General features: G+C 33.9%; 11 protein-coding genes, 1 long non-coding RNA gene and 1 pseudogene across 55 annotated transcripts; 7 read left to right on the top strand and 6 right to left on the bottom strand.

The window, feature by feature from the left end:
• Positions 1-15,229: 15,229 nt before the first annotated feature.
• LOC102623607 (probable glutamyl endopeptidase, chloroplastic) lies at positions 15,230-24,812 on the top strand (annotated as a pseudogene).
• Positions 24,813-44,315: 19,503 nt separating this feature from the next.
• Positions 44,316-44,879, bottom strand: LOC127902041 (secreted RxLR effector protein 161-like). The gene has a single exon (XM_052440422.1). The coding sequence runs from the start codon at positions 44,877-44,879 to the stop codon at positions 44,316-44,318; it is 564 nt and encodes a 187-aa protein (XP_052296382.1).
• Positions 44,880-57,461: 12,582 nt separating this feature from the next.
• On the top strand, positions 57,462-62,388 carry LOC102624954 (uncharacterized). 3 transcript variants are annotated; one of them, XM_006470925.4, is made up of 15 exons: positions 57,462-57,928; positions 58,864-58,983; positions 59,138-59,197; positions 59,288-59,392; positions 59,636-59,719; positions 59,803-59,921; positions 60,025-60,126; positions 60,317-60,433; positions 60,766-60,831; positions 60,934-61,000; positions 61,120-61,173; positions 61,248-61,337; positions 61,526-61,585; positions 61,668-61,706; positions 61,858-62,388. In XM_006470925.4, exons 1-15 carry the CDS (start codon positions 57,908-57,910, stop codon positions 61,975-61,977), a joined length of 1,224 nt encoding a protein of 407 aa, XP_006470988.2. In that variant the 5' UTR covers positions 57,462-57,907; the 3' UTR covers positions 61,978-62,388. The 3 variants fall into 3 exon arrangements, with proteins under 3 accessions (XP_006470988.2, XP_024952579.1, XP_024952580.1); XM_025096811.2 differs by lacking the exon at positions 57,462-57,928 and having other exon boundaries at positions 58,900-59,018; XM_025096812.2 differs by lacking the exons at positions 57,462-57,928; positions 58,864-58,983 and having other exon boundaries at positions 59,625-59,719.
• A 599-nt stretch (positions 62,389-62,987) lies between these two features.
• On the top strand, positions 62,988-65,938 carry LOC102625240 (pentatricopeptide repeat-containing protein At1g10270). Its single transcript, XM_006470926.4, has one exon. The coding sequence runs from the start codon at positions 63,105-63,107 to the stop codon at positions 65,625-65,627; it is 2,523 nt and encodes an 840-aa protein (XP_006470989.2). The 5' UTR covers positions 62,988-63,104; the 3' UTR covers positions 65,628-65,938.
• A 13-nt stretch (positions 65,939-65,951) lies between these two features.
• Positions 65,952-70,616, bottom strand: LOC102625510 (glycosyltransferase BC10). Of its 4 annotated transcripts, XM_025096160.2 has the most exons (4): positions 69,612-70,616; positions 67,326-67,955; positions 66,912-66,991; positions 65,952-66,709 (listed from the first exon to the last, which is right to left on the bottom strand). In XM_025096160.2, the coding sequence occupies exons 1-3, from the start codon at positions 70,146-70,148 to the stop codon at positions 66,944-66,946; spliced, it is 1,215 nt and encodes a 404-aa protein (XP_024951928.2). In that variant the 5' UTR covers positions 70,149-70,616; the 3' UTR covers positions 65,952-66,709; positions 66,912-66,943. The 4 variants fall into 4 exon arrangements, with proteins under 4 accessions (XP_024951928.2, XP_006470991.2, XP_006470990.2 ...); XM_006470928.4 differs by lacking the exon at positions 66,912-66,991 and having other exon boundaries at positions 65,953-66,709; XM_006470927.4 differs by lacking the exon at positions 65,952-66,709 and having other exon boundaries at positions 66,723-66,991.
• Positions 70,617-79,157: 8,541 nt separating this feature from the next.
• On the top strand, positions 79,158-83,745 carry LOC102626077 (chloride channel protein CLC-c). Of its 2 annotated transcripts, XM_006470929.4 has the most exons (7): positions 79,158-79,757; positions 80,446-80,646; positions 80,840-81,017; positions 81,133-81,395; positions 81,499-81,768; positions 82,098-83,229; positions 83,399-83,745. In XM_006470929.4, the coding sequence occupies exons 1-7, from the start codon at positions 79,525-79,527 to the stop codon at positions 83,489-83,491; spliced, it is 2,370 nt and encodes a 789-aa protein (XP_006470992.2). In that variant the 5' UTR covers positions 79,158-79,524; the 3' UTR covers positions 83,492-83,745. The 2 variants fall into 2 exon arrangements, with proteins under 2 accessions (XP_006470992.2, XP_006470993.2); XM_006470930.4 differs by lacking the exon at positions 79,158-79,757 and having other exon boundaries at positions 80,498-80,646; positions 80,835-81,017.
• Positions 83,746-84,631: 886 nt separating this feature from the next.
• On the top strand, positions 84,632-97,240 carry LOC102626565 (dynamin-2A-like). 4 transcript variants are annotated; one of them, XM_006470931.4, is made up of 23 exons: positions 84,632-84,789; positions 84,859-85,026; positions 86,018-86,068; positions 86,149-86,269; positions 86,477-86,560; positions 88,310-88,371; positions 88,582-88,699; positions 88,819-89,161; positions 89,525-89,672; positions 90,173-90,274; positions 90,351-90,470; positions 90,989-91,072; positions 91,166-91,293; positions 92,285-92,369; positions 92,491-92,629; positions 93,570-93,646; positions 94,325-94,381; positions 94,696-94,828; positions 94,936-95,084; positions 95,405-95,518; positions 95,614-95,681; positions 96,008-96,183; positions 96,682-97,240. In XM_006470931.4, exons 2-23 carry the CDS (start codon positions 84,883-84,885, stop codon positions 96,909-96,911), a joined length of 2,733 nt encoding a protein of 910 aa, XP_006470994.2. In that variant the 5' UTR covers positions 84,632-84,789; positions 84,859-84,882; the 3' UTR covers positions 96,912-97,240. The 4 variants fall into 4 exon arrangements, with proteins under 4 accessions (XP_006470994.2, XP_024952765.2, XP_006470995.2 ...); XM_025096997.2 differs by having other exon boundaries at positions 84,637-85,026; XM_006470932.4 differs by lacking the exons at positions 84,632-84,789; positions 84,859-85,026; positions 86,018-86,068 and adding an exon at positions 87,915-88,010 and having other exon boundaries at positions 86,219-86,269.
• A 718-nt stretch (positions 97,241-97,958) lies between these two features.
• Positions 97,959-102,859, bottom strand: LOC102627043 (uncharacterized). The gene is made up of 12 exons (XM_006470933.4): positions 102,696-102,859; positions 101,894-102,040; positions 101,597-101,779; positions 101,003-101,085; positions 100,691-100,889; positions 100,255-100,376; positions 99,995-100,061; positions 99,599-99,649; positions 99,449-99,501; positions 99,111-99,321; positions 98,710-98,880; positions 97,959-98,216 (listed from the first exon to the last, which is right to left on the bottom strand). The coding sequence occupies exons 1-12, from the start codon at positions 102,768-102,770 to the stop codon at positions 98,157-98,159; spliced, it is 1,422 nt and encodes a 473-aa protein (XP_006470996.2). The 5' UTR covers positions 102,771-102,859; the 3' UTR covers positions 97,959-98,156.
• Positions 102,860-127,929: 25,070 nt separating this feature from the next.
• LOC102627333 (DNA (cytosine-5)-methyltransferase 1B-like) lies at positions 127,930-136,769 on the top strand. 7 transcript variants are annotated; one of them, XM_052442520.1, is made up of 15 exons: positions 127,930-128,131; positions 128,204-128,300; positions 128,698-128,741; positions 128,982-129,890; positions 130,580-132,065; positions 132,191-133,682; positions 133,919-134,083; positions 134,202-134,403; positions 134,475-134,586; positions 134,700-134,847; positions 134,962-135,159; positions 135,319-135,597; positions 135,693-135,854; positions 135,946-136,164; positions 136,357-136,769. In XM_052442520.1, the coding sequence occupies exons 4-15, from the start codon at positions 128,984-128,986 to the stop codon at positions 136,516-136,518; spliced, it is 5,532 nt and encodes a 1,843-aa protein (XP_052298480.1). In that variant the 5' UTR covers positions 127,930-128,131; positions 128,204-128,300; positions 128,698-128,741; positions 128,982-128,983; the 3' UTR covers positions 136,519-136,769. The 7 variants fall into 7 exon arrangements, with proteins under 7 accessions (XP_052298480.1, XP_052298478.1, XP_052298481.1 ...); XM_052442518.1 differs by lacking the exon at positions 128,698-128,741; XM_052442521.1 differs by lacking the exon at positions 128,698-128,741 and having other exon boundaries at positions 127,930-128,300; positions 132,191-133,403; positions 133,554-133,682.
• Positions 136,770-145,966: 9,197 nt separating this feature from the next.
• LOC127902564 (putative disease resistance RPP13-like protein 1) lies at positions 145,967-267,119 on the top strand. 8 transcript variants are annotated; one of them, XM_052442022.1, is made up of 3 exons: positions 145,985-146,841; positions 170,187-172,002; positions 265,030-267,119. In XM_052442022.1, exons 1-3 carry the CDS (start codon positions 146,178-146,180, stop codon positions 267,005-267,007), a joined length of 4,458 nt encoding a protein of 1,485 aa, XP_052297982.1. In that variant the 5' UTR covers positions 145,985-146,177; the 3' UTR covers positions 267,008-267,119. The 8 variants fall into 8 exon arrangements, with proteins under 8 accessions (XP_052297986.1, XP_052297982.1, XP_052297987.1 ...); XM_052442027.1 differs by lacking the exon at positions 145,985-146,841 and adding an exon at positions 199,446-200,544 and having other exon boundaries at positions 169,367-172,360; positions 266,532-267,119; XM_052442024.1 differs by lacking the exon at positions 145,985-146,841 and adding an exon at positions 199,446-199,862 and having other exon boundaries at positions 169,370-172,360; positions 265,805-267,119.
• On the bottom strand, positions 153,697-159,108 carry LOC102623306 (methionine S-methyltransferase-like). Of its 8 annotated transcripts, none has more exons than XR_008054962.1 (6): positions 158,789-159,108; positions 157,136-157,231; positions 155,803-155,970; positions 155,397-155,633; positions 154,367-154,488; positions 153,697-154,088 (listed from the first exon to the last, which is right to left on the bottom strand). XR_008054962.1 is itself a non-coding variant. In XM_052442036.1 (4 exons), exons 1-4 carry the CDS (start codon positions 158,818-158,820, stop codon positions 154,450-154,452), a joined length of 366 nt encoding a protein of 121 aa, XP_052297996.1. In that variant the 5' UTR covers positions 158,821-159,108; the 3' UTR covers positions 153,697-154,449. The 8 variants fall into 8 exon arrangements, 1 of the variants encoding a protein (XP_052297996.1); XR_008054961.1 differs by having other exon boundaries at positions 155,803-156,795; positions 157,174-157,231; XR_008054963.1 differs by having other exon boundaries at positions 157,174-157,231.
• LOC127902575 (uncharacterized) lies at positions 172,486-173,419 on the bottom strand. Its single transcript, XR_008054991.1, has 2 exons — positions 173,271-173,419; positions 172,486-173,185 (listed from the first exon to the last, which is right to left on the bottom strand). It is a non-coding gene; the product is annotated as an uncharacterized LOC127902575 (long non-coding RNA).
• Positions 174,351-275,104, bottom strand: LOC127902569 (uncharacterized). Of its 15 annotated transcripts, none has more exons than XR_008054969.1 (6): positions 274,989-275,085; positions 207,555-207,647; positions 179,126-179,167; positions 175,978-177,809; positions 174,999-175,120; positions 174,351-174,699 (listed from the first exon to the last, which is right to left on the bottom strand). XR_008054969.1 is itself a non-coding variant. In XM_052442039.1 (5 exons), exons 2-5 carry the CDS (start codon positions 179,145-179,147, stop codon positions 174,622-174,624), a joined length of 339 nt encoding a protein of 112 aa, XP_052297999.1. In that variant the 5' UTR covers positions 179,148-179,260; positions 274,989-275,104; the 3' UTR covers positions 174,351-174,621. The 15 variants fall into 15 exon arrangements, 5 of the variants coding, with proteins under 5 accessions (XP_052297999.1, XP_052297998.1, XP_052298002.1 ...); XR_008054970.1 differs by lacking the exon at positions 274,989-275,085 and adding an exon at positions 207,743-207,758; XR_008054965.1 differs by lacking the exons at positions 207,555-207,647; positions 274,989-275,085 and adding an exon at positions 179,360-179,647 and having other exon boundaries at positions 175,978-176,839; positions 176,932-177,809; positions 179,126-179,260.
• Between the last annotated feature and the right edge of the window lie 13,254 nt (positions 275,105-288,358).

Genomic DNA, 288,358 nt, shown 5'->3' with positions numbered 1-288,358 from the left:
TTAAAGATATTTAGCTTAATCAAATTCATGTATGTTTGGTAATGTGTTAAAGTATTAAAATTGAGAAGATGCACAAATTAAAATTAGGTATTTTTCTCACTTATTAACTCAAAATGGTAAAGAGAAAATAAAATTCTCTCTATTATTGATTCAATATGGTTTATATTGTGCGGTGGAAGCGTCATTTATAGCCTGACACCACTTGTGCGCAAATACAGATCAATACGCACCAAATATGCACAGAAAAAATAGAGGACATAAGAATTTCATATGGTTCAGCAATAAAGCCTACGTCCATAGAGGTAAGAGAGAATAATTATTCTGCTAACAATTAACAGAGTACAAATTTGACTAATAAAACCTCACTTCCCGAATACCTAAATATACCTAATACTCTCACACACTCTTGAAGGAAACAATTTCTTTAAAACACACATTCTCTCATATCTCTACAAATAGTGCATAACCCAACTGAATACCCAAAGAATTGCTCTCCCAACTTTCTAAGAGCTCATTCGCAGATGCTCCCTTTCGATCTTTGGAAACTCTCACAGAGATCTCTCTCTGCACTGTCTCAGAGGACTCTTCATATAAGCTCTCTATATTTCGTGGGATACTCACACCAAGGGAAATGATTGGTATTAATAGGAGAGTTTCATCATGCATGGATTTTATTATTGCACTCAAAAGTCTTAGAAATCATCTACCAATTTTTGCATTTGTGAAAAATTCATGATACGGCTCCAACTCCTCCAAATTGTCAATTTTTTATGGCCACCGAATTGAAAAGCAAGCCATGTGTTTTCATTGGACTTTTCAACAATCTCCACCTTGGCGAAGATTTGTCCAAATTTAAGTTGACTACCAATGAACCATCATCCCTAAAGTGATCTTCCCTTATGTATCCAAAACGGTTGTATTGATTCGACTACCTACGTTCCACCTACTACGATCAAGTCAACCGTAGTTCATAATTTTTTAAGAGAATGCCTTCACAAATTATACTATATTTATGTAGAGAATCCTTATCATTGCAGGCTAGTGAATTGTACCTGGATCTACTAAATATGCTCATTGCTTGAGATATATTGTGCATTCTATTCACCATCACATCCATAAGACTACCCATAACATAAGCTTACGAAACATGAGCCATGTACTCGTGCTTTACTTAAGGAGAATGACATGAACAAGAGCTTAGGAGACATAGGAAAACCTTTCTTGCAACTTCTTCAAAATATGAGTCAACTACATGCTCATATTCTTTCTGTCTTTATGAAATCTCCAACGTAAGTACTCTCTGTCCATCACTCAAAACTTTCATCTTGAACTCAGAAACCATTAGTTTCTTTAGTTTCATCTCTATTCTTCGAAGTTACAAGTCTTTCATTGACATAGAGTATCAAATGGATGAAAGCTCCATCTTGTAGTTTTCTAAAGTAAAAATAGTGATCGTGTTCAATTCTAGTGATTTTTCCCTTATAAGAATCGATCAAATCCCCTGTACATTTGTTTCTCGATTATTTGAGTCTGTACAAAGATCAAACCATCCTACACATGATTCTCCTTTCAGCAACTTTGAAACTAGAAGACTGAGTCATTTAGATCTCATCTTCCAAGTCCCCATGTAAGGACATCATCTTAGCATTCGATTGAGTTAACTCTAACTTATACTCCAGAACTAAGGCAAGTCAGATACAAAAGGAAGTATTTTTCGTAACTGGAGAAAAAAAAACCTTCCTTATAAGCAAATCTTTTTGTCATGAGCCTTGCTTTATATCAAAGGGTTGCTTGTTTTAGAGATCTTTATTTCTTAGTGCAACCACTTTTACTGCCACTAGCCCTCAATGCCCTAGGTAACTTTACAAGTTTCCAAGTTTGATTTTGATTAATAGACTTCACTTCTTCCTTTATGGCTAACTTATACTGATCACTTTCATTGTTGTGTACTATTTCACTGAAAATGCTAAGGATGTCATTATTAGCACCTGAAAGTGCAAAGGTTACTACCATATAAGCCATCCAGGTTTCTGTTCTTAGTCTCCTTGTTGTTATCATCTTTATCTACATCATTAATTGTTTCTTCTTCTTGTGAGACATCAATAGAATAATTTCTTCTTCAACTCTTAGAGTAAGACCCGAAGTTAAACTCTTCTCTAATATGGAACCATCTGGTCATATAGAGTTGCATTAAACTCCACCAACTACAATATCTCGTTAGTCTTGTTATCCACCTATTGAGAACTAGAAGTTTTCTACATTAAAGCTTCATCAAAACTGACATCACTGCGATACACAAACTTTTTATCTTCGAGATCTCAAAACTCTACCTTTGAATCCCGCAAAGATAACATACAAAGAGAATCATAGTCTTTTGCATCTTTTCAGACCACTTCTCCAAAAATGTCTTACCTCTAATTACAGTAGATTACAAATCTTTTTTTCTAAGTGACTTGTGTAGCTTACAAAATCTATCTAAAACCTATTATTTAAACCAGCATTAGATAAGATACATCGTACATTCTCCAATAAAGTATGGTCTATACGCCCAGGTACATCTTATTACGAAACGTCATTTTAGACTCTCATTTTGGCATATTTGCAAAAATGGTTCACAAGTCTATCATTTCGTATTAGTACGTAATACTTTGATCTTTCTGTTAGGTTGAGCCTCTACCAGTTTCTTCTATTTCACAAACATCTCTAGAATCTCATCCTATGGTTATATGGTATGCACGTATATACATCTAGAGAAATAAATAAAACTCAATATTTGTTACCACCAATTGTGGTAGTCTTGGTTGGTTCTCATACATCGCTGTGAACATTCAAAGATCTCATAAGTATCGTGATTAGCCATGCCAAGCTTGACCATTGTTTTCTTACATACCAAATAATGCTCACAGGCCTTCATTTTTACAAATTTAGACACTTTTCAAAAGTCTATGCCTCATCTTAATTTGCAAAGACTTTTTTCATGCATGTCCCTAATCATACATGTTATAGCTTGATGGTGTCATTGTGCACCAACAAAAAAATATTCACATTATCACTTGTACTTCGCTTCCAATAATATAAGATGGGGCACTGGCCTTTTTTTGTAGAATCTCTGTAGCCCTGTGTGTGAAATTTATTGTGTCATTTTCGGTGGTAACCTTGTAGCCTTAAAGCACCTATAGAAATTACCTACTTTTTTATAGCAGGAACATGCTAAACATCTTATAAAATTTTTCTGATCACTTCATTGAACACCTTGACCCAAATTATTCCCACCTTCATTTTGTGAGAAGCTTGATCACCCTTAATCATAACCATTCTAGATTCACAAAAATCCATGAACAATTCCTTGAATGAACAGAAATGATAGGTTGCTCTGGTGTCAAAAATCCATTTGTTTGAACTTACCACATGTACCATAAGCATAATACTCATTTAATAGCTAGCATCAAATCCCATGTTTGTTACTATTAGTTATAAGAGAAAACAACACTCATCTTGGGCTACTTTACTTCTAGATATAGTTCAAGAATTCTATCCACAATGCTTCATCCATTTTTATTTTCATCATCCATCATCTGCTCATCATAGCTTCAGACGATGCTTATTCTGAATCTCTAAATCAGTTAATGTTATGCTAACATCTTCGAAGACAATCATGCTCTTTTTATACAACAATATAGTATTAAAATGGCTGTCTTCTTCTAAAAGTGAGTGCAGAAGAATCTTAGCCTTGACTTCAACCCCGATCTCTTCGTCAAGATTCTTCAAACAATTTTAATACATGCATGTGCATTAACACCTCATGCTTTATTTGGAAGCCATACACTTTGTTCATTGCATGAATGTTATTTTTTGACATCTCAGAAGTACTTTTCCTCCAAAGTACGCTACAAAACAATCACGCACTCATCATCTTGAACCATGCATTTTACTTCTCTGAACAAGGAAGACTTAATCTGATAAAAAAATCCTTCTCATTCACACGATCCGAAAATGTGTTCATCATATTTATGTTTTTTATCATTCACATCAACATCAAGATACATTTGGATTAGGGAATCCATAACTCCATGCTTTTCATGCCGAAGTGTTCCTATCAATATTTTTTCATAATTGATCTCTTGGATTCCTACAACCATTGCTACATGACAAGGTGACAAGTCTCGCCTCTGGGAGTACTCCTTCAATTTCAAACTTGTACAAACAACTTTGGGAATAATTAAAGTTAGATCTCTCATTGATATTCTCTACCATTTCAACAACAATTCACACTTGAGAGAAATAGTCTATTTTATGTTTGTCGCGTGAAAAATGCATTAGGAAAGTTCTAATGAAAGACTAGAGGGGTCACATCGATCGCACTCAAAATTCAGACTTTATAGGCACTAAGCCCTTTTGCTAGAACTTTCCTTTGCATGCACAAATTTGCACTACTAAAAAACCATTGTTTCTCTCAAATATGAGCCATTTGCTCCACCATATTCATGAATATTACGTATACGTGAACAATGATGTGTAACCTAAGTACGAACAATCGGCTCTAATACCACTTGCTGCAAAGCATCATCTCTTGTGGTCTAATACCACTTTGCGCAAATATGAAATTAATACGCACTAAATATGCACAGAAAAAAATAAAGGATACAAGAATTTCATGTGATTTGGCAATAAAGCCTATGTCCACAGAGGCAAGAAGAATAATTGTTTCACTAACAATTAATAGAGTATAAATTTGAATAACAAAACCTTTCCAACTACCTAAACACACCCAGTAATCTCATACACTCTTGAAGGGAATAATATCTTCAAGACACATTCTCTCACATATCTATAAATAGTGCAGAACCCAACTAAGTACCCAAAGAAATACTCTCCTAAACTTTTTAATAGCTCACTCGCAAGAAATGACTTGCTATTTATAGCAGAGCTTCACCATGCATGCATTTAATTATCACACTTAAAAGTCTTAGAAATCCGCAATCAATTTTTTTCATTTTTGACAAATGCATACATGCGGCTGCAACTCCTCTAAGTTGTCAATTTTTTGTGGCCATCGAATTGAAAAGCAAGCCATGTGTTTCCATTTGACGTTTCAATTGTTTAAAAGTCAAATTTATACAAATCAATCACACAATTGAACACAATGGCAAGAATCTTCTTACTAGACGATCTTCATTTTGGACAGTATGGTCTTAATTGTTTTAATAGAGAATGATCAAGATCATCATAGAAAGGATCTCTAAAATCATCTTGAGATTTTTATCATTCTCTTTCAAATACTGGGGAATTCCCTCACCAAGTTGATGACTTTTTATTAAGCAAATTAATTACATTGTTTCACCAATCAATTAATGATGATAAAATAATTTAAAATAAAATTTTAGGATAGAATTATAAGAAACCACGTAACAGCCCAAAACATAGATCATATTTATTACTATACCAACAATCATACAATATCTATAACAAAAAATTTACATTTTACTAATTTACTTACAATTTCCTCCAGATCCTCTAAAAAGAAAATTATAACCAGAAGATGGTCCAGAAACTGTTGCAATTTGTAACCGAAACAATTAATGGCATATGTACAGTATCCTACATTATTGTTACTTGCAGCTTCATTAGGCCCAAAATTGATATCATAATAAATAAGATTGCTAAAATAGGCAGCATGACTATATTGGCTATCTGGTTTATATCGACTACCCATTGAAGTGCTAATTCCATCAAATGAACTCTGGCCATCGACTCCCAATGCTACATGTATAACTATACCTTTGGAATACCCCACTACAATATTTTCTCCAAGTAAATTCCAGGTTCTTCCATCCTATAAAAATAAAAATGTCCTCAGCTAGTTACAAATTTCACCTGGAGATGCAAATATAGACAACGAAAGAGCAGCATATTTTTTACTTTAGAAGTATTATAGCATTGTCGAAGAATCTGGCTAGTACTCTTTTTCTATTTCTATTTTTATTTTCACTTAATCTCTATCAGAAGGTTTTGGGATTGGGTAATTTGTTGCACTCAAGAGTGATAGATTTTTTTTTTTAAAAAAAAATTATTAAGACGATTACCATCTTCGTAGGTGTATTTTACGAACGTGCTTTACTTTTAAAGGACCAAAATACTGTAATTTTTAATGGCAACTCAATCCCTTTCCCTCCAAGGTAAGCAAAATTCGAATACAGAAGTGTTAAATTTTTAATACTTGTCAACAGAAAGAATATTAAAGTTATCCAAGTATGTTTCCCCTTCTTCACAAGCTGGTAATGTTACGATGATGGAGGTTTTTGACTTCACATTCAGAGATTAAATTTTTGTAATTTCACATTATTTAACAAATTGATAGTGATTACAGTTCAAAATCATGCTGATAACCTTCTAAACAACATGACTATTTTAAAGGATGGAATTATAAATTTATATTGTATATTCAATAAATTATGATGAGGAATCGCTTTCTAGCTGCAAGAATTAGCTAATGTTGGGAAATTGATGGGTGAAGCAGACACGTAACCAAAGTGAAATTGAGAAATATTGAGACACATAATTACACAGGGACACCAGAAATTACGTGGTTCGGCTTTTAGCCTACATCCACGGGTGAAGACAGAAGGAAAATATTTACTAATAAAAAAAAGAGTTACAAGTATTGTAGTATTTTATCTCACTACCCAAAACTCCAATACACGCAAACTCTCAAATCACTACTCTCTAAATAAAGAAGAAAAATTGAAGAGAATTCAATGATAACAAATGAGGGGAGCCACCCCTTTTATAGCCAAATTTTGGCTACTGTGCACTATTATTTTATTATTTATTAATTTTTGTTCTTTTCCTTCTTTGGTGTGGCACCCCTTTTTCTTCCTTCTCTTTCTTTTTTTTTTTCTTCTTCCTTTTTTGTCTTCTTTCTTTTGCCTTTGCGGTAGGGCACTAATAGTCCCCATTGCTTTACTTTTTGACATTCTCCCACTTGGAGATTAGATTGGGAACCAATCAATCTTCACACCATCCTTTCTATTTCGTCATTGTCATGTTGCTTACGTCTTTACTAGGCCACAAGAGAATATACCCCAGATAAACTTGTCGGCATTTATTAGCTTGGTCAAAACATCTTCCACTACTTCTCGAACGAAATGATATTGTACCCCTATGTGCTTTGTCCTGTAATGAAACAAAATTACCAATAATTATCAATCTAAAAGAAATAATATTTTTTCAAAACTCTTGCAACAATCTTTCTAATAATTATTTATAAATTAATTAATACCAGCTAACTTAAAGCTACATTTGAAACCTTGTTGTCTTGCTAATAATTATCTATTAAAAATGTAAGTTACAATTAATCTTAAAAATAAAATAATAATTAAGACCTTTATTTAAATCTTTATTTTACTTTAGGTTGAAATGATAATAAAAATTTACTTTAATTTTTATTTAATTTTAGTGTAATATGGCAAATTGACCTATTTTCTTACCATTAATATCACTAAGACGATTGTTGCAAGGGTATTATTGTAAAAGTATTAAAAAAATAGGTCAAGAATGACACATATTTAATAGTAAAAGTATCTTGAGATATTTTTCAAAATATAAGAATTAAGTGAATACTTAACTCAAAATATAACAATTAAACAAGAATTTGAAAATACTGAGGCACATCTGAAAATGCTAGCTGAATTTATCATTTGATGCCTGGCTGAAGTTTTTCTACTAACACTGATATATCGATTCTATCCATACTTTCTGGATGCATGATATGTTCTCATTTTTATATGTTTCAATTATTGAACCATTAAAAAAAAAAAAGCTGGTTATTGGAGGTGGTCCTCAACCTGCCAAATGATAATGAAGCAAAGATACAAAACTTTTACAAATACAGCTATCGTTCGCGACTGGTGGTAATTAAGATTAAAATAATTTGTCTTACAAATATTGCCAACAAATTATTGACTGTCGACGCCAGTAGCATTGGATACCGATCAAATGTGGCCAGAATGCCAAAATGATGATTAATTAATTAACCTTTGATGACAACGTCTTATAAATGATGATATGATGATAAAATATTATCTCTTTTAAAGGAAACTAATACTTTCTGTTTGAAGAGAATTTTGGGTGCTAACGTGAGCCAATAAACTCTCAAAGGTTAAAAGATAAGCTTTTAAGGAAAATGAAAGTTTTGATCAATATGCCCAATATCAAGGGATATTATCAAAACACAAATTTTGATGGTTAGAGCCAGTACGTGAATAGTGCACACTACCAGACCAATGCACCAGCTTCTGCCACATGGCAAGGAGTAAGGATCACATGAGAAATAAAGGAATTACTAGCTCATCAAGCTTATTTGGTCACTATCAAGTGAACAAAAGAAAATGAAGAAAATGGCCCCACTTGAAGAAGGCAACACAGATAGAAAATCTCCATGCGGTAGAAAAAGCGAAAATGTCCCTAGGTCATCTATCCTATAAATTTAGCTCAAGACAATAGAAAAAGGGGATTATTTCCAGATCTGATTTCTTGCTTGAGAGGCTACTTCATCTTCTTTTTCTTCCTCTATTTTTTAGACCTCCATGGAAAATTTTTGCCATTTCATCTTTCAAAGAAGCTTTTCCCTTATTTTTCTCCTAAAAAACTTTTTAATCTCCATAAAACCCATGTCTTCTTCATGTTATTGTTCAGCATAAATAATTTTTAATTAGGTTTTGTTGATATTGTAAAGTAAATCATGTAATACTTCACATACATAATAAATTGGAGATGATTACTCATGTAGACATAGGCCAAAAGGCCAAACAACGTAAAAGTTTGTGTGTTCTTTATTGTTTATACTTATTTTGTCCTTATTACTAATGTCCAAATCATATTTCATATATGAGTTCACGTGAGTTATCCAATGAGCTCTATTGAGCTCCATAGATAAGCTTTCTAGAGTTATCTTTAAGCTCAACAAAACTATCCCATGAGCTCTTTTAAGCTCCTCCTAATCATGTCAACTCTCAAAATTAACTCTTGTGAGCACCACTGAGCTCTCCAATCAATTCACCTGCTGAATCACCTTAATTCATCTCTCAAACCACCTCATAGAACATTAAATTTCTTCTAGAATTTCTTTTGCAAAATGTCGCCAGAACTACCAATAGCATGGTGGTCTTCTGAAATTTTATTTCCCTCTCTCTAGTAAGTGGCAATATAGACACTCCGATTCAACCCTAGAACAATTTGGGCAAGATTAATGCTTTTCCAACACTTTTAATATCCTTGTATCACCCCATTTTTGTAATAGTAGTTCTATTGTTACTAAGAGTTACTAAAACGACAAATATGAATGTGATTATGCTGAAATATCTTTACAAATCATGAATCTTAACTATTTGTTAATCCTATTATATGATATAATTAATTTTGTTGATAAAATCAAAATAATGGAGAAATAAATTATTTATTAACAACAATTTTATTACGAAAATATGTCTACAAAATTTATTCTAAATGATAGGGAAATCCAATTAAAATTTAAGATAATTTTATGTCCTTTTTTGTAATTTCATAAATGAAAGAGATTAGAAAAAATGAAAAGTGGGGTTTCTTAAGAGTTTAAAAGGGGTTTTAGAAACTCTACTCCTTAGGCAACTGCTAGGACATTTGCTAAAATGTCTCATCTTACTAGAGTAATGATAGACATCCTCAAAATTTTTTTTATCCCAAATTCCATCCTAAATGATATGTCATTCATTGACAAGATCCAATTATACTCACCAACCAATTTATGAATGTCACATGATTTGAGATAATTTTTGGAATAAAAAAAGGTTAATTACCCCTAGGTGACACATTTTTTGACAAATTTCAAAAAGGTTACACATTTTTTAAAAATACTCAAGTAGGTGAAAATCCGTTAACTTCACCATTAAAGTTAACGGGAACAGTAAATTAATTACAAAATAACATTTTTGCCCTTAAAATTAATTATAAAATGATATTTCTACCCCCTATAATAGTTATAAAATGACGTTTCTATCCCTAAAATTAGTTACAAAATATATTTTTGCCCCTACTCAATTATTTTTAATTTTTTAAATAGAAAAAAATATAAAAAATTAAATCTAAGTTACAAAATTTTTTTGAAAAAAAATTCTTGTTGAATCAAACTTTGCCGTTAAAATTTTGTTTGATTCAACAAGAATCAAACTTTGCCGTTAAAATTTTGTTTGATTCAACAAGAGTAACACTACTGTATTTAATCAGTGTGGTAAGGATTCCTCGCGTACTCAAGGACAGCAAGAAAATCAACATCATGAGTTGCTATCTCATAATCAACAATGCTGGCAAGGGCTACTCCCTCCGACCAATCGTTATTGGCTAAAAAATCATATTAACGAACTTAATTAATTATTCAAAAAGGCACATGTTAAATAAGAATTATAAATTATATTTAACTGAACATGCATGGCCTAAAAATTAACCTGCCTAGCAAGGAGTTTCCATATTATTCAAAATTAATCAGAAAAGATCTCTGCTAACTTCGTAATCAAAAGTAGATGTATAGTTTGAGCTTGAGTGAATACTTTTTTCTACTGGTTTGATCTGACACCGGTGTGTACATAGATTTTTTTTTTAATTATATGAGACTATTGTTCAAGAATACAACTTATACTATAAGATATTGCAACTAATGTTTATAAATCAGACTGTTACTGGAACTAGTTTACATTAATTTTTATGAAGAATCGCCTAAATTTTTATCATCTCTAATATTTGAGGGACGTCTACTTCATTCACATTTCAAAAAGAAAGAAAACTGTTTTCATTCAAATTGAGGAAGGAAATTAAATTTTCACAATGCATTGTGGGGTTCGAACCTATAACCTCACAATTGTAAGATTTGAATTTTAACCACTAGACTAAAGCCTAATGGCTGTGTATATAGATTTAAGTAGCCGATGGTGCCAACGTGGGTGATTCTGACGTAGCAAAACAAATCAGTAAGTAAAATTAGATTACGTGGGTGGTTCTAAACCGTAGATCAAATAAGCAACGTGCATGGCTGATTGCGACGCAGCAAAACAAACAAATGCATGTTCGGCATGAACGGCCAGATCAACGGCTCAAGACTCAAGTTAAGATTGAGTGAATCACAAGTGGTAGCACCCAATTATTGTAGATGATGATTCAATAATGTCAGTGACTCGATAATAGGACAAACAATGCTTTTTGACTCGATGGTCTAATCAGTTCATTACTAGACAAATTAGTGGCAACTGACACGTGCCCTAATAATCTTCCGAAATATATTTTTTTTTTTCAAAAGGTATCGAAAGCAAAACAATGCATGGTAGATATACCTAACTGATCAGCGGTTGATGTTTTATGTGGGAGAATCGTGGCTCACTAATTAACTATATAATTCGAAATAACTTGTCAGCAAAGCTGAATTATGCAAATTATAATCAATAATATCAATAGGGAACACATTGTTTGTTAATTAAGATAATAAAATTGCTTTTCTACTAAAATTTCATCATTATTTAAGTTTCTTTCTTTAAAATTAATTAGGAAATTTTTTATTAAATTTTTTAATAAAAAATTAAATTGGGAATTATAATTTTTTTCATTTCAAGACTACCTAAAATAATGGATTTTTTTCCCATCATTATAGTAGGTTTTGGTAGATTCGTTTTTTTTTTTTTACTTTTTGATGAAAATTTATGAAAATAAGACAAAAAAAATACAACGAAAAATTACGAATAGTTTTTTAGTAACTTCACGAAAAAAACATATCATAAGCTCGGTGACGAAACCAATTTTAGTTTGGAGATCCTCAAAATATATCATAAGTTGGAGATTTCCTTGAAAACTTTTTAGTTTACCTTGCATTTCATGAATTTTCAAAAAGTTAGGGGTTGGGCACCTTCCAACTTTGTATTTGATTTCATCTCTTATCTAGCTTTTACAGTTCAATATTAATGTTAAGACTCGAACCTGCGAACTCTAATTAACTGCTGAATCACGAGCCCCAATGGCTAAGATGAAAATTATGAAAAGCAGCCCTCCACACGCACCCACGTACCTACATAAGTTCTTGTTAAGTTACATTATATATGTAACTTACAGTAAACTAAAAAATTGTTACTCATAACCCGTCATTTGAATCACATACTACCATTTATTAATATTAAGTGGCTAATTTTAAGTTACTATAAGTTATATTATATGTAACTTAGCAGTTGTCAACGGCTATAGATACATATATACATACATACATACATGCATACATACATACATATAGGGGTGGGCATGGGTTGGTTTGGGTTGAGTTGGGTTTTAAGTCAATGCAAACAAAACCATAAAATTTTGGGTTCAACCCAAACCAACCCAAATATTTTTATCCAACCCAAACCTACCTATTTGGGTTTGGTTTGAATTTTATAATTAAAATATTTTTTATTTTAATAAATTTAACTATATCAAATTATAATAACTATTAATTAATATTAATTATTAAATTAATATTAAAATACGAAAAAATGTAGTGGATAAAAATTATGAATAATGGATTTTACAATAACTTTGTTCTTAAATATTAACCATATTACAACATAAATTCTAACAATGTCAATACAAATTAAAGTAAGATAAGATATCTCAACTCAAGTATCAAAGCAATCCATCAAAATTAAATTATTTAATTTTATAAATTTAAATCTTCCGAGAAATAAATCTAAAATTTATTGTAATTAGAAAAAATGCCAAAATTTTAAATGCAATAAGAAAAATTAGACATGAAATCTAATTAGGTTTAAATTTAATTAAAAAATAACAATAGAATCATATATTATTTGATAAAATCTTATAATCAATTACATTTTTAATTTTAGTAAGTTAAAATAGGATTATAAAATTATATTAGAGGATTTCATAAAAATATTGTTTGAGTAATTTATTAAAATGTTAATTTAGTCTTTTAACTCAAGTTGAGACCGTAAAAAATTGTTATATAATAGTGTATTGTACAACCAATTGCATATGTATTTGCCCTATGCAGCACTTCTATTATTATTATATAATAATAAGGGAAAATATCCACCGACCACCTGATTTTTCGCACTTTATCAAAAATACACAAATCTTTTTTTTTTTTTTTGCAACAATCTACTTAAAATTTACAAAGTTATCATTGTTCCACTTCCATCGTAACTTTGTTAGAATATTGCTGACATCAAAGGGTTAAAATTGTCATTTGAAGTAAACACACTAAAACGATGATGGATTCCTCTTGCAAAAACGGCCACCAACTGCTGGTGCGTTGCTGGCACCCCAAATGCACAGATCGAAAAAAAAAATAGAGATAAAAACACAAAACATACTCAAATCAAAATTTCAAGAACCCAAATCATGTCATGGATAATATTTGAAGGATTACTGTCGTTGGGCATCATAGCAGCAATGCTAACAATTGCCGACAATGCGCAGTATCACATCCACAAAGCCGCTCACGGATGCTCGAAGCACGTCGGTAATGATGTGTGGTACGTCACGATGGAGAGAAGGGACAAGAAGATTATGGAATAGCTCTTCAATGCTTCCTCCAATTAGATGTTGTCTTGCCTTTCCAGAAGCTTTGCTTATGAAGATTCAAGCAGATGCAATATGTTCATTTTCTTATCTTTTGTACGTGAATCTATTTAAGCCTTTAAATTGTTTTTTGGAAAAACAAAAACTTTGTCCAATCATGAATTTAGGAAATTGATTAAGGCTAATAAGTTTAGTGAAGAGGCCGCAACAGCGGCTGCAAACAATCTAGGCGGGGAAGAAGGAGGTGTTCTTCTTAACATTTGTTATCTAATTTATTTATTTATTATTTATTTTAAGATTTTTTATAATTATTTATTTTTAAGATTTTTTATAATTATTTATTTTTAAGATTTTTTATAATTATTTATTTTGAAGATTTTTTTATAATTATTTATTTTTATATGCAACTTCTATTATCAAATTTATTTATTATTATTTTTAAGATTTTTATTTGATAGTTATTTATTATTTTTAAGATTTTTTTATAATTACCCCTTTGCAACTAAAAGTTTTTTATGGGTAAAATAGTCATTTGATGAGTATTCCATTAAATACCCTAACGGTGTTATAACGTGAGTGGAGTGGTGATACACCTTGTAAACTTCGGGTGGATTGTTGCAAAAAAAAAAAAAATTGTGTATTTTTGATAAAGTGCGAAAAATCAGGTGGTCGGTGGATATTGTCCCTAATAATAATTAGTAGTAGTATAATTACTATATAATAATAATTATTAGTAGTATAATTATTATATAATAATTTTAATAAAAAATTATTATTAAAATATTGATTTATCCTTTTATTTTGTTTAATTTATTTTTCATTAATATGTTATCTTGAATTTGTTCATGACCCATGGGTAAACCATACCCAAACCATTGTAAAATGGTTTCTTTCATAAAAACTCAAATTTAACCCATTTCATGATTTATCCAACCCAAACCATTTTATTTGGTTTGGGTTTAGGGAAACCCATGGGTTGTGGGTTTATGCTCACCCCTACATACAGATATCCGTAGTCGTGGAAGGAGTGAAGATTAAAAATTTAAACTAACATATCTTACTAAATATTGTCAATAAAATCATTGAGTGCCAAAGTCATCGTTGCATGCCTAACAAATGAATTATTGGTTTATCCAAGTGTTTGTGGAAATTTTACTTCTCTGTGATGTTACCACGTCTAAAATTTGAAGATTTAAATTTGAGATTCTTAGGAGTTAATATTTAATAAATTTGTGAATTAATTCAAGAAAGTGAGAGATAGCAGATGAGAAATAGAGGAGAATTTCATCGGTTATTGAGAGAGGGAAAGGAATATAAATAATTATCTTGTCGTTTTATTGCTTTTAATGCTTTTTATATGGAACCATTAATATAAATCATGTCATTGTTATAGTAGCTGATAGGTATCATATCAAACCAGAAGCAAGCACGCGCTCCACTACAAGACTTGTGTTCTGGTAGTTGAAGAAAAATGGAAAACGCTGGAGCTGGTATTCGTGTCATTTATGAATAAGCTTTTTCCACATGCATGCAGTTTCAAGTATTTGTATCAAATGGATCCTCACAAAATGGGGTAAAAAACACACCTGTAACGGTGTCATTATTTTGGGTGAGTTCTTGTCACTCTTTTGTTGGAGTTTAGTTCGATCACTTGCTATTTTCCTCTTACTGCATATCAACAAAATCTCAATTTACTATATTTTCATTAGCACGGCAAAAGTATCAATTTTTCCTAAAATAGTCAAATGCTTCACTAATTATTTTCCTTCTTGAAGTAGTGCCACGGTCTCATATCCTCCTTGGCACTATTGGCTACCGAATACTATATCAAATCAGAAGCAGGAAGTCGCTCAACTAGAAGACTTCTGTTTTGAGGAATTGAAGACAATGGAAACCGCTAGTGCAGGTACAGGTATTTTTTACAATCCTAAGGATTTACAAAATTTGAATGATTTTGTGTACTGGTAACGTTAAGCTTTCGTATTTTGGATAGAAATTGACTGTACATAGTACCCCCAATTGCCATTTTATATCACTCGGCATGCATGCTAATTTTGTGTTATTGGCGAATTGAGTGAGTGAATTTTCATTTGATGTAGAGAATGCACAGGGTGGAGGTAGATATCAGCTTCCTCCAGCAGAGCTTAGAGAAATAGTGGATGCTCCATCACTTCCGGTACTGTCCTTTTCGCCGCGAAGGGATAAAATATTGTTTCTGAAGCGGAGTGCTTTGCCTCCGTTGGCGGAGCTAGCAAGGCCAGAAGATAAGTTGGCTGGTATTCGAATCGATCGGAGTTGCAATACCAAGAGTAGAATACCATTCTACACCGGTCTTGGGATACATCTGATATTGCCTGATGATAGCCTTGGCCCAGAAAAGGCGGTACACGGACTTCCTGATGGTGCAAAGATCAATTTTGTCACCTCGTCACCAGATGGAAAGCATTTAGCCTTAAGCGTCCGACTTGATCATGATGATGATGGTGAGGATGGAAAGCTTAGAGTTTGGGTTGCGGATGTCGAAACTGAGAAAGCTAAACCATTGTTTGAGTCACCTGATATGTGTCTAAATGCAGTTTTTGGGAGTTTTGTTTGGGTAAATAGCTCTGTTTTATTAGTTTACACAATCCCTTTATCACGTGGAGACCCACCAAAGAAATCTTTGGTTCCCTTAGGCCCCAAGATACAATCTAATGAGCAACAAAATGTTATTCAAAATAGATATACTGAGGGTCTGCTTAAGGATGAGTATGATGAGTATTTGTTTGAACACTATACCACCACAAAACTTGTTTTGGCTACTTTGGATGGCACGGTGAAAGAATTTGGACCTCCAGCCATATACACAGCAGTGGAACCATCCCCAGATCAGAAGTACGTTTTGATCGCTTCAATTCACAGGCCATATTATTTTACGGTTTCTTATACAAAGTTTCCACAAAAGGTTCAAGTGTGGACAGCTGATGGGAAATTTGTAAGACAGCTTTGTGATTTTCCCCTTGTCGAAAATATTCCCATTGCTTACAATAGTGTTCGAGAAGGAATGCGATTGATCAGTTGGAGAGCAGACAAGCCATCTACATTGTACTGGTATGTTGTAATTTTGAATTCAAACATTGTGTCTGTGCATATATATTGATCTTAGTAGACTGTAAAATCCCAACCATCAGATCCAATTGGCTGATCTTAGGGTAGAGACACAGGATGGTGGTGATGCAAAAGTAGAAGTTTGTCCACGAGATATAATTTACACACAGCCAGCAGAGACTGTAGAAGGTGAAGAACCAGAAATATTACACAAACTTGATCTTCGCTTCAGGTATGAATCATGATTGTTCTGCTTTTTTAATGAAGAGATTCTCTGACTCTGCATAAATATCTCTGGAAATATTTTACTTGTTAGAATGAGGCTCTAGTTAATTATATATAACAAAGTTAGAGCTTACTTGCTTCGCAAACATACTTATTGTTGTTGTATGTTGTGAAGATAGCTCATTATGGAGAAAGAAGCAATGGAAAGCAGAAGAAGGAAAAGCTTAAGTTGAAGCAGGATACAGAGTATAGTAGCAGCTCAGTTGCCAGCTCAGCATAGTTAGTTTCAGTTCGTTAGAAGTGCAAAATGTATTGCGATGAGTATTAGCTAATAACTTCTTTAATTAGTTACATTGATTGTGATCAAGTAGAGGTTAGTATAAATACTCACGAATTGTATTACTCTGAGGTTAAGGAAAATAACAAACTCTGCTCAAGAGTATTTCAGAATCCTTCGTTCAATATTTTCTCTAGAAACAAACAACTCTCTTTTATAATTCTTTCATGGCATCAGAGCCACTCATGGCTAGTTCAAGCAATACAATCTTCAATCCAAATCATATTACTTCAAATCAATCAACTCAGATCTCATTTTCCTTTAGTTCTCCAGTCAAGCTAGATAGATCGAATTTTATGCTATGGCGCAAGCAAGTTCTTACTTTGATTAGAGGAAATCGACTTGAGCATCTAATTTCTGATAATCAAGTGACACCAGATCGTTACATTACTCACACGGAAGTTGATGGATCTATACAGAAAGTAGAAAATCCAGCTTTTGTCCATTAGAGAGCACAGGATCAAACTCTTCTTGGCTGGATATTATCCTCAATTAGCGAAGGTATTCTCAGCTCAATTCTTAACTGTGATAGTGCATTTGAAGCTTGGAAAAGCATTGAAAAACAATTTGGAGTTCAATCTGAAGCTAAGCTTATGCAACTTCGTTATGAACTAAATATTCTTAGGAAAGAAAATATGACTGTTGAGGAATACTACTTGAAGGTTAAAGCACTTGCTGATAAACTCGCATGTGCTGGAAGTCCTATTTCTGAAAAAGATCTACTGATACAAATCTTGAATGGATTAGGTCCATGATACTTAGATCTTGCATCAATAATTACTGCTAATAAAATGTCATATGATGATACATATGCACTGCTATTAACACATGAAGCTAGAATGGAACAAAGTCAAAATGCTAAGAGTGTGTTTAATGCCAATTATGGAATGATGAATGGGAATTATCCTCAAACTAAGGGCTATAATAGAAGAGGAGGTTATAATGGATATCAGGGACACTTCAATGCTGGAAATAGAAATTTTGGTATAGGAAGGGGAATGATGTTTACAAATTCAAGAGGATTTGTCAATGGTGGTCATGGTCCTGGTGCTTATAATTCTGGTAGGGGACAACTAATGCACATGCAGGCCTATAGACCAACCTCTTATAATAGAAACATCTCTAATGCTAACCTTGGTGCTGAAAATGGATCTGGAGATAATGTATCAATATGTCAAATTTGTCATAAGTCTGGGCACACTGCAGATGCTTGTTGGTATAGGTTTGAGAATTATGTGCCTCCACCCAGAAACTTTGGTAGAGGGAGAGGTCAAAGGTCAGCATATATGGCAAATTTTGAATCATGTCCAAGTACTGTTGGATATCCAAGTGCTGCTGGACCTTTTGAAACACAATATTATCCAGACTACTCTAGTCATCAGATGTCTGATTTGAACTCAATGAATCACTCACTGGACTCTTTCCCTGCTTCTGGAGCTGCCTATGTTACTAACTATGAAGGACCAGCTGATGAGGGTTGGTATTTAGACAGTGGAGCCACACATCATTTGACAAACAACATGGCAAATATGCACATCAGGGAGCAATTCAGTGGATCCGATCAACTCATTATTGGCAATGGACAAAGTCTGAATATAACTCATATTGGTGATGCTTTTCTCAATTTCAAAAGTTCAAATGACAAACACAAACACACACCCATAGCACTAAAAGACATATTGCTTGTTCCCTCAATTACTAAGAACCTTTTGAGCATTTCTAAACTTACTGCTGATAATAACCTGTCTGTTGAATTTCTTGGAAATATCTGTGTTGTGAAGGATACTCTGAAGGGGCAAATACTGATGCAGGGCCTTGCTGAGAGAGGATTATACAGGCTGTTAATAAATTCCTCTTCTTCAAATACTCAGTCATCTTCTTCTTTTCATTCCCATATGTCTTCTAATAAACCACTTTCAATGTTGTCCTTTTATCATTCTGATTCTGCTGGTCACACTGATGTTGTTAGTGGAACTGCAAATTTGAAAACTTGTTATCAGACTGCTGTATCACATTCTACTAAATCAATCAATAAAGCTTTACTTTTTCATAAAAGATTTGGCCATCCTAGTGTTCAAGTGCTATTACATATGCTCAAAATTAACAAGTCCATTTCCATTCCTACATATCAAATTCATCAAATGCATCAAACAACATGTGAAGCATGTCAAAAGGGCAAAGTTCATAGGCTTCATTTTCCCTGCACAGACACTAAAACTACCCAAGTTCTTGAGCTCATACACACAGACTTATGGGGACCCTCACCCACTCTATCTAGGGATGGATATCGATATTATATAAGCTTTGTTGATGACTTCAGCAGATATACCTGGATATACCCTTTAAAAGTTAAGTCAGATGCATTAGAAGTTTTCAAACTCTTCAAGTTGCAAGTGGAAAATCAGTTTACCACCACCATTAAAACTCTGCAATCTGACTGGGGAGGGGAATATAGACCTTTTACAGAATTTCTAAACCAATCTGGTATTATCTTTAGACATTCATGTCCTTATACACATCATCAAAATGGATTGGTTGAGAGGAAACATAGGCATATTGTAGAATCAGGATTAACTCTGCTGGCTCAAGCTCATTTACCTTTTCAATTCTGGTGGGATGCCGTCCATACAGCAGTTTACCTTATCAACAGATTGCCATCACCTGTTCTGAAATTTTCAAACCCATATGAAAAGATTTTCAAGCATAAGCCTGATTATGATATGCTCAGATGCTTTGGCTGCACATGTTACCCTTATTTAAGAGATTACAACAAACATAGATTTGCTTATCACTCTAGCAAATGTGTATTCATTGGGTATAGTCCATCACGTAAGGGTTATAAGTGCTTACATGCTTCAGGAAAAATTTATATTGCCAGACATGTTGTCTTTGATGAGTTCACATTTCCATATACCACAGACTCTTCTTTTCTTCAACATTCAGCCTCTGATTCTCAGTCTTCATATTCTATTACTCCTCAACAAGTTCATCATCTTTCTACTTTACCTATCCTACCAATATTTCTCAATGACAGCATTAATAATCCAATCTCAGTGAGTTCAGAAAGCATTGGTACAAGCACTTCAGTTCATCCTGCACAGCAAGAAGTTAATCCAGAGTCACAGCAAGGTACAATCAGTAACTCTTCACTTGTTCTTATGTGTCCATCCTCAGTTTATGAACCTGTACCTAATTCATCACTTCCCCATACTCACAATTCCCTTCAACAACAGTCCAATAATCCCATTACCCATTCTCATACACCTCAGAATACACACCAAATGATAACTAGGGGAAAAGCTGGTATCTTCAAACCCAAAGTGTATATTGCTAATCTTGTTCACAAAGAACCAGACACTATACATGAAGCATTAAATGACTTAAAATGGCTACAAGCCATGAAGGAGGAGTTTGATGCTTTAATCAAAAATGATACATGGACATTGGTTCCAAGAGCAGCTAATCAGCAAGTTGTTGAGAATAAATGGATTTACAGAATTAAGTACAATACTGATGGAAGTGTGGCTAAATACAAGGCACGGCTAGTTGCTAAAGGATTCCAACAAATAGCAGGTGTAAACTATTTTGAAACCTTCAGTCCTGTTATTAAACCAGCAACTGTCAGAGTGGTGTTGAGCTTAGCAGTGATGAATCAGTGGCAAGTCAGGCAAGTTGATGTCAATAATGCCTTTCTCAATGGGGAACTAACAGAAGAAGTGTTTATGTGTCAACCTGAAGGATTTGTTGATAATCAGAAACCCAATCATGTGTGCAGATTACATAAGAGCTTGTATGGACTCAAACAAGCTCCAAGAGCTTAGTATGACAAGCTGAAAAATTGTCTTCTATAGTGGGGTTTTGTTAACACCAGCTCAGACTCTTCTTTGTTTATCGGAAGAAGTTCAACCTCATTGATCTTAATACTCATATATGTGGATGATATCTTGATTACAGGACCAAACACTGCTGAATTAGAAAGTTTTATAGTTCAGTTTAATACAACTTTTGCTTTGAAAGACCTTGGAATTTTATCATATTTTCTTGGAGTTGAGGTGTTATATGATGCAGGCTGCATTTATTTGTCACAAAAGAAATATGTGAGAGATCTGTTATCCAAGGTTGAAATGTTAAATTGCAAAGGGATTGATACTCCTATGAGTACTGGAACAAAGTTGCAGAAAGTTGTGCAAGGAGAGCTAGGTTCTTATCTGGAGGATCCTTCACACTACAGAAGCATAGTTGGGGGAATGCAATATCTGATATTAACAAGACCAGAAATTGCATTTGTTGTCAACAAACTCAGTTAATATGTTTCGGCACCTACTCTACAACATCTAATGGCCTATAAACGAGTATTGAGGTATCTGCAATCTACTCAAGATTATGGTTTGAAGTTTATAAGAAAAGGAAGCATGCAGCTCACTTGTTTTACAGATGCTGACTGGGCATGTGATTTAGATGACAGGAAATTGATTGGATCATATTTTATTTACTTGGGAAATAACTTGATATCATGGTCTTCAAAGAAACAGTCTGTAGTAACAAGGTCTAGTGCTGAAAGTGAGTATAGAGCATTGGCAGCAGCTAGTGCTGAGCTTACTTGGCTGCAGTCTTTGTTTACAGAATTGGGAATTAATTGCACAGATAAACCAGCAATCTGGTGTGACAATATCAGTGCTATTGAACTTGCAAGAAATCCAGTATACCATTCAAGGACCAAGCATATTGAAATAGATATGCACTTCATTCGAAATAAGGTGGTTGCAGGGGAGCTGAAAATTCAATATGTTCCAAGTGAAGAACAGGTTGCTGATATAATGACTAAGCCCTTATCATTTGTAAAGTTCAACTACTTAATATCCAAACTCAACGTCCACCTATGTCCTCTGAGTTTGAGGAGGGCTGTGAAGATAGCTCATTATGGAGAAAGAAGCAATGGAAAGCAGAAGAAGGAAAAGCTTAAGTTGAAGCAGGATACAGAGTATAGTAGCAGCTCAGTTGCCAGCTCAGCATAGTTAGTTTCAGTTCGTTAGAAGTGCAAAATGTATTGTGATGAGTATTAGCTAATAACTTCTTTAATTAGTTACATTGATTGTGATCAAGTAGAGGTTAGTATAAATACTCACGAATTGTATTACTCTGAGGTTAAGGAAAATAACAAACTCTGCTCAAGAGTATTTCAGAATCCTTCGCTCAATATTTTCTCTAGAAACAAACAACTCTCTTTTATAATTCTTTCATATGTGATATTGGCATATCATCACAGAGGCGTTTCTTGGTGTGATGACTCACTGGCCCTGGTTCAAGAAACTTGGTTTAAAACAACGCAAACAAGAACCTGGCTAATATCTCCTGGATCTAAAGATACAGCTCCACTCATATTGTTTGATCGGTCATCGGAAGATGTGTATTCGGATCCGGGTTTACCCATGATGAGAAAATCATCCACCGGGACTCGTGTGATTGCAAAGATAAAGAAAGAAAATGATCAAGGGACTTACATTTTACTTAATGGAAGAGGTGCTACACCAGAAGGGGATGTGCCCTTTCTTGATTTGTTTAACATGTAAGTAAGCTCTTTAAAATCTTCTTTTTGAATTTGATGCATGGTTTGCTCAACATACTAACTTAAACCAAAATGTACCAGAAATACAGGCAGCAAAGAACGAATATGGGAGAGCGACAAGGAAAAGTATTATGAGACTGCAGTTTCTTTAATTTTAGACCAGAGTGTAGGAGATGTAAATCTTAATCAGTTGAAGATACTGACTTCCAAAGGGTCAAAAACCGAAATTACCCAGTAGTGGATCCAGAGCTGGCCACATAAGAAATGTCGTCAGATTACAGATTTTCCTCACCCATATCCTCTGTTAGCAACATTGCAGAAAGAGCTGATCAAATACCAGAGAAAGGATGGGGTTCAACTTACAGCAAAATTATACTTGCCAACGGGGTATGATCCATCAAAAGATGGCCATCTTCTATGTCTATTCTGGGCTTACCCTGGAGAATTTAGAAGCAAAGATGCTGCTGGACAAGTTCGTGGCTCTCCCAATGAATTTTCATGAATGACTCCAACATCATCCCTTATATTTCTGGCTAGGAGGTATCATTAATTACACTTTCTTTTGGTTTGCTGTTCCTATTTCACAACCTTTTTCATGCTTTTTACATGAAGAAGCTAGATCGAGTAGTTATAGTAAAGTCCTTATCCTGCAGGTTTGCTGTTTTAGCTGGACCTTCAGTTCCTATTATTGGCGAAGGTGATGAGGAGCCAAATGATCGGTATTTGGTACTCGCACCACATATTTAAATGGGGTTCAATAGTTGTGATCATGTTTTCTATTATAAGGGTTAAAGCTGCACCATTTAACCGATTTCGTGATTAGGTTTGTGGAGCAATTGGTTTCAAGTGCAGAGGCTGCCGTTGAAGAAGTTGTTCGACGTGGAGTAGGCCTTTTGAATTTTGATCCTCTCTATCAATATTACTGCTTAAATAAGTCCTGACTATAGAGTAGCGATTCGATGCGGATGTCCAGATGAATTTAGATTGCAGATAAGACTTAAAAGACAAAGAAAAACACTGATTCGAATTCTTTTTTATTTTTTTATTTTTGTCCTTTAACTCCGTCATGATCAATTTTTCGTAAGGCATCTGCATTTAAGTATGACACCCTGATTATATATGGGTTTATAGGTAATGAAACTTACTTTTTCTGGTGCTGCGCTTGTTGTTCAGGTGGCTCATCCAAGCAAAATTGCTGTTGGAGGTCTTTCCTATGGCGGATTCATGACGGCTAACCTATTAGCACACGCCCCCCCATCTCTTTTGTTGTGGAATTGCTCGTTCTGGAAGTTACAAGATGACACTTAAACCTTTTGGTTTCCAGGTAGCTATCCTAGCAATTAAGTAGCAGCATAACCATAGACGTTTACCAAAATACTGTTCTGTTTCTCACTTAATTTGATGCATTTATGACTCTCGTGTAGAATGAGTTCAGAACTCTTTGGAAGGCTACTAACACTTATTAGAGATGAGCCCTTTCATGTCTGCAAATAAAATTGAGAAGCCAATCTTGCTTATCAATGGAGAATGGGACGATAAACTTGGACTATTTCCCTTGCAGGTCATTTGCAAGCTTCATCTTAAATCTTCCTCTCCTCTTCTTTTTCTGCATATTAACCAATTAATAATCCAATATCTTCAGTCGCTCAATTAATTTTTTATTTTCACTTGCACACGATGCAGTCTGAAAGATTGTTTGATGCTCTGAAAGGACATGGTGTTTCTTGTCCCTGGTCATTCTTCCCTTTGAGAATCATGTCTATGCTGCACGCGAGAGTATCATGCATGTTATTTGGGAGACTGATAGATGGCTTCAGAAATATTGTGTCTCAAACACTTAATTGATGTGTGTAAATATTGACGTTGAAACCTGATAAGATCAAAAAAAATAATGATGAATGGTTGAATCCGAGATATTTGTATTTCAAAATTGTGTAAATAGTGGAGGGACAGATGTAGCCAAGTTGATTGAGGCAGCGGATTTTGAATCGAACATGTGCGGGTTCAATTCGCATCATTCGTCCATAGCCATAGACTTCCTTTGTTGAAACCCACATTGTGAATAAGCTGTTCCAGATTGTGAATACCTTTTGTTTCCTCGTAAGAACGTCCACAGCTGTTGATTCAAAATCTAAGGGCTGGAAATTCTGGTAAATCAGTATTATTGATGCAGAGTTAGCTGGGAGCCAAATTAAAAGCCTAGATTGTGCTTTTGGTGCAATCTTGATTAGGTTGGTTTATTTAATCTTGATTCATTACTTGTTAAGTGGAACAAGATTCATCAAAGATAGTTTTAGATCAAGCTTGATTAGGTACCTAACAAACAGCATAATATAAATAGACTGTCCAATCAAAAATTATTAAATTATCCCAGACCAAAGTCTATTATAACACAACTTAAATTGTTACCTTTACTAATTTTTCTAACCTCATAGTACAACACAATTTTTTTTTTTAATAACTTAGATGCTTTGATAGAAAACAAGATTGCATATCCTTTTGAGGGACAACAAAAGCATTAAGATTCTCATTTGCAATATTTATCATCATGCCATATGGTGGATATATAAATGATATTCTCATAAAAAAATTATAATAAAAAATTCATTCATAAATGTATATACTAAAATAAGAATTTAAAATGATATTCAACAGAAGCTGGCCTAAAACCTGCGCCAAGGAGTTTTCATACTCTTCGAATTAGAAAGCTAGCTAGCTTCTGGCGACCCAGAATCAAAACTCAGAAGTCGCTAATTAAGTTGCTTTTGCGAGTTCTTGCTTATGGTTTGATATCGTATACATGTAATAACATATATGGAAACTGAAATTTTGGCTTTTCACATCAAGACTTTCAATTAAACCCCAAACTGTTTCACTTTATATCTCGACCATAAAAAGATCTCCATTCTAATATAACAAAGAACTGATAAAATATGTAAGATTGATGTTTCTGTCATGACGTTACACGCCATTTAGGAAACATAGACATTCTTTTGACAGTCCAATTTCACTTGCTAGCTGCGCAATAATTTGCTAACCAACATGCAGAGTTCATTAATCTAGGAAAAAATTCAAGAAAAGTCAGCATAGTTAGGCAAATATATATGGACAGGCTAACTTAATCAACACACTAACAGACACAACAATTTTATTTATTAATTAATTTATTAATAGACACAACAATAGTGTCATAAGCTCGTAAAAAGGCTTAGCAACAACGTTTTTCATTACATCCCCACAAACTGTCTAATTTTAGTTCTGTTTCGCCAAGTTTCACATAATTTCAGAGCCACAAGGACATAGTTAATCCAGAGGGCATACGGTATTTCTGCTGAGATAGAGTTCCACAAAAGGAAGACTACTGTCCAAAGGCCAAATTATTTCAGAGGACACTAAGGAACATGATATCTCTTAATCCAATACTTAAAAAGAGCTTTTTCAGTCACCATAAGAAAAAAATATATAAAACAACAAAAAACGACATTCTAGTTTAAGGAGTGAAAATATAAGGCAGGAATTTACCAAGTTTTTCATTGATAAACAACTGCACTGAATATTGTTCCTTGCCATATCCATTTCTAAGGCATTTATCCTTTTTGCAGAGTAAACCATTAAGAGCATATTGCCCTCTTCATATGGGGCATTCACATTACCGAATAATGAAAACTGCAGCTCGTAAGTCCTGCTATCTGGCCTCAGTTTTAATTTTCTCATTTTAGCAAATATCTTAAAAGCACGTTCAGGTTATCCTGCAAAGTTTAGTACAAAAGCTGTCACCGACAAAAACAAGAAGAATTGCAAAGTGCCAAGTGCCAACAAGTTCAGTAAAGTAACACAACAAAGAACGAATGTATTTTTTGTTGAAACAAAAATTTTTTTTTGGTGAAAACCATCACCTAAAACTTAGGATGAATTATATTGTATCACCAAGAACTAAATAAAAAATTATGTGGAAGCGTGTCTGAATCCATAACTATAACACTTGTTCCATGTATGTTTGAATTTAATTATGCTTATCCATTCATTTGTTTATCTTTTGTTTGAGTGATTTTATTTTAATTAGCATTATTTAAGAAAATGCATAACTATTTTTATTTATCTATTTTTATTAATTTATTTTTCTAAAATAAATTAAAAAATATTATCATCTTTATCGTATAATGTATTTTTTATAAAAACAAGTATTTTTATAAAACTTAAACTCTTCTTATCTCCCTACGACTAAAACTTTTTAACCTAATAAGCATGTAAAAGCAAAGAATTCTAAAGTTTTTAGTTTTCTTTTATGCACATTTGAAGTTAAGTCTTGATTTAATTATCTTTCTCTAGTACATGTTCTCTAATCTTAAGTTTTGATAATGAATGCACGCATTGTTCTTTTTATCATGAATGACTAGCCAGGCATTATGAGGCATGAGTGTTGTGATTTTATTATTGTTTTCTCTTAGTTTTTCATTCAATTTCTGCACGAATGTTAAAATTAACCTAGACATCCTAAAGTTTTTAATGAGATATTTTGTGCAAAGAGATTCTAAGTAATCAATTTATTGTGAATTTTTTAATTTGGAACAGTGGCACTTGAAAATTCTAATTTTCAGCAGCACATCTGATTTTGCCGATTTGTCTGACTCTCCAAATGATCTTTGAAAATTATGTTTTATTTTAATCGTCATTATGTCTAATTACTGCATGTTTAATTTCGTACTTTTTGGTTGTGTATAAAAATTATTAACAATCATTATGTTGGGCTGCTACAGTTTTGGAAACTGTTTTCTAGAATTGCGATTGTTGATGGCAAAAATTACTTTAGTCTGCTAAAAGGCTTAAGAATGACCTATAAAATTTATATTCCTATAATATTATGAATTCTCTATGATCTAAAGTTTATTTGACTAATTTTCACTGAGTGAACATTAACTTATGAATTTTTGAGATGTAAAACGCAATCCTGAAAGTTTCTGGGCAGGTTTGCCGGTCTCTTAATATAAATTCGTTTAAAATAGTTTTATATTTTCAAAAATTCTAGAAATTTGATATATTGTTTCTTGATGTTTCTACTATTGTAAAATCAAGTGATCTAATTTTTATGAGTTTTATTAAATATTTTACGAATTTTCTAATTCAGCTACCTTTGTTTTTATCACTGCTGGACAGTGTGGATATTTGCATGTAAAATTCTTTTTGCAATATGTTTCTGACCTTCATTCATTTTTTTTGAATTTTTATATGAAATGCTACACATTTTTATCATTTCTTTTAGCACTTATGATTAGTAGGGCTGGGCATTATCTGGTTTGGTTCGGTTTAGGCCAAGACCCGAACCAAATTGAAACTGATCGGTTCTTCAAAATTGGAACCGAATGTGAACCGACTTTCAAAACTGAACCGAAAATTCGGTTCGGTTCAGTTCCATTTGATTTGGTTCTAGTTAGCTTAGATCTGGATCATAAAGCCCTTTTGTTGGTCACTACTGCTCATTGATTTTAGATCGAAGGTTGTATTGAATTCTAGTAATTAGACATCGAAGTGACTAAAACCAAAAGAAAATAAGCAAATCTTGACTCATTCAACCATTTATTTATAAAATACCCAACAAATTAGACTCAAATCTATAAAGTCCAACTCACAAGATTAAGGAAAAGAGGTGTGAAATGGATTATTGAGCATACCTAAAATCGATTCAATTGAAAACAACAGCCCCTCCATGAACTTCATGAAATCTATTGGGATGTTTCAGATAATGTGTAATTGTAAAACTGAAATTTCCATTTGCTTCCAAATCTTTCCATCAAAATCAATTTAATTTAAGAAATAATTAATGAACAAATAAATAAGTCAACACAAGTTACACAACTCCACCGGCTCGATAGCATCGACAGGCTACCGATGATAGAAGCGTGACAAACAGGAGGCAAGGCTATCATAAGGGCGACGGGACGAACTGCGACAGGTTAGCTACGGTGACGACGACAAGCTGACACGACCGCGATGGTGATAACGACAAGCTGACATGAGTGTGGCAATGACGAAGACAGGCTGACTAATAAGTGACGATGGTGGATAGGGTGTGTGTCGACAAAAGTGAGAGAGATGCTGAGGGGGTGTGTGTGTGTGTGAAAGATGAAGTGAGAGTGCAGAGGTGTGTGTGTGTCGGCTGGTGTGAGAAAGATGGTGTGTGTGTGTTGTATTCGGGTGCATGTGTGACAGATTTTAGGGTTTAGATTTATATTTGACTTATTTATGTTTTTTATTTTAAATTTTATTTAGTATTAAGTGACAGAACCGATTGGTTTGTCGGTTTGGTTCGATTTTGAGCCGAACCAAGTACAAACCAATCGGTTCATAAATTTCCAAACCATTTCGTTTTTGCGTTTAAAACCAAATTCGGTTCGGTTCGGTTCAGAAAAAACCGAACCGTTTGCCCACCCCTAATGATTAGGCTTCAATATACTGGTTTTATAGCAAGGCCACAATGAGTAACAATATTGATATGAATGTGTTTTGATGTTTAAGGATGAGAGTGAGCTCGTGGTTGAGGTTGCCATTCTTTTCATTATTGAGGATCGAGATAAGTAGATTAATGCATAGTACGTGTATTTTACTATTAAATTACTTTTGATTCCAGGTATGTATTATGTTGAAAGAAAAGTATATGAAACTGATTTGTTTAGTCTATTACAATATTTTGTTAAGTAAAAATCATTCTTTAAAATTATTTATAACAAAACTATATTTATTAAAAACTTGTATTATAAATTGTCTCAAAAATGAAAGCTTTCATTAAATTGTTTTAAGTCAAATACTTTGAAATAATTATCAATTATTTAAATGTAATTTACGGAAGTCTACAAATGATTAAAAGTTCAAGGATGGTTTTAAATGATTTGGCTCATTGTCTCTAGTAATTTTGTGTTATGGAAGGCTAGCTAGATTTTGAGCACATATGACGTTAATATTAATGATTGCCGCGGGGTACAATACCCTAAATGATATTATATGGCTAGGTCACCAGGTTTACAGGTGATACTATGTGGCATGAGATAATTACATTTTATGTGTTTCAAATGTTATTGTTATGCTTAAAAGATTTAAATGACTTTATGATGATGTGACTTATTTTTGCTAAATGATGATTTACAAAGGTAATTTCCCTTATTATTATGCATATCTAAGAAATTTTATTAAATTATATTTTAATAGTTTTTGATATTGTGCATGAATTTACTTACCGAGTTGACGGCTCACCCGTCGTTATCACATTTTTGCAAATAGAGTTAGATGATGTGAGCTCATGGTCTTAGGAGGAAGAATAAGAGCTTAGTTTCTTTTGGGAATTAATGTTATATTGATAATCTAAGAAAAATCTAACTTCCTTTGGGATGATATTTATTTGAGGATATATTATTTCAAAATTTATTTATATTCTTTTAGAGGTTTAGAATATTTATTGTTGGTTATTACTTTGAAAGTATTGAATATGAGAATGATGAAATTCAATTTCACTTCAATTCTGCCATAGGACTTTGTTAGTGGAATTGGAGTGTCAGAATAATATTGAATTGCCCCCTAGAGTTGTGTGGTTGGTCTTCTGTATCAACACATTCCCTTAGAGAATCTTTTAAGTTTCTATGTGCTCTCTTCTTGATGATGGGATGTCAAAAAAACTAGAAAGATATGTGTAATTTGGGGATCATAACCACTTATGTGGACAACTTTTTCCTATTATCATTAGGTATTTCTAATTCTGCCCATCATAAAATTAAAATATCATTAGGTCTCTACACATTAAAGTCCACGTCTTATTAAATACATTAAAGCTCATAATACCAAAAACCTTAATAGATTACTTTTAATTTGTGTTTAACCTTATATGACAGTCTGCAATACATAATTATTTACATATCAGCCCAATATTGGATTAAGAATCCAACAATGCCATATTAAAAAAAAATTCCTCCTGATGAAATTAGTTATATAAAACCAATAAAACTACTGATGATTCCTATATTTCTCTGCCCTATGCTAATACAGAAACATCTGACATCAAAACCAAAACAATGAGAACTCTATACAAGCAAGACCAAAAGGTCCACCACTTATGCTAGCTTGCTGAGTCATCGACCACAAGCCTAAAGCAACTTTCAATGTATCACAATTAAAGCAACCTAACCAAATATGTTTACCAAAATACTGTTCCGTTTCTTGCTTTGATGCATTTATGACTTTCCTGTAGAATGAGTTCATAACTCTTTGGGAGGCTACCAGTACTTATATAGAGATGAGTCTTTTCATCTCTATATAACTCATCCATGGAGAATATGACGATAAACTTGGAGTATTTCCCTTGCAGGTCATTTGAAAGCTTCATCTTAAATCTTTCTCTCCTCTTTTTTTTTTTTTTTGGCATATTAACCAATTAATAATCCAATTAATTAATTAATCTTGTTTCACCGAGTTTCTTAATTAATTGGTTCATTTAATCTTGATTAATTTCTTATTAAGTGGATCAAGATTCATCAAAGATAGCTTTAGATCAAGCTTGATTAGGTACTTAATTAGCAACAGCGTAAAATGAATGAAGTGTTTGGAAGTAGCTATTTAACACTGATACGTATAAACAATTACAAATTTATTAACCATCCTAAATCAAATCTATTATATAACAATTCATATTTCTAATTTCACTAATTTTTCTAACCACATATTACACCACAAATATTTTTTTTAACTAGCATTCTTTTGCTAGAAAATAAAATTGCTTATCCTTTTGAAGCACAAAAAAATTAGGATTTTCATTTGCAATATTTATCATCATTAACAATACTGCCAAAAGGTGGATAAACAATATTCTCACGAAAATTTTATAATAGAAAATTTATTCATAAGTGTATAATGCTAAAATAAGTATCTAAAATGATATTCAACAGAAGAAGCTGGCCTAAAATTAAACCTGCGAAAGGAGCTTTCATATTCTTCAAATTAGAAAACATATCTGCTAGTTAGCTTTTGGTGAATCGGAATCAAAACTCAAAAGGTATAGCTAAGTAAGTTGCTTTTGCGAGTTTTTGTTTTGGCTTGATACAATATCATGGAACAGTATATGTAGAGAATGAAATTTTGGTTTCTCACATCAAGCTTTTAATTAAACCCCAAATATATCTTTAGCACAAAGAGATCTCGATTCTCATATAACAAAGAACTGATAGAACATTTAAGATCGATGCTTAGCATATAATGATGTTACACGCCATTTAGGAAATATAGACATTCTTTAGACGATCTAAGTCACCTGCTAACCAACATGTGGTGTTCGTTAATTTAAGGGAAAAAAAAAAAAAGAAAGAAAAGAGAACATAATTAAGCAGATATATATATGGACAGGCTAATTTAATCAACACTTTATAACAGACGCAACAATTTTATTCACTAATTTCCTTTTCCAGGAAGACACCACACAAGATAGTAAAATAAAGAAAAACTCTTATACATATCAAGATATCTTATTCAGTAAAACTGAATAAGCAAACACTCACACATTGATAGGTAATAACAGTACCCATCTTTTTATTTAAATAAGCATAACACAAAAGAGTAATATTGCTTGCATTTAACCGGTTTGATCAATATTTCTCCCATATTGAGGGACAGTAAGAAGATCGAGATTGACATCATTCGCAATGTTATCATCAACAATACTGGCAGCAATCAACCATGGCGCACCCTCCAACCAATCATCATTACCTGTAAATTTTATATTAAAAATATATTAACAAATGCATGTTTTAAAATAAGAATTATGAATGATATTCAAATGAAAGTAAAGCTGGCCTAAAAACCTGCGCAGGTTGTTTCCATATTCTTCATATCTGGAAAGATCTCTGCTTCCGGAATCAAAACTTAAAGAGTAATTCAGTTGCTTTTGCGAGTTCTTGCTTCTGGTTTGATATAGCATACATGCATGTATTTATAGATAAAGCAGTAGCCGACTGTGCCAAGGCGGGCGCATTGTGGGGGCGTAGTGAAAGTAATAAGCAATATCAATAATAGTCTTTTCTTTAAAAAAAAAAATAATAATAATTTGGAAAATGTGGCCAGAACCGCCAAAGCGCGGTGGTTTTTCATTTTTCTGAAATATTTTTTAATGGCTCACGTGGCATAATTTTTTGAAAATTAATTAAGAGCTAGCTATAGTACAATTTGCGAGAATAACGTGGGAGCTTGCTGGGCCCCATGGCTCAACATCGTATACAGCTAAAGTCCATACCAATCATTCAAGATCAGCGTTACTTAATTAATAAATTCCACATCATTCTCGCATTAGGTGTCGGAATCCAAAGCAATGTATAAGAGACAATACTGCGAATGAAATTAATAATTTCATGTCTTCCCAATCTTAACCCTCCATTAACTCATCTTTATTAAGACTTTAATCTAATAGTTAGAAAATTATATTTAAATTTGTGTTTAAAATTGTATGTCTTCAACCATTATTCTTTTTGTTTTTAAAATAAGAAAATTCATGATTGTCAGCTCACTTTAAACCTTTAGGTTGATTACAATTTAATGGTTAAGATTTTGTGTCAAAACTTCTATTGAAAATGTGGGCTTCCGATCCTCTCTCTAAAATTATGTCTCTTGAACCATTATTTTTTTTTTTGGTTTTAAAATTCATTTACAATGTTTTAAAAGTCGTTTCAATATTTTAATTAAGTGTAGGAACTTTCATTAGAAAATATATATATATATATACTAATGGAGATATCTTCATTTTAATAATGTGAGAATGTCTTAATAAATAAATAAAATATATATAGAGTTCAATGCAGTAACCAAAAAACAAAGCAACCGCTAATATATTAAAATTTATATTTTTTAAATATTTTAATGGTAATCCTCACTTTAACAAAGTAAAAATATTCTCACTAAAAAAGTATTATATATATAAACACATATATAGACACACACTTACTGTATTATCGAAATTCGCATTTGGATATGATGTCGTTGTTGCTAAAGATTAATGATAAGAGTACTTAACCCCACTACTCCAACAAAAAGTGGGAAATGGACGGGCTAGGTCAAGTCTTGCCTAGCGATGTATACGCTTGTCCAATTTTGGGCCGGCTTTGGGCTGGGCCTCTGAATTCATTTTGAATTTTTTAATGTTTCAACATTTATTTTAAAAGAAAAACGACTTAAAACTCCCAGTAAAGTAATTTACAACTTATATATGTAATTTCAAGTGTGCAACATAAAAAATTACCAAAATAACACAATTACCGTCACATTTCGATAAACAATAGTGAATAATAACATCATAACCTCATAATAAATCATAATTCACTTAACATCGATACGCAGATACCATGATATTTTATTTTTATATTTTTTAATATTTTAAATTTAAAAAATGGGTAACAAGTAGGTTGAGCCAGCTCAGGCTTCAGGGCTTCAATGCCTTAACACGGCACGTTATTGGCTTGCAAAATTTAGGCCCATGTACAGGCCCTCACATAATGGGTTAGACCTACACTCGCAAGCTTGGGTCGAATCTTAAATGGGTTGGGACAATCCGAGTCATTTTACCATCCTTATAAGAGTAATTAAAAATTGAACTAATAACAAAATTATCCTAAATTTTGAATTAATAACAAACTTGCCCCAAGAATTTGCCTTTGTGGGATTAAGATGGAATTTATTGGTGCAACGCATAGAATTTTTCACTGTGAAAACGTATGATTCCCACAAAATAAAACCACGTATAATTGCACTTTTTTTCATTTTTTTTAATGACATAAATTTGGTGATAAGCTGAGTTTTTGTTAAACACTAAATCAGCAAATGATCAACATAGTGAAATGAAAAAGTATAAAATCAAAATAAGTTCAGGCCATTGATTTAGTACCCAACAAAAACTCAGTTCAGCATTGAATTCTAATCCCTTTTTTTAAATTCGTGTTAACTATTAAAATATGTATGGATGGATGGATGGATGGATCTATAACTCTACACTTCTCTTATAGTACTTTAATTTTGTGCATCTCAAAGGAGGACACTCATTCATTTGGTATTGGTATATAGTATATCCAATAAATAAATACCACTTGACATACTACTGACAAAGTGTTCTTCAATTTGTCAAAAACAAGCAACTCACTAGCATCCTTCAACCTACTAAATACAATAATATTCTAATAATTAGGTCTCAATTTTGTAACTAATCAAGCTAACTAAGTTCTTATTTCGAATTGCTTTTGGGAGGCTCAAAAATAATTTTAAAAAGCTAAAAGCTAATTTTGGTGTTTGATAAATTTTTTTAGAAACCACTTTATTAAAATCACTTTATCTTACAGTAGATTTTGAAAAGTATGGAAGGAATAACTTTTCAAATTTTGATTTTTTGAATCATTTTTATACTTAATAAAATTTCATATTTATCCTTATATATATTGTAAAAATTCAAAATTATCCTTATCAATTAGGAAATACAATCCTTAACTTTAGATTATTATTATCAATTATATTGATAACAAAATAAAAAAATAAAATGAATAATATAAAATATTTATTTTGATTATCAATTATTATATGTACACAATAACAAATATTTTATGTACATATTTATGAATGTTCAAATAAATTGTATTTAACATTATATCCAATATAGTAATTTATATTCTTACAATAGTTTAACGGTAAGATGTACTAAACACATACAACTACTTTTAAAATTCATACTATTCAAAATTAATTTTACCAAATATTTAACTGATTTCTTTTACAACTGATTATTTTTATAGTACGGCTAACTGTAATTATTTTAAAAACTACAATATTATGAAACTAGCACTACATACAACCATTTAAGTATTCGGAAATTCATCATCAGTCCATTGAAGTGCACCACATAGATGTTATGCATAAAGAGTTTAAGCATGACATACAAAAGGTTGCAAAATTGTTTTTTGCATTTAGAGTGTGTCTGCATTGGATTAAAAGTTTGGATGAGTAATGTTAGGGGTTCATAACTGTAACACAGGCATTTGAATCTCAAGATAATGGTTATCAATATTTATCGAAAAACAAGGACACTTACACGCCTAAAATTTGAAAAAAATGTCATTTAGACCCTCATATTCTCAATAAGGGACATGAAGACCCCCTTTCAACTAAAATACCCTTTGACTCAAAAAAATTGACTCAAATGTTTTATAACAGATAGAAATATAATATCAAAATAAATGTAATAATATATACATTTTAAACAATTTAAATATTCAAAATATTTTATTACTTTACAATCTTATACTATATTACACTAAATTTTATAATAAATAGAATCGTAATATTAAAATAAAGATATAAAAATATAAATTATATTAGATATTGTATAAAATAATTTTAATATTATTAATACATAAGATGTATTTTATTAATTATAAAATTTGTTTAACCCAAATATTTAATTAATTTTTTATAATTAATACAAATATATTATTAAAATAAATATAATAATTTAAATTTTAAAAATCATTTTATATATTAAGAAATTTTCTAATATTATTTGTCTACTAGACAAATTAAACTATTTAAATTATATATATTTATTAAAATTTAAAATCAAATTTTTTATTCATTATCCATTAAGGGTATTATAGTCAAAGGGAATTTTTGTGTCCCTTATTCGGAAGTCTATATGACTATTTTTTCCAAACTTTAGGGTGTAATTTTCCTTTTCCTATATTTATCATAAAGGGTGATTTAATAATAATAATAATAATAATAATGAAATATTATTGACAAATATGATATGGCAATAATAGAAATTTCGTCACATTAGTTGAAACTCAAATTCTGAAATAATAGTTGAGATCTCTAATATTATCAAAAAAATACCTTTTAAAATTTTTCTTTCTATATAACAATGTATAGTCCTCCTAAACGAGTGGTATTTAATGATCGTATAAGAGTAATTTTTTGAGTGTGACCCAATCTTAGCATTTGCAATTAACCTCAACTATTGCTGCTAAGACCTCACGAAACAGATTATGTGCTTCAACAACCTTTTTATAGTATCACAAGCTTTCTTTATAGATGGAAGTAACTGTGATGACAAATTGGCACAAATGTAAAAGTTTTATTTACAAGAAAGATTGTATCAAGAAATTGTTACGACTTTAACCAATTAGTACCACCTACAAACTTGGTGGAAATAAAAAAAAAAATCATTTCATGGATTTTCATTACATTTACCAACTTGCATCTCGTAACACCAAATCAGAAAAGTGCAATGACAAATTTTAAGAAAGTATAACAAAAAATTTGTGACCAATAATAAAAAAAACTTTGATTTATAAGATTGACCGACCTAGTAGTTAAGAAAGCATAACAAATAAATGGTACGGAAACAATTACCCAGGGTAAGATTGCTGCGAATTTCTGTTTGAAGCCTATACTACTACTGTACGAAGCCTAAAACTTCTCATAATAAAAATGCCCTAGAAAACAAAATTGTTTACCGGGGTTGGGTGTGTTTATTGGTGAAAGAAATCATACCTACCATCCCTAATCGATCAAGCAGACTCATTTTTATCTAGTATCAGAGTTAGTTGAGAGTCTTCTTGCCCAAAGGCTTTGATCAGGTGACCAAGAAGTTGGGACCCAAGTGTAGCACACCATCTTTACAGCTAACAAGCAACTGTAAATGTAAGATTCTGATCGGAATCTTTGAAGAATTGGAGTCTTCGTAACACAGTTTCCGAATCTTCAGCAAGGATGAAATCCTCAAATTCTGATCCCTTTTAGTCTAAAGTGCCAAATTCTTCTTAGCACCTGCAATGCTTCGATTGCAGTGTTGTGGAAACCACGGTAACGTCTAGTTGAATCCCTTCTGCGGTAACATGATCCAACAGATTTATTAAGGCTTGATCAAAATCTCCATATTCCAGCAGAATCTGAGATAAAACATGCTCAACGACTAGTAATGAGACGAGTCATTGTAACTTTTTTTTATCTCAATTCAACTTCTTGACCGGGATAAGATAACGCAGTATAAGACCTAATGCTAATGCATCAGTTGTAATGGTAAAAGGATACCTTTACAAGAGCAGTGTATGTCATTGTCTTGTGGATAAAACCCCTCGCGCACCATCATGGAAACAAGCGCAGAAGCAGATTTGAAGCATCTTATAATGCTACAGCAATCAATCATTATGTTGTGAGTTGCAGCATTTGGTGGGATACCACAAGATTTCATATATTTAAATATGAACCTCCAACTCATCGAGCCGCAATTGCACACTATAGATAATTCATTGGGAACATTTACTTCCTGAGCTTCAACAAGGGAATGCAACACTGTATTATAGATTGGCGTTGCCAAGAAAGTCTTGCTATCACGGAAAAGGTTCTTGTGACATGTAAATTCTTTATTTTTTTGAACTAATTAATACATGAATAGAAAGTCTAAAGAGCTTCGTCAATAAATTCCTAAGCCAAATGCGCTTCCAGAAGATCTTAACAATAGCGTTTTTCATTACATCCCCACTAACTGTCTAATTTTAGTTCTGTTTCCCCAAATTTCACATAATTTCAGAGCCACAAGGACATAGTGAATACAAAGGGCACATAGTACTTTTTTCTGAGATAGAATTCCAGCAAAGGAAGACTATTATACAAAGTCCAAATTATTTCAGAGGACATTAACGAATGCATTTTGTTTTTTTCCCTTGATGCAATTAGTTATATAGAACCAGTAGAAGTTATGATGATTCCTGTATTTCTCTGCCCTGTGCTAATACAGAACCTAGATTGATTCCAAGTTCACATTTATCTAACATTGGAACCAAAACAATGGGAACTCTATCCAAGCAAGACCCAAAGGTCCACCACCTATGCTAGCTTGCTAAAGTATTAACCATAAGCCTAAAGCAACTTTCAATATAGCACAAATAAAGTATGTAATCCGCCACCACCAACCAACCTATACTTCTTATTTTCTAGGGATAGGAGATGGATGTTGAGTACCATTTCTACTACCAAAAATTCTATGCGTAATCTTAGCATTCAATGTGTATTTTTCAATACTCTTATTTTTCAATTATTATTCGACCATTTCCTTTTACCAAGATCAATGTTAGCCATATTAGACAACCTGCTGCAGGAAAAGCGTTGAAAGGCTTTGCATTAGCATACTAAAAAATTTGGTCCGGTAGAGCCTCAGCTAAGTCCACTTCTAAAGCTTTGCTGCAGTCAGTTGAAAGGGTTGCAATAGTTGAATCATATGGCTTCAAGTTGTTTTGAAGTGTTAACTTATAGTTATAGAAAGATGAACAAACAAGTTAAAAGCAACACTTATGAAAAATAAGCACAATAAAGACCAACTCAGACAAAATTATTAGTACAAGGCGGTAAAAAACACGGATCACGTAACTCAGCACTTCCATTCGCTCGTCGAAACCTCTATCGGAAGCAATAGCTCTACTGAAGCCATCATATCTGTGGCTTGATGGTAGCAACCCGAGATTTGGCATCTAGATAGAAAATATTCCCTCGATTTAGTACACAATCTTTTAATGCGCTGAATATAAAAAACGAAATAAATAAAATAAGTCCAATTTAGGTGAAAAATTAGTATCATGTACGACGCATAGACAATATAAAAGTTTAAAGAAATTGCCATCCAAGTTACTGAAGCTCAGTTGGACAATTTGTTATCTTGCTAGTTTTCTCTCTTCAAGTGTTTTCTCTCTGTTTTGAGAAAACACCGAATGGGAGTTAAAAATCGGATTTGTTTGATCCGGTGAGATGCTCGCTAGTCGAGCATCATTATAGCTTTGTTTTTTCTTCAATCTTTATCAATCTTTTATAGGCATAACTCTTAGAGTGAAGAGAGGAAGAGAAGTGAGGGGTTGGTGAGCTCTTTGCTACGGCATTCAAGGTAAGCAGTACCTTTTTAGCGATGGAAACAGACGAACTAATAAGAAAATGTAGTGCTATAATGCTGGAAGAGGAAAAAGAGGACAGAGTCATGTACGGGGGAAACATGAAGGCAAAAGGAATCAAGATAGCAGTGGGCTGCTTGGTGGGGAAAATACTCACAACAAGAGGTATAAGCCATGAGGGGGGTAAAAGGAGCATTACAACAAGCATGGCGCCCAGTGGGGTCAGTAAAGGTAGAAAATCTGCGGCAAAAAATCTTCGTGTTTAAGTTCTCAATAGAAGAGGACAAAAGAAAGGTACTAACAGGAGGGCCATGGCACTTCGATCGTGCCCTCATCGTGCTGGAGGAACTAAAGGAACTAAGGGGGATAGGAAATGTAGCTGAACAAGCATTCTCACACGTCTCTTTTTGGGTTCAATTACATAATGTACCTTTGATGTGCATGGATACAAACACTATATGGGAAATTGCTTCAAAAATTGAAAGAGTAGAAGATGTAGCCAGAGATGCAACCGTGGATTGCTTTGGAGAATATATACGGGTCTGAATCTCGATAGACATCACGAAGCGGCTGAAGAAGGTTGTTAGGATCTAACAAGAAAATGGGAAGGAAATAGTGGAGGGTGTAGTCTATGAGAAGCTACCAGATTTTTGCTTTTGTTGCGGTTTCATCGGGCATCAATACCGGGAGTGTGCACAATACAATGGCCAACCCAAAGAAAATCTAGCATATATGGCATGGTTGAAGGCCATCCCGTTAGCAGACCGAACAAAGTTTCAAAGGGGTAAGGATAAGGATAGGAGTGAACAACAACGAAAGGAAAACTCGGGGGATACAGAGCACATTCATCATCAACAATCAAATTTGATAAAAGAAAATAGGTCCGAGTCAGCGCAGTGTCATGAAAATAAAAGAAGTCCATCACCGAAGTCAAAGCTAGTGGGAGAGATCATTGACAAACCATCAATGATATAGGGGATGGAGTTGAAAAAAGATCAAATGGTGCGCAAAAAATAGCCAGACATAACGGAACTTGAGAAAAGACCTGGAAGATTGTGTCAAAGGGAGGAAATACAAACGAAAGCAAAATTATGGAGGGAAAAATGGAGAGCCAAATCTCGCTTATGGGCCTAGAACTACAGCAACCCAACTCAATGCAAATGAATCTGGAAGAAGAAGTAGTGGATAGTGCCCCATTTTCAAAACAGCCCAAGTTCAAATGGAGGAAATGGAAGAGCTAGGCCCAAAGCACAACAAAGTAGACAAATAAAAAAGGGCTAAATATGAATTCCAAGAGGGCCAACTACGCCCAAACTATCACTAGCCCAAAAAGCAAGAAATTGAAACTTACAAGTCCAAACAAGAGTTCATCAAAACAGGTGACTTGTATTTCCCCCTTAGCAAAACTAAAACTAAGCCGGGACATAACGGCTATGGAGGTGGCAGAGGTAGAAGTTGTAGCTGGAAAAGAAGTATTGGCTGCGGTTGGTCTCTAGCCCCGTCGACAACAATAAGGATCATAAGTTGCAACGTTCAAGGTTTGGGGAATACTCGGATGTTCCTGGCTTTAAAAGATATTCTCCAAGAGCACAAGCCTCATATTTTATTTATATGTGAAACGAAATTGAAACCTGTGCAAATGACTAATATGAGTAAAGAGATGAGATTTAACAACTATTTTAATGTAAGCAGGAATGGAATGGGGGGGTGGCTTTAATGTGGAGCAATGAAGTGGATGTGAATCTTGCTTCGTATAGAAACCACCACATTGACGTTGTCATGAATAGAGCAAATGGGATGAAATGGAGATGTACATGGATTTATGGCCATCCAGAAGGTTCTCGGAAGAAACACACCTGGATGTTACTAAGAAGATTGGCAGGTTTGTTTGCTTTTCCATGGCTGTGTTTCAGGGATTTTAATGAGATCCTCAATTTAAATGAAAAAACTTAGGAGAAGGGAAAGAAACATGAGTATGGTGGTTGATTTCAAACAGGCTATAAACGATTGCAACTTAGAAGATTTAGGGTATATGGGATATCTTTTCACTTGGTCGAATAGAAGGTTCATGCCACATTTTATGGAGAAAATGCTTGATAGGTTTTTGGGAAGTAAGGACTGAAAGAGCAGCTTGTATGATCTAATTGTTACAAATTTGAATGCCTGGGGATCGGACCACACCCCTATTATGCTGGAGATACAAGAACGGAAAAAATTTATGGGTTGAAACAGAAAGGTTAACCAAATAATGCATTATGAGGACATGTAGAGTCATTATGAAGAATGAAACGAATTGTTTCTGAGGAGTGGATGTATCAGAATAGCTAGAGGGAGGGGAATTCAATAGACTCTTTTCAAAGGGCTTCTAAGAACACAATGGCCTACTTGTTGCCATGGAGCAAAAAGAAATTCGAGGGCAAAAAGCAAAAGTTAAAAAATCTAAAGAAAAATCTAGCTGACATGAAGACAAATTTTCAGCATTATGAAAAGGCAGATGAGGTAAAAAAGACAGAAAATTAGATAGTGAATTTGCTGCTATATGAAGAGGTGTATTGGAAGCAAAGATCCTGAGCTGACTGGTTAAGAGAATGAGACAAGAATACAAGGTTCTTTCACCTTAAAGCTTTTGCAAGGAGAAAAAAGAATCGGATAAAAGGTATCTTGTATTAAGAGAATGTCTAGATTGAAGACATAGAGAAGATTGAGAGAGAATTCCATGAATACTTCACAAGTCTATTTGCAACTTCCAGCCCATCAAAGATGCAAATTGAGGCGGCCTTAACAAATTTGGAAGTAAAAGTAAATGCTAAGATGAACGAGCAGCTCGACATGAGCCTCACAGAGGAAGAGGTATCAACGGCACTTTCTCAGATGTGCCCAACCAAAGCCCCGGGCCCAGACGGATTACCAGCAATTTTCTTCCAAAAGCAATGGAAATCTGTAAAATCAGGTGTGGTCCATACTTGCCTTCACATCCTAAATGGTAACGGTTCGGTTGCATCATTAAACCACACTCATATAGTCTTGATTCCAAAAATTCTTAAACCTCATAGGGTGACTGATTTCAGACCTATAAGCTTATACAATGTCATATATAGGATTATAGCGAAAGCAATTGTGAATAGGCTGAAAAATGTGCTTAATCATGTAATCTCCCCTTGCCAAAGTGATTTCACCCTAGATAGGTTGATTATCGATAATATCATTGTGGGTTATGAATGTTTGCATAAGATTAGGCATGGAAAAGAAAAAAAGCATGGGTGGATATCTCTTAAGTTAGATATTAGTAAGGCTTATGATAGAGTGGAGTTAGAGTTTTTGAATAGCACAATGCTAAAGCTAAGCTTCTCCTGTAAATTAGTGGATTTAATTATGAATTGCATTACCACAGCATCATTTTCTATCGTAATCAATGGAATGGTCTCAAGGCTGATTCAACCTCTACGAGGCCTTCGGCAGGAATGCCCCCTCCCCTTACTCTTAATATTATGTGCAGAGGTGTTCTCAAATCTCCTTGTGCAAGCAGAGGAACAAAAGCGTATCCGGGGACTTCGCTTTAGGAAAGATACGATGATCTCTCATCTTTTATTCGCTGATGATAGCTTAATTTTTGTTAGAGCAGCAATGGAGGACTGTCACTATCTTAAGGAGCTGTTCGAGTGCTAAGGCAGAGCTACGGGGCAGATTTTCAAATACCAAAAATCCTCCATGTTTTTCAGCAATAATACAAGAGATGATCGAGCCACGGTAATAAAGGAAATTTTCTAACTTGAGGTGGTGTCTTGCCATGAAAAGTATCTAAGGCTTCCATCTATGATAGGAAGGAAGGCCAAAAGTTTCTTCACAGATGTAAAGCACAGAGTGTTGAACAAGATCCAAAGTTGGCAACACAAGTTCTTTTCAAGTGGGGGCAAAGAGGTACTTATCAAAGCAGTTGCACAAGCTGTCCCAACTTACACTATGAGTGTCTTCAAGATTCCTTTATAATTGTGCGAGGACATTCAAAAAGCGGTGGCTACATTTTGGTGGGGGATGTTTGAAATGTTGTTAATGTGTTTGGCAGATAAGAAAATGATAGAAATTGAAAGAAAATAACAGAGAAAATACTAGAATAAATGACTTTATATTCAATCAACGTTACTCAAAATGATTACAATAGTTGGTTTATATAGTAGCTTAAAGGAATCTATCTAACTGATTAATAAAGCTACTGGAATCTGTTTTACAATTGAAACGAGTTTGTTACAAAGGAAGCCAGCATGTATAACTAACGTGACACGTCAACACTTGAGCTAGAATCACTTGCTCTGTTGTTTATACAGCTAACGATGCTCTCATCATTTCTACTCACATATGCTAACATCCCCCCTCAAGCTGAACTGTGTAGGAAATATGTTTAGCTTGCTTCTAAGATAATTGAATTGTCCATAGGCCAAAGCTTTTGTGAATATGTCTGCTGCCTGGTCTTCACTAGGCACATAGTTAACTTTAATTTGATTAGCTTGTACCTTTTCTCGAATAAAGTGTATATCTAGCTCAATGTGTTTTGTCTTGGCATGATATATTGGATTCATAGCCAAAGATATTGCTCCTTGATTGTCACACCACATAATGGGTGTATGATCAATTTGATCTTCAACTCAGCAAGTAACCCTTTTATCCACATAACTTCAGTTGTTGCCAGAGCTAAGGCTCTATATTCTGACTCTGTACTTGACTTGGAAACAACGTGTTGCTTTTTCGAAGACCATAAAACAAGGTTAGGTCCAAGGAACATAGAATACCTAGCTATTGACTTTCGATCATCTTTGTCACAAGCCCAATCAGAGTCGCTGAAACAGTTTATTTGCATATGCCGACTTCCAGTTGAGTAAATTTGTAAACCATAGTGAATTGTTCCCTTCAAATATCTAAGTATCCTCTTACATGCTTGCCAATGTTCTTCTGTTGGAACTGAGAGGAATTGACTCAATTTATTAACTGAAAAAGCTAATTCTGGCTTAATTAAAGTCACATACTGCAAAGCCCCTACAACACTCATGTACTGAGAAGCATTTGAAATAATAGCTCCTGAGTTTTTAACAAGTGAATGAGATGTGATCATGGGAGTTGGTACTGGACTATAAGTGATCATTTTATACTTGTTCAGCAAATCAACTATTTATTTGCTCTGAGATAATTGAAGGCCTGTCTTATTTCTAGTGACCTCTATGCCAAGAAAATAGCTAAGCTCTCCTAAATCTTTAAGAGCAAAAATAGCTTGCATATTTGAGATCACTTTCAACACACTATTAGGATTAGAACCTGTAATGATAATGTCATCAACATAGACTAAGACCAGTAGAATATCACCTGCATCCCATCTGTAAAATAGTGAGGAATTTGACTTTGAATGATCAAAATGCCACTAAGATATCATAGCACATTTGAACCTGTCAAATCATGCCCTTGGAGCTTGCTTTAGACTATACAGAGCCTTTTTCAATTTGCATATATGATGAGGCTTTACTGGATCCACAAAACCTTCTGGTTGGGCCATATATACATCTTCAACAAGAATGCCATTGAGAAAGGCATTATAAACATCAACTTGCCTTATCATCCAGTTGTTCATCACTGCTAAACTCAATACCACTTTCACTGTTGAAGCCTTAACTACTGGGCTGAAAGTTTCACTGTAATATATCCCATATGTTTGATGAAACCCCTTTCCAAAAAATCTTGCCTTATACTTTGAGATTGACCCATATGAATTGTATTTAATTCTGAAAATCCATTTGTTTCCTACTACTTTGACAGGAGCTGTAGGAATAACTAGATCCCAAGTCTGATTGGCCTGAAGAGCCTTAATCTCTTTTTGCATAGCATTAAACCATTTTAGATCTTGTAGTGCTTGAGTTATTGAGTTAAGTTCATATGGTTGGGCTAAAAGTGTAGTGATGTATGCTTTTGGTTTAAAAATTCCAGCTTTGGACCTGGTAATCATGTGATGACCAGGTGGCTAAAAATTAGGTAACTGATGGGCAGGAGCAAAAGGCACTGGAATGTTTGAGTGAGATGAATTTTGTGACTGTTGATAGGAAATATTTGGTGAACTGTGATCTGATGAAGAGGAAGGTAAAGAATATTGAGATAAGGGTGAAGTGGAATTGTCAGAAATTTGTTGTGATAAAAGTAGAGATAAAGCAGGAACTTCTGTTGTTAAAGGAGGTGCTGAGAGAACTTGTATAGAAGGAGTGGACTCTGTATTGTTTGTACTTGAACAAGACATTGAAATAGAAGAAAAATCAACACCTGGCTGGTATGGGCAAGAGTTTTCATTGAATACTACATGATTGGATATATATACTCTTCCTGAAGAGTGTAAACATTGATAGCTCTTATGGTTTAGACTGTATCCCATGAAGATACATCTATCAGTCCTAAATTCAAGCTTCTTTTTTATAGGGTCTAAGATAAAGCTAACAAGCACAGCCAAAAACTCTAAGAAATGAGTAATCTTGAGTTTGATGAAAGAGTTTGAAATAGGATGAGACATTATTCAAAACTGGAGTTGGTAATCTGTTTATGAGAAATACAGCCGTGTGAAAGGCATTCCACCAAAAAGTGAGTGGCAAATTTGATTGAGCTAATAAGGTGAGACCAATGTCAACAATGTGTCTATGTTTTCTATCTATTTTACCATTTTGATGGTGAATGTGAGGACAAGGGTGTCTGACACGTATACTAGAGGCTGTTAATAATGAAGAAAATTATCTGAATTCCCCTCCCCAATCTGTTTGGATAGTCTTAATTCTTTTCTCCAGATGTTTCTCAATGAAGGTTTTGAAATCAGTGAAAACTTATAATGAATCAGACTTGGCTTTTAAAGGAAAAATCCAAGTGAACCTACTGTAATCATCTAATATTGACAAGTAATAGTTGTAACCTTAAGTAGAAATGATGTGTGAAAGACCCCAAAGATCAACATATAACAACTATAGAGGTGCTGTTGTTTTGGTTATGACAGAATCAAAATGTTTAAGATGATTCTTGGCAAACTGACAGGCATCACAGAAGGTAATTTTTGGAGTTTTATTAATTCCAGCAAACAAATTACAAGTCTTAATAACAGTTTGAAGTGTATGTGAGGCTGGATGTCCAAGTCTCTTGTGAAGTAAACCAACATCAACTGATGATACAGACATTGTTAAAGCTGCCGGATTACATGATGTAAAAGGAAGGGGACTAGAATTGACTGAACTAGAGAGAGTAGCAAACATTGATACAGGTTTATTTATTTGACTATGACACCAAGAAACTTGAGAATCTTCACTTGACAAATTTTGTATCTGATACAAGCCTCCAGTAGCTACTCCCTTAAGTAACAGAGTTCCTGTTTTCCTGGCCTTAATGAAACAAAAGGTTCCAACAAATTCAACAATAACATTGTTATCAGCTAGAAGTTGAGAAATATTTAATAAATTCTTGGTGATATTTGGAACATGCAAGATATTATTCAGAAGTAAAGGTTCAGTTGTCAGTGTATCAAGCACTGCAGATCTAATATGTTTAATTTCTAATGCATTTCCATTTCCAACAAGAAGTGATTCTGTGCCACAATAAGGGTGCATATTAAAGAGTTTACTTGAGTCAACTGTGATGTGAGTAGAGGCTCCAATATCTATGTACCAGGACAGATCTTCCACAGTCTCTGGGGAAGGAGCAGTATGAAGTTTGTTGATGACTAGAACTGAGAAGCATTAGTTGTTCCATTGAAGCAATTAAAAGCTACTGGATGATCAGAACCAGAGTTGTGAGAGTTATAGGAAGAGGATGATTGATAGTTTGCACCAGCAACATCAGAATTTTGATAAGTAACGTGACCTTGAAATCCACTTTGAAAACCATAACCCCTTGGTGATCCAGCATATTGACCATTATTATTTCTTCCAAAGCCATTAAAAGGTCTTGGAGCAAAATTATTTGGAATGAAGCCTTTGCCATAATTTCCAAATCCAGGTCTGAAATTACCTCTATCGAAATTCCTCTGAGGTACAAATGCAGGATTGAATATGTTTCTGCATTTTGTAGCACTATGACCTGGAATGAAACAAATTTGGCACACTATATTTGACTCATGATTGACATTATTTCCTCCTTGATTAAAATTACCAAACCCTTCATTTCCTCTCGAAAAACCAGAATTGCCAGATCCACTTCTTGGAGGATTTTGATTATTTTGAGCAATGTTAGCAGAGAGATTATGAATCACATCAGCACTGATCTTCCCTTTCTTTTGCTCAATCCTAATTTCATGACTTAATAGCAGTGAGTACAATTCATCTAGACTCATTTTATCACTTCTAGCAAGCAAAATAGTAACAAGTGACTCATAATCATGAGAGTCTAAGCCAGTTAGAATATATGTAATCAGATCATTGTGTTCAACAGGCTTTCCAACAATAGCTAAACTATCAGCAAGACGTTTCATCTTGGAGAAATAAGCATTCATTGACATAGATCCTTTCTTAGAGGTTTGTAATTGCATTTTTAGTGGCATAATCCTTGCCTGAGTTTGAGCGATCAACATGCGTGTGAGAGTTTCCCAAAGTTCTTGAGAGGAAACACATTGAATTACTAAGGTAAGTAGATTTTCTTGAATAGATGAGAACATCCAGCTTAAAAGTAGCTGATCAGTTCTAATCCATACACCAAAAGTAGGGTTTTCAGTTCTAGATTTAGACTCACCTTATGTTGAGCTTAAAGCTTCACTGAATTGATCAAGATACTGGTCCGGACACGGATTAGTTCCATTGATGAAACCTTCCAGACCGTTTCCTTTTATTGAAGCCAGAACTTGATTCCTCCATACTATAAAGTTGTTGTGATCCAATTTGATTGGAGTAACAAAATTATAGGAATGTGAACTTTGATTTGAGTTAGCCATAGGCTCTGATACCATGTTTGAAATGTTGTTAATGTGTTTGGCAAATAAGAAAATGATAGAAAGAGAAAGAAAATAACAGAGAAAATATTAGAATCAATGACTTTATATTCAATCAACATTACTCAAAATGATTACAAGAGTTGGTTTATATAGTAGCTTAAAGGAATCTATCTAACTGATTAATGAAGCTACTAGAATATGTTTTACAACTGAAATGAGTTTGTTACAAAGGAAGTCAACATGTATAACTAACGTGACACGTCAGCACTTGAGCTGGAATCACCTGCTCTGTTGTTTATACAGTTAACGGTGCTCTCATAATTTCTACTCATATATGCTAACAGGGGACAAATAAAGAGAAGAAGAGAATTCATTGGGTATGGTAGGAGAAATTAAGTCAAGCAAAAGTCAGGGGAGGTTTAGGTTTCAAAGACTTCTCAAGTTTTAATCATGCTTTAATTGCTAAGCAAGGATGGAGAATCATTCAGAGCCCAAACTCATTGATGGCCAAAGTCATGAAAGCCAGATATTTCAAGCATTTTGATTTTATGACAGCAGGCCTAGGATCGAAGCCATCTTTCATTTGGAGGAGTATATTATGGGGAAGGCATGTGATTCAAAAAGGTGCTACATAGAGAATAGGGAGTGGGCAGAAGGTGCAGGTATACTCAAGCAACTGGATTCCTAAGCCCTCAACATTTTGACCTGTTTCAGCCCCAAAATTGAGGATAGACACTGCAGTTACAGACTTAATTGATGAAGAACAACACTGAAAGGAAATTGTGATAAAAGAATCTTTTAGGCCTGAAGATGTAGAAGCAATCCTGCAAATTCCCCTTCCGATCAGACCAAGAGATGACCGACTTATTTGGCACTATGACAGAAGAGACCAATACTCAGTGAAGAGTGGTTATCAAATAGCAGTGGGAATGAAGTTTCCAGATTTACCTAGTTGCTCTTCCCAAAATCCGGATCATTGGAATACAATTTGGAAACTGGATATTCCTGAGAAGCTAAAAATTTTCTTATGGAGAGCCTCAAACGACCTGCTTCCCACGGCTGAAAATCTTTAGAAGAAAAAAGTCTTGCAAGAGCCATTGTGTCAAATTTGCTACAATTCAGTGGAAACAATAGCTCATGCTCTGTTAGGTTGTAAGTTGGTAAAGAAAGCCTAGAATTTTTACAAAGCAGAAGGGAGCCCCTCATAAGGTCAATTCCATGATATAATTAGATTGATGGAAAAAATGACAAAGCAGCAAAAAAAATGTGGAGAATGAGTCAATTGCAGCTCTGCTCTTGGTGATATGGAATGCTAGAAATAAGCATCTTTTTGAAGGGAAACAATAGGCTCCAGCCAGATTAATAGCAAGAGCTGAATCAGTAGTGGACTCTTTTAAGAATGCCAGACAGTATGATGGGTTAAGGCCAAATCAGAGAAAGGATGGTAAGGAAAATCAAGGGCATCCTCTTCCAAATGGGTGGCTAAAGGTTAATGTAAATGCTGCAGTGAATGCTGAGAAACATGTAGCTAGGCTGGGGGTGGTAATCAGGGATTGGAACAAAAATTGTGTAGCTGCTGCCATTAACACTTCTAGATATTTTGGCAATGTGGCAATGGCTGAAGTTGCAGCTATGGAATGGGGATTGCAGGTTGCGTTGAGAGTGGGGGGAACCTCTGTATTGCTTGAATCAGATTGTCATGAAGTAGTAGAGCTTATAAATAACAAAGTCAACAGCATGGCTAAAATCATATGGGTGATCTCTTAAATTCTGGAAATTAAGAAGAGTTTTCAGAATTTCAAGGCTCAACACACAAATAGATCTTGCAATGGTATAGCTCACTCTCTAGCTAAGTTGGCTCTTCAAAAAATGGTTGATGTTGTTTGGTTGGATGAATTTCCAGCCGAAGTGTTGTCTATGATTTCGAGTTAATATATATATATATATATATATATATATATATAGAGAGAGAGAGAGAGAGAGAAAGGCTTACTTTCTCATAAAAAAAAAAGTTACTGAAGCTCATAAAAATGCATTTATATGAAATAAAACAGTACCTAGTTTTTTTTTAATTTTCACTTCAGCGAAGGCTTTTCCCGTCATGGAGAATACCGGACAGAATAAAAATCTTCATTTCAGAAACATGTTTTTACTCTCCCAACTTCGCTCATTCCCAGCTTTACTCAGCATTTCTTTTTTGACGCTCCCAGGTTTGCTTATTCCCACGTTAAAAATAATGTGTTTCTCACTGTTTCTGACACAAATGTCCATTTTAAAGTTGCAGCATGATCACTCTCCCCCATCTCAACTTTCAATGAGCTTAATTGACCATTTAAAGGTATAAGGATGTCCAATCTTGAAGAACACAACTATTTGATGCAAAATGATTGCATAGGATGAGCATGGCATATTCCGGAGGTTATAACCTGAACTACAAAATGTCCAATTTTAGAATATAATGTATTATTTCGAAGCTAGCGACCAAAACTATGTTTCTCTTAACTATCAATCTTCTTAAGTTTCTCATCGTCACTTTCCTCCAGAAGTTCTATTGACATAAAGCTTACCCATTGGGGCTAAAGCTACCATATGTTGCAATGTTTTGTTGTAGATTTTAAACCTCTCAACCTTGTAAAGGACCACAAACACTTTTGTAGAGAGAATATGCTCAGACCGCATGCTTATGTTGTGTTTACCTTTTAGAGTGGAAGTGAAAAGTGTAGATTCCTTCCACTCCAGTGTTTATCAACAGTTTTGAGAGTGGATTGGGAATCCCACTCCGTGGGTCCCACTTATTTTTGGAGTGGGGAGTGGAAGTGGGACTCCCACGAGGAGAAGTTGGAGTAGTGGGAATCCACTCCCACCTCTTCCTTTTCTACTCTCCTTTTATTAAATTTAATACTTTATATTTAATAAAATAAAATAAATATTATTATTATTATATTTAACTAAATAATAATTTGCATTGATTCTAAGTTAAAATTATTTTAAAATAATATCATTATATTAATAGAGAATTAATAATATTATTATATACTATCTTTGGTTGAAAATATAATATTATTATATTTATTTAAAAATAATAGTATTATATTTATTTAATATTAATAATAATAATAATTAATAATAAGAAATAATTTATTCTAAGAAAATATTAATTTCGTACTACGTTAATAGTAAAAATGTTTCATTCATAATGCCCTTATCATTCATTATATTTGATGTACATAATTAAGAATATTAATAATTATTATAAATTTACAAATACAATAAATAAATATTTATTCATCAAATATATTTTTATTAACTTTGTAATTAAAAACTATAATTCTTTAAATAATGGTAAAATTGTAATTTAAAACTGTTTAATCCTAATCCAAGACAAAGTAAATACATAAATTGAATTTTGATCTCAATTCCAGTGTAAGTAAACAACATACTCTCACTCTCACTTCACACTCCCAATCTTAGGATCCACACTTTTCAATATTCTCACTCCAATCCAAAATATAAATGCTATTTTAATGTAGTCCTTGCAGATTTCATGGACTGCAGGCTGATTTTTCTGCCAAACTGCTAGCTGAGATCAAGAAGAATTAGAATAATGTAAGATGAAATGGACTTGGAAAAAGTATGCATGATAGGGGAAATTAGGGGGGGGAAATCTATGGGGAGTACTGAACAAAAGAACCTTTCCAAGATGAAAATAAATTAAAAAAGTAGAAGGAAAATAAAGAAAGTCTTCCGCCTAATATAGTACTAAATCTCTCTCTTCATGAGCATAATTGAGATAAATACCCATTACGTACCTTGAGAACCTCTGTACATGTAGCATTTGCTGCAATATTTTGAGTTCTTAGCCAATTCATTTTCCACGCAAATGTTAAGGGCTAATATTTATAACTAACAATATTAGAAGTTCAAAAATTAACCAACGATATTAAAAAAATTCAAAAATTAAAAGCATTTGATAATTTTAAAATTTTGCTTGAAGCAGCAGCAATTTATTATAGAAAAGAACTTCATGATGATTGTGTTAATTGCACATGGTCAAGTCAATTGCAATGAATCTTTCTAGTTCTCCACAAATGATGGAAACGATGTCGTTATTGGTAGATTTTAATTAATGTCTCTAAAAATTTTTCGCCGGAAAACTAGACGCTCGCCATCCAAATTAAGGGCCTTAAAAGTTGCGAGGTGAGCCCAACAATTGTCAAATGATGCATTCAAATTATTTTGTTAATAGACTTTTAAGTATCTTGTTAATAGAAAATAGTAGTATTTTGTTAATAGAAATATAAGTATCTTATTAATAGACTTATGAGAAGACAATTCTTATTATTTTCACAAGAATCATATGCATTACGCATATATTCAGTCACTAGAAGCCAGTAGAGGTTTGAATAGGGTCAACTTGGTAATGTTGTAACTCTTAAAATAATTGCTAATATAAACAATTAGTTGTGGAGAGAATCGATTGAGCATTTGATAAAATTTATTTTTAAAAGTGTTTTGAGTTTTAAAATCAATAATATGTGTTTAGTAAATTTTATTGTTGAACTACTGCACAAATTTAAATGTCTAGATAAGGCATAATGTTGAATAAAATTTATTTAAACATGTATAAAAAAATATTTTCTATTGTGTACATAAAATAATTGATAACTACAATAAATATTTTATATTATTAATTTTATTTCTATTTAGTTATCTTAATGTAATTAATAATAATATTCACTTTGAAATTAATGATTTTATTTCCTAATTAATAAGGATAATTTTAGATTTTTATGATTTATTTGAAATTGTATTACCCATAAAAGTGATTCTCAAAATTAAAATTTGATAAGCTATTCATTCTCTACTTTTCAAAATCTGTTGTTGTATGAGGTGATTTTATTAAAAATAATTTTTTAAAAAAAATTTACTCGAACACTAAAATTACCTTTTAATTTTTTAAAATTACTTTTAAATCTCTCAAAAAAATATTTTAAGCGGCCCTTACTAAAGTAATGAGCTACTATTTCACGATAGGTCAAAGAAAATAAAGGGCACTTTTGACAAAATAAGGAAATATAATATAAAATTAGACAATTGATTACACATTATAAATAACACTTTTTAACAAAATATTGTGATTACGCTCTCATTGTAAAATCAAGGAATCATTTTACAGAAGGCTACACAGTAGAGAGAAAGTTAAACTCGCAACAAAACTTCGTCGGAAAAACCCAAATTACCACTGAAAATTATTCCCATTTGCAGGAAGAAATTGAGTTCCTTGGGACGCGAATTGACAATTAATGAGTTGCAGGAGCCGAAGTCATAATGAAGGATTGACATAGAAGCCCAGTGGCAACTCGCATAAATGGAAATGGAGCCTCGCAATGCCAACAAAAATAATAAAATAATGAATTGTTTAGGGTTTAGTCTCCAACAATTATTTTTTTTTTCACGTAACGTAAAATCCTAACGTTGCTTGCATGACTTGCTTACTTTACCTTCATCCGTCACTATTGCTTGCGTCTAAATTTAATTGTGCATTGGGAAGATTTGCTTGAGATTAATTACTATTCAAAACCAAGGTCCGTTTTTCCAGTCTCTCACATCTGTTAATGTGTTTGATAAATTAGTTGGCTTACTTTTCAGTATTAACCAGCACCACGAAGTCAAAATTGCTTTAAAAATAAAATCATCATAAATTGTTCCGAAAGAAAAATATGACACACATCAAATTGATATTCAAATGATTTAATTTCTTGGGAATTTGGATGTAACGAATAAGGAAGTTACCTACCTCTCTCTGTCAACTAAAACGGATTCAGTCCCTTCACGCTATATATATTTATTTCTAAATATAGAATTTTATTTCGCTTTTTTTTTTTTACACTCGACATTAATAATTTTATATTTCATATGGTTCATATTATTCTATCTTATTTTGTTTTTATATGTTATCTACTCGTTGTGATTATTCTTATTGAATTTGTAAAACAAAAATTTTAATAGATAAATTATGAAACAGTGATGACAGGCATGAGATCAGTAATCGTCACTTACCCTTGAGCTTAGTCAAAAATAGTTGGTACGTACTACGTAGCTTCATAAATTGGCAATTTACTTCGCAATTGCATGACTCAGTCATTTTGCTTTGATTATTTCTCCCCAAAAAAAGAAAAAAAAAAGAAGCTTCCAAGAACTCAACATTGAGTTACAAATTTGGTTAACCAAAAGTTTGCCTCTTTAATTATTTGTAATAATTGTATGAAGGATTAAATAATGTCATGATCGATGAATTAACAATAATTGTCATAAAAGTTTGAAACAGAAACGTATGAACATGAACTGTTTTTTCTTTTTTAATATTTTTTTTTGAAAGGAAGGCGAGTGTTTAAAAACAAAGAAACGTATGAATAGGATTACCAATTTAAGGTAAGATACTTATATTTTGACGTAAAGTGGAAATAAAATTATTAGAGACTTGTTGTTTTGCTAATAATTGTGGGAAATGATTATCTCCTTTCTTTTTATTCTTATCCATTAGTAGTACAGCCAACTAAAACAAGATAAACATTTAATACTGTGTTTATATTGAACAAAAAGAATTAATTTTTAGAATATATTAATTAGATGTCAAATTTATTATTTTAAAAATCCAACCAAATCCGAATATAAACGTCATCAACTTTATTGACTTTTAGATTTTTAAAGATAGATTAAAGTGGTTTTAAAGTATTCATAAATCTCTCCCTGCTATAAACTTTATTCAATTTCATTGAAATCATCCTTTAAATTTATAAAATCTTGTTGGAGATCTATTATTTAAAATAAAAAAAATTAGAACAGCAAAAATATGCATTAGACATGTACTTATCACAATAGAGAAAAAGATAACAATACTCTCTCAAATTAAATTTGTGAAGGAAAATAGATATTTTTGTCAAATATGATGTGTTGATAGTGCGTTAAAATCTAATATAAATTTAATCGAATTTTGTATAGTATACCAAGTTCGTGATGGTTAAGATTCAAATGCAAAATAATTTTATAAGTTAATAGGAATTACGGATTTTTTAGAGTAAAAAGGACATTTTAAAGGATGTGGCAGTCTTTGTCAATGGCAATTCGCAGCTACTTTTTATTATTTGGGAACTTAAATGATGAGTACTGAAACTGCTTAGATTTAATGTATTTATGATTAGGAATTGGGGATCTCTGTATAATTATACCCAACGTTGAATGTGTCATCAAAATAAAGCGAGTATCAAATAAATTTTACACCCGCGAAGGCAAATTTGATACATTTTCCCACGTTTTCACACTCCCCGTGTTACGCTGTGTCCATTAAACAACAAGAATTTTATCATTGACCCCCAAGTATTTTGATTTTAACAAATAAAAACGTAATTTCTCGTTGTTCATCAAATAGATCCCAGATCCCTTGAGTAAATGCTACTCACACACTCTCAACGCAACTTTAACATAGCGAAAGCACAATGAAAAAAAAAAAAGTTTAAAACATGAACTTAAATAAAATATTTGAGAAGTTACTATATGAGTTACAATCCAAATTAATAATTTCTATTTTGTGAATGAGATTGAAGGTGTGTTAAGAATGTGTGATTCACTAACATTATCTTAATTCTATAAAACTAATTATATTTATTATTTAAGCATAGTGTAACTATTAATTAAATTGTTCTCTCCTCTTATTTGAACATAATTTCAACTCTAAATATCTTATTTCAACTTAAAATATTTTATTAACTAAACTAGCTAGCCTAACAGATAAAGTAACTTCTTCATAGTTACATAATATAATCTTAGATGAATTTTTTGGTTTATCTCACTATTTACACAATAACATCATATGATGGAAAATCTTCTGAAGATTTATCTCACTATTTATATAATAAGATCATATGATCGTAGTCCCTATAGCCTAATGGGATTACAGTCTAATGTACCAGATTTAGACGGTCGTATGTAGTTTAATTTACATTAACGAGATGAAGCAAGCAATCAAGTAACTATGAAGTGTTAGGAAATTGGTGGGTGAAGTAGGACCCCAGCTAAAGTAAAATTGGAAGAAAATAAAGAACAAGCACAAAAGAGGACACAAGAAAATTACATGGTTCGGCTTTTAGCCTACGTCCACGGGCGAAAACAGAAGGAAATATTTTACTAGTGAAAAGGAGTTACAAATATTGTAGTATTTTAGCTCACTACCCAAAACCTCAATACACCCAAACTCTCAGAACACTAATAACAAGAGCTTATAATTTCAAGCTCTCTAAACTCTTTCAAAATGCTAAATTGGTCTCTCTTAATGGAATGCATAAGCTCTTCATCTGCACTTCTATTTATAGCAAACTAGTGGCCAAGAAAATCAACGATTTTAGCCCACCAATTATGGCTTCAATTTCGTCAATCCGCATGGCTTCCATTTGTCAATCTAACTTTATGAATTTTGTGGGTTATGTCCTCCATTTTCTTTGATTTGCTGCAAAATTCCTCTTCTTTGAACATGGACCATCTAGATGGATGGCTGCTTTTGACATGAAGAAGTTAGGGAGTTATTTAACATAAACAGATAAAGTATCCTCTTATTCACTGAAACATTAAATTTCAGGGAGTTCATAATAATTTCCCATCCCATTGAAACAACCAACTCAGGCATCTTCCAGTTTATAGTGTTCGCAAAACCCAAAACGACAAAACAGAATTCAATTTCGACATGAAGAGACGCACACGGCACAAGTCAGCAACCGCAGTCAAAATGACAATAAACAACACAACAACTCGACTCTTCCCTCTTCCCTCTTCCCTCTTCCCTTCCTCTGTCTTAAATATCCTGTCGTTTTCCGTACAAATTAAATTAGCTTTTGCTTTTGAATTATGATTTGTGATTACGACGCCGTTTTGGGGACGTAATGATGCCTTTCCATTTTCTTTCTGTGGATTCCATTCCTTTTCTTTCTACTTGCTAAAACAACTTTCTCTCATTCTTTTCTTTACCTGTACACTTTTTCTTCCTAATCCTCTATATGAAAAGAAAGGAAAGTTAATAAAATTATTTTTAAAATGGAATTATAAAAAAATATACTAAAAAAAGCACTTTTTTCCTTAAGTACTTATTATTAGCACCTGCTTCTGTTGTTATAAGCATAATTGTTTGGTTGGTTGGGTCTAGCTGGCTATAAGCTTCTTGCCTTGGGAGTTCTTCTGTCACTATGATGAAGACGACCAATTCTGTAAGACCATTCTCTCTTTATTTTTGGTTTTGCTTTTATTGATTCTACTTGAGTGTGTGCGCATGTTAATAAGGACTCTTGAGAGATATGATTATTGATGATTGATTGATTATTTATTTGTTTGATTTGTTTCGTTTATACTATGAATATAGCGGAAAGCAAAGAGCTTGTCTAAAAGCCAACAAAAAAAAAATGAAAAAAAAAAGAAGTGTTTTTTTTCTTCAGTTTGGTTTCTGGCAAGTGCTTTTCTTCTTGTTTGGTTTCTGGGAAATGCTTTCTGCTTCTGTCTGGTTTCTGGGAAGTGCCTTTTTCCTTCTATTTGGTTGCTGGAATGTGTGGTATATCATCCTCTGTTTTGTTGCTGAGAAGTGCTTTCTGCTTCCATTTATGGGAAGTGCTTTTTAATTCTGTTTGATTGCTGAGATATGCTTATCTTTCTGTTTTATTGCTAGTAACCAATTGGACTTTTTTTTTTTTTTCAATTATCTGAATTTACTCTATTTTGTTAGAGGGAAAAAGCCTTAGGGCCTGGCCGTGTAGATTTCAAGTGGAAAATTCGAATAATGAATATTGTAATTTTCCTTTTTTTCCTTAAAATTTTTTGTTCACTGGTAATGGCACCTAGTGTTTGGGAAAAAGAAAAAAAAATCTAAATAGGTTTTCTTTTTGTTTTTTACTTTTTTTATTTTACAGTGTCTTTTTTTGAAACACTGTTTGGTTGGAAGGAAAATATTAGGAAAATTAAGAAATCAAATGAGCACATGTACTGTCTAACTCTTGTTGAAAAAAATGGGTTATAAGTCATTCACAGCGGTATGGGATGGTTATGGAGATTACAGAAAGAGGATTGTCAAGCTGAAGCCATTTTTTCGAAGTGAAAAATGAAAAATAAAGTAAAATTATTCAATTTAATTGATGGATCTTCTCCCTTTCAGATTTCTGTTCTATCAGATCCACCGAGTAGGTCATGCCTCTGCAGTCTGTTCATCGCCGCTGCTTTGATTTGTAGTGTTTACTTCATTGGCAGTTCATTTGTTGCAAAGGAAAACAAGGAAGTGAGTTTCTATTCAATTAAAATTCTCGCTGACTGGTATGTTGCAGATTGTAATGGCAAAGGGCTAGTTGTTGTGTTGCTGATGTTCAGTGGATCAATTTGGATATGCCGAGATATGTCTGAATTAAGTAGAATTGCCCTAATTTTTTTTGCAGAGATTAATGAGATGGGGACTTGTTCATAGCATGTACAGTGCAAAACCTGAAACTTGCAAGGTTAACCATTAGTCCGTTTTTCTAGTGGCACATGAAGTTATCTAAATTCCTTTCTGATTTCATTTTTCTTTTCACATCTATTCTATTTAGAATCAACAATGCAGGCTTCCAGGAACTGAGGCATTACCAGAAGGAATAGTGTCCAAAACATCAAATCTGGAAATGCGGCCTTTATGGAGCTCCCCATCAAAACTTGTATGTGAGATTGTGAATGACCATCATTAGAATCTAATAGCTCATAACCTATAGTCAAAATCTACTTAATTTATCTGTGATTGCTTTTTAAGTAAATGGCAAATAAGATTCTGTTCACTCATACACAGTTCCATTTTCCTGTGAGTCATGAGCTGTTTGTTGCTGAGGTCTATGAATTTGAATTTTCATAATTTTTTTCTTTTCTTTTCTTCCTAATGCTTATATTACATAGTTTTGTGTCAGAACAATCAAAGGCCTCCAATGAACCTGTTAGCCATTGCAGCTGGAATTAAGCAAAAGAAGATAGTTGACCAAATTGTTAGAAAGGTCTTGGCCCCTATTCTGCTGCGTCTTTTGTTTTCATAATTATCTTATAAGTTCTGTGCTTGATTTCCATCTTCTTGCTGCAGTTTCCTTCGAAAGATTTTGTTGTGATGCTTTTTCATTATGATGGTGTTGTGGATGAATGGAAAGATTTAGTGTGGGCTGATCGCGCCATACATGTATCTGCAGCTAATCAAACAAAATGGTATTTAAGTTTTATCAGAAAAACTGTTCTCCTAGACACGAGGAGGCCATGTGTATGTTCATGGGTGATTTTTTAAATTTTACTATGCCTTCTGGTGTAATAGGTGGTTTGCAAAACGTTTCTTGCATCCAGACATTGTTGCTGAGTATAATTATATATTCCTCTGGGATGAAGACATTGGTGTTGAGAATTTTAATCCAAGACGGTAAGTAGACATGGCTTCATTTTAGCTTTTATATTTTTAAAGTGATCATCAGCAAAAATCTGTACCTAAAATTCATGCATAAAATTTTGAAAATCTTAATTATCTTGCAAAACAAAACTGTATGTATTTGTGTATTTTGTGTTTGCTGGAGCTAGCTAACCTCATATTTAGAGTACTGAACCTTTTGTAGATATCTGTCAATTGTTAAAGATGAGGGGCTTGAGATATCTCAGCCAGCACTTGATCCTGTTAAGTCAGAGGTACATCATCCGATTACCGCACGTCGAAGAAATTCAAAAGCACACAGGTTTGTGTCAAATTAGTTTATCATCAACTTGGTCTTAATACTGTCAAGTTAATATTCCCTTTTACGTAAGCTTTAACCTTCTCTTTGCTGAAAGCTTGGTGACCGTATTGGTTATTATATCAAAACTCACTGGTCCTACTTATAGCCTTGTCTCTCTTGTGATCTCTTGCATTCGGAACTGTGCTTTCCTGCTTATATTCCAGATATTGCTGTTAAATTCTGTCTACAGCAGATTTGTAACCGTCACAGTACTGGCATTTTCCTCAATTGATAATAATTTTACTATTCAAGAATTTGATTAGTTCATCTTTTTCAAACTAACTTTCAAACAGGAGGATGTACAAGTATAAAGGTAGTGGAAGGTGTGATGATTACAGCACTGCTCCTCCATGCATTGGGTAAACGGTCACTTTCTCTATGTTTCCTTTTTTTTTTTTTGGCCCTTTTTAACTTATCTATTCCATCCTAATGATTGTCAATTATTTTATTCCGTTATGCAGATGGGTAGAAATGATGGCGCCTGTGTTTTCGAGGGCTGCTTGGAGATGTGCTTGGTATATGATTCAGGTATAAAAACTTCTTGCAACTGTTTTCTTTTGGAAGGTAGAAGATCAAGATTCTGTTTGCAATCTTCATACTGCTCAGACTTTGTAGTTATTGTTCTCTAATTACTTTGTCTCCATCAGAATGACTTGATCCACGCATGGGGCCTGGATATACAACTTGGCTATTGTGCACAAGTAATTTTCTATAAGCCTATCACTTCAATTTCTCATTCTCTCTGCTGTATTAATGGCATTTAACTATGTTTCAGGGTGATCGAACAAAAAATGTTGGCGTAGTTGATTCTGAGTACATTGTTCATCTTGGTCTTCCTACACTTGGTGTCACTACAGAACCTGAGGCAAGTACTTGAATTCACTTCAGTAACAGAATTGTGAGACTGAAGTGGTTCAGGAGTTGTTGATTCTCATATTATATTGTTAAAACATTTAATTCTTAATCGTAAATTGACGATCTGTCTAAGCTAGAATAATAAGAATGCTCTGACCCATGTCCGTTATCTCACTTTTTACCATCTGCTTCATGCAGTTAAACACCGTTGGACAGGCTTCTGATGATCTAGAGCAAATTGCAAACCCTGTTGCATTGGTATGTATTTTGAACCTTAAGTTGCCTTTCAGCACATTCTTTATCCGTACATAATGGATATTCGTTCTCTATGGAATTGCAGGCACCATCACAATCCCGTAGATATGATAATCGGCCTGAGGTAAGATCCCTTCATTGCTATTGTATTTGTAAAGTGCTTTTTTCTGCTCAATACAAAGTAGATTCTACAAATTTTGCTCTTTCCATGCACGTGCATGAATTTTCATACGTACAAATTCTCGGTATGTTTTTGCTCAAAACTCTCTTTATAGGTCCGAAGACAGTCCTACATCGAAATGCAGATCTTCAGAAATAGGTGGAAACATGCGGTAGAGGACGACAAATGTTGGGTCGATCCATATGGACAATCAACAAACCAAACCAGTCATTAATTCTATAAACATATTATAGGGCATTCTTCGAAGCATCAAACAAGATTTTGCTTCAAACATGTACACAGGCACAGATACTTCATGCATGCACAGATTACCTTGCATACAATTCTTTCTGTAATGACACCAGACATCTCAGAACTGCTTATTTTAAAGCTTTTAGGATGACATATGAGACTTTGACTGCTGTTTCATAGCAAATGCTGGTCATTTCTTTTGCCAAAAATGGGGCAACTCATTCAGATTTCTCCTTTTAGTTGCTTCATTCATTTTTTTTTTTTTTACTTTGGTTTTGTGCTTCAGTGATTATTTGTGGTCGAATTCTAATGCAATATAAATATATTTTGTGGGTCGAGAATTATTGTAAATATAATTTTTCTTTTTGAATGCAATGCTTTATCCCTTCATGTATTTCCAATTCTCTTTACAATAATTTCTTTTCTTTGATGCATGGATAATTCTAATGCAGTGTGCTTAATTTAACTGGAATTATATCAATGGAAAAATAAATAAATATATTACACGCAGAAATGTTTTTAATGAGATGATAAGGTGTACACTATTATTATGTACATCAATCTACATAGGCCACCTGCTTACTTGATGATCATGATTTTGCAGCACAACGTGAATTATGTGAAACTATAGATTTACCAAAATAGTGCTCCCTGCTAAATTAGATCATCATAATGTGTAGTAATGTTGTTTAATTAATTTAAAATTTCAACACTATTCACGAGAAATCACAAAATTATCTATCACATATCTGAATGCTTATTATATAGTGAGCATTGGTGCTCACTACATCATCTTCCATAAAATATATAATTTCAGTTCAATTAATTAGCTTCAAAAAGAAAATATATTTAAAATCCCCTAATCTAATTAATGAGTCAATATTCTAAGTGGATCTAAGGCCCATTATGTCTAGCCACTCTTTGAAGCCCATACACTTAAAAATAAAATAAAAATTTTATAAAAAAAACCCACAAAATTCATACAGTTATTTTCTCTAATCTCTTGACTGGTAGCACATTTCTAGAAACAATCTTTATGGTCAAGGGTTTAAGCCATTTCTCTTCTACTCCAAATCAAAATCTCTAGGGTTTAAGGCGCATTTTACCAAAATGCCCCTCCTCCGCCTCCTCCTCCGCAGTAGCAATCGTCACCACCACCGACTCTCCTTCTCTCTCCTCCACCAGTTCCACAACCTTGCCCTTAACCCCAATTCCCCAAACCCTAACCTTAATCCCATTGCCGCACGCGGCTACGCCTTCTCCTCCGCCGAAGAAGCCGCAGCCGAACGCCGTCGCCGCAAACGCCGGCTTCGCATCGAGCCGCCTCTCCACGCCATACGCCCCAACCCAACTCAGCCTCCACCGCGTGACCCTAACGCGCCTCGCCTTCCCGACACCACCTCGGCCCTCGTTGGCCCCCGTCTCAACCTCCACAATCGCGTTCAGTCCCTCATCCGTGCGGGAGACCTCGATGCCGCCTCCTACTTGGCCCGCCAGGCTGTTTTCTCCAGGATTCGTCCTACTGTGTTCACTTGTAATGCGATCATAGCGGCTATGTACCGGGCGAAACGGTATGATGATGCTGTTGCTCTCTTTAAGTATTTTTTCGATCAAGCTGATATTGTGCCTAATATTGTGTCTTATAATAATTTGATTAATACTTATTGTGATGAGGGGAAAGTGGATGAGGGGATGAATGTTTTTAGAAGGATTATTGAAACGGCGCCTGTTGGTCCTAGTTCTAATACTTATAGGCATTTGACAAAAGGGTTTGTTGATGCTGGGAGAATAGGGGAGGCTGTGGATTTGTTGAGGGACATGTTGAGTAGACAGTTAGGAGCGGATTCATTGGTTTATAATAATTTGATATCTGGGTTTCTGAATTTGGGGAATTTGGAGAAGGCGAACGAGTTGTTTGATGAGTTGAAACAAAGGTGTTTGGTTTATGATGGGGTTGTGAATGCAACGTTTATGGAGTGGTGGTTTAATCAGGGGAAAGATAAGGAGGCGATGCAGTCGTACAAATCTTTGATGGAGAGGAATTTTAGGATGACTCCAGCCACTTGTAATACCCTTTTGGAGGTTTTGTTGAAGCATGAGAAGAAAGAAGAGGCGCAAGCTTTGTTTGAACAGATGTTGGATAATCATCAGCCACCCAATATTCAGGCGGTGAATTCAGATACATTTAACATCATGGTCAATGAGTGCTTTAAGCATGGGAAGTTTTCAGAAGCTGTTGAGACATTTAAGAAAGCAGGAACACACCCAAAATCCAAGCCTTTTGCAATGGATGTTGCGGGATATAATAATATTATTGCTAGGTACTGTGAGAATGAGATGTTGGAGGAGGCAGAGAAGCTGTTAAGAGAAATATCCACAAAGTCTTTGTCGCCTGACGTAACGACTTTTAGGACGTTGATTGACGCTTATTTGAAGGTGGAGAGAATTGATGATGCTTTGGAATTGTTTAACAGGATGGTAGAGTCCGGTTTGCGCGTGGTTGTGAGTTTTGGGACTAAGGTGTTTAATGAGTTAATAACCAAGGGTAAGGTTGCAGAATGTGCGCCAATTTTAACAAAAATGGGAGAGAAAGATCCTAAACCCGACTTCTTGATATATGATGTTGTGGTCCGGGGGTTGTGCAATGAAGGTTTATTTGACATGAGCAAGGATATAGTTGATCAAATGATAAAGTACGGTGTTGGTATTACCCCTGCTCTGCAAGATTTTGTACGCGAGACTTTTGGGAAAGCTGGTCGAGGTGAGGAGATCGAGAGAGTTTTGAATGCAGATAGGTGGGGATATGCTGCACCTGTTCCACCCCCTCGAACAAGTGGACCGCCTCAAATGACTGGACAGCAGTATTCAGGATACAATAGAATGGCCAGAGAGCAGCAGTTTGGATCAAATCAAATGGCTGGACAGCAGTCTTTAGGACCTAATCAAATGGAAGGACCGCAGCACTTTGGATCGTATCAAAGGATGGGGCAGCAATCTTTTGGCCCTAATCAGATGGCTGGACAGCAACACTTTACATCGAACCAAATGATGGGACAGCAGTCTTTCAGGCCTACTCAAATGTCAGGATATCAGCAATTTGGATCAAACCAAATGATGGGGCAGCAGTCTTTTGGACCTAATAAAATGGCAGGAGAGCAGCCATTTTCACCGTTTCAAAGGATGGGACAGCAGTCTTCAGGACCCAGTCAGATGTCGGGACAGCAGTCTTCAGGACCCTCACAGATGTTGGGACAGCAGTCTCTAGGCCCCAATCAAATGGAAAGACAGCAACCTCAAGGATCTTATCAAAAGTGGGGACAGCAGGCTTTTGGATCCAATCAAATGGGAGGACAGCAGCCTTCTGGATACAATAGAATGGGTGAGCAGCAGCACTTTGGATGGCAGCAAATGTCAGGGCATCAGCCAAATAAAATTGCTCAGTGGACAGGACAACCACCATCAGCACCCTCACAAACGGCTGGTCAGCAACAATCATGGCAACCTCAAACATCAGCACAGCAGCAGTCATGGTCTCAAGCAGCTGAGCAGCCACCAGTTGGATCTCCTCAAGAAGATCAGAATCCTTCAGGACCCCCTGAATGGCAGGAAAACCACCAACGGGCAGCAGCTTGATTCTTATGTACATGAAGTTACAGATGGAATGGCCTGGTTTCTAAAGGGTATGCTGTGTTGGTCAAGCAAATTGCTGCGTCATTGTTGTATGTTGAGTATTATTTTCAGCTGCAGTTCTAAAATGGCAAAATTTGCTCAAGTGTAATAATGACGTAGTTTTTGCTAAGAAATTCTCTCTTCATGTAGATGTTATGCAACTATGTGAAGTGACAGATTAATTATTCTTCTGTCTTGGATCTCACATATTTATTACAGATGTCTTAATTGATTAAGAATTTCTTATGCAATGGTATGTTGTTACTTCAAACTTATGTGCTCAGCTTGTAAGTGTAGCTTTTTTTTTTTAAATTTATTTATAGGCATCGATTAACTTATTCCTCCCATTTTATTGTGGTGTAGGGTTGCTATATATCTGGAATTTAAGATATGATAAAACTTGTTCTTTTTGTTTTATCAGAATTTATGAAATACAGGGATGCTGTCAAAGTTGAGTGCCGTCTAATTTCCCATGCATTTGGCTGTAATTATTTTTGTCTGTATACCTTGTGGAAACACTCGATGCATATGGGTAATCCCACGGAAACTGTCTGGTAGTATACGTTATGTTTAGGGCAGTCTATATATTTTATGTTTCTTAAGAGCTTTTATCTTGATATATTTCATGTTTATTGAGAAAATGATTTTATCTTGATGAGCTTTCAACAACCCAGTCACTTTATTTTCCGGTTCTGACAATTGATATAGAGAGTGATTCTTTCTTGTTTTTGGACCTTTTACAAGTTTTTTTTCTTCCCTACGTTGATGTTCTTAACCTGAAATTTTCATCATTCAGCTAATTGCATAAAATTCTGTGTGAATCTGATCATGTTCAAATATCTTTGCCTAGGCTTACTGAAAAATATGGCCTTGACAGGCTGAAATTTTCCCTCTTCTGTAAAAATTTGTCATAGCTAGCTTTTTATGAAAAGTTTTGATATAAATGGACATCTAGGTCAAGAATTCGAGTATCTCCATGACTCCATGTGCGTTGATCTGGGTGGTTCAGGCCACAGTATGACTTTCTGATACTTCTATCGGTAAACCTGTATTGAAGCCACAAAATATTAGACAAACAACCTTATACAAACTGATATGACAAGTAACATATGATTGGTTGATTTGACATTTATATGCCAATTAATTGCCATTTTCTACTTTGAGGTACAATGTCAACGTTGGGGGAAGACGCCATTCATCTAAGAAAAAATGTTGCTGCATTCCATCAATAAAGTGGAAAAATGTTACCGATCAAGAAAGAAATCAATTCCCAGCATATTTCAGTAGTTTATGCTTGTTATGAAGATCCTGATAATCATATTCTTGCACTGCAGAAACAATAGCAATTTATGAAATCAAATCCTTTGACGAAGCTTAAAATCCCAAGTACACCAAATGGGTTGTATCAAAGATTGTACAATGAAATCTGAAAAATGATATAAAATTTTCTATATTAATGCTTTCTTCCTCCAAAAAAGTTTCTTTCAAAATTTGCCAATAAAAGTATTACCTGTACACTTTGTTATGGCATAAACAATCAGATCAACCCAACCCTACAAAAAATTTGAGCTGCGGCAAAGCTCCATAAAAATTTAAAAGCTTAAATAGTATTAAAAAAGTTAAAAAAAAATATTGCCTAGTCAATTGTCAAAATTCCATCACCTTTGAACTGATTTTAAGCAAGGGCTCCAGCGTATTAGGAGCAAACTTTCTAGCAAAGAGATAACACCTTGATGTTCTCTGCTCATTGTACAAACATAACGAGCCATTACTGTTCCTAAGAGATTGTATAAATTCTTCTGTAATATTCTCTTTCTTGTACATCGCTGGGTGTGGGCCCAACATTGACCAGTCAACCCAAGTCACACTCCGGTTAGCCATCAGTGATCCGTGGAATATGTTCAGGTAAGTTGGAATGTAATGCTCATCAGGGTAGCAAGAAGGCTTACAGTATTTCCTGAAAAGTGAAAGGTACTTGGTGTCTGAGATGATATAAATGGCCACCTTACGTTGCATCTCAAACCATTGGGACCCTTTTCTCCATTGATAGATCTTGATATCAGGACGCATCCAACGGCTGTAGCGTCCACGACCATAACGCGAGGGATCATCATATGACTCAACAAAGCTGTATGGAGAACCTGTAAGATACTTGTAGACAGTTGGGAAATTATAGATTGGGATACAGCTCTCAGACAGAAGAACAAATCGCTCATTTGAGAAGTCTAGCAGAGCGTTGGCTAGAAGTCGTTTCTCGGCATCAGCCATTTCCACAGTTCCCCATCCAACATTCTGAAGATAAATAAAAAGAAGAGTTCATTAGGAGAAAACAGAAAATTAAAACAGATATACAAAAATAAACCAGAGAGCTAGAGAAAGAGAGATGCCAGAGCTAGGCTTAGATGGAAGAAAGGGAAAACAATCACTGATTTTAAGATTATGACAAGTTGGAAGAGGCAATTAAATCATACCAGATAAAGCAGAAAAATGCATGGTAAACTCAAGAGTATAAACTTTTGTTATGTATGTATTAAAAATCAAAATAACAATTCCACTGCCATCAAGTTTGGGTACAACCTATGTGCTCTTTATTAGCCCAATAATCCGACTACTCTTAAAATCATAGGTTCTATTTCACATGTTAGGTGATATTCACCATCAATATTCCGGAATTATTAGACTCATAATTCATTTACCACAAAGAATCTGCAAAAGAAAAACTTCAAATTATTGGTCCAGATACACAAACAAGTATATCAAATATGCTAGGCTTGTTTTACAAGGAAACTTCAGATAACATATCAAAACGACGTGTTGATGCTATCACTTTTCTGAATTACCTAGGCCAGAATCTATAAAAATCCATAACATCTGGACTTAAAACACATCTAGTCAAAAACCTAATATGTGAAAAGTGAAAAATAATGGAACTCCAGTAGGAACCATTCCAGCTTCTTTTCCTTCTTCCTTTGGCTAGAGCTCATTCTTGTTTAGCATGATAATGCAATGGATAGACTAAAAGAGGACATAAACCCGAAACTAAGTATCCCCAACAGATTCATCCTGTGATGAATATGGGCATGTTAACTGCTTTCTTACTGATCTCCCCTCTCTGTTACAACATTTGATTTAAATTTCCAAGAAGCTCAGATATCTGAGTAGCGAATTCATCCAACTACAAGCTCTGTAAGGCTATTTTCAAGTCTAGACAATCCTAAAACTGGAGCAGTTTATAAGCGTGGGCTGGGGAATTATCTAAGTTTTTGGACAGTGTTGTTCACACAGTTGTTTCACCTGAACTGAAAATTACCTATATTTCGAGGTAGGATAGCTACTCAAAAGTTCTAAGCATCCCCATAGAACCACAGCTCTAGAAAAGGGTCTAACAAAATAGTCCATCGGACTACATCCAAGCCTTTAAATGGGCTTCCAGGGAAGAGATATTGATTTTATTTTCAAATTTTAGAAACAAATATTGGTACATAGATTGCAATGCCTAACAACTAATTGAATTCGCAAGCTCATATTAATATAAACAGAGAAGAATATATTTCAAATCTTTTAGCTTCCAAAATCAACTCGAGTTGATGTTGCAAAATAATATAGTGTACTTCCTATAAAAGACATTCAAACCATGAACACTCTTCAAAGACCACCCCAATATATATCATAAATTCAAATTCTCAGTGAGAAAGCAAAAACGTTGAAATAGTTCATTACTAACATTCTCTTCATTGAGTATATATCACGGTTGTAAGTCCTCGCAACTATGCACATTGACCTTTAATCGACAACCATTCTTCTCAAATCTTAAAGAGATCTCTACAACTATGAAGTTTGAACTTCACTTAGCTCACTCAAATAGTAACTCATAAAGGAACTTATCATAAATCAATAAAATCTTCAACAAATACAACAAAATCTCAAAAGAGAAACATAATAAATTACCCGACTAGGGATTTGCCTCCCATAAAAGGGAGAATCACTAGAGACATTGAGCTTGTACCCCGGCAACGCGTGAACATAAATAGAGAAATACTTCTCATGCCCTTTGAAAAACCTCTCCCACAGAGGCAACAAGGGCAACGGCCCTCTCGTCAAAAACATAAAGGCTACTCTAGGAGTTCTCTCAAATGGGTACTCTTCCTTGTAAGGCACCATCGAAGCCCTCCAAAAGAGCTGTTCATCAGTCATTCTATGACTCAAATTCGCAGGACGAACAAACTTGTCGATGTTTAAGTAGTCAATATCATCACATGTTTGAACAACCGCGTAATTCCCTCGGAGAGTTGACGAAGGAGCTGAATAACGACTATCCGAAAATAAAAACGACTCTCTCGTGAAATACCGATTCATATGTGAACTCGTCGCTAATCCTATGATTATTCCCGCCGCGAAAACAACTAAAAACGACAGTATTTGCACCAGTTTAAGTAACCCCATGTACTTCTCCGGCTCCTCTTTCTCCCCTCTACTCCTCGCCATTTCTTCCTTTCACCGACCGCCACTTTCCCCGAAACCTCCGAAGAAGCAACGAGATAAATTTTTGTTGACTCTCAGATCTTTCTTTCACAATCAGAAAGAAAATAAATTAATAAAAATAAATTTTTATATTAGTTTCGCAACTTGTTCAGATCGCCAAGGATGGGTACTGAAGCAACCGGAGTGGTAAAGACTGGATCAAGATTGACTATTCCATATGGGAAAAAAATAATGAAGTAAAATAAAAAATAAAGAAAACAAAAATTGTATGTGATTTGTGTGTGGGATAAAAGGGAGGGATTCAAGAGAAAGTGGTGTGGTTGATGATTTTGATTGAAAACGAAATCGGTTTGAGTGATTTTGGAATTTAAAGAGAAGAAGTTTTTTTGAGTGAGAGATTTGGAGAGAGAGAGAAAGAGGACCGAAGGGGGAAACAATGATTACTTCGAAGTCACTTCACTTGAAGGGAATCACAATGTAAGAAACAAACAGGAATAAATATATATTATTTGAAAATTTATTAATTCAATGATTTAGAAAATAAAAATATATTAATGATGAGATTAATATTATCATCATTGCTGTTTTGTCATTTTTTTTTTTAATTTGAATGACTTAATTTAGAGTGTAAATTATTCTTTGAGGATCATTATTTGATTGCCGTTTTGTCAATTTTTTTTTTTAAAGCATGCGAGATTATATTGACGAAAATAGAAAACTAATGATGTTGACATCAAGTTCCAATTTAGTGGCCAAAATAGTAATATAACAAACAGAGAGTTTTCAATAAAAACAGGAAGGAAAGTTAATGATGTTAAAGTTGTTAATAATGCGTCATTACTAAATGAAGGATTTTTTTTTGTTTTAATGAACTTTTGGGTTCGGCTACGGTACAAAGGTGGTACCGTGACATCATTACATCCGGCCGTTAGATTTACTTAGATAGATGGATCTATTAGAATTCAACGGCTGCATGCAATAGTGACACAATACTACTGTTGCGTCGTAATTTTCTCTTCAACTTTTTATCTCATAATAGCAATTAGTCAAAGATAATAAGATTAATATCGTAGAAAATCTTCTACCGATAAACAAAAATTATAATAGTTAAATATAAATTTATCTAATGCATTCACCACATAATCCCAATCCTTCGAAATATCATATGCCCAACACTCTAAATATATTTAGTTATATAATTTTCATTATTTATATTTAGGCATTACGAATATAAATTATTTTTTTTCACCGAATTATAAATTTTAAGAAATTTTACCAGTTGACTTCCGATTTATTTCTCATTGTCAATATTGAACTACTAATGTGAATGAATGAAGCGTTAGTTGATATTATTATTTAAAACATGAGGGAAAATAACAGTTATGTGTTACGTATTCGGCTTAAATATCTTTATATCTCGAACATTTTCAAATGTTACGTACCTTCGATTAAATAAAGTCAAATACAACTTAGAATGTTTAAAAAATCATCAAACGAAGGCAATGTGAATGGAATTAAATACACGTGTCCAAATATTTTTCTAGGACATAACCATCTAGAGAAATTTTAGAGAGAATTTTTCACATATTTTACATTTTAATAGTATTTAAGTCAAATTGAGGGACCTTAGCAGGATTTTCCCCAATAAATTATATAGTTTTTTGCCCTTTTTTATATTTAAAGAAGTATTTAACTTGGAAGCTGCTTCTTTGTTTGGTAAAGTGCTTTGATAAGAACGGCTTATTAGGAAACTGCTTAATGCCTATTGCTGTTGCTGTTGCTGTTGCTGTTGCTGTTGCTGTTGCTATTGGAGCCCATTACGATGCTGAAGTGGATAGAGTGGGGCGGCGGAAGATGAAGCAGTTTAAGCGGTGGGGCTTTGTAGATGATTTATTTAGTCAAACATTTGAAGAAGGCTAAAATGCGCCGTGTGCTCATATTACTCGCACTTTCGAGTCAATGCATTTTATTTACTTTTGTATGTTTATGGACTATGCAAACCGTCTAAGCCCAAAGAAAAAATTCATAATTAAAGCCCATCGAAAAGCCCATAATAAAAGCTCAAATTTAGAAAATAAAACCTATCAAAAAGCCCACAATTAAAGCTCAAATCATAGTTAAATAAACTTATTTTGTATTCTAAATGATGAGTTATAAATAAAAATTTATTATTTGAATTAAAAATGATAATGCTTAGTAATTATCTGTCACTTGAACTAATTAAATAGTGACACATCGTTTGCCACATCAGTTGAGATACAAAATTTGTATAGCATTATTGTTTAGAAATTACAAATACGAGTCCCTCCATAATCAGCACGGGGAGACTCAAAATCTCAAACTCGAAACCTCTAATTTAAAAAATAACTAGAGGAGGTACCTGATCAATCTAATTAAGAATTTGTTGACAATTGAGAATGCACTTGGATTGGGTTTTTGTGGAGGTGTAAAATTGGGACGTGCTAGCTTGTGATATCGAGCTCAGCTTTTCAAACAACAGCAATAAGTTTATCGAATTGAGATAGTGACACATCGTTTGCCACATCAGTTAAGATACAAAATTTATATAGCATTATTGTTTAGAAATTACAAATACGAGTCCCTCCATAATCGGCATGGGGAGACTCAAAATCTCAAACTCGAAACCTCCAATTTAAAAAATAACTAGAGGAGATCCCTGATCAATCTAATTAAGAATTTGTTGACAATTGAGATATGTTTAATGTGCTTGGATTGGGTTATTGTGGAGGTGTAAAATTGGGACGTGCTAGCTTGTGATATTGATCAATTTTTCAAACAACAGCAATAAATTTATCGAATTGAGATATGAAGTTTGTATCCCAACTTAAGTAATAAATGACAGGTCATTTTTATAATGAAATTGTACGCGATATTTCATACATAACATACTCAACAGCAAAAATTATATGACGTGCATGTGTGCGATGAAACAATAAACGACAAGCGCTGCACAGTTTAAAACATGGACGGCAAGTCGTTTATTGATGAATCTATGAACATCACATTATGCTATTCATACTATCACTTTTGCCACAAAGATGTATGCACTGTGCAGCCGAATAAAAATGATATCTCTTGCATTTTCTTTTAGACCGGAATAAAAATGGCATGACATACATCTACTTGACAAAATAATAAACAACATGTCATTTGTTTGATTGATCTTTAAACATCGTGTCATATAGTTTTAACGCTTGAGTGAAATTTTTTACAGCACGCATTTTGACGAAACTATAACCGACATATCATACAAAATTTTATTTTTGGATATGGTCATGAAATTATGATAACACTCGACTCTGAGTATGCCACGCCTGGCCCTCGGCAGCCGCTAGTGGAAGAACCCAATCATGAAACAAGCAAACAGTCGCTTTTCATCCTTATCTCTTGGTATAGCGTTTTCAGTTGTTATTTTATCTTTTTAAAAGAGTTTTTTTTTTTTTTTTTACAATAACCACTTTTTAATTTCAATTATAACATAATTATAATGAACTTTAGATATCTAAAAAAAAAATGTTATTTTATATATGTACTGCATGCTTTTAAAATATGGGTGGGAGGGCACGGGGTGTATTTCAATTAGGGTTTTCTTTCGAGTTGAGCCCACAGAATATTTAAATATTTAGTATCACATTTTCTTTAATAATTACGTGTATGATTAAGATTTTCTTTTTTCTTCTTTGAGAAGAATGGTTGTTGATTTTAAAGGTCAATGTGCTTAGTTGTGACCGCCGAACTATTTCCATGCAAAAAGATATGTACTTCACGTAACACCAAAAACAAGTCAACTATGACTAAACTTCCTAAACCAACCTTGACCCCAACTTCTTTGGACCCTAAGGGCATGTTTGGCAGCATGTATTAAGCGGGTATGTATTGCACTTATTTTTTTAACCCACATTTGGTAAAATTATTCAACTGGTATGTACTGTATAAAAAAGTAAAATTAATACATATTTGGGTGTGCAATAAAGACATGCACCAACCCCCGGGTCTTTATTAGCTTGGTCAATAAAAATAAAAAGGAAAAGTAAAAGAACCCAAAAGTCCACAACTCATATCATCTTCTTCTTCACTTCTGAAAACAATAAGGACAACTTTTTACCAAATACTTTTGATGCGGGTAATTTCAGCACTTAACTTTAACAAATCTTTATTAACCATTCAAATATTAACTAGATCCATATTAATTTCAAAGGAAATTTGGTCTTACTCCCAAGTTCCTATAAAATAAAATAAAAAAGCCATACGGCTTATGTTTGGGCTTTTTTTTTTATTATGTTTCTGAAGGAGTGAAGGGGTAGAAAGAGAGAGAGAAGAGGAGGAGTAGGAGGAGTAGCCTGTGAAAAAAGTGAGTAAAAAAGTGTTAAAAAAAAGTTTGCTTAAAGAGACAGGAGTGACGACTTGTTGTAATGCTATTGCTGCATGTCTAGGCTTATATTGCGTGTTGACTATGATAAGTATAGATATATTAATTGCTACATCACTAGGGAATAATTAAGATAAAGATTTCTAGCACTTTAATATTCAACATTAAAGATGATTAAGGCAAAAGAGGTTTATGTGGTACTCTGTGATTTGTTTATTTGTCAATTTAAATATGAAATGTTTTGTTAATATTTTTAGTTAAGAATTATGGTAATGATTTAATATGCAGCTCACAATTTTACAATTTAAATTATATATCAAAAAATATAATCAAATTTAACATATAGGAATGGAGGAGGATGGAGGTGCAAGCCACACTATTGGAAACAAGGCAGGTACAAGGCGAGCATGGATATATGTCGAAGAAGCACTGTTGGATGCACTAGATGCATTGGTTGTAAGCGGTGGTCGTGCTGATAATGGATTCAAATCTGGTACATTTATACATCTTGAAAAGGTAATAAATCAAAAGTTACCAAATTGTGGTTTGAAGGCTTCTCCTCATATTGACTCCAAGATTAGGAAATGGAAGAAACAATATGGATTGATGTTTGATTTGTTGAACACGAGCGGTTTTGGATGTAATGATGTAAAAAAATGTGTAGAGGTTGATAGTGATGAAGTTTGGAATTCATATGTGCAGGTTAGAGAAATTTTTAAAAGTTTTGAATTTATTTACTCTCATTTGCGAGTTTTTGAAATTTTCTTTTTGGAGATTGATAGTCATTTAGCAATTGTTATGTATAAGTTTATTAAATTTTTTACTATTTATTATATTGAACTTTATTATTTTTTTATTATGTATTGTATCTAACTACATTTTGATTAAATATTTGTAGTCTCATAATGCTGTAAGAAATTGGAGAGGCAAGCCATTTCCACTTTATGAAAGATTGGCAAACATATTTGGAAAAGACCGTGCTACTGGACATGGAGCTTAAACTCCCACTAACATGGAAGATGAAGCAAATCAAGAAGAAATTCACGATGATGATAATGAAATGGATTATGGATGTTCTCTAATATCGGCTACACCACCTTCAAGTTCCCAACACACTGCTCCAGCTCACTCACAACCACCAAGTAGGAAGAGATCTAGATCAGAGGGTGACTTGCAGGCTGGCATTGATAAGATTGCTAATCTTATCAGCCAATCATTTGAAAACATGAATACAGTAGCTCAATGCATGTTCGATAACAAAGAAGATCGTTTTGACATTTCTGATGAACTTGCAACTATGAGACTTTCTGTTGAAGAAGAACTTCTAGCCCTAGAGCTAATTCTAAAAGAACCCCGTAATATTTCAGTTTTCAAGTCCTCGAGAGGTGAGCGTAAGGTAACATTTGTTCATATGCTCTTGCATAGAGCATAAGGTTGATATGTTGCTTAAAATGTCTGTGATGTTTTAAAGCCAATAATTTTTTGGTATAGAAAATATGTCCGTACTAAACACAACCCCATATTTTGGTATAGTTATAGCATGTGGGTGCATGTGTGTACTTCACACAACCTGATATTTTGGTATAGTAATGTTGTAATATTGTATTATTAATTTGAACAAATTTTTGTAAACTTTTGAATGATTATATTAAGGTTGAAAATTCCCCTACGAAGGAAAATCATATGCTTTATTTGTGTAATTTGATTAGAATTATTATTTTTGATTAATTTTCACAGGAAATGTGTAGAAAAATTATGTGTCGAAAATTTTTTGAAACTTATAGTTACATAAATCTAGAAAGAAATATAAAAATATTAAATTTGTATATGAGTATTTTCTTTATATATATATATATATCCATATCCTTTTTAGCATTAAAAAATTATTCCATATTCCAAGGATTATGATACTTAATATAACAAGGTTAGTTATTTACTTAAATTATTTACTTTTAACCAACATTAAAACAATCCAGTACATGTTATATGCCAAGCACAGGATAATTAATAATAATACAATACAACTCAGCACCAAACACTGTATAATTTATACAACATGTCAATTTAATACATACCATTATAATATAATACAGTCCAATACAATATAATACAGTCCAATACAATATAATACAGTCCAATGCGGTACACCAAACACACCCTAAGTATCATTCTGCAGTGTCCTTTAATAACAACTCCGAGAATGGGACCATCCAAGCTCCGCTTTTGGTTCCCTCTAAACCCAAACCCGATGAGGAGCCTCGCAATCCTTAACGACAAATTTTCAAGATGCTTGTTCAGAATTATAGACTCATGCTGGTGGCTCTTTGCAAGCCCTGAATCAACTGGAATTAAAGTTGATGACTTTGGTCTTATTTGGAATTGAGATGTTGTACCTTTTAACTTACAGTTATTGTAGAAAAAAAATGTAAATATAAAATTTAAATAGTAATTTTAACAAAATTATTAAAGATATAATAAATTTTTTATTATACAAATAAAAAATTATATTAACATAACTTTCAAGTTACAGCAGCTAATGTTTAATAAAATACTTTAATGTTGTACCTTAAAAAGTACGGCTACCCAACTTCAATTCTAAACGCACCCTTTATTTGTTTCAGTGGCCATGATCGATCCCACCAAGTTGAGACGGCTGGTTTCTTCGGTGGAATTTGGTTATTATGGAAAGCAGGGTCAGATTTATTTTGCTTCGGCTTAGCCTTGTAGGCTTCCCCTATAGAAGTTAGTGTTTACCAAATACTTAATGTTGTACCTTAAAAAGTACGGCTACCCAACTTCAATTCTAAACGCATCATTTATTCGTTTCAGTGGCCATGATTGATCCTACCGAGTTAAGACGGCTGGTTTCTCAGGTGGAATTTGGTTATTATGGAAAGTCGGGTTAGATGTATGTTGCTTCGGCTTAGCCTTGTAGGCTTCCCCTTTGTATTAGGGGAAAAACAAAAAAAAAAATCTAAAGAATACACAAACTTATTTATTAATGAACAAGTTTCACAAAATTTTTAAAAGATTGAAAATTTACGAAAGCTCTTATTGGAAGTGGATTTAATTAAAATTTATAAAATTATTAGTGAACACGTGACACGAAATCTAATAAGTTTTAGCAGAAACACGGACATATTAATTCTTTTCACATTCTTAGGTGATTCATTTCCTTATTCTAATGCTCATCCTAAAATCATCATAAAACGAATAGACAATAGATCTAGAGTCTCTTTTTCATTCCTTTCATGAGATTGGTTTCCATCTTTAACTTGTTTTGTTTTTATTTATTTATTTATTTTTGTTTTGGAAGGAATAATAATTCAATTCCAAAATTCTGATCAGTCAAATAATTTGAATTGATATTTTTGTCCTAATAACAATAAAAAAAAAATTCATCTTTTTGTACCCGTTGCATGGACAAGAAATTATAAAAAATCAGTAGACCCCAATAATTCTGTTTGTGTAAATTTGATACGTTGGTAAGATTACTAGATATTAAATTAAAGACAATGATTTTGGATAAAGATAAAATTATCCTTGTCCAAAGATTAATTATTTTGCTTTCTTAAATGCATCCCACATTGTTTATTTGAAATGATATGATACATCATTCATTGTAAATTTATTATCACATTTATATGTCATTGTCCATCAATAAATAAGACATCATTTATAATAGAAATTTTTTCTACAACACACACACACATGTATATATTATTGGCATTAATAAACTTGTTATGGCTTCTATTCCAATATAGCCAAATTTGAATTGCAAAAAACAAAACAAAACAAAATCAAATTGGAGATTATTTTAAAAAGTTATCAATTAATTAAGTACATAATTTTTTTGATAAAAAAACTGTTATTAAAAACTAAATTTCTATGTGAAGAAGTTCTATTCGAAAATTTTGAAGCCATCTTTGGATTTCTAAAATTTATTTTCAAAAAATTTAAAAAAAATCAACAAATGCCATACGAGGACAGATCAAATAAAATGGTCAATCAATATTAGTTCTATTGCATGTGTCGTGAAGTTGTCGCTCATTATAATTCAGTATTTATTATTTATTATTTTATATGTGTAGTTAAGATTTGTGCTCCACCGTAACTGAACTCTAACATAATCAAACCTTTATAAAAAAACTAATAAAAGTTCTAAGTCACATCGACTCTGCGAGCATTTCTAATTTTTTAAAAATATAATGCGCATGCAAGCAATTCCCAAGTCACACGTCTTAAAAAAAAAAAAAAAGACTATTGAATAAGTCCGAGGTTGTACTTCAAAACGTGGGCCAATCCAAACAGAGCCTATAAACACAAGCAAACGGAAGAGCTTTTGTTCTTGTATTGTTTGGTAATAACGAAAAATTTTTTTTTGTCTTTTTTGCCCACAAATTATTTTCATTATTTTTTTTCATTTATTACGAATAACACCACCTCACCTGTAGTATCTCTCTGTAGACACTTGACAACTAAATTTGGGGAATGCTGACGTGTCATCGTCCGCTGACCGAATTATGCGAAAATAAACTTTCCATTTACTTACCATAAATTTTTTTTCGAAAAAAAATTTAACTTGCGTGGCCATTATTGAATTTGATGGTCTCCCCGCGAAAGGCAGAAAGCAAATAAAGGATTCGCATTCTTTTTGTTGAAGTGCGTTAATGAAATTGAAACTTCTTCATATTATTATTTTTGTTGTGGAAAATCTATCATTTTCATACGTTTCAACGCTACACGGGAAAAAAAAAAAGCTTTTTTTATTGTTCAAAAGTTTTAATTTGAAACAGGAATCATACGTGTCCATAGGAGTTTTACATTAATAAATAGATAAGTCTAGAAGTGATAAAAAAGGTGATTTTGTGGATAAAAAAACTGATTTTTTTTTTTTTGTTAGTCATTGATAAAAAAAAAGAGATTTTCTTTTTTATTCTTTTGGGTGTGGAATCAAAAAAGATTTGTGGGTTTGAAGATTGAAGGAAAATGGATCATGGAAGTAGAGGAGATAGGGAGGAGAATGATATAGAGGTTGAAGGAGGAGGGCATAATGGTAGTTTTGAAAGTGAAAGGAGGAAGTTTGTTGAGAGAATGGGATCAGGAACGTCAGAGGATCATAATTTGAGAGAGCCATTGTTGTTGAAGTGTAGGACCAATACAACTTCTCAGATTGCCATTGTTGGTGCCAATATCTGCCCGATTGAGTCTCTTGATTATGAGTATGCATACACGCTTCATGTTTTGCTTTGTCATTTCTTTTTTTCCAAATTCTGATTTTCTGTTTTGCTATCTGGGAATATGAAGGGAAAATGATAGAAAGTATGGGAATTTTATTGACATATGCTTTGTTATGAATGTATGGTTGGCAATATGGACTTTTGGATCCTATGAATTGGATTTGTTTTGCTATTCTTTTTTTTGTGTTTCTTTATGTATGCTATCGAGGATCCTACATATTTAGTAGCTAAGGAAGTTAAGAAAAAGAAGGAAATATAATATTACGATTGGGATGTTTCATTGTGTTTGTATTTTGTTTTTAAGATGCTAGGACAAGAGTTTGGTTGGCTAAAAACGGTTTGAAATGAAGTGAAAGAAAGTTTTGGATCTCAAGTTGGATCTTGTTTTGGATTTGCTTTTCTTATTGCTTCGTTACGTGTGTGCGTGTGTGTGTGTCATTGTCAAGTATTTGAAGTTACCCCCCCCCCCCCTTTTTTTGGGTGGCTCATTTGGGACTAGATTGTTGTCTATTGGGATATTTCAAGCATAGGCTACGAGTATAGATCTTCGGTGCTTCTTGTTTTGTCTTCTATTTGGTTGTGTTGGTCATTGGAGAAAAGGAAAGGAAACTGAATATTTTGTGAATTATTATGATTGTTCCGTCTCAAACTGATAATTTATTTTTCACAGGATTGTCGAGAATGAGCTTTTTAAGCAGGACTGGAGAGCAAGACGGAAGGTTGAGATATTTCAGTACGTTGTCTTCAAGTGGACACTTGCACTCCTTATTGGGGTGCTTACAGGGCTTGCAGCCGTTTTCTGTAACTTTTTTGTTGAGAATATAGCTGGTTTTAAACTTCTGCTTATCAACAATCTCATGCTTAATGATAGGTAAGCTTAACACAACTCCTAAACATTATCTCAGCTTTTAAAAATTAATCAAACCCTCACCTACTTCATGAAAAGTTTGTTTTGTACTTGTTTAAGGACTTTTCATTCGCTTACAACATTTTTGCTTGGGAAACTGCAAACTATTAGGCTTGTAATACTTTGATTAACTAGTAAAAGATCCACTTCAGTGCAGGCACTTTATGGGATTTGTAGCAAATACGAGTATCAACCTGGGTTTGGCCATTTTAGCTGCAATCCTTTGTGCTTATATTGCCCCTGCAGCTGCCGGCTCTGGTATACCCGAGGTGAAAGCATATCTCAATGGTATAGATGCCCATTCTATATTGGCTCCAAGTACCCTCTTTGTTAAGGTTAGTCAGAAACTAAAAGACTCTCCCTCGCTCATTCTCTGTCTGTCCATTCATCAATTAATACCATTTTGATTTTACAATGAACTTGCTATAAATTCATATTTAAATTTGGCAGATTTTTGGTTCCATTTTTGGAGTTGCTGCTGGATTTGTTGTCGGTAAGGAAGGACCTATGGTACATACTGGTGCTTGCATAGCCAATTTACTTGGACAAGGCGGATCGAAGAAGTACCATTTGACCTGGAGATGGCTCAGATACTTCAAAAATGATCGTGACCGGAGGGATTTGATTACATGTGGTGCAGCTGCTGGTGTAGCGGGTGCTTTCCGTGCGCCTGTAGGTGGGGTCCTCTTCGCCCTTGAAGAAGCTGCTTCATGGTATATTCTGCCTCTTCCCGATTTCCATGTAGGTATTGTTGAAGCACATAAAAAAATAAATCTCATTCCTTTTTATGTTGCTTTTGCATTTAAAATTGTTCAGGTGGCGGAGTGCTCTTCTTTGGAGGACATTTTTTACAACAGCTGTAGTGGCAGTGGTGTTGAGAGGTTTCATAGAATTTTGTAGGAGTGGTAGATGTGGACTGTTTGGACAAGGTGGGCTAATCATGTTCGATGTCAATTCTGCAAAGAACTCTTATAGCTCCGCAGATTTACTTGCAGTTATTATCCTTGGAGTTATTGGGGGCATTTTTGGAAGCTTCTACAATTACCTTGTGGACAAGGTCCTCCGTACATATAGCATTATCAACGAGTATGCCCTACCTAACTTTTTCCATTATATTGATCTGTACCCAGGTGCATACAGACAATGCTGATAGCGAAACTGTTAAGTATTTTCTTTCAACTTTTATAACTGTCACTGATTTTCTTTCAACTTTTATAAGGAGTATAATAGTTTTCCTTATGTTCCCAGTTTGTCTAAAGCAAACATATATTAAGATTGCCGTGTATAATCATACATATTCACGCTGACTGATATTACGGAGGTCATGAATTACGTTTACATACTTATGCTGCTACAAGTACAAATTTTTGTGCACAAACTTTGCTGTAGCGTTGCTTATTGAGAATGTATTGCAGGAGAGGGCCTATCTTCAAGGTCCTGCTCGTCGCCGCTGTTTCGCTTTTGACGTCTTGTTGTTCTTACGGCCTGCCTTGGCTTTCACATTGCATTCCTTGTCCTTCTTACCTGGAGGCTGATAGATGCCCCACTGTAGGTCGTTCTGGAAACTACAAGAATTTTCAGTGTCCAGCTGGCCACTACAATGACCTTGCTTCTCTCTTTCTCAACACAAATGATGATGCAATCCGCAACCTGTTCAGCTCGGGCACTTCAAAAGAATTTCACCTCTCTACTCTTCTAGTTTTCTTTGTTGCTATATACTGCCTCGGCATTATCACCTATGGCATTGCTGTTCCCTCTGGGCTCTTCATTCCAGTCATACTTGCTGGAGCGTCTTATGGACGCCTTGTTGGGAACCTCCTAGGGGCTCTATCTGATCTCGACACAGGTCTCTTTGCACTCCTTGGAGCTGCTTCCTTCCTCGGTGGCACCATGAGAATGACAGTTTCACTCTGTGTTATACTTCTTGAACTTACTAATAATTTATTGATGCTCCCATTGGTGATGCTTGTTCTTCTTATTTCAAAAACTGTGGCTGATAGTTTCAACCAGGGTGTCTACGACCAGATTGTCAAGTTGAAGGGGTTGCCTTATTTGGAAGCCCACGCGGAACCATACATGAAGAATTTGGTTGCAAGTGATGTTGTTTCTGGTCCATTGATTACTTTTTCTGGGGTTGAAAAAGTCGGAAATATTATGCATGCTCTGCGTTTAACTCGGCACAATGGTTTCCCAGTGATAGATGAGCCGCCTCTGACACCAGCTCCAGAGTTGTGTGGACTTGTTCTCAGGTCTCATCTTCTTGTGTTGCTCAAAGGAAAGAAATTTACGAAACAGAAAACCATGACTGGATCAGATATTATGCGGAGGTTCAAGGCACATGATTTTGCCAAAGCAGGATCTGGGAAGGGGGTCAAGCTAGAAGATTTGGACATTAAGGAGGAGGAGATGGAGATGTTTGTTGATCTCCATCCCATTACTAATACATCTCCATACACAGTTGTAGAAACAATGTCGCTAGCTAAAGCAGCTGTTCTCTTTCGGCAGCTGGCCCTCAGGCACTTGTGCGTCGTGCCAAAAACACCCGGGGTAAGACTCTTCTGTCTTGCACATGCTCACTTGCGCACACACTCATAACCTAATATAGGCTAGAACTCTCGTGTATATTAAAAAATAAATAAATAAATGAATAATAAAGTTTCCAGAAATCACTTGAAAATTTTAAATAACCATGCATTTGAATGTTTTATATTCGCAGAGGCCTCCTATTGTTGGAATCTTAACCCGACATGACTTCATGCCGGAGCATGTGTTAGGACTTTACCCACATATTGTTAATCGCCACAAGTAGAGCAGGCAAGCTACAATGTAGTTTTCGACCTTTATCAGATTCTGTGATATTAGTATGAGGTCACTTTTAGGTTGAGGAGTTCCATCTTCCCATTGAGTGAGAAAGAGAATTATTAGTTGAAAAAGGAAATTATGATACGTGAGTGTGTTAATTTATGAACTCAATGTATTCAATATTTTAAAGTGAGATATTCTACTCTGTATGCAAAACCAAATTTGGTTACAAGCTTCAATTTCCAGTATGCTTTTCTTTTCTTTCCTCTTTTTTTTTTTTTTTTGGTTTGAGTGAAAATAAAGAAAGCAGATAAAATGTCGCATTTCATTCATCTTCTTTGATGTTTAAGTACATATTATAGAGAGATCCAAATTGGGGGTGCCTATTTGGACAGGTAATGAGATAAAATTCTTTTAGGTCAATAATTAATTAATAAATCCTATAATAATCATAAAATAATATTTTTCTTGTGCTCAATGATTGGCATTGATGCTGAAGTTAAAAGGCGGGGAGACAAAGTTTTAAAGCAATTCTTCTTAATTGTATATTAAAGAGTATTTTCAGGGGGAAAAGAAAAAAGAAAATGACATTTAGGATTTTTGTGGAAATTATACACAAATATACTAAATTTGTAGAATATTTATTATTTCATTTAATTTGCAATTTTTTTTTACTCATTCATTTTTGAATCACATTATTCCTCAACCAAATCCCGAAATTTGTTGCAAGTGAAGTTTTGAACCCCAAGCTTTTTCATCAAATTATATGAGATGTTAAAATAAATTAAGCCCAACTTTTATTTCCAAATTTTAAATAGAATTTCTAAGACTATATTAAAAAATTTATCCTACTAACATACAGCATACACAATAATTTTTTAATGTGGGTACCGGTAATATGGACATAGTTAATACGATGTATTTTTTAAAACTATCATTAATTTCATGAATTTTTTTATACTTATTAATTTCTCTTCTAATGAAAAAAAATTACTTTTTATAAACCTTATTTAAATAAAGAATGAATTAAAATTAAAAACTGGAAATATAAAATAAAAAGGATAATTTTTTTTTTTTAAATTCAAAACTGACACATGCATGCTTAAGAAAAAAAGGCAAAATTCCAGGACTCCCCTGAAAACATTCATCATTTTCATTTTTCACAAAACGCAAAAAGTGTAAACTTAAAAGCGAGATAGCGAGAGACGGTTACATTTTATTATTATTATATTAGATCCAACAGAAAACAAACTTTTTTCTCCGCTTTCAATTTCACTCACATTTTTCATTTTATTTGAAAAGAAGGTGAAAGTTTTGATAATTTGAATCTCTAATTTGATCTCATTTTTGAAATTCTAATAAGAATCTCTACAGAAATAAAAAAAAAGTTTTGTAATAATGGAGGCGATTGAAGAACTCGCCGAGCTGTCGGAGTCGATGAAACAGGCGGCCGCCGTGCTTGCCGACGAGGACGTCGACGACAAGTCGTCTTCTTCCAAACGCTCCTCTACTTTCCTTAATGTCCTCGCTCTTGGCAATGTCGTAAGTTTTAATTTATTTTTCTCTGTGTTTTTGTGATACGCTGTCGTATTAGCGTAATGCATGTGCGTTTCTGAGTTTCGTTGAGTGGATCTTTGGATCCATAATATTATAATGCATTTTGAAAGTTATTTAACTTAGTAAAAATTTGAAACAACTATTATAAAAATTGACATTCAAAATTGATTCTCAATTTACAATAAAATATTTAATCTTAAGAATTCTATAGGAATTGAAATAATTAAAAGAAGTTAGAAAATCATTAAAAAAAAGTTAAAATATCTAAAAATTTATGTTTTCTAACGTGAAAGAGAGAAATGTCATATGTAAAATTTAAAAATCTTGTTTTTCTGAAAAAAAAAAATACTTAAATTATAACTCTTGAGGCATTCTCTCCAGTATTTACGGTTAGTTATGTTTCGACGTAGAAATTGTAAATTTGACTAATTGACATAATTTTTTGTTTATTCAAAGCAACAGTATTGGATCCGATTTAATTGAATTCTAGTTTGTTAAAATCTAGTGAAGGTCTAGTATGATTTAATACCAGCCAATTTCTGGGGTTAGTACTGAATTTGGATTACAGAGAATGGGATGACATCCCAATTCTCTGGACTTACTAAGCATATAACAATCACTTCACTTTGCACCATGTGACTTTTTGCATATCAGTCAGAATGCTTCAGGTCTAAATGTCTGTTTGGGACTGTTCTTACTTAAATTTGGTAGCACACATCCTACGGTAGTTGTTGATTGAAAGCCATGGTACCTCTGTCCAGCATACCACCCCAGTGTTTTTTATCTGAGTGATTTGGTGGAGCTGAGGTTAATACTGCCCCAGTGTTTTTCATCTGAGTGATTTGGTGGAGCTGAGGTTAATACTGCCTGATTAGTGATTAGAGAATGTTACTAATTTTGAAGGAAGTCTGCCTTTCTTTTCTACCTATATTTTCCTAAAGAAAATTTCTAATGGCTATTGTGCTGTCTATATCAGGGTGCCGGTAAATCTGCCATCTTGAATAGTCTGATTGGACATCCTATTTTGGTGAGTCTTAATTTTGAGTCTTTGCAGTTTAGTAGCATGTTATTTTAATGGTTTTCTTTCCTGTATTGTGTTGTGAAAAGCCAACTGGTGGAAATGGTGCTACTCGGGCTCCTATACGTATTGATTTAAACAAGGATGGTTCTTTAAGCAGCCAATCAATCGTCTTATTAATTGACAATAAATCACAAGATGTTTCACCAAGTAAGAATTTTTTTTTTTCAATTTACAAATATGATATTGCTATGAAACTTTATTGTTCGATTTTGGTGGCCTAGTGGAGACTGACTCACAGCTAAAGAATCACTATCACTGTTACATGTATTTTATTTCGTACGGACTCCTTTTTTTTTTTTTTTGGGATTTCTGATTGTCCTTGGTCTTTTTGAATTGGCACATCATAATTCATAGGTGCTCTTCGGCATTCACTTCAAACCAGGCTAAGCCAAGGCGTGAGTCGTGATGAAATATATCTGAAACTTCGTACCAGTTCAGGTAATCCTTGATCCTAATCTTCATTTTTTGTTGATCATAAATGGACTGTGTGTCATGAAGTTAGATCGAATGGCATCTTACATGTGCATTTTGTGGAAGTTAATTTTTTTACACGTATTGTTTGATTGGTTTTGGAAGCTGAATCTTTGCTTTCTCATATTTGGATCCTTTCCACTAATTATTAGTTGCATAGACTCCCAGAAAGTCAATTGTAAACCATAAAGATATTCTCTTTGCCTAGAAATCTGGTTAATGTTGGCAATATATAAAATGTTTTACTGTCCCTGGGATAATACATGCAAAGAATTGAGGCTATTCTAAGATTGAAAACTATTAGTGAGAAACAATGTGCTTCCTCATCTCCATTTAGCTGGAGTTTCTACCTTTAGTGCCGCTCCTTTGGGTGGGTAATACAAAAATTTAACTTCAAAATTTTGAAAAATTGGTGTTTTAAGAAGACAGATTTAGAGAGCAGTTTTATAGGTTCAATTTTCAAGATTCTGGTCCAATATAAGAATCTTGGAAGTATTGTATGTAAAACACCATTAAAACTGAGCACAATAGCTCATAGTGGAGTGTTTGACATATTTGAGCAAACTTGATAGATTCCCTTTGATGTAGGATGGGCTGTCCTATGAAGATACATGGATAGGAAAGGTAAAGAAAAATAGTTTTAGATATCTTTGAGTAAACTTGATATATCCCTTTGAGTTATTGATGTAGGATTCGTTGCCCCATGAAGATAAAACAAATGGAAAGGGGAACAAAAATAGAAGAAACAGAAGAGACAATAGAGGTGAAAACAATTTTTTATTCCAATAATCATCAAATTCTTTCAAACAAGATAAGAAAGGCCCTATTTACAGTAGCCGAACTCTAAATATCATGAAATCAAAGGAAATCTACTTCCTAAGATGAAAAATAAAATCTACTCAAGGAAACTAAATATAACTCAAATGCTTGATTTAAATAAATAATAATTATAACCCTAGAATCTCGAAAAGATCTTAACTTGCATCAATTAGATTCTCTTTTGCCACTTTACCTGGGATGAAAAGATTTTTCCTAGTTGATCCCGAAAGTTGTTTTCTTTCATGTTGCCATGGAAATGACTACACTGCTGCTTTATGACAAGGGAAATATTTATATGTAGCTTAATTGCATTTCAGATGTTGATCATCACTTCCCCCAGGGGCTTTTGATCCTTTTAATAACTTATGATACTTGACTGCTGATGAACTTAAGACATAGTGTTTAGACAAAGAAATGAGAATTTTGAGAATGTGCAATTAGGGTAGAAATGGTGAAAAAGGAAATTGAGATTTGAAAAGCTTAATCTAGACATGTATTTTAGGAGGCCTCTATCCAGCACAAAGACAACAAGGACATGTTTCAACTCATCAGATCTCCTTTCTCTTATAAATCTACAAGTGCCTTTGGACAGGGGGAGGTAATAGCCATCTGGATCTCTATGGACATCATAATACATAATAGATTTTATACATAACCCTGAATCTGATGATAGCGTAAAGATATTCAGTTAAAACCTTAAGTATTTCTTAAATCTCTTTTCATTCAATATATTGTATATCTAAAAGTTAAATGTATGAAACTTTTAGAAATAAGTATTAAAAAATCTGCAGGGAAACATAAAAATTTAATTGTAGTGACACTGGTTTTCACTTTTCCTTTTGAAATGATTATAACATCTCATTCTAGTTTATGAGGGAGACTTTCTTTTTTCTCCAGCTCCACCATTAAAATTGATCGACTTACCTGGATCAGATCAAAGAATTATGGATGATGCAATGGTGAGTGGTTGAATGCGATCTTCTCTTTATTTAAATTTTAGTAGCAAGGATTTTATGACTATTGCTATTTTATTTATTATTATTTTTTGTCATCCTAAAGTCACATACTATGCTGCTTGTTACAAAATTTTTTAGATTCAATTATTAAATTTCAAGATACCCATCCTGTAAATTCATTTGATGATTTAATTTTTGTGGCTGTTTCTTCAGATTAGCAAATATGTTGAGCGCAGCGATGCTGTTTTGCTAGTTATTATACCTGCTACTCAGACACCAGATGTTTCATCATATCGAGCTCTCAGAATTGCGAAGGAACATGATGCAGATAGTGGGTCATTGTTGACTCGATCTGCTTTTTGTAGATTCAAAGAGTTATAGATTCAATGTCTCTTTACAACTTGTTTTTGGAGTGTGAGTTCTATTAATTTTTTTTTTAATTGATCATAGGTACTAGAACAGTTGGTATTATTAGTAAAATGGATCAAGCAGAGGGAGACTCGAAAGCACTTGCAGCTGTTCGGGCACTCCTATTGAATCAGGGCCCACCAAAAACATCTGATATTCCTTGGGTTGCTGTAATTGGTCAGTCTGTTGCTATAAGTTCTGTAACATCTAGTGGGGCTGCGGCAGATAGCTCTTTAGAAGCTGCTTGGCGAGCTGAGGTCGAAACTCTGAAAAGGCTACTAAGTGGAGCTCCTCAAAACAAGCTCGGTAGAGTTGCTTTGGTGGATACCATTGCTGGCCAGATTCGTAATCGTATGAGTCTTAGGGTTCCAAAACTTCTTTCTGGGTACATGCTTATATCTCAGTTGATTTGGTATAATGTGGGCATTATCTTATGCTTTTTATCATTATTAGTAATAAAGATGTTTTGACATTACTTGAAAACTCAGATAGGTTGTTCAGAATTTTGTTTGGTCAGACTCAAATACAAGTGTTCCTTGGCAAAAAAAAATCTGTCTTTCCTTGAATTTTTATTTATACATTCTTTTTGGGGAGTGTTCAGTTGTTTATAAGATTGATTTCAACACTTTACAATGCTGAGACTGATTCGGACAAATACATTGTTGAGCTTAAGCTCATGCATTGGTGCGCAGATGAGACTTTCATACATTGTTTATTTCCAATCTGAGTTCCCGTATCTTCACTACAGGCTTCAAGGGAAGTCTCAAATAGTTCAGGATGAATTATTGAAGCTTGGTGATCAAATACTTGAGAACACTGAAGGTACAAAGGCTTTAGCTTTGCAGCTGTGCCGTGAATTTGAGGACAAATTTCTCCAACATATAACAGGCGGTGAAGTGAGTTGTTTCTTTAGCAGTGGCACATGCATAATTTTTTAATTTCTATATGAAATGAAAAGCAGAGATGTTATGCCTTTGAATATTCTCTGTTCATTTAAGAGAAGGACTGGAATTTTTCTGGCCTCTAGATAACATTCACTTATACCTTACTTCATTAATGTGCTGTCCTGCTGCCTCAACAGTAGGTTTTTTGGATTGCGCCCACAGTCGCCCATTCTTTGTTCTTATTTTTATAGTCTTTGTCTTATCTGGTATGCTCCTTGAAGTTGGTGTATTTGAAGAGGTTGATACATTTAAAGTACAAGTAAGAAAGTGGTACATATTTATAGCTTTTCTGGAATTCCTCCAAGTAGTTGGACAATGGGTGAAATCAAGAAGTACATAGTGTAGGATTTAGTCCTGTAAAGAAAAAATTGACTTCTGTTGATTGATAGGACTTGGTCAAATCTGTTTCACTACCAACGTATTTCTTGTCTGACAATTTTGTTTTGTTTCAGGGTAATGGTTGGAAAGTTGTTGCAAGTTTTGAGGGCAATTTTCCTAATAGGATGAAACAGCTGCCCTTAGACAGACATTTTGACATGAAAAATGTGAAGAGGGTAGGTCTTACTTCCTATTTCATTTCATTTGTGTTTGGATGATTTGCTTTGCCTTGAATGGTTTAAATTGTATCAGGTTGTCTTAGAAGCAGATGGTTATCAACCTTATCTCATATCTCCTGAAAAAGGGTTAAGGTCCTTAATAAAAAGTGTCCTCGAGATGGCTAAGGAACCATCACGTCTATGTGTTGATGAGGTATATGTGCCTTATGCTTATACATCTTAGTGGATTTTCGTACATCAGATTTAAAAATATTTCTCTTGAGTTCTGCAATATTGGGCTTTCGCTTTGGTTGGTTTATCTTCCATGCAACTTATCTTTCGTTCGAATCATGTTCTTTTCATAGCAGTAATCTACATAGATAAATATTAGTCATCAAAATCACAATTCGCTTGAAACAAAAATCATGTAGCATCTGCAAATTTGATTGGAGTTATTTTATTTCACTCTGTTGTATTTTTCTGTGTTGCAACGGTAGCACCTACACCTTGTAGCTTGATTTACTGTGTCATGTTTGTGCACCATCCTATTATTGGAATGGGTGGCTTCTTATGGGGAATAGTGAATTCTAGTAGCACTTAATTCCTTCTGCTATTGATTGTGCTCCATTTTTGCTACAGTTTTCACTTGACCATGAAGCACATGGATCTTCTTGTAGTTGTATTTTTCTTGCTTTTCTCGTTAAACCAATTTTTTTGTTGGTTACAAATCAGGTGCATCGTGTTTTGGTGGACATTGTTTCTGCAGCGGCAAATGCCACTCCTGGTCTTGGAAGATACCCTCCTTTTAAGAGAGAGGTAATAATGTTTACCAATTCATATATACCTTTTACTAGTCTTGCTAGTTCCATTTTTTATTATCCATCTTATATTTATAAATCTTTTAACTAGGTTGTGGAAATTGCAAGTGCTGCCCTTGATAGATTTAAGAGTGATGCAAAAAAAATGGTAGTTGCATTGGTTGATATGGAGCGTGTGTTTGTTCCACCTCAGCACTTCATCCGATTAGTGCAAAGGAGGTATGTTAAAAAAGAAACATATACCTGAATTGGATTTTCTTTTCACCAAATTGTTTTCTTTGTGAAACAATGCCCTTCCTGTTATGACGGTTTTATGTGTTCCTTTTATTTTATCCAATCCATTTGATTTGATAATTTTTCATTTTTCATATTGTCTAGTTGTTGAGGATTTCTTTGGCTAATATGCATTCTTTTGCCAATTGTTTTGTGAAATATATGAATGGTGGTTTAAATTCTGTAATTGGGCATTAGGTTCGATTTCTAATGAAATTGGTTGATGATGTGAGGGGTCTTAGCACGGAAAGAGTAAACATGATTTGCTATGAAGAGACTGAGCAAAGGCTAATAAAATTATAATTTGTGTTCTCTCTTTCTGGTTTGTATGAAATCATAAATAGAAGATATTATATAATATTGATTATTGCTCCTAAAAGCATTAATATCCAAGTACCTGTTTTATTTTATTTATTTATTTTTTATTTATAAGAACTTGTGGGACTGAAACACATGGAAATTGTTGTAGTTTTGGGTAACAATGTGAGTAGTGTACACCAAATTTACGTGAGTATATTCTCCCTTTCCCTCAAATACATGCAGCTTAAACACTTTCTGAGTAAAGTGAAAAAGGAAAGTGGAGAGTGTTCATGCCTAAATTTTCACATCTTGTTTGTCATTTGTTTGTTTGAAGATATGTGAATATACATTTTCAAGAAGTCTTTCATAATCATGTCCATGTTTGTGTGCCACTTTACTAGTGGTTACTGTAGACAAATAATTCGTTCTTGTAGTTCATCAAAGAGTTCCACTGCCCAATATTTCGGAGGTTGTTCTGTTTGTGGTGGCCATCTAAAAACTCCATGTTGAAATGTTCATTTTTTGGTATAATTGTGCGGTTGCTTATTCTTTCCTTTTAAAAATTTTCCTTGTTTGATATTCAACTGTTTCCTTAGTTTGTTTTGTTTATCTGATCTTTAGCATTGTTTTTTACTAGAGTGGATAGGCAGCGTCGCGAGGAAGAACAGAAGTATCGATCTTCTAAGAAGGCGGCTGATGCAGAGCAGTCCATACTAAATAGGGTGTGGTTCATTTTACCCTTTTTTTTTTAAAACCTATGTTGGATTTCATGTGAAATTCCTTTAAGTAGGTTTCTTGATTTTGTATCTGTTGCATATACCATCTTCTCTCTTTTATTTTCAGGCAACCAGTCCTCAAACAGGTGGACCAGAATCTGGTGGAAGCTTGAAATCAATGAAAGACAAATCCAGTCCACAAGATAAGGATGTACAAGAGGGATCAACCTTAAAGACTGCTGGGCCTGGTGGTGAGATAACAGCAGGTTTGTGCTTAAAATGTCAGATAAATTTATAGTTATTTCCACAAATTTTTTCAATGATGCAATACAAGTTGGAACACTAGATGTGTTCTAGTTATGCTTTTCCTCTTTTTGGCATGAAAGTGGAGATGACTATATCCAGGATGGAAAGATGATCTTTCCACGTGGTAGGTTCTCCCCAGATAACTGAATCACCTAACTGGATATTTTAAAATTCTACCTATAATGTGAGGAACATTTCTTTACACATAAGATACATAACTTGATTTTTCTTATTTATGAAAACAAATAAATGTTTGCCTGAAGTTAGGTAAGGGGAACAAGTCAGAATTTAAGGTTTTTTTTTTTTTTTTCTTAGGCCTATATTTTAAAGGACTTTAAAGATTCACCCTTTTCCTTTATTTAGCTCAATTGCTAAGGAGTTGCAAGATAGCCTGGTCAGGATTGCTGAGATCAGTGGGATTTCTTACTTTGGGATTTCTAGTTGCAGGGTTTTGGGGCTTTCTGTTTACAGTTTATTGCAAGTTTGGATGACCATGTCGCATTGTATAGCTTTTGTTCCCATTTATGATTTATTTTTTCCTCTCCAGGTGACATCAAATTCATTTTTGTAATGTATATTGGTACAATTTTTCTTGTTTCTTATTAAGAAAAAGGTAAGAAAAAGAAAAGAAATGATTTTGAGTAGGCCTGTCTAATGTTGTAAGCTTTTAAATGCCTTCTTAATTGCTCTTCACTGTGTATTGGAAGTTTTATCCCTCCTTGTGCCCCATCTAAACCAAGAGTTTATTGCAAAATTTGGCAAATTGTCAACCCTATTGGAAAAGCTCCTGTTATTAAATTTAAGTTTACATGTTTAGTTTGATAACAGTTGTGTTTCTCACTCTGTGGTTGGACTACATTATTTCTTTTTGGCTTGTCTTGTTTTACTCTGTTGCTGCAGGATTTTTGTTGAAGAAAAGTTCAAAAACAAATGGGTGGAGCAAGAGATGGTTTGTTTTGAATGAGAAAACTGGCAAGGTTAGTTTGTGTACTTCAGCCTATGTGTTGAGGATTAATGATACTTGAAACCCTCACAGTCCTTCTGCAGATTATTTTGTCTCATTGATGGATCTTTCATGTATTTAAAATAGTCTATCTTCTTTGGCAATATGGTTGATTTTGAAAATCTTGCGAGATCCTTTTTTGTGCACTACTATATGTCTGTGCTTCCTCCACCCAAAGTTTTACCCCACCATGAAAATGCTTCTTTGTAAACAATCAAAACAAATCACTTTGGTTGATCAAATTAATTATTTTGTAGTTCTCCTTTGATGTGGATAGTGTTCTTTTTATTTTGATTTGGTAATATTATTTTAGCAAGAGTGTGCTAGTAATTGTTCTTTTAATAAGAGTATATAGGGAGTTAATTAGCAAGTTTTTGTTGGCTTTTGACAATGCTCAAGTGTCATGGGAGAATTAAAAAAATGGCAGTTTGCCTAACGTGTTTGGGAAATAGGAAGATCTGTGCATATTAATCACACAGATGAATGACAGAAAATTGCAATTAAATAGTTGGTGCCAAACTCTTTTGTCTTTTCTATTGATCCGTCCTTTGTAAAATGAATGAACAGAAATCTATCATTTTTTAGAAAAAAAATGTAATTCCCTCTTTATTAATATGTTTTACTTTTTCCTAATTTTGACTTTGTATTGCAGCTTGGTTATACCAAAAAACAAGAAGAAAGACATTTCCGCGGTGTTGTCACTTTGGAGGTATGACGTACCTGCTATGCCAATTATCTTTTTGTTCTAGACTCTGCAAATTGCACTTCTTTTATACGCCTAAATTTTTGGTGTTTGATTGGTTTTTCTCTTTCAATTTCATGTGCTCATCTTGTGATCCACATATTTTTTACTTTTTATATTTACTGCCTCTTGATTTAGTTTTGGCTTTTGGGTTAGCTGTATATTTATGATCTGTTTGGCTGTTGGTTGCCTTTGTTTAAATTGACTTTGATAATAAAATTATTTAAGTTTTTCTGTATTCTAACTGCATTTGCTGCCCAATATTTCAATCAACCGATTAGGAATGCTATATTGAAGAAGTTGTTGAAGATGAAGATGCAAAGAGTTCGAAGGATAAAAAGAAACAAGCAGAAAAAGGACCCAGTCTTATATTCAAGATCACGAGCAAGGTCCCTTATAAGACTGTTTTGAAAGGTAGTGATGTGCATATGTAGAGTGCCTGCATATTATTTTGGTGGTTGATTATTTACATTTTCCTTTGGACTTCCATGCCAATCTATGATGTATTTTTTAATTTGCAGCTCACAGTGCACTTTTGTTAAAGGCTGAGAATATGGCAGAAAAGTTTGAGTGGCTAAACAAGTTGAGAGTTGTAATCCAAGCTAGAGGAGGTGATGTGAGAAGTGACTCCATTCATCCCATGCGGCAAAGCCATTCTGATGGTTCACTTGTAAGTCAACCAAAGATGCCTATTGTTGCTTCTTATCTAATTTCATGGATAATTGGATGTAATGAAATCGTAGTTTCTGTTGATGTACTTTCGATTTTCCCTGCCCTTTCTTGAAATAATTGGGATCCTATATGTATATTTTCTCTCCATCATTCTGGTCTTCTGATGGTTTTGGTGGTTGGGGTTGTTTAGTTCACTGCACATTTATTAAACAAATTTGTAGTTTTTTACTAGCAGTCTATGCCTGTGCTTGTTGGATTGCTTCTAAAACTTTGGTGGCTGTGTATCTAATCACAGTGCAAACTCATACGCTTTTGTAGGATACAATGGCTAGAAAACCTGCAGATCCTGAAGAAGAGCTTAGATGGATGGCCCAGGAAGTACGCGGTTATGTTGAAGCTGTTCTTAACAGCCTTAATGCCAATGTCCCAAAAGTCAGTTCTTTTCTTAAATGCAAACAATTATTCTATCTCTATCTTTATTTTGATATGGTTCTTTTCATAATTGTCATTATTGTTCTGGTGAGCAGGCAGTTGTTCTTTGCCAAGTAGAAAAAGCCAAGGAAGACATGCTTAACCAGTTATACAGTTCGATTAGGTTAGTATCTCCTCTTATACGTAAATGGTGTATTATGTGCTCTTGTCGAGCTTTGATTGTTCTGATAAAGCAGTTATATGAACTCGGATATACATTTCTAAAATATCATGATATACTTTTAGATCTGTGCATGTGTGTGAGAATGCTGGTGTGAGATACTAACCTAATGTGCTCTTGTCAAGCTTTGATTGTTCTGATAAAGCAGTTATATGAACTTGGATTTACATTTCTAAAATAACATGATATCCTTTTAAATCTGTGCATGTGTGAGAATGTTGGTGTGTTTCAATAAAAGGACTAACTTTTGCTTATGTTTTGCTGGGTAGTGCCCAAAGTACAGAAAGGATTGGGGAGCTGCTTCAGGAGGACAAGAATGCAAAAAGCAGGAGGGAGCTTTGCCAGAAACAGTCTACCCTTCTTTCAAAACTTATCAGGCAACTCGGTGTCCATGACAATCGAGCAGCTGCTGCAACTACCTGGTCTAACGATGCGGTTGAACCAGGTAACGATGGCTGCAGAGCAGTTCACATCTTTTCTTTTCTCTGTTTGTGCTACACTTTTGCATGTTGATTTTGAGGTATGTGTAAGGGTGGTAGGAGCTCTATATCCGTTTTAATGCTAAAAGCTGTAGAACATTATTCTCTTGTGCATAATGATTAGCTTAATCTATAAGCAATGTTATGAATGGTATGGTACATTCTGTTAATGAAACTGGTTGAAAAGTGAAGTAGAACTCCTGTGATCTGGTACTTTTTCAAGAACACTATTTGTTTCTTAGAGATTTCAAATTCCAATTTTCCTTTATCATGACCCCAGAAGAATCATGAAAAAGAAAAGATGAAAGACCAGCTGTTTTTGTAATCTCACTATACCCAAGATTTTCAGGTATTGGCCACAAGGGTGAATTGTTGGTCACGGCAAGTTACATTGTTTTGTGTGTATCTTCTCTTTTAATTTTCTCCTAACTGCTGTATTATTTTTCAAATATGTTTATATTCAGAGAGCAGCCCGAGAAACAGTGGATCCGCAGGAGGCGATGAATGGAGGAATGCATTCGATGCTGCCGCCAATGGACCCACTGACTCATTCAGATCTGGATCCAATGGTCACAGTCGGCGTTACAGCGATCCAGCTCAGAATGGTGATGAGAGGTCTGGCTTGAGCAGCCGTCGTACACCTTCCCGATTGCCGCCACCTCCACCACAATCAGGTTCATCGTACAGATTTTAGATATAATTAGACCAGCTAATAATATCCATTTAATTTTGCCAGCTGGGTGTTTGGTCCTGGTCCATTTTTGAGCATTTCTCGATCTCAGATCAGGTTGCCATAGTGTCAAAGATATAGAACAGGTATCATTGTAGATATATGCAGTTAGAACCATCTAATTTTTTTGATGTAATTTCTATTTTTCATTAATTCTTCTTCCTCTTTTTTCCGCTGGGGAAAAAGCTGCTATTTCTTTATTTGTAGCCATATATTACAAATGTATTGGTTTGTATCGAATCTGACGAGCAAAGTAAAATTTTGCCCTTTTAATTTTTACCACAATTTTGTCATCTTCTCTTGGGGATTCCGGTTCTTGCGTGAAAGATTTGAGTTTTCATAAAAAAGGCAAGTCTAATATTACTGTTATTGTTATGAGTTCTGAAGTTTGGAGACTGAAGTTTATACTAGAACATTGTAAATTGATTTCTTTAAAGGTATTTACAAGATGTTTTATAGGAAAATGTCGAGTGTACTTTATCTTTTCAAACAGGTTGACTTTTACAAAACGCTAAACCGTCAGGCAAAAGCACTTGTACAGACTTTGTCTCTCCCAACTTCGTGTGCCTATTAGCACAACAAATAATTATGTTATCTTCTATCAGTAATATCTCAAAATAATACATTGTTTTGGAAAAAGAAGTATAGCCATAAAATAGAAGTTAAATTTTGACAAGAATAATAAAAGATATTTAAAAAATTTTCATTTTACAAGATCTTTGCTGATTTCTATCAACAAGGAACACCTCTCAGTAGAGGGGCGTGAAAATGCCACGGAAACTTTCACCGAAGGAATAGGGGTGCTATAATTTTGCAGCTGTTCAATCATAATACCGAACAGGGCGTAAGAAAATTTGGCAAATTTGGTTGTGCTCCCTAGTAGCATCTCCCATCCAAGATGTGATACAAAATATATGATTTCCCTAGTAGTTTTGCTACAACAAAGTTCCAGGCAGAAAAGAAGAGGCAATATTTCTGAAAGAAAAATTCAAAGATTTATTTTGCTCACAATTTTCTAATTGAAGAAGAGCAAATGTATGTTATTACCAGCTTCATTTTATATTTGCAATGTTTTTCCATATTATGTACAAAAGCTTGAAATAAGATCTTGATAATTATAGTTACAAGAAGTTCAAGATTGCATTTACAATGTTATGAGAATACAGGAAATACTGCTTTCCTTTTCAACAAGGCAACTACCTTGTATTTTTATCTTATACCATCCTTAAATGGACCAGATTCATGTAAGAGCTTCATCACAAGGTTAACCTGCAAAAAAAGAAAAAAAATGAAAAAAGAAAGAAAGGAAAGAAGAAAGGAAGACGTATAAACAAGAAAGCTAAATTTCATAAGGGCAAGTCTCTCTCTCTCTCTCTCTCTCTCTCTCTCTCTCTCTCTCTCTCTCTCTCTCTCTTTTTCTATGAGTGATCTTATTCAGCAGAAATTGTATAAATGATTGCGAAAGCAAAAAAAAAAAAAAAAGAGATGTTGATATTATAAAACACAAACTCTTATGGGTTTCTAGGACTAATCTTAACATGGATATTGCATATTTACAATAAAGTTATCATGATATCCAGTTCCATAAAGGAGGTTACATGAGAACATCAAAAATAGAGAATAGCAAGATTCAAGAAGCAAATAAACAGAGTGAATAAAATCGTTAAGCAAGCAGCACTTTGTTCAAAAATTGCTGTTCTGATTTTGACAAGATGTCCTAAAAATATCTGTATATGAATTAGAATGGGATGTTTTGTGGTACCTGAGTTGATTCACGCACTAGAAAGTTCTCTATAGGTTTCCTGAAATTTTCATGCAGAAGGTAATGGCAGCTGTAAGTTGTCACCGGTAGATAACCCCGCTGAATCTTATGCTCTCCCTGTGCTCCGGCTTCAACAGCGCTCAGACTTAGTTCTATAGCTGCTTCTATTGCCTGAAGTGCCACAAGATACCAAAAATAAATAACTCTGTTTGAATTCATAATCTAGTTTGCTTTTTAGTATATCATCAGAACTTGAGCAACGTATACCCCAAGAAATATCCCTTTGTCAATTAGCTTAACCTTATTCATACTCCAGCTCTCAGATTTGCCATTGGTTTTTACACCCACCATTTTCCAGATTATTCTTCTACCTAGAAATGTTTAAGAGATAAGAAATATACCTGGTAATAGCATGCTTCAAAATGCAAACTGGGATAATAGGCTCGAGGGTGACAACCCCACAGACGACCAAAAAGCGAGTCTCCGCCGATAAGATTTAATGCTCCAGCGACAAGTTCATCTCCATCTTCAGCGACAACAAGTAGCACCTGATCTTTCATCTTTGATCCCATGTCATGGAAGAAATCCCTTGTTAGATAAGGACTGCCCCACCTAAGGAAAAATCCACAATATATATAAGACCTAACAATTTCGGGTCTGGAAAATTTAAGGCAAGCAGATGTGAGAAATTCATATATGTACTTAACAATCACAAAGGATTTGAGGATAAGGAACAAACTTGTTATCAGTGGTGTTCTTGTAGAACCGGTAGAAGGAATCCCAATGCTTAGCCTAACAGGACAATCATTAAGTGAAATTAAGAGCTCAAGAATTTACTGATTGATCCCTACATTCTCCCGTTAAAAATGCTAGAACTATCACTAAATACCTTGATCTCATGACCTCGGAGCCGTTTCATGGTCAAATTCTGTGCAGAAATCTGCGTCAAGAAATTTCGCTCAAGATCATTAGCCAGTTGCATGAACCAAACAAAGAAGCCAACTGATTTCCAAACTATTCAGAAGTCGAGAACATATATAAAATATTGTTGCAGGAAGATATTATGTTCAAAAATGTTACAATTCACAAGGATTCACATATTTGACATTGAAAGAAAACATCAGCACATTCAAAGTACCTAATAAAGGTTATATTTACCAAATTGACACCAATAAAAGTAACAATGTTAACCTGGTTCTTTAACTGATGCTATAACTCAATAGTGTTAAGGACTCAAATCATCACATTTCTCTTGTAAAAGAACAAAAGTTTGGAAAAGAACAACCTTTTTACGCTCTTGACGAATATTTTTCCTTTTATTTTGCTTCATATCCATTAAGAACTCATCAAAGCTGCACCCATAGATGGAAACTTTTTATCATTTCCATCTTTGTACATGATAAAACAGATGATGAATTGGCCAGGAGCGAACCCTTGGCATTGAATATAATGGAACAAAATAAAGTGAGACAGCCTTGTAAACCAATTTCTCAATATTACAAAATGACATTTTACCAATAAAGAAACAGGATAGACACTACTAACTTTTTGTAGTTACGATTTCTCCAGTGGTACTGCATTCCAATCCTCTGAAGGAAACCTTTCTCCCCCAGTTTATGCCACTCATTTTCTGATGGGAAGGTAATGTGCAGTGATGAAACCCGAGACTGTCAGAAATATGAAGTCACATAAAGAGGTCAAGACACAGCAGATGATCCTGGTAGCCAACCACAGTATGGTAGCGATCTTTTGAAACAAAGAATCATTTCTCTCGCATTATCAAATATAAAGAATGGACTAAGAAATGAATATTTATTCTTTTTTTTTTTTTTTGGGGTTGGGGGGGGAGAAGAAAAGAAAAAACAAGTCCAGGATATGAAAATCTGCAAACAAATTTTTATGTGAATATGGCTTCAAATGAAATGAAAAGAGAACAACAACTTCGCGCATAGCCGTAGCTTTTATTTGATTCATACAATACCTTGGCAGTAAGATCCTTCATAGCAGAAATTATAACATCAATAACTTGATCTTTGATCGAAGTGTTACGTAATAAAATTCTAGGACCAGTTACTGGAGTAAAAGGTACACAACATTGGAACTTCGGATAATATCGTTCTCCATATCCATAGTAGGCATCTGCCCAAGAATGATCAAAAACAAATTCACCATAGGAATGACTGCATATCCAAAATAAAAGTGATGAGAAATAGTCAATAAAGCGGTTGAAGTGAAGCTTGTGAAAGAATTATATAGGAAGCTACATGAGATCTTGCTGCAGTAGATGCTAAACCTTTTAAGATAGAGCGGAACAACACCTAAAACATTTTCACACTCATCCTTGACAACAATATGGCACGGCGTCCATCCTGTCTCCTGAAAACAGTTTACAGACAAAACTAAAATAAATGTGGAATCTTCAGGATGTTTAGATTGATCATATTGCAAAGAAGAATAGCACTGTAGACAAAACAACAAAAATAATCAGAACAAATTAATTTAGGCAAAGGCGTCTAATAATTGTTTATATTTTTTTCTGAATGTTAACATTTTTGGGTCACTCAAGGAAAGATCCAAAAATGAATGCCAAAAAGAAAAAAAAAAGATCGAGAAATGCTATACTTTAGAACTCGAAGTTAAAAAGTAAAAAACAAAACTTATATGATAGCTCTTTCTGTAATGTTGAGAAAACAAATGAAAAAAGCCTACCTTTCTAAGGCAGGAGAAATTTGGGAACCAGAATTAACGAGGTACATGCTCAATGAAGAAGCCTCTATAAAGGGTTAATTAACAGTAAATTTGAATTCCGTACTTGCTAGATGTCCAAATTGATTAGCAACTATTAATAAAACTAAAAAAGATGCAGCACGCTGAAGTAATTATTTACCTTCACGGCACAACCTGTCTCTTCTAAGCTCGAAAGAAACCCATGGGTAAGAAATGGATTAAATTTCTCAGGGCCTGTAGCATCCAGAGCACATGTGTCCCAGTCATTTGCTGAAACCTCTGAGATTGAAGAAATAACTGAAAGGCATATCTTCTTAGGCCCTCCATCATTTTCAGCAACTCCCTGAATTTAGCATCAATAATATGCATTAGCTGAAGGACAAAGCCGCTAAACACAACCACGTATAGATAGCATCCATATAATCATAGTTGTTATAGGACCATCAAAAGAGAACACCTCTGATCCTGACCCTGTTAAAGTGAAATCTCCCAGCGAAGAGTCCAATACTTGTTGCTGCACAGACTTCTTAGTTCCCCAAAACAATGCACAAATTCGAGACGACTGCACCTGTCTCCCAAAACTGTGTCTACATGGTGATCTCCCCTACAATTTCAAAAATCAAACGCCTATAATCAAATGAACATTATCAGCATCAAAATCTGGCAATAAACAAAACAGTAATGATTTAACCAGCACCAGCAACCATTTTTTATTAGCACATGCAACACAACTGCAAGCCTTCATCAGGGAACTTTGGACAGCATTCTGTTAAAAAGATTCCAGAATCTTTCATCTTAATCCTTTTCAACACAACATTAAATAAAGCCTGCACTTCTCTTAACCTTTTGAGTCAGATTCACTCATCAAACCCAATTTTGGACTGGTGCCCCAATAACATTGAATGAATCATAACAGGCTTACAAATATTAGCATCAACATTTTTCTTGATTTTGTCGGGGATTCATTTATCTTATAGCCTAATCAATTCATTTCATTTTCAATTTCCTATCAATTTAAAGAAAGAAGTAATGATGCATCAGGAAGCGCTTCTGAGGAAACACGTACGAAAAACACTTTCTTTTTAATCAAAATCAGCTTTTGACCAAATACACTTTAACTTCATAATAAAAACTACATTAAATTACTGAAATTGGAGAAACAAACAAACCACAACAACAACAAAAATAAAGAAGCTAAAATTAAAACAAAACATGATAAAAATTATACTACTAATTTGCAAGAGAGAAAAGAAAGTTACGAGCTTGGGAGAAAATCGACGGAGAAATGGCGAAGGCTTGCAGTAGCTGCTTACTACTACCGCTACTGCTGCCATACTATTTTTTCGTAACTGGGTTCCGGTCTCTGAACTCGAAAGAGAAGAAACATTGAACCCATCAAAATTGGAAAATAAAAGATTATATATCTTCCACGTGGCAACCTACAAGGCATATATATTAGCATTGTTGTTTTAGTTTTACAATCTTTTTTTTTTTCTTTCTTCAACATTTACTTATTATAAATGATATTATTTAACTTTAATTTTTGGCACCAAATAATTTTCGATCAGTTTTATTTAACTGACTATCGAGGTTAGAATATAGTTTTATTGTTATAATTTCATATTTTTACTTTGAGTTAGTTTTAGTTTCGAAATTAAAATCTGAAAGGAATTTGCAATGTTGTAACTGTCTTTTTCACTATTTTACAATATTATAAATTCATTTACAACATTATCAACTTGTCTCGAACTTTAATCCTGATTGAAAAATTTTTGCTTTTACTTTACCTAGTAAAACCATTGTTTTCTTTACTCTCAAATAGCGTCTTAATAATTTACAAAGATCAATTGTCAAAACACTTTTATGAGTGAATCAAGACTTAATATGTTTTCTCATGTGTATTATAGACGTTGATTTTCTTTTATATTTTAGAAGTAGCTTTGACATATTTTGAACAAAGATTTGCATTTTATGTAGAGGGATGGGCCCAAATCAAAATTTTAAACCATTATCTTCCCTAAAATTAGAATTTAAGTGAATTGTGAATAGTCAAATAAAACTGCCTAAAAATCACATGGTCAAAGAAGAGGTAAATTTTTTTTTATCTATATAGTTTAAATTAATTAATCTATTAATCCCTATATTTTAAAAAATTACCTAAAAACTCTTGTATTTTCGAGGTTTAAGTGGAATTGGCTACAAAGACTTCTCGTACACCTTGAAGAGAGTACCCCCCCCCCCCCAAAACCAACTTCTTTTTAATATTCCTCCGAGGGATCTAAAGCTACAAAGCTTGAATATAATATAGGCAAAATGTACGGTTTGTATACTATTTGAGCTACACATATTTTATTTTTACAGTGTTTCCATTAGAATTTCCTCTTTTTATTCTCACTCGAAGCTTTGACACCATTTTCTTTGAGTCTTTATATTGTCTCCACAACAATGAAGCTGCTTTTGTGATCTGAGAACTCTTCGATCTTCTCAGCAAAGTGAAACTGCCTTACAAAATCTTCCCAGGTAAATTGCTTTGGTTTCTTTAATTTTTCCAGCCTTGCTTGCCAATTTGCCATTTCTTAAAGTCCGGGTTTCTGCATCATCAGAAGCATTAATTATTGTCTGTATGTATATATTAATACATGTATGTGTGTGTGTATACACACACATATACAATCAAATATACAGAATGAGGTTCTGTTTGTTATTGAGATGTTATAACTAAAAAATAAAAATTAATAATATATGGTAAATATGATTTTTAAATAATAAATTTGATAAAAACAATAAATATATTGTAGATTTGCCTGCTCAGTCATAATACTAAACAGGACCCAAAAGATATAAAGAGACTTCCAAAATCAATTAGCTAGAGGCTCTGCGGTAATAAGAAGCAATTTTGAGAAGCTAAACTTTTTTCTGAAACTAATTTTGCAAGTTAATTATAAAGCCATGACTAATAATTAAGTACATGTGTAGGTGTTATGAAGCCTTTGCCCTCTACTTTTACTTTACGTACATGCAATTAGAAAAGGCTTACCATCTAAGATTGGGTCAAAGATTCTTCCTTGGTCATATGGTGCACTTCCTCCAAATTCTTCTGACGGTCACTTTGCTATATATATATATATATATATTAAGGCTATTGATATGTGGAGCAGATTTATCATAGAGTACGAATCTCAATCACACACGCAAAATGATAAATAATAAAAAATTTATTATAATTTTAATCGTGTGGTTATGAAGGGGTACTCTACCTTAGATCAACTCAAAATAGCCAAACTCATATATTAATTAAGAAATAAAAAGCCAATTAACCAAATTATTAACAAAATATTTGAAATGTACGATTTCTTTTTCCTCTGATATTAAAACGTACAGGAAAGTTTATTGGAGACCCGGAGTTTAAGAGACGCTAAGTCATGTGCCCTGGCAACCCTGTCGTCATCAGCAAATCCACCTACCAAACACAAACCAAAATTAATGAATTTAGAGTGTTATCTAATAAATATAGAAAATGTTAATTAGGCCACTATTTTGAAAATACACTTTTCATGAATTAATAACTTGACAGTCTTACATAGTAATTAAAAGTTGCAAAGAAAATAACTAAACATGTCGACAGAAGAAAAAAAAATGGTTAGTAACTAATCAATAAGATGATTAAAATAAATGAAATAGAAGATTAAACATTTTGCAGAACGAAACCTGGACGATCCTCAGTAAGTTGTCTCATGACCTCCAGTGGGGTTAACATCTTTCTTCTTTCAGTGGCTGAGCCTTGGGAGGTGGAGTTGCTGCAGACAGAAGCAATGTTTGTTTAATGATCACCATTTATGGAGTATATGTATAAAATGCATCTTATATTTTTTTTTTTGAGTGGAAAATACCTTCATTTCAACTTAAAGAAGAAAATAAGTACAACAAGTAGGGAGGGTATGAACCCATCCAAACAATAGTTTCGAGCATCTCTAGAGCTAGCTTAGCTAAAGAGTGGGCTATCGCATTACAAGATCTATTAGCATATTGGACACAAACTGAGCTAAAGCTCTTCAACATGTTCTGTACGTCTGAAATGGTCCAAAAAATCTCGGATCTGCAGCCCCGATTGTTGTTAACTAACTTAACAATCTCTTGAGCATCTGATTCCACAATAAAATGCATCTTATATTAAGTAACTTGATAAAGTGCTTCTTATAGCAATTTCCTTCCTAGACTAACCTTCCATTGACTACGCCTTTTGGGTGTGTTTGATAAATTCAATTCAAAATTGATTATAATTAAATAATTTGATATTTAAATAATCAGAATTGATAGATTTTTAAAAGTAGCTTTCTAGAAATATGATTATTGATATTGTAAGATAAAACACCAAAAATACCGTTACTAAAATATATATTTTGAAAACCGCCTTTACACTAAAACCATTAGTTAATATTTACTAGCATAAATTAAAATTAAAAAAAAATCATTGGCTATTGTTTTCACCAAATTTTGGTTAGGATATAATTGGAACCAATTGAGTGGTTCTCACTGGGTCTAACTCAAATCTAATTCAAACAAATAAATTTATATTTTAGGGAAACTTGTGCTTAGTTTGGATTTAGGTGTGTTTTTCTAATATTTGGGGTAAGTGGTTTAGTTGAAATACATTGGGTGGTAAGATAAAGTAATGTGCATAGTAAGCTGAGGTGATTATATGAGGAATAATAAGGAGAGCTCAGTGGAGCCTTATCAGAGTTAATTTAAGAAGTTGAGATGGAGGAAAAATGTGTGCTTAAGAGTAGCTCAGGTGGTCTAACAAAATATTCACCATAACTAGAGTAACTTAGGTAAGCTCATACATGAAACACAATTTGGACCTCAAATTGAAAATGTGTGAAATAAATATAAATATGAAGAATACGCAATGTTTACGTGGTTCAGCCTTTGACTTACGTCAACGAAAGTAGGCCATCATTAATCCACAATATAACTGAGAGGTTACATAAGATTTTATATTATTCAAGATAAATAAATAGGCTAAATAGTTATATAGAAATGTTTGGTGTTGATAAGGATGAAGATAATGAATAATGGTGTGGAGAATGGTAATATGATGAAGACGATAATGAAGGTAGAGAATAAAAATGACCTTCTGAAAATAAAAAAGTGGGTGGTGATCTAAAGGATAGAAAGAAAGAAGGGAGAGAAAGAGGAGGCCCCCTCATATGGGTTTAATAAGGCATTTATATAATAGAAGTTAATGATAAAGAGAGTGCATAAAAGTCAAGATAAGTGTCACTCTTAGGTTAAAAATGAGAATATTTTAAAGTTATGTGTCATTGAGTAAAAAATGAGAAGAATATTCTTTTGTATTAGATTTATTTTTTCTCATAAATATCTTAAAAGTGTCTAACCTTGACCGATGATTTCCAAACCCATCAAATGTAATAAATTCTTCCAAATGACATATTTATACTGTCTAAGTATTTTGTGTATTTTACCCTTATAATTATTTATGTGTCATTTATTTATTAGTCAACAAATATCATTTTAAAATTTACCCCCAAATAGCTATGTCAGTGTGCCATCAACTGTAACAATGCCACCGTCGGCAACCAAAGATCAATCCAGTGAAATCAAAATGGGCATACTTTATTAGACTCAAACTTTTCTGATCTATGTAATGGTATAGTTGCATCATTTGCAAAGGAGTTCTTTTGGTGGGCGACAACTGTACCATTTACAAAGGGAGTTCCTTTTGGTGGGTGACAACCAATTTACGGTGAAAAAAGTGTTGATGCCGAAATCCGGATGAGTTGGTTAGATCTCAGATCCTTGCATCATCATTAAATTTGTTTGGTGGGAAGCTGATGATTAGTTAGCACCATGAGCAGATTTTCTATGAGCAGATGTTCTGTGAGCAGAAAACCCATGAGCAGATAATCCATGAGCAGACGATCCATGAGCAGATAACTCATTAGCAGGCAATCCATGAGCAGATAACCTGTGAGCAGACGATCCATGATGCGAGATTCTGGTTGTCCTCGTTCTACGACCAGGGTCTCTGCTCGATCAACTTCACCACGACCAGGATCTCTCCTCGTAAAGATTCTTCTCCAGAGGTTCCTGCGCACACAGACAGGTCAGAGTACGCCGGTTGTTTTCCCGGCGCAAACCCTCCGACGCTCAAGTTAGATATGAAGGTTCGGGGAACGCTTGCCACAAATCTTATGGTTGTTAGGTTGTTTTCTCTCTTTTAGAATTGCTTTTATATCTCTTCTAATCTCAAAATTGCTAACCCTTTTACCTTCGTTGGCTACCTTTTTATAGGCTTCCTCTGAATCCCAGTTTTCCACAGTCTACGCCCGTTATCCTCCCACCTCTCGAACGTGGATTCCCCATTTCCGTAGTCGTGGGTGGTTGCGTGGCCTTCGTGCCTAGATTCTCGGGCTAGAGAGCATGCCTTGCCAACTGTCGTTGACCGGGTCTCCTCGAATAAACCCTTAGCGAGAATATAGCAGGAATGACTTTATGCTTCTTACAGGAAATTGGCCTCGCGGATGACGTGCTCGTGGATGAGCAGGATATTCCTGCCCCTGTTCCCCTGCTACCTGGCTCTTACAGGACACACCTGCTCGCAAACTTCTGCCACCAAACATCTGTTCATCACGTCTGGTCTCGTCGGAGTATTTCCCTCAAACAAAAAGTATAGTTCCATTTGGTAAATCATAAAATTTTGAATCTGATGATAACAGAGAATAATTCATGATACAAGGTGTTCATAAATAAAGAAATTAAGTACATGAGAAATTGCATTATAAGTCTGAAGTTTATATTTCTCACCTCAAATAATATCTGGTAAATCGCTGATTCAATAATCTTAAATTTTCTTCATGATCTTCATCTCCTTCTTTCCTTCCTACATCTGATGTTCCTCCACATTTCCTTCCTCGTTCAACAACTTTGGTTGTATTTTTCGCTAGAAATATCATTGTCAGGGAGTACATCTGAAATTTTTCAACTTGGAAAATGAAACCTTTCTACAAGATGTACAAATTTGATAGAGCTGTAGTATTATCTATAACAAACAACATGTGGTCGTTTTAAAGAAATTAAATAAAGTTTATATTTTAATAACAAAAAATCTATATCCCGAAGAATCCACTTTATAACCTGACATATAGTGTTCTATTTATGACAAAAAGTATATAGTTCTATGGAATAAGATTTTGTCCTAGTCATTTTTTTTTTTTGAAGAAAAATTTCAAGTACATAAACTGTAGTTATTGAATAAGAATAATAACAAGCATGCACGAACTAGATTTTTTTTTCTCATTACGTTCATACCTCCAAGATTTGCAAACATATTGTAGAACTCCTTGATCAAAAAATGGACATGAAAACTAGTATTTTATTATTATACCCTTTAATTATCGAAACTTTACTTTAACTAAAAATTTAAAATTAATATTAATAATAATTGACAAGAGATTAATGAAAAAGTAACTCATTCATATAAAAGCAAAATGTAATGTAATGTGCTGCAAAGACATTATTATAAAATCTTCGTGCTTATATTTACACTTTTTATAAGTACGAGGTGACAGAGAAACAATTTACGAGGTGATCGAGGAATAATTTCTAAATATTTAAAATAAAATGACATAATGTATAATATTTAATGTTGTCAATTCATGATTCGTATGTACTATTTCAAATTATAAAAGCCCATTTAACACATTTGGTCTAGATTAGGTCACATTCATAACGGATATAAAATTCAAAATTGGAGGGGATAAGTGTAAACGTGCAATGCTCTTTCAGTCTCTAAACAGTTAATAACTCATATGTTAGCGAAGTTGGCTTTTACTGAAACTGTAGTTTGGTTGGAGGGTTTTCCAGCAGAAGTAAATTGTGTACTCTTTGATTTCGTTGAAATGAAATGAATTTGTTTAAGAGAAAAAGGAAAAAGAAAAGAGTATCTTTTAGTTATGAATTAAATTTCTACGGGTCAATGGAGAGAATGAGCAGGAAACAATGGTGTCTCAAAATTCATCGATGGAACTGGAAACAAGGGGGCCACAAAATTCAGCGGCGGAGGCTGGTTACCAGCCCCGCCGACATCAATGAGGATCATGAGCTGGAACGTTCGTGGGTTGGGGAACGAACGAGCGTTCCGAGAAACAAAAAAAGTTCTCCAAATGCAAAGGCCTCAGATACTGTTTTTGTGTGAGACTAAGCTGGAGCCTAAGCAAATGCAAAGAAGAGGTAAGGATTTAATGTTCGATAATTGTCTTGCGGTAGATAGGAGTGGTCTTGGAGGTGGCCTAGCTCTTTTATGGAATTCGGAGGTAGTAGTAGAGGTTAAATCTTTTAGTAAGCATCATATAGATGCTATAGTGAATTTCGAAAATGGCAGTTTTTGGAGATGTACGGGTGTTTATGGGCATCCAGAGGCAGAGCAAAAACACAACACCTGGACATTGTTGCGTAGGTTAGCAAGTTTATCCCCACTGCCGTGGCTTTGTTTTGGCGATTTTAACGAAATATTGCTTCTGAATGAGAAAACAGGGAGAAATAATAGATGTGTGTCAGCTGTTAATAATTTTAGAGCAGCAGTCAGGGATTGTGGATTGAGTGATTTGGGCTGTATAGGTCGTCCATTTACTTGGTCAAACAGGAGATTTGGGCCTCATTTGGTGGAAGAAAGATTAGATAGATTTTTGTGTTGTCGGAAGTGGGGAACCATTTTTCAGGAACACGCTGCTCTGCACTTAGAAACTTGGACATCTGACCATAATCCGATTATTTTGGAAGTGGAAGAAAAAGGAAGAGGAGTTAAGCACAGAAGAAGATCGTTCACAAGGTTCCATTATGAGGATATGTGGAGCCCGTATGAAAGATGTAAAGAGATAGTAAAGCAAGAGTGGGTTGATGACAATAACTGGAGTCTTGGGAATCCTGTTGCTTGGTTTAAAAAGAAGGCAAATGACTCTATGGCAGAATTGGTAAGATGGAGCAAGACGGAATTTGGAGGCAGAAAAAGGAAATTAGAAGGTCTGATGCATGAATTAAAGATTATTAGAGCAAGAAATGAGCATTATTCTAGCGGGGAGGACATAAAGCTTATTGAGAGACAAATTGATGAGATGTTGATCGAGGAGGAAATTTATTGGAGACAAAGATCGAGGGCTGTATGGCTCAAGGAAGGGGACAAGAATACAAAATTTTTCCACTCCAAAGCCTCGGCGAGGAAGAGGAAAAATACTATAAGGGGAATTTACGATGAGAACCAGCAGTGGAGAGAAGAAGCTGAGGAAGTTGACAGGCTGTTTTGCGATTATTTTGACAAGCTATTTACGACAACGCACCCTTCACAGAATCAGCTGGAAGCTGCCCTAAAAAACATGCCAATCAAGGTGAATGCAGAGACCAATGATCAGCTGAACCAGCCTTTTTCGGAAGAGGAGATAGTAACAGCTTTGAACCAGATGCATCCAACAAAAGCTCCGGGTCCAGATGGTTTACCGGCTGTCTTTTTCCAAAAGCATTGGAAATCAGTGAGCAAGGGAGTGTTAACAACGTGCCTTTATATCCTCAATGAAGGAGGTAACATAGCTCCTTTAAACCACACTTATATAGCTCTAATTCCAAAGATTGCTAAACCTAAGAGGGTTATGGATTATCGGCCTATTAGCTTGTGCAATGTAATTTATAGAATTATTGCAAAAACAATTGCTAATAGATTAAAACAGGTTTTGCATCTTGTAATCTCTCCCACTCAAAGTGCCTTTATCCCTAATAGGCTTATCACAGACAATATAATTATAGGGTATGAATGTCTTCATAAAATAAGACATAGTAAAGGCAAAAAGAATGGGCTGGTAGCTTTGAAATTGGATATTAGTAAGGCTTACGATAGGGTAGAGTGGAACTTTTTGAGATACACTATGGAAAGATTGGGGTTTTCTTCTAAATGGGTAGATTTGATTATGAGATGCATCTCTACATCATCCTTTTCAGTGCTGATAAATGGAGTTGCCAAGGGCTTGATCCAGCCACAAAGAGGTTTAAGACAGGGCTGTCCGTTGTCCCCTTATTTGTTTATCTTGTGTGCAGAAGTGTTTTCAAACATGCTCTTCCAAGCAGAACAAATGCAGTTGATTCAAGGTCTGAGGTTCAGCAAAGAGTTGTCCATTACTCATCTTCTCTTTGCTGATGACAGTTTGATTTTCACAAGGGCAAGAATGGAAGATTGCACCAACTTAAAAGGAATTTTTGATTGTTATGCTGCAGCTTCAGGTCAAATTTTCAATTTTGAGAAGTCTTCTATGTTCTTTAGTGGGAAAACAAAGTCAGAGCATATTTCTGCAATAAAGAATCTGTTCCAGCTCCAAGTAGTCTCAAGACATGAAAAATACTTGGGGCTGCCTTCAATGGTGGGTAAAAATAAGAGATGCCTTTTCCAAGACATAAAGCTCAGAATCATAAGCAAGCTTTCTACATGGCAGTCAAAGTTTTTTTCAAGTGGAGGGAAAGAGGTCCTTATCAAAGCAATAGCTCAGGCAATACCTGCCTATGCTATGAGCGTTTTCAAACTTCCTTTGGGATTGTGTGAGGATATACAGAAAGCTATCGCTGGATTTTGGTGGAACTCAAAGCCAGATCAGAGGTCAATTCACTGGGCTAAATGGGAGAGAATGTGCCAGGCCAAATGTAGAGGGGGGTTGGGTTTCCGAGACCTATCCAGCTTCAACCAAGCCATGATTGCGAAACAAGGCTGGAGAGTGATCCAATATCCTGATTCTTTAGTTGCGAAAGTTCTACAGGCTAGATATTTCAAGAATTCAGATTTTTTGCATGCCAACATAGGATCAAAACCCTCTTATATTTGGAGGAGCATTTTGTGGGGAAAGCATGTAATTCAGAAAGGTCTAAGATGGAGGATTGGAGATGGGAAGAGCGTGCAGATTTATCAAGATTGTTGGCTGCCAAGACCTACCACTTTCAAGCCGTTCTCACCACCAAAGCTACCTCTAGAATCCACAGTGTCTGAGCTGATAGATGACAATCATTCATGGAAGGAAGAGGTGATTCTGCAATGCTTCTTAAAGGAGGATGCAGAGCAGATAATGAAGATTCCTCTCCCAAGAGAACCAAGTTCTGATCAGGCTCTATGGCATTTTGACAAGAAAGGAGTTTATTCAGTTAAAAGCGGCTACCAAGTGGCTTTAAAGCTTAAGTTTCCAGACCAAGCTAGCAGCTCACACAATCAACAATCTCCATGGAAAGCCATCTGGTCTTTAGAACTTCCAGCAAAGGTAAAGATTTTCATGTGGAGAGCTGCAAGGAATTTGTTACCTACGGCTCAAAACCTTTGGAAGAAAAAAATCCTCTCAAGCCCATGGTGTCAGAGATGCAGAAGAACAGAGGAGTCCACTTATCATGCACTTGTTAGCTGCAAGGTTTCTCAAAAAGTTTGGAAGTTGACCCCTTTTGAAGATCAAGTCAAGCTCCTGGAGGGGGGGGATATGATTGGTTTCCTACAAGAGATGACAGGTAAAAGGAGTAAGTCAGATATGGAGCTGATAGTTGCTACTTGTTGGGCTATTTGGCATGAAAGGAATCTTTTTATCTTTGAAAATAAGAAAGAAGATTCTCAATTATCAGCTGCTAAAGCAGAAGCTGTGGTTCATTCTTATAAAAAGATCCAGTTGCCTCCTCTGCAGACATCTCTAGAGAAAAAATCTATTGCAACTTCCAATTGGCAATCTCCACTACCAGGTTATTTCAAAGTTAATGTGGATGCATCAGTTGTGATTGAGCAGAGAAGAGTTGGTCTGGGGGCTGTGATTCGAGATTCTAGAGGCAAAGTAATAGCAGCAGCCATGAAACCTTCTTGTTTCCAGCATGAGGTAGCCTATGCCGAAGCAGAAGCTGCAAGATTCGGTGTGGAAATTGCAGAACATGTGGGATGTTGGCCTTTAATCATAGAAACTGATTCACAGGAGGTTGTAGATCTGGTTTTGAACAAGAAAAGCACAAGAACTGAACTTTATTGGGTCATATCTGATTTGCAAGCTTGTATTAAGAGGCAACAACAAATATCAATTCAATATACTCCAAGAGCCAGCAATGTAATAGCTCACAATTTAGCTAGACTAGCTCTGGAGCAATCTGACGTTGTACTTTGGGTGGATAACATTCCAGCCCGCCAGTTGTATTTGTTCGATTGTTAATTGCATTAAAGGGAGCCCTTTTTATCAAAAAAAAAAAATTTCTACGGGTCAATGCTTTAAAAAAAAAATTGAAGAGAGAGAAACAAAATATACAGTAAGATCTCTTTATAATCATATTGTTAGAACTATCTAATTTTATTATGTATTATAAAGAAGTTAAAACTTTGTAGATAATTAGTTCTTTTTTTTAAAACTTGATTATCCTTAGTCTAAGCAATGTAGAGGAAAATACATTAATAATTAATTAATGGAGCATGTCAATTTAATGCATCTCTAAACATGCTTGAGAAGGTAGAAATACTTTGGTATCAACAAAAAGGTGTTCATATTAATGAGTTATTATGTACCTTTAAGTTCAAAGATGTGGTATCAACTCTAAAGAATAAATAATTGTAACTTTAAAAAATATTTATCCCTTATTAAGCCATTAATGTTGTATATACTTTTTTGCAATATACAAATTATTATTATTATGTGGAGACAAGTTATTTAAGAAAAAAAAATCTATAAAACTCATAACTTATTACAATATAAAATTTATTCCTATTTACAATTAGTCCAAATTGGGATCATAATTTTTTATGACTATATAAGAGTTATTTTTATAGAGAGTTTTCACTAGAATAATAATCCAAACACAAGCAGTATATATTGTTCTTTCATTACACCTATATGGATAAATTTTGGATTACTCCCCTCATTAAATGACAATCTTGAAGATAGTCTTTAAGCTATTGCAAACTTTAACGTACTCCATTTTTATTCAAAAGATAAAGAAAAATGGGGTAAATTAATAAAGTTTTTTTGTCTACTCTACAAAAACAAGAGGTAGATTGAGGTTTACAATAATTTGAGGGTTATTTTGAAGATTATCAATTCACTGGATAATCCAAAATTAAATCTTCTTATATACCTCCTAGATTCCCCCCCCCCCCCCCCACAAAAAAAAAATTAGACCTCCATGATTTACAAAATACCTATGTTTAATAACTCAAATACAAGCATTATATATCGTTCTTTCATTACACCTATATGGATGAATTTCGGATTACTCCCCTCATGAAATGACAATTTTCAAGATTCTCTCTAAGCTATTGCAAACTTTAACTTATTCTTTTTTTATTCAATAGATAAAGAAAAACGGGGTGAATTAATGAAATTTTTTGTTTTCTTTCCAAAAACAAGACGTAGATTGAGTTTTATAATAATTTGAGAGTTATTTTAAAGATTATCAATTCAGAGGATAATCTAAAATTAAACCTCCTAGATTCCCCGCCCCCAACCAAAAAACAAAATTGTAGACCTCCTTGATTTACAAAATGGACAAAAAGCACCTATGTTTTACCATTATATGTTTATAGTAATACAAAATTGACTTTAACTATATATTAAAAAATAAATCTTATCTTAACTCAGTATGATATCAACTCTGACAAGAAGAAAAGGTATTAGAATTTTTAAGAATCTGACAGTTAATTTGAACTATATTTGAATTTTTAAGAAAATTTGAACTATCATATTTGTCAAATAAAATGATACGACACTCAACATAAAAAATATTTATTGTAGGTGATGATGTGCAAAGAAATAAAAATCTAAAAGCCGGAGAACTTTACATTTTTACATTTTAGTATTATGACTATGAAAGGATATTCCAATTATCTGCATTAAAATTTAACAATGTAATCTAGTTTAGCATTAAAAGGTTTCATTAAAAAGTGATACATGTGGAAAATCAATAAAATTTTAAAAGAATCAGTTTATCCAATTGATAGACATATAATGTTTAAAACTGAAATGACTCAAATATTGTAATTCTCGATATTACTCAAAGTAAGTGGAGTCTTCTTACTTGAATTTTTTAACTTTAAATAGCGGCAAAAAGTCTCTCTGTTGATTTATTATATGCAGTACGGTAGTAAATATTTAAACTGAAATAGCATGATTATTTATTCGTTTTGCAGCGTCAATCACCCACGCCCGCACTGTCTGCTACTTGTTTCTATATGTATAGATATAGACATTATCCCATATAATTAATTTTTGTTACGGTTAGCCAGAAAGCAAAGTTCTTTTCTGGTTTGAAGAATGTGGCCATTGGGCCTTGCCCTGATGGTTGGGCTGCTGCTCTCACAAGCCCCTACAAAAATATTTTGAAGGTTAAATATTTATAAGTTCTTTTTTTTTTTTGCGAAATACGAGTGGAGTAAAGATATCTTTCGTTTGTGAGGGTTATTTATCTACTAAGCATGTACTTCATAGAATTTAATATAATAATGTAAGTTTCAGTTATGTATATCTGAAGTTATATATATCCAATTGTAAATATCAGTGTAATATCTGCTATATAGCAGTTGTAAATCTTTATGCAATACAGTAATCTGGTGCGTAACTAGTATTAAAAAAAAAAAGAATGTGAAGACCACTTTTGCAGATTTTTAGGAATAGTACAGTTCAATACCATATAATCTTTATATAATGGATGATGGTTCTTCTAACATAAAATTATGACTTAAGTTTTCGTCTAGTGCATTCATCAAATACAATAATAAGATGGATAAAAATATATTTATTTTTCACACTATTGTATTGAATATATTGAAAAATAAAATCATAATTTTAAATAAAGAAAATCTAATCTTATATTGTTCATATATCTAAAAATAATACTACAGTTTTCAGAAAATATGTCAAGTGGCACTTTTTTAATTAAATACTTAATTTACTTATTACCCTACATGTACCATTCACATTTGAGATGAACAAAATTGAAGTATTAGTTAAGAAGTATAGGGATTATTTTCTCTATTGGTTACCGTACGTTGATTTTAAAATGATAATAGAAGTTGAACTCCAAGTGTTGTTTATTTAGTGGGAATATTAGTATAATTTGATAGTGACAACATCGTCAATACGAAATTTGAGAGCATAAAATAATTGGCTTTGCGTTGGAACACCTATCAAATGAAAGTGACCCATCAACCGGTCTCTTTGGCTAATAAATTTAGTTCAACTCGAAGCCAAGGTCTAACATCAATGGTAAGAAGCGGCCTTTCTAAGAAGCAGGTCTTAGATTGTCTTAGATTCGAAGTTCAATAATTCCAAAACTTGAGTTCAACTTATGAAGAAGTTAGTGTTAAGAATTATATTTAGGCTCCATCCATTCTTATCTTAAGGAAAAAAAAAAAGGAAAAAAAACAAACTGTTGTTTTAACTTTTATAGTGCTGTCTACGATTGATTTTCAACCGTGTAGTTCCGCTGTACTGATTAGAAGCTATTCCTTCACTACATTGCTCAGATTTCTTTGAGGTGAAGACGCTAAGCATTTGACTACCGGCCACCATGCATGTCTTTAACTTGCGGCCAATCTTGAAAAAATTTGCCTAATCCTTTTGGGGTCTCAATGTAGTCATTTAAAATTAATTAATGTCACAAGTTCTGATGAATTAGCTTAACTTGCCTTCAACGAAACTTGAGAGCATGTTACTTTTGATTTGCAGGGACTGCTCATCGCAGAGCTGATGAAAAATGGTAATGATCAACCCCAACATTTCAGATAACGGAAGAGGTTGTAATGTGCTTAAAAGAATGGTTTACTGATGAAAAGCCTTGTGATCTTAGCATTCTTGCTTGACACATTGCTACTGATCGTGGTCTCTGTTATTATAAAATATCGCTTAATTTATGAACAGCAATCAAAAGAAAGAATAAATAATGCAAATATATGTAGAAGTAACAAAGGGGTTGGATTAATTAAGCATTTGCTGCAAAAGCAATTTCTCACGTTTAATTCAATTAATTTACAAAGTAATATTCAACGGCCATTTTCAAACGGTTGAGTTGTTTGATTTTGACGTTAGTAAGGCTATTTCCACTCTAAAACTTACTCCGTACACTTAATTACTCTTAACACTCAAATGTAAAAATTAAAAATTAAATATTTATCATGCACACTTGGTTAAATCTAAAAAATAACCATAATTATTTTTTTCAACACCCACAGCATTCTTCTTCTTATTTGTTCTCTTTGTTTTTATTCTCTTGGCTTTGCTTTCTTAAAATAAACGTAGAAGATAAGATTTGGAGAAAGAGGTCACAACTACTTCAAAATTTGTGGCTTTATAGGTGTATTATTAATTGATAACAGTTTTTGTTAAAAAACAAGGCAAACTCTATCTTACATGCATGTAAGATACATGCCTCTCACATGAATAGTGTATATGTGGGACCCACACACTATTCATGTGAGAGGCATGTATCTTACATGCATGTAAGATAGGGGATCCCAAAAAACAAATATGAGTAACTTACACGATTGCTAAGAGTTGCAGCAATTGTTTATCCCTTTCATGAATGTTTAGCTTTTTCCCTTTATGAATATTCATTCTTGCTGATTGAATTTTCATTGATGAATTTTAAGTTATAACTTGCGGAATCTATTTTTTTCTAAATTAATGTGATTGGTTAGATGTAAATTAAACTCATTGGTAAAAGCATTGAGGTTTTGATCCATACACCAACCAAGAATTTACAACTTTGGTTTTGTATCTTTCATGAGCCTCAGATGATGAATTGTTAAAGAAGTAAAGATTTAGGATTTATAATAAATGGGTGTGTAAATTATTTTTGTTTTTAAGTAATTATGTTCTTTTCAGTTATTTCATGAAAGGATATTTTTGTAATAAAAATATTTTCAAAATAAATAGTGCCTGAAGCATTTGATTGAGTGCCAATAGTCCCACCCTTCTAACAAATATAAGAACAATTTCTAAGTATTTATATGAATTGACATTTATTTATTGGATATATGTATATACATCAACTTAATTTATACCTTGGAGATCATTTACTTATTAGCCTATACCAATATGAAATAGATGAATATTACCTAATCTTAGATTTACAAAATTGAAATACTATGTGACAAATGTAAGATTTTTTTTTTTTCTATAGCAGCTACCGCTGATTTAAAAACATAACAAATTTACAACTTGAAGTGTGTTATTTTGTGAAAATCATTTATTTTGGTAATAATAATGTCATAAATAATCATTTCGATAACATAAAATATCATATTGTCTCTAGATTGTATTATTGCAACACTAATATGAGAATCACGTGATGTGATATTGAAATAAAGTGTATTTCCATAATATGAACAGCACCGATATTCTCACACCAATTAGCACCACAGTTAGCACAAAACGGTTCGTTTTGTGCCACCTATAAAACAAATTACTGTTGCTCCAAAACACACACTCGTCTTGCTCAAACGTAAGCGCAGACTACACACACTCGTCTCACTGGACCACAGCACTCACGCCGAAACGCCGTGTTTCTCACCCACTCGACTGCTCTGTGCTCTGTCCATCGGTGTTCTCTCTCTCCCTCTCGCCGTGGGTCTCTCCACATTTGGCTGTCAGCTGTCTCACTCGCACCGTTCACAAGACACGCTCTCTCCCTCTCTCTCTCAGGGCACATTTTGTACACAAATATCCGAGAGTAAATTCAATTGGTTATCAAGATTCCAGCTTTAGGCAGATTGTTTTCAGACATGTAGCATTAGAGTGTATGGTCTCTTCCACTTCAGTTTAGCGAGACTAGTTGTGTTCATTTGTTTCAGCAAGATATTCCCCTCGTATCACGATTGTAAACAACGATCTGCGAACTTGAACGGAAAAAATGATATGCCTTTTGTAGATTAAAGAGAATTTGTTATATTTTTAGCTAAATTGTGGTTCAAGTTTAGTCAATTCAATGTCGATTTGGTCACCAAGGATTTTTCCCTCTCAGTCCGATAAGGTAAAAATGTCATGGGGAAAACAGAGACAGAGAGAGAGAGGGAGAGAGGGAGAGAGTGGATTAATGAAATTTGAAGAGAGTGGAAAACATGACCGGTGAATTTTGGAGGGGGGAGACAGAGTGGCCCGTGACCCACGGCGGCTGGATTTGGAGAGGGAGAGAGAGAGTGACCCTTGATCTACGACTGCTGGATTTGGAGGGGAGAGAGAGAGAGCCGCCGACGGAGTGTGATGAGGATGAACGAGAGATTGGTGGCTTGGTGAGATTTGTGGCAGCGAGCCGTGAGGGAGAGAGCGAGAGAGCGTGTGCCGTGAGGAAGAGAGCGAGATGTGAACGATGTGTGTGTTGAGAAGTCAATGAGTAACAGTGACAATATATAGTCTTAGCAAAACGTACCGTTTTGTGCTAACTGTGGTACTAACTGTTGTAAGAATCTCATTTTCCTAATATGAAAGTACATATCAAATCTGAATGAACTGTAATTGTATTCTTGAATGGATTGTATTTTTATCAGCTGTCCATCTACTTTTTCTTGCTTAATAAGTAAAACTATCGTGTGTTAATCAATTTTGCTCTCTTTCTTTCTCAAAAAGGAAAAAAGAAAAAAAGAGTGGCCGTAGATACAGACAGAGATTAATTGAATATCAGACTATCTCAAAATTCAATGACCTAGAGAATCCACTCTGATTCCTTTCGAGAAGCCTATTATTTTTCTGAAACTTGACCAAATTAATTAGCCATAACCAATAAATGCATGCAGATACATATATAATAAACGTCGAGAAGATTTTACTGGTAGTTTTATTTCCTGCACATGTAATAAAAAAGCTTACGCCCGTCTAAGATTGGCCAAATATTCGTCCTTGGTCATATGTGCATTTCCTTCAAATCTTTCTGTGTGTAAAATAAGTAAAACCTCTATAAATTAATAATCTCTCTTAAGAAATAAGCAATCAAATATAAGTAAAGTCGGCGACGATAATGCATCCTTGAAAGCTCTTATTATCCCAGCATCACATGATTGGATTTTTGATGCCATGTTAGGTGGCAAATAAAATAGCTCAATATTTTGTAATCCTTCAATAGTTTTTGTATGGGCTGGACAATTATCTGTCACCAAGAGAAATTTTGTCCCTAGCATTTTTCTGTCAAGCCATTGAACATATTCCACAAAAAGCACCTTAGTCTTCTATGATCTTTTGTTGGCTCGTTATTGACAATTGAAACTCTTCATGTTTTACATTTTGAGGCAACGTGTTTCGCATACTTTCCAATGATCCACAGAGGAATTTTTTCTAAGCCATCCTTATCACAGACGATTACTGTAATCATTTCTTTGTCTTGCTTTCTTTTGTTGCAAGAGAGTGATCTGCTTGTAACCTATGAAACAATAATGTTTTATCCATTTTGAAAACCTCTTTCGTGGCAAACTAATCTATTTTTCCTCTTATGGACTCCAATTGGTTTTCCATGTCTTGTGTATCAATTGATCCACTTTCCCCAAAACAACAAAATGACTTAATACCATGTCTAACTTGAACTTCTCAAGCCAACCCAGAGAAAAGTTGAATTCTAAAGTCTCTTTAGGGTTTAATATTTTCATAGTCTCTCTTGCCTTTTCTAAGATTAGTTCTCCTGTTATATTCACAATCTTGGTATTCAAGAAACCATTCATAAACAATCTTCTCCATGTTTGAAAATTTTGATGGTTTGTGCCGCTTAGCATGACCACCCTTTGCTAAGTCAATCAAAAGATATTTTGATGATAGTTTAAGTGTATTTGATATTGTTCCTTGACTAATTTTTAAGTGAAAATTTTTAAAAACTGCAATTCTTTTCTGCTTGCATATGGAGTGCTCTTTACTATACTAGCATAATGCTTTAGGCATCTCATCTGTCATGGTTGATTTTCGAACACATTTCAAATGAGAAGTAATTGTAAATGTTCAAGTAATTTAATATAAGATAAAAGAAGACTTAGTGTTTATTTATATAAAGATTATTTTTAATCAAATTCATTGAACACCATTTAATTAAGTTAATTAACATGAATATTATTTAATTAACTACATAGATAATTACAATGTATTTATTTTTTGTTTAAATGATTAGTTAAATACATTGAATAATATGAATTAAATTATTTTTAATCTAATTCATTGAATGCATTTAATTAAGTTAATGTAACATGAATATTATTTAATTAAGTAGAAAAGTACAATGAATTTACTATTTTGGTTAATTGAATGTATAGTTTAATTCATATTCAATATTGGTAAAGTGCATTGAATGTGTAATTAAATGTATATTAACTGAGTTGTAAATAACTTTGTAAATTAATAAATTATTAATTTATCGATTATTTAATATCTCTTTTAATTAATAGATTTTAAATGGTTATGACCCTATTAGATTCCACTGATAACAAAAATTTTGAAATGTGTGTATAAAACGTACAGGAAAGTTTCCTAGGAGCAGATTGTATTAAGAGAAGCCAAGTCATGAACTCCAGCTGCTGTCGTGTCTTCATCTTCATCTGATTATTCTCGTATGGCCGACATAATATCTTCTGTGCATTCAAAATTTTCTCCTTGCAGCCTCCTCTTCAATTGTTTAAAAACCCAACATATAATTACTAGTGACCTTTCCTAAACAAATATCTTGCTTCGGGTTCTGCGTTAAAAGCCCTAATTGGAAGTGCCTTTTGAGAAGCCTATCCTTCTTCTTCTGGAATTTGAAATTTGAGAAAATAAGTTAAAGCCACGACTAATAAGTGCTTGTTTGGTATGACTTATTTAATATTTATAAATATTTATTTAATCTCATAAGCTTTTATTATAATTTTTGTTATTATTTGGTTATTTTTCTAATAGAGCTTTTGAAACTTAAATAAGATATTTTACCTCTACTACCAAAAACTCAAATTTTGAGCTTTTAGGAGTAGAGGTTAATATTTTTTAAAATATCAAATTATTTAAAATATCATCTACTTATTTAACAATCTTATTTATTATTTTCATAATATAATTTTAAAAAACTTACCTATTAAAGTAATTTTATAAATTTTTAATAAAAGTTCATATTGACAACCAAACAACTAAACTTTTTTTTTAGTAAAAGTTCTATTTACAAAATCTCTACTAACAAAACTCTAATTAAATAAGCTCTATTTGAAAAATTGTACCAAACGGAGCCTAAATACAAAATGGATGAAATTAATCAAATACTATCCATCAATTAATTTCCTTCGTAGGGTGTGTTTGGGAGTGAAGTGATAATTTTTAAGCCGCAGCTGCTGTGGAGTAAAAGTTACAGTTATTGAGTAGAAGTTAAGAAAAATAATTTACGAAACTACCAAAACCCAGTTACAAGTGTTAATAAACACTTTAGTAGCTGAGCTTTGTCAGCCCAGCTACCTCACCACACTCCCAAATGGGCTAATAGTCTAACTTTCCAAACATGCCTTGCCTTTCGGCTGTTTAGGATGAGCACCAGGCTAGGTAAAGACATGCTTCGACAACGAGCATCCAAAGAGTGTTGTTAAATTCAATTCAAAAGTGATTATTAAATAATTTGATTTTCAAGTAATTAGATTTGTAGATTCTTAAAAGCAGCTAAGCTAATTATAGCTTCTATAAAAAAAAATGCGACAACTTTTAGAAATTTGATTATTTGATAATAAAATTTTGGAAAAAAGATAGCTACACCTCTTAAGATTTGAGAAAATAATCAAGTAAACTCTCAAGTTTTTAATGAGGGACAAAATATTTTTTTTACTTTAATATACTTTGAATATGATAGTTAAAAAAAATTAGCCTTAAATTTTTTAATAAATGCAAATATAATATTTATTAATTTACTTTGCCTAAATATTAAAATATTTTTAATATATAAAATAATTTAAAATTATAAAATATTTTATTTATATTTATTAAAATATTTGAAATAAATCTTTAGCTTAAATAGATTTTACTATTAATTCAACATATCTCACATATTAATAATATTAACTTATTTTATATGATATTCAAAGTAATTTAAAATTTAAAATATTTATTTTATTTTATATTTCCATTTATTATCAAATTAAGTTTAATATAATAAAATATATCTAACATATTTTATAATGATTAAATATTTTTATTTTAAAATGTATATATTATTATATTTATTTTAACATTATATTTCTATTTCTTTTAAAACACTGGAATCAATTTTGAGGATACTAGAGTCAAAGGATATTATAGTAGAAAAGGAGTTTCGGACCTTAGGTGTCTCTTATGGGTTCAATATGACAATTTCACCAAACCTTGAGTGTATAAATATCATTTTTTCTAAATTTTTTAACTTAAATACCAAAATATCCTTTTAGTATAAAATAAATTTCCAAAAATACCGTTACACCAAAAATTAATTAATATTTAATTTATTAAAAATAAAAATTCATCGCCTGTGTCGTTATGCCATCAACGGCCATAACACTACCGCCAAAAAAAAAAAAAAAATTTTTGATCTAACAAAATCGGAAATCGGTACCATCAAAATTCAAAATTTTATTTCTCACCTCAAATGGTTTCTGGTAAATCGCTGATTCGATAATATTAATCTTTCTCGCGATCTTCATCTTCCTCTGGATCTTCTCCTTCGTATCCTAAATCTGCTGTGGTTCTAAATTTTCTCCCTCGTTCAACCATTTCTGTTGGATTTTTTGTCAGAAATATTACTGTGAGGGAATATTTCTGAAGCCTTTTTTTTTTTTTTACTTGGAAAATGAAACTTTTTCGTCAGATGTGCAAAATGGCTGGAGCCTATAGCATTATTTATACAAAAAAAAAGTGACGGTTTTAAAGTAATTAAATGAAATTTTTTGTCTTAAATAAAAAAAATCAAAATAAAAATCCGTTATCCAACATAGAGTATTGCATTTGTGAGACAGAAGATATGTAATTTTACGGAATAAGATTTTATCCTAGTCAAGTTTTTAAAAGCAAGGTTTTAAGTTTCTGAACAGTAGTTATTGAGTAAGAATAATCAACGGTGGTACCGTACATTAAGTTGTCAAAAAAGCCCGCCCCGATTGGACCCGGGCAATTCGGTCTGGGCAAAACCCGGACCGCATGCATATAAAAATCGGACCCGGATTTGAAATTCTCAAACTTGGACATTTCTGGGCCCGGGTCCGGGTTCAACACAAAAAATTCGAAACCCGGACCGGACCCGGTTTTTTAATAAATTTAAAAATTAAATATATTATATATAAATATATAATTATGAATTTATGATATGTTGGATGTTATTTAAATTTATTGTGTGATTATTATGTTGTTGAATTTAATTTATTTATTTTATATATAGATTGAATGAGTTTAAGTTAGAAATTGGATGAATTTAGGTATTAGAAAGTAGATTGAAATAATTTTTATTTATCATTTGGGCAAAATTTGCATTGTTAATGTGTTATATATTTTTATTTGACTATTTTCTTTTTTAAAGTTGAGATTGAATGAGTTTATTTGATTATTTTCTTTTTTAAAATTTGCATTGTTAGAGAAATGAAAAAAAAAATTGAAAAAAAAATTTGAAGTTACCACATGCGGGTTTAAAAAGCCCGGATCAAAACCCGGACCCAGAAGGCGTCGGGCTCAAGCCCGGACCGCACCCAAAAAAATCGAGTTTTAACCCAGGTCCGGACTTGCATTTCTCTGATCCGGTCCGGTCCCGGGCAACACTAAAACTCAGACCGGACCCGGATTTTGCCAAGCCTACCGTACATTAGCGCTCAGAGGTGCTGAAGTCCCTATTTGACTTTTCAAAAGCTATAGACTTTCAATTTGATTTACTATAAAAGTACTTGTTAAAATTTAAAAATAATTAAAATATTAGATATTTGTTTTTACACCTCCAATTCATAAAGAAATATAGTTATTTTGATTTTCCTATGACCCTAACTCTCCTTATATAAAAGAACAGCAACAATTCATTTTATTGAGTTTTATCCAATTGATTTTATTTCAATGGATCTTGTGCCTCTTGAAATTCAACTTGATGTTTACATCATAGATGTAGGTTTTGATAACAAATTTTCAGGAATAAACGGATTGGTGAACTAGTAAGAAAAATAATTGATACTAAGAAAAATAAATTGTATTCATCATTTTATCTATTGATGATGTTACTATTAATTTTATTAGTTACCATAACTATAATAAAAATGACATTTTTAGCAAAGAATTTTGTGAAAAATAATTAGTGAATCGAATGAGAGAAATTAATTGTATACATAGAAAACGATAGATTTTGCAATCTTGATAATAAGGTTATTCTTTAATATTTTCAACATATAAAAGCACGTCAAAGACAATTATAAATATATTAAATTGACTATATTAATAGATTTTTATTTTATTTATTGACCAAATTTAAATTAAATTGCATTTAAACTTAATCCGTACTAGATTGAATTCCTGACATCGGCGCAGAGAATAATAAGACATTACGCATGCACTATATGTTATTATTTTATTATTCCATACCTCCAAGTTTTGTAACAATATATTGTGGACCTCGTTATTCTAAAAAATGGACACAAAAACCCATATTTTATTATTATGCTATGCCGTTTTAGTAACATAAAATTGACATTACTTATAAATTAAAAAAATTAAATATTAACTCAATAAGTAATTGATAACTGATAAAAGATCATTAAATAAAAGCTTAGTTTGGTATAAATTTAATTGAAGTTTGAATTGATATAGTGTATAATTCTAAAAGGGTGGGGACTATTTCAACTTGAAATAGTGGCTAAAATTCTCTTTCATGTTTTTGCAGTTATTTATTATTTATTAAGGTTCATTTGTAGTTACATGTAGTCGTTATTATGTATTTATTTTAATGTCTACGTTAGAGGAATTCTAAGGCCCAGACTTTATTAGTTCATGTTTTAGGCTGCTTGTCAGCTTGCTTTTATTGTATTACTTATTCTTGCATTTTTATTTTCGACGAAGTTTTTTTTTTAAATTTTTATGGTGGTAGTGAATCGCTTAATTATTGATGATTTATTTTTCTTGAGTTTTCTCCTAAGAAGTAAGGTTTATTACATCTCCTCTCTTTAGGTCTCATCTATTTGCCTATTAATAAAAATTTTCCTTGTTTTGTCAAGATTAACCCAAAAAAATTTCTAAATAAACCAGCCATTACAATATTAAAAACTTCCTAAAATGATCAAACCTAATTTTATCCTAAATCACCTTTAATTTTAATTTGCAAAATATTTGTTTGCTATATAATATCATTGGTTTGAGCCCTCACGAGGCCTCTGACCTCCTTTTACAAAAAAAAGTTAAATAGGGGTAACATTGTTAGCGAGAGTAATTTTTTTAAGCTAATCTCGGTAGATTTTTAGGTTGTTTTAAGAGTATATATCTAAAGTCGCCATAGAATTTAATTATTACCTTCCATTGCTAAAGATAATTTTAACTTGTATCGGTTCCTCGGAGAGATTCGATGCTTATGTATATAAAATTAATTGCATTTTTTTCTTTTTTAACGCAGCTGCATTCTCAAGTGTCGAACCGAAAATTTTAGTTAAGTTGGAACAGTCTCATGCCAGCTGATTTACGTACTTGTTGGTACATTATTTTTCTCTTTACTCATAACTATGATGCTATATATCACACTTTATAACGGATTCTTCAAGATTAAAATTTGTTTTCTTATTAAGTCACGAATTTAATTTAAATTCCTTAAAATCACTAAATTATTTATTATAAATAGAGGGTCAGGTGTTTATATCCATCATGCACATTGCATACAAGGTCTCTTTTCTTAAGTCGTAAATCGCAATGATATAATTTCTAAAAAAATTATATCATATATATATATATAGAGAGAGAGAGAGAGAGAGGAGAATTTGTTGAACGGGGAAGAAAAGGTGCGGGAATATATGAGGCATGATCCAAAGGAGAAGATCAAAGATGATGCAGATATTGAAATTATTTTTACAAAATCGAATTACCGATTTACCAGAAACTATTGAAAGGTGGGGCATATAAATTTAAACTTTATTACTGCAGTTAAAATATGGTGTAATTAATAACTATGTACTGAGTCCGTGCCGGCAAGCCGTGGGCCCAAGCGGCAAGTTAAGTGACAAATTAATTAAGTGTTTTAGATTCAAAGAGCCCCAAACCAATCAAAACGTAAGGCATTTCGAATACTTTAAGGGTATATATGTAATTCCGTTAAAATATAAGGGTAATTATGTAATCTGACGAAACCTTGGTCTAAACCTCTGACGGAGGAAGCTGATAAAGGTGTCATACCGAATTTTGGGCTTTCGGTACAAATGTACAACCAAGTGAACTGCTTTCCCGCCACATGTTCATGATTTTATTATAACAGCCCACAGAAATGAAGAGTGTGTGTGTGTCTATATATATATATATATATATATATATATATATATCTAGAGAGAGAGAGAGAGAGAGAGGGTAAGAAAAACCCATTTGAGTATAGAACGAATGTGTTTTGAGACAATATGATTTAGGGCTTTAGTTGTTGCCATTGTTGCCAAAATTGGAGTTGGGTTGACTATAGTTATATAGAACTGTAAATGAGGTCAGCAAGTGTACACTGAATGTGTGTTGACAAAACAACAAAGAATCAGGTCAGCTTTCTCTGGCATTTTGCTCTTTTTCTCTCACTAAAATTGTTATTGCAACCACAAATGTATCTGCAGGGAGAGTGAGATTTGTGTAGATTCAACAAATGGGTTGTCAGTTTTGAGCATTACATGCATAAATTGAGAGCTTTCTGAAGAGAAAGTGAGCAAAAACGTAAGTGGGTGCATAAAGGCAGCAATTCTTATAATATCCGAAGCAAAGCTTTGTAATGTGATTTAATTAGACAGAAAATTTGATTTTTATTTTTTTTTGGTTTATTTATAACGTACAGCTTTGTGATTCTTATAGTGAATGTTGTACATTTTGGTTTTTGTCTTTTTATTTTTTTTTTGCATTTTTGGGTAGGATATTTAAAAGTTTACTTTTTTTGACATATTATGTTTCAATTTCAGGTTGTTCTCTGTATAAGTTTAAGTTTTCTGATTGTGTTTGTTTGTGTGGTGTTTCAATTTTGTTTTGCTTACTTTTGAATGCTTCATGCTACCACATTTGGCGCACGAAGCATGTATCCTCTTTAAGTTGCTCAGTGTTCTGTTTTTATTTGATACAGTATATTCGGGCTGTCGATACTCAGTCATGTTTTTATTGACTTCTGTGAGTTTTTCTTTTGATCACTATTGTCAATATCATAAGATAATGGATTCGTAATACTGGCTGATAAACTAATTTTCTTACTTATCCTATTCAGATTCCCTTTAGATCATTTTATTGCATTACTCCTATTTAGATTTCTTTTAGATCATTTTATTGCATTACTTCCTATATCAAAGTAACCATAGAGAGTGATAGTATGTCCATTTTAATTTCACGTTTTCATTGGACTTTTGTTTCCAGCAATGGCAAAAATAGCCAAAAAAAGGCAATCTAATGCCTCTGACGCTAGTAAAACAGATGACAAGTCTGAGGTGACCAGAAAACAGAACAGAAGCAGACATGAGAATAGTGAAAAAGCTTCTGGTTCTCGGAAAATGCCAAAGAGAGCTGCTGCATGTTCAGATTTTAAAGAGAAATCTCTTCACTTGTCCATAAAGGCATCTCTTGTTGAAAACAGATGGGAGGATGTTGTGGAAGATGAGAAGGCTGCTATATACTTGACTGCTGGGAAGGATGACATTCGACCGAATCGAAGGCTAACAGACTTTGCTTTTCATGATGCTTGTGGAAACCTAAAGTCTGTTGAAATGTTGGAAGTTGGTAACTTGTTTGTTTCAGGTCTTGTATTGCCTCTTGAAAAATGTGGTGGAAGGCAGAAGGAAAAAGGCGTTAGATGTAAAGATTTTGGTCGAGTTGAATCTTGGGCAATATCCGGATATGAGGAAGGCTCACCAGTATTTTGGATCTCAACACTCACAGCAGATTATGATTGTGTTAAACCTGCAAATAATTATAAAATGCTATATAACCTTTTCATTGAAAAAGCTCATGTCTCTGTCGAGGTCTATAGGAAATTGTCAAGAACCTGTGGAGGGAACCCTGATCTGACTGTGAATGAACTTCTTGCAAGAGTTGTTCGTTCCATGAGTGATAGCAAGAATTTTCCTCACAGGACATCTATGAGGGAATTTATAATCTCACAGGGTGAGTTCATATATAATCAGCTCATTGGTTTAGATGGAACATCCAAGAAAAATGATCAGATTTTTGAGAACTTGCCTGTGCTCTGTGCACTGCTGGATGAAACTAAGAAGCAAGGGAGTTTACTGGCTCCAGAAACTACTGTATCAAGCAATTTCATAAATACAGGTCTGTAATACTTATTAGTTAGCTGTTCCGTTTTCTAGAATTTTTTTTTTTTTTTTTGGGTTCTAATTACTGATAGCATCTATGGTTTTCTAATATTTTTGGTCAGTGGTATACGAAGAATATAGCCATGTGCATATCTAATTTCGGAATTTGTTTCAAGTTGTTAAATAGTTTTGATATGTCATTTACATTTAGTTGTGTTAACTCGGGCAAAATAGTCATCAAAAGTTTATGTGAAGAAAGTAATAACACCATTAAGAACATTCTGTATATAGCACGTTGAATCCTCAGCAGCTTGCTTCATAGTGTTCTGGACATGCGTTAATTTAAAGATTGCTTTATTACTTTTGAATGCCCAGACTACCACATTTGGCATATGTAACAAGTGTCGTCCTTAAGTTGCTCACTTTTCTGATTGTTTAAATTTCTTTTTATTTGTGACAATAGATTCTGAATGTTGTTACCCCATGCTTTAGTCTTTATTGACTTGAGTGAGCTTACCTTTTCGATTTTATTATCCACATCAAAAGAAAATAGATGATTAATTATCGCTCCCAAACTCGATCGTTTCCTTATTTATTCTATTAGAGTTCCTTTTTGGTCATTTTATTTCTTCATATACCAAAGTAACCATGGAGTTTAATAGTATCTGCTTTTATTCCTGTTTTCAATTGGATACTTATTTCTAGATATGGAAAAAATAGCCGAGGGAAAGCAATCTTCTGCCATTGAAGTTAATATAATAGACGAGAAGTGTGAGACGGCCAGAAAACAAAAGAGAAGTAGACATGAGAATAGTGAAGAATCATCCAATTCTTGGAAAGTGCCAAAGAGAGCTGCTGCATGTATGGATATCATGGATAAATCTCTTTCCTTCTCTCGAAGTGTATCTTTTGTGGAAAGCACAAGGGAAGTTGTTGCAGAAAATGAAGAGGTTGCAATAAGCTTGACCACTGGAAAGGATGACTATAGACCAAATCGAAGGCTAACAGAATTTGCCTTTCATGATGCTTGTGGAAACCTAAAGTCTGTTGAAATGTTGGAAGTTGGAAACTTGTTCGTTTCAGGTCTTATATTGCCTCTTGAAAAATGTTGTGGAAGACAGAAGGAAAGAGGTGTTAGATGTGAAGATTTCGGACGAGTTGAATCTTGGGCAATATCTGGATATGAGGAAGGCTCACCGGTATTTTGGATTTCAACTGTCACTGCAGACTATGATTGTGTTAAACCTGCTAATAGTTATAAAATGCTATATAACCTTTTCTATGAAAAGGCTCGTGCCTCTGTGGAGGTCTATAAAAAACTTTCAAGTTCTTGTGGAGGGAACCCTGATCAGACTGTCGATGAATTGCTTGCAGGAGTTGTTCGTTCCATGAGTGATAGCAAGAATTTTCCTCACAGGACATCTATGAGGGAATTTATAATCTCACAGGGTGAATTCATATATAATCAACTCATCGGTTTAGATGATACATCCAAGAAAAATGATCAGATCTTTGAGAACTTGCCCGTGCTCCTTGCGCTGCTGGATGAAACTAAGAAGCAAGGGAGTTTAATTACTCTGGAAACCAGTGCATCCAGCAGTCTCATAAATACAGGTATGAGAATTGGTGAAGAAGAGCAAAACAATCAGTCTAGTTCATCTGTTTCTGGAGGTGAAGAAGATAAAGATATGAAATTGGCAAGGCTGTTGCAGGAAGAGGAGAATTGGCAATCAACGAAACATAATAAAACTCAGAGGAGAATTGCTTCATCAAGCAAGTTCTGCAGTAAAATCAATGAGGATGAAATTGTTGATGACTATCCTCTGCCTGCATATTACAAGCCCAGTGAGGAGGAAAATGATGAGTATTTAATCTTTGATGCAATTAATCCTGATGAGCTTCCTCGAAGAATGCTTCACAATTGGTCACTTTACAACTCAGATTCGCGGTTGATTTCTTTGGAGCTCCTCCCAATGAAAGCATGTGATGATAATGATATTACCATTTTTGGGTCCGGCATTATGACAACTGGTGATTCAAGTGGAATATGTGTTGATGCTAATTTTGATCAGTCTTCATCTGTGGCAGAGAATGTTGGGGGAATACCAGTATATTTGAGTGCAATACAGGAATGGATGATCGAATTTGGATACTCGTTCGTTTCCATATCAGTTCGGACAGATATTTCCTGGTATGCATCTATATCCATATAATATCAAGAGGTTTGGTGGTGGTACTAGTGCTTAAGCTTGCCTTTTTGTACTCTTTATCTTCTGGCAGTGTTAGTTCTTATCAAATTTGCGATTTTGTTTTCAGGTATAGGCTTGGAAGGCCATCAAAGCAGTATGCAGCGTGGTTTAAACCAGTTCTAAAAACTGCGAGGCTTGCTATTGCCCTCATTACAATGTTGAACAATCAGAGCCGAGCATCTCGACTCTCGTTTGCAGATGTAATAAAAAAAGTGTCCAAGTTCAGTAAGACTAATCCTGCTTATATTTCTTCCAATCCCACAGAAGTTGAAAGGTATGTGGTGGTTCATGGACATATCATACTCCAACAATTTGCGGAGCTTCCTAATAAAAGGATCAGCAAGTGTGCATTTGTGTCTGGTCTTTTTGAAAAAATGGAGGAAAGACGCCACACCAGGTCTTTGGTGAAGAAAAAGGTGGTGCTGAAGAAGGAAATAAATTCAAATCTGAGAGCATCAAAAAACAAGGTAATGCAAGCAACAACCACGAGATTGATAAAGAGAATTTGGGAAGAGTTTTACTCAAATTATTTGCCTGAAGATTCAAAGGAGGCATATATCCGTGAAGTGAAAGTGGATGAAGAACTCGATGAAGAACATGGAGAAAATAGTGTGGAAGATCCTGAAGACATTAAAGTGGAACAGATGCAAGTTGATGAGAATATGGAGAAATTTTGTTTATCTGCGAAAAGTGTTAAGCCGCCTTGCTCTTCGAAGGTTACCAAATGGGATGGGGAGTTAATAAGAAAAGCATGTTTCAGTGAGTCTCTTTACAAACGGGCCATTGTTTGTGGCAATGTGATTAATGTTGGTGGTTGCGTGCTGGTTGAAACTGCAGATTCAGATCATTTGCCTTCAATATATTTTGTAGAGTTTATGTTTGAAAAGTCAGATTCAAGAAAGATGGTTCATGGCAGACACATGCTAAGAGGCTCTGAAACGTTTCTTGGTAATACTGCAGATGCTAATGAGGTTTTTTTGACGAACGATTGCCTGGAAATTGAACTGGAAGATGTTAAAGAAGTTGTGGCAGTTGAAATCTTATTGATTCCTTGGGGGCATCAACATCGGAAGACTAATGCTTGCAAGGACAAGATTGTTCGTGAAAGAGCAGAGGATCGAAGAATTGATCAATTCCCCATGGAATATTATTGCAAAAGCTTGTACTGGCCTGAGAGAGGTGCTTTCTTTAAGCTTCCAAAAGATACCATGGGACTTGGAACAGGAGTTTGCCATTCTTGTAAAATAAAGGAAACCGAGAGGGAGAAGGACGTTTTCAAGGTAAATTTGAACAGAAATGGTTTCACTCTCAAAGGAACAGAGTACCATGTTCATGATTATGTCTACGTAGCTCATCATCATTTTGCTGATAAAGATAGGAACCGAGATACATTTAGAAACGAAGGGATGAAAGCATATGTTGTTTGTCAGTTGCTAGGTATTGAAGTACCAGAGACTTCCACAAAAGCTTGCCCTGGATCCACTAAGGTTAAAGTTCGGAGATTTTTCAGACCCGAGGACATATCAGAGGAGAAAGCATACTTCGCTGACATTAGAGAAGTAAGTATGTTCTAGGAACCGATCTAAACATTTCTTTTTTATTGAATGGAGTAAAATCTTTTAGAGTTTATGTGTGCTTTTGTCTTATATTTTCTTTCTTTCCCTTTTTTTTATTACTTTTGATTACGTGTTCTTTTGTCTTATATATTCTGTGATTCAAAGTTTCTATTTGACTTTTTGGTGTTATTATGTTATCATGGATCTTATACACAATTTCTTTGCTATTGAATCTTTAGGTTTATTACAGTAAACTAGTATTGACAGTTCCTGTTACTGGAGTAGAAGGCAAATGTGACATTAGAAAGAAGCATGATCTTGCCCCTTTCAATAGCCCCACAATCTTTGAGCATATTTTCTTCTGCGAGCATTTATACGATCCTGATAAAGGAACCATCAAGCAGGTAGTTTATATTTACTCATTTTCCCTTTAATTCATTTCCTTAACTAGATTCATGTGAATTATGTTTATTAAACTGTGGTTTCTTCTTATGCTGACTGCAATGACTGCATAATGGCCAGTTGCCGCCTCACATCAAGACTAGTGTGCTAAAAGAGAGGGGGGCTGATGATACTGCTTATAGAAAGATAAATGGGAAATGTAAAGAGGAAAAGCATGATGGTGCTGTTGACAAACAGACGGATGCTGTCCATAAGAATCGCTTAGCCACCTTAGATATTTTCGCAGGTTGTGGTGGCTTATCTGATGGCCTACAGCAAGCAGGTAACTTTCAAAGTTCCGTGAGCAAGTAAACTGATTTAGTTCTATTTTGACTGACAAATATCCAACTAAAGGTGTGTCGATAACCAACTGGGCAATAGAGTATGAGCAACCAGCAGGAGAAGCATTCAAGGTTAATCATCCAGAAGCTTTGGTGTTTATTAACAACTGCAATGTGATCCTGAGGTTGATGTTTGCTTTCATTTAAGTATAATAACTCATGGCTTTATGTTCGATTCGGTGATAACTGCTTTTTAATCAACTCTTATATCTTCAGTAAATCAATGAATCAAATGCAGGGCTATCATGTCAGCATGTGGGGATGCTGACGACTGTATTTCAACTCCTGAAGCTTCTGAGCTAGCAGCAGAACTTGATGAAGAGACAATTAAGAGTTTGCCTCGGCCAGGACAAGTGGATTTCATCAGTGGAGGGCCTCCTTGTCAGGTACATCGATCAATCCTCCAGTCTACTTCTAGGATTTATTTTGTAAGCAATTCTAACAATAAATGTGTACAAAAGACTTATTAAGTTTAGCTATTGGTTCTTTGTTATTTCCAGGGATTTTCTGGAATGAATAGGTTTAATCAAGGCTCTTGGAGCAAAGTTCAATGTGAAATGATCTTAGCATTGTTGTCTTTTGCTGATTATTTCCGCCCCAGATTTTTCCTTCTGGAGAATGTAAGGAACTTTACATCATTTAACAAAGGGCAAACATTTCGCCTAACTCTGGCTTCTCTCCTCCAGATGGGTTATCAGGTAGATACCATCTTTGATTTACTCACTCATAACTTTATGGAGGGATACCTATCAAAATTCCCTGAATTTGTTTCTCCATTTCATTAGTCAATTTAATCTGAAAATTGTGAAAGTATCATGTAGCTTATATAAATTATTCATCTAATTTTGTTGTTGTAGGTGAGATTTGGTGTCCTGCAAGCAGGAGCATATGGCATGTCTCAGTCTCGTAAACGTGCATTCATATGGGCAGCATCACCTGAGGAAACCCTCCCAGAATGGCCTGAGCCAATGCATGTGTTCACTGGCCCTGAGCTTAAGGTCAAGTTAGCAAGAAATTCCCATTATGCTGCTGTTCGAAGCACCGCAAATGGTGCTCCTTTTCGTGCAATAACAGTTAGAGATACAATTGGAGACCTCCCAGCTGTTGGCAATGGGGCTTCTGTAACAACCATGGAAGTGGGGTTTTCTTCACCTGTCTGTGATGCTCATTTTATCTTTATTGTTGTTCCTTCTACCAAAGGTCTTGTTTCTTGTATTTTCCTACCGTGCAGTATAAAAGTGAACCTGTGTCATGGTTTCAAAAGAAAATCAGAGCAGATATGCTGGTCTTAAATGATCATATATCAAAGGCAATGAGTGAGCTGAACCTTATTAGGTGTCAAAAGATCCCAAAACAGCCTGGTTCCGATTGGCGTGTTCTTCCTAGTGAGAAGGTGTATAGTTTTTTCTTTTAGATCTAACTGAAATTATCATTTCATAATTGCTTTGGTTTTAAACATTTTCCTTTTCAAATTCCCCCTCCAGGTTCGATTGTCTAACGGACAGGTTGTAGATTTAATACCCTGGTGCTTACCCAATACAGCTGAAAAGCATAATCAATGGAAGGGTCTGTTCGGAAGGTTGGACTGGGAAGGAAATTTTCCAACCTCCGTTACCGATCCTCATCCGATGGGTATGGTTGGAACCTGTTTTCACCCAGATCAGGATAGAATAATCACAGTTCGTGAGTGTGCTCGATCACAAGTAAGTCTTTTTGGCTATATATGTAAATATCTGCAGTTAGTTGGAATGATGAAAAAGCAGAATGACCAAAAATAATTTTTCATGCAGCACCGGTGACACTTTTAACTTGACAAGCTAATTATTGAATCAAACAAGATAAATTTTGCCAACTGTTTCTGCTGTCATCTTACCCTGCTCTCTTGATTCCCGCAGGGTTTCTCCGATAGCTATAAATTTGTTGGTGACATCCAACACAAGCATCGGCAGATTGGAAATGCTGTTCCACCTCCTCTGGCGTTTGCACTGGGGAGAAAACTAAAGGAAGCTGTAGAAATGAAAGCATCAACATCACAGAGATATTCATGTGTTCTGTGAAATAACTGTTCTTTGTTAATATGAAAACCTACTGTTTTTTATTTTTTATTTTTACAACTTCGGCCTATTTCTTAGTAACACACCAACACTAACCCATCTGAAGACATTGGGCCACATTTTCTGAAGTAACTAGATTGATGATATGTAACCTCTTCAATTTATCTCCCTAGCACATATTTGTAAGAAAATTTTCATAGTTTTAAAAATATATTTTCTCTTTAAAATATAGTTCATATAATTCTTTATTATAAGTTTTATCCTTTTCATATTCACACTCATATCAATGTGATTAGCCAACAATAAAATTCACCGCAAAATTTATTTGGAAGAGTAAAGGTCTGTGTATCTTTGCTTGAAGAGTGGAACTAATAGCACCTTATAATTTTTTTTTCTCAACCCCCCCCCCCCTTCTCAAAACCTATTTTAAGTTTTCAAAAACTCTTTTTTAAAATTTCAGTTTCTTTTTTATTAAAAAAATATTTAACTTCTTCCACAAACCTCATATTAGGGATATTGTTTTTACAAAATTTTGAAAGTTTAAATCATATATATTTAATTAAAAAGAAAATTCTATATATTTGAATTGAGTAGAACTAAAAATGGACTTAAATAGTTATTATGTAATATACAAAGTGTTTGAGAGAAAATAAAAAAATATAAGACTTTGGTGTAGTTGTGTGGGAGTAATGAACTAGAAAAAGAAACTTATAGAGAGAGAGAGAAATATAAGAATTTAATTAGATTTATTTCGTCTTTTAATATAATTAGAGAACTGTTTTAAAAGGATTATACAGGTCTGCCAACAATTATAACTCTGGCTTGAATTTGGGGCATTCGCATTACACTTCTCCATTCACTTATGGGTCTATGAAAACTTAATACTTCTTAAGAACATATGGGCCTTTACACTTATGTATACCTAATTAAGACTAGGTTTGGGCGAATGGGATTTTACAATTTTAAATGGTAAAAAAGATGATGTAAATTATAAATTTAAATTTAAATTTATTCACATTTTAATTAGTATAATAAGTTTGAATCAATTTTGTATTTGGAGTAATGTAATAATATTTTTATTTAAAGATCAATTACTCAACTCTACATATGTTTGATTTTAATTGTAATGTGCACGTATTTAACTCTTAAAATTTATAATAAGTATAAATAATTCTTACCAAAACATAAATGTTAAGTAATCATACTTTGGATGTTTTTGATTTATAAAAAAAAATAGATGCCACTTATATTTGGATATCGAAAAAGAGAAAATAAATATATCATTTAAACATATGCAATTTAAAGATATTCATATTTCAGCCAAGTTCAGACCCCACTCAGATTTCAGATTAAAAATCAAACGCTATCTTACATCATGAATTCAAAATTCGTAATTAAGTTTTTTCAAATGTCTTTATACAGTTGTTTTATTAGTTCAATATAAAGATATATTCCAATATTGACATTAATAGTTAAAATCAAATAACATAACAAAATAACTATATATTTAAATATTGATTTACTGGCATCAAACAAGGGATTGGATAAAACTTTGTAAAAATAATCTAGTCATACAAAATAATGATATTGCCATACATGTGCCTCTGTTTTCCAGATTTTGTCAGATTATACAGCGGATTCTTCGAGATTTGTATTTGACTTTTTATTAAATAATAAACTTTATTTAGTTTCTTTGGATAAAAAATTGTAAAAATAATCCAGTCATACAAAGTAATGATATTGCCATACATGTGCCTCCGTTTTTCAAATTCTGTCAGATTATACAGCGGGTTCTTCGGGATTTGTATTTGACTTTTTATTAAATAATAAACTTTATTTAGTTTCTTTGGATAAAAATTTATAAAAATAATCCAGTCATACAAAGTAATGATATTGCCATGCATGTGCCTCAGTTTTCTAGATTTTGTCAGATTATACAACGTATTCTTCAAGATTTGTATTTGACTTTTTATTAAATAATAAACTTTATTTAGTTTCTTTGGATAAAAATTTATAAAAATAATCCAGTCATACAAAGTAATGATATTGCTATGCATGTGCTTCGGTTTTCTAGATCCTGTCATATTATACAACAGGTTCTTTGGGATTTGTATTTGACTTTTTATTAAATAATAAACTTTATTTAGTTTCTTTGGATAAAAATTTATAAAAATAATCCAGTCTTACAAAGTAATGATATTGCCATGCATGTGGCTCTGTTTTCTAGATACTGTCAGATTATACAGAGGATTCTTCGGGATTTGTATTTGACTTTTTATTAAATAATAAACTTTATTTAGTTCTTTAAAACCACCACTAGTCTCTTTAAAACCATCACATTGTTTCTTATAAATACTGACATGTACTCTATCCTTCATGTACATATCACATAAGGTCTCATTTCCAAGTTGTAAACTTTAGAAATACTCTTCTCACAATGATATTTCTGTCAAAATCTTCAACGAAAGTTATTAAAAGAGGAAGAAAATGTGGAGAAACATCAGAAATAGGAACATCGGAAGGCGAAGACCAAGAAGAAGATGATGATCATAAAGAAAGTTTGACCTTATCGAATCAGCGATTTACCAGAAATTATTCGAGGTGAGAAATATAAATTTCAAATTAACTTCATATTGCAACTTCTCCTGTAATTAACAACTATATATTCGTGAAGACCGCGTATATGAATCACTCACCATATTCAGTAGCATCAGATTTAACATTCTACGATTTAGCTAAAGGCACTATGTTTCCACTCTTATCAGACATGCAGCCATGCAGGCCGAAATTGAGCAAGCCTCGTCAGTGCCGCCATTTGCTCTCAATATGAGATTTCAAACAGATAAATGGGGTAATTTAGCTTATGTCTTTGCTTAATAATATAATAGCTTATGTCTTTGCTTAATAATATAATTTCATTCTCAATTATTTAATCACCTTCAGGTAATTACTTAATTAAGCCATGATCTGTTAGTTACACTGCTTTAGCTTCGTGAACACTGATCAAAATATAATTGCATGTGCCCTGCAGGTGCTGTCAGCTAGTTCTGCTACGACCGATGGATTGCATGTCCATAAAGAAGTTGTGGTATGTTATTGCTGTCTATTATTATAAACCTCACCCACCGATATTCATTTAACTTAACATGGAGGGGTGCCTATCAAGATGCCCTGATTTTTAAGTAAATATATTTGAAAAAATAGTACGTTGTGGGGTGGTGCAAAAAGCCTGAATCAATTTCTTAGGTTCAAACCACTTACAGGGCTTAAACTTGAGTGACTAGCCAAAGAAAGCCGATTGAAAACACTCGGTCAAGTCCTGGCCAAGATCTAATACAATTTCATCAAACAATTGTTGAGTAAAATTATCTTTAACTTCCAAATCACAATTAAAAGTCCTTACGAAACACTTCTTAATTGCCGAACCTGTCCTAAATTGAGCCTTAATATGGGAATTAGTTGTGCAATTGTGTCATAGTTAAAATAAACCCTATTGTCGGTATATGTACAATCACCTCTGATTAGATTATTTATCTATTTATTGTTGTTATTATAGGTGAGGTCTGATGCATTAGAAGCAGCAGCATACGATGTGTTTCCATGTCGTAAACAAGCATTCATATGGGCAGCTTCACTTGAGGAAACAATGCCGGAATGGCCAGAACCAATGCACGTCTTTGCCGGTCCTGAGCTTAATGCCAAGTTACCAAATGGCGCTCCTTTCCGTGCAATAACAGTTAGAGATACAATTGGTGAAAGTTCGTGAATGTACGATTGATCTCGAGTAAGAGCCTGTTTGGTATGGCTTATTTAAGAGCCATAAATGTTTATTTAATCGTATAAGCGCTTTTTAAAATTTTTTATGGTGTTTGGTTATTTTTTTAATAGAGTTTTTTTAACTTAAATAAGCTAATTTACCTCTACTAAGAAAAGCCCAAAATTTGAGCTTTTGGGAGTAGAGGTTATAAAGCTTTTCTAAATATATATAATATAAAAAATATCATATAGTTTAATGGTTCAAAAATATTTTTTTTATTGACAACCAAACACCCAATGACTTTTTGTCCAAAAGCTCTATTGGTATAAGCTCTACTGCTATAAGCTCTACTGTTATAAGCTCTATTTAATAAGCTGTACCAAACGGAGCCTAAGTCTTATTGCTATTTTGATATCTACAATTGAGATTTGGATTCAGTGCTGATCTACGATTTGTGCGTATCTTCTTACAAGATTGTGATCAGCACTGGATCAAAGTTCGTGCATTTGTTTAAATGAAAAATTAGAATATGTGAAATAAGTTTTAAAACCGATGAACAAATCTCCATTCTTAGAAGTTTGACTGTAAAACTTCTTAATTGTTTAGATTTTGTTAGTATTTGCATCACTTGTGAGTTGTGATTATACTTTTAAATTAATCTTACTTCCTCGTCACGTAGGGTTTTTCGGATGGCTACAAGATTGTTGATAACATCCAACACAAGCGTAGCACATTGGAAATGTTGTTCCACCTATCCTGGCATTTGGATTGAGAAGAAACTAAAGGACGAGTAGAAATGAAAGCATCAACATATAATGTGGAGATAAGATGAATACATAAATCCATTTTTGGTCTACGGGTCTTTAACTAATTACCCAGTTTATCCATGTATTGTAAACAATGATCTAAAACATTGTTATTCTCTACTTAACATATCAGATTTGAATTAATTTGTATTAATCAAATAATATCTTATAGTAGTGAAGGTAATCAAATTTTATGTGATCTAGTTGATTTTAACATTATTTTTGTCAGCATTCTACCATTATTTTGTCTCTTTAGCAGTTTTTTCTTTTTTATTTTTCTCTGCAATATTTTTTTTAAAATAATTTTTTTCTTATAAGTCAGAAAACTGTTTAAGGTACAAAAATTTACCAGCAGATTCATATTTTATAAAATGTAGCAAATATCAAGGGTAAAGATATTGAAACAATCATTGGAGGAGTAAATGTTTGTGTTTGTTTTTGTATTTATTTTCATGTCAAGTCCCATGTCTATCCTTTCGTGGATTAGATGCTTCTATATTTGTCTTGTCTGTCCAAATTTAACTTATTGTGCTGTGACACATCAAATTCAATCCGCTGTTTCCTTGTTTGTTGATGAAGATATATATATATATATATAGATATATATAGGTCATGCTTGGTCCCTTGATATATCTGTTTCATTACGCCTAATCAAACAAAGGACAAAGTAGAAAAAGGGGGAGAAAAAGAATAGAAAAAGCTCTCTAATAATGCTACCATGATTTTCATCGGTAAAATGGACAAGTTTTAATTTGGTATGAAATACTACAATCTATTACCTTGTGAGAGAAAGTTGTTGCAGAATGATAAAATAGTAAACAGAAACGATACAATTGTGATTAGAAAATTTGATTGATTGACAAAAATTAAGTCAACAAATATTTATGTATTGATTGATTGACAATTAATCTTTGCATTAATTGATTAACACACATGAAGACAATCAATTAATCGTTTTGATTTCCATCATTATATGATATTTTCAGTTCTGTGAATCCACTTAAATGAGTCATGCATGATCATCACGTAATTAAATAAATAAAAGCATCAAAAATTCAATCAACCAATTAAAAAATTATTCATTACAACATAAGCAGAAAGCTGCTTCAAAGAGCACACATTATCACTATTATTCACTCCAACAATATCATCAACAAGAATATCATTGGTTTGCATATCTAAATGAAGAAATTCAGAAAAAGAAAAGATAAAAAAGACAAATCGATGATGAAAGAAATATGAAATCATCATCAATTAAATTAAATAATTGTGCTCTCCTTGTTTCAATTTTCGCTTTGAACACTAGGATTACTAAGAGCCTTGATGGCTATGGTCACTGCATTTTTAGAAGCAATTTTCAAGTTCAAATTGACATGTTTAAGGTTCTGGTTCGATTTTGTATGCGTTAGCGCGAGAAACGCTCAGGTCGGCTTCCTCAGCTGCCGTTTTCGCGACGGCAAAATTGCCAGCCTTAGCTGGTCCAATTGCTTTGTTGCAAGCTTCTACAACTTTAATGTATTCACCAATGGAAGCCATGAACACGCTCTGTTCATAGCTGTCTCTGCTAATTTCATGCGCATTAGAATAGTCTTCCCTAGCTTGAATATCCCGTTCCTTCAGTACAGTTATTGCTACGCCGAGGATTTCATTTTGGTTTAATTTCAGCATCGGGTTTTAAAGAGAGTTTCGCGCTGATTGAGGCGACACAGTTGGCTCCGAATGGAACGTCGCTACAGGTTTGGTCAACCAGAAGATGATAATTGTAAACATTCTATACTATTGACAATAATAATGCCACAGCAATGTTGCCAAGATGAACTTCATTTTGATGTATAAGAGGAAAGAAAATGTAAGCATTGATTGATATATTGATAGATAGATGCTTGTAACGAGTGAGAGCTAACAAGGGGTGAGTGAGCTTTATAAAGGACTTGATTTGAAACGACTCGCCTCGAACTCCATGCAGGTCTATTTCATATCGTCTAACTTGGCTGATAATAATTTAATTCTACCGAAAATTCAGCAATTATTTCCCTTATAAATATAACAATCCCAAAATTACAAATTTATACAAGCACTCCTAACATAGTTTAATAGATAATCAGTTCCATCAATCAACCTTCTCAACCAAAATACCAAATAACACCCAAACGTCTCCAATATCAAAAGATTATAATATATCTGATTTCAATATATATTAAACATCTATAATCATCACATCATAATACAATTATACATTCCAAAATGAGATGATCAACATGCATAATATCATCTATTTCTCCTAGCACCATCACGTGGCCAAAAATTCAAAATAACTACAGTCAGTCAGTCGATTGGTGTACCTGCATCCTTTTACGGGGGGAAAATATAATAAAATAAGGTGAATATAAAAATTAGTAAGCTCAATGAGTGGATAACATCTTTTGAAAGTAACTTATTTTAAAGATGATCATATCTTTTCGACATACCAATTTTACCAATCTAGTAAGAACATAGTTAAATTATTTAAACTTTAAATCAAACAATTGTCATTGAAGAATACATTATATTGTACATAATACACATGAAAATCATATCAAAAGATAACATAGAATACTTTATTCTTAAATTGTCACTAAACAAGTAAATGATCTTGTCATACCTGGATCTCATATGGGCAGTGCAATGACATACTATCCGGGCACTGTCATGCCTAGAGCTACAAAGGATAGATTAATGAAGTGCTATCTCATATATATCATCATATCTCATCATACTGCATGCATAAAATAGTCCTTAAAAAATAAAAGCACCCAAGCACAAGATCCAAAGCTCTATGTGCACTCAAACAGGCCCAAAGGCCTCTATCTTATCTGTATCTTAAATCTCTTTTATTATCATACAGCATGCATAAGCCTCCAAAAGGCAAAAGCACTAAAAAGCACAGCTTATTAACCTCTCTATGTGTTTAGAGGAGCCCCAAAGGGCTCTCATCTGAGCTGTATCATTGTAACTAGAGGGAGAGGGTCTTGTCTCATGATTTTTTATAACAAATTTGTATACACACAGATAACACATTTTTAATCGTACATTAAGTCCTCTTTTCTTTCCATTAACATACTTTAAATTTACTTTTCTTTTCTTCAAAATACTATTATGCATTACTCAAAATCGATAGGGAAAACCAATAATCATAAAATTTTTAATAATGTACCAATGCGTAAATCAAATTTATTCTACAAATCATTAAATTAGAGCATTAAAATCTTATTTTGCAAATATGGTTTACTACACTCTAAAATCTTAATAAAATATGAAAATGGGTTTGCATATTTCACTCATAGTGACAATACTTAAACTCGACTATCGTTCATATCCGCGGCTTGTTTCTCACTTGCAGTTTCTCCTAATCAAGTTTCTCCTAAACAACATAATTACTTTTCATGAATGTGAAATACAACTAACCGCACGCAATGTAGTTCAAAATGAACATCTATCCACAACATACAACTCTTGTGTCCATAAAATTACCAAAATACCCTCGCATTCATAAAAAATAAATGTCAATTAGAAATGAATAAAATGATCCCAAACCATTTTCCTCGTAGTCCTCTTTCTTCAAAAGAATTTCATCAATTAACATTTATTTTTTATGCATCAAATATCCAACATATTATTTTTTTTTGTAAGAAAAATATATTAATTCTCGGTAGGCTTATAACGTTAAAAAATATTCATGTTTGCTTTTATTGATGTACAACGTAAACAAACAAATCAGCGCTTTATTGTATCCTGGATGCATATTTACTTAATCCATATGCATAACTCAATCAGTGGGAGCAAACAACGTATTAAGGAAAGCGATATTTATAACGTACTTTGAAGTGAACATTAATTTACTGCAGTTTATACTTTTTATTATATTAGATTCGTACCATTTTTATCGCCATTTTCTATAACCATAAATATATGTCCCCCACATAATTATCGCATCTTAGAAATTTGTAAATACCAATAATATCATTAGTCAATCATTTAGACACATCTAAGTATTTATGTTTAATTTATCTCTTAATTAAAACTAGACTCACACACACGTGTGTGTGTGTGTGTGTGAACTGTAATTAAATGTTGATACGTGTATTGCATACGAGCCATAAAGTGAGTTCCAATTTCTACTTCCATTTTCTAAATGTTAGGTAGATGTACATATCAATAGATGTACTAAGTAGGAAGCAACACCTAAAGATGGATTCTCTTTGCTGGGCGCTGATTTTTTATTTATTTAATTTTTTTCGAATTGCTCAATGATGCTTGGTCCACGCATGCCCAGTTCGTCAAGCAGACAAGCACAAGCATTTGAAGCTTGCTAAATTATTGATGGTGGTGGGGGACGATTTTTTGTTTTCACTTTAGTGTAATAAAGTGAAGCTTGCTAAATTATTGGTGGGGGGACAGTTTTTGTTTTCATATTAGAGTTTCTATTTGATTGATAACATATTAATGTGTTATTATTTTATTAAATTATATATTTAATAAATAAGTCGAATTTACTATATTCGGCTAAAGTTTTATTATAATTAATTTTGACACGATATTAATATAACATGATAGTTGGAATCACCATTGTGATTATAAAACATTGTAGTGTATTTTTAAGTCTTCGTTTGAGCATGAAAATTGAGTCAATAAATGAAGTAATTATATAAGAGAGACACAGAGAGAGAAACGTTTTGATTTAGCTATTATGACATTGAAGACTTGTAAAGCGAAGGTCCGTAGTAGATACATTCCATTTTCCTCTTTATTCAGCATTTACCCGGACACTGGATTAATGTTGCTTGGCCCTACAAATATCAACGTGCGATTTTATATTTATTGAATCTGGTAACAAGTGGTGGTGGTTGGTGATTGGTAAATTGCTAAATTATTAATGGGTGGTGGGCTCTGTTTTTATTTTCCCTTTCCTGGAATAAACAAGTGGAAGACTTGGTACATTCATTTTGCTTGACCCTTCACACTTTCTGTTCAATTTTCTCATTTTGCTTTTCAAAACTCAAAATTCTGCTTCTTTCTTTGCCCCCCCCAAAAAAAAAAAAAAGAGAGAAGAGAGAAAAAAAATGTCAATCATCGGAGAGGCAATCCTTACGGCGTCCGTTGATTTGCTGGTCAATAAGTTAGCTTCAGAGGGGATTCTGTTTTTTGCACGCCAAGAGCAAATCAAGGCCGATCTGATGAAGTGGGCGAATATGTTGGAGATGATCAAGGCGGTGCTTGATGATGCTGAGGAGAAGAAGACAACTAATCAGTTTGTGAAGAAGTGGCTTGGCAAGCTTCAGGACTTGGCTTATGATGTTGAAGACTTGTTGGATGAGTTTCAAACTGAGGCTTTCCGGAGGAAGTTGCTGCTTGGAAATGGAGATCCAGCTGCGGCTCATGATCAACCCAGTAGCAGTCGTACAAGAACAAGTAAGTTTCGGAGGCTCATTCCTACTTGCTGCACCACTTTTACTCCACAATCGATTCAGTTCGATTATGCCTTGATGTCCAAAATCAAAGAGATCAACGACAGATTTCAAGAAATTGTGACACAGAAAGACTCGCTGGGTTTGAACGTAAGTTCAGCTGGAGGGTCCAAAAAAGCCAGTCAAAGGCTAGAGACAACCTCTTTAGTGACTGGAGCCAACGTCTATGGCAGGGAAACAGAAAAGAAGGATGTTGTTGAACTGCTGTTGAGGGATGATTTAAGCAACGATGGTGGATTCTCTGTTATTCCTATTATAGGTATGGGCGGGCTGGGCAAAACTACTCTTGCTCAGCTTGTCTACAATGATAAGCGAGTGCAGGATCATTTTGATCCCAAGGCATGGACTTGTGTCTCTGAGGATTTCGATGTTAAGGGGCTAACAAAAACAATTCTAAGATCCGTTACCAAGCAGACTATTGATGACAGTGATTTAAATTTGCTTCAAGAGGAGCTGAAGAAGAAGTTATCTGGAAAGAAATTTTTGCTTGTTTTAGACGACGTTTGGAATGAGAATTACAATGATTGGGTTCGCCTCAGCCGTCCGTTTGAAGCTGGAGCGAAGGGAAGTAAGATTATTGTCACAACTCGTAATCAAGAGGTTGCAGACATCATGGGAACTGCCTCAGCTTATCAATTAAAAAAGTTGTCAATTGATGATTGTCTAGCTGTATTTGCTCAACATTCTTTGGGGTCAAATAAGTTATTGGAGGAAATTGGCAAGAAGATAGTGGCCAAATGCGATGGCTTGCCCCTGGCAGCGCAAACACTTGGAGGACTTTTGCGAGGAAAATATGACAGATGTGATTGGGAGAGAGTGCTCAGTACCAAGATATGGGAATTGCAAGAAGAGAGATGTGACATTATGCCGGCGCTGAGAGTGAGCTACTATTATCTTTCGGCACCTTTGAAACAATGCTTTGCGTATTGCTCATTGTTTCCAAAGGATTATGAATTTGAAGAGGGGGAGATAATTTTATTATGGAGTGCTGTGGGTTTCCTGGATCACGGAGAGAGTGGGAATCCTAGTGAAGATCTCGGTCGAAAGTTCTTTCAAGAGCTACGTGGAAGATCTTTTTTCCAGCAATCGAGCAACAGTATATCACGATTTGTTATGCACGATCTTATCAACGACCTTGCCCGTTGGGCTGCAGGGGAGACATACTTCACACTGGAGTATACCTCGGAGGTTAACATGCAACAATGTTTTTCTAGAAATCTTCGTCATCTGTCGTACATTCGTGGAGATTATGATGGCGTTAAAAGGTTTGAGGACTTGTACGATATCCAACACTTGCGAACTCTTTTACCAGTAACGTCGTTAAGTAGCTGGCCTGGATACTTGGCTTGTAGCATTCTTCCTAGGTTGTTCAAACTCCAACGCTTGAGGGTCTTCTCTCTGCGTGGATATCTCATCGCCGAGCTGCCGGATTCAGTTGGTGATTTGAGGTATTTAAGGCACCTTAACCTGTCTGGAACTGAGATTAAAACTCTGCCTGAATCAGTCAGCAAGCTTTACAACTTGCACACCCTTCTGTTGGAGGGCTGTCGACGACTGAAGAAGTTGTGTGCAGACATGGGAAATCTCATCAAATTGCATCATCTCAATAATTCAAATACAGATTCCTTGGAGGAAATGCCACTAGGAATTGGTAAGCTGACTTGTCTTCAAACGCTGGGTAATTTTGCTGTGGGAAAAGACAATGGTTCTGGGTTACGAAAGCTAAAGTCATTGATACATCTTCAGGGGACACTTAAAATTTCAAAATTAGAGAATGTAAAAGACGATGGTGATGCAAAGGAGGCTCGGTTGGATGGAAAGAAGAATCTTAGAGAATTATCGCTTAATTGGACTTGCAGCACCGATGGTTCATCTTCAAGGGAGGCAGAAACTGAAACGGGTGTGCTTGACATGCTCAAACCCCATAAAAATCTGGAACAATTTGGTATCTGTGGCTATGGAGGTACAAAATTTCCAACATGGTTAGGAGATTCCTCATTCTTAAATTTAGTAACACTTAAATTTGAAGATTGCGGCATGTGCACTGCCCTGCCGTCAGTCGGGCAACTGCCCTCTCTAAAGCATCTTACAGTGCATGGAATGAGTAGAGTAAAGAGATTGGGTTCAGAGTTCTATGGGGATGACTCTCCAATTCCATTTCCATGCTTGGAGACTCTTCGTTTTGAAGACCTGCAAGAATGGGAAGAGTGGATTCCTCATGGTTCCAGTCAGGGAGTTGAACGGTTTCCTAAATTGAGAGAGCTTCACATTTTAAGATGTTCTAAACTGCAAGGAACATTTCCAGAGCACCTTCCTGCATTGGAGATGCTTGTTATTGAAGAATGCGAAGAATTGTCAATTTCAATTACGAGTCTTCCAGCTCTTTGCAAAATGGAAATTGGTGGATGTAAAAAGGTTGTGTGGAGAAGTGCAACTGATCATCTCGGCTCACAGAATTCAGTGGTTTGTAGAGATACATCAAATCAAGTGTTTCTCTCAGGGCCATTGAAGCCGCGAATACCAAAACTGGAAGAATTGGGGATAAGTAATAGTAAAAATGAAACATATATATGGAAGAGTCATAACGAATTGCTGCAAGACATTTGCTCTCTCAAAAGACTGGTGATTACAAGCTGTCCCACACTTCAATCCTTGGTCGCGGAGGAAGAGAAAGACCAACAACAGCAGCTCTGCGAGTTGTCATGCAGACTTGAATATCTAAAATTGAGTAATTGCGAAGGCCTTGTGAAGCTGCCACAATCATCGCTCAGCCTCAGTTCCTTGAGAGAGATAGAAATCTGCAAGTGCAGTTCCCTTGTTTCCTTTCCTGAGGTTGCTCTGCCTTCCAAGTTGAAGAAAATTCAGATTAGCTATTGTGATGCACTGAAATCGTTACCAGAGGCATGGATGTGCCACACCAATTCGTCTCTCGAGATCTTGATTATTTTGTATTGCAATTCGTTGACATATATTGCTGAAGTCCAGCTACCACCGAGCCTTAAGCAGTTGGATATTTACAATTGCGATAATATAAGGACTTTGACAGTGGAAGAGGGCATCCAGTGTAGCAGCAGCAGCAGCAGAAGGTACACCTCATATCTTCTTGAGGACTTAGTTATTTGGGAATGTCCATCATTGACATGTATATTTTCAAAAAACGAGTTACCTGCCACGCTTGAGTCCCTTGAAGTTGGCAATCTACCTCCGTCTCTTAAGTCCCTTCGTGTTAATTTTTGTTCAAAGCTGGAGTTAATAGCAGAAAGGTTGGACAACAACACATCTCTTGAAACAATCAGTATTAGTAATTGTGAAAATCTGGTGTCCTTTCCCGAAGGGGGATTGCCTTGTGCGAAACTCAGGACGCTGAAGATATATGATTGTAAGAGACTAAAGGCCTTACCCAAGGGATTGCACAATCTGAGCACTCTTCAATACTTAACAATAGGAGGTGCGCTTCCAAGCCTTGAAGAAGAAGATGGCCTTCCCACCAACCTTCATTTTCTGAAGATTGAGGGTAATATGGAGATTTGGAAGTCAATGATTGAGCGGGGCCGGGGATTTCACAGATTCTCCTCTCTGCGAGAACTCATAATCAGAGGATGTGATGACGACATGGTGTCATTTCCACTAGAGGACAAAAGATTAGGGACCGCGCTTCCTCTTCCTGCCTCTCTAACGTCTCTGACAATTTTCAGTTTTCCAAGTCTGGAACGCCTATCTTCTTCAATTGTTGATCTTCAAAACCTCACTCAGTTGGATCTCGGGGATTGTCCCAAGCTCAAATACTTTCCGGAGAAGGGCCTGCCTTCCTCACTTTTGCGATTAAACATCGCGGGATGTCCGTTGATAGAAGAGAAGTGCAGAAAGGATGGAGGACAATATTGGGACTTGTTAACCCACATACCTTATGTTGTAATAGATTTTAAATGGGTTTTTTGATGACTGAACAGAGGATGGTTGAAATATTTTATAATTACTACTTTTTAAAAAAAAAATTGGGCGTGCTTGTGTATGTAATTTCAAAATTGAAATCTCAGTTGAAAACTAATTTAAATTAATATGGTTCGGTGTCGGTGATTCTTTATCATGTACATAAGGCCAATGGGTTTTCATTTTCTTTTATTCAGTTGTTGAAACTTTTTAATTAAACAACAAAATGCATTATTCAGTTGTTGAAACTTCATTTTCTTTTATTTATCCTTCTGCTGTACGATTATATATGCGCGTGTGTATATTCCCTTCATCAGACTTTGGCAAATATTATTTTGAAATTTTACCTGTTGGATATATAAACACTGGAGTGTTCTTTTTTAAAAATAGCATGATTGGAAATAATTAATATAAATGAAAATCAAATTATTATGATTGAATTTGCTAGATTAGCATTATTTCGTCTGTGTAATCTTACTTGTGAATTGTTGTTTGGTGATTATTTTAAATATTGTGCATATGAACGTTAATTATTTACACCGAAGGGATAACTAGCTGCCTCATGAGTAACAATATTAACACACGAGGACTGGACTGTATTACAAAATTGTTTAATTTAACTTAATAGTTTCTGTGCCATTGCTAATAATATTTATAAATATAATTTATCAGTTACTGAATATTTAGATTCATCAAAAACTGTTATAATTGGAATGAATCTTCATATTTAACACATCAAATATGAAAGAAGAAAGAAGGAATATCTTTATGAATCGGAGTACGACTCTTTTTTTTTCCTCCTTAAAATTCATAATAAGCTCTGGAGAAAAAGATTTTTTTTAATTTTTATTAATAAAAACCAAGCTCATTAATTCTTTTACTAATGTAGGACTAGGATTTATAAAACGTACTTTATTGTTGTTACCATTATTTCGTCTACGTATAATCTAAATTGTAAATTGTTAATATGCTGACTATTTTAAATGTTTAATATTTGAAAATTATTTACATTTTGTGTATGCGAGCGTGTGTCTATACACACACACACGTATTGACATATACATACGATGAAATTGTAATTATTTTGATCGTGTACAGGAGTAATCTCATTAATTTGCTGGAAGATCTTGGGATGTTGGGTGCTCTTTCTATTGTTATACAACGTCAGCTTATAATAACTATGATGCACTTTATTACAGCCAAAGTAAATTAAATTTGATTGAATTAATAGTAAACCGGCCATGATTTACTAAAAGCACTTTATTACATGATATGAGTGAAATGCAAGTTATGCAACCCAAGAGGGGGGGTGAATTGGGATTTTAAATTTTATGCAATACAATTCGCACAACAATTTAATCTACCGCCTTAATCAAATCAAAAACAATAAATTCAATCAAGTACAATATTAAAAGAGTAAGGGAAGAGAAAACGAACACAAGGATTTTTACGTGGTTCGGCTATCCCCGCCTACGTCCACGCCTCCAAGCTCACCCGGCTTGAGGATTTCACTATCCAAGCCTCCCAAGGCTTCAAATGTTTACAATTGACTTCCAAGGTGTCAATGAACCTTTACAACAAGAGATTATATCCCCAATCTCTTCACCCCAAGTGTTTCCCACACTTGTACACTCACAAATTGATGAGAAATGAAATTCACAACAATAAAACTCTCTTTAAGAGTGAATAACAAATTATAGCTCAATGATGATTCAACAAATGATGATTTACGAAATGGAAGCTCAATATATGTTATATGATCTTATATTTGCTTGTGTTAGTTCTTAAAATGAAGTTTGAGTTGAGTTTTTATAGTGAAAGCCCAAAAACTAGCCGTTATAGGCAAATTCCAGCGCTCAAGCGGTTAGCCGCTTGATTATCCGGCTAGCCGCTCAGGAACAGTAATATTACCGTTATTTTTGAATTTTGCTACAGTACTACTGTTCACTAAAATTACACTTTAGCCCAAAACTTTCTATAATTATACTATGGACCAAAACGTCAGAAAACTTTACAAATAGGTCCAATTTCAGAACTTCATAAAAATAGATGTCTTTCTCAAACTTTCTGAAATTATGATATGGCCCCAAAGATTTTCTTGTTTCACACAAAGGTCCTTTTCAACATAATACCTATATTTTTCAAAGTTCTCAAAATCTTTCACTTTAGTCCAAAATATTCATAAATTATAGTATGGCCCAAAACATTTCAAATGTTTGTAAAAACGTCCAACTCCGAAATTTAATACTTATTAAAATCAAAGATTTCAAATCTTAGCATTTAAGTCCAAATTACTTAAATTCACAAAATACTTTTCTTTATAAAAACAAAAACTTTTAGTTTATGAAAATTATTTAATTAAATTAATTTCTTGAGCTTCTCAAATGCTAAATCAAACATCAATTAAATCATACCGGCTTTACAAGAATTTATTGCACTAATTTGTTCGTTGAGCTCTAAACTATTCTTGATGTCGCCATTGTCCGTTGAGTGTCTTCAATCTTGATTTCACTTGATTTACTTGTATAAATATTATCCTTCAAAAACTAATAAAAATGTGAAATACAATATTTATTAAATCACTCAATACATATGTTTGTTATCATCAAAATTACATTATGTATAGCCCTTTAGGCTAACAATGAGAAAACAAAAAATGAAAAGAGAAAATAGTACCCCGCGACAAAGCCAATTAAATATGAAAAACAAATATGAAAAAGGAAAAGCAAACTAAGCAAACACATTATATTTCTCTCATTACGTTTCAACTTTAGTGGCCTCAATATCTGCACTAGAAGTTTCCTATTGCTAAGCAAACTAAGCAACAACGTTATTATGTTCTTTTAATGGCGTTGAACAGTAAAGTAGTTTCCTATTGCTAATTAAACACACAAGGGCTAGACTGCAATACAAAATTAATGCTCTATAGGCGAGTTCTTGAATTAATTATTTTTGTGTCATCGCTATTAATTTAAATAAATACAATTTATAAGTTATTGAATATTCGGATTCATCAAAACTGTTATAATTCTAAAAACTATTATAATTCTAAAAGATCTTCATATTAACACATTAATATGACACAAGGAATATTAATACTTTTTTTTTGTAATGAATAACATATGCCAAAGAAAAAGACTTTTTTTAATATATATTTTTATTAACAATAAACCAAGCGTATTAATTTCTTTTAGTGCTGTAGGACTAGGATTTATAAAAACCACTTTATTGTTGTTAATACATACAAGCCATCTTCAAAAACCCATCAAAGTACAATAAACAGAACATCCAAAGAGAAACATCTCACAACAAAACCAGGAAAAGATCATAAACGAATAGCACATCAAGCAAAGCAAGCACTTCTTCATTTAATCAATTACATTGAGCTTTCGTGGCGTTAATATCTTCACCGGAAGAATTACTAGCCTCTTCATCAATGTTGATAACCTTAGGCTGCAAGCTTTGGCACTGTGATCCTCACCCATTTTACAAATGAGCATTAACATGTTCCAACTCAGCACTCATTGTATTACTTCGACTTTTGTCCATCTCCCCCTTCAATGTCAACACAAAAGTCTGGCTGCCCAGTAATTTTCATTAAATATATCATCTACTGCAATTACTAGTTTTTACTGTCACTTGAGGAATAAAGGCAACAGGTAAACAATGTGCTGAGTTCATATCAGATATTTCATCATCCAAAAACTTCTGTCTTGTGTCTTAGACTAGTATGTGTGCAAACAAGGCAATAAGCACTATTACTTGTTCCAAGAATAGCAAAGAAAATCTGCCAAAAAATGACATCTTCAACTATGTCAAAAATAACACAAAAATCAATCAGAAATAGATCATACCTTGATTGCTAAACTTGTTAACCATTGCTTCGGTAAGTGTCTGGTTAGATGTTTGAGGCGAGGTGAAAACAATCGAAGAGCATTCACAATTGCCACACAGCTCTTGAAGGAAAGACAACATTCTTGAGAAACAAGTGGAGAAGAAAAGTTAGGAATGTGGATTGTTTTACTCGTATACAAAAGAAGAGAAAGAGGCAATTAAGCATCTTTAAGTTTGGCTAGCTTATTCATGCAGCATTCACAAACTGTCTTTTATAATTGAAATGGAGAGTGGAAAATCTACAAATAAAAATTGCAGGTCTTGATCCATTCCAGATCTCAAAAAGTTCTTCATTTTACACATACATCAATAAGTAAGTCAGGTGCAAATATCTCAGGTCCAGTATATATACGAGTACATCCAAACCCGTATGTTTACATAAAAAGACTAGACGAATAACAAGGACGTGCAGCGTAACTCACAGCAACAACACATTCCATGGTCAAGTTGGATAAACAGATAGATAACATGAGAATCAAGATTTCATCAAATCAAATAAATTGACAAATCCAAAAATACATTTAACTACTAGAGGGGACAGGATGCAAAAGGAATAAAGGACACCATTAGATAAAATTTCATATTACAGTATTTGTCCAACAGACATACGAAAAACCACAAAAACAATACAAATTATCACAAATAGCATGAAGTGGAAGTAGTCTGAAGAAATTCTAATGAGGATAACAGAAGACAAGCGATTGGTCCATAGAGCTCTACATATGGAGAATAAAAAATAACAAGATTGTTTCATATGTTATTTGTTACAAACAAGTAAATGACCAATAGATTCACTCCTAAACTAATATGAATGCTCCAAGTTCACATGCAAAGAAATTGAAATAATGCATCAGGGGAAACAGATCCTAGGACTTCACGTGCAAAGAAATTGAAATAATGCATCAGGGAAAACAGAATCTAGGACAGACAATACAAAAATTACTTGTCTAGAGAAGTAAAAAAACAGATGAGTGGTGAAGGTTTTCTCACATCAGCATTTAGTGGAATATGGTGGTACATTTTCATGAAGTCAGCAATCAGATTCCTGAATCTTTTGCTTCCAGCTGGTGGCTCATATGGGAAAAAGGAATGCTCCTTTAGAACACTGGCAAGATAAGCTAGGAATGGAATTTTCTCATCAGCAACCAAATCATATTCGAAAGATAAATCCAAAGAACTGCTGATCTCATGGAAGCCATTTTTCAGGAACTCAAAAATTTTCTTAACCTGTCCATAAATAAAAGTTGATATCATTTTAGCTCACTTCCCTCGTCAAAGCAATTACCAAGACCAAGCTACAAACATTAAGAAGTTGCAAGCTTTTCATATGGCTCAACTATAGCCTCTAAGACTATATATACAGATCATGAAGAATCTAGAAACATCTCACACTCACCAGCTGCCTTCTGGGTTTGTTGTAAGAAACCCAGAATTTTCCCGCCTTACAACGGTCAGTTAACAACCTTGAATCACGAGCTTAACTCGTGCTTCAATAAGTGACCAAAACAACTGCTAAATCCGTATAAAGTATGTCAAATCATGTGAAGAACATGTGATTCACTTACTGCAAGTAAAAGACAATACACAGATGTCATATTCTCCTGTTTCATCCAGAAACCAACAGGGCGTGCACAATCAAGGATACAAACCGACATGTCAGAAACTTCTAAAACTCATTTTTAAGCTCACAATTCAACACATCTCTTTTAGGATCCTTTTCGATAATTTTCAGTTTTCTGACAAATGCAACATAATATGGTCATGTCCTACAGTAACACAAAGCAAAAATGCAGCTTTTATATTTTTCATACTCAGCCAAAGTCGTTGAACATATAAATACTCATGTCTTCAGTGTTATTTATTAAATTAGCATGATTGGACATAATTAAAATGAAAATTGGATAATTATGATGATTGTATTAGTTAGCCAGATTGGTGTTATTTTGACTGATTATCAAGGAGAACATTCAATTATATATAATATGTCCTTTGCATTTTCTCTTTTAATTAAAATCATAAAAGGACTTGCAATATAGACCATGTATCTATTATGTTGTTTATGGGAGTGAATTGTTGTTGTTTTCGTGATTGTCAAATATTTTCTCTCTCACAAATGAAAGTGCACATGCATTACCTAGATGACAATTAAAAGACCAAGATTATACTCCCATCATAATTAACAACTGACAATCCAACATGATCCAGTGTCAATTAATTTTCAGTTTCTTATATTAATTTCTTTTTCAATATATATAACGGCAATCTCATGAGCTGAATATGTTAATTTCACTGTATTAGGCACCTTTGGGATATTTTATTAGGCACATTCTCGTATAGATGGATCATATTCTTGCACAAATTTCGAATAAACACACCAAAGAGGGACAGACTGCATCAGAAAAAGGAGTACTCAGTTGTCTTTACTTTCAATGAACTACTATGATGAAAATCTCCAGATATGAAATTAACAACTTCTTCTGTGATTCTTATTGTCATTATCAAGAACTTTATTTACCACAAAGGAGATGGAAACAGATGATATAAGATGCAATTGAACTTTGATATAAACGAAAATGCTGCTCTTCAGCACATTTCTTTGGTTGAAAATGATTCAACTATTAAATTTATGTATATAGCAAGAAGATTTCTTTTTTCCCCACCTCTTTTTGTGCATGATGAACTGTTAACACCTCTTGGTAGTAAATCAAAACAAGGTGAATCAAGCTTACCAGTGAATTCAAATTCTGTAGGCATAAAGAGAACAAACCAGATAATCAGAAACTCCTCTTTCGTAAATCTTCCCAACTCCCAAAAGAGCCTCAGGTCTACAAATTAAAGCCAAATATCAGCAAGAAACCGATTATGTAATTATCAAAGTATACATTAAGCTTTAGGTCACAGTTATGAAAAACCAGAAAAAAGTATGAAATCTTAACAATTAGCTGAGGCCAACAGAAACAACATCAAACATTGTGATTAATTATCTTCCTCAACTAACTCAGCAATCAAATGTCTATGTCTGTAAACATATAAGCTGTTTCTTCTCCCATCAATTAAACCCCAAAGAATAGAACTCCCACTATAAGGATTCCCTTCTCCAAATTGGTTCTCTTTTTCTTTCTTTAATACCTTTAAGCAGGTTTTCTTCGTTTTCACATTAGCAAATCTTAACATCAATTATTAAAATACTCCAAAGTACAGGGCAAGATTAGTGTTTCTTACAGAACTCGAATTAACTAAGAGAAGTTCATCCATTGAACTTTGTCCATGCACTGATGACAAATTTGCAGGAAACAAAACCATTAAAATCTTCGACTTATTATCGAATGATGTACGAACTTATTGAAATAAATTAACAGCGGTAATTATTTTAGTCTTACCTAAAATGCAAATTCTATCTACCATAATAGCATATTTTTACTAACACACATTCCACTCCCAAGTCAGCTTCAGATATTAATTCACTTCCTATTTTGATAGCACTAAACCTATGTATTATTCGAGTTAGGGTGAATAATTACACCAAAAGTAAACACTTAATCCTGATCTGCTTGATTGTCAAGAAACAGCAGGAAAAGGAGGGAAAGAAGCAAAAGAGAACAAAGTGAAAACAAAAGTCACTGGGCTCACAGAAAAAGACAAAAACATAAATTAATTTAAACTACGACTCCGACTTCATTTTTGCTTTCTTGGAAACTGAATCCTGAAAATGATCCACACTCCACCCAAGTTTTCTCAAGACACTCATTGGTTCCTCAGAACACCCAACTAAGGTGGACCCAACCAAAGTCTATTGCATTGTTGAATGAAAGTATGAAATCTTAACAATTAGTTGACGCCAACAGAAACAACATCAGACATTGTGATTAATTATCTTCCTCAACTCAACTAACTCAGCAATCAAATGTCTAATTCTGTAAACATATAAGTTGTTTCTTCTCCCATCAATTAAACCCCAAAGAATAGAACTCCCACTATAAGTATTCCCTTCTTCAAATTGGTTCTCTTTTTCTTTCTTTAATACCTTTTAAGCAGGTTTTGTTCCTTTTTACACTAGCAAATGACGAACATAAACATCTATATCTCTAAGTGAAAAAATATTTGTTCAAAAACTCGAAAACCACTGCAAAAAGGAAATGACAGAGGCCCAGTTGAAATAGAGGCTTCATCTCTCGCCCATTCTTGCCACCTAGCAGGAGTCAATGGAAAAAATCTCTTTCATCGCTTCCCTAGCTTGTCTCAGCTTCTCTATCTCACCCATTTTTCTCAAAACCTTTATATACTAAAGAAAAAAAAGCCATTTTTTATCGCTAACCAATTAAGAAAGAACAAGTAAATGGGTGTCCACAAAATCACGGAATAAGTATGCGTATTGAAGTTACTTGAACGTGGGTGTCGTAATTGGAAGGTTCATTGGATAGCTGATACTCTAGTTTTGAAGCTCCATGTTCTGTTTTGCTTCGTCTTCTGAGTCAGAATCCGAGTCGGAGTCAGAGGCATCGCTCGAGTCCAAAGAGTTGTCTTTTGTTTTTGTTTTAAGGTTTTGCTTAACATTGGGCATGGCCGCATCTTCATCATCATATTCTTCTTCTTCTAGGATTGTTGTTAGGGTTTCTTCTTCGGGTTCCATCTTTTGAAATTTGAACTCTCCTCACTCTGTTTCTCCCGTTCAGTGACTACTGGTTTCTTAACTTTATGCAAATTTTTTTTTCTTAACGAGAAAATGATAAATACGTGGAGTGGAACAATTTTGTTGACATCCCTCGATTTTGATTAAAATACAAATAAATTCATTTATTTTTGGTCAAATTAATGAATGCAACGCATGTGTCTGAAATAAGCACTTGCCTGTGTTCTTATCATTGCAATAATCACCCTAATTTTCTCCTTAATTTCTCCTTTCCCTAGTTTGTTATACTCCTATTGAATAATGGAGCAAAGAAGAAGAAAATTTATTATACTCTTGTTGAATAGTGGAGTAAAGAAGAAGAAAAATTAACTACATGATTTTTTTCTTCTTTTTTTTTGGATAATTTGGGTAAAATTTATGAGTGTTTATATTATGAAAGAAGTTATAAACGTAATTTGTGCATCATATGAAACAATGCTATTGACATTACCAATAGCATTCACTTTCCCCTGTTTATTGGCTGTGCTTAACTTGTTCCTTCCTTGTTTGTCTATTTCCCCAACTTTTTTTCCTTAAAAAATCGAAACCAATCGAATCACGACTATTATTGTAATCCTAGATTTTTTTTTAAAAAAAATAATTTCAAATTCAAATACTATAATTTGAAGGAAATATGTTATCATATAAATTAATAATTATCTAGTATAAAAACGAAATCCATATGACATGTCCATATAGCTTGTGTAAAATACGTTCTTAGCATTGTTTGCTTCTTTTTAAAATTAATTTTAACTTAGATCTCGTCTTTGACTTTTTGTAATGCGAAAAGAAATCCTAATTGGTATTGTTGTTTTGCGACAGAAAATTATTCAACGTCAATATCATCTACTTCTTTGTTTGAAATTATAAAGCAGTTAACTATTAAAAAATCTTCTTAAAAGAAAAGTATTATTCAAATAAAACATAACAGATTCCAACTCAAGGTATATAAATACTATAAACGTCATCATATTTTTCTAAAATAACAAATATTTTTATAAATTAATAATTTATTTATTTATCGAATAATTAATATTCGTTAAATTTTAATAAATTATTTCATGGTCCCAGAGCTATTAATTTATCGAGATTTTATTATATTTGTTATATGGGAAACAATGCAATTTATAACAATATATTGTTGCAATAGTGGATTAACGAAATTTCTATCAATTCTCTTTTCATAAATAACAACCATGTGATCTCGATGACATTAACCATGTAAATGTTAACGGCACGTGATTATAGTTTTTACCATCCCGCCATGGCGCCACAATTTGCGAAACGTAAATCCATATAACGGTGCATTTAATATTTCCAGTCGATGGCTATCGATATTTTCAAAACTAGTCAAGCGTTACAGAGAAGAAAGACAAAAAACCACAAAACCAATTAGATGCAATGGGCTCAAATAGAAGCTAAACACAACTTCATTATTCATTTACAAATCCCAACCGTTAGGTTAACGTAATTAAAATCTAACGGCTGAGCATGACAACGACAAAAAAGAGGGGTATGGAGCTGGATCCTGGAGTAAAAAAGAAGAAAAATTAACTATTGTATATGATTTAAAAAAAAAAAACATTTTGTGACAATTTGAATACTATTTTTGTTAAGTTAGATTGTGCATCAAAAATAAAATAAGGTTAAAATTTATGGGTATCCATATGAAAGGAGTGATAAATTCGTGATGGCTTCACCTATAAAGACGCCAATCGATATTGCCAATTTGTGAGGTGAGATACAAGCCTTTGATGAAATTCAACAAGCTTTTATTGCCTTCTTCGACAACGTCAATAATCGAAAAAGAGCGAAATGAAATCCTAAGAATTAAAATCTTAAAAAGTAAAAAACTTATTATTTTTTTCCATAAATTGATTTCACTTCATTGTTAATTGAAGACTATGACAAGTTAAATAAATTAATCACCATCGTAAGTAAATATTAATACCTCTAAGTTAATGAATTCATAACTTAATAACACTACATTTTCACCAAAATTAATATGTCTTACAAATTCATCTTTTGTAAGCTGGGGCCAATGATCCTTTTTCAAATGATTACATGTTTGGTTCGCTAATTAATTAATAAAGTGAATTAAAAACAAGTAGACCCCCGCATCAATAATTTTGCAAACAAAGCAATCCGACCATCCCCTTTTTTTCTCTTTGTATCACTGTTATTCTGATTCCATATTCTTGCAATGCCATTCCTTATGTTTTCTTTTTGAATGCGTCCTAAAAAGACTTGCAATATGGACCATTTATTTATTACGAGATTTATTGGAGTGAGTTGTTTTGTTTGTCATTATCAAATAATATATTTGAGAGCTGTTCATTTTTCTATATATAAAACTGAAATTATTATAATTGTGTAGAAGAGTTTGAGGGTCACTGGGAGGATTTGCTCATTAATGGTTGGTGAAGTAAACCGACCAGGTGAATTTATCAAAAGCACTTTATTATATCATCGTCATACATATACAATATCTCCGAATCCTATAACCAAAAAAAAAAAGAAAGAAACAATATCCCACAATGCCAAGAAAATATCAGAGACAAAAGGCAAACTAAGCAAACCAGAGCATGTGCTTGTGATGCCACGATCAAGAATGCTGCTACCATAACTAGAAATCTCTTCTAAAACAAGATTATCATCATCCGAAATTTTGAATTTTGCATGTAAGGCACTATAAATCAACAACTCAAAGAAAAAAGAAGAATTTAAACCAATTAAAAGGATAGCCATCAGGCATAATTTCAGATGAAGAAAAACAAATCAACCAAGGTTCTATCTGCCTGAGTTCCCGGAAGCATTCGGCCGCTTCTGCCTGAACTATAGATCCCACAAAATTTTGGTTGTTTGCTGTAGTTGTGTGGGGGTAATGAATTAGAAAAGGAAAAAGAACATCTACACCCCCAAGATTTGGGGAAATGGTCACCAACACCCCTAAGTTTTCAAGGAGGGACACCATGACCTTCTTTTGGCGATTATATCCCTTATCTGATCTCTATTATTCTAAAAACCTGACTTTAAAATTTTTAGCAAATACAAATACCATATAAATAATATAATCTATGCAGTAGACTAAAAATATTAAAATATTTAATATTTCAATATGTAATTTATTATATTATTTTAATAATATATTTTTTTTATTGTAAAGATTTTAAATAAATATTTGCATAAAATACGTTCTACAATTAAAAACATTCTCACATACTAATATTGTTAAAATTATTATTTTACATAATATTCAATATAATTTAAATTTTTAATACATTTATTTTAATATTATGATTCTACTTATCATAAAATTTACTTTAATATAGTAAAATATATGTAATAGATTAAAAAATATTAAAATATTTTTCAAATATTGAAATTATTTTAAAATGTACGTATTATTACATTTATTTTAATATCATATTTCTATTTATTGTAAAATATTAGAGTTAATTCTTTTGAGATAATAGAGATAAAGGGTATAATCATCAAAAGGGAGTCTTGGTGTCCATCTTTGAAAACATAGGGGTGTTGATGATCATTTTTTCAAACTTTAGGGGTGTAGATGTCCTTTTTCCATTAGAAAAAGAAACTTATAGAGAGAGAAATATAAGAATTTAATTAGATTTATTTTGTCTTTTAATATAATTAGAGAACGATTTTAAAAGGATTACACAGATCTGCCAACAGTTATAACTCTGGCTTGGAGTTGAGGGCATTACACATATCCATTCACTTATGGGTCTAAGAAAACTCTTAACATTTCTTAAGAACATATGGGCCTTTACACTTAAGTACAGCTAATTAAGACTAGGTTTGGGCGAATGGGCTTTTACAATCTTAAATGGTAAAAAAGATGATGTAAATTATAAAATTAAATTTAAATTTTGAAGTATAATAAGTTTGATTCAATTTTGTATTTGGAGTAATATAATAATATTTTTATTTAAAGATCAATTACTCAATTCTACATATCTTTGATTTTAATTGTAACGTGCACATATTTAAATCTTAAAATTTATAATAAGTATAAATAATTCTTACAAGAATATAAATGTTAAATAATCATATTTCAGATTTTTTTTATTTATAAAAAAAAAGATGTCACTTACATTCAGACATCAAAAAAGAGAAAACAAACATGCCATTTAGACATATGCAATTCAAATCTATTCAGATTTTAGCTAAATTCAGACTCACTAAGATTTTAGATTAAAAAACAAACGCTACCTTACATCATGAATTCATAATTCATAATTAAGTTTATTCAAATGTTTTTATACAATTATTTTATTAGTTCAATATAAATATATATTCCAATATTCACATTAATAGTTAAAATCAAATAACATAACAAAATAACTCTACATTTAAATATTGATTTACAGGCATCAAACAAGGGATTGGATAAAAATTTGTAAAAATAATCCAGTCGTACAAAGTAATGATATTGCCATGCATGTGCCTCCGTTTTCCAAATTCTGTCAGATTATACAGCGGATTCTTCGGGATTTGTATTTTGACTTTTTATTAAATAATAAATTTTATTAGTTTCTTTGGAAAAAAATTTGTAAAAATAATCCAGTCGTACAAAGTAATGATATTGCAATGCATGTACCTCCATTTTCTAGATTCTATCAGATTATATAGCGGATTCTTCGGGATTTGTATTTAACTTTTTATTAAAAGTGACTATGTTTTCTAGATTTTGTCCGATTATACAGCGGATTCTTCGGGATTTGTATTTGACTTTTTATTAAATAATAAACTTTATTTAGTTTCTTTAAAACCATCACATTGTTTCTTATAAATACTGACATGTACTCTATCCTTCATGTACATATCACATAAGGTCTCATTTCCAAGTTGTAAACTTTAGAAATACTCTTCTCACAATGATATTTCTGTCAAAATCTTCAACGAAAGTTGTTAAAAGAGGAAGAAAATGTGGAGAAACATCAGAAATAGGAACATCGGAAGGCGAAGACCAAGAAGATGATGATGATCATAAAGAAAGTTTAACCTTATCGAATCAGCGATTTACTAGAAATTATTCGAGGTGAGAAATATAAATTTCAAATTAACTTCATATTGCAACTTCTCCTGTAATTAACAACTATATATTCATGAAGACCGTGTATATGAATCACTCTCCATATTCAGTAGCATCAGATTTAACATTCTACGATTTAGCTAAAGGCACTATTTTTCCACTCTTATCAGACATGCAGCCATGCAGGGCGAAACTGAGCAAGCCTCGTCAGTGCCGCCATTTGCTCTTAAGACGAGATTCAAACAGATAAATGGGGTAATTTAGCTTATGTCTTTGCTTAATAATATAATTTCATTCTCAATTATTTACTCACCTTCAGGTAATTAATTAATTGAGCCATGATCTGTTATTTACACTGCTTTAGCTTCGTGAACACTGATCAAAATATAATTGCATGTTCCCTGCAGGCGCTGTCAGCTAGTTCTGCTGCGACCGATGGATTGCATGTCCATAAAGAAGTTGTGGTATCTTATTGCTGTCTATTATTATAAACCTCACCCACCGATATTCATTTAACTTAACATGGAGGGGTGCCTATCAAGATGCCCTGATTTTTAAAGTAAATATATTTGAAAAAATAGTAAGTTGTGGGGTGGTGCAAAAAGCCTGAATCAATTTCTTAGGTTCATACCACTTACAGGGCTTAAACTTGAGTGACTAGCCAAAGAAAGCTGATTGAAAACACTCGGTCAAGTCCTGGCCAAGATCTAATACAATTTCATCAAACAATTGTTGAGTAAAATTATCTTTAACTTCCAAATCATAATTGAAAGTCCTTACGAAACACTTTTTAATTGCCGAACCAGTCCTAAATTGAGCCTTAATATGGGAATTAGTTGTGCAATTGTGTCATAGTTAAAATAAACCCTATTGTCGGTATATGTACAATCACCTCTGATTAGATTATTCATCTATTTGTTGTTGTTAGTATAGGTGAGGTCTGATGCATTGGAAGCAGCAGCACACGATGTGTTTCCATGTCGTAAACAAGCATTCATATGGGCAGCTTCACCTGAGGAAACAATGCCGGAATGCCCAGAACCAATGCACGTCTGACATTATTTTGTCTCTTTAGCAGGTTTTTTTTTTTTTTTTCTCTGCAATATTTTTTTAAAATAGTTTTTTTCTCATAAGTCAGAAAACTGTTTAAGGTACAAAAAATTTACCAGCAGATTTATATTTTATAAAAGTGAGCAAATATCAAGGATAAAGATATTGAAACAATCATTGGAGGAGTAAATGTTTATGTTTGTGTCTGTATTTATTTTCATGTCAAGTCCCATGTCTATCCTTTGGTGGATTAGATGCTTCTATATTTGCTTGTCTGTCCAAATTTAAGATTTAACTTATTGTGCTGTGACACATCAAATTCAATCCATTGGTTCCTTGTTTGTTGATGAAGATATACATATAGGTCATGCTTGGTCCCTTGTTATATCTGTTTCATTACGCCCAATCAAACAAAGGACAAAACAGAAAAAAAGGGAAGGGAAAAAAGAAAAAAAAAAGCTCTCTAATAATGTTATCATGATTTTCATCAGTAACACGGACAATTTTTAATTTGGTATGAAATACTACAATCTATTACCTTGTGAGAAAAAGTTTTTGCAGAAACGATACAATTGTGATTAGAAAATTTGATTGATTGACAAAAATTAAGTCAACATATATTTATGTATTGATTAATTGATAATTAATCTTTGCATTTGTTGATTAACACACATGAAGACAATCAATTAATCGTTTTGATTTATTATTTTGTTTATGTCATTATTTGATTTTTCCAATTCTATGAATCCACTTAATTAGTCATGCATGATCATCACGTAATTAAATAAATAAAAGCATCAAATAATTCAATCAACCAATTAAAAAATTATTCATTACAACATAAGCAGAAAGCTGCTTCAAAGTGCACACATTATTATTATTATTCTCTCCAACAATATCATAAAAAAGAATATAATTGGTTTGCATATCAAAAAAGATAAAAAAGACAAAGATCGATGATGAAAGAAATATGAAATCATGATCAATTAAATTAAGTAATTGTACTCTCCTTATTTTAATTTTCGCTTTCAGCACCAGGATTACTAAGAGCCTTGATGGCTATGGCCACTGTATTTTTAGAAGCAATTTTCAAGTTCAAATTGACATGTTTCAGGTTCGCGTTCTCGGTGTTGTATGCGTCAGCGCGAGAAACGCTCAGGTCGGCTTCATCAGCTGCCGTTTTTGCGACGTCAAAATCGCCAACCTTAGCTGGTTCAATTGCTTTGTCGCAAGCTTCTACGACTTTATTGTATTCTTCAATGGAAGCCATGAGCACGCTCTGTTCATAGTTGTCTTTACTAATTTCATGCGCTTTAGAATAGTCTTTCCTAGCTTGAATAACGCATTCCTTCAGTACAGTTATTGCTGCGCCGAGGATTTCATTTTGGTTTAATTTCAACATCGGGTTTTAAAGAGAGTTTCGCGCTGACTGAGGCCACACAGTTGGCTCCGAATGGAACGTCGCTACAGGTTTGGTCAACCAGAAGATGATAATTGTAAACGTTCTATACTATTGACAATAATAATGCCACAGCAAGGTTGCCAAGATGAACTTCATTTTGATGTATAAGAGGAAAGAAAATGTAAGCATTGATTGATATATTGATAGATAGATGCTTGTAACGAATGAGAGCTAACAAGGGGTGAGTGAGCTTTATAAAGGACTTGATTTGAAACGACTCGCCTCGAACTCCATGCGGGTCCATTTGATATCGTCTAACTTGACTGATAATAATTTAATTCTACCAAAAATTCGGTAATTATTTCCCTTATAAATATAACAATCCCAAAATTGCAAATTTATACAAGCACTCCTAACATAGTTTAATATATAAGCAGTTCCATCAATCAACCTTCTCAACCAAAATACCAAATAACACCCAAACATCTCCAATATCAAAATATTATAATATATCTGATTTCAATATATATTAAACATCCATAATCATCAAATCATAATACAATTATACATTCCAAAATGAGATGATCAAAATGCATAATACCATCTATTTCTCCTGGTGCCATCACATGAACAAAAATTCAAAATAACTACAGTCGGTCGGTCGATTGGTGTACCTGCATCCTTCTACGGGGGGAAAAATATAATAAAATAATGTTAATATAAAAATTAGTAAGCTCAGTGAGTGGATAACATCTTTTGAAAATAACTTACTTTAAAGATGATCATATTTTTTCGACATACCAACTTTACTAATCTATAAGTAAGCACATAGTTAAATTATTCAAACTTTAAATCAAACAATTGTCAGTGAAGAATACATTATACTGTACGTAATACACATGAAAATCATATCAAAAGATAACATAGAATACTTTATTCTTAAACTGTCACTAAACAAGTAAATGATCTTGTCGTACCTGGACCGCATATGGGCAGTGCAATGACATACTATGCGGGCATTGTCATGCCTGCAGCTACAAAGGATAGATCAATGAAGTATCTCATGTATATCATCATATCTCATCATACTACATGCATAAAATAGTCCTTAAAGGACAAAAGCACCCAAGCTTCTATGTGCACTTAGACAGACCCAAAAGCCTCTATCTTATCTGTATCTTAAATCTTTTTTTGTTATCATACAGCATGCATAAGCCTCCAAAGGGCAAAAGCGCTAAAAACCACAACCTATTAACCTCTCTATGTGTTCAGAGGGGTCCCAAAGGGCTCTCATCTTATCTGTATCATTGTAACTAAATGGAGAAGGTCTTGTCTCATGATTTTTAATAACAAATTTTTATACACATAAATAACACATTTTTAATCGTACATTAAGTCTTCTTTTCTTTCCATTAACATTAAATTTACTTTTCTTTTCTTCAAAGTACCATTATGCATTACTCAAAATCGATAGGGAAAACCAATAATCATAAAATTTTGAATAATGTACCAATACGTAAATCAAATTTATTCTAGAAATCATTAAATTAGAGCATTAAAATCTTATTTTTCAAATATGGTTTACTACACTCTAAAATCATAATAAAATATGAAAATGGGTTTGCATATTTCACTCATAGTGACAATACTTAAACTCGACTATTGTTCATATCAACGGCTTGGTTCTCATTCGCAGTTTCTCCTAATCAAGGAAACAACATAATTACTTTTCATAAATGTGAAATACGACTAACCACACGCAATGTAGTTCAAAACGAACATCTATCCACAACATATAACGCTTGTGTCCATAAAATTACCAAAATACCCCTACATTCATAAAAAATAAATGTCAATTAGACATGAATAAAATTATCCTACACCATTTTTTTTGGTAGTCCTCTTTCTTTAAAAGAATTTCATCGATTAACATTTATTTTTTATGCATCAAATATCTAACATATTATTTTCTTGTAAGAATAATATATTAATTCTTGTTAGGCTTATAACATTCAAGAATATTCATGTGTTGCTTTCATTGATGTAAAACGTAAACAAACAAATCAATGCTTTATTGTATCTTAGATGCATATTTGCTTAATCCATATGCATAACTCAATCAATGGGAGCAAATAACGTATTAAGGAAAGCGATATTTATAACGTCCTTTGAAGTAAACATTAATTTACTACAGTTTATACATTTTTATTATATTAGATTTGTACCATTTTTACCGCCATTTTCTATAACCATAAATATATGTCCCCCACATAATTATCGCGTCTTAGAAATTTATAAATACCAGTAATATCATTATTCAATCATTAGAGTTTCTATTTGATTGATAACATATTAATTGTGTTATTATTTTATGAAATATATATATGTAATAAATAAGTCGAATTTACTATATTCGGCTAAAATTTTATTATAAATTATTTTTACACGACATTAATATAACATGATTGTTAAAATTATCATTGTGATTATAAAATATTGTAGTATACTTTTAAGTCTTCATTTTAGCATGAAAATTAATTCAATAAATAAAGTAATTATTATGACTTTGAAGACTTGTAAAGCGAAGGTCCGTAGTAGATACATTCCATTTTCCTCTTTATTCAGCATTTACCAGACATTGGATTAATGTTGCTTGGCCCTACAAATATCAACGTGCAATTTTATATTTATTGAATCTGGTAACAAGTGGTGGTGGTTGGTGATTGGTAAATTGCTAAATTATTAATGGGTGGTGGGCTCTGTTTTTATTTTCCCTTTCCTGGAATAAACAACAAGTGGAAGACTTGTTACCTGCATTTTGCTTGACCCTTCACAGTTTCTGTTCAATTTTCTCATTTTGCTTTTCAAAACTCAAAATTCTGCTTCTTTCTTTGCCCCAAAAAAAAAAAAAAAAAAGAGAGAAGAGAGAAAAAAAAATGTCAATCATCGGAGAGGCAATCCTTAAGGCGTCCGTTGATTTGCTGGTCAATAAGTTAGCTTCAGAGGGGATTCTGTTTTTTGCACGCCAAGAGCAAATCAAGGCCGATCTGATGAAGTGGGCGAATATGTTGGAGATGATCAAGGCGGTGCTTGATGATGCTGAGGAGAAGAAGACGACTAATCAGTTTGTGAAGAAGTGGCTTGGCAAGCTTCAGGACTTGGCTTATGATGTTGAAGACTTGTTGGATGAGTTTCAAACTGAGGCTTTACGGAGGAAGTTGCTGCTTGGAAATGGAGATCCAGCTGCTGCTCAGGATCAACCCAGTAGCAGTCGTACAAGAACAAGTAAGTTTCGGAAGCTCATTCCTACTTGCTGCACCACTTTTACTCCACAATCGATTCAGTTCGATTACGCCATGATGTCCAAAATCAAAGAGATCAACGACCGATTTCAAGATATTGTGACACAGAAAGACTCGCTGGGTTTGAACGTAAGTTCAGCTGGAGGGTCCAAAAAAGCCAGTCAAAGGCTAGAGACAACCTCTTTGGTGAATGAAGCCAAGGTCTCTGGCAGGGAAACAGAAAAGAAGGAAATTGTTGAATTGTTGTTGAAGGATGATTCAAGAAATGATGGTGGATTCTCTGTTATTCCTATTATAGGTATGGGCGGGCTGGGTAAAACCACTCTTGCTCAGCTTGTCTATAATGATAAGCAGGTGGAGGATCATTTTGATCTCAAGGCATGGACTTGCGTCTCTGATGATTTTGATGTTTTCAGGCTTACAAAATCAATCCTAATTTCCATTGCTGCTGACCAGAATGTGGATAATCAGGACTTAAATTTGCTTCAAGAGAAATTGAAGAAACACCTGTTTGGAAAGAAGTTTTTGCTAGTTTTGGACGACGTGTGGAATGAGGATTACACTGATTGGGTCGACCTCAGCCTTCCATTTGAAGCTGGCGCACAGGGAAGTAAGATTGTTGTCACTACTCGCAATCAAGAGGTTGCAAAAATCATGAGCCCGGATCAAGCTTATGAATTGAAAAACTTGTCAACTGAGGATTGTCTGTCTGTGTTTGCTCAGCACTCTTTGGGAACGAGAGATTTCAGTTCTCATAAGTCATTGGAGGACATTGGCAAGAAGATAGTGATAAAATGCAATGGCTTGCCCTTGGCAGCAAAAGCACTGGGAGGACTTTTACGTGGAAAACATGACAGACGTGAGTGGGAAGATGTGCTTAGTAGCAAGATATGGGAATTACCACAAGAGAGATGTCGCATTATACCAGCCCTTGCAGTGAGCTATTATTATCTTCCTCCAACTTTGAAACAATGCTTTGCATACTGCTCATTGTTACCAAAGGATTACGAATTTGAAGAGGAGGAGATAATTTTATTATGGTGTGCTTCGGGTTTCTTGGATCACGGAGAGAGCGGGAATCCTAGTGAAGATCTAGGTCGAAAGTTCTTTCAAGAGCTACGTGCAAGATCTTTTTTCCAGCAATCAAGCAGCAGTAGATCACGATTTGTGATGCATGACCTCGTCAACGACCTTGCTCAATGGGCTGCTGGGGAAATGTACTTCAGAATGGAGTATATCTCAGAGGTTAACAAGCAGCAAAGTTTTTCAAGAAATCTTCGTCATCTATCATATATTTGTGGAGAATGTGACGGCGTTAAAAGGTTTGAGAAATTGTATGATATCCAACATTTGCGAAATTTTTTACCACTGATGTTGTCAAATAGTGCGCGTGGATACTTGGCTCATAGCATTCTTCCTAAGTTGTTCAAACTCCAAAGCTTAAGGGTCTTCTCTCTGCGTGGATATCGCATCTCCGAGCTGCCGGATTCAGTTGGTGATTTGAGGTATTTAAGGTACCTCAACCTGTCTGGAACTGAGATTAAAACTCTGCCTGAATCAGTCAGCAAGCTTTACAATTTGCACACCCTTCTGTTGGAGGGCTGTAAGCTACTGAAGAAGTTGTGTGCAGACATGGGAAACCTCACCAAATTGCATCATCTCAATAATTCAAATACAGATTCGTTGGAGGAAATGCCACTAGGAATTGGTAAGCTGACTTGTCTTCAGACGTTGTGTAATTTTGCTGTGGGAAAAGACAATGGTTCTGGGTTACGAGAGCTAAAGTCATTGATCCATCTTCAGGGGACACTTAAAATTTCAAAATTAGAGAATGTAAAAGACATTGGTGATGCAAAGGAGGCTCGGTTGGATGGAAAGAAGAATCTGAAAGAATTATCGCTTAATTGGACTTGCAGTACCGATGGTTCATCTTCAAGGGAGGCAGAAACTGAAATGGGCGTGCTTGACATGCTAAAACCTCATACAAATCTGGAGCAATTTTGTATCAAAGGCTATGGAGGTATGAAATTTCCAACTTGGTTGGGAGATTCCTCATTCTCAAATTTGGTGACCCTAAAATTTGAAAATTGTGACATGTGTACTGCCCTGCCGTCAGTCGGCCAACTACCCTCTCTAAAGCATCTTGCAGTACGTAGAATGAGCAGAGTAAGGAGTTTGGGTTCGGAGTTCTATGGGAATGACGCTCCAATTCCATTTCCATGCTTGGAGACTCTTCGTTTTGAAGACATGCAAGAGTGGGAAGACTGGATTCCTCATGGATCTAGTCAAGGAGTTGAACGGTTTCCTAAATTGAGAGAGCTTCACATTTTAAGCTGTTCTAAGCTGCAAGGAACATTTCCAGAACACCTTCCCGCATTGGAGATACTTGTAATTGAAGGATGTGAAGAATTGCTAGTTTCAGTTGCAAGTCTTCCAGCTCTTTGCAAATTTGAAATTGGTGGATGTAAAAAGGTTGTGTGGAGAAGTGCAACTGATCATCTCGGGTCACAGAATTCGGTGGTTTGTCGAGAAACATCAAATCAAGTGTTTCTTGCAGGGCCATTGAAGCCGCAACTACCAAAATTGGAAGAATTGGAGATAGAAAATATGAAAGAGCAGACATATATATGGACGAGTCATAACGAATTACTGCAAGACATTTGCTCTCTCAAAAGCCTGACGATTGACAGCTGTCCCAAACTTCAATCCTTGGTGGCGGAGGAAGAGAAAGACCAACAACAGCAGCTCTGCGAGTTGTCATGCAGACTTGAATATCTAGAATTGAGAGATTGCGAAGGCCTTGTGAAGCTGCCACAATCATCGCTCAGCCTCAGTTCCTTGAGAGAGATAGAAATCTACAAGTGCAGTTCCCTTGTTTCCTTTCCTGAGGTTGCTCTGCCTTCCAAGTTGAAGAAAATTAAGATTATGCATTGTGATGCACTGAAATCGTTACCAGAGGCATGGATGTGCGACACCAATTCGTCTCTCGAGATCTTGAATATTGAGGACTGCCATTCGTTGACATATATTGCTGCTGTCCAGCTACCATCGAGCCTTAAGGGGTTGACGATCTGGTGTTGCGATAATATAAGGACTTTGACAGTGGAAGAGGGCATCCAGTGTAGCAGCAGCAGCGGAAGGTACACCTCATCTCTTCTCGAGGAGTTGTTTGTTTTCAATTGTCCATCACTGACATGTATATTTTCAAAAAACGAGTTACCTGCCACGCTTGAGTCCCTTGAAGTTGGCAATCTACCTCCGTCTCTTAAGTCCCTTTTAGTTTGGCGATGTTCAAAGCTGGAGTCAATAGCAGAAAGGTTGGACAACAACACATCTCTTGAAACAATCAGTATTATTAATTGTGAAAATCTGAAGATTTTACCGAGTGGTTTACATAATCTCCGGCTGCTTCAAGAGATTACAATTGAGTTGTGTGGAAATCTAGTGTCCTTTCCCGAAGGGGGATTGCCTTGTGCGAAACTCACTAAGCTGCGGATATATGATTGTAAGAGACTAGAGGCCTTACCCAAGGGATTGCATAATCTGAGCACTCTTCAATACTTAACAATAGGAATAGGAGGTGAGCTTCCAAGCCTTGAAGAAGATGGCCTTCCCACCAACCTTCGGTCACTTTGTATTTGGGGTAATATGGAGATTTGGAAGTCAATGATTGAGCGGGGCCGGGGATTTCACAGATTCTTCTCTCTGCAAGAACTCACAATCAAAGGATGTGATGACGACATGGTGTCATTTGCACTAGAGGACAAAAGATTAGGGACCGCGCTTCCTCTTCCTGCCTCTCTAACATCTCTGTCGATTGAAGCTTTTCCAAATCTGGAACGCCTATCTTCTTCAATTGTTGATCTTCAAAACCTCACTCGTTTATATCTCAAGGATTGTCCCAAGCTCAAATACTTTCCGGAGAAGGGCCTGCCTTCCTCACTTTTGCAATTATGGATCTATGGATGTTCGTTGATAGCAGAGAAGTGCAGAAAGGATGGAGGACAATATTGGGACTTGTTAACCCATATACCTCTTGTTGAAATAGATAACAAATGGATTTTTGATGATTGATCAGGGGACGATTGAATTATTTTATTGTTAGCATTGTAATTATTTTTTTAAATCGGGTGTCTTTGTGTATGTAATTTTTTTAAATCGGGTGTTGTTTCTGTTGGTTTTTATTAATAAAAACCAAGCTCATTAATTCTTTTACTATTGTAGGACTTTATAAAAAGTACTTTATTGTTATTACCATTATTTCGTCTACATATAATCTAAATTGTAAATTGTTAATATGCTTGACTATTTTAAATGTTTAATATTTAAAAATTATTTACATTTTATGTATGCGCCGTGTGTCTATTGTTATACAGCGTCCGCTTATATATATATATATATATATTTTATTAACAATAAACCAAGCGTATTAATTTCTTTTTTAGTGCTGTAGGACTAGGGATATATAAAAAGCACTTAATTGTTGTTAATACATACAAGTCATCCTCAAAAACCCATCAAAGTACAATAAACAGAAAATCCAAAGAGAAACATCTCACAACAAAACCAGGAAAAGATCATAAACGAATAGCACATCAAGCAAAGCAAGCGCTTCTTCCTTTAATCAATTACATTTAAGCTTTCGTGGCGTTAATATCTTCACCGGAAGAATTACCAGCAGCCTCTTCATCAATGTTGATAACCTTAGGCTGCAAGCTTTGGCACTGTGATCCTCACCCATTTTCCAAATGAGCATTAACATGTTCCAACTCAGCACTCATTATATTCCTTCGACTTTTGTCCATCTCCCCCTTCAATGTCAACACAAAAGTCTGACTGCCCAGTAATTTTCATTAAATATATCATCTACTGCAATTACTAGTTTTTACTGTCACTTGAGGAATAAAGGCAACAGGTAAACAATGTGCTGAGTTCCTATCTGATATTTCATCATCCAAAAACTTCTGTGGTGTGTCTAGACTAGTATGTGTGCAAACAAGGCAATAAGCACTATTTACTTGTTCCAAGAATAGCAAAGAAAATCTGCCAAAAAATGACATCTTCAACTATGTCAAAAATAACACAAAAATAAATCAGAAATAGATCCTACCTTGATTGCTAAACTTGTTAACCATTGCTTCGGTAAGTGTCTGGTTAGATGTTCGAGGAGAGGTGAAAACAATCGAAGAGCATTCACAATTGCCACACAGCTCTTGAAGGAAAGACAACATTCTTGAGAAACAAGTGGAGAAGAAAAGTTAGGAATGTGGATTGTTTTACCTCATATACGAAAGAAGAGAAAGAGGCAATTAAGCATCTTTAAGTTTGGCTAGTTTATTCATGCAGCATTCACAAACTGTCTTTTATAATTGGACTGGAGAGTGGAAAATCTACAAATAAAAATTGCAAGTCTTGATCCATTCCAGATCTCAAAAAGTTCTTCATTTTACACGTACATCAATAAGTAGGTCAGGTGCAAATATCTCAGGTCCAGTATATAGACGAGTACATCCAAACCCGTATGTTTACATAAAAGGACTAGACGAATAACAAGCACGTGCAGCGTAACTCACAGCAACAACACATTCCATGGTCAAGTTGGATAAACAGATAGATAACATGAGAATCAAGATTTCATCAAATCAAATAAATTGACAAATCCAAAAATACATTTAACTACTAGAGGGGACAGGATGCAAAAGGAATAAAGGACACCATTAGATAAAATTTCATATTACAGTATTTGTCCAACAGACATAAGAAAGACCACAAAAACAATACAAATTATCACAAATAGCATGAAGTGGAAGTAGTCTGAAGAAATTCTAATGAGGATAACAGAAGACAGGCAATTGGTCCATAGAGCTCTACATATTGAGAATAAAAAATAACAAGATTGTTTCATACGTTATTTGTTACAAACAAGTAAATGACCAATAGATTCACTCCTAAACTAATATGAATGCTCCAAGTTCACGTGCAAAGAAACTGAAATATTGCATCAGGGAAAACAGAATCTAGGACAGACAATATAAAAATTACTTGTCCAGAGAAGTAAAAAAACAGATGAGTGGTGAAGGTTTTCTCACATCAGCATTTAGTGGAATATGGTGGTACATTTTCATGAAGTCAGCAATCATATTCCTGAATGTTTTGGTTCCAACTCATATGGGAAAAAGGAATGCTCATTTAGAACACTGGCAAGATCAGCTAGGAATGGAATTTTCTCATCAGCAACCAAATCATATTCGAAAGATAAATCCAAAGAACTGCTGATCTCATGGAAGCCATTTTTCAGGAACTCAAAAATTTTCTTAACCTGTCCATAAATAAAAGTTGATATCATTTTAACTCACTTCCATCGTCAGAGCAATTACCAAGAACAAGCTACAAACATTAAGAAGTTACAAGCTTTTCATATGGCTCAACTATAGCCTCTAAGACTATATATACAGATCATGAAGAATCTAGAAACATCTCCCACTCGCCAGCTGCCTTCTGGGTTTGTTGTAAGAAACCCAGAATTTTCCCGCCTTACAATGGTCAGTTAACAACCTTGAATCACGTGCTTAACTTGTGCTTCAATAAGTGACCAAAACAACTGCTAAATCCGTATAAAGTATGTCAAATCACGTGAAGAACATGTGATTCACTTACTGGAAGTAAAAGACAATACACAGATGTCATATTCTCCTGTTTCATCCAGACACTGACGGGGCATTTACAATCAAGGATACAAACCAACATGTCAGAAACTTCTAAAACTCATTTTTAAGCTCACAATTTAACACCTCGCTTTTAAGATCCTTTTTCGATAATTTTCAGTTTTCTGACAAATGCAACATAATATGGTCATGTCCTACTTAATAAGACAAAGCATAAATGCAGCTCTTATATTTTTCATACTCAGCCAAAGTTGTTGAACATATAAATACTCATGTATTCAGTGTTCTTTATTAAATTAGCATGATTGGACATAATTAAAATGAAAATTGGATAATTATGATGATTGTATTAGTTAGCCAGATTGGTGTTATTTTGACTAATTATCAAGGAGAACATTCAATTATATATAATATGTCCTTTGCATTTTCTCTTTTAATTAAAATCATAAAAAGACTTGCAATATAGACCATGCATCTATTATGTTGTTTATGGGAGTGAATTGTTGTTGTTTTCGTGATTGTCAAATATTTTCTCTCTCACAAATGAAAGTGCACATGCATTACCTAGATGATAATTAAAAGACCAAGATTATATTGCCATCATAATTAACAACTAACAATCCAATTTGATCCAGTGTCAATTAATTTTCAGTTTCTTATATTAATTTCTTTTTCAATATATATAATGGCAATCTCATGAGCTGAATATGTTAATTTCACTGTATTAGGCACCTTTGTGATATTTTATTAGGGACATTCTTGTATAGATGGATCATATTCGTGCACAAATTTCAAATAAACACACCAAAGAGGGACAGACTGCATCAGAAAAAGCAGTACTCAGCTGTCTTCACTTTCAATGAACTACTATGATGAAAATCTCCAGATATGAAATTAACAACTTCTTCTGTGATTCTTATTGTCATCATCAAGGACTTTATTTACCACAAAGGAGATGTAAACAGATGATATAAGATGCAATTGAACTTTGATATAAACGAAAATGCTGCTCTTCAGCACATTTCTTTGGTTGAAAATGATTCAACTATTAAATTTATGTATCTAGCAAGAAGATTTCTTTTTTCCCCCACCTCTTTTTGTGCATGATGAACTGTTAACACCTCTTGGTAGTAAATCAAAACAAGGTGAATCAAGCTTACCAGTGAACTCAAATTCTGTAGGCATAAAGAGAACAAACCAGCTAATCAGAAACTCCTCTTTCGTAAATCTTCCCAACTCCCAAAAGAGCCTCAGGTCTACAAATTAAAGCCAAATATCAGCAAGAAGCCGATTATGTAATTATCAAAGTATACATTAAGCTTTAGGTCACAGTTATGAAAAACCAGAAAAAAGTATGAAATCTTAACAATTAGCTGAGGCCAACAGAAACAACATCAAACATTGTGATTAATTACCTTCCTCAGCTAACTCAGCAATCAAATGTCTATGTCTGTAAACATATAAGCTGTTTCTTCTCCCATCAATTAAACCCCAAAGAATAGAACTCCCACTATAAGGATTCCCTTCTCCAAATTGGTTCTCTTTTTCTTTCTTTAATACCTTTAAGCAGGTTTTCTTCCTTTTCACATTAGCAAATCTTAACATCAATTATTAAAATACTCCAAAGTACAGAGCAAGATTAGTGTTTCTTAAAGAACTCGAATTAACTAAGAGAAGTTCATCCATTGAACTTTGTCCATGCACTGATGACAAATTTTCAGGAAACAAAACCATTAAAATCTTCGACTTATTATCGAATGATGTACGAACTTATTGAAATAAATTAACAGCGGTAATTATTTGTCTTACCTAAAATGCAAATCTATCTACCATAATAGCATATTTTTACTAACACACATTCCACTCCCAAGTCAGCTTCAGATATTAATTCACTTCCTATTTTGATAGCACTAAAACTATGTATTATTCAAGTTAGGGTGAATAATTACACCAAAAGTAAACACTTAATCCTGATCTGCTTGATTGTCAAGAAACAGCAGGAAAAGGAGGGAAAGAAGCAAAAGAGAACAAAGTGAAAACAAAAGCTCACTGGGCTCACAGAAAAAGACAAAAACATAAATTAATTTAAACTACGACTCCGACTTCGTTTTTGCTTTCTTGGAAACTGAATCCTGAAAATGATCCACACTCCACCCAAGTTTTCTCAAGACACTCATTGGTTCCTCAGAACACCCAACTAAGGTAGACCCAACCAAAGTCTATTGCATTGTTGAATGAAAGTATGAAATCTTAACAATTAGCTGAGGCCAACAGAAACAACATCATACATTGTGATTAAATATCTTCCTCAACTAACTCAGCGATCGAATGTCTAATTCTGTAAACATATAAGGTGTTTCTTCTCCCATCAATTAAACCCCAAAGAATAGAAATCCCACTATAAGTATCCCCTTCTTCAAATTGGTTCTCTTTTTCTTTCTTTAATACCTTTTAAGCAGGTTTTGTTCCTTTTTACATAAGCAAATAACGAACATAAACATCTATATCTCTAAGCGAAAAAAATATTTGTTCAAAAAATCGAAAACCACTGCAAAAAGGAAATGACAGATACCCAGTTGAAATAGAGGCTTCATCTCTCGCCCATTCTTGCCACCTAGCAGGAGTCAATGGAAAAAATCTGTTTCATCGCTTCCCTAGCTTGTCTCAGCTTCTCTATCTCACCCATTTTTCTCAAAACCTTTATATACTGAAGAAAAAAAAGCCATTTTTATCGCAACCCAATTAAGAAACAACAAGCAAATGAGTATCCACAAAATCACTGAATAAGTATGCGAATTGAAGTTACTTGAACATGGGTGTCGTAATTGGAAGGTTCATTGGACAGCTGATACTCTAGTTTTGAAGCTCAATGTTCTGTTTTGCTTCGTCTTCTGAGTTAGAATCCGAGTCGGAGTCAGAGGCATCGCTCGACTCCAAAGAGTTGTCTTTTGTTTTTGTTTTAGGGTTGTGCTTAACGTTGGGCATGGCCGTATCTTCATCATCATATTCTTCTTCTTCTAGGATTGTTCCTAGGGTTTCTTCTTCACTCTGTTTCTCCCGTTCAGTGACTACTGGTTTCTTAATTTTATGCAATTTTTTTTTTCTTAACGAGAAAATGATAAATACGTGGAGTGGAAAATTTTTGTTGATGTCCCTCGATTTTGATTAAAATACAAATAAATTCATTTATTTTTGGTCAAATTAATGAATGCCACGCATGTATAGAGCTGGCAAAACGGGTCATCGGGTCGTGTTCGTGTCGTGTCGTGTCAAATTTAGGTCGACCCAAACCCGACCCATTTAATAATAGTGTCAAAATATTGAGACTCAAACCCGACACAGAAAAATAATCGGATTACCCAATAACCCGTTTAATATCTATATATTGAATAAAAGTTACATCAAATATTTACACACTATCATACATACGTATGTACATACATACATACATAATTTATCGATATTATAAAATATACATATCTATCAATATATTACACATTCACACTATTGAGGTTTTAATTATATATACATAATATTATATATCAATATTATAAAATATACATGTCTATCAATTTTTACACATTTACACTATTGAAGCTCTAAATTTATTTAAAATTTTATAAATAAAACACTGTGTTTATATTCACCTTTTTAAAGAATAAAAAAAAAGAAAATCATCTCTAATATTTGAGTTTTAATGATAAGAATATGTAAATTATTTTAAGATAGAAAATATAATCGGGTCATTGATCGGGTAAATGGGTCAAGAATTTTAACTCAAACCCGACATGGAAAAAAATCGTGTTGACCCGGACCCGACCCATTTAATAATCGTGTTAAATTTGATGACCCATACCCATTTATTTATGTCGTATTCGTGTCGGGTAATCGAGTCGTGTCAAATTTTGCCAACTCTACGCATGTATCTAAAAATAAGCACTTGCCTGAGTTTTTTTCATTGCAATAATCACCCTAATTTTCTCCTTAATTTCTCTTTTCTCCTAGTTTATTATACTCCTATTGAATAATGGAGTAAAGAAGAAGAAAAATTAACTATATGATTTTTTTCTTCTTTTTTTTTTTGATAATTTGGATAAAATTTATGAGTATTTATATGAAAGAAGTGATAAAGGTAATTTGTGCATCATATGAAAGAATGCTATTGATATTACCAATAGCATTCCTTTTATTATCTTCATTTTTCTTAGTACACCCATAAAAATATTCGTCGGTTAATATACCAATAGCATTCCTTTTATTATCTTCATTTTTCTTAGTACACCCATAAAAATATTCGTTGCACCAATATTAACCGCCTTTGCTTTCCCTATTTGTTGATAATATCATTTTCCTAATCTTATTTTCCATAGTTATCCAACATATAAAATTTATATTCGTTAAAATTTGAAAAAAAAATTGGATGATTGAGATTGCTTCTACATATTTGTAGAACAGTTATTTGTGTATAATATGCAATCCATGTTGTGAAAAAAATTAAAATTTAATGAGAATATTCTACTCTTGTATCTAGTTTTTTTATTTGTTTTTCAGCAGTTAGACATTCCCATAGAACCTCCTCGAAATCTAACTAAAAAAAAAAAGCTTTTAAATGAGTTTTGATGAAGAGTGTTCTACAATTTAAGGTTTAAGATTTTTACATGAATGTGTGCGCGCTTCATGAATGTCAAAAGTATTATTGTCCTATTTACTTATATTGAATCATCCTTATTAGTAAATGGAATTATGAAGTTTTTTGTGATAAAAAATATGAGTGCTCAAAATAAATTTTAGAGTGTAAAAGATTTAACACTTCTTAAAATAGATATAAATTTAGTTTATTATTTAATAAATTATCATGTTCACTTGTTTTTCTTTTTATCTTTTTAGATTTATTTCTATTCACTCCCTTTTAACCTGAGCATTAAACCTTTGATTATCAGGTATATCGTAAAATTGAATGCTTGTATTTAAATATCTTTATTCAGTATGTGCCTATATATGAATCATCTCTTAATTTAGATATGAACTAAATTTATCACATCACAACACACCACCTCTATGATCTTATTTGCAAGTATTTCGTGATTTCATGGCGAGAAGTACAAAAAAGTATTAAGCAATTAGCTAATTGTTACAAAGAAACCAATATACCTCAATGGGTTGATTAATTAATAATAACGTTTGCTAATAATAATGAAAAATAAATTAAATCTTTTTACTCCAAATACATCGCTACCAGGACTCTTGCATCATAAAATAATAAAACAAGATAAACACCAAAGAATTGATGCAACAAAACCCAGAAGACTCTAGTATGTGACATGAAGTTACAAAATTGTACATAGAAAGCCGAGATTATTAATGTGCTCAAGGACAGTAATTCACTTTCCCTTGTTTGTTGGCTCTGCTTAACTTGTTCCTTCATTGTTTGTCTATTTCCCCAACTTTTTTCTTACAAAACCGATACCAATTGAGTCACGACTATTATTGTAATACTAAATTAAAAAAAAAATTCAAATTCAAATACTATAGTTTGAAGGAAATATCATATAAATTAATAATTACCTAGTATAAAAACAAAATCTATATGACCTGTCCATATAGCTTGTGTAAAATATGTTCTTAGCATTGTTTGCTTCTTTTTTAAATTTGAGAGCTGTTTATTAATTTATTGAGAGTTTATTGTGTTTGTTATATGGGAAACAATGCAATTTATAACAATATACTGTTGCAATGGTGGATTAACAAAATTTCTAGCAATTCTCTTTTCATAAATAGCAACCATGTGATCTTGATGACATTAACCATGTAAATGTTAACGGCACATGATTATAGTTTTTACCATCCCGCCACGGCGCCACAATTTGCAAAATGTAAATCCATATTTGCCGTCGATGGCTACCGATATTTTCAGAACTAGTCAAGCGTTACAGAGAAGAAAGAGAAAAAATCACAAAACCAATTAGATGCAATGGGCTCAGATAAAAGCCAAACACAATTTCATTATTCATTTATAAATCCCAACCGTTAGGTTAACGTAATTAAAATCTAACGGCTGAGCAGGACAACCACAAAAAAGAGGGGTATGGAGCTGGATCCTGGAGTAAAGAAGAAGAAAAATTAACTACTGTATATGATTTTTTTTTAAAAAAAAAAATTTGTGACAATTTGAATACTATTTTTGTTAAGTTAGATTGTGCATCAAAAATAAAATAAGGTTGAAATTTATGGGTATCAATATGAAAGAAGTGATAAATTCGTGATGGCTTCACCTATAAAGACGCCAATCGATATTGCCAATTTGTGAGATGAGATACAAGCCTTTGATGAAATTCAACAAGCTTTTATTGCCTTCTTCGACAACGTCAATAATCGAAAAAGAACGAAATGAAATCCTAAGAATTAAAATCTTAAAAAGTAAAAAACTTATTATTTTTTTCCATAAATTGATTTCACTTCATTGTTAATTGAAGACTATGACAAGTTAAATAAATTAATCACCATCGTAAGTAAATATTAATACCTCTAAGTTAATGAATTCATAACTTAATAACACTACATTTTCACCAAAATTAATATGTCTTACAAATTCATCTTTTGTAAGCTGGGGCCAATGATCCTTTTTCAAATGATTACATGTTTGGTTCGCTAATTAATTAATAAAGTGAATTAAAAACAAGTAGACCCCCGCATCAATAATTTTGCAAACAAAGCAATCCGACCATCCCCTTTTTTTCTCTTTGTATCACTGTTATTCTGATTCCATATTCTTGCAATGCCATTCCTTATGTTTTCTTTTTGAATGCGTCCTAAAAAGACTTGCAATATGGACAATTTATTTATTACGAGATTTATTGGAGTGAGTTGTTTTGTTTGTCATTATCAAATAATATATTTGAGAGCTGTTCATTTTTCTATATATAAAACTGAAATTATTATAATTGTGTAGAAGAGTTTGAGGGTCACTGGGAGGATTTGCTCATTAATGGTTGGTGAAGTAAACCGACCAGGTGAATTTATCAAAAGCACTTTATTATATCATCGTCATACATATACAATATCTCCGAATCCTATAACCAAAAAAAAAAAGAAAGAAACAATATCCCACAATGCCAAGAAAATATCAGAGACAAAAGGCAAACTAAGCAAACCAGAGCATGTGCTTGTGATGCCACGATCAAGAATGCTGCTACCATAACTAGAAATCTCTTCTAAAACAAGATTATCATCATCCGAAATTTTGAATTTTGCATGTAAGGCACTATAAATCAACAACTCAAAGAAAAAAGAAGAATTTAAACCAATTAAAAGGATAGCCATTAGGTAGAATTTCATATGAAGAAAAACAAATCAACCAAGGTTCTATCTGCCTGAGTTCCCGGAAGCATTCGGCCGCTTCTGCCTGAACTATAGATCCCACAAAATTTTGGCTGTTTGCTGTAGTTGTGTGGGGGTAATGAATTAGAAAAGGAAAAAGAACATCTACACCCCCAAGATTTGGGGAAATGGTCACCAACACCCCTAAGTTTTCAAGGAGGGACACCATGACCTTCTTTTGGCCATTATATCCCTTATCTCTATTATTCTAAAAACCTGACTTTAAAATTTTTAGCAAATACAAATACCATATAAATAATATAATCTATGCAGTAGACTAAAAATATTAAAATATTTAATATTTCAATACATAATTTATTATATTTATTTTAATAATATATTTTTTTATTGTAGAGATTTTAAATAAATATTTGCATTAAATACGTTCTACAATTAAAAACATTCTCACATACTAATATTGCTAAAATTATTATTTTACATAATATTCAATATAATTTAATTTTTTAACACATTTATTTTAATATTATGATTCTACTTATCATAAAATTTACTTTAATATAGTAAAATATATGTAATAGATTAAAAAATATTAAAATATTTTTTAAATATTGAAATTATTTTAAAATGTACGTATTATTACATTTATTTTAATATCATATTTCTATTTATTGTAAAATATTAGAGTTAATTCTTTTGAGATAATAAAGATAAAGGGTATAATCATCAAAAGGGAGTCTTGGTGTCCATCTTTGAAAACATAGGGGTGTTAATGATCATTTTTTCAAACTTTAGGGGTGTAGATGTCCTTTTCCATTAGAAAAAGAAACTTATAGAGAGAGAAATATAAGAATTTAATTAGATTTATTTTGTCTTTTAATATAATTGGAGAACGGTTTTAAAAGGATTACACAGATCTGCCAATAGTTATAACTCTGGCTTGAAGTTGAGGGCATTACACATATCCATTCACTTATGGGCCTTTACACTTATGTACAGCTAATTAAGACTAGGTTTGGGCGAATGGGCTTTTACAATCTTAAATGGTAAAAAAGATGATGTAAATTATAAAATTAAATTTAAATTTTAAAGTATAATAAGTTTGATTCAATTTTGTATTTGGAGTAATATAATAATATTTTTATTTAAAGATCAATTACTCAATTCTACATATCTTTGATTTTAATTGTAACGTGCACATATTTAAATCTTAAAATTTATAATAAGTATAAATAACTCTTACAAGAACATAAATGTTAAATAATAATATTTCAGACTTTTTTTATTTATAAAAAAAAGATGTCACTTACATTCAGACATCAAAAAAGAGAAAACAAACATGCCATTTAGACATATGCAATTCAAATCTATTCAGATTTTAGCTAAATTCAGACTCACTAAGATTTTAGATTAAAAAACAAACGCTACCTTACATCATGAATTCATAATTCATAATTAAGTTTATTCAAATGTTTTTATACAATTATTTTATTAGTTCAATATAAATATATATTCCAATATTCACATTAATAGTTAAAATCAAATAACATAACAAAATAACTGTACATTTAAATATTGATTTACAGGCATCAAACAAGGGATTGGATAAAAATTTGTAAAAATAATCCAGTCGTACAAAGTAATCATATTGCCATGCATGTGCATCCGTTTTCCAAATTTTGTCAGATTATACAGCGGATTCTTCGGGATTTGTATTTGACTTTTTATTAAATAATAAATTTTATTAGTTTCTTTGGAAAAAAATTTGTAAAAATAATCCAGTCGTACAAAGTAATGATATTGCCATGCATGTACCTCCGTTTTCTAGATTCTATCAGATTATATAGCGGATTCTTCGGGATTTGTATTTAACTTTTTAATAAAAGTGACTATGTTTTCCAGATTCTGTCCGATTATACAGCGGATTCTTCGGGATTTGTATTTGACTTTTTATTAAATAATAAACTTTATTTAGTTTCTTTAAAACCATCACATTGTTTCTTATAAATACTGACATGTACTCTATCCTTCATGTACATATCACATAAGGTCTCATTTCCAAGTTGTAAACTTTAGAAATACTCTTCTCACAATGATATTTCTGTCAAAATCTTCAACGAAAGTTGTTAAAAGAGGAAGAAAATGTGGAGAAACACCAGAAATAGGAACATCGGAAGGCGAAGACCAAGAAGATGATGATGATCATAAAGAAAGTTTAACCTTATCGAATCAGCAATTTACCAGAAATTATTCGAGGTGAGAAATATAAATTTCAAATTAACTTCATATTGCAACTTCTCCTGTAATTAACAACTATATATTCGTGAAGACCGTGTATATGAATCACTCTCCATATTCAGTAGCATCAGATTTAACATTCTACGATTTAGCTAAAGGCACTATTTTTCCACTCTTATCAGACATGCAGCCATGCAGGGCGAAACTGAGCAAGCCTCGTCAGTGCCGCCATTTGCTCTCAAGACGAGATTCAAACAGATAAATGGGGTAATTTAGCTTATGTCTTTGCTTAATAATATAATTTCATTCTCAATTATTTACTCACCTTCAGGTAATTAATTAATTGAGCCATGATCTGTTATTTACACTGCTTTAGCTTTGTGAACACTGATCAAAATATAATTGCATGTTCCCTGCAGGCGCTGTCAGCTAGTTCTGCTGCGACCGATGGATTGCATGTCCATAAAGAAGTTGTGGTATGTTATTGCTGTCTATTATTATAAACCTCACCCACCGATATTCATTTAACTTAACATGGAGGGGTGCCTATCAAGATGCCCTGATTTTTAAAGTAAATATATTTGAAAAAATAGTAAGTTGTGGGGTGGTGCAAAAAGCCTGAATCAATTTCTTAGGTTCATAACACTTACAGGGCTTAAACTTGAGTGACTAGCCAAAGAAAGCTGATTGAAAACACTCGGTCAAGTCCTGGCCAAGATCTGCTAATACAATTTCATCAAACAATTGTTGAGTAAAATTATCTTTAACTTCCAAATCATAATTGAAAGTCCTTACGAAACACTTCTTAATTACCGAATCAGTCCTAAATTGAGCCTTAATATGGGAATTAGTTGTGCAATTGTGTCATAGTTAAAATAAACCCTATTGTCGGTATATGTACAATCACCTCCGATTAGATTATTCATCTATTTATTGTTGTTATTATAGGTGAGGTCTGATGCATTGGAAGCAGCAGCACACGATGTGTTTCCATGTCGTAAACAAGCATTCATATGGGCAGCTTCACCTGAGGAAACAATGCCGGAATGGCCAGAACCAATGCACGTCTTTGCCGGTCCTTAGCTTAATGCCAAGTTACCAAATGGCGCTCATTTACGTGCAACAACAGTTAGAGATACAATCGGTGAAAGTTCGTGAATGTGCGATTGATCTCAAGTAAGTCTTATCGCTATTTTGATATCTGCTATTGAGATTTGGATTTAGTGCTGATATAAGATTTTTGCGTATCTTCTTACAAGATTGTGATCAGCACTGGATCAAGGTTCGTGCAACTGTTTAAATGAAAAATTTGGCCAGAACCAATGCACATTGGAAATGTTGTTCGACCTATCCTGGCATTTGCATTGAGAAGAAACTAAAGGACGAGTAGAAATGAAAGCATCAACATATAATGTGGAGATAAGATGAATACATAAATCCATTTTTGGTTTACAGGTCTTTAACTAATTACCTAGTTTATCCATGTATTGTAAACAATGATTTAAAACATTGTTATTCTCTTCTTTTAAAGAGAAAAAAGAAAAAAAGCTAATTTTTATTGACATAAAAGAAAGTGACAAAATTTTTTTTTGACCATGACAGAGATTTAAAGATACTGTTATTTAATAAAATCACGTCATGTGTTTCGTAATTTTACTCTCGTAATAATATCACTATCACCATTGATTTATTTCAAATTGGATGTATATGGGAGAAAATTTTATTGGATAGAGATATACAGACGCGCGTTACGTTCGTCTCACTTAAAATTATACATGGGAGATATATATTTTTATTGAAGGAAAAAAGAGATTTCATATATTATTGAACCTTTAAATATGGGTACTTCACTCTAAACATAAAGTTGTATGTTAGATCATATCATTATTCATGCTTAACGATTAAACCGCCAATTAAATTTGTAAGGGTAATAATTGCTGTACATACAGTAAAAACTTGTAAAATTCAAAGAACAGGGAATGAAACATCTGTTTTAAATTAAATCGGGATAACTTATAGATAAAGCAAATGAGATCATCACCTCATTGCATTATTAGGTTAAAATATCAAGGCCACGACAATGCAGTTGGACAAGCCAAACATTGCTTACTCGCCAACCATTTTGAGACATGATTGATGAAAAAAGAGATTTCATATATTATTAAAAGTTCTTTATCAATTCGGCCTAATAATCACTCAATTGACAATTAAACAAACTTAAGTTAATAATAATCACTCAATTGTCAACACATTAAAACGAGTTAATTTTAACATTATTTTTGTCAGCATTCTGACATTATTTTGTCTCTTTAGCAATTTTTTTTAATTTTTCTCTGCAATATTTTTTTTAAAATAATTTTTTTCTCATAAGTCAGAAAACTGTTTAAGGTACAAAAAATTTACCAGCAGACTTATATTTTATAAAAGTGAGCAAATATCAAGGATAAAGATATTGAAACAATCATTGGAGGAGTAAATGTTTATGTTGTGTCTGTATTTATTTTCATGTCAAGTCCCATGTCTATCCTTTGGTGGATTAGATGCTTCTATATTTGTCTTGTCTGTCCAAATTTAAGATTTAACTTATTGTGCTGCGACACATCAAATTCAATCCCTTGTTTCCTTGCTTGTTGAAGATATATATAGGTCATGCTTGGTCCCTTGTTATATCTGTTTCATTACGCCCAATCAAACAAAAGGACAAAACAGAAAAAGGGGAAGGGAAAAAAGAAAAAAAAAGCTCTCTAATAATGTTATCATGATTTTCATCAGTAACACGAACAATTTTTAATTTGGTATGAAAGGATAGATCAATGAAGTGATATCTCATATATATCATCATATCTCATCTTACTGCATATATAAAATAGTCCTTAAAGGATAAAAGCACCCAAGTACATGATCCACAGCTTCTATGTGCACTCAAACAGGCTCAAAGGCCTCTATCTTATTTGTATCTTGAATCTCTTTTATTATCATACGGCATGCATAAGCTTCCAAAAGATAAAAGCACTAAAAAACACAGCCTATTAACCTCTCTATGTGTTCAGAGAGGCCCCGAAGGGCTCTCATCTAAGCTGTATCATTGTAACTAGAGGGAGAGGGTTTTGCCTCATGATTTTTAATAACAAATTTTTATGCACATACATAACACATTTTTAATCGTACATTAAGTCTTCTTTTCTTTCCATTAACATACTTTAAATTTACTTTTATTTTCTTTAAAATACTATTATACTTTACTCAAAATCGATGGGGAAAACCAATATTCATAAAATTTTAATAATGTACCAATATGTAAATCAAATTTATTCTAGAAATCATTAAATTAGAGCATTAAAATCTTATTTTGCAAATATGGTTTACTACACTCTAAAATCATAATAAAATATGAAAATGAGTTTGCATATTTCATTCGTAGTGACAATGCTTAAACTCGACTATCGTTCATATTCGCGGTTTGGTTCTCACTCGCAGTTTCTCCTAATCAAGGAAACAACATAGTTACTTTTCATAAATGTGAAATACGACTAACTGCACGCAATGTAGTTCAAAACGAACATCTATCCACAACACACAACTCTTGTGTCCATAAAATTACCAAAATACCCTCACATTCATAAAAATAAATGTCAATAAGACATGAATAAAATGATCCTACACCATTTTTTTGTAGTCCTCTTTCTTCAAAAGAATTTCATCAATTAACATTTATTTTTTATGCATCAAATATCCAATATATTATTTTTTTGTAAGAATAATATATTAATTCTCGGTAGGCTTATAACATTCAAGAATATTCATGTTTGCTTTCATTGATGTACAATGTAAACAAACAAATCAGCACTTTATTGTATCCTAGATGCATATTTGCTTAATCCATATGCATAACTCAATCGGTGGGAGAAAAATAACGTAATAAGAAAAGTGATATTTATAACATACTTTGAAGTAAATATTAATTTACTGTAGTTTATACTTTTTTATTATATTAGATTTGTACCATTTTTACCGCCATTTTCTATGACCATAAATATATGTTCCCCACATAATTATCGCATCTTAGAAATTTATAAATGCCAATAATATCATTATTCAATCATTTAGAAACATCTAAGTATTTATGTTTAATTTATCTCTCAATTAAAATTAGTGTGTGTGTGAACTCTAATTAAATGTTGATACGTGTATTGCAATCGAGCCATAAAGTGAATTCCAATTTCTACTTCCATTTTCTAAATGTTAGATATATGTGCGTATCAATGGATTCTCTTTGCTGGGCACTGATTTTTTTTTTTAAATTTTTTTCGAATTGCTCAATGATGCTTGGTCCACCCATGCGCAGTTCGTCAAGCAGACAAGCACAAGCATTTGAAGCTTGCTTAATTATTGATGGTGGTGGGGGCCGATTTTGTTTTCACTTTAGTGTAATAAAGTGAAGCACTGAAGCTTGCTAAATTGTTGGTGGTGGGACAATTTTTGTTTTCACATTAGAGTTTTTATTTGATTGATAACATATTAATTGTGTTATTATTTTATTAAATATATATATTTAATAAATAAGTGGAATTTACTATATTCGGTTAAAATTTTATTATAATTTATTTTGACATGACATTAATATAACATGATAATTGAAATTATCATTGTGTGATTATAAAAATATTGTAGGACTTTGAAGACAGAGAGAGAAACGTTTTGATAGTTTATGACTTTGAAGACTTGTAAAGCGAAGGTTCGTAGTAGATACATTCCATTTTCCTCTTTATTCAGCATTTACCCGGACACTGGATTAATGTTGCTTGACCCTACAAATATCAACTTGCGATTTTATATTTATTGAATCTGGCAACGAGTGGTGGTGACTGGTGATTGGTGAATTGCTAAATTATTAATGGGTGGTGGGCTCTGTTCTGGAATAAACAACAAGTGGAAGACTTGTTACCTGCATTTTGCTTGACCCTTCACACTTTCTGTTCAATTTTCTCATTTTGCTTTTCAAAACTCAAAATTCTGCTTCTTTCTTTGCAAAAAAAAAAGAGAGAAGAAAGAAAAAAAAATGTCAATCATCGGAGAGGCAATCCTTACGGCGTCCGTTGATTTGCTGGTCAATAAGTTAGCTTCAGAGGGGATTCTGTTTTTTGCACGCCAAGAGCAAATCAAGGCCGATCTGATGAAGTGGGCGAATATGTTGGAGATGATCAAGGCGGTGCTTGATGATGCTGAGGAGAAGAAGACGACTAATCAATTTGTGAAGAAGTGGCTTGGCAAGCTTCAGAACTTGGCTTATGATGTTGAAGACTTGTTGGATGAGTTTCAAACTGAGGCTTTCCGGAGGAAGTTGCTGCTTGGTGAAAGAAAATGAAATAAAGTTGTTTGGTTACTAAGAAAATGAATTGATAATTCTGGAGATATTTCCTTAACAAACTTTGATTTTTATTTTGCTTAACATTTAATTACAAAGCATCACCTGTTTATATACAATGCAATCACGGTAACTTCATTTAACTAATCCAAAGACTAACTGTAATCAAAGCTAACTAACTTCAGTACAATGCACATCATGCTTACAACCATCTTTAACTAATCTGCTGAGCTGTTAGCTGAGCTGGCACTGCTGACACACTTGCCCTGTAACTTGCTCTGTATTTTCTTCATCTTAGTCTTCACCTTCTTCTGTTCAGCATAATGAGCTGCTCTAACAGCCCCCCTCAAACTCAGAGGACAAAGATGGACATTGAGTTTGGACCTCAAGTAGTTAAACCTTACAAATGAAAGAGGCTTGGTCATTATGTCTGCAATCTGTTCTTCACTTGGTACATAGTGAATAATCAACTCACCAGCAAGAACCTTATTCCTAATGAAGTGCATATCAATTTCGATATGCTTTGTTCTTGAATGATACACAGGATTCTTTGCTAGTTCAGTGGCACTAATGTTGTCACACCATATGATTGGCTTTTCTATGCAACTTAATCCCAACTCAGAAAATAGGGATTGTAACCATGTCAGCTCTGCACTCACTGATGCCAAAGCTCTATACTCACTCTCGGCACTTGATCTGGTTATCACTGATTGTTTCTTAGAAGACCAGGATATCAAATTATTGCCTAAATAAATGCAATAAGCACCAATTGATTTCCTATCATCTAAGTCACATGCCCAATCTGCATCAGTAAAACTAGTGAGTGTTAAGCTTCCTTCTCTGAAAAATTTTAAACCATAATCTTGAGTTGCCTTTAGATATCTTAGAACTCTCTTGCATGCCATTAGATGTTGTAGTGTTGGTGCAGCTACATACTGACTGAGCTTGTTTACAGCAAACGCAATCTCAGGTCTGGTAAGTATCAGGTACTGCATTCCTCCAACTATGCTCCTATAATGAGTTGGATCTTCAAGATAGTATCCAAGTTCCCCCTGAACTATCTTTTGCAGTTTAGAGCCAGTACTCATGGGTGTATCAATGCCCTTACATTCAGTCATTTCTACCTTCAATAACAAATCTCTGATATACTTTCTCTGTGACAAGTACATACAATCTGCATCATATAATACCTCAATTCCAAGGAAATAGGATAACACTCCCAGATCCTTTAGAGCAAAAGTTTTGCTGAATTCAGTTATAAAACCTTCCAGCTCCTCAGTATTTGGACCTGTGATCAGTATGTCATCAACATATATAAGAACTATGATCATAGATGTCTTGATCTTCCTAACAAACAATGAGGTGTCAGAACTAGTAGTAGTGAAACCCCAGCTTATTAAGCATCCTTTAAGCTTGTCATACCAGGCTCTAGGAGCTTGCTTGAGCCCATACAGAGACTTGTGTAATTTGCATACAAAATCAGATCTCTGAGCATCAATAAAGCCATCAGGTTGAGACATGAAAACTTCTTCTGTTAGCTCTCCATTCAAAAAGGCATTATTGACATCCACTTGCCTTATTCTCCACTGATTCATCACTGCCAAGCTAAGTATTACTCTAACTGTAGCTGACTTCACAACTGGGCTAAATGTCTCAAAATAGTTAATCCCTGCCACTTGCTGAAAACCCTTTGCAACAAGTCTAGCTTTATACTTAGCTACACTTCCATCTGTATTATATTTGATTCTATACACCCATTTATTTCCAACCACATGCTGATCAGCTTGTCTTGGAACCAATGTCCATGTATTATTCTTAATCAAGGCATCATATTCCTCCCTCATAGCTTGTAGCCACTTTGAATCATTTAATGCTTCTTGCACAGTATCTGGTTCCTTGTGAGTAAGCACAGCAGTATAAATTTTGGGTTTGAAAATCCCTGCTTTACTTCTGGTTATCATCTGATGTGTATTTGGTTGTGTATATGGATAGAAAGAAGTGTTGCTAGGATGGTGACTTTGTATAGGCAAAGAGTGATGTGGAGGTTTTGGAATATTTTGTATAGATTCAACAATTGTTGGACATGTATGAAAAGGTGACCTGTCATTTATGGTAGCTTGTTGTGAATTCTGATCAGTTGCTGTCTGTTCTAGATGATCTGAGTGACTTGAACTGCTGCTTCCAGATCTTACAGAGTTCAGATTACCAGTGCTGTTATTGACAGGCAAAGAAGAGATATGATGGATTTGCTGTGGTGTATGGGAATGAGAAATTTGAGAATCAGTTTTAGCATGACTATGAAAAACAAACTCAGTGGCATAAGGAAAAACTGATTCATCAAAGGTAACATGTCTTGCCACATAGACTCGACCTGAAGGGTGTAAACATTTGTAGCCCTTATGTGAAGGACTGTAACCAATGAATATGCACTTACTAGAATGGTAGGCAAATTTATGTTTATTGTAATCTCTCAAGTAAGGATAACAAGAACACCCAAAACATCTGAGAAAATCATAATCAGGTTTGTGTTTGAATGTCTTTTCATATGGGGTTAAAAGGTGCAAAACAGGAGATGGAAGTCTATTGATGTGATATACAGCAGTATGAAATGCATCCCACCAGAACTTAAAGGGAAGTTGAGCTTGAGCTAAGAGAGTCAGACCCAATTCAACAATATGTCTATGCTTCCTTTCAACTAACCCATTTTGATGATGAGTGTGAGGACAAGGATGTCTAAAGATGATACCAAATTGGCTTAAAAACTCAGTGAATGGTCTATACTCTCCCCCCCAATCAGATTGCATCATCTTAATGGTTGTGCTAAACTGATTTTCAACCTGCAGTTTAAAGAGCTTAAAGACTTCTAATGCCTCAGACTTTAGCTTCAAAGGATAAATCCATGTATACCTGCTGTAGTCATCTACAAAACTTATATAATACTGATAACCATCTCTAGAAATAATGGGAGAAGGACCCCATAAATCAGTGTGTATAAGTTCTAGAGTTTTGGAGGTTTTGGTTTCAGTAATTGGAAAATGAAGTTTATGTGTTTTGCCCATTTGACAGGCCTCACAGATGTACTGATGCATTTGTTGCTTTTGATATGCAGGTAAATGAATAGATTTTGCTGTTTTGAGTATATGAGTTAATATTTGATGATTGGGATGACCAAACTTTCTATGAAGCAAAATAGCTTTATTAACTGAAGTTTTACAAGATGAATCATCAGTTTGATTACATGATTTCTGAGATTCTGTAACAACTCCAGAAGGAACAGAATTGAAACAACAACAAGAAAGCATAGACAAAGGTTTATTGGAACACATGTGAGAAAGAAAAGATGATGATAACTGAGAGGATGATGATGATTTCAATAACAGCCTGTATAACCCTTTCTCAGCAAGACCCTGCAGAAGTACCTGTCCCCTCAGAGAATCCTTCACAAAACAAACATTTCCAAGAAATTCAACAGACAAATTGTTATCAGTGGTAAGCTTCGAGATACTTAACAAATTTTTGGTAATGGAAGGCACCAACAGAATATCTTTAAGTACTATAGGTGAGTGTTTGTGTGTAGAATTGGAACTTTTAAAGAGAAAGGATGCATCACCAACATGAGTTATGGGCAAACCTTGTCCATTTCCAATAATGAGCTGATCTGCTCCAGTGAATTGATCTCTGATATGCATATTGGCCATGCTGTTAGTGATGTGATGCGTAGCTCCACTATCAAGATACCACCCTTCATCAGCTGGTCCTTCAAAATTTGCAATATAAGCTGCTCCAGGTACAGAATGCATATCAGATGAGTGATGACTTACTGATGCAACTGATGCATTCATATCAGGTGGATGGTACCCATGATAACCAGGATATTCTGTAGCAAACGAATCTTCAAATTGTGAAGTAAAGCCAATTTGTGGATCAAAGTTAGCCATATAAGCAGACTTATGCCCTCTGCCCCTTCCAAATTGTCTGGGTTGAGGAGCATAGCCATCAAAGTGTCTGTGCCAACAAACATCAGCTGCATGTCCAGCTTTATGACAGATTTGACAGATAAGCACATTATCATCAGATCCATTTCCATTGGGCATTGAAGTTGAGCCATGATTCACATTGAAATTATGCCTGTTGTTAAGCACAGGTTTATAAGCATATGCATTCATTTGCTGTCCTCTGCCACCAGCATTACCAGTATATCCACCAGCTGGAAAACCTCTTGAGAATGAATTGAAAAACATTCCTCTTCCTCCATTTTGATTCCTATTTCCAGCATTAAATTGCCCTTGATATCCACTATAACCACCTCTCTTATTATTTCCTCTAAACTGAGAGTAGTTAGCATTCATCATCCCATAGTTTGCACTAAAAAGATCTTTAGTATTATGATTTTGTTCCATTCTTGCCTCATGTGTTAAGAGTAATGCATAAGCATCATCATACGACATTCTATTAGCAGTAATTATTGAAGCAAGATCTAGAAATCCAGGTCCTAGGCCATTCAAAATTTGCATTAGCAGATCTTTCTCAGACACAGGGCTACCAGCACAAGCAAGTTTATCAGCAACAGCTTTTACTTTTAAACAGTACTCCTCAACAGACATATTCTCTTTTCTAAGGACATTCATTTCATACCTCAATTGCATAACTCTAGCCTCAGATTGTACTCCAAATTGTTTTTCAATTGATCTCCATGCTTCAAATGAATTTTCGCAATTAAGAACAGTATTTAAGATACCTTCACTTATGGATGACAAAATCCAGCCAAGCAAAGTTTGATCCTGAGCTCGCCAGTTGATGTAAGCTGGATTCGTGATTCTCTGTACTGATCCATCAGCTACTGTATTAGAAATGTATTGTTCTGGTATGATTTGATTTCCAGAAATAAAATCTTCAAGACGATTTCCTCTTATTGTAGTAAGAACTTGCTTTCGCCAAATCATGAAATTTGATCGATCCAATTTGACTGGAGTGCTGAACGAAAAGGAGATATGTGATGATTGATTTAGATTCATTTGATTTGGATTTGATGTTGTGCTACTGGAACTAGCCATTAGAGTGGCTCTGATACCATGAAAGAAAATGAAATAAAGTTGTTTGGTTACTAAGAAAATGAATTGATAATTCTGGAGATATTTCCTTAACAAACTTTGATTTTTATTTTGCTTAACATTTAATTACAAAGCATCACCTGTTTATATACAATGCAATCACGGTAACTTCATTTAACTAATCCAAAGACTAACTGTAATCAAAGCTAACTAACTTCAGTACAATGCACATCATGCTTACAACCATCTTTAACTAATCTGCTGAGCTGTTAGCTGAGCTGGCACTGCTGACACACTTGCCCTGTAACTTGCTCTGTATTTTCTTCATCTTAGTCTTCACCTTCTTCTGTTCAGCATAATGAGCTGCTCTAACACTTGGAAATGGAGATCCAGCTGCGGCTCAGGATCAACCCAGTAGCAGTCGTACAAGAAAAAGTAAGTTTCGGAAGCTCATTCCTACTTGCTGCACCACTTTTACTCCACAATCGATTCAGTTCGATTATGCCTTGATGTCCAAAATCAAAGAGATCAACGACAGATTTCAAGAAATTGTGACACAGAAAGACTCGCTGGGTTTGAACGTAAGTTCAGCTGGAGGGTCCAAAAAAGCCAGTCAAAGGCTAGAGACAACCTCTTTAGTGACTGGAGCCAACGTCTATGGCAGGGAAACAGAAAAGAAGGATGTTGTTGAACTGCTGTTGAGGGATGATTTAAGCAACGATGGTGGATTCTCTGTTATTCCTATTATAGGTATGGGCGGGCTGGGCAAAACTACTCTTGCTCAACTTGTCTACAATGATAAGCGAGTGCAGGATCATTTTGATCCCAAGGCATGGACTTGTGTCTCTGAGGATTTCGATGTTAAGGGGCTAACAAAAACAATTCTAAGATCCGTTACCAAGCAGACTATTGATGACAGTGATTTAAATTTGCTTCAAGAGGAGCTGAAGAAGAAGTTATCTCAAAAGAAATTTTTGCTTGTTTTAGACGACGTTTGGAATGAGAATTACAATGATTGGGTTCGCCTCAGCCGTCCGTTTGAAGCTGGAGCGAAGGGAAGTAAGATTATTGTCACAACTCGTAATCAAGAGGTTGCAGACATCATGGGAACTGCCTCAGCTTATCAATTAAAAAAGTTGTCAATTGATGATTGTCTAGCTGTATTTGCTCAACATTCTTTGGCGTCAGATAAGTTATTGGAGGAAATTGGCAAGAAGATAGTGGCCAAATGCGATGGCTTGCCCTTGGCAGCGCAAACACTTGGAGGACTTTTGCGAGGAAAAGATGATAGGTGTGATTGGGAGAGAGTGCATAGTACCAAGATATGGGAATTGCAAGAAGAGAGATGTGACATTATGCCGGCGCTTAGAGTGAGCTACTATTATCTTTCGGCACCTTTGAAACAATGCTTTGCGTATTGCTCATTGTTTCCAAAGGATTATGAATTTGAAGAGGGGGAGATAATTTTATTATGGAGTGCTGTGGGTTTCTTAGATCACGGAGAGAGTGGGAATCCTAGTGAAGATCTCGGTCGAAAGTTCTTTCAAGAGCTACGTGGAAGATCTTTTTTCCAGCAATCGAGCAACAGTATATCACGATTTTTTATGCACGATCTTATCAACGACCTTGCCCGTTGGGCTGCAGGGGAGACATACTTCACACTGGAGTATACCTCGGAGGTTAACAAGCAACAATGTTTTTCTAGAAATCTTCGACATCTATCATACATTCGTGGAGATTTTGATGGTGTTCAAAGGTTTGAGAAATTGTATGATATCCAACATTTGAGAACTTTTTTACCAGTGATGTTACATGGTCGGCATGGAGTCTTGGCTCGTAGCATTCTTCTTATGTTGTTCAAACTCCAAAGCTTAAGGGTCTTCTCTCTGCGTGGATATTGCATCACCGAGCTGCCGGATTCAGTTGGTGATTTGAGGTATTTAAGGCACCTTAACCTGTCTGGAACTGAGATTAAAACTCTGCCTGAATCAGTCAGCAAGCTTTACAACTTGCACACCCTTCTGTTGGAGGGCTGTCGACGACTGAAGAAGTTGTGTGCAGACATGGGAAATCTCATCAAATTGCATCATCTCAATAATTCAAATACAGATTCCTTGGAGGAAATGCCACTAGGAATTGGTAAGCTGACTTGTCTTCAAACGCTGGGTAATTTTGCTGTGGGAAAAGACAATGGTTCTGGGTTACGAGAGCTAAAGTCATTGATACATCTTCACGGGACACTTAAAATTTCAAAATTAGAGAATGTAAAAGACGTTGGTGATGCAAAGGAGGCTCGGTTGGATGGAAAGAAGAATCTTAGAGAATTATGGCTTCATTGGACTTGCAGCACCGATGGTTCATCTTCAAGGGAGGCAGAAACTGAAATGGGTGTGCTTGACATGCTCAAGCCCCATAAAAATCTGGAACAATTTGGTATCTGTGGCTATGGAGGTACAAAATTTCCAACTTGGTTAGGAGATTCCTCATTCTTAAATTTAGTAACACTTAATTTTGAAGATTGCGGCATGTGCACTGCCCTGCCGTCAGTCGGGCAACTGCCCTCTCTAAAGCATCTTACAGTTCATGGAATGAGTAGAGTAAAGAGATTGGGTTCAGAGTTCTATGGGGATGACTCTCCAATTCCATTTCCATGCTTGGAGACTCTTCGTTTTGAAGACATGCAAGAGTGGGAAGACTGGATTCCTCTTAGATCTGGTCAGGGAGTCGAAGGGTTTCCTAAATTGAGAGAGCTTCACATTTTAAGATGTTTTAAACTACGAGGAACATTTCCAGAATGCCTTCCTGCATTGCAGATGCTTGTTATTTACAGATGTGAAGAATTTTCAGTTTCAGTTACTAGTCTTCCAGCTCTTTGCAAATTGGTAATTGGTGGATGTAAAAAGGTTGTGTGGAGAAGTGCAACTGATCATCTCGGCTCACAGAATTCAGTGGTTTGTAGAGATACATCAAATCAAGTGTTTCTCTCAGGGCCATTGAAGCCGCGAATACCAAAACTGGAAGAATTGAAGATAAAAAATATTAAAAATGAAACATATATATGGAAGAGTCATAACGAATTGCTGCAAGACATTTGCTCTCTCAAAAGACTGGCGATTACAAGCTGTCCCACACTTCAATCCTTGGTCGCGGAGGAAGAGAAAGACCAACAACAGCAGCTCTGCGAGTTGTCATGCAGACTTGAATATCTAAAATTGAGTAATTGCGAAGGCCTTGTGAAGCTGCCACAATCATCGCTCAGCCTCAGTTCCTTGAGAGAGATAGAAATCTGCAAGTGCAGTTCCCTTGTTTCCTTTCCTGAGGTTGCTCTGCCTTCCAAGTTGAGGAGAATTAAGATTAGAGAATGTGATGCACTGAAATCGTTACCAGAGGCATGGATGTGCGACACCAATTCGTCTCTCGAGATCTTGAAGATTGAGGATTGCCGATCGTTGACATATATTGCTGCGGTCCAGCTACCATCGAGCCTTAAGAAGTTGCGGATCCGCCGTTGCGATAATATAAGGACTTTGACAGTGGAAGAGGGCATCCAGTGTAGCAGCGGCAGAAGGTACACCTCATCTCTTCTCGAGGAGTTGGAAATTTGGGATTGTCCATCACTGACATGTATATTTTCAAAAAACGAGTTACGTGCCACGCTTGAGTCCCTTGAAGTTGGCAATCTACCTCAGTCTCTTAAGTCCCTTTATGTTTGGGATTGTCCAAAGCTGGAGTCAATAGCAGAAAGGTTGGACAACAACACATCTCTTGAAACAATCAGTATTTCTAAGTGTGAAAATCTGAAAATTTTACCGAGTGGTTTACATAATCTCCGCCAGCTTCGAGAGATTAGCATAGAGGAATGTGGAAATCTGGTGTCCTTTCCCGAAGGGGGATTGCCTTGTGCGAAACTCACGGGGCTGGTGATATTTAATTGTGAGAGACTAGAGGCCTTACCCAAGGGATTGCACAATCTGACCTCTCTTCAAGAATTAAGAATAGGAGGTGAGCTTCCAAGCCTTGAAGAAGATTATGGCCTTCCCACCAACCTTCATTCACTTCATATTCGGGGTAATATGGAGATTTGGAAGTCAATGATTGAGCGGGGACGGGGATTTCACAGATTCTCCTCTCTGCGAGAACTCATAATCGACGGATGCGATGACGACATGGTGTCATTTCCACTAGAGGACAAAAGATTAGGGACCGTGCTTCCTCTTCCTGCCACTCTAACATCTCTGCGGATTGAAGATTTTCCAAATCTGGAACGCCTATCTTCTTCAATTGTTGATCTTCGAAACCTCACTGAATTGGTTCTCCGGGGATGTCCCAAGCTCAAATACTTTCCGGAGAAGGGCCTGCCTTCCTCACTTTTGCAATTATACATCTGGAGTTGTCCGTTGATAACAGAGAAGTGCAGAAAGGATGGAGGACAATATTGGGACTTGTTAACCCATATACCTTTTGTTGCTATAGTTGACAAATGAGTTTTTGGTGATTGAACAGAGGACGGCTGAAATATTTTATTGTTAGCGTTATTATTATTATTTTAAATCGGGTGTGTTTGTGTATGTAATTTTAAAATTAAAATCTCAATTGAAAACTATTTTAAATTAATATGGTTTGGTGTCGGTGGGCTTTTTGTATTGTATATAATGGGTTTTCGAATTTTTTTTATTAAATGGTGGAATGCTTTAAATTTAAGAAATGGTAGAATAACGTAACGGGTTTGCATTATTCAGCAGAGGAGGACTGTATTAATGTATGAATTAATTAGCCCAGGAGGACTTTGGCAAAAATTGTTTTGAAATAGATTGGAAATTGGTTTTTGGTGATATTTTTGATTTGTGAAAGGATGGACGACTGGAATATTTTATTATTATTAGTATTTTCTTTTTTCAAATTAGGCGTTGAAATGGATGGTAAAAGGAGTTTTTGATAATTGAACAGAGGATGACTGTCTTCCTCACTTTTGCGATTATGGATTTGGAGTTGTCCGTTGATAGCAGAGAAGTGCATAAAGGCTGGAGGACAATATTGGGACTTGTTAAATGAAATATTTTTCACTTTTGCGATTATGCCTCTTGTTGTAATAGATGAAAAATGAAATATTTTATTATTAGTATTTAAAAAAAAATGGGCGTGTTTTTGTATGTAATTTCAAAATTCAAATCTCAGTTGAAAACTAATTTAAATTAATATGGTTCGGCGTCGGTAAGTCTTTATCATGTATATAAGGCCAATGGGTTTTCGAATTTTTTAATTAAACAATAAAATGCTTGTAAAAAGAAAATGAGTTTGCATTATTCAGCTGTTGAAACTTCATTTTCTTTTATTTATCCTTCTGCTGTACGGTTATATACGGTTAAATTAATATGGTTCGGCGTCGGTGAGTCTTTATCATGTATATAAGGCCAATGGATTTTCGAATTTTTTAATTAAACAATAAAATGCTTTGTTCAGCTCTTGAAACTTTAATTTCTCTTCATCAGACTTCGGCAAATGCGTGTGTATCTTCTCTTTATGAATTGGAATATGACTTTTTTTTTCTTCCTCCTTAAAATTCATAATAAGTTTTGGAGAAAAAGATTTTTTTTTTAATTTTTATTAATAAAAACCAAGCTCATTAATTCTTTTACTACTGTAGGACTAGGATTTATAAAAAGTACTTTATTGTTGTTACCATTATTTCGTCTACGTATAATCTAAATTGTAAATTGTTAATATGCTGACTATTTTAAATGTTTAATATTTGAAAATTATTTACATTTTTTGTATACGCCGTGTGTCTATATACACACACATATACATACAATAAAATTGTAATTATTTTGATCGTGTACAGGAGTAATCTCATTAATTTGCTGGAAGATCTTGGGATGTTGGGTGCTCTTTCTATTGTTATACAGCGTCCGCTTATATATATATATATTATTAACAATAAACCAAGTGTATTAATTTCTTTTAGTGCTGTAGGACTACGGATTTATGAAAAGCACTTTATTGTTGTTAATACATACAAGTCATCCTCAAAAACCCATCAAAGTACAATAAACAGAAAATCCAAAGAGAAACATCTCACAACAAAACCAGGAAAAGATCATAAGCGAAAAGCACATCAAGCAAAGCAAGCACTTCTTCCTTTAATCAATTACATTTAAGCTTTCGTGGCGTTAATATCTTCACCGGAAGAATTACCAGCAGCCTCTTCATCAATGTTGATAACCTTAGGCTGCAAGCTTTGGCACTGTGATCCTCACCCATTTTCCAAATGAGCATTAACATGTTCCAACTCAGCACTCATTGTATTACTTCGACCTTTATCCATCTCCCCCTTCAATGTCAACACAAAAGTCTGACTGCCCAGTAATTTTCATTAAATATATTATCTACTGCAATTACTAGTTTTTACTGTCACTTGAGGAAAAAAGGCAACAGGTAAACAATGTGCTGAGTTCATATCTGATATTCCATCATCCAAAAACTTCTGTGGTGTATCTAGACTAGTATGTGTGCAAACAAGGCAATAAGCACTATTACTTGTTCCAAGAATAGCAAAGAAAATCTGCCAAAAAATGACATCTTCAACTATGTCAAAAATAACACAAAAATAAATCAGAAATATATCATACCTTGATTGCTAAACTTGTTAACCATTGCTTCGGTAAGTGTCTGGTTAGATGTTCAAGGCGAGGTGAAAACAATCGAAGAGATTCACAATTGCCACATGGCTCTTGAAGGAAAGACAATATTCTTGAGAAACAAGTGGAGAAGAAAATTAGGAATGTGGATTGTTTTACTCGTATACAAAAGAAGAGAAAGAGGCAATTAAGCATCTTTAAGTTTGGCTAGTTTATTCATGCAGCATTCACAAACTGTCTTTTATAATTGGACTGGAGAGTGGAACATCTACAAATAAAAATTGCAGGTCTTGATCCATTCCAGATCTCAAAAAGTTCTTCATTTTACACGTAGATCAATAAGTAGGTCAGGTGCAAATATCTCAGGTCCAATATATATATACGAGTACATCCCAACCCGTATGTTTACATAAAAAGACTAGACGAATAACAAGCATGTGCAACGTAACTCACAGCAACAACACATTCCATGGTCAAGTTGAATAAACAGATAGATAACATGAGAATCAAGATTTCATCAAACCAAATAAATTAACAAATCCAAAAATACATTTAACTACTAGAGGGGACATGATGCAAAAGGAATAAAGGACACCATTAGATAAAATTTCATATTACAGCATTTGTCCAACAGACATAAGAAAGACCACAAAAACAATACAAATTATCACAAATAGCATGAAGTGGAAGTAGTCTGAAGCAATCCTAATGAGGATAACAGAAGACAAGCAATTGGTCCATAGAGCTCTACATATTGAGAACAAAAAATAACAAGATTGTTTCATACGTTATTTGTTACAAACAAGTAAAAGACCAATAGATTCACTCCTAAACTAATATGAATGCTCCAAGTTCACATGCAAAGAAATTGAAATAATGCATCAGGGAAAACTGAATCTAGGACAGACAATTCAAAAATTACTTGTCCAGAGAAGTAATAAAAAATGATGAGTGGTGAAGGTTTTCTCACATCAGCATTTAGTGGAATATGGTGGTACATTTTCATGAAGTCAGCAATCAGATTCTGGAATCTTTTGGTTCCAGCTGGTGGCTCATATGGGAAAAAAGAATGCTCCTTTAGAGCACTGGCAAGACAAGCTAGGAATGGAATCTTCTCATCAGCAACCAAATCATCTTCGAAATATAAATCCAAAGAACTGCTGATCTCATAGAAGCCATTTTTCAGAAACTCAAAAATTTTCTTAACTTGTCCAGAAATAAAAGTTGATATCATTTTAGCTCACTTCCCTGGTCAGAGCAATTACCAAGAACAAGCTACAAACATTAAGAAGTTACAAACTTTTCATATGGCTCAACTATAGCCTCTAAGACTATATATATAGATCATGAAGAATCTAGAAACATCTTCCACTCACCAGCTGCCTTTTGGGTTTGTTGTAAGAAACCCAGAATTTTCCTGCCTTATAACGGTCAGTAAACAACCTTGAATCACGTGCTTAACTCGTGCTTCAATTAGTGACCAAAACAACTGCTAAATCCGTATAAAGTACGTGAAATCACGTGAAGAACATGTGATTCACTTACTGGAAGTAAAAGACAATACACAGATGTCATATATATTCTCCTGTTTCATCCAGAAACCGACAGGGCATGCACAATCAAGGATACAAACCAACATGTCAGAAACTTCTAAAACTCATTTTTAAGCTTACAATTCAACACCTCTCTTTTAAGATCCTTTTCAATAATTTTCAGTTTTCTGACAAATGCAACATAATATGGTCATGTCCTACTTAATAACACAAAGCATAAACGTAGCTCTTATATTTTTCATACTCAGCCAAAGTTGTTGAACATATAAATACTCATGTATTCAGTATTCTTTATTAAATTAGTATGATTAGACATAATTAAAATAAAAATCAGATAATTATGATGATTGTATTAGTTAGCCAGATTGGTGTTATTTTGTCTAATTATCAAGGAGAACATTTAATTATATATAATATGTCCTTTGCATTTTCTCTTTTAATTAAAATCATAAAAAGACTTGCAATATAGACCATGTATCTATTATGTTGTTTATGGGAGTGAATTGTTGTTGTTTTTGTGATTGTCAAATATTTTCTCTTTTAGTGAATCATAAAGAACTAGCAATCCTATAAATTAATTAGTACGAGCTAGCTAGCTGAATGTTCAATGTTAATTGCACTTTTGAGCTACGTATGGCATGGTATGCTCGGGCAATGAAATTGAGTTTTGAGTTTCTGTCCTATGATGTTGTTCAATCAAGCAACTTTATTCTTCAGTGATAGACACAAATGAAAGTGTGCATGCATTAGCTAGATGATAATTAAAAGACCAAGATTATATTCCCATCATAATTAACAACTAACAATCCAACATGATCCAGTGTCAATTACTTTTCAGTTTCTTATATTAATTTCTTTTTCAATATATATAATGGCAATCTCATGAGCTGAATATGTTAATTTCACTGTGTTAGGCACCTTTGTGATATTTTATTAGGCACATTCTCGTATAGAAGGATCATATTCTTGCACAAATTTCAAATAATCACACCAAAGAGGGACAGACTGCATCAGAAAAAGGAGTACTCAGCTGCCTTCACTTTCAATGAACTACTATGATGAAAATCTCCAGATATGAAATTAACTTCTTATGTGATTCTTATTGTCATCATCAAGGACTTTATTTACCACAAAGGAGATGGAAACAGATGATATAAGATGCAATTGAACTTTGATATAAACAAAAATGCTGCTCTTCAGCACATTTCTTAGGTTGAAAATGATTCAAATATTAAATTTATGTGTCTAGCAAGAAGATTTCTTTTTTTCCCCACCTCTTTTTGTGCATCATGAACTGTTAGCACCTCTTGGTAGTAAATAAAAACAAAGTGAATCAAGCTTACCAGTGGTACGCTTTACTATAATGCTTCAATTTCATAAATTCTTTCTCAAAGAATCATAAATTCATGCATAGTATGAATTCAAATTCGGTAGGCATAAAGAGAACAAACCAGATAATCAGAAACTTCTCTTTCGTAAATCTTCCCAACTCCCAAGAGAGCCTCAGGTCTACAAATTAAAGCCAAGTATCAGCAAGAAACCGATTATGTAATAATCAAAGTATACATTAAGCTTTAGGTCACAGTTATGAAAAACCAGAAAAAAGTATGAAATCTTAACAATTAGCTGAGGCCAACAGAAACAACATCAGACATTGTGATTAATTATCTTCCTCAACTAACTCAGCGATCAAATGTCTAATTCTGTAAACATATAAGCTGTTTCTTCTTCCATCAATTAAACCCCAAAGAATAGAACTCCCACTATAAGTATTCCCTTCTCCAAATTGATTCTCTTTTTCTTTCTTTAATACCTTTAAGCAGCTTTTCTTCCTTTTTACATTAGCAAATCTTAACATCAATTATTAAAATGCTCCAAAGTACAGAGCAAGATTAGTGTTTCATACAGAACTCGAATTAACTAAGAGATGTTCATCCATTGAACTTTGTTCATGCACTGATGACAAATTTTCAGGAAGCAAAACCATTAAAATCTTGGACTTATTATTGAATGATGTACGAACTTATTGAAATAAATTAACAGTGGTAATTATTTTAGTCTTACCTAAAAAGCAAATTCTATCTACCATAATAGCATATTTTTAGTAACATGCATTCCACTCCCAAGTCAGCTTCAGATATTAAGTCACTTCCTATTTTGATAGCACTAAACCAATGTATTATTCGAGTTAGGGTGAATAATTAGACCAAAAGTAAACAGTTAATCCTGATCTGCTTGATTGTCAAGAAACAGCAGGAAAAGAAGGGAAAGAAGCAAAAGAGAGCAAAGTGAAAACAAAAGCTCACTGGGCTCACAGAAAAAGACAAAAACATAAATTAATTTAAACTATGACTACGACTTCGTTTTTGCTTTCTTGGAAACTGAATCCTGAAAATGATCCACACTCCACCCAAGTTTTCTCAAGACACTCATTGATTCCTCAGAACACCCAACTAAGGTGGACCCAATGAAAGTCTATTGCATTGCTGAATGAAAGTATTAAATCTTAACAATTAGTTGAGGCCAACAGAAACAACATCAGATATTGTGATTAAATATCTTCCTCAACTAACTCAGCGATCAAATGTCTAATTCTGTAAACATATAAGCTGTTTCTTCTGCCATCAAATTGGTTCTCTTTTTCTTTCTTTAATACCTTTTAAGCATGTTTTGTTCCTTTTTACATTAGCAAATAACGAACATAAACATCTATATCTGTAAGCGAAAAAATATTTGTTAAAAAAATCGAAAACCACTGCAAAAAGGAAATGACAGATACCCAGTTGAAATCGAGGCTTCATCTCTCGCCCATTCTTGCCACCTAGCAGGAGTCAATGGAAAAAATCTCTTTCATCGCTTCACTAGCTTGTCTCAGCTTCTCTATCTCACCCATTTTTCTCAAAACCTTTATATACTGAAGAAAAAAAAGTCATTTTTATCGCAACCCAATTAAGAAAGAACAAGCAAATGGGTATCCACAAAATCACTGAATAGTATGCGTATTGATACTTGAAAATGGGTCTCGTAATTGGAAGGTTCATTGGATAACTTATACTCTAGTTTTGAAGCTCCATGCTCTGTTTTGCTTCGTCTTCTGAGTCAGAATCCGAGTCGGAGTTAGAGGCATCGCTCGAATCCTAAGAGTTGTCTTTTGTTTTTGTTTTAGGGTTGTGCTTAACGTTGGGCATGGCCGTATCTTCATCATCATATTCTTCTTCTTCTAGGATTGTTGCTAGGGTTTCTCCTTCGGGTTCCATCTTTTGAAATTTGAACTCTCCTTACTCTGTTTCTCCCGCTCAGTGACTACTGGTTTCTTAATTTTATGCAATTTTTTTTCTTAACGAGAAAATGATAAACTTTTGTGGAGTGGAAAACTTTTGTTGATGTCCCTCGATTTTGATTAAAATACAAATAAGTTCATTTATTTTTGGTCAAACTAATGAATGCCGCGCATGTATCTGAAATAAGAGTTCTTATCATTGCAATAATCACCCTAATTTTCTCCTTAATTTCTCTTTTCTCCTAGTTTATTATACTCCTATTAAATATAGTTTGTTATACTCCTATTGAATAATGGATTAAAGAAGAAGAAAAAATAACTATATGGTTTTTTTTTTCGACAATTTGGGTAAAATTTATGAGTATTTATATGAAAGAAGTGATAAAAGTAATTTGTGCACTATATGAAAGAATGCTATTGATATTACCAATAGCATTCCTTTTATTATCTTTATTTTTCTTAGTACACCCATAAAAATATTCATCCCACCAATATTAACTGCCTTTGCTTTCCCTATTTGTTGATAATATCATTTTCCTAATCTTATTTTCCATAGTTATCCAGCATATACAATTTATATTCGTTAAAATTAAAAAAAAAATTGGACAGTTGAGATTGCTTCTACGTATTCGTAGAACAGTTATTTGTGTATATATGCAGGCCATGTTTGTGCAAAAAATTAAAATTTAATGAGAATATTCTACACTTGTATCTGGTCTTTTAATTTGTTTTTCAGCAGTCGGTTATTCCCATAGAACCTCCTCGATATCTAAGTCAAAGAAATATGCTTTTAAATGAGTTTTGATGAAGAGTATTCTCCAGTTTAAGGTTTAAGAATTTTACATGAATGTGTGGGCGCTACATGAATGTCAAAAGTATTATTGTCCTATTTACTTATATTGAATTGTCCTTATTAGTAAATGGAATTCTGAAGTTTTTTGCAATAAAAAATATGAGTACTCAAAATAAATTAAATGATTTCACACTTATTAAAATAGATATAAATTTAATTTTTTATTTAATAAATTATCATGTTCACTTGTTCATCTTTTTATTTTTTTACATTTATTTCTATTCACTCCCTTTTAACCTGAGCATTAAACCTTTGATTATTAGGTATATCGTAAAATTAAAAGCTTGTGTACTTCGTGATTTCATAAATTGATTGCACTTATTTGCATCATCTCTTAATTTAGATATGATTTTATCACATCACAACACACCACCTCCATGATCTTATTTGCAAGTACTTCGTGATTTCATGGCGGGAAGCACAAAAAAGCATTAAGCAATTAGCTAATACAAAGAAATCAATATACATCGATGGGTTGATTAATTAATAATAACGAAAAATAAATTAAATATTTTTACTCCAGATACAGCACTACCAGGACTCTTGCATCATAAAATAATAAAACAAGATAAACACCAAAGAATTGATGCAACAAAACCCAGAAGACTCTAGTGTATGACTAGAATTTACAAAATTGTACATAGAAAGCCGAGATTATTAATGTGCTCAAGGACAGTAATTCACTTTCCCCTGTTTATTGGCTGTCCTTAACTTGTTCCTTCATTATTTGTCTATTTCCCCAACTTTTTTCTTATAAAACCGAAACCAATCGAATCATGACTACTATTGTAATACTAATTTTTTTTTAAAAAAAAATTTCAAATTCAAATACTATAGTTTGAAGGAAATATGTTATCATATAAATTAATAATTACCTAGTATAAAAACAAAATCCATATGGCATGTCCATATAGCGTGGGTAAAATATGTTCTTTGCATTGTTTGCTTCTTTTTTAAATTAATTTCCACTTAGATCTCATCTTTGACCGTTTGTAATGCGAAAAGAAATCCTAGTTGGTATTGTTGGTTTGCGGCAAAAAATTATTCAATATCATCTACTTCTTTGTTTGAAATTATAAAGCAGTTAACTATTAAAAAATCTTCTTAAAAGAAAAGTATTATTCAAATAAAACATAACAGATTCCAACTCAAGGTAAATCAATACTATAAACGTAATCATATTTTTCTAAAATAACGGTAATTTTCATAAATTAATAACTTATTTATTTATCGAACACTGCTTCATTATTCATTTACAAATCCCAACCGTTAGGTTAATGTAATTAAAATCTAACGGCTGAGCAGAACAACGACAAAAAAGAGGGATATGGAGCTGGATCCTGGAGTAAAGAAGAAGAAAAATTAACTACTGTATATGATTTTTTTTTAAAATATATTTTGTGACAATTTGAATACTATTTTTGTTAAGTTAGATTGTGCCTCAAAAATAAAATATAGTTGAAATTTATGGGCATCAATATGAAGGAAGTGATAAATTCATCATGCCTGCGCCTATAAAGAAGCCAATCAATATTGCCAATTTGTGAGATGAGATGCAAGCCTTTGATGAAATTCAACAGGCTTTTATTGCCCTCTTCAACAACATCAATAATCGAAACTGAGCAAAATGAAATCCTAAAAATTAAAATCTTAAAAAGTAAAAAAAATAATTATTTTTTCCATAAATTGATTGCACTTCATTCTTAATTGAAGACTATGACAAGTTAAATAAATTAATCACTATCATTAGTAAATATTAGTACCTCAAGTTAATGAATTCATAACTTAATAACGCCACATTTTCATCTAAATTAATATGTCTTACAAATTCATCTTTCGTAAGCTGGTGCCAGTGATCCTTTTTCAAATGGTTACATGTTTGCTTTGCTAATTAATTAATAAAGTGAAACAAAAACAAGTAGACCCCCGCACCAATAATTTTGCAAACAAAGCAATCAGACCATCCCCGTTTTTTTTTTTCTCTTTGTATCAATGTTATTCTGATTCCATATTCTTGCAATGCTATTCCCTAAGTTTTCTTTTTGAATGAGTCCTAAAAAGACTTGCAATATAGACCATGTATTTATTACGAGATTTATTGGAGTGAATTGTTGTTTTTGTCATTATCAAATAATATATTTGAGAGCTGTTCATTTTTGTTTATATAAAGCTGAAATTATTATAATTGTGTAGAAGAGTTTGAGGGTCACTGGGAGGATTTGCTCATTAATGGTTGGTGAAGTAGTAAACCGACCAGGCGAATTTATCAAAAGCACTTTATTACATCATCTCCAAATGTAAACCATTAGATACAAGTTTTGTATATTAAAGTCATTCTTTCCATTGAACTTCTCGAGATCAATCTTTGATGTAGCCACACTTGGATCTTGATCTGAAGAACTAGTTCTGATACCAATTGTACTGTCAAGATAGCCGCTAATCAAGCCATCAAAACACTGCCCAAGACCCTGTTCAAGATCAAACTAGCTACATATGAACAATTGAATGACCTCGATGAACTCAATAGATGACTTGAGAACTTAAAGCAAGATTTCAACCATTAGGAAAAAAGAAATAAGCAAGATTAACAAACAATCACACACAGAAACTAGCACTGTTTACGTGGTTCAGCTATGCAATGAGGCACAACTTACATCCAAGGGAGAATCGACCAAAATGAGTTTTATTTATGATTCAAAGTAATTTTACAGAGCTCACACGGAGAAACTAACAAGGAATAAGATGATACTTTTGTTGAAAAAATAGCATGTATATGCTATTTTGAGTGAGTCCCACTTAACGAAAGTGGATAATCTTGTGAGGTTCGGATTTTACTCCGTTGATACTTTAAAAGTATAATCTTATTTTCTCAAAATGATGCTTGGGTGAATAAGAAATTGTCTCTCAAAGTTCACCCTTGAAGTTGGAAATTTGAAAGGAAATGAGGCTTATCCCACATGGGAAAAAGAAGCCTAGGGATTAGTGTTTATATATAAACACTTAACCATGCCCGCGCGTACGCGAATGTCAGTCCAAAATCATCCATGCAAGCTTGGCACGTTCTTAATTTCCTTTTGTTTTGTTGTAACTGTTTCACGTTTTGAATTCAAAGGATTTGTAACAGCTTCATAACAATAATTTTTTAGCTGTTATACACGTTTATGAATTCAATTTTCAAATCAATTCAGTGAATTGAATTGGCTGTTATAACTATTTAATTGCATATATTGAATTCGAAAATTCAATACACAGCAGATGTTACATCCTCACATGAGTATAAAAAGGCACCTCCTCTTTTGTTTTTTGACACACTGAAATCAACACTAAGAGCACTTGTTATTTTTCTTCCCTCCTTCTTCGTCTATTTTTTCTGATTGAGTTCCCGTTGTTGTGGTACGCCGGAATTATCTGTCTGTGCTTAACCGAAAATTCGTGCCCGTTGTATCCTGAGAAATAGATACCAGCAGACCTAAAGCACTCCAAGAGGTGGTAAATCTGTTTTAAGGAAACTGTCCTGTACAGGCCTCGGGTTTATATTTCTGTTTCGGTTTCCTTCCTCTTATGTTCTTCATTTGTTGTTTCCGATTGCTGGTTTAAATTAGCTACTATTTAAATTATTATCTCACTGTGTTTGTTGTGCTAACGACTTTCTCTCTCTCTTCATTCTCTCTAGAAAGCTCTTTACATCTTGCTGAAACTGCCTGAAAGCTCAGCTTGTATAACGGCCGTTCATAACCCCAGATTGCACCAGATCCACCCATGTGTATAACAACTTATAACTAACTTGATTCTTCTCTCACGTGCTTGTCACACGCAGAACTTAAACCTTAGCCGAAACACTTTCATGCCTCGCCGTTTTGGTATCATTAAGCGGGTCATATGTCCAACCCCGTGACAACTTTGAAACATCTTAATAGACAAAACGATGCCGTTTTAAAACGCCAAGTTTTGAATCCAGCAAATTAGTCCACACAAATGATGATAAAAAATGCTGCTGCCATAACAAGAAATGGCATTGCAAGAATTTAGAATGCCACATGTTACCGAATCTGTTCTAAATCAAGACTATTATCATCCGAAATTCCGAATTTAATTTGCATACAAGACAGTATAAATCAACAGTTCAAAGAAAAAAAAGAAGAATTTAAACCATTAAAAGGATAGCCATTAGGTAGAATTTCACACGAAGAGCAATCAGTCAACCAAGCTTCTCTTTGCTTGAATTGCCGGAAGCATTCGGCCACTTTTCATGAACTGCAGATCAGATAGAATTTTTGTTGCATCCATTCTGGAAGATGTACTTAATATGTGATTTCGATTTGGACTAAAAGGAAATGTGCAACTGAATCTGACTGAATGAAAATAAAAAAGTACCCAAAAGAAAGAACTGCAGCTCTAACGAATGCAGATCAAATCATCACCCATTGTGTTCTGAGACAAAGAGAATCTATGGTGATTGATTTATATCCAACGGTGCCAGCGGTGACGTCCCACGCGCGACGATGGCGGTGGATCGAGCTCCCACAGCCGTGAGCCTCTAAGTGGCCGGTCGATGGCAATTCGGCCGTTTCAGGTGACGGGAATGGTCGGACAGGAATGGCCAATTTTTCGTGCTACAAACGGGGGCATTCCGGTCGGTTTTTGGCGACGCTGACGGCTGGGATATAATGACCAGTCTTTAAGCTTCCAATTGATACCTTGCTCGGTCGGTGAGCTGGCCGGAATCGTGAAATACAACCGATTCGGTTCTCGGGGCGGGTCGGGTTTTTGTTAGCTTCTTCTTCTCTCTCACACGTGTGTATGTGTTCTCCCTGTTTCCAGCTTCTTCTTTTATTTTACTGTACCGCCTTTTTTTTTTTTTGGGTTCACATACGTTACACAATGCAATTTATAACAATATACTGTTGCAATGGTGGATTAACAAAATTTCCAGCAATTCTCTTTTCATAAATAACAACCATGTGATCTCGATGACATTAACTATGTAAATGTTAACGGCACATGATTGCAGTTTTTGCCATCCCGCCACGGCGCACAATTTGCAAAACGTAAATCCATAAATTAATAATTAATTAATTTGCATTTAATATTTGAATGAATGATTCGAATGCCAAAAAACAATTTCACCACGATCACCTCATGTTACCTTTGTTCAGATTTGCCGTCGATGACTGTCGATATTTTCGGAACTACTCGGGCGTTACAGAGAAGAAAGAGAAAAAAAATCACAAAACCAATTTGATGCAATGAGCTCAGATAGTAGCCGAACGTCACTTCATTATTCATTTACAAATCCCAACCGTTAGATTAGCGTAATTAAAACCTAACAGTTGAGCAGCATAACGGCAAAAAAGAGGGGAATGGAGCTGGATACAGGAGTGAAGAAGAAGAAAAATTAACTACTGTATATGATTTTTTTTTTTAAAACATTTTGTGACAATTTGAATATTCTTTTTGTTAAGTTAGATTGTGCATCAACATAAAATAAGGTTGAAATTTATGGGTATCAATATGAAAGAAGTGATAAAGCTAGTTTGTGCATACGCAATTAAACAATTCAACTTAGACTGAAATTCAGAAATATTTATAACAACCCAATTGCGCACTATTGATTTTGAGTTGGAACTGCTTTTACTTGTTCAAAAATTTTTTTAACTTCGACGGCTAGCAAAGGTTAATACAAGAGAAGGTGTTTTATTGATTTTGGGTGACCCTTACTCATGCATTTGCTAAGCCATTAACCATAATGATAAAGAATATTAATGAAGTAAGTTGATTGACACAAAAGTTCTATTTCTTTGAATTAACAGATATGCAACGTAATTCAGAAGTGCCCAATGTGGTGCACGACACAAAATTAAAAAAAGGATGTAGTGGAATTAATTAATTAATTTTCAGCAACAAAAGAATAATATTAACATATGATATGCCTGCATGCAGATTTTTATAATCTAATTTTCTCTCTTTGGGACACTCTCAATTCTCGTTCTCTCTTATTAAATTAATCATACTCGCATTCTAAACTGGTAACAAATTTATGTATATCTCTAATCTAATCTGGTTAATTTTTCTTTTCTAAGATTTCAAGTAAAAAAGATTCGTAAAATTAATTCTTGAAGAAAGATTTGAAGAAACATTTTGCAGAATGCTCTGTAGAAAATGGAAACTTTTCTATTTGAGTTAAAAGTCTGCGTTGAAGCGCACTACGATAGAATATGTCACATGTTAAAATAGTTTTGTATTAATATTGAGCCAATTACTCATTATAAAACACTATAATGATTGTTTAGAGAAAACAAAATTTCATCATCATTATATATATCTGAGTGGAACTGTTTACACTTAGGTAGCGTTTACTTTTTAGATTGGAGTGAGAATCCTGAGGAGTGGAAATTCTATGATTGGGAGTGTGGAGTGGGATTGAGAGTAGATTGTTTACTTGCACTGTAATGGAAGCATAAAATGGAGATCAAAATTCAATTTATGTGTTTACTTTGTCTTGGATTGTGAGTAAATAGTTTCAAATTACAATTTTATCTTTATTTTAAAGAATTATAGTTTTTAATTACAAAGTTAATAAAAAACATATTTAATGAATAAACATTTATTTTATTATATTTGTAAATTTATAATAACTATTAATATTCTTAATTATGAACATCACAATTTTTTATTAATTTTAATTTTAATTATATAAATTAAAAATTGTTGATAAGGGCAATATAAATGAAATATTTTTACTATTAACATAGTATGAAATTAATATTTTCTTAGAATAAATTATTTATTAGTATTAATTATTAATATTAAAGAAATATAATACTATATTACTATTATTTTTAAATAAATATAATACTATTATATTTTCAAATAAAGATGGTATATAGTAATATTATTAATTCTCTATTAATATAATAATAATATTTTTAAGTAAATTAAACTTAGAATCAAACCCAATTATTATTTAGTTAAATATAATAATATTATTTAAATATTTGTTAAATATAATTATAGTAAATTTAATAAAAAGAAGGGTAGATATAAAATGAAACATTATTTTATTTTATTTAATATAATTATATTAAATTTATTATTTATTAATATAATATTATTTAGTGCAAAATTAGTATTTTCTTAGAATAAACTATTTATTATTATTTATTATTAATATTAAATAAATTTGGTACTATTATTTTTAAAATAAATATAATAATATTATATTATTAAATAAAGATAGCATATAGTAATTTTTATTAATTCTCTATTAATATAATAATATTATTTTTAAGTAATTTTAACTTATAATTAATGCAAATTATTATTTAGTTAAATATAATAATATTATTTATTTTATTTTATTTAATATAAAATATTAAATTAAATTAAAAAAATGGTAGAAAATGGAGAGGTGGGAGTGGATTTCCATTTCCACCTCTCCCCATGGGAGTCCCACTCCCACTCTCCACTCCAAAAATGGGTGGGACCCACGAAGTGGGATTTCCAATCATTTCCCAATTTGTTGAAGTAAACACTGGAGTGAGAGGAATCCACACTCCTCACTCCCAGAAAGTAAACACAGCCAAGGGTAATTGGGAATATATTATGTGTCCCAAATTCAATTATATGTCCTTCTCTTTGAATTTATCCTAAAAAGAATTGCAATATAGAATGTAATGTGATTTACTGGAGTGAATTGTTATTTTTGTGATTATCAAATAGTATATTTGAGAGTTTCTTATTTTGTATATATAAAATTGAAATTATTTTAATTGTGCACAAGGGTTTGAGGGTCATTGGGAGAATTTGCTTGTTAATGGTTAGTGAAGCAAACCGACCAGGGAAATTTATCAAAAGCACTTTATTACAACATCTTCATACATATCCCATAGAATCTTGGTTGCATTCATTCTAGCAAAAATACTTAATGTCTGATTTCAGTTTGGACTAAAAGCAAACATGCAACTCAATCTGATTGATTCAAAATTTAAAAATTTAAAACAGTACCCAAAAGAAAGAAAGAAGAAAGTGTCAAGCAGCTCTAATGAACGCAGGGGGATGCATGCATATTAATATTTCTCATCAAATCATCACACATTGTGCTCCAAGACTAAGAAAATCTAAGTTAATTGATTTATATTGATTTTTCAAAACAGAACTATCTTATATCATTTAGTGATTAGTGATGCTAATATTTGATAAAATGAATCAGGTGTCTGCTGAAATTTCTTGAGGAAGAACCCCTGAGTATTCATCTCAATAAGCGACTCAGCATAAGAGAATAAGAAGAACATTCAGGAATCATCAGGTAGGATAAGATCAAGGAGGCAGTAAGAAAACATTCATTTTGGCCAAATAAAAATTGCAGAACTTTTGTTGCTGAGATTAGTAATCAAACCATTGTTGGGATATTGGTTTGGTAATTGTTGAATTAATGGCCCTGGACTTATTCTATGGTGAACGGAAATTATAACATAAGGTGTTTCCATGCTCAATAAGGCACGTATAAGAGGTAGCTGGTATTGACAGTTGGCAATCATGAAAATTATGTCATAGTAGTAGTACTATGTACTTGCTTCATTTTCATTAGGAGCATATATAATATGGAAATACCAAATGGCTATATACAATTGGCCATTGCAAAATCATACCTTGCGTCAAATTAACCGTAGATTAATGGATTTCTTGTCGGGGTGGATGGCTCCAATATGTAAGTAATGGCTAGCTTTCTCAGGTGCTGAAACTTCATATTCAAAGTACATACGATATTTATTTTGTGTAGATGAAATCATTGGGAGTTTCACTCTAATGGATGGATGTTGCCGGGTACTAAGAATTGATATTCGTATTGATTAATTAGTATAAGTTAGATGAATGGTTAATGTTCATGCACTTTTAAGCTACATGTGGCAATGAAAATCAAGTGAGTTTAATTCTGTGATGTAATATGACACTATTCAACCAAGCAACATTACTCTTCAGTGATAGACAAAAATGAAACTAGTGCACATGCATTAGTTAGATGATAATTAAAAGACCTAGATTATAACAGAGTAAAGGATTTTGAGTTTGAATGAGTAAACTAGATATGTCAGCAGATTCTCCTCCTAGAATATGGGAACTATCTAGTTTACTCATTCAAATTCATTCAAATGTAAAATATTTTCCTGTTATCTTATCTCTTAAAATAGGCAATGTTGTTATGTATATTGTTGTATATAAAGTCTTACAATCAATGGAAAAGTATTCACTCAAAATCCTTTACTCTGTTATGGTATCAGAGCATTAAAGCTCTCCATTTTTCTTTTCTCTTCTCCCTCTTTCTACTGAATTCTTGCAATGGCAAGCAATCTTTCAAACACTACTATCCGAAACACCAATGATTCCAACAACACTCTCATCACCATCAATGTCGCAGCTCAAACTCCTTTCAAATTAACTACCACCAATTACCTACCTTGGAAGTTACAGTTCCAAACACTTTTCGTTGGCTATGATCTCCTCGGATATATAGATGGCTCTAAACCATGTCGTTCTACAACTGTAACAGCCAACAACACCACATCCCCAAATCCTGCATATACTCTCTAGATCCGACAAGACCAATTGATTTAAAATGCAATCATTGGATCAATCTCTCCCTCTATAATTGTTAGCCTAAAGGGCTATACATAATGTAATTTTGATGATAACAAACATATGTATTGAGTGATTTAATAAATATTGTATTTCACATTTTTACTAGTTTTTGAAGGATAATATTTATACAAGTAAATCAAGTGAAATCAAGATTGAAGACACTCAACGGACAATGGCGACATCAAGAATAGTTTAGAGCTCAACGAACAAATTAGTGCAATAAATTCTTGTAAAACCGGTATGATTTAATTGATGTTTGATTTAGCATTTGAGAAGCTCAAGAAATTAATTTAATTAAATACTTTTCATAAACTAAAATATTTTATTTTTATAAAGTAAAGTATTTTGTGGATTTGAGTAAAATTGGACTTAAATGTTAAGATTTGAAATCTTTGATTTTAATAAGTATCAAATTTCGGAGTTGGATGTTTTTACAAACATTTTAAATATTTTGGGCCATACTATAATTTATGAATATTTTGAACTAAAGTGAAAGATTTTGAGAACTTTGAAAAATATAGGTATTATGTTGAAAATGACCTTTGTGTGAAATAAGAAAATCTTTGGGGTCATATCATAATTTCAGAAAGTTTGAGAAAGACATCTATTTTTATGAAGTTCTGAAATTGGACCTATTTGCAAAGTTTTCTGACGTTTTGGGCCATAGTATAATTATAGAACGTTTTGGGCTAAAGTGTAATTTTAGTGAACAGTAGTACTGTAGCAAAATTCAAAAATAACGGTAATATTACTGTTCCTGAGCGGCTAGCCGGATAATCAAGCGGCTAACCGCTTGAGCGCTGGAATTTGCCTATAACGGCTAGTTTTTGGGCTTTCACTATAAAAACTCAACTCAAACTTCATTTTAAGAACTAACACAAGCAAATATAAGATCATATAACATATATTGAGCTTCCATTTCGTAAATCATCATTTGTTGAATCATCATTGAGCTATAATTTGTTATTCACTCTTAAAGAGAGTTTTATTGTTGTGAATTTCATTTCTCATCAATTTGTGAGTGTACAAGTGTGGGAAACACTTGGGGTGAAGAGATTGGGGATATAATCTCTTGTTGTAAAGGTTCATTGACACCTTGGAAGTCAATTGTAAACATTTGAAGCCTTGGGAGGCTTGGATAGTGAAATCCTCAAGCCGGGTGAGCTTGGAGGCGTGGACGTAGGCGGGGATAGCCGAACCACGTAAAAATCCTTGTGTTCGTTTTCTCTTCCCTTACTCTTTTAATATTGTACTTGATTGAATTTATTGTTTTTGATTTGATTAAGGCGGTAGATTAAATTGTTGTGCGAATTGTATTGCATAAAATTTAAAATCCCAATTCACCCCCCCTCTTGGGTTGCATAACTTGCATTTCAATAATCCCGTTTATTGCTAATACCAAAACATCACAAGAAGCTTGGACCACACTTGCCAACACATATGCCAAACCCTCACATGGTCGAATCAAGCAAGTCAAAAATCAAATCAAACAAATGACTAAAGGGCCTAAATCAATCACTGAATTTCTGCAAAATGTGAAGGCACGAGCTGATGAGTTAGCTCTACTTGGGTCACCATTTGATAATGATGACCTCACCGATAAGATCCTAGAGACACTTGGTGATGACTACAAAGAGTTAGTCAGAGCTGTTCAAGCAAGAGATACTCCAATCTCCTTTGAAGAACTCCATAAGAAACTCCTCAACTTTGAAGCCACGATCAACATCACCATACCACAAACTGCCTTCCCCATCACTGCTCATGTTTCAACTCGCACCAATAACAACTGGCGCAATAGTAACAACTATGCCAATCAAATTTCAACCAATACCAATTGAAATCCAGGACAATCTCAAAACAACAATTTGAATCGACAACAACATCCCTACCTTGGCTTTTGCCAACTCTGCAGGATTCAAGGACACACTGCCAAAAAGTGTACATCTTACAAGTTGCAACCAATCCAACCTACCAACACCAGCACAACCACTCCATGGCAGCCCAAAGCCAATTATGCAGCAGCAACAAACAACAGTCAAAACTAGCTTCTTGATAGTGGTGCATCTCACCACGTAACATCTGACCTTGAGAACCTTTCTTTGCACAATCCATATGACGCGAACGAAGACATGATTATTATGGATGGCACTGAGTTACATGAATGACTGTGGTATGTTCAATTTTGTCAGATTTGGCTAGTTGAGCATGGAGATTTATTTTTCTGAGAAGTTTGTGGATGTTGTTTTTGGCTCGTGTTGTCATGGTATGAGAGGGTAGGTTTGTGGTTGTAGTTGTGGAGAGAGTTGGTGTCTCAGGATTTGCACAAGGAAGTTGATGAGAGTCTTCCACAGTAGATAGCGTATTGAGTGACAATGGTGTGAGAGATGTTTGTATTTGTATCGGTGAAGGAAAACACTTAGCAATGGTGTTGGAGTGAGTTATGGACTCTTCTAGTTTAAGATGCTTAAAAGGATAAACATTTTCTACAAACTTTACATGTCTAGACACATAGACCCTTGAAGTGTTGCAATCAAGACAAAAATAAGCACTTTGATTATTGGAATAGCCTAAGAACACACATGGTTTAGAGTTGGACTCTAGCTTGTGAGAGTTATATGGTTTTAACCATGGATAACAGAGGCAACCAAATATCTTAAGTTTGGTATAATTGGGTGGCAATTTAAAAAATTTTCCGAATGGAGTTTGAAGGTGTATAGTTGGTGTTGGCATTCTATTTATCAAGTAAACGACTGTTGCAAAAGCATGTGTCCAATAAGATAATGGAATAGAGGCATGGGTTAAGAGTGCCAAACCAGTTTCTACAATGTGTAGATGCCTTCGTTCAAACGTGCCATTGTGTTCAGGAGTGTGTGATGGAGTGGTAAGATGAGCTATGCCATTCATGGATAGAAAATTGGTTAGAGCCATAAATTTACCACCATTATCAGAATATAATATTTTGATGGTGTGATCAAATTGCTTTTCAACAATGGATTTGAACTTGATAAATATTTCTTTCACGTCAAATTTATGTTTTAGTGGATAAAACCATATGTACCTTATATGTTGATCCACAAATATGACATAATATTTATAATTATCAATGGAAACCACAAGCGAGGTCCAAACATTACTGTAAATGACTTCAAGAGGACGAGACGCTTTTATTATTGACTGCGAAAAGGACAACTTGTGACTTTTATTTGTTAGAAACGCATTACAATTAAAAGAAGACGATACAGAAGATGTTAAACTCAATTTATTGGAAAAGATAATTTGCTTAAGAATAGAAGGAGATGGGTGTCCTAGCCTATGATGCCAATCATGAGCAGTAGTTTTGATACTGGAAAAGGCAAGAATGGGACTGGATTGTGGCCACTCATATACGCCATCTTTAGTTTGGCCTCTCAACAGTGTGTTCCCTGTGTTGAGATCCTTCACAGAAAAAGTATTAGGTAAGAACTCAATAGCAGCATTATTGGTATTGCAAAATTGATGAATTGAAATAAGATTTCGCTTTATGCTTGGCACACAGAGAACATTATTTAATTTAAAATTTTTATGAGGAAAGGTAAGAGTAGTTGAACCAGTGTGAGTTGTCTGTAACTCAGTGCCATCCCCAATCATCATGTCATCGTTTCCGTCATATGGATTGTGCAAAGAAAGGTTCTCCAGGTCAGATGTTACGTGGTGAGATGCACCATTGTCAAGAAGCCAATTTTGACTGTTGTTTGTTGTTGCTGCATAATTGGTTTTGGGCTGCCATGGAGTGGTTTTGCTGGTGTCGGTAGGTTGGATTGGTTGCAACTTGTAAGATGGACACTTTTTGGCAGTGTGTCCTTGAATCCTGCAGAGTTGGCAAAAGCTAAGGTAGGGACGTTGCTGTCGATTCAAATTGTTGTTTTGAGGTTGTCCTAGACTCCGATTGGTGTTGGTTGAACTTTGATTGGCATAGTTGTTACTATTGCGCCAGTTGTTATTGGTGTGAGTTGAAACATGAGCAGTGATGGGGAAGGCAATTTGTGGTCTGGTGATGTTGAGTGTGGCTTCAAAGTTGAGGAGTTTCTCATGGAGTTCTTCAAAGGAGATTGGAGTATCTCTTCCTTGAACAGCTCTAACTAACTCTTTGTAGTCATCACCAAGTGTCTCTAGGATCCTATCGGTGCGGTCATCATTATCAAATGGTGACCCAAATAGAGCTAACTCATCAGCGCGTGCCTTCACATTTTGCAGAAATTCAGTGATTGATTCAGGCCCTTTAGTCATTTGTTTGATTTCATTTTTGACTTGCTTGATTCGACCGCGTGAGGGTTTGGCACATGTGTTGGCAAGTGTGGTCCAAGCTTCTTGTGGTGTTTTGGTATTAGCAATAAACGAGATTATAGAGGGAGAGATTGATCCAATGATTGCATTTAAAATCAATTGGTCTTGTCGGATCCAGAGAGTATATGCAAGATTTGGGGATGTGGTGTTGTTGGTTGTTACAGTTGCAAAAGGACATGGTTTAGAGCCATCTATATATCCGAGGAGATCATAGCCAACGAAAAGTGTTTAGAATTGTAACTTCCAAGATAGGTAATTGGTGGTAGTTAATTTGAGAGGAGTTTGAGCTGCGACATTGATGGTGATAAGAGTGTTGCTGGAATCATTGGTGTTTTCAGATGGTAGTGTTGGAATGATTGCTTGCCATTGCAAGAATTCAGTAGAAAGAGGGAGAATAGAAAACAAAAATGGAGAGATTTAATGCTCTGATACCATAACAGAGTAAAGGATTTTGAGTTTGAATGAGTAAACTAGATAGTTACCATATTCTAGGAGGAGAATCTGCTGACAGATTATATACCCATCGTAATTAACAACTAACAATCCAACATGTTCCAGTGCCAAATAATTTTCAATTTCTTGTATTATTTTATTTTTCAATACATATAATGGCAACTTCATGAGCCAAATGTTAATTTCACTACGTTAGCCACCTTCGTGATATTTTATTAAACCGTAGAAGTGGGGGTTCGATTAAAGGAGATTTTGAATGATTTATTTAATTGTAAATTCTTCGGATTATGTATGTTTAAGTTGAAAACAGGGGAGCTCCCTGAATTGGCTTTACTTCCCATTTTGTACAATTGTAAAAAACAGGGGCTGCTCTGCCTTCGCAACTACTGTTAATTTCAATTTCGGAACGTGATGCACTGAAATCTTAGTTCATCCCTTAAGAACTTTGGTCAGACGGATTGTTTTAAATTATTCCATTAATATGACAAGTTAGAAAGTAATAGCGAAATGGATTTTTTAATTTGGAATGAGCAAAACTGATTGAAGAATATTATCAAAAGCGTTGATAATATTTGTAGTTTAAAATTTACTCTGAACAACGTATGATTATGCGCACTAGCTAATAGATTTTAAAAGATCACTTTTTACTTTGAACACTTTTGTAAATACCAAAATACTTCTCAATAACTTTCCTTCTATTATCTTTGTTTTTTTTTCTTAGTACACCCATGAAAATATTTTCACACCAAGATTAATTACCTTTGTGCTCCTTATTTGTTAATAATATCATTTTGCTAAGTTTATTTTTCGAAACTGTCCAACATTTAAAATTTATGTTCATTAAAATTTAGACAACATTGGATGGTTGAGATTGCTTCTACAGATCCGCAGAACATTACTTGTGTATATACGCAACTCAAGATATACTTATTTGTTTATCTTCTACGCCTGTATCAGATTTTTTATTTTTTTTCTGCTGTTGTTAGTTCCCCTAGGACCTCCTTGGCAGAGAAGTGAAAAGTGCATTAACTCTTTATTTGGAATAGATATATGTTCAGCAAAAATTGAAATCAAAGTCAAAGAAATTAGAATCATATATTTAGCTAGGCACGGTCTCACTAGTTATGCATGCACTTTAGTTACCTAATTATCTAGGTCAAAATTTGTATTTAGTTGATGAGATTTCCCATCTCCCAAAATTTTATTTAAAGAAAAAAAATCAATCTCACATAAAAGAATACAAATCGCAGGACCATAGCATATATCCTAGAGTGAGAGGAAACTCTATTTATAGTAACTTCAACTACTAAAAGGGGAGGTAAAAAAAAGAAAGCACAACGTGTGGTAGTGTGCTTATATACAATAGCTGACATTCTAGATTAGTAATGGCAACATTCGTTTTTGGAAAAATAAAAAATAAAAAATGTACGTGTAATGGTAAATATTTGCCCTGTTTTACTTTGTTTATTTACTTTATTTTCATTATTTGTCTATTTTCCGGACTTTTTTAAAATCTCAAGAAGTTCAAATATTATGATGATTGCTTTATATTTCCTTCAATTGCATTGCTTTCAATTACTTGAGCATTCACAAACTAAACTTGTTCCTTAGCAAATCTCTTTTAAAAACTTCTTATTGTCCTACAAGACCCTCTTACTATACAAATTAATAATTACTTAATCTTAAACTAAATTTATATTTATGTATTTATGGCTTTTACAAAATATATTCTTATTGCTGTTCTTGTAATTGATTTTGACTAATTTCATTTTTAATTTTTTTATATGAAAAATCAAATCTCTTCTCGACATTCTCTAAATTAAAATTCAGAATTGCGGTTAATTTATCAAAAATGTATTCTTAATAGCATAAAATATATTCTTAATCTCGGAAAGCTACTAAATGCATCAACTAAATGACGTTGGTTTGGAACCAGAAATCCAAATGCGGGGGCTCCAGTAAGTAAGCATCTTCGGAGACAGCCCTCCGAGCAGAGACAGAGAGAGACGATACAGCTTCGATAAACAGCCTTCCAGATTCCAGCCACCCCAACCCTCGTAGTTGAATTGCAATCCCGATAATGAAGTATCAATCACAACTCTTGCCCCATATTTTTCACAAACACATCTCTTTGTTGCTGTACAGCAAGCCAGTTGGATTGACGGTTGGACCAGAAATGTTTACCCACGGCTTCTTTACAGTCTCGAGTATTGTCACAAGTGTCTTCTCTGTCACCTTAAAGCCCACTTCATATTCAGTAGGGATATTCACAATGTTCGCTTTCAAAAATTTTGCAGCAGAAACATAGTTCCCATTCGAGCCAGCTGGGAAGCATAATGGTCCACCTTCTAGGATACAGCAGAGGACTAGCCTATTAAACAGAGATTGAGAGCAACCTGCATATGTGAATTCTGTATCTGTATCGACTGAGAAACCAAAATTGCTCTTGATATATATGTCTTACGCTAGGGGTGACGTCAATTTCTGACTCAGACATGTTTTGTCCTGCAAAACTTTCAAAGATAGCAGCTCTGACCAGACATGGTGCAGGCAAGAAGCTTTGGTCTACATCCATATGAATCAGGTCAGAGTTTGGTGTCTCAGTAATTGACGGTTCAGCACCGTTGAGGACAGAGATGGCTGATCTAGAAAACCCGATCATCTCAGTTGATTTGGCCTTTTCACAATCCCTCTGAAGAACATTTATCAAAAAGCAATTTCATAAGCTAACTTACTTCAATGAACAAAAGCAAATGGCAGAAAATGCCAATGTAGCGGCTAAAAGTGCCACGAAATGAACAAGTGAGAAATATTAAGAAAAATCAGAGGTGGGATAAACATATGCCCAGTGAATTAACAAAAAAATCCAAGTCCTTGCATGATTCTGAATTGCTTATTTGCTTCCAATTTTTGTAACATAAATATCAACTATCTGATTACTGTCATGTTCAAATGGAAGAGTTATTCAGCATTGGATATACTTAAATATACTCATAAAAACATGCATATTCATGCGCGTGTGTACCTAAATACATATATTCAAAAATGGATTCTGTGATATGAAAACAGAGTAAAAAAGACAAGGATAACCTTTTCATGTGTACGTCGCTCAGCAAGCTGGAAAGCCAGAAGTGTAAAACCTTAAGTCCTTGTAACATCCATATTAAATTACTGAGAAATATGAAAGCGGAAGCATACCTGAATCCATGGTGATTCGTAGTGGTTCTTGAGTGTAGGAGATGGACTTCCAATCTTCTCTTTTTCTCTTGAGTTTAGAATTCTCTCTGAGAGGATTAGAGAAGTTGCAGAGGATGAAGAGAGATTGGGGACCATAACCCCTTTTAATTCAATAACTTGACAGGCAGTTTTCTAATGAAACCCGTTCAGCAGTTATTTATGATAATTATCACGTCAACCCCTCATTAAAGTGATAATTAAATTCTAGTATCTATGCATTTAATCCACAATAATTATACCATTTGCCATTTATTTAACTTCAAATAGATCACTTAATTCTTGGCTTATTAAATAATAGCACACACATTTTATTTATTTCATGTGTGGCCCTAAATATTAGATTAATATAAAATTAATCTAACAAGAAGCTCATGAAAAAGACAACCACAGTCTTAGACAAGGCCTTAAAGATGGACTCCTTTGTTGACCTAGTGCTCTACCTATACATACACAAGTACGTGGCTAGAGTTTAGTTGGTAATTTAGTTGAATCTGATGAACGGAACAGATTTTCTGAAATGAATTTCGAAACTAAAAATCAATATGAGTTTTGGGTTCTATCATGCATTTTCTGTATACTATTAATTTGTTTGAGCTTATAAACTAGGACATCAAAACATAGATTCTGTTCTAGCTACTGTTTTTCACTTTAGATTGGGGATGGATTTTCAGCTTTAAGGCCTGTGACAACCCAATACACATATATGAGCAAGCTACTTGGTGGCCAATAGTACATAAAATAGACATAAAAATGGATGGCCATCTGATTCCCCAAAACCTACAACAAAATTAAATAACGAACTCCAATACCATCAATTCCGCGTTTTAATTTCAAGTTGGAAACTAGTGAAACTAGAGGCTCAGGTGATTTAATTTTGTATATATTTAATAAATTAGAAATAGAACCAGCATGGTAGCAAGACGCAGCTTAACTGGTGCTATGAAGGCACTTTGTTTCTGCAGTTTTCTAAATTTGAATAATAATAAATTTCAAAGTTTGTATTCGATGGGTAAGATTTCTTATCCTTGAAATTTTGTTCAAAGAAAAAACCAATCCCACATAAAGGAATACAAATTGCAGGACCATACAAATTGCAGAACAAGTTAAGTCAGTTTTTGGCTGCTCCCACTGTGCTTCACTGGCAGGCTTGCAAAAGGGTTCTTAGGTATCTTCAGTGTACAGCTACTTATGGGATTCAGTTCTACAATTCAAAGTCTCTTTCTCTCACAGCAGATCTGTTGGAGGCTACTGCATCTTCCTTGGATCCAATCTTGTCTCTTGGTCATCTAAGAAACAAAATGTTGTTTCTCGATCATCAGCTGAGTCAAAATATAGAGCATTGGCCTTGACAACTTCAGAAGAATTATGGATTTCATATTTGTTGCAGGAACTCAGAGTACAGCTCAACAACACACCTGTTCTGTACTGTGATAATAAAAGTGCAGAGGCTCTGGCAAGCAACCCAAAGTATCATTCACGAACCAAGCACATTGAATTAGACATTCATTTTGTAAGAGAACATATTGCCAAGAAGGAATTTGTTCTTGAACATGTATCAAGCTCAAATCAATTGGCAGATGTGCTTACTAAGCCACTTGGTTTTGACCATTTTGCTTATATGAGAACTAAGCTCAATGTTTGTCCAAGACCTTGAGCTTAAGGGGGCATGTTAAGAATAAATCCTGATGTCCATGTCAGCAGCTTAGTCAGCAAAGCTTGTTGAGTCATTGACCACGTCAGCAATTAGTTATATGCGCAAAACAGCTTCTAAAGTTTGTTAATGATTCCCGCCAATAGTTTATTATAAGTTGTTGAGATTAGTCACATACATTTGTTGCTGCAGAATCTTCTAGACATGAGTATATAAAGCTTTGTAATTCTTCATTTCAGTTTTAAGAATTAATAGAATGATTTCAGTTTGATATATTTTCTCTCTGAAGCTTTAGAATTTTCCTTTCAACCAAACACTCTATTTTCTTTAACTTGACTAAGCTCCGAATAACGTGGTGTGATAAACTAGAGGCCTCACGCAAGGACAAGCAGAGTCTTCAAGAATTAAACAGAGCAGGCCTGGCAAGCGTATAGGATATTGCTTCCCAGTTGAGGCAGATGATGGTATGTTTCCCAGCAACATTCAGTCACTTTATATTCATGATATGAAGATTTGGAAGCAATCGATGGGGTGGGGGGAAGGGGGATTGAGCAGATTCTCATCTCTACAACGACTGTCAATCGGAGGACTTCATGACTTGGTGTCATTTCGCCACAGGAGTTAGGAACCCGTTTGTGGATTTATGATTTCCAAAACCTGGAATGCCTGTCTTCAGTTGGTCAAAATCTCACGTCGTTGGTGTATCTTTGGCTTTATATTCGTCCGAAGCTAACATACTTTTTGGACAAGAGTGTGCCTACCTCGCTCTTGCAACTGTATATCAAGGATTGTCCGCTGATAGAAGAAAGATACAGAAAGGATTAAATCGATCGTCTTATGTGGCAAGATCTCAGTTGAAATTTCACTCTCTTCTATCTTTAGTTTTCTTTTAACTGAGACACTTTGAAAAAATTAATACAACAATTTCTGCTTTTGAGAACTACAAGGTTAACACTTAACGATTGTTGGATTCCAGTGAAAAGAATTTATTTGTTGATGTTGAATGATAGAATATATGCAATTTTCCTGCAGGTGTTGACGGTCTAAAATTTTGAGTGATACTTGAAAATTGCAACATATACAAGAAAACAGAACGAAAAGCTGAAGCCAATAACTTGATGGGTTAATCAAATTTTAGTGAAGTGATAAAATACACTCAAAGTAAGATTTTTCTATTATCTTTTAAAAGATAACAATTGAAACTAAAAAACTGACTGACCGGCTTATAAATGAAGCCAATAGCTTGATGGGTTTAATAAAGTAATAATTTTTGCTAGTAGAAAAAAGTAAATTAAATCGTTTTATTCATGAAAAAAAATCATATTACATTTTATTTCTCCAAACTTTAAAATTGGAATTTCACTCTGATTCCTAATGTAACCAAGAATCTTGCATTAGAAAAGAATGAAAACATGATGAACACGTACCAAAGAATAGATACAACAAAACCCAAAAGATTAGTAAATGTCATAAATTTACAATAGACACAAACACAATGAGTTTTTTCAGAGAATTGCATGCTCAATGATAAAAAAAGTAAACTCAAACTTGTCTATTATATTTTATGCTTTATATTATAAAATCAGGAGTGTGGCGATGTCTTATTAAATTAAGAAAGGAAAAAATTGGTTATGTAAGACAATTATTTAATTAGGTTTAATTATTTCAAGCCTTCAAGGCTTTTTTTTTTTTTTTTTTGTCAACTAAATTTTTATTAAGGTAGTATTCGATATGTTAATAGAGTATTTCTATTCCTATTTAGGAAGGTTTCTACTTAATGTAAATTAACATAACTTCATTCATTGTCATTCATGTAAAAGCTGTGCAATTGGGTTTCAATATCAGGGGTATGAAGAGGCTGGTTGTTGAAAAAAAATTGCATAGGATTTTGAGAGCTTTCCGGAGAGATCTTAGAAAGAGAGAAAGAGTCTTCTTGTTCCTTGTAATCTCCTCTGTATTAGCTCTGTAAAATTCATTTTGAATCATCAAAAAAGCTTTTTTCTGTGGCTTCTCCCGTGGATGTAGATTGTGCATTTATGCATAATCGAACCACGTTAAATCTTGTTCTTTGTGTGAGTGTGTTTTGCTTCTAGTTCAATTTAGTCCTCTGCTTTCAATCTCCATTAACCTAGAGCTGAAGTGTGAATCAGCATTGAGGCCTCATATTGGTGTTGATTTAATTGCAACTTGAACAGATCTTGACAAAGGTTCTTGAACAGTGATTTATTTCTAATCAGAGAATAAAGCAATCAAGTCACTACATTATCATTATTCAATCATTTAGAAACACCTGAGTATTTATGATTAGTTTATCTATCAATTAGAATAAGACACGTGTATATATGTAAACTCCAATTAAATCTTGACACGTGTATTGTATATGAGCCATATCTAAAAAAGTGAGCTCTAATTTATACTACAATTTTTTTAAAGTTAGATAGATGTACATATCTATGCATGTACCAAATTGGAGGCAACACGTAAAGATGGATTCTTTCTGGTGGACACTGATTTTAATTTTGTTTTGTTTTTCATTTATTCAATGATGCTTGGTCCACCCATGTCCAGTTCGTCAAAATTATTGATGGTGATGGGGCTGTTTTTGTTTTCAGTTTTCACATTAGATTTTATTTCTATTGTGTCTATTTGTTTGATAACATATTAATTGTGTTTGGGTGGGTGTAGTATGCGAGTAATGGCTTGCTTTCTCAGCTGCTGAAAAACTATTGATCTTTTTATTACATATGTATTTGTTGCAACTGCATATGTATGCAATCTGTAGCTTGCAGGGTTATGTATTAATATTCATAATTAATATGTTCTTTTCAAACTTAGCCAAAGTTGTTGAAACATATAAAGACTCAAGCATTTAGTGTTCTTTATTAAATTAGCATATGATTGGACATATCAAATAAATAATGAAAATCAGATTATTATGATGATTGGATTAGTTAGCTAGATTAGTATTATTTTGCCTAATTATCAACGATAACATTCAATTATGTATAATATGTCCTTCGTACTTTCTCTTTCAATTAAAATCATAAAGAGACTTTCAATGTAGACCATGTATTTGTTATGTTGTTTATTGGAGTGAATTGTTGTTGTTCTTGTGATTGTCAAAGATTGTCTTTGCGAGTTATTTATTTTTTATTTATGAAATCAATGGGGTTTCACTCCTAATGGATGGATGTTGCTGGGTGCTTGGGATGGCAAGTAAATATCCTCTTCTGGATCTAGAAAAAGTTTAAATCCGGATATTAAAAAATGCAGATCCAGATGTGAAAGGTGGGGATCCGCACGGATCTGGATGCTTATGTTTAAATATCACGATAAAAAAAGTAGCTGAATTGAGGCTGTTCCCAAGCAAGTCCAACCGCTACTGTTAGAAATTTGGGTTATTGTGTCTAAAGGGCTTTCTAGATCATACAAATTACACTGGTTCTTCACAATTATTAACACATTAATATTACTAGTTAGAAAGTAATAAATAGGTGGATTTTTTATTTTGAAATAAACACATTGATTAAAGAATATTAAAGGATTGTGACAATTTGAATATTATTTTTGTTAAGTTAGATTGTGCATCAACATAAAATAGGGTTCAAATTTATGAGTATTAATATGAAAGAAGTGATAAAGTTAGTTTGTAAATGTACAATTAAATTAGACTAAAATTTACAAATATTTATTACAACCAAATTGCACCTTGCTGATTTTGAGTTGGAACTGTTTTAACTTGTTTTAAAAACTCTTTAAACTTCAACGACTTATCAACAAAAAAAAAAGTCTAATAAAGGTAAATGCAAAAGAAAGTGCTTTATTTTGGCTGACCCCTCCTCCTACATTTGCTAAGCCATTAACCATAATGATGAAGAATATTACTAAAGTGAGTTTTGATTGATACAAAAGATCTATTTCTTTGAATTAACATATATGCAACTTAATTCAGAAGTGGCTAATGTGATACACACCATAAAATTAAAAAACCGAAATAGTGGAATTAATTAATTAATTTTCAGCAACAAATTAAAAAATTAAGATTAATAAATGATATGCCTGCGTGCAAGTTTGTATAATCTAATTTTTGGTCTTTTGGGACATGTTCAATTCTTGTTCTTTCTTATTAAATCATATTCTCGTTTTTAATTGGTATTGAATATATGTATATCTCTAATCTAATTTGGATAGTTTATCTTTTCAAAGATTTCAAGTAAAAAATATTCATAAAATTAATTTTCGATACATGGTGGGTATTGTTACTTTCAATTCTTGATGGCCGCCTATAGAGAAACCAACCGATATTTGCCCAATTTGTGAGGTAAGATGCACGCATTTGATGACATTCAGCAGCCTTTTACTGCCCTCTTCAACAATGTCAATAATCGAAATAGAGTGAAACCAAATCCTAGGAATAAAAATCTAAAAAAAAAAAAAAGAGTAAACTGCATTCTTAAGCTGATGCTAGTGATCCTTTTACAAATGATTACATGATTAGTTCGCTAATTAATTAACAAAGTGAAAACAAAAACAAATAGACAACCACAACAATAATTTTGCAAACAACCAAACCCCACCATCCCTTTTAGAAAAGGAAAAAATACTATCAGAGAATTACCATTTTTCTATTTATTTCACTATTACTTGATTCGACAACATGTTTCAAAAGGAAAGGAAATCATTTTGTATTGCTTTTTTGTAAATAAGTGTAATTTGAAAACTATCTGAAAATTAGTCCCGTTACCTGTACAATTACAAAAAAAAAAAAAAGTATAGTTTCCATTTTGTTTTGTGAGATTCTTTCATGATCCTTTGGTTAATTCACCGATGTCCGATGTCCAGTTCCTAAAACACGAGGACGGAAGCTTGCCAAACTATCGGTGGTATAAGTCACATTTGTGTAATAATCGCATTATGAGTCACATTTGTTAATTATGTTATCAGATTGTTAAATATACACCTTTAACAAATGAGTCACATTTGTGTTATCTAATTCTGTAAACGTATAAGCTATTTCTTCTTCCCATCAATTAAACCCCAAAGAATAGAACTCCCACTATAAATATCTCCTTCTTCAAATTGGTTCCTTTTTTTCTTTCCTTAATACCTTTTGAGCAGGTTTTCTTCCTTTTTACGATAGCAAACAACTAACATAAACATCTATATCTCTAAGCAAAAAAATATTTGTTCACAAAATCAAAAACCATTGCAGAAAGGAAATGACACATACCCAGTTGAAATAGAGGCTTCATCTCTCGCCTATTTTTGCCACTTGGCAGGAGTCAATGGAAAAATCTCATTCATGGCTTCCCTAGCTTGTCTTAACTTCTCTATCTCACCCATTTTTCTTAAAACCTTTATGTACTGAAAAAAAAAACCATTTTTTTCGCAATCCAAGAAAGAACAAGCAAATTGTATCCTCAAAATCACTCAATAAATATGCGTATTGAAATTACTTGGACATGGATGTTGTAATTGGAAGGTTCATTGGATAGCTGATACTCTTAAGGTTTGAAGCTCCATGTTCTGTTTTGCTTCGACTTCTGAGTCAGAATCCAAGTCGGCGTCAGAGGCATCGCTCGAGTCCGAAGAGTTGCCCTTTGTTTTTATTTTACAGTTGTTCTTAACGTCAGGCATGGCCGTGCCTTCATCATCATCTTCCTCTTCTTCAGGGATTGTTGCTAGCGTTTCTTCTTCGGGTTCCATCTTTTGAAGTTTGAACTCTTCTTACTCTGTTTCTCTTTTAGTGACTACTGGTTTCTTAAGTTTATGCAATTTAGGGAAAATTTTGTTTATATCCCTCGATTTTGATTAAAATACAAATAAATTCATATATTTTTGGTCAAATTAATGAATGCCACACATATATTTGAATAAGCACTTGCATGAGTTTTTATCATTGCAACAATCAATCTAATTTTCTCCTTAATTTCTCCTTTCTCCTAGTTTATTATATTCCCATTGAATAATGGAGTAAAGAAGAAGAAAAGTTAACTATATGATTTTTCTCTTTTTTGTTTTTTGGTGACCATTTCGGTGAAATTTATTAGTATCTGCTGATGCGAGATTCTGGTTGTCCTCGTTCTACGACCAGGGTCTTTGCTCGATCAACTTCACCACGACCAGGATCTCTCCTCGTAAAGATTCCTCTCCAGAGGTTCCTGCGCACACAGACAGGTCAGAGTACGCCGGTTGTTTTCCTGGCGCAAACCCTCCGACGCTCAAGTTAGATATGAAGGTTCGGGGAACGCTTGCCACAGATCTTATGGCTTTTGGGTAGTTTTCTCTTCTTTAGAATTGCTTTTATTTCTCTTATAATCTCAAAATTGCTAACCCTTTTACCTTTGTTGGCTACCTTTTTATAGGCTTCCTCTGAGTCCCGGTCTTCCGCAGTTTACGCTCGTTGTTCCCCCCTCGGATGTGGATGTCCCATTATCGTCGTGATGGGCGAATGGAGATGGACCTCGTGCCTTGATTCTCGGATAGGAAGGCACGTCTCGCCAACTGCCGTTGACCGGGTCTCCTCGCCTCGAACCCTAGCGGGAGTGACCCTATGCCTCTAGCAAGGGTTCGGCCTCGCGAATGGCATATTCATGGACGAGCAGAATATTCCTGCTCTTGTTCCCTTGCTACCTGGCTCTTATAGGAGACACCTGCTCGCAGAATTCTGCCACCAAACATCTGCTCATCACGTCTGGTCTCACCGAAGTATTTCCCTCAAACACCGGTCCCCCAGTTTCTGGTGTTGGGTAATGTAATGGACCAGCAGTAGAAACTCAGTGGTTCTTGGTCGCGTGGGACTGGAAAAGGCTGCCAAGGAAAATGCCCAAGGGGTGGAGCCAATCGTGATTGAGGAGGAAAGCTCTCCTCCTCGTGCAATCCCTGCTGATGTTGGCGAGGCGAGCACCCCCCCGGACGCAACTGGTGATACCCCCCCCGCACCTGAGGAGGCCCAGCCCGCCGACGCTGCTCGGCTTACTGATCCACCATCTTCTTGATGTATTTCTTGTCTTGTAATGAACCATGTTTGTGAAGATTCTCTCCTCTGTTAATTATTAACAAATTAAAAAATGTTTTTTGATTACTTTCTTGTGTTGTAATCATGAGTTATTTTTTGTTTGAGAATCTGCTCGTCTTCGTCTGATTAAGCAAGTTCTGGCTTGGCATATGGTTTCGTCACATGCCTTGAAAAATTCTTCAATGCTTGAGATTCTGCTCGCCTTCGCGTGGTCGAGCAGATCCTGGCACGCTTGGCTTCTGTCTCGCCATAAAACAGGCTTTGAGACTTGGCGAGTCCTTACATGCCTTTGAAAATTTTTCGAATGCTTTGGAGTCTGCTCGCCTTCGTGTGGTCGAGCAGATCCTGGCATGCTTGGCTTCTGTCTCGCCATAAAACAGGCTTTGAGACTTGACGAGCCTTTGCATGCCTTAGTAAATTCTTCAATGCTTGGGATTCTGCTCGCCTTCTCGTGGTCGAGCAGATCCTGGCACGCTTGGCTTCTGGTCTCGCCATAAACAGGCTTTGAGACTTGGTGAGCCATTGCATGCCTTAGTGACTTCTTCGATGCTTGGGGATTCTGCTCGCCTTCACGTGGTCGAGCAGATCCTGGCATGCTTGGCTTCTGTCTCGCCATAAAACAGGCTTTGAGACTTGGTGAGCCTTTGCATACCTTAGATGATTTCTTCAAAGCTTGGGATTCTGCTAGCCTTCTCGTGGCCGAGCAGATCCTGGCATGCTTGGCTTCTGTCTCGCCATAAACAGGCTTTGAGACTTGACGAGCCTTTGCATGCCTTAGATGATTTCTTCAAAGCTTGGGATTCTGCTACCCTTCTCGTGGCCGAGCAGATCCTGGCATGCTTGGCTTCTATCTCGCCATAAACAGGCTTTGAGACTTGTCGAGCCTTTGCATGCCTTAGATGATTTCTTCAAAGCTTGGGATTCTGCTAGCCTTCTCGTGGCCGAGCAGATCCTGGCATGCTTGGCTTCTGTCTCGCCATAAACAGGCTTTGAGACTTGACGAGCCTTTGCATGCCTTAGATGATTTCTTCAAAGCTTGGGGATTCTGCTCGCCTTCACGTGGTCGAGCAGATCCTGGCATGCTTGGCTTCTGTCTCGCCATAAAACAGGCTTTGAGACTTGGTGAGCCTTTGCATGCCTTAGATGATTTCTTCAAAGCTTGGGAATTCTGCTCGCTTTCACGTGGTCGAGCAGATCCTGGCATGCTTGGCTTCTGTCTCGCCATAAAACAGGTTTTGAGACTTGGTGAGCCTTTGCATGCCTTAGATGATTTCTTCAAAGCTTGGGATTCTGCTAGCCTTCTCGTGGCCGAGCAGATCCTGGCATGCTTGGCTTCTGTCTCGCCATAAACAGGCTTTGAGACTTGACGAGCCTTTGCATGCCTTAGATGATTTCTTCAAAGCTTGGGATTCTGCTAGCCTTCTCGTGGCCGAGCAGATCCTGGCATGCTTGGCTTCTGTCTCGCCATAAACAGGCTTTGAGACTTGTCGAGCCTTTGCATGCCTTAGATGATTTCTTCAAAGCTTGGGATTCTGCTAGCCTTCTCGTGGCCGAGCAGATCCTGGCATGCTTGGCTTCTGTCTCGCCGTAAACAGGCTTTGAGACTTGGTGAGCCTTTGCATGCCTTAGATGATTTCTTCAAAGCTTGGGATTTTGCTAGCCTTCTCGTGGCCAAGCAGATCCTGGCATGCTTGGCTTCTTTCTCACCATAAAACAGGCTTTGATACTTGACGAGCCTTTGCATGCCTTAGATGATTTCTTCAAAGCTTGGGATTCTGCTAGCCTTCTCGTGGCCGAGCAGATCCTGGCATGCTTGGCTTCTGTCTCGCCATAAAACAGGCTTTGAGACTTGAAGAGCCTTTGCATGCCTTAGATGATTTCTTCAAAGCTTGGGATTCTGCTAGCCTTCTCGTGGCCGAGTAGATCCTGGCATACTTGGCTTCTGTCTCACCATAAAACAGGCTTTGAGACTTGTCGAGCCTTTGCATGCCTTAGAAATTTTTTCGGTTCCCAGTGACTGAATTTCCTCGACATTCTATCAATTGCAGGTTTTGATTATACATGAACTTGCTTTGACGTAAAACATAAAAATAAAAGATAAAGAGCACGAGCAGAAATTGTTTTAAAATGTGAACAAGTCTTACTGGAAGTATTTTCGGAGGTGTGCTGCGCTCCATGGGCGTTTCACCTCGTGGCCGTCTGTGCGAACCAGCTTGTAAGCTCCGGGTCCCACCATCTGCTTGACTCTATATGGCCCTTCTTGTTTTTCACTCGGGTATCGAGGGATGTTATCTACATTGCTTCCCTTGCTGCCGAGGAGTAGCAGCTTCTTGCGATCCTCTGGTCTCCTTGTACCACTCCAACTACCCCATTTACCCGGTACTTCAGAGCCAGATAGTGGTTGGACAGCACTGTTTCCTCTGCATTCGCCACCTCGTCGTCCTCGTCAAAAATCTGCCTTGCCGGGGACTGTTCTTCCTCTCTATGGAATTCTCCCCGCAGGGGTATGTTACCTCTCTCACCACCAAGTCTCCCGGTGGTTTGACTTCTCCTCGTACTACCGGGATCTGGTGCCACTCCACCTCCTCTCACCCTTTCTTCCTGGGTTACCCTTCGTTCGCTCCGCCGCTCATGCAGAATGGTTGTCAAGGACTCCATCTGCTTTTCCATCCGTTCCATCCGGTCGAACATGGCTTTTTCCTGTGCTTCACTGGCTATCTCCCTCAGTGTCACAGAATCGTTAAGCCTCATATCACCCCCTTGTGCACTACTTCCTCCTGCCTCCATTGCTTTTCAGTTACTTCCCCTCACTTCTTGCTATTAACAGAAGCTTTTTGCTCAGCTCCCCACAGACGGCGCCAAAATGTTGATGCGAGATTCTGGTTGTCCTCGTTCTACGACCAGGGTCTCTGCTCGATCAACTTCACCACGACCAGGATCTCTCCTCGTAAAGATTCCTCTCCAGAGGTTCCTGCGCACACAGACAGGTCAGAGTACGCCGGTTGTTTTCCCGGCGCAAACCCTCCGACGCTCAAGTCAGATATGAAGGTTCGGGGAACGCTTGCCACAAATCTTATGGCTTTTGGGTAGTTTTCTCTTCTTTAGAATTGCTTTTATTTCTCTTATAATCTCAAAATTGCTAACCCTTTTACCTTCGTTGGCTACCTTTTTATAGGCTTCCTCTTAGTCCCGGTCTTCCGCAGTTTACGCCCGTTGTTCTCCCCACGCTCAGATGTGGATGTCCCATTATCGTCATGATGGGCGAATGGAGATGGACCTCGTGCCTTGATTCTCGGATAGGAAGGCACGTCTCGCCAACTGCCGTTGACCGGGTCTCCTCGCCTCGAACCCTAGCGGGAGTGACCCTATGCCTCTAGCAAGGGTTCGGCCTCGCGAATGGCATATTCATGGACGAGCAGAATATTCCTGCTCCTGTTCCCTTGCTACCTGGTGATGGGTGTCGAAGCCAACAAAAATAAATTCCTACTCTAAATAAATTGTGTATAGTGATTGAGCAGGGTCGTGTCCACAGAGATCGGTAATTAATTAAATCCTTTTGAAACGTAAAACGTAAAATAGGGGAATTGTTGACAATAATGAAAATCAAATTAAAATAATAAGAATGCAAATTAAAGTTGTAATTCAAATTGGAGAAAGCTCTGGTTGAAGGAATTAACTCAGCTTGATTCGACTACTGATCATTGATTCAAATATAGATTATTATTACTCATGAATAGACCGGTTATAGCTACTGAGACCCTCTAATAGCCAATCTCTCCTTAACTAGTCGATAACCAAGGTACGACCATTGGTTATTTCCCTAATCAATAGACAACCCTAGATACGATCATAGAATTTAATCAATTGACAGCCTGAAAAACCAGAGAGACCCAAATCCTAATCAACACATATGATGATTCATTTAAATTAGATTGTTTATTCTCACAACACAACTCTCTGCTATGTTATTTGTCACAAGCATTAAATTCTTCATACGATGAATCCTTTAATTGATAATAGATTAAGTTGATAATTAAATAGTGGCCAATTACCTAATTAACAAACATAATCATGAAACTAATTCAGAGAATAAACAAATACCCAAAAAGCAATAAAACAATTAAAGCACAAGAAAGATCTCACAGTAGTGATAAATCAAAGCTTCATTAACCTTCAACCAGAAAAATGAGTTTAGTTCCTCATAGAGAGAAGAGAAAAATTAGATCTAGGGTTTCTTTTTCTCCAATCCAAAATCCCCCCTTTTTCACAATAGATTCCTCTCTTAAATACTCCCTCTCTCTTCTCTTTTAGAATTCTATTTAAAATAAAATACTAATATCTGAAATATTAAATTCGTAATTACAAAAATAACCAAAAATACAAAACACATTAAACTAAAAACTGCAGGTCCGTAGTTGACAGCACGCGCCCACGCCTTATCAACAAAGTTCTTCTCATAGAGAGAAGAGAAAAATTAGATCTAGGGTTTCTTTTTCTCCAATCCAAAATCCCCCCTTTTTCACAATAGATTCCTCTCTTAAATACTCTCTCTCTCTTCTCTTTTAGAATTCTATTTAAAATAAAATACTAATATCTGAAATATTAAATTCGTAATTACAAAAATAACCAAAAATACAAAACACGTTAAACTAAAAACTGTAGGTCCGCAGTTGACAGCACGCGCCCACGCCTTATCAACAAAGTTCTTCTGACGCTCAGAAATTTCTCCAAGAGAACAATCCTCCTTAAACATCATCTTTTAGTTCAATTTTATCATCAATCAATAGAATTGCACCTACAAAAGTAAAACACAAGTAAAACATTATTATTAAGTGCAAAACATCGATATTAAGGGAAGTAAACAATGCAAAACTAGTGCATAAATTGCACTCTAACAAATTCCCCCACACCAAGATGATGCTTGTCCTCAAGCATATAACTCAAGATTAATCCCAAATCTCCACTCAATTCTCATCTCAACTCATCCAAAAATAATTTTAAGCAAGCATACCTCAAGAAATTAAGTCGATCAACATTCGAGAGACAAGGATTTTAAAGCATAGAATCTCATAAGATAGAATAAGAACATTCAACCACCAAGAAGATCCATTCAAAATTCAAGTGCAACAAGATGTAATAGCCCTCTCAATAACTTCACTCCATGCACTCAAAGTGTTTAAGGTGTCATTTATCCACTCAAATCAAATCAAAGAATGCTATTACCATAAGCTTGCTCATAAATCACATCTCAATCCACAAAACATGAATAAAATGCAAAAATCTAAGGGTTTTAAAAGGGTTGTAATGGGGTTAAATGGGTTAAATGAAAAAGAAAGGTTTACGAAAGAAAAAGAGATCAAAATGAGAAGAATGAACTCATTGAATGAACTTATGATATTAAAATGCTTATTTCTACTCAAGTCAACAAGAATGTAAACATTTTTTTGTTTTTTCGATTTTTTTTTTCGATTTTTTTTCTTTTTCCTTTTCTTTTTCTTTTTTTTTTCATTTTTTTGTTTGTTTTTTTTTCGAATCAAACAAAAGAAACGAACCTTGCACAATTGAATTCAAGCATAATGCTTGTTGATCTAATTGAGAAACTTTAATACAAGGTAGAAAAAGCAACAAAATATATCCATTACAATGAGTCCAAAAATCTCCTTAAATTGAGGCTCAAAAAGAAGAAAAATGGTTAAGTAGACGGAGAGAATTAGATGGGTAATGGTTAAGGCTCAAACAAAGGTAGCAAATAAAGGTCTTCGGGTAAAGAAAAAGGAAAATGCGAGAATAAAAAAATGGTAAATGGTTTGCCCTTATCATTTTAATGCATAAAATCCCGTAATGTGGCTTCAACATGCATAATAAAGCAAGTTCTAGAATAAACAAACTAGGATTGATATTCACATAACAAAAATAATTAGAGCAAAGTGGTTGCTCATAGGCTCAAATCCTCACAAAGTTGGTAAATTTGCCATCAAATCATGTACACTCTTCAAATGAATCAATCATCAATAGTGGTGTAGAATGAGATGAAGGTATGAATGAGATATAAAAGGAAAGGTAAAAATGATAATAAGCGAGAAAGATGTATGTAGTAAAAAAAAATGAAAGATAAAATGTGAGTGATGAAAGAGTATGATAGGAAAAAAAATAGATGTAAATAATTTGAGATAGATGGGAAAAAAAGTAGTGAGAAAGAAAAGAAAAGATAAAATAATAATATATAAAGCATACTAACTCCAAAATCATTTAAGGATGAGTAGAGTGAAAATAAATGAGTAGAGTGAAAATACTACTTCCAGACATCAATAATGCAAAAATCCCTCCCCCACACCAAGAACTTACATTGTCCCCAATGTAAGATAATCAAAGCTCACATAAAAATTAAAGCGTAAGGATAAAAGTTTAAGGGCAAAAAGAAACTTCCCTGAATTGTGAGCTTTGATCCACATAACGTCTATGGGCTTGGCGGAAATGGTGGGGTAAATCCCACACTCTCGAAGTATGCGGCCAAATTCTGCTCCATTTTATTCAACTTGTGCTCCATTTTCTCTAACTGAATGCTCAAAGGTGGTGCGGATGTAGAAGGAATAGTTGGCGGGGCAACAGTGTCATCGTCAAACTCGTCATCAGAGGTAGCACCACTCCTAGCATAAAGCTTCTTCGGAAGTTGAGTGGGTCCTGGTTCAGTAAACTCAAATCTCCCCTCCTTGAATTCGACCACACCTGTTCTTTCAAACACAGACATATCCAAAAATTCCTTTTTGCAAGCAGGATGCAAATCATTATTGTCAGGATCAAGCACACATAGGTTTATAGCTAACAGAGTAATGTATGGACCAAGAAATAAAGTCCTATACCGTTTAAGCACACTTTGAAATTGATCCGCTAACCAAAAACCTAAATTAGGCCTCACATCATTTAACATGCACCAGATAAAATAAAATTCAGTTTTAGAGAAAATTCCTGAGTGATCTTTCTTGCCTAAAAAATTATATGCTAAGAATCGATGCACACATTTCAAAACACGATCACGTAAGAAAGAACTCTTTGATTTACTCGGGTCATAGGCATTGTGATCAACAGATAAATTACGCCAAAGACCATAAGGCTCAAAATTTTTGCTAAAGTCACAAGTTGTTCCTAAATATTCATCACTAGTAGAATAATCATCATCAATGAATCCTAAAGCTAGGTTAAAATCCGTGATAGAGTGTGGCAGGTGAGCTGGCATAAGTTGGATCCAAATCGAGAGTTGGTTAGTTAGGTAATAACAGACTGATTCATTGCAAGTGGTACACACGTGAGAAGCATACATATATATAAGTTGTCTCTAAGCTAGTTTCCAATTTACAGAGCAGAGAGAAACACTTAAGCATTACAGAGAGAAAACGCTAAAGATTAGAAAGGTTTTAATCTGTAATTGGTGACTCAGTTCTAATCCATCATCTTCTTGTTCAATAAAGCTTCTGCCCTTGCTGGCTTTTACAGCCGTGGATGTAGGTTCCTTTGTGGAGCTGAACCACGTTAGTTTCTTGGTGTGTTGAGAATCTTTGATTGCTCTGTTCTTCTTTGTTCTTTTTCGTAATCTTGTTTTTTTATCAATTCTGGTTTCGTGGGTTGCTTAATTCTTGTTTAAGAGAGTAAAATAAACTTGTTTGCCATAACAAACTGGTATAAGAGCTTGGTGTTGGTTGGGATCAGACTAAAAAATGGCAAGCACCAGAGTTGATCTTGAAAAGTTCAATGGAGATAATGATTTCTATCTCTGGAGTTTAAAGATGAGAGCAATTCTGACTCAACAAGGGCTTGACAGTGCCCTCGATAATGGAGAAGATCCGATTGTCAAGAAAGAGAAGGCAGAAGGTTCTTCAAGCTTTGGTACAGACCAGAGGATCATAAACAATAAGGCCCATAGCACCATTATCTTGCATCTCTCTGATGAAGTCTTGAGAGAAGTATCCAAAGAAAGAACTGCAGCTGGTTTGTGGGCAAAGCTAGAAGAAATGCTTCTGAAGAAATCATTAGCAATGAGGCTGTACATGAAGAGGAGATTATACACATTCTCAATGAAAGATGGAGTAGCCATGAAAGATCACGTGGATGAGTTTAATAAACTCATTCTTGATCTTGAGAATGTCAACATAATTCTTGAAGATGAAGACATGGCACTCATCCTTCGAAGTTCCCTTCCAGAATCTTATGAACATTTTGTAGATACTCTCATCTATGGCAAACAGACCCTATCTTTGAAAGATGTCAAAGATGCACTAGAATCCAAGGATTTGAAGAAAAGATCATAGGTGAAAGATCAAACCAATGCAGAAGGTTTAGTTGCCAAAGGAAAGCCAGAAAGGGAACACAACAAGCCGAAAAAGAACAATAACCAGAAAGATAAAGCTGAAAAAAAGAAGAAGAAGAGGAAGTGTTACTTCTGTCAGAAAGAGGGACACTACATCAAGGATTGCTTTGAGAAAAAGAAACTAGAAGAGCTACAGAAGAAGTCAAATGAGAAGGCTGCTGTAGCTTCAGAGGATGAAGGTGATTATGATGAAGCTGATGTCCTAGTGGCTGAGAGACATCCAACTGGTGAGTGGATATTAGATTCAGGCTGCTCTTTCCATATGTGTCCAAACAAAAACCTCTTTAAGACCTTTGAAAGTGTGAATGGAGGGAATGTGCTGTTAAGGAACAATTTGGCTTGCAAGGTTGCTGGAATATGAACCATTAATTTAAAAATGCATGATGGTTTCACTAGAGATTTGCACCATGTAAGATATGTCCCTGAACTAAAAAGAAATCTAATATCCCTATGAATGATTGACCAATCAGGTTGTACCATTAAAGCTGAGAATGGAGAAATACAAGTTTCTGATCAAGGTAAAATTGTAATGAAAGGGGCTAGGAAAAATGGGATGTACATACTTGTTGGATCCTCACTTGGGCATGGAATCTCAGCAAGTGTTGTCAGAGATAAAACTAAGCTCTGGCATATGAGACTAGCTCATATCAGTGAGAGAAGTCTCATGGAGCTAAGCAATCAAGGTTTGCTTGGTGATCACAAAGTTACTTCCTTAAAATTCTGTGAGAAATGTGTATTTGGGAAGGCCACAAGACTGAAATTCAGTTTAGGGAGAAAAGAAACCAAGCAGACTTTAGATTACATTCACTCAGACCTTTGGGGGCCTTCATAAGTGCCATCTTTAGGTGGAGCAAGGTACTTTGTGTTCTTCATAGATGACTTCTCCAGGAAAGTTTGGATTTATGTGTTAAAACACAAAAATGAAGCACTAGGAAAGTTTAAAGAGTGGATAACTCTCATTGAGAATCAAACTGAAAAGAAGATAACGAGGCTTAGATCAGACAATGGGCTGGAGTATTGCAGCAAAGAATTTGAAGACTTCTGTAAATCAAAAGGCATTGCAAGGCATAGAACTGTCACCTACACTCCACAGCAAAATGGGCTAGTAGAAAGAATGAACAGAACCATAATAGAAAGGGTAAGATGTATGCTGCTGAATACGAACTTATCAAAAGGTTTTTGGGCTGAAGTAGTGACTACAGCTGCCTATTTGATAAATAGAAGTCCATCCTCAGCTCTAGGTTTCAAGACACCTCAGGAGCTTTGGTCAGGGAAGCCACCGGACTTGACTAATCTAAGGATCTTTGGGTGTCCAGCTTATGCACACATAAAACAAGGAAAGCTTGAACCAAGGGCTGTCAAAGGGTATTTTTTGGGTTATCCAGAGGGCATAAAAGGATTTAAAATATGGACCCTCAATGGGAAACCATCCAGAATACTAATCAGCAGGGATGTCACCTTTGATAAAGAGCAAATGCTTCAGTCAAAGCTAGAAACTGAGATTAAAGCTACTGAAACAGAGGAAGAAGAAAGTGCTGGACAGAAGGTGGAGCATTCTGATAGTTGTAAGACTTCTGAGCAGCCATCAGACCAATCCAAGGAAAGAAAGAATCCATCAGGACTGGAAACATATCAACTTGCTAGGGATAGAGAGAGGAGAGCCATCAAAATGCCAAAGAAGTACGGCATAGCTGACCTCATTTCCTATGCATTGATAGTAGTTGATGAAGTAAATGGTGGAGAGCCTTTGAGCTGTAAAGAAGCTTTGTGTTGTGGTGATAAGCTGAAATGGTATGCTGCAATGCAGGATGAAATAATCTCTCTAACGAAGAATAATAACTGGATCTTAGTGAACAAACCACTTAACAAGAAACTAGTTGGCAGCAAGTGGATTTTCAAATTGAAGGCTGGAGCTTCAGAAAATGAACCACCAAGACATGAGGCCATACTTGTGGCAAAGGGATTCACACAAAGAGAAGGAGTTGACTTCAATGAAGTGTTCTCACCTGTAGTTAAATACAGCTCCATTAGGTTGCTGTTGGCCCTCTCTGCATATCATGACCTGGAGCTGGAGTAGATAGATGTTAAAACTGTCTTCTTACATGGTAGCCTCGATGAAGAAATTTTCATGGCATAGGCAGAAGGGTTCATTGAGAAAGGATCAGAGGACAAGGTGTGCTTATTGAAGAAGAGCTTGTATGGCCTCAAGCAATCCCCAAGGCAATGGTATTTGAAGTTTGATGAGTTCATGATAAGCCATGGGTACTACAGAAGCAAATTTGATAACTGTGTGTATTATAAACTCTTATCAAGTGGTGGAGGCATCTATTTGCTTCTTTATGTGGATGACATGCTTATTGCATGCAATAAAAAGGAAGAAATAAAGAAACTTAAGGTGGAGCTCAGCACTGAATTTGAAATGAAGGATTTGGGTGCAGCTACAAAAATTCTGGGTATGCAGATAATAAGAGATAGGGAATCCAAAGTTTTGTATCTATCTCAAGCTGATTATGTGAAGAGGGTGTTAACCAAGTTCAATATGGAAGATTCAAAACCTGTTTCAACACCTCTGTCAGCTCGCTTCCAGTTATCTAAGTCACTGGAACCTACAACTGATGATGATTTTAACTATATGAGGGAGATACCTACTCTAGTGCAGTTGGCAGCATCATGTATGCCATGGTATGCACCAGACCTGACTTGGCTCATGGAGTTGGAGTCATCAGTAGGTTTATGGGGAATCCAGGGAAGGATCACTGGAATGCAGTGAAATGGGTACTAAGGTATCTTCGAGGAACTGCTGTCACTGCCATCATGTTTGGAAAAATAAGTGGAGCATCACCTGAAGTTGCTGGGTTTGTGGACTCTGACTATGCAGCAGATAAGTATAGAAGAAGGTCTATAACAGGTTTTGTGTTTACTATGTGTGGAGGTGCTATAAGTTGGAAGTCTTCCCTGCAATCAGTGGTTGCCCTCTCAACAACAGAAGCTGAATATATTGCACTTACAGAAGTTGTCAAGGAGGCAATATGGCTGAGAGGGCTGGTCTCTGAATTGAGGTTTAAACAAGAAGTGGTTATAGTTGGCTGTGATAGCTTAAGTGCTATTCAGCTAAGTAAAAATCCTAAGTATCATGTGAGAACTAAACATATTGATGTTAGAATGCATTTCATAAGGGATGAAATCAGCAAAGAAGTAGTGAATGTGGTTAAGGTGCCATCTGAAGTCAATCCAGCTGACATGTTAACCAAGCCTTCGCCATCAGTCAGGTTCAGGGACTTACTGAATCTGATTGGGAGTGTTAGCTTGTGAAACAAGTTTACTGGTGCTGTGTTGCAGTGAAGGGAGAGGCATAAACAGATTAGAACTAAGGTGGAGATTTGTGAAGCCGAAGTTAGTTATAATCTGTTATGAACTTGCTGAGGTGGCAGGTGAGCTGGCATAAGTGGGATCCAAATCGAGAGTTGGTTAGTTAGTTAATAACAGACTGATTCATTGCAAGTGGATACACACGTGAAAAGCATACATATATATAAGCTATCTCTAAGATACTTTCCAATTTATAGAGCAGAGAGATACACTTAAGCATTACAGAGAGAAAACGCTAAAGATTAGAAAAGTTTTAATTTGTAATTGGTGACTCAGTTCTAATCCATCATCTTCTTGTTCAATAAAGCTTCTGCCCTTGCTGGCTTTTACAGCCGTGAATGTAGGTTCCTTTGTGGAGCTGAACCACGTTAGTTTCTTGGTGTGTTGAGAATCTTTGATTGCTCTGTTCTTCTTTGTTCTTTTTCGTAATCTTGTTTTTTATCAATTCTGGTTTCGTGGGTTGCTTAATTCTTGTTTAAGAGAGTGAAATAAACTCGTTTGCCATAACAATTAATATAAGAGAAAGTAATTTATTTTGGCTAACTCCTCCTACATTTGCTAAGCCATTAACCAAAATGATGAAGAATATTAATAAAGTAAGTTTGATGGATACAAAAGTACTATTTCTTTGAATCAACAAATATGCAACATAAAAAAGGGAGTGGCCAATGTGGTACACACCACAGAATTAAATTTGCTAAGCCATAAACCATGTGATGATAATGATATTACCATCTTTGGGTCCGGGATTATGACAACTGGTGATTCAAGTGGATTATGTGTTGATGCTAATTTTGATCAGTCTTCATCTGTGGCAGAGAATGTTGGGGGAATACCAGTATATTTGAGTGCAATACAGGAATGGATGATCGAATTTGGATATTCGTTCGTTTCCATATCAGTTCGGACAGATATTTCCTGGTATGCATCTATATCCATATACTATCAAGAGGTTTGGTGGTGGTACTAGTGCTTAAGCTTGCCTTTTTGTACTCTTTATCTTCTGTCAGTGTTAGTTCTTATCAGGTATAGGCTTGGAAGGCCATCAAAGCAGTATGCAGCATGGTACAAACCAGTTCTAAAAACTGTGAGGCTTGCTATTGCCCTCATTACAATGTTGAACAATCAGAGTCGAGCATCTCGACTCTCATTTGCAGATGTAATAAAAAAAGTGTCCAAGTTCAGTAAGACTAATCCTGCTTATATTTCTTCCAATCCCACAGAAGTTGAAAGGTATGTGGTGGTTCATGGACATATCATACTCCAACAATTTGCAGAGCTTCCTAATAAAAGGATCAGCAAGTGTGCATTTGTGTCTGGTCTTTTTGAAAAAATGGAGGAAAGACGCCACACCAGGTCTTTGGTGAAGAAACAGGTGGTGCTGAAAATAAATTCAAATCTGAGAAGTAAGTATGTTCTAGGAACCGATTTTAACATTTCTTTTTTATTGAATGGAGTAAAATCTAAACATTTTACGTATTCTTTTGTCTTATATTTTCTGTGATACAAAGTTTCTATTTGACTTTTTGGTGTTATTATGTTATTGTGGATCTTATACACAGTGTCTTTGCTATTGAATCTTTAGGTTTATTACAGTAAACTAGTATTCACAGTTCCTGTTACTGGAGTAGAAGGCAAATGTGACATTAGAAAGTAGCATGATCTTGCCCCTTCGGATAGCCCCACCATCTTTGAGCATATTTTCTTCTGCGAACATTTATACGATCCTGATAAAGGAACCATCAAGCAGGTAGTTTATATTTACTCATTTTCCCTTTAATTCATTTCCTTGACTAGATTCATGTGAATTATGTTTATTAAACCGTGGTTTCTTATGCTGACTGTAATGTCTGTATAATGGCCAGTTGCCGCCTCACATCGAGACTAGTGTGCTAAAAGAGAGTGTGGCTGATGATACTGCCTGTAGAAAGATAAATGGGAAATGTAAAGAGGAAAAGCATGATGGTGCTGTTGACAAACAGGCGGATGCTGTCCATAAGAATCGCTTAGCCACCTTAGATATTTTCGCAGGTTGTGGTGGCTTATCTGATGGCCTACAGCAAGCAGGTAACTTTCAAAGTTCCGTGAGCAAGTAAACCGATTTAGGTCTATTTTGACTGACAAATATCCAACTAAAGGTGTGTCGATAACCAACTCGGCAATAGAGTATGAGCAACCAGCAGGAGAAGCATTCAAGGTTAATCATCCAGAAGCTTTGGTGTTTATTCACAACTGCAATGTGATCCTGAGGTTGATGTTTGCTTTCATTTGAGTATAATAACTCATGGCTTTATGTTCGATTCAGTGATAATTGCTTTGTAATCAACTCTTATATCTTCAGTAAATCAATGAATCAAATGCAGGGCTATCATGTCAGCATGTGGGGATGCTGATGACTGTATTTCAACTCCTGAAGCTGCAGAGCTAGCAGCAGAACTTGATGAAGAGACAATTAAGAATTTGCCTCGGCCAGGACAAGTGGATTTCATCAGTGGAGGGCCTCCTTGTCAGGTACATCGATCAATCCTCTAGTCTACTTCTAGGATTTATTTTGTAAGCAATTCTAACAATAAATGTGTACAATGGACTTATTAAGTTTAGCTATTGGTTCTTTGTTATTTCCAAGGATTTTCTGGAATGAATAGGTTTAATCAAGGCTCTTGGAGCAAAGTTCAATGTGAAATGATCTTAGCATCGTTGTCTTTTGCTGATTATTTCCGCCCCAGATTTTTCCTTCTGGAGAATGTAAGGAACTTTACATCATTTAACAAAGGGCAAACATTTCGCTTAACTCTGGCTTCTCTCCTCCAAATGGGTTATCAGGTAGATACAATTTTTTATTTACTCACTCATAACTTTATGGAGGGGTACCTATCAAAATTCCCTGAATTTGTTTCTCCATTTCATTTGTCAATTTAATCTGAAAATTGTGAAAGTATCATGTAGCTTATATAAATTATTCATCTAATTTGTTGTTGTAGGTGAGATTTGGTGTCCTGCAAGCAGGAGCATATGGCATGTCTCAGTCTCGTAAACGTGCATTCATATGGGAAGCATCACCTGAGGAAACCCTTGCAGAATGGCCTGCGCCAATGCATGTGTTCACTGGCCCTGAGCTAAAGGTCAAGTTAGCTAGAAATTCCCATTATGCTGCTGTTCGAAGCACCGCAAATGGTGGTCCTTTTCGTGCAATAACAGTTAGAGATACAATTGGAGACCTCCCAGCTGTTGGCAATGGGGCTTCTATAACAACCATGGAAGTGGGATTTTCTTCACCTGTCTGTGATGCTCATTTTATCTTTATTGTTGTTCCTTCTACCAAAGGTCTTGTTTCTTGTATTTTCCTACCGTGCAGTATAAAAGTGAACCTGTGCCATGGTTTCAAAAGAAAATCAGAGCAGATATGCTGGTCTTAAATGATCATATATCAAAGGCAATGAGTGAGCTGAACCTTATGAGGTGTCAAAAGATCCCAAAACAGCCTGGTTCCGATTGGCGTGTTCTTCCTAGTGAGAAGGTGTATAGTTTTTCTTTCAGATCTAACTGAAATTATCATTTCATAATTGCTTTGGTTTTAAACATTTTCCTTTTCAAATTCCCCCTCCAGGTTCGATTGTCTAACGGACAGGTTGTAGATTTAATACCCTGGTGCTTACCCAATACAGCTGAAAAGCATAATCAATGGAAGGGTCTGTTCGGAAGGTTGGACTGGGAAGGAAACTTTCCAACCTCCGTTACTGATCCTCATCCGATGGGTATGGTCGGAACGTGTTTTCACCCAGATCAGGATAGAATAATCACAGTTCGTGAGTGTGCTCGATCACAAGTAAGTCTTTTTGGCTATATATGTAAATATCCTGCAGTTAGTTGGAATGATGAAAAACCAGAATGACCAAAAATAATTTTCATGCAGCACCGGTGACACTTTTAACTTGACAAGCTAATTTTTGAATCAAACAAGATAAATTTTGCAACTGTTTCTGCTGTCATCTTATGATACAACTCTGCAACTCAGAGTTTAAAAAGAAGCAAAAAGAATTGGATCTAATCTATCACTCCAGCAAAAAGAAGCAAAAAGAATTGGATCTAATCTATCACTCCAGCAAAAAGAAGCAAAAAGAATTGAAATTAATGGAGAAACAGAGATAGCAGGTGAGACGGCGAGAGAAGAAGAAATATTTGCCAATCCATTCCTTTGTATGACGTGTTCCCCTCTACATATATCTTTTACCCCTGAACATTACACGTGTAACTAATAGCACCAACAAAGTAATGATTCAAAGAAAAAACAGTCACAACAAAATAACAAAATCGCAGCTGCCATCTTTTCCACTCTCTTTGTGCCTTCTCGAATACGAGCTGGACCTTTTATGTGCTCCTCGACCAGCTGGGCTTCTTCCTCTGTTTCAAGTGCTGACTTATCATTAATCTGGGGCAAAGTTGTATCATCTTACCCTGCTCTCCTGATTCCCGCAGGGTTTCTACGATAGCTATAAATTTGTTGGTGACATCCAACACAAGCATCGGCAGATTGGAAATGCTGTTCCACCTCCTCTGGCGTTTGCACTGGGGAGAAAACTAAAGGAAGCTGTAGAAATGAAAGCATCAACATCATAGAGATATTCATGTGTTCTGTGAAATAACTGTTCTTTGTTAATATGAAAACCTACTGTTTTTATTTTTTATTTTTACAACTTCGGCCTATTTCTTAGTAACACACCAACACTAACCCATCTGAAGACATTGGGCCACATTTTCTGAAGTAACTAGATTGATGATATGTAACCTCTTCAATTTATCTCCCTAGCTCATATTTGTAAGAAAATTTTCATAATTTTAAAAATATATTTTCTCTTTAAAATATAGTTCATATAATTCTTTATTATAAGTTTTATCCTTTTCATATTCATACTCATATCAACGTGATTAGCCAACAATAAAATTCACCGCAAAATTTATTTGGAAGAGTAAAGGTCTGTGTATCTTTGCTTGAAGAGTGGAACTAATAGCACCTTATATTTTTTTACTCAAGCCCCCCCCCCCCCCTCAAAACCTATTTTAAGTTTTCAAAATCTCTGTTTTAAAATTTCAGTTTCTTTTTTATTAAAAAAATATTTAACTTCTTCCACAAACCTCATATTAGGGATATTGTTTTTACAAAATTTTGAAAGTTTAAATCATATATATTTAATTAAAAAGAAAATTCTATATACTTGAATTGAGTAGAACTAAAAATGGACTTAAATAGTTATTATGTAATATACAAAGTGTTTGAGAGAAAATAAAAAAATATAAAAGACTTTGGTGTAGTTGTGTGGGAGTAATGAAGTAGAAAAAGAAACTTATAGAGAGAGAGAGAAAAATATAAGAATTTAATTAGATTTATTTTGTCTTTTAATATAATTAGAGAACTGTTTTAAAAGAATTATACAGATCTGCCAACAGTTATAACTCTGGCTTGAATTTGGGGCATTACACTTCTCCATTCACTTATGGGTCTATGAAAACTTAACACTTCTTAAGAACATATGGGCTTTTACACTTATGTACAGCTAATTAAGACTAGGTTTGGGCGAATGGGCTTTTACAATTTTAAATGGTAAAAAAGATGATGTAAATTATAAATTATAAATTTAAATTTATTCACATTTTATTAGTATAATAAGTTTGAATCAATTTTGTATTTGGAGTGATGTAATAATATTTTTATTTAAAGATCAATTACTCAACTCTACATATGTTTGATTTTAATTGTAATGTGCACGTATTTAACTCTTAAAATTTATAATAAGTATAAATAATTCTTACAAAAACATAAATGTTAAATAATAATCATACTTTGGATGTTTTTGATTTATAAAAAAAAAAAGATGCCACTTATATTTGGATATCGAAAAAGAGAAAATAAACATGTCATTTAAACATATGCAATTTAAATATATTCATATTTCAGCCAAATTTAGACCCCACTCAGATTTCAGATTAAAAAGCAAACGCTATCTTACATCATGAATTCAAAATTTGTAATTAACTTTATTCAAATGTCTTTATACAGTTGTTTTATTAGTTCAATATAAAGATATATTCCAATATTGACATTAATAGTTAAAATCAAATAACATAACAAAATAACTATATATTTAAATATTGATTTACTGGGATCAAACAAGGGATTGGATAAAACTTTGTAAAAATAATCCAGTCATACAAAATAATGATATTGCCATACATGTGCCTTTGTTTTCCAGATTTTGTCAGATTATACATCGGATTCTTTGAGATTTGTATTTGACTTTTTACTAAATAATAAACTTTATTTAATTTCTTTGGATAAAAAGTTGTAAAAATAATCCACTCGTACAAAGTAATGATATTGCTATACATGTGCCTCCGTTTTTCAGATTCTGTCAGATTATACAGCGGATTTTTCGGGATTTATATTTGACTTTTTATTAAATAATAAACTTTATTTAGTTTCTTTGGATAAAAATTTATAAAAATAATCCAGTTGTACAAAGTAATGATATTGCCATGCATGTGCCTTAGTTTTCTAGATTTTGTCAGATTATACAACGTATTCTTCGGGATTTGTATTTGACTTTTTATTAAATAATAAACTTTATTTAGTTTCTTTGGATAAAAAATTATAAAAATAATCCAGTCATACAAAGTAATGATATTGCCATGCATGTGCTTCGGTTTTCTAGATCCTGTCAGATTATACAGCGGATTCTTCGGGATTTGTATTTGACTTTTTATTAAATAATAAACTTTATTTAGTTTCTTTGGATAAAAATTTATAAAAATAATCCAGTCATACAAAGTAATGATATTGCCATGCATGTGCTTCGGTTTTCTAGATCCTGTCAGATTATACAGCGGATTCTTCGGGATTTGTATTTGACTTTTTATTAAATAATAAACTTTATTTAGTTTCTTTAAAACCACCACTATTCTCTTTAAAACCATCACATTGTTTCTTATAAATACTGACATGTACTTTATCCTTCATGTACATATCACATAAGGTCTCATTTCCAAGTTGTAAACTTTAGAAATACTCTTCTCACAATGATATTTCTGTCAAAATCTTCAACGAAAGTTGTTAAAAGAGGAAGAAAATGTGGAGAAACATCAGAAATAGGAACATCGGAAGGCGAAGACCAAGAAGATGATGATGATCATAAAGAAAGTTTAACCTTATCGAATCAGCGATTTACCAGAAATTATTCGAGGTGAGAAATATAAATTTCAAATTAACTTCATATTGCAACTTCTCCTGTAATTAACAACTATATATTCATGAAGACCGTGTATATGAATCACTCTCCATATTCAGTAGCATCAGATTTAACATTCTACGATTTAGCTAAAGGCACTATTTTTCCACTCTTATCAGACATACAGCCATGCAGGCCGAAATTGAGCAAGCCTCGTCAGTGCCGCCATTTGCTCTCAAGACGAGATTCAAACGGATAAATGGGGTAATTTAGCTTATGTCTTTGCTTAATAATATAATTTCATTCTCAATTATTTAATCACCTTCAGGTAATTAATTAATTAAGCCATGATCTGTTATTTACACTGCTTTAGCTTCGTGAACACTGATCAAAATATAATTGCATGTGCCCTGCAGGCGCTGTCAACTAGTTCTGCTACGACCGATGGATTGCATGTCCATAAAGAAGTTGTGGTATGTTATTGCTGTCTATTATTATAAACCTCACCCACCGATATTCATTTAACTTAACATAGAGGGGTGCCTATCAAGATGCCCTGATTTTTAAAGTAAATATATTTGAAAAAATAGTAAGTTGTGGGGTGGTGCGAAAAGCCTGAATCAATTTCTTAGGTTCATACCACTTACAGGGCTTAAACTTGAGTGACTAGCCAAAGAAAGCTGATTGAAAACACTCGGTCAAGTCCTGGCCAAGATCTAATACAATTTCATCAAACAATTGTTGAGTAAAATTATCTTTAACTTCCAAATCATAATTGAAAGTCCTTACGAAACACTTTTTAATTGCCAAACCAGTCCTAAATTGAGCCTTAATATTGGAATTAGTTGTGCAATTGTGTCATAGTTAAAATAAACCCTATTGTCGGTATATGTACAATCACCTCCGATTAGATTATTCATCTATTTATTGTTGTTATTATAGGTGAGGTCTGATGCATTGGAAGCAGCAGCACACGATGTGTTTCCATGTCGTAAACAAGCATTCATATGGACAGCTTCACCTGAGGAAACAATGCCGGAATGGCCAGAACCAATGCACGTCTTTGCCGGCCTTCCTGAGCTTAATGGCAAGTTACCAAATGGCGCTCATTTCCGTGCAATAACAGTTAGAGATACAATCGGTGAAAGTTCGTGAATGTGCGATTGATCTCAAGTAAGTCTTATCGCTATTTTGATATCTGCTATTGAGATTTGGATTTAGTGCTGATATAAGATTTGTGCGTATCTTCTTACAAGATTGTGATCAGCACTGGATCAAGGTTCGTGCAACTGTTTAAATGAAAAATTTGGCCAGAACCAATGCACATTGGAAATGTTGTTCCACCTATCCTGGCATTTGCATTGAGAAGAAACTAAAGGACGAGTGGAAATGAAAGCATCAACATATAATGTGGAGATAAGATGAATACATAAATCCATTTTTGGTTTACAGGTCTTTAAACTAATTACCCAGTTTATCCATGTATTGTAAACAATGATCTAAAACATTGTTATTCTCTACTTAATGGTAGTGTCGTTAAGGTGCACCAAATTTAAAACCTTACCACTAATATAAATAATTAGTACAGAGCGAGTAAGGATCGATCCCACAGAGACTATGCTAGTTATATTTATTATTAACTCCAAAGCAAGATTTAAAATAAAATAATAGTAATAATAATAATAATAATAGTAATAGTAATAATAATATAAATTAATCTAACTAAAGAAAATGCCAATTAAAAATAAAAGGGGGATTTATGAATTTTTAACTAAATAGTAAGAAATAAAGAAATTAAAATTACGAACAAGAATTTAATAAAAACTCTAATTAAAGGAGAAAGAAATAATAATGATGAAAACTTTGGTTAAAGGATCATTCGCCACCACCAAACATGCACATAATATATTAATTCTATCATCAATTTATATTGAAACTATCAACCGTAGACAACAATAAGCCCTGTTAGTCTCAATCTTTCCTTAGTGTGTCGTTAGGCAAAATAAGCTCTTCACCTAATCTCTAACCATTAAATAATTTAAAACAAGCTCTTTAAATTTAAGATAATGGAAGCATTAAACAAAGAAAGATATTAGGTTGATCTAGGCAATAAACACACAAGCTCGGATTATTTAACCTAGGTTATGTTCTTCAATTGAAATCACTGATTCCAACCTGCTACTAATGATTAAAATATCAAGACAATTACGGATCAAGAATTTTAATCTAGCAATAAAATTTATTCAAGTCCTATCTAATTGGCCACTCAAACAAAACAAGAATAAACCATGAACATTAATTATAGAAGAACATAAACAATCTCAATTAAATAAATTGAATGATAGAATTTAAATTTAATTGCATAGCATGTTTAGGGTTTTGAATTCACCCTCAACCAAATAAAAATTTAGCCTAACATAATTAAATTGGGAATAGAAAAATTGATAAAACCAGTCATGGAGATTAATTCAAGCGGCTGTCTTTTTCTTCAATTGAATTCCGGCTGCTGATTTTTTTCTTCTCGCGGCTGCAATGTCAAATTCTCTTCCTCGAATTGCGTCTGCACTCCTTTTTGCTGCCTTGCTCTCCTCTCCTCTTGGCTGCCCGAATTCTTCCTATTTATAATGCTTTGGCTTTGTTTAAATCCTTGCCTGGAGAGAATTAAATTCCAAGCTCAAAACCGCCACCTCATGCTTCAATTAATAAGCCAATAATGATTTCCTAAAGCCAAAAGACTTTATTCTCTTTCCTTTCACGTGGCCACTTTTGGTTTGCAATCTTTGTTTTCCAATTTTGCTTTCAAGTGATGGCTTGGCTTCCCTTTTTCTTCTTCCGGCTGCTAGTTCCTCAAAATCAAAAGCCAAAAGTTGGCTTTTATACTGCCCAAGATTGGCCGTATTTTAAAGCAATTAATTTGTTTCCTTTAATTGCCATGCACATGCCATTTCAATTCTTTATTTCCAATGCTTTGTCCACCACTTGTTTAGGCAATTCACGTGCATGAAATATGGCCATTTCCTTTTTCTTCTTTGTTCAATTTGCTTCCCATATTAACCAATGAGCAAGCCAAAGCCACTTTAATGCTTGCACATGTTATTACCCTTTAAGATTCTTGATTCCAATTAAATGAAGCCGCCAAATTGAATTAAATTCAATTCCCTCTTTAATCTCCACGTGATGGTCATAATCTTCTGAATATGCATGAATTAATTTTGTTGGCTTCGGTTTTTTTGGTTTCCAAAAATCACTAATTATTTTCCTTTTCTAATTCCTTCAAGCAGATCTCTTCTTAAATGCTCTGATTTAATTTCTCTTTAATTCCAAAATATACCTAAAATAACAAAATAAATAAAACTAAGATAAAAATTAACACAATAAAATATAAGTTACTAAATTAAAAATTAACTAAAATAACTAGAATATTTAAGACCAAAACAAGAAAAAGATAGAGAAATTAATAGCAAAATATATGAAAAATATGCACTTATCACTTAACATATCAGATTTGAATTAATTTGTATTAATCAAATAACATCTTATAGTAGTGAAGGTAATCAAAATTTATATGTGATCTAGTTGAATATAGTCATGTAATATTTGTGTCGGGCTCATTGTAATCACTCAATTGTCAACACATTAAAACGAGTTAATTTTAACATTATTTTTGTCAACATTCTGACATTATTTTGTCTCTTTAGCAGTTTTTTTTTAATTTTTCTTTGCAATATTTTTTTTAAAATAGTTTTTTTTCTCATAAGTCAGAAAACTGTTTAAGGTACAAAAAATTTACCAGCAGATTTATATTTTATAAAAGTGAGCAAATATCAAGGATAAAGATATTGAAACAATCATTGGAGGAGTAAATGTTTATGTTTGTGTCTGTATTTATTTTCATGTCAAGTCCCATGTCTATCCTTTGGTGGATTAGATGCTTCTATATTTGCTTGTCTGTCCAAATTTAAGATTTAACTTATTGTGCTGTGACACATCAAATTCAATCCCTTGTTTCCTTGCTTGTTGATGTAGATATACATATAGGTCATGCTTGGTCCCTTGTTATCATGATTTTCATCGGTAAAACAGAAAAAGGACAAAACAGAAAAAGGGGGAGAAAAAAAAAAAGACTCCCTAATAATGTTATCATGATTTTCATCGGTAACATGGACAATTTTTAATTTGGTATGAATACTACAATCTATTACCTTGTGAGAGAAAGTGTGATTAGAAAATTTAATTGATTGACGAAAATTAAGTCAATAAATATATATGTATTGATTAATTGACAATTAATCTTTGCATTTGTTGATTAACACACATGAAGACAATCAATTAATCGTTTTGATTTATTATTTTGTTTCCATCATTATTTCATTTTTTCAGTTCTATGAATCCACTTAATTAGTCATGCGTGATCATCACGTAATTAAATAAATAAAAGCATCAAATAATTCAATCAACCAATTAAAAAATTATTCATTACAACATAAGCAGAAAGCTACTTCAAAGAGCACACATTATTATTATTATTATTCTCTCCGACAATATCATCAAACAGAATATCATTGGTTTGCATATCAAAAAAGATAAAAAAGACAAAGATCGATGATGAAAGAAATATGAAATCATGATCAATTAAATTAAGTAATTGTACTCTCCTTATTTTAATTTTCGCTTTGAGCACCAGGATTACTAAGAGCCTTGATGGCTATGGCCACTGTATTTTTAGAAGCAATTTTCAAGTTCAAATTGACATGTTTCAGGTTCGGGTTCTCAGTGTTGTATCCGTCAGCGCGAGAAACGCTCAGGTCGGCTTCGTCAACTGCCGTTTTTGCGACGTCAAAATCGCCAACCTTAGGTGGTCCAATTGCTTTGTCACAAGCTTCTACGACTTTATTGTATTCTTCAATGGAAGCCATGAGCACGCTCTGTTCATAGTTGTCTTTACTAATTTCATGCGCTTTAGAATAGTCTTCCCTAGCTTGAATAACGCGTTCCTTCAGTACAGTTATTGCTGCGCCGAGGATTTCATTTTGGTTTAATTTCAACATCGGGTTTTAAAGAGAGTTTCGCGCTGACTGAGGCCACACAATTGGCTCCAAACGGAACGTCGCTACATGTTTGGTCAACCAGAAGATGATAATTGTAAACGTTCTATACTATTGACAATAATAATGCCACAGCAAGGTTGCCAAGATGAACTTCATTTTGATGTATAAGAGGAAAGAAAATGTAAGCATTGATTGATATATTGATAGATAGATGCTTTTAACGAGTGAGAGCTAACAAGGGGTGAGTGAGCTTTATAAAGGGCTTGATTTGAAACAACTCGCCTCAAACTCCATGCGGGTCTATCTGATATCGTCTAACTTGACTGATAATAATTTAATTAGTAACGATTCTACCAAAAATTCGGCAGTTATTTCCCTTATAAATATAACAATCCTAAAATTGAAAATTTATACAAGCACTCCTAACATACTTCAATATATAATCAGTTCCATCAATCAACCTTCTCAACTAAAATACCAAATAACACCCAAACATCTCCAATATGAAAAGATTATAATATAACTGATTTCAATATATATTAAACATCCATAATCATCAAATCATAATACAATTATACATTCCAAAATGAGATGATCAAAATGCATAATACCATCTATTTCTCCTAGCGCCATCACGTGACCAAAAATTCAAAATAACTACAGTCGGTTAGTCGATTGGTATACATGCATCCTTCTATAGGGGGGAAAAATATAATAAAATAAGGTGAATATAAAAATTAGTAAGCTCAATGAGTGGATAACATCTTTTGAAAGTAACTTACTTTAAAGATGATCATATCTTTTCGACATGCCAACTTTACTAATCTATAAGTAAGAACATAGTTAAATTATTCAAACTTTAAATCAAACAATTGTCATTGAAGAATACATTATACTGTACGTAATACACATGAAAATCATATCAAAAGATAACATAGAATACTTTATTCTTAAACTGTCACTAAACAAGTAAATGATCTTGTCATACCTGGACCTCATATGGGCAGTGCAATGACATACTATTCGGGCATTGTCATGCCTGGAGCTACAAAGGATAGATCAATGAAGTGCTATCTCATATATATCATTATATCTCATCATACAACATGCATAAAATAGTCCTTAAAGGACAAAAGCACCCAAGCACACGATCCAAAGCTTCTATGTTCACTTAGACAGACCCAAAGGCCTCTATCTTATCTGTATCTTGAATCTTTTTTATTATCATACAGCATGCATAAGCCTCCAAAGGGCAAAAGCGCTAAAAAACACAACCTATTAACCTCTCTATGTGTTCAGAGGGGCCCCAAAGGGCTCTCATCTTATCTGTATCATTGTAACTAGATGGAGAGGGTATTGTCTCATGATTTTTAATAACAAATTTTTATACACATAAATAACACATTTTTAATCGTACATTAAGTCTTCTTTTCTTTCCATTAACATTAAGTTTACTTTTCTTTTCTTCAAAGTACTATTATGCATTACTCACAATCGATAGGGAAAACCAATAATCATAAAATTTTTAATAATGTACCAATACGTAAATCAAATTTATTCTAGAAATCATTAAATTAGAGCATTAAGATCTTATTTTGCAAATATGGTTTACTACACTCTAAAATCATAATAAAATATGAAAATGGGTTTGCATATTTCACTTATAGTGACAATACTTAAACTCGATTATTGTTCATATCAACAGCTTGGTTCTCATTCGCAGTTTCTCCTAATCAAGGAAACAACATATTACTTTTCATAAATGTGAAATACGACTAACCACACGCAATGTAGTTCAAAACGAACATCTATCCACAACATATAATGCTTGTGTCCATAAAATTACCAAAATACCCCTACATTCAAAAAAAATAAATGTCAATTATACATGAATAAAATGATCCTACACCATTTTTTTTGTAGTCCTCTTTCTTCAAAAGAATTTCATCGATTAACATTTATTTTTTATGCATCAAATATCTAACATATTATTTTTTTGTAAGAATAATATATTAATTCTTGTTAGGCTTATAACATTCAAGAATATTCATGTTTGCTTTCATTGATGTACAACGTAAACAAACAAATCAACGCTTTATTGTATCTTAGATGCATTTTTGTTTAATCCATATGCATAACTCAATCGATGGGAGCAAATAACGTATTAAGGAAAGCGATATTTATAACGTACTTTGAAGTAAACATTAATTTACTATAGTTTATACATTTTTATTATATTAGATTTGTACCATTTTTACCGCCATTTTCTATAACCATATATATATGTCCCCCACATAATTATCGCGTCTTAGAAATTTATAAATACCAATAATATCGTTATTCAATTATTTAGAAACATCTAAGTATTCATGTTTAATTTATCTCTCAATTAAAACTAGACACACACACACACACGTGTGTGTGTGTGTGTGTGAACTCTAATTAAATGTTAATACGTGTGTTGCATACGAGCCATAAAGTGAGTTCCAATTTCTACTTCCATTTTCTAAATGTTACATAGATGTACATATCAGTAGATGTACTAAGTAGGAAGCAACACATAAAGATGGATTTTCTTTGCTGGACACTGATTTTTTTTTAAATTTTTTTCGAATTGCTCAATGATGCTTGGTCCACCCATGCGCAGTTCGTCAAGCAGACAAACACAAGCATTTGAAGCTTGCTTAATTATTGATGGTGGTGGGGGCCGATTTTGTTTTCACTTTAGTGTAATAAAGTGAAGCACTGAAGCTTGCCAAATTATTGGTGTGGGACAGTTTTTGTTTTCACATTAGAGTTTTTATTTGATTGATAACATATTAATTGTGTTATTATTTTATTAAATATATATATTTAGTAAATAAGTCGAATTTATTATATTCGGCTAAAATTTTATTATAATTTATTTTAACACGATATTAATATAACATGATAATTGAAATTATCATTGTGTGATTATAAAAAAATTGTAGGACTTTGAAGACAGAAAGAGAAACGTTTTGATAGTTTATGACTTTGAAGACTTGTAAAGCGAAGGTTCGTAGTAGATACATTCCGTTTTCCTCTTTATTCAGCATTTACCCGGACACTGGATTAATGTTGCTTGACCCCACAAATATCGACGTGCGATTTTATATTTATTGAATCTGGTAACGAGTGGTGGTGACTGGTGATTGGTGAATTGCTAAATTATTAATGGGTGGTGGGCTCTATTTTTATTTTTAAACAACAAGCGGAAGACTTGGTACGCGTATTTTGCTTGACCCTACACACTTACTGTTCAATTTTCTCATTTTGCTTTTCAAAACTCAAAATTCTGTTTCTTTCTTTGCAAAACAAAAAAGAAAAAGGAAAAAAAGAAAAAAAATGTCAATCATCGGAGAGGCAATCCTTACGGCGTCCGTTGATTTGCTGGTCAATAAGTTAGCTTCAGAGGGGATTCTGTTTTTTGCACGCCAAGAGCAAATCAAGGCCGATCTGATGAAGTGGGCGAATATGTTGGAGATGATCAAGGCGGTGCTTGATGATGCTGAGGAGAAGAAGACGACTAATCAGTTTGTGAAGAAGTGGCTTGGCAAGCTTCAGAACTTGGCTTATGATGTTGAAGACTTGTTGGATGAGTTTCAAACTGAGGCTTTCAGGAGGAAGTTGCTGCTTGGAAATGGAGATCCAGCTGCGGCTCAGGATCAACCCAGTAGCAGTCGTACAAGAACAAGTAAGTTTCGGAAGCTCATTCTTACTTGCTGCACCACTTGTACTCCACAATCGATTCAGTTCGATTATGGCTTGATGTCCAAAATCAAAGAGATCAACGGCAGATTTCAAGAAATTGTGACGCAGAAAGACTCGCTAGATTTGAAAGAAGGTTCAGCTGGAGGGTCCAAAAAAGCCAGTCAAAGGCTAGAGACAACCTCTGTAGTGGCTGAAGCAAAAGTCTTTGGCAGGGAAACAGAAAAGAAGGAAATTGTTGAATTGTTGCTGAGGGATGATTTGAGAAATGATGGTGGATTCTCTGTTATACCTATTGTAGGTTTTGGTGGGCTGGGCAAAACTACTCTTGCTCGGCTTGCCTATAATGATGATCGAGTGCAGAATCATTTCGATCTCAAGGCATGGGCTTGTGTCTCAGATGATTTCGATGTTATCAGTCTAACAAAAACAATCTTGACATCCATCGTGACTCACCAGAATGTGGATTATCTCAACTTGAATAAGCTTCAAGAGGAACTGAATAAGCAACTATCTAGAAAGAAATTTTTGCTTGTTTTAGATGATGTGTGGAACCGGAATTACGATGATTGGGTTGACTTCAGCCGTCCGCTTGGAGCAAGTGCACAGGGAAGTAAGATTATTGTCACTACTCGCAATCATGAGGTTGCAAAAATCATGGGGACTCTTCCAGCTTATCAATTAAAAACGTTGTCAGATAATGATTGTCTAGCTATATTCGCTCAACATTCTTTGGGGACGCGAGATTTCAGTTCACATATGTCACTGGAGGAAATCGGCAAGAAGATAGTGACCAAATGCGATGGCTTGCCCTTGGCAGTACAAACACTTGGAGGACTTTTACGTGGAGAGCATGACAGACGTGAGTGGGAACGTGTGCTCAGTACCAAGATATGGGAATTACCAGAAGAGAGATGCCGCATTATACCAGCCCTTGCGGTGAGCTATTATTATCTTTCTCCAGCTTTGAAACAATGCTTTGCATACTGCTCATTATTACCAAAGGATTATGAATTTGAAGAGGAGGAGATAATTTTATTATGGTGTGCCTCCGGTTTTTTGGATCACAAAGAAGGTGAGAATCCTAGTGAAGATTTAGGTCGTGATTTCTTTAAGGAGCTATGTTCAAGATCTTTTTTCCAGCAATCGGCCACCGATGCATCACGATTTGTTATGCACGATCTTATCAACGACCTTGCCCGTTGGGCTGCAGGGGAGACATACTTCACACTAGAGTATACCTCGGAGGTTAACAAGCAACAATGTTTTTCTAGAAATCTTCGTCATCTATCATACATTCGTGGAGATTATGATGGAGTTCAAAGGTTTGAGAAATTGTATGATATCCAACATTTGCGAACTTTTTTACCAGTAATGTTGTCGAATAGGTTGCATGGATACTTGGCTCTTAGCATTCTTCCTAAGTTGTTCAAACTCCAACGATTGAGGGTCTTCTCTCTGCGTGGATATCGCATCTCCGAGCTGCCGGATTCAGTTGGTGATTTGAGGTATTTAAGGCACCTTAACCTGTCTGGAACTGAGATTAAAACTCTGCCTGAATCAGTCAACAAGCTTTACAATTTGCACACCCTTCTGTTGGAAGATTGTGATCGGCTGGAGAAGTTGTGTGCAGACATGGGAAACCTCACCAAATTGCATCATCTCAATAATTCAAATACATATTCATTGGAGGAAATGCCAGTAGGAATTGGTAAGTTGACTTGTCTTCAGACACTGTCTAATTTTGTTGTGGGAAAAGACAGCGGTTTGAGGTTACCAGAGCTGAAGTTGTTGATGCATCTTCGTGGGACACTTGAAATTTCAAAATTGGAGAATGTAAAAGACGTTGGTAATGCGAAGGAGACTCAATTGGATGTAAAGGAGAATCTTAGAGAATTATTGCTTCGATGGACATGCAGTACCGATGGTTCATCTTCAAGGGAGGCAGAAACTGAAATGGGTGTGCTTGACATGCTCAAACCCCATAAAAATCTGGAACAATTTGGTATCTGTGGCTATGGAGGTACAAAATTTCCAACATGGTTAGGAGATTCCTCATTCTCAAATTTAGTAACACTTAAATTTGAAGATTGCGGCATGTGTACTGTCCTGCCGTCTGTCGGGCAACTGCCCTCTCTAAAGCATCTTACAGTGCGTGGAATGAGTAGAGTAAAGAGATTGGGTTCAGAGTTCTATGGGGATGACTCTCCAATTCCATTTCCATGCTTGGAGACTCTTCGTTTTGAAGTCATGCAAGAATGGGAAGACTGGATTCCTCATGGATCCAGTGAGGGAGTTGAACGGTTTCCTAAATTGAGAGAGCTTGACATTTTAAGATGTTCTAAACTGCAAGGAACATTTCCAGAGCACCTTCCTGCATTGCAGATGCTTGTTATTCAAGAATGCAAAGAATTGTTAGTTTCAATTACGAGTCTTCCAGCTCTTTGCAAATTAGAGATTGATGGATGTAAAAAGGTTGTGTGGAGAAGTGCAACTGATCATCTCGGCTCACAGAATTCAGTGGTTTGTAGAGATACATCAAATCAAGTGTTCCTCGCAGGGCCATTGAAGCCGCGAATACCAAAACTGGAAGAATTGGAAATAAAAAATATTAAAAATGAAACATATATATGGAAGAGTCATAACGGATTACTGCAAGACATTTGCTCTCTCAAAAGACTGACGATTGACAGCTGTCCCAAACTTCAATCCTTGGTGGCGGAGGAAGAGAAAGACCAACAACAGCAGCTCTGTGAGTTGTCATGCAGACTCGAATATCTAGGACTGAGATCTTGCGAAGGCCTTGTCAAGCTGCCACAATCATCGCTCGGCCTCAATTCCTTGAGAGATATAGAAATCTACAAGTGCAGTTCCCTTGTTTCCTTTCCTGAGGTTGCTCTGCCTTCCAAGTTGAGGAAAATTAGGATTAGCAGTTGTGATGCACTGAAATCATTACCAGAGGCATGGATGTGCGACACCAATTCATCTCTCGAGATCTTGAGTATTAAGCATTGTTGTTCGTTGACATATATTGCTGAAGCCCAGCTACCACTGAGCCTTAAGCAGTTGGTGATTCACAATTGCGATAATATGAGGACTTTGACAGTGGAAGAGGACATCCGGTGTAGCAATAGCAACAGCAGCAGCAGCAGCAGCAGCAGCAGCAGCAGCAGCAGAAGGTATGCCTCATCTCTTCTTGAGGACTTAACAATTTACTGTTGTCACTCTCTGACATGTATATTTTCAAAAAACGAGTTACCTGCCACGCTTGAGTCCCTTGAAGTTGGCAATCTACCTCCGTCTCTTAAGTCCCTTTCGGTTTGGTTTTGTTCAAAGCTGGAGTCAATAGCAGAAAGGTTGGACAACAACACATCTCTTGAAGAAATCAACATTTCTTATTGTGAAAATCTCAAAATTTTACCGAGTGGTTTACATAATCTCCGTCAGCTTCAAGGGATTAAGATATGGAATTGTGGAAATCTGGTGTCCTTTCCCGAAGGGGGATTGCCTTGTGCGAAACTCACGAGGCTGACGATACTTGATTGTAAGAGACTAGAGGCCTTACCCAAGGGATTGCACAATCTGAGCTCTCTTCAAGAATTAACAATAGGAAGAGGAGGTGAGCTTCCAAGCCTTGAAGAAGATGGCCTTCCCACCAACCTTCATTCACTTCATATTCGGGGTAATATGGAGATTTGGAAGTCAATGATTGAGCGGGGCCGGGGATTTCACAGATTCTCCTCTCTGCGAAAACTCACAATCGAAGGATGTGATGACGCCATGGTGTCATTTCCACTAGAGGACAAAAGATTAGGGACCGCGCTTCCTCTTCCTGCCTCTCTAACATCTCTGGTGATTTCCAAATTTCCAAATCTTGAACGCCTATCTTCTTCAATTGTTGATCTTCAAAACCTCACTGAATTGGATCTTCGTTGGTGTCCCAAGCTCAAATACTTTCCGGAGAAGGGCCTGCCTTCCTCACTTTTGCAATTAGAGATCTGGAGCTGTCCGTTGATAGAAGAGAAGTGCAGAGAGGATGGAGGACAATATTGGGACTTGTTAACCCATGTACCTTATGTTCAAATAGATGACTAATGGATTTTCGATGATTGAACAGTGGACGACTGAAATATTTTATTATTAGTATTTTTTTTAAATGTTTGTGTATGTAATTTTCAAATATTAGTTGAAAACTATTTTTAATTAATATGGTTCGGTGTCGGTGATTAATGGGTTTTTGAAACAAAAATAAAAATAGTAAGTCGAACAAATGGGCTCGCATTATTTAGCAGAGGAGGACTCTATTAATTAATTAATGAATTAATTTCTTTTGCCTATCTCATTCTCAGCTGTTGAAACTTCATTTACGTTTACATATATATAATATTTCTCTTCATTTGACTTTGGCAAAAATTGTTTTGAAATTTTACCAGTTGGATATATAAACATTGGAGTGTTCTTCTTTAAAAAATAGCATGATTGGAAATAATTAATATAAATGAAAATCAAATTATTATGATTGAATTTGCTAGATTAGCATTATTTCGTCTGTGTAATCTTACTTGTGAATTGTTGTTTGGTGATTATTTTAAATATTGTGCATATGAACGTTAATTATTTACACCGAAGGGATAACTAGCTGCCTCATGAGTAACAATATTAACACACGAGGACTGGACTGTATTACAAAATTGTTTAATTTAACTTAATAGTTTCTGTGCCATTGCTAATAATATTTATAAATATAATTTATCAGTTACTGATATTTAGATTCATCAAAAACTGTTATAATTGGAATGAATCTTCATATTTAACACATCAAATATGAAAGAAGAAAGAAGGAATATCTTTATGAATCGGAGTACGACTCTTTTTTTTTCCTCCTTAAAATTCATAATAAGCTCCGGAGAATTTTTTTTTTAATTTTTGTTAATAAAAACCAAGCTCATTAATTCTTTTATAAAACGCACTTTATTGTTGTTACCATTATTTCGTCTATGTATAATTTAAATTGTAAATTGTTAATATGCTTGACTATTTTAAATGTTTAATATTTCAAAATTATTTTCATTTTGTGTATGCGAGCGTGTGTCTATATACACACACATATTGACATATACATACGATGAAATTGAAATGATTTTGATCGTGTACAGGAGTAATCTCATTAATTTGCTGGAAGATCTTGAGATGTTGGGTGCTCTTTCTATTGTTATACAGCGTCTGCTTATAATAACAATGATGCACTTTATTACAGCCAAAGTAAATTAAATTTGATTGAATTAATAGTAAACCGACCATGATTTACTAAAAGCACTTTATTACATGATATGAGAAAACAAAAAATAAAAAGAGAAAATAGTACCCCGCGACAAAGCCAATTAAATATAAAAAACAAATATGAAAAAGGAAAAGCAAACTAAGCAAACACATTATATTTCTCTCATTACATTTCAACTTTAGTGGCCTCAATATCTGCACTAGAAGAATTACAGGCTGCCTCATCAGCAACAACGTTATTATGTTCTTTAAATGGCGTTGAACAATAAAGTAGTTTCCTATTGCTAATTAAACACATAAGGGCTAGATTGCAATACAAAATTAATGCTCTATAGGCGAGTTCTTGAATTAATTATTTTTGTGTCATCGCTATTAATTTAAATAAATACAATTTATAAGTTATTGAATATTCGGATTCATCAAAACTGTTATAATTCTAAAAACTAAATAAAAAACTGTTTACATTTATTATCAATTAAATAAATTACATGAAAGAAACTAAATAAAAAAATTAAGTATTAAAAATAAGAAATATATGTTTTGATATGAGCAAAAAAATTAATAATAATTTTTTTTTGTAATTATTTATTTTGTGAACATTTTTTTATAATAAACATTTTGTAATATTTTAAAATTACATGTAAGAAGTATAGGCAAAATATTTTATTATTTATCTTATAATAAATTTTTATTTGTCATTCAAATTTTCTTATAATAATTTTTTATCATTTTATAATAACTTTCTTATATATTTATTATAAGAAAATTTTCACAAAATAAATAAGTACAAGAAAAAAATTTTATTATTAATTTTTCTCATATCAAAACATATATTTCTTGTTTTTAATGCTTAATTTTTTATTTAGTTTCTATTCATGTCATTTATTTAATTTATAATAAATATAAATAAAAGAATAGTTGAAAATAAGGGTAATATTGTAAACTTATGTTATCAAGGGGGTTTTTGGCCATTATAAAAATAGTAGGAGGGAAAATGGTATATGTTGATTACTGTAGGGGGGAAATTGGCAATCTCCCTTCTAAAAACTATTATAATTCTAAAAAATCTTCATATTAATACATTAATATGACACGAGGAATATCCTTATGAATTAGAGTGTGATAATATTTTTTTTTTTGTAATGCATAAAATATGCCAAAGAAAAAGACTTTTTTTTTTAATATATATTTTTATTAACAATAAACCAAGCGTATTAATTTCTTTTAGTGCTGTAGGACTAGGATTTATAAAAACCACTTTATTGTTGTTAATACATACAAGCCATCTTCAAAAACCCATCAAAGTACAATAAACAGAACATCCAAAGATAAACATCTCACAACAAAACCAGGAAAATATCATAAACGAATAGCACATAAAGCAAAGCAAGCACTTCTTCCTTTAATCAAATTACATTTGAGCTTTCGTGGCATTAATATCTTCACCGGAAGAATTACTTGCCTCTTCATCAATGTTGATAACCTTAGGCTGCAAGCTTTGGCACTGTGACCCTCACCCATTTTCCAAATGAGCATTAACATGTTCCAACTCAGCACTCATTGTATTACTTCGACCTTTGTCCATCTCCCCCTTCAATGTCAACACAAAAGTCTGACTGCCCAGTAATTTTCATTAAATATATCATCTCCTGCAATTACCAGTTTTTACCGTCACTTGGGGAAACTTCTGATATGCCTCATTCAACACAATGTGCTGAGTTCATATCTGATATTTCATCATCCAAAAACTTCTGTGGTGTGTCTAGACTAGTATGTGTGCAAACAAGGCAATAAGCACTATTACTTGTTCCAAGAATAGCAAAGAAAATCTGCCAAAAAATGACATCTTCAACTATGTCAAAAATAACACAAAAATAAATCAGAAATAGATCATACCTTGATTGCTAAACTTGTTAACCATTGCTTCGGTAAGTGTCTGGTTAGATGTTCGAGGCGAGGTGAAAACAATCGAAGAGCATTCACAATTGCCACACAGCTCTTGAAGGAAAGACAACATTCTTGAGAAACAAGTGGAGAAGAAAAGTTAGGAATGTGGATTGTTTTACTCGTATACAAAAGAAGAGAAAGAGGCAATTAAGCATCTTTAAGTTTGGCTAGCTTATTCATGCAGCATTCACAAACTGTCTTTTATAATTGGACTGGAGAGTGGAAAATCTACAAATAAAAATTGCAAGTCTTGATCCATTCCAGATCTCAAAAAGTTCTTCATTTTACACGTACATCAATAAGTAGGTCAGGTGCAAATATCTCAGGTCCAGTATATATACGAGTACATCAAAACCGTATGTTTACATAAAAAGACTAGACGAATAACAAGGACGTGCAGCGTAACTCACAGCAACAACACATTCCATGGTCAAGTTGGATAAACAGAAAGATAGCATGAGAATCAAGATTTCATCAAACCAAATAAATTGACAAATCCAAAAATACATTTAACTACTAGAGGGGACAGGATGCAAAAGGAATAAAGGGCACCATTAGATAAAATTTCATATTACAGTATTTTTCCAACAGACATAAGAAAGACCACAAAAACAATACAACTTATCACAAATAGCATGAACTGGAAGTAGTCTGAAGAAATTCTAATGAGGATAACAGAAGACAAGCAATTGGTCCATAGAGCTCTATATATGGAGAACCAAAAATAACAAGATTTTTTCATACGTTATTTGTTACAAAGAAGTAAATGACCAATAGATTCACACCTAAAATAATATGAATGCTCCAAGTTCACATGCAAAGAAATTGAAATAATGCATCAGGAAAACAGAATCTAGGACAGACAATACAAAAATTACTTGTCCAGAGAAGTAAAAAAAAAACAGAGGAGTGGTGAAGGTTTTCTCACATCAGCATTTAGTGGAATATGGTGGTACATTTTCATGAAGTCAGCAATCAGATTCCTGAATCTTTTGCTTCCTGCTGGTGGCTAGCTCATATGGGAAAAAGGAATGCACCTTTAGAACACTGGCAAGATAAGCTAGGAATGGAATCTTCTCATCAGCAACCAAGGCATATTCAAAAGATAAATCCAAAGAACTGCTGATCTCATGGAAGCCATTTTTCAGAAACTCAAAAATTTTCTTAACCTGTCCATAAATAAAAGTTGGTATCATTTTAGTTCACTTCCCTGGGCAGAGCAATAACCAAGAACAAGCTACAAACATTAAGAAGTTACAAGCTTTTCATATGGCTCAACTATAGCCTCTATGACTATATATACAGATCATGAAGAATCTAGAAACATCTCCCACTCACCAGCTGCCATCTGGGTTTGTTGTAAGAAACCCAGATTTTTCCCGCCTTATAACAGTCAGTTAACAACCTTGAATCACGTGCTTAACTCATGCTTCAATAAGTGACCAAAACAACTGCTAAATCCATATAAAGTTTGTCAAATCACGCGAAGAACATGTGATTCACTTACTGGAAGTAAAAGACAATACACAGATGTCATATTCTCCTGTTTCATCCAGAAACCGACAGGGCATGCACAATCAAGGATACAAACCGACATGTCAGAAACTTCTAAAACTCATTTTTAAGCTCACAATTCAACACCTCTCTTTTAAGATCCTTTTCAATAATTTTCAGTTTTCTGACAAATGCAACATAATATGGTCATGTCCTACTTAATAACAAAAAGCATAAATGCAGCTCTTATATTTTTCATACTCAGCCAAAGTTGAAATACTCATGTATTCAGTGTTCGTTATTAAATTAGCATGATTGGACATAATTAAAATGAAAATCGGATAATTTTGATGATTGTATTAGTTACCAAGATTGGTATTATTTTGCCTAATTATCAAGGAGAACATTCAATTATATATAATATGTCCTTTGCATTTTCTCTTTTAATTAAAGTCATAAAAATACTTGCAATATAGACTGCGTATCTATTATGTTGTTTATGGGAGAGAATTGTTGTTGTTTTCGTGATTGTCAAATATTTTCTCTTTTAGTGAATCATAAAGAACTAGAATTTCTATCAATTAATTAGTACGAGCTAGCTAGCTGAATGTTCAATGTTAATTGCACTTTTGAGCTACATATGGCATGGTATGCTCGGGCAATGAATTTGAGTTTTGAGTTTCTGTCATATGATGTTGTTCAATCAAACAACTTTATTCTCCAGTGATAGACACAAATGAAAGTGCACATGCATTAGCTAGATGATAATTAAAAGACCAAGATTATATTCCCATCATAGTTAACAACTAACAATCCAACATGATTCAATGTCAATTAATTTTCAGTTTCTTATATTAATTTCTTTTTCAATATATATAATGGCAATCTCATGAGCTGAATATGTTAATTTCACTGTATTAGGCACCTTTGTGATATTTTATTAGGCACATTCTCGTATAGATGGATCATATTCTTGCAAAAATTTCAAATAATCACACCAAAGAGGGACAAACTGCATCAGAAAAAGGAGTATTCAGCTGCCTTCGCTTTCAATGAACTACTATGATGAAAATCTCCATATATGAAATTAACTTCTTCTTTGATTCTTATTGTCATCATCAAGGACTTTATTTACACAAAGGAGATGGAAACAAATGATATAAGATGCAATTGAACTTTGATATAAACGAAAATGGTGCTCTTCGGCACATTTCTTTGGTTGAAAATGATTCAAATATTAAATTTATGTAACTAGCAAGAAGATTTCTTTTTTTCCCCACCTCTTGTTGTGCACCATGAACTGCTAGCACCTCTTGGTAGTAAATGAAAATGAAGTGAATCAAGCTTACCAGTGGTGCGCTTTACTATAATGCTCCAATTTCATAAAATCTTTCTCAAAGAATCATAAATTTATGCATGGTATGAATTCAAATTCTGTAGGCATAAAGAGAACAAACTAGATAATCAGAAACTCCTCTTTTGTAAATCTTCCCAACTCCCAAAAGAGCCTGATGTCACGGGACGAGAGGTTTCGAGCCTGTGCGGCACTCCCGCATCCCATACTACGAGAGTAAGCCTAGTGGAAGTGGCACAATGTCGACTGGTTTCGCCCTGCCTTGGGCTCGTCAGGAGAACGGCTTCAGTTCCCAACCAGTGTGCGTCAGGATTTTCCTAGACCCCTCTTCAGCGTTAAGTCCTCGACGAGCGACAAGCTCCCCAAACTCAACCGGGTCGGCCTGTCTGAACTCCAAAGAGTCTAGGGCATTGTATTCCCCACACACACATTCCTGAAGCACGTCTCCAACAATCAGCACAACCATCATCGACACTAGCGTACAAGCGCATATCTTGGGTGCCACGATTGCGGTCCGTGACACTGAGGTCTACAAATTAAAGCCAAGTATAAGCAAGAAACCGATTATGTAATTATCAAAGTATACATTAAGCTTTAGGTCACAGTTACGAAAAACCAGAAAAAAGTATGAAATCTTAACAATTAGCTAAGGCCAATAGAAACAAGATCAGACATTGTGATTAATTATCTTCCTCAACTAACTCAGCAATCAAATGTCTAATTCTGTAAACATATAAGCTGTTTCTTCTCCCATCAATTAAACCCCAAAGAATAGAACTCCCACAATAAATATTCCCTTCTCTAAATTGGGTCTCTTTTTCTGTTCTTTATTACCTTTACGCAGGTTTTCTTTCCTTTTACATTAGCAAATCTTAACATCAATTATTAAAATGCTCTAAAGTAAAGAGCAAGGTTAGTGTTTCATACAGAACTTGAATTAACGAAGAGAAGTTCATCCATTGAACTTTGTTCGTGCACTGATGACAAATTTTTAGGAAACAAAACCATTAAAATCTTGGACTTATTATCGAATGATGTACTAACTTATTGAAATAAATTAACAGCGGTAATTATTTTAGTCTTACCCAAAAAGAAAATTCTGTCTACCATAATAGCATATTTTTAGTAACATGCATTCCACTCCCAAGTCAGCTTCAGATATTAATTCACTTCCTAATTTGATAGCACTAAACCTATGTATTATTCGAGTTAGGGTGAATAATTATACCAAAAGTAAACACTTAATCCTGATCTGCTTGATTGTCAAGAAACAACAGGAAAAGAAGGGAAAGAAGCAAAAGAGAACAAAGTGAAAACAAAAGCTCACTAGGCTCACAGAAAAAGACAAAAACATAAATTAATTTAAACTACGACTACGGCTTCATTTTTGCTTTCTTGGAAACTGAATCCTCAAAATGATCCGCACTCCACCCATGTTTTCTCAAGACACTCATTGGTTCCTCAGAACACCCAACTAAGGTGGACCCAACCAAAGTCTATTGCATTGTTGAATGAAAGTATGAAATCTTAACAATTAGCTGAGGCCAATAGAAACAACATCAGACATTGTGATTAAATATCTTCCTCAACTAACTCAGCGATCAAATGTCTAATTCTGGAAACATATAAGTTGTTTCTTCTCCCATCAATTAAACCCCAAAGAATAGAACTCCAACTATAAGTATCACCTTATTTAATACCTTTTAAGCAGGTTTTGTTCCTTTTTACATTAGCAAATAACAAACATAAACATCTATATCTCTAAGCGAAAAAATATTTGTTCAAAAAATCGAAAACCAGTGCAAAAAGGTAATGACAGATACCCAGTTGCAATAGAGGCTTCACTTCTCGCCCATTCTTGCCACCTAGCCGGTGTCAATGGAAAAAAACTCTTTTGTTGCCTCCCTAGCTTGTCTCATCTTCTCTATCTCACCCAACTAAGAAAGAACAAGCAAATGGGTATCCGCAAAATAACTGAATAAGTATGCGTATTGAAGTTACTTGAACATGGGTGTCGTAATTGGAAGGTTCATTGGATAGCTGATACTCTAGTTTTGAAGCTCCATGTTCTGTTTTGCTTCGTCTTCTAAGTCAGAATTCGAGTCGGAGTCAGTGGCATCACTCGAGTCCAAAGAGTTGTCTTTTGTTTTTGTTTTAGGGTTGTGCTTAACGTTGGGCATGGCCGTATCTTCATCATCAGATTCTTCTTCTTCTTCTAGGATTGTTGCTAGGGTTTCTTCTTCGGGTTCCATCTTTTGAAATTTGAACTCTCCTTACTCTGTTTCTCCCATTCAGTGACTACTGGTTTCTTAATTTTATGCAATTTTTTTTTCTTAACGAGAAAATGATAAATACCTGGAGTGGAAAATTTTTGTTGATGTCCCTCGATTTTGATTAAAATACAAATTTTATTTTTGGTCAAATTAATGAATGCCGCGCATGTATCTGAAATAAGAGTTCTTATCATTGCAATAATCACCCTAATTTTCTCCTTAATTTCTCCTTTCTCCTAGTTTATTATACTCCTATTGAATATTGTTTATTATTAGGGATGGCAAAAATCCCCACAGGGACGGGTATCCTCGGGGATTTTCCTCATTCGGAGAGGGTAAGAGGATAATTTCATACCTAGTTTCTTATTCAGGGAAGGGACAGAGAATTTTTTTTACCCAATTTCTTATTCGGGGAGGGGACATGGATGAGGTGGAATCCCCATCCCCATCCCCATCCCCTACCCATTTCCCCATTTTAATTTTTAATTTAATTTTTATTTTTTAAAATTACTAGTAAATAAATAATAAAATTTGAATTATAAAATTATAAGTATTGGTAAAAATAAAAAATATCAAAATATTTAGATTATTAAACTTTTAGGCCTAATTAACTAATTAAAGTTCTAAATTTTTATTTAGGACATTAAAAAGACCAGACAGATTCTATTATCCCAAAACTTTTGTTTTAATCTTAATATTCATTACATATTTTAAACTTAAATCTATTTTTTATTTATTTTTAGATGTTATAATTGCCCACAGCAAATCACAATTTTAATATCTTATCTAATCTAATATTTGCTCTTGATTTGCTTCGACTTAACTATTGTGCTGTAAAGGAAGTAGTCCACATTTATAAAGTGCCCACACCACCATTGAAAAGTTAATTTTGAATCTAAATTTGATTTTATTTGTAACAATTTTGTATTAGACTATTAATTTGTTCATGATAGTTTGTATCCCTTGCATGTTGTGTTACTTACTAATTTAATGTATGTAACTTTTGTAATGGATATTAATGTAAGATATATTTCGAACTTTATTTTTATTTGAATTTTTTATTTTAATATGATTAACTCAAAATCGAAAACAAAAAATATATATTAGTTATTCGGGGATCGGGAACCCTCGGGGATCCCCTGTTATTATTTGGGGAGGGGATGAAGATTCTCTTAAATAATCCTGACGGGGACGGGGACTTACGCAAAGTATCGGGGATGGGTACGGAGAGATTGGTCCCCTCCCCTCCCCTCCCCATTGCCATCCCTATTTATTATACTCCTATTGAATAATGGATTAAAGAAGAAGAAAAATTAACTATATGGTTTTTTTTTCTTTTTTTTGACAATTTGGGTAAAATTTATGAGTATTTATATGAAAGAAGTGATAAAAGTAATTTGTGCACTATATGAAAGAATGCTATTGACATTACCAATAGTATTCCTTTTATTATCTTTATTTTTCTTAGTACACTCATAAAAATATTTGTCGCACCAATATTAACTGCCTTTGCTTTCCTTATTTGTTGATAGTATCATTTTCCTAATCTTAATTTCCATAGTTATTCAACATATAAAATTTATATTCGTTAAAATTTGAAAAGAAAATTGGACAGTTGAGATTGCTTCTACATATTCGTAGAACAGTTATTTTTGTATATATGCAGGCCATGTTTGTGCACAAAAAATAAAATTTAATGAGAATATTCTACATTTGTATTTGATTTTTTTATTTGTTTTTTCAGCAGTTGGTCATTCCCATAGAACCTCCTCGAAATCTAAGTCAGAAAAATATGCTTTTAAATGAGTTTTGATGAAGAGTGTTCTACAAGGTTTAAGAATTTTACATGAATGTGCGCGCGCTACATGAATGCCAAAAGTATTATTGTCCTATTTACTTATGTTGAATCGTCCTTATTAGTAAATGGAATTATGAAGTTTTTTGAAATAAAAAATATAAGTGCTCAAAATAAATTTTAGAGTGTAAATAATTTCACACTTATTAAAATAGATATAAATTTAGTTTTTTATTTAATAAATTATCATGTTCACTTGTTTATCTTTTTATATTTTTACATTTATTTTTATTCACTCTCTTTTAACCTGAGCATTAAACCTTTGATTATTAGGTATATCGTAAAATTGAATGCTTGTGTTTAAATATCTTTACTCAATATGTGCCTATATATATGAATCATCTCTTAATTTAGATATGATTTTATCACATCACAACACACCACCTCTATGATCTTATTTGCAAGTACTTCGTGATTTCATGGCGAGAAGTACAAAAAAGTATTAAGCAATTAACTAATTGTTACAAAGAAACCAATATACCTCGATGGGTCGATTAATTAATTGTTACAAAGAAACCAATAATAATGAAAAATAAATTAAATCTTTTTACTCTTGATACATCGCTACCAGGACTCTTGCGTCATAAAATAATAAAACAAGATAAACAGCAAAGAATTGATGCAACAAAACCCAGAAGACTCTAGTATATGACATGAATTTACAAAATTGTACATAGAAAGCCGAGATTATTAATGTGCTCAAGGACAGTAATTAACTTTCCCCTGTTTATTGGCTCTGCTTAACTCGTTCCTTCATTGTCTGTCTATTTCCCCACCTTTTTCTTATAAAACCGAAACCAATCGAGTCACGACTATTATTGTAATACTAAATTTTTTTTAAAAAAAAATTCAAATTCAAATACTATAGTTTGAAGGAAATTTGTTATCATATAAATTAATAATTACCTAGTATAAAAACGAAATCCATATGACATGTCCATATAGCTTGTGTAAAATATGTTCTTAGCATTGTTTGCTTCTTTTTTAAATTAATTTCAACTTAGATCTCGTCTTTGACTTTTTGTAATGCGAAAAGAAATCCTAGTTAGTATTGTTGTTTTGCAACAAAAAATTAGTCAACGTTAGTATCATCTACTTCTTTGTTTGAAATCATAAAGCAATTAACTATTAAAAAATCTTCTTAAAAGAAAAGTATTATTCAAATAAAACATAATAGATTCCAACTCAAGGGAAATCAATACTATAAACGTAATCATATTTTTCTAAAATAACGAATACTTTCATAAATTAGTAATTAATTAATTTATCAAATAATTGATATTCGTTAAAGTTTAATAAATTATTTCATGGTCCCAGAGATATTAATTTATCAAAATTTTATTATATTTGTTATATGGGAAACGATGCAATTTATAACAATATAGTGTTGCAATGGTGGATTAGCAAAATTTCTAGCAATTCTCTTTTCATAAATAACAACCATGTGATCCTGTAGTAAAGAAGAAGAAAAATGAACCCCTGTACAGTATAATCTGTATAAATTAATAATGTCAGGACTACAGGAATTTACTAATTTAGAGAGATATTAATTAATCATTAAATTAATAATTTATTAATTTATAGAGTGTATTCACAGTACAAAGAACTAACATTTAATTGACTGAAAATTCATTATATTTTACAAATATAATCAATAGAATTTAAATAAATTCATCAAATAAATAATGTATTAATTTACAATAAGCTCATATTTTAATAAATTTACATAGTCAGTTACATTTGTAATTTCACAGTATTTGTAATTTCTACAATTATTAATTTATGATATAAATGAGATCACAGAGTTATATAGGAGTTTTCAGAAAAATTATTATTTTTAATTTATCGAAATTATTAATTTTGCTTCAAGGCCCAAGTCGAGACCGCAAAAAATTATTATATTATAGAGATTATTAATTTATCGAGTATTAATTTATAGAGGTTATATTGTATATGATTTTTTTAAAAAAAAAATTCTGACAATTTGAATACTATTTTTGTTAAGTTAGAATGTGCATCAAAAATAAAATAAGGTTGAAATTTATGGGTATCAATATGAAAGAAGTGATAAATTCGTCATGGCTACGCCTATAAAGAAGCCGATCGATATTGCCAATTTGTGAGATGAGATACAAGCCTTTGATGAAATTCAACAAGCTTTTATTGCACTTCATTCTTAATTAAAGACTATGACAAGTTAAATAAATTAATCACCATCATTAGTAAAATAACTTTTATTTTACAAAAGTTATTTCCTAATTTGCAAACAAAGCAATCCGACCATCCCCCCCCCCCCCCCCCTTTTTTTTCTCTCTGTATCACTTTTATTCTGATTCCATATTCTTGCAATGCCATTCCCTATGTTTTCTTTTTGAATGCGTCCTAAAAAGACTTGCAATAGAGACCATGTATTTATTATGAGATTTATTGGAGTGAATTGTTGTTTTTGTCATTATCAAATAATATATTTGAGAGCTGTTTATTTTTGTATATCTAAAACTGAAATTATTATAATTGTGTAGAAGAGTTTGAGGGTCACTGGGAGGATTTGCTCATTAATGGTTAGTGAAGTAGTAAACCGACCAGGCGAATTTATCAAAAGCACTTTATTACATCATCTCCAAATGTAAACCATTAGATACAAGTTTTGTATATTAAAGTTCTTTCCATTGAACTTCTGGAGATCAATCTTTGATGTAGCCATACTTGGATCTTGATCTGAAGAACTAGTTCTGATACCAATTGTACTGTCAAGATAGCCGCTAATCAAGCCATCAAAACACTGCCCAAGACCTTGTTCAAGATCAAACTAGCTACATATGAACAATGGAATGACCTCGATGAACTCAATAGATGACTTGAGAACTTAAAGCAATATTTCAGCCATTAGGAAAAAAGAAATAAGCAAGATTAACAAACAATCACACACAGAAACTAGCTACATATGACTTGGGTTTTATTTATGATTCAAAGTAATTTTACAGAGCTCACACGGAGAAACTAACAAGGAATAAGATGATACTTTCTCTCTCTCTTCATTCTCTCTAGAAACGATGATAAAAAATGCTGCTGCCATAACAAGAAATGGCATTGCAAGAATGTAGAATGCCACATGTTACCGAATCTGTTCTAAATCAAGATTATATCATCAGAAATTCCGAATTTAATTTGCATACAAGACAGTATAAATCAACAGTTCAATGAAAAAAAAGAAGAATTTAAACCATTAAAAGGATAGCCATTAGGTAGAATTTCACACGAAGAGCAATCAGTCAACAAAGCTTCTATTTGCCTGAATTGCCGGAAGCATTCGGCCACTTTTCATGAACTGCAGATCAGATAGAATTTTTGTTGCATCCATTCTGGAAGATGTACTTAATATCTGATTTCGATTTGGACTAAAAGAAAATATGCAACTGAATCTGACTGAATGAAAATAAAAAAGTACCCAAAAGAAAGAACTGCAGCTCTAACGAATGTTGATCAAATCATCACCCATTGTGTTATGAGACAAAGAGAGTCTATGGTGATTGATTTATATCCAACGGTGCCAGCGGTGACATCCCACGCGCGACGATGGCGGTGGATCGAGCTCCCACAGCCGTGAGCCTCTAAGTAGCCGGTCGATGGCAATTCGGCCGTTTCAGGTGACGGGAATGGTCGGACGGGAATGGCCAGTTTTTCGTGCTACAAACGGCGGCGTTCCGGTCGGTTTTTGGCGACGCTGACGGCTGGGATATAATGGCCAGTCTTTAAGCTTCTAATTGATACCTTGCTCGGCCGGTGAGGTGGCCGGTATCGTGAAATACAACCGGTCGGTTCTCGGGTGCGGGTCGGGTTTTTGGTAGCTTCTTCTTCTCTCTCACACGTGTGTATGTGTTCTCCCTGTTTCCAGCTTCTTCTTTTATTTTTATGGGAAAAGGACACAGAGACCCCCAATGTTTGAATAAGGGACACAAAACTCTCTAATGTTTCAAAAAAGACACTCAGATCCCCATTTGTTAACAGTAAATTATAATTTTACCATTATACCCTTATAGCATATTAAAAAATAATTGTTCATTATCCAATTTATTCCTATATTATTAATAAAATTACGAATATAACTTCATTATCCAATTTTTCCATTTAATTTTTGTCAAATTTTCTCTTCAAACTAAATAAATTTAATCCATTACTTAAGAATAAAAATAAATTAAATTGATTACTAATATAATAAAAATAACATATATTTAATATAAAAATAACATATATTAAATTAAAATAAATTTAATTTATATATGGAGAATTGTTATTTTTAAGAAATTGTCAATTTAATTTATATATAAGAAATTATAAGAAATAACATATGGAGAATTGTTATTTTTATTATATTAATAATCAATTTAATTTATTTTTATTTTTGAGCATTGGATTAAATTTATTTAGTTTGAAGATAAAATTTGATAAAAATTAAATGGAAAAATTGGGTAATGAAGTTATATTCGTAATTTTATTAATAATATAGAAATAAATTGGATAATGAACAATTATTTTTTAATATGCTATAAGGGTATAATGGTAAAATTATAATTTACTATTAACAAATAGGGGTCTGAGTATCTTTTTTGAAACATTAGGAAATTTTGTGTCCCTTATTTAAACGTTGGGGGTCTTTGTGTCCTTTTCCCTATTTTTATTGATTTTACTTTACCGCCTTTTTTTTTTTTTGGTTCACATACATTACACAATGCAATTTATAACAATATATTGTTGCAATAGTGGATTAACAAAATTTCCAGCAATTCTCTTTTCATAAATAACAACCATGTGATCTTGATGACATTAACCATGTAAATGTTAACGGCACATGATTGCATTTTTTGTCATCCCGCGCACAATTTGCAAAACGTAAATCTATAAATTAATAATTAATTAATTTGCATTTAATATTTTAATAATTTTATTTTTTAATTAATTAATTTGCATTTAATATTTTAATAATTTTATTTTTTAATTAATTAATTTGCAGATTCTAGGAGGAGAATTGCTGACAGATTATATACCCATCGTAATTAACAACTAACAATCCAACATGTTCCAGTGCCAAATAATTTTCAATTTCTTGTATTATTTTATTTTTCAATACATATAATGGCAACTTCATGAGCCAAATGTTAATTTCACTACGTTAGCCACCTATTAAACCGTAGAAGTGGGGGTTCAATTAAAGGAGATTTTGAATGATTTATTTAATTATAAATTCTTCGGATTATGTATGTTTAAGTCGAAAGCAGGGGAGCTCCCTGAATTGGCTTTACTTCCCATTTTTGTACAATTGTAAAAAAACAGGGGCTGCTCTGCCTTCGCAACTACTGTTAATTTCAATTTCGGAATGTGATGCACTGAAAACAAGGGGCTTCTAAGCGTTTGTGGCATCACTATTAATATTTCTATTTCTTATCATAATTTATTAGTTATTGGAGATTTGGACTCAGCAACTTTAAAAAAACTGTTATAATGATGTAGGAAGCGATTTAGGCACAATATGAAAAAATTTTGAAATTAGCCTTGAAAGAGTTTGGGCACAGTCAAAGAAGTAATTGAAACGGAGGTTGTGTTCAAGCAAGTCCAGCCACTACTCTCAGAATTTCTGGTTATTGTGTCTAAAGTGCTTCCTACATCATATAAATTACACCGGATCTTCACAACTATTAACACATTAATATGACAAGTTAGAAAGTAATAGAGAAATGGATTGACGGTTGCTGTAAAGCAAGCCAGTTGGATTGACGGTTGGACCAGAAATGTTTACCCACGGCTTCTTTACAGTCTCGAGTATTGTCACAAGTGTCTTCTCTGTCACCTTAAAGCCCACTTCATATTCAGTAGGGATATTCACAATGTTGGCTTTCAAAAATTTTGCAGCAGAAACATAGTTCCCATTCGAGCCAGCTGGGAAGCATAATGGTCCACCTTCTAGGATACAGCAGAGGACTAGCCTATTAAACAGAGATTGAGAGCAACCTGCATATGTGAATTCTGTATCTGTATCGACTGAGAAACCAAAATTGCTCTTGATATATATGTCTTACGCTAGGGGTGACGTCAATTTCTGACTCAGACATGTTTTGTCCTGCAAAACTTTCAAAGATAGCAGCTTTGACCAGAGATGGTGCAGGCAAGAAGCTTTGGTCTACATCCATATGAATCAGGTCAGAGTTTGGTGTCTCAGTAATTGACGGTTCAGCACCGTTGAGGACAGAGATGGCTGATCTAGAAAACCCGATCATCTCAGTTGATTTGGCCTTTTCACAATCCCTCTGAAGAACATTTGTCAAAAAGCAATTTCATAAGCTAACTTACTTCAATGAACAAAAGCAAATGGCAGAAAATGCCAATGTAGCGGCTAAAAGTGCCATGAAATGAACAAGTGAGAAATATTAAGAAAAATCAGAGGTTGGATAAACATATGCCCAGTGAATTAACGAAAACATCCAAGTCCTTGCATGATTCTGAATTCCTTATGTTGCTTCCAATTTTTGTAACATAAATATCAACTATCTGATTACTGTCATGTTCAAATGGAAGAGTTATTCAACATTGGATATATTCAACATTGGATATACTTAAATATACTCATAAAAACATGCATATTCATGCGTGTGTGTACCTAAATACATATATTCAAAAATGGATTCTGTGATATGAAAACAGAGTAAAAAAGAGAAGGATAACCTCTTTATGTGTACGTCGCTCAGCAAGCTGGAAAGCCAGAAGTGTAAAACCTTAAGTCCTCATAACATCCAGATTAAATTACTGAGAAATACGAAAGCGGAAGCATACCTGAATCCACGGTGATTCGTAGTGGTTCTTGAGTATAGGAGATGAACATCCAATCTTCTCTTTTTCTCTAGAGTGTAGAATTCTCTCTAAGAGGATTAGAGAAATTGCAGAGGATGAAGAGAGATTGGGGACCATAACCCCTTTTAATTCAATAACATGACTGGTGGTTTTCTAATGAAAACTGTTCAGCAGTTATTTATGATAATTATCACTTCAGCCCCTCATTAAAGTGATAATTAAATTCTGGTATCTATGCATTTAATCCACAACAATTATACTCTTTCCCATTTAATTAAATTCAAATAAATCACTTAATTCTTGACTTATTAAATAATAGCACACACATATTATTTATTTCATGTGTGGCCCTAAATATTAGATTAATATAAAATTAATCTAACAAGAAGCTCATGAAAAAGACAACCACAGTCTTAGACAAGGCCTTAAAGATGGACTCCTTTGTTGACCTAGTGCTCTACCTATATGTACACAAGTACGTGGCTAGAGTTTAGTTGGTAATTTTAGTTGGATCTGTTGAACGGAACAGATTTTCTGAAATGAATTTCGAAACTAAAAAATCAATATGAGTTTTGGGTTCTATCATGCATTTTCTGTATACTATTAATTTGTTTGAGCTTATAAACTAAGACATCAAAACATAGATTCTGTTCTAGCAACTGTTTTTCACTTTAGATTGGGGATGGATTTTCAGCTTTAAGGCCTGTGACAACCCAATACACATATATGAGCAAGCTACTTGGTGGCCAATAGTACATAAAATAGACATAAAAATGGATGGCCACTGAGGAAATTCTATAATTAGCTTCCGGGCAAAGCAGTTTGCGACGTATCTTCAATAACAAAAAGAAAAAAATAAAATAAAAGAAAGCACAACAGGCGGTAACAATGAAATTAGCTTTTATTATTTGTTAATGTTGAATTTATTTTGGTAATTAGACACGAGTTTATATAGTATTAATAGCAGACTGTGCTTCTTTTTTTGTTTAAAAAAAAAATGTAGAGCTTTGGACGATCTAATTAACTTGTCAAACCGAAGACTCTGCCCAAGATCTTGAATGAGACCAACACAAGATGCACAAGCACAGAACCGAATCTGAATCAACTCAATATTCGACAAACCAGACTTAAACTACCAAGAAATAGAATTAAGAAGAAAGAAAGAGATGAATCAGAGACAAAATCATAGAGAAAACAGAGATAACGTGGTGAAGTATATGTTTCCTTCGCTTGTATTGCTTTCAATTACTTGAGCCTTCACAAGCTAAACCAAACTAAACTTTTTCCTTCAGCAAATCTCTTTTAAAAAATTCTTATTTTTCTGTAAGACTCGCTTACTATATAAATTAATAATTATGTAATTCAAAACTAAATTTATACTATGTATCTGTGTCTTTTATAAAATGTACTTTTATTGATTTTGCCTTATTTCATTTCTTATTTTTCTGTAAGAGTCGCTTACTATATAATTAAATTAATAATTACGTTTCATCTTAATGTAATGTTGCATGGAGATGCTACCATGCCATTAGAATTAATGTAGTCTTGTAGATATATTTAATCTATTTCTGTGGCCATTGAACAAAGAATTGATCAGTTATTTCCTCTGTTTAATTGATCTGCTAACTTGCAATGTCTTCATTGATGATTTGTCTGTTTTCCCAATATTCTACAAATCTAAAACTTGCCAAACATTTTGATGCTTACTTTAATAAAATTGTAAGTTTATATTTCTTTGATCGATCCTTGCCACAAGCCATGTTCTGTTGGTCAGACACATGCACGCATGTGTGGAAATTTCTTATTTTGTCGTTTTGATCTTTGTCCTATATCTTCTTTGAAAACGTTACTGAAAATCACCCTTAGCCAATAATCAAATGAACAGGCTCTGATTTCACTTGTATTAGTTTCTTTACAATTTCTCAAAAATTAATCCTTTGCTTTAGCAACGTGGAGTTGGTCGGACGTGAATCCTGCCAATTCCTTAAGATTTGTCATTTGTGCTCTCTTTTTCATATTTCATATTTCAAGCTTGCTCTCTTCTTGAGCAGTTAAGCAATTGTAAATTGTCAATCTCTCATATCTCTGTTTTCAAAAAATTAGTTAAGCAATTGTACTGTGCTTTTATTGAAATGACCCTTTCCTGACGGAGGGTTGCCTTCTGCGGAACTGACTAAGCTCCGAATAACGTGGTGTGATAAACTAGAGGCCTCACGCAAGGACAAGCACAGTCTTCAAGATTTAACAGAGCAGGCCTGGCAAGCGTATAGGGTACTGCTTCCCAGTTGAGGCAGATGATGGTATGTTTCCCAGCAACATTCAGTCACTTTATATTCATGATATGAAGATTTGGAAGCCATCGATGGGTGGGGGGAAGGGGGATTGAGCAGATTCTCATCTCTACAACGACTGTCAATCGGAGGACTTCACGACTTGGTGTCATTTCGCCACAGGAGTTAGGAACCCGTTTGTGGATTTATGATTTCCAAAACCTGGAATGCCTGTCTTCAGTTGGTCAAAATCTCACGTCGTTGGTGTATCTTTGGCTTTATATTCGATCGAAGCTAAAATACTTTTTGGACAAGAGCGTGCCTACCTCGCTCTTGCAACTGTATATCAAGGATTGTCTGCTGATAGAAGAAAGATACAGAAAGGATTAAATCGATAGTCTTATGTGGCAAGATCTCAGTTGAAATTTCACTCTCTTCCATCTTTAGTTTTCTTTTAACTGAGACACTTTGAAAAAATTAATACAACAATTTCTGCTTTTGAGAACTACAAGGTTAACACTTAACGATTGTTGGATTCCAGTGAAAAGAATTTATTTGTTGAGGTTGAATGATAGAATATATGCAATTTTCCTGCAGGTGTTGACGGTCTAAAATTTTGAGAGATACTTGAAAATTGCAACATATACAAGAAAACAGAACGAAAAGCTGAAGCCAATAACTTGATGGGTTAATAAAATTTTAGTGAAGTGATAAAATACACTCAAAGTAAGATTTTTCTATTATCTTTTAAAAGATAACAATTGAAACTAAAAAACTGACTGACCGGCTTATAAATGAAGCCAATAGCTTGATGGGTTTAATAAAGTAATAATTTTTGCTAGTAGAAAAAAGTAAATTAAATCATTTTATTCATGAAAAAAAATCATATTACATTTTATTTCTCCAAACTTTAAAATTGGAATTTCACTCTGATTCCTAATGTAACCAAGAATCTTGCATTAGAAAAGAATGAAAACATGATGAACACGTACCAAAGAATAGATACAACAAAACCCAAAAGATTAGTAAATGTCATAAATTTACAATAGACACAAACACAATGAGTTTTTTTCAGAGAATTGCATGCTCAATGATCAAAAAAGTAAACTCAAACTTGTCTATTATATTTTATGCTTTATATTATAAAATCAGGAGTGTGGCGATGTCTTATTAAATTAAGAAAGGAAAAAATTGGTTATGTAAGACAATTATTTAATTAGGGTTAATTATTTCAAGCCTTCAAGGCTTTTTTTTTTGTCAACTAAATTTTTATTAAGGTAGTATTCGATATGTTAATAGAGTATTTCTATTCCTATTTAGGAAGGTTTCTACTTAATGTAAATTAACATAACTTCATTCATTGTCATTCATGTAAAAGCTGTGCAATTGGGTTTCAATATCAGGGGTATGAAGAGGCTGGTTGTTGAAAAAAATTTGCATAGGATTTTGAGAGCTTTCCGGAGAGATCTTAGAAAGAGAGAAAGAGTCTTCTTGTTCCTTGTAATCTCCTCTGTATTAGCTCTGTAAAATTCATTTTGAATCATCAATAAAGCTTTTTTCTGTGGCTTCTCCCGTGGATGTAGATTGTGCATTTATGCGAACCACGTTAAATCTTGTTCTCAAGAAAGTCCAACCGCTACTGTTAGAAATTCGGGTTATTGTGTCTAAAGGGTTTTCTACATCATATAAATTACACGGTTTCTTCACAATTATTAACACATTAATATTACTAGTTAGAAAGTAATAAATAGATGGATTTTTTATTTTGAAATAAACACATTGATTGAAGAATATTAAAGGGTGGGACTATTTGTAATCTAAAATTTTCTCAAAATGCCCTTTTATTATGTGCATTAGTTAATAGATTTTAGGAAATCACTTTTCACTTTGAACACTTTCATAAATACCAAAATGCTCCTCGATAACATTACTTCTATTATCTTTATTTTTTCCGTACACCCATAAAAATATTTAGCACACCAAGATATAATTACCTTTTGCTCTCCCTATTTGTTAATAATATCATTTTGCTAATTTTATTTTTCATAGTTGTCCAACATATAAAATTGATATTCATTAAAATTCAAAAAAAAAAAGTTGGATGGTTGAAATTGCTTCTATATATTCGCA

The sequence above is a fragment of the Citrus sinensis genome, chromosome 5 (genome assembly GCF_022201045.2).
Source record: "Citrus sinensis cultivar Valencia sweet orange chromosome 5, DVS_A1.0, whole genome shotgun sequence".
Lineage (NCBI taxonomy): Eukaryota > Viridiplantae > Streptophyta > Magnoliopsida > Sapindales > Rutaceae > Citrus > Citrus sinensis.
The sequence above is the reverse complement of the archived record's forward strand: the minus strand, read 5'-3'. Positions and strand labels throughout refer to the sequence as shown.

What these genes read in the sequence shown, in the direction of transcription:
- LOC127902041 (XM_052440422.1), bottom strand. Translation starts at nt 44,879, where the DNA reads ATGATCACTTATAGTCCAGTACCAACTCCCATGATCACATCTCATTCA.
- LOC102624954 (XM_006470925.4), top strand. Translation starts at nt 57,908, where the DNA reads ATGATGAAGACGACCAATTCT. An exon ending in TGATGAAGACGACCAATTCT is followed by an intron (nt 57,929 to 58,863) that starts GTAAGACCATTC and finishes TCTCCCTTTCAG; the next exon opens with ATTTCTGTTCTATCAGATCC. An exon ending in GAGAATTTTAATCCAAGACG is followed by an intron (nt 60,127 to 60,316) that starts GTAAGTAGACAT and finishes AACCTTTTGTAG; the next exon opens with ATATCTGTCAATTGTTAAAG.
- LOC102625240 (XM_006470926.4), top strand. Translation starts at nt 63,105, where the DNA reads ATGCCCCTCCTCCGCCTCCTCCTCCGCAGTAGCAATCGTCACCACCAC.
- LOC102625510 (XM_025096160.2), bottom strand. Translation starts at nt 70,148, where the DNA reads ATGGCGAGGAGTAGAGGGGAGAAAGAGGAGCCGGAGAAGTACATGGGG. An exon ending in GGAGGCAAATCCCTAGTCGG is followed by an intron (nt 67,956 to 69,611) that starts GTAATTTATTAT and finishes ATTTATCTTCAG; the next exon opens with AATGTTGGATGGGGAACTGT. An exon ending in TGCTTAAAATCAGTTCAAAG is followed by an intron (nt 66,992 to 67,325) that starts GTGATGGAATTT and finishes TTGTTTCTGCAG; the next exon opens with TGCAAGAATATGATTATCAG.
- LOC102626077 (XM_006470929.4), top strand. Translation starts at nt 79,525, where the DNA reads ATGGATCATGGAAGTAGAGGAGATAGGGAGGAGAATGATATAGAGGTT. An exon ending in ATTGAGTCTCTTGATTATGA is followed by an intron (nt 79,758 to 80,445) that starts GTATGCATACAC and finishes TATTTTTCACAG; the next exon opens with GATTGTCGAGAATGAGCTTT. An exon ending in CAAGTACCCTCTTTGTTAAG is followed by an intron (nt 81,018 to 81,132) that starts GTTAGTCAGAAA and finishes TAAATTTGGCAG; the next exon opens with ATTTTTGGTTCCATTTTTGG.
- LOC102626565 (XM_006470931.4), top strand. Translation starts at nt 84,883, where the DNA reads ATGGAGGCGATTGAAGAACTCGCCGAGCTGTCGGAGTCGATGAAACAG. An exon ending in TGATTGGACATCCTATTTTG is followed by an intron (nt 86,069 to 86,148) that starts GTGAGTCTTAAT and finishes TGTTGTGAAAAG; the next exon opens with CCAACTGGTGGAAATGGTGC. An exon ending in AACATATAACAGGCGGTGAA is followed by an intron (nt 89,673 to 90,172) that starts GTGAGTTGTTTC and finishes GTTTTGTTTCAG; the next exon opens with GGTAATGGTTGGAAAGTTGT.
- LOC102627043 (XM_006470933.4), bottom strand. Translation starts at nt 102,770, where the DNA reads ATGGCAGCAGTAGCGGTAGTAGTAAGCAGCTACTGCAAGCCTTCGCCA. An exon ending in TGAAGGATCTTACTGCCAAG is followed by an intron (nt 100,377 to 100,690) that starts GTATTGTATGAA and finishes TATTTCTGACAG; the next exon opens with TCTCGGGTTTCATCACTGCA. An exon ending in AGAAATCGTAACTACAAAAA is followed by an intron (nt 100,062 to 100,254) that starts GTTAGTAGTGTC and finishes CTATGGGTGCAG; the next exon opens with CTTTGATGAGTTCTTAATGG.
- LOC102627333 (XM_052442517.1), top strand. Translation starts at nt 128,984, where the DNA reads ATGGCAAAAATAGCCAAAAAAAGGCAATCTAATGCCTCTGACGCTAGT. An exon ending in GTTCGGACAGATATTTCCTG is followed by an intron (nt 132,066 to 132,190) that starts GTATGCATCTAT and finishes TTTTGTTTTCAG; the next exon opens with GTATAGGCTTGGAAGGCCAT. An exon ending in GTGAGTGTGCTCGATCACAA is followed by an intron (nt 136,165 to 136,356) that starts GTAAGTCTTTTT and finishes TGATTCCCGCAG; the next exon opens with GGTTTCTCCGATAGCTATAA.
- LOC127902564 (XM_052442022.1), top strand. Translation starts at nt 146,178, where the DNA reads ATGTCAATCATCGGAGAGGCAATCCTTACGGCGTCCGTTGATTTGCTG. An exon ending in CTCTGTTATTCCTATTATAG is followed by an intron (nt 146,842 to 170,186) that starts GTATGGGCGGGC and finishes TTCCTATTATAG; the next exon opens with GTATGGGCGGGCTGGGTAAA. An exon ending in ATGTGTACTGCCCTGCCGTC is followed by an intron (nt 172,003 to 265,029) that starts AGTCGGCCAACT and finishes TGTCCTGCCGTC; the next exon opens with TGTCGGGCAACTGCCCTCTC.
- LOC102623306 (XM_052442036.1), bottom strand. Translation starts at nt 158,820, where the DNA reads ATGAACCTTCCAATTACGACACCCACGTTCAA. An exon ending in ATTACGACACCCACGTTCAA is followed by an intron (nt 157,232 to 158,788) that starts GTAACTTCAATA and finishes TTTAATTTGTAG; the next exon opens with ACCTGAGGCTCTTTTGGGAG. An exon ending in GAGGAGTTTCTGATTATCTG is followed by an intron (nt 155,634 to 157,173) that starts GTTTGTTCTCTT and finishes ATTTATGGACAG; the next exon opens with GTTAAGAAAATTTTTGAGTT.
- LOC127902569 (XM_052442039.1), bottom strand. Translation starts at nt 179,147, where the DNA reads ATGAAGCCTCTATTTCAACTGG. An exon ending in GAAGCCTCTATTTCAACTGG is followed by an intron (nt 177,810 to 179,125) that starts GTATCTGTCATT and finishes TTTAATTTGTAG; the next exon opens with ACCTGAGGCTCTTTTGGGAG. An exon ending in TAACAAGTTTAGCAATCAAG is followed by an intron (nt 174,721 to 174,998) that starts GTAGGATCTATT and finishes CTGGGCAGTCAG; the next exon opens with ACTTTTGTGTTGACATTGAA.